Here is a 270,738-nt window from a genome sequence, read left to right on the forward strand (position 1 = left end):
GGGGAAGGGGAGCCGGGAGGAGAGGGAGCCGGGAGGGGGAAGTAGGAGTTGCCTCCTTGAACAGTGTTGGGCAGGGGTGGGAAGGAAACTGGATTGCCCTTTGAGCTGGGCCGGCCAGGCGGCCATGTCCAGAACGGGGCAGGCCTGAGACTGCCGGAGGAGGGATGGGTCGGTCCTGGCTTTCTGACCTCCCAGAAGCCCAGGAAGGGAGAGCACGCCCCTGGGGCACCGTCACTTCCCCTAGCCTCGCGTGGTCAGCCATGCTTGGTCCCAACAAGAGGGGGCTTGGTAGCGCCCGGACTGGGCTTCAGCACTCAGGGTTGGACGGTCCATCCGTCGGTGTTCCCGTGGGCGTCTGGGAAAAGGTGTTACCTGGGCTGGGCGGGAGGAGCCCAGGGAAGGGCCGGCAGAGGGTAGACACAGAGCGGGGAGGAGGTGGGAGAAGGGGGGAAGCCAGGGGCCAGCAGAGGGGCAGGAACGGCAGGATGCGGCCTGCAGTACCTGCCCTGAGCCGTGTGGCAGAGGGCTCCCTCTGTGGCCCTGGGGGGGGGGGTCAGCACCCAGAGGAAGGCCTTGAGCGAAGGGGCTGGTGGAGGGAGGGGCCCCAGGGCACAGGGCACAGGTAAGCTCCATCTCCCGGTCTAGCTCCTCACGACTGCAGGGGTAGGACACAGCCTGGTCGCTCTGCAGGCCCCACACTGGGATCCCACGTCCCAGTGATGTCCCCACACACACCCCTACCTCTCCCCCACACACACACACTCCCAGACTGGGCCTGGCCAAGGGCAGGCATGGAGGGAAGGTCGCAGGCTGCGGAGCCCCGAGGGTTAAACATGCAAGACCACTCTGATCAAGACAAACGAGCCATTATGTGACACGCTGAAGCAAGATAAATGATGGCACTGCGTGATGAGATCAATAAAAGTGATGTTTTATCAGGTAGAAATGACAGCCCCGCTGATCGCAATTCGTTTTTAATACCACAAACCAATCGGAGACAGGGGGCATTCGTTGCTGGCCCCCGGCCCGGATGGGGCTGCCAGGGGCCGGCCAGCAGTGAGACTCCAAGCAGGCCTGGCATGGGGAGAGGGCTGACCCTCCCAGAGGCCGCAAGGTGTTGGGGTCCATGGGACTGGACCCCCAGCGGCCTCCTGAGTCTGCACAGCTGCAGGTCAGGAAGAGTCGGGAGCCGCTCCTGGGCCAGGAGAGCCGGCTGAAGCAGCAGGGGGGAGGGCGCCGGCGCTCCGTGATGGCACGGACGGGGGGGCACCTGCCACCGACCCCCCCAGAAGCTCCTCCTCCACCCTCTGCTCCTCCATCCATCACCCATCCTGCGTCACCCGACCGTCAGCCCCCTCCTCCCCGGAGCCGGCCCTGGGCCTTCCCACACACACACACCCTCCTACCGCTCCCAGCTGGCTGCAGGGATGTGCAACGCGGCCCCTGGGTGAGGAAGGCCCAGCCGATGGCCCCGGTCCCCGCGCCCACAGCTGTACAGCTGGCAAGGAGACGGGAGCCCCCAGTCCCAGAAGCGAGGGCAGAGAGGGGGGAAGGGCCACTTCCCTCTGGAGCCAGCCCCTGGAGACGCTGCCTGACTCCTCCTGACCTCTTAGGCCTGTTTTTCACGTGAAATAGACTACATATGTTACACACACACACACCCCTGTGTGTCACCGGTTAGCTCAGAACACACATGCACACACGTACCCTACGGCCAAGGCTGTGCCCCCAGGCCCCGCCCCCCAAGCCCGCTCAATCTCAGCGCTGAGGCTGCGCCCTGGCTGGGCCGCGCCCTGGCTGAACAGGGCTGAGGACCTCGCACCCCTGTGCAACCCCTTAGGAACCAGGGGCGCATGCGGGGGGCTGTGGCCCGGGACAAGGCGACAAGGCTCCCCTGAAGCGGTTCCTGCTCCCAATGCACCGGGGAGGGGGGGGCCAGGATCTAGAGGATCTACCCCTCCCTCCGCTCCCTGGGGCCCGCAGAGGACCGTGGGGAGGGGCGGGGCCATGGAAGGAGGGGGGTGGGAGGGGAGGGGCGGGGCGTGGGATGGAGGCCCAGAGGAGGGGGTCGAGGGGGGGAGCTTTGGTGCAGGTGCAGAGGCCTCAGGGTAGGGCCCTCCTCCTTCTCTTCCTCCTCCTCCCCCTCCTCTTCCTTCTCTTTCCCCTCCTCCTTCTCCTCTTCCCCTCCTCCCCTCCTCCTGCTCTTCCTCGCCCTCCCCCTGTTCCCCCCCTCCTCTCCCACCCAGCCCACCACCTGGCGCCCGCGTGAGCTCTTGCCGCACCTCCCTTCCGCAGCCCAGCCTGGCCGCGGTGGCGGTGGCGGGCCTCTCCCCGAGGCCTCCCATGGGTGGGGAGCTGCATAATCCCTGGGGAAGTGGCCGCTCGGACCCCTGCGGGCTCCAGGCCCTCCAGAGAGGTGGAGATCAGGTCTGAGGCCCAAGCTCTGCGGCCCTGGGGCCAGGAGAGGCGCTCACCAGGCCGGCACAGGGCTGGCTGGCACACCCCAGTTTCCACCCTCCCCTGACCCCAACTCTCGCATCCTCCACTTCCTGGTGGCTCCACCCAGAGCAGGATGCAGGGCCCAGGCCCTCGGGCCCCAGGTGCCTGGACCAGGAGTTAGGAAGGAGCCAGTCGGTGGCTCGCAAGGTAATCCTAGCTACCCAGGAAGCTCAGATCTGAGGATTGAGGTTCAAAGCCGGCCGAAGTAGGAAAAGCCTTCAGCCTCTTATCTCTAATTAACCACCAAAAAGCCAGAAGTGGAGTTGTGGCTCAAGTGGTAGAGCACCAGCTTTCAGTGAAAAAGCTGAGTCAGGCCCCAAGTTCAAGCCCTAATACCAACAAAAATAAGGAAGGAAAGGAGGAAGAGAGGGAGGGAGGGAGGGAGGGAGGGAGGGAGGGAGGAAGGAAGGAAGGAAGGAAGGGAGGAAGGAAGGAAGGGAGGAAGGAAGGGAAGAAGGAAGGAAAACAGGGAAGAAGGGAGGGAGGGAGGGAGGGAGGGAAGGGAAGGAACCAATATAGCACCCAGGCCAGCACCTACTACTCCCAGCAGACCTTTCCAGTCCTGCCTCCCTCCATGGGACACACACACACACACACACACACACACACACACACACACACACACACACACACACACACACACACACACACACACACGGGACTGGCAAGGAAGCAGCGAAGGTCTCCGGACACACACACACACACACACACACACACACACACACACACACACACACACACACACACACACACACACACACACACACACACACACACACACGGGACTGGCAAGGAAGCAGCGAAGGTCTCCAGCTAGGTCAAACACCACAGAATTGACTTCTCTGCAGCAGAGGCCAGAGACCTCCCTGTAGTTCGGAGCAGGGCTCCAGGCATAGCACAGACTTTCAGCTTCCACTGTACGCACACAACCTGCTTCCTCTGAGCCGTCTGTCCCTCTGCCCTCTCCAGGCTGGTCCAGCACCTCCCACAGCCGTAGAATGGTCTGGAAGCCGCCTCACAACTTGGTTTGCCAAGAAGGGAACGTTAAAACCACCCATTTTACAAGTCCATGGTTGTGCCCCTCGTCAGGAAATCTGCTTTTACTTAAAAGACACAAGCTCGGGCAGCCCCCAGGGCCGGTGAAGAGACTCTGAACACACAGGCAATCACAATTTTCCCTCCCAGCCCCTCCAGCCACACCCTGGGTGAGGTACGCAGGCCAGCGGTCTCCTCTGGGAAGGGGCTCCTCCTGGGAACGGGGATGCAGTGTTGGAAGTCGTGTAGAAGGAACTCTGGCAGGAAAGAGGCTGTGTCCACAGACAAGTGTGGGTCAGCTCATCAGTGCCCGCATCCTGGGCTCAGGACCACGTTCTCTGTAGGACAGACAGGCAAGTTAGGGTGTCAGCAAGGAGAGCCACACAGAGCTCCAGAGCCAGGGTCCTAGAAGGAGGTCCAGGTCCACCGCCCACCCCTCAGCCCCCAGAGATGTCTCCACAGCCACGTGGCCCTGTGGACCTCCAAAGCTGCTCTCCGGTCACAGGACAGGGGACAGGCCAATCCCAGCTGTTCTATTCCCTCAGCCATGGTGATTGGCTTTGGGGCGGGCATGTGATCTCCCCTGAGCCAATCAGGTGAGACTGGTGTGTGTGTGTGTGTGTGTGTGTGTGTGTGTGTGTGTGTGTGTGTGTGTGTGTGTGTGTGTGTGTGTGTGTGTGTGTGTGTGTGTGTGTGTGTGTGTGTGTGTGTGTGTGTGTGTGTGTGTGTGTGTCCGGCTTTAGTCTCACAGACTTCTTCCCCAGGCAGGCTTTGAACTGCGATCCTCAGATCTCAGCCTCCTGAGTAGCTGGGATGACAGGCGTGAGCCATGGTGCCCGGCCCAAGAGACCCTTATCTCCAATGAACCATTAGAAAACCGGAAGTGGAGCTGTGGCACAAGTGCTACAGTTGCTAGACTTGCTCAGGGACAGCACCCAAACCCTAAGTTCAAACTCCAGGATGGGCACACAAGAAAAAGAAAACTTCCTGGAGACAGCCGCCCATGGCTAGCCCATTCCCCAAGGCGAAGCCTCCTCAGGGCTGAGAAATGGGACTTCCCATTATTCTGAGATTTCTCTATTTTTCTTTTTTTTTGGTTGGTTATAGGGCCTGAACTCAGGGCCTGGGCAGCGCTCTACCACTTGAGCCACTTCCAGCTTTTTCTGCTTATGTGGTGCTGAGGAATCAAACCCAGGGCCTCATGCATGCCAGGCAAGCACTCTACCACTGAGCCACCTTCCCAGCCCTCCTGCCTTCCTTCCTGCCTTCCTTCCCTTCCCCCCCTCCCCCGTCCCAGTCCCAGTCCTGGGGCTGGAGCGCAGGGCCTGCCTGGGCGCTGTCCCTGAGCCTCTTTGTGCTCAAGGCTAGCATTCTACCCCTTGAGCCAAAGCTCTACTTCCAGCTTTCCCTGAGTGGTTTATTGAAGAGTCTCAAGGACTTTTCTGCCTGGGCTGGCTTTGAATTGCCATCCTCAGATCTGAGCCTCCTGAGTAGCTAGGATGACAGGCGTGAGCTATAGGCACCTGACTTTGTTCTGATTTTTCCTGAGATGGGCTCTTACTATGTTGACTGGGCTGGCCCTAAGCTCCTGGGCAACAAGTCCTTTGGCCTCAGGCTCCCAAGTAGCTGGGGCAGAGCTGCCTACTACCCTGGCTCGGGCGACCTCCCTGCTCACCGTGGGAGTGTCTGGTTTGGTTTCTCACTTGGAGCAGCCACTCAGGCTCTAGGCCCTTCTCTGGCACGGGGGAGGCAAGGGAGAGAGCAAGGCTGGGGTCCACCTTCTCTCCACTCTCTTGGTGGACTCTGCCAGGGCATACACATCCTCCACAGCCCGCCTCTGGTCCCGGCCTTTCTTGCTGGCTATGCCAGGGAGGAATGTGAACAGGCTGTGGCCATACCTGCGTTTACTTCAAAGGGAGGTGGTGACAGCCCTAGGCCCCCCAGGGACCCTGGGAAGGCTGCTTGGTGGGAGAGCACTTGCCTAGCATACATGAAGCCCCGAGTTTGACTCCTCAGCACCACATAAACACAAAAGGCTGGAAGTGTGCTGTGGCTCAAGTGGTAGAGTGCTAGCCTTGAGTAAAAGAAGCTTGGAGACAGTGCCCAGGCCCTGAGTTCAAGTCTCAGGGCTGGCAAAAAAAAAAAAAGGTGGGGAGAGCCATAGGGTCTCATTGTCCAGAGCGCCCATGGGTGGCGGGGCCAGAGCCTCTTAGCAACGGCTATCTTTGGCTCATTCCTCAGCTGTGGACTGCAGCTTCTTGTGTGGAAATATGATGAAAAGGGGTTGGGTGGACGCTCACAGGTGGGCGTGTGGCTGAGCGCTGGTCACAGCACCGTGGATCAGAGCCCCGACAGGCAGCCCTTGCCCTCAACACCAATTCTGTTTCCAGGTACAAGAGGGGCCCCATCACCCATCCTCCCACTAGCCATTCCCTCTGATCTGTGGTCCTCAGGAAGAGAACCGAGCCTGGTACCCGGTTCCCTTGCAGCTACGTGCAGCCCTGGGGTCAAGTTCTGGCCAACAGTGCAGACAGCGATGCCACAAGCAATGTCTGTGGCCTTTCTCACCTTCCACTAGATGGATTGTACACGAAATAGCTGATGTGTGAGTAACATCTGAGATCATGAGAAAGGAGCCACATTTGGGGAGAGCCGCGCTACAAGACAGGAAGAGTCTGGCTCCTGGGGATAACGGCCGTCAGGTTTCTGTGAGGCCCTGTCTGGTCCTGCCATGGCTCAGGCCTCCCTCGGCCCCAGGGCCCACCCTCTGCGTGTCCTGCCTGTCTGCTCCCCGCTTTTCCACACCACAGCTTCTCCTTCCCAGGCCCTCCGCCCCACTGCACCCCGTTAGGAGCCCCCGGGGCACAGCTGGTGCTGAAGCTGTGGCTACCTCCCGGCTGCATGGCGCTGTCAGCCCAGCTTCATGTGGCTCTCTTAGAACACAATACCCACCGCGGCCTATAATTCTGTATTTATTGTGGGTTGATTTGATTACCGGCTCCCCAGAGCCCACATTCACGTAAGGAAAAGGCCCCGGCCTGAGCGTCTACCACGGCGTCCCCAGCCCCGGGCTGGAGGGCCAGACACACGCACGACCAGGGCAGCCGCCACGGCCCTCCCGGCCCTTCCTCAGCCCCCACAGCCCTGCTCAGACCTCTCAGCCCTTCCTCAGTGCCCAGGGCCCCCACTCCTCTCTCCCCCCCACCCCTGCCCTTGCCCCACAGCCTCCAGGGACTCATGGCTCTGTCTCGTCCTCTGAACGCTGCAGCTGGGGTTCCCAAGCAACCACTGCACGTTGGGGGTAACGGGGGGAGGGGGAGGGCACCAAGTGGGGCTGGGGACCCCAGGTAAAGCCCCTGTACACCAGGGCTCTGGGAAGATCAAGGAGGAACATGTCTAGCCCTCCCCCAGGTTCCCACAGGAGGGTCCGAGGCGCCAGTGGGCTTGGGGGTCGCGCCCGCGTGGCTGGTGGGCTTGGGGGTCGCGGGGTTGTGGGAGGCACCGCCCGACGCTGACGCGGGGCTCACTAGAGGCAGCCAGCGTGCGCAGCAGGTGCACACCGCACCTCCACGTCCGTCCGTCTCCTACACCTGTGGGGACAGAACAAACACCTATTCCCCGTGCTCTGCCCGTGCACGGAATGCAGCCTGGCACTGAACCACCCAGGTCATGATCTGCAAACTGGAATACACTGGTGAGCGGAGGCCGCCTTCGGGAGCCCGGTCTGCACGGCTGTGGGGACTCAAAGGTGGAGGCTGGGCCGCGCCCGGCAGGTGTCAAACCCATCCTTGTGCAGGGCTAGAAGTGGTGCACTTATTGCAAGGGTTGGGGGGGAAGGGGAGAGGACTAGGGCTTGAACTCAGGGTTTGGAACAGTCTCTAAGCTTTTTTGCTCCAAGCTGTCAATTTACCACTTGAGCCACAACTCTACTTCAGCTTTTTGGTGGTTAACTGGAATTCATGGATCTTCCTGCCGGGCTGGCTTCAAATTTCAGTCTTCAGATCTCAGCCTCCTGAGTAGCTAGGATTACAGTCATGAGCCACCAGCACTTAACTACACTTAGCTCAAAAAAAAAAATTTTTTTTGGCCTTTCCTGGGGCTTGAACTCAGGGCCTGGGCACTGTCCCAGAGCTTCTTTTGCTCAAGGCTAGCATTCTAACACTTGAGCCACAGCCCCATTTCTGGCATTTTCTGTGTATGTGGTGCTGAGGACTTGAACCCAAGGCTTTGTGCATGCGAGGCGAGCGCTCTACCACTGAGCACCTTCCCAAATCTCAAATTCTTGAGATTTTTAACAAAATTAAGCAGGGTAAGATAAGAGGTGTGGCTCTGCGGCCCAGCACCCACCCAGCATGCCCCGGCAGAGGTCCCATCCCCAGTACTGAAATCAGAAAAAAAAAAAAAAAAAAAAAAGACAAAAAACAGGACTGGGACGGTAGCTCCGTGGTAGAGCGCTTGCCTTGCATGCATGAGGTCCTGGGTTCCATTTCTCAGCACCATATAATCAGAAAAATCCAGAAGTGGCACTGTGGCTCAAGTGGTAGAGCACTCACCTTCAAGAGCTGAGGGACAGTGCCCAAGCCCAGAGTTCAAGCCAGAAGAAGAAGAAGAAAGAAGGAGAAAGAGAAAGAAGAAGAAAGAAAGTGAAGAGGAGGAGGAGGAAGAGGAGGAGGAGGAGGAGGAGAACAACAGGGGTCTGCAGGAGTCTTGTCATAATCCCAGGCCAGCCCTTGTTCCTGCTCTGCCCGCTTCCTCTTGGCCTCCACCTTCAGGCTGGGCTCTCGCTGAGCTGATTCCTCTTGTCCCATGTGGACCCTCGCCTCTCTGACCTGGCCCGGGAAGCCTCACTGCCACGCCAAGCCTGCTCTGATCACATGGGGCACCTGCCTGTCTGGGGCTTCTAGGCCAGGGGTGACCCTCGGCTTCCGCCACCTCCTTTCTGACTGCCCCTTGCCTGGGGGGGGGTGAGGGGCTTCCACCTGAGCCCCAGATCTGGAACCAGCACTTCTGATTTAAGGCCATCGGGACCCTAACCTTGAACCGGTGGAGCTGGGATGACACAGAGGTCATCTTGGCTGCAAGTGGTTGGAGGCCCCGGGCACCGCAAGACGGTGGCTGGTGGGTTTGCCATGTCTGCCTCCTGTGATAGAACGGTCCATCCCATCAAAACCTCCCGCTGTCCCCGCAGGCAGCCACATTTCGCCAGCCCACCAACACCTCCCTGGCACGGCAAACACGCGCACTAACAGCTCACATGTATGTATTGAGCCTGTAATTACCAAGTGCAAGACATGGTGCCACACACACCACACACATCCCTTCCAGCCTGGCCAGTAACCCCATTATCATCACCAAGTGACAGGTGGAGAATGGGGGTGCCAGGGTCCCCTGATTCCCATGTGGCCGAGGCAGCGCCGCACACAGCCACAGTCCACCGGATGCCACATCTTCCTAACACCCGATGTCCCCTCCTTGCCCTTGGCCTTTCTCCATCCCAGACTGGTGCCCTCTCCCTCCTCTGTCCCTCCCTGGGCCTCTGGGCCCCAGGGCCTCACCTCCAACTTGGACACGGAGCCACAACCGTCTACAAAGCTGGACCTGTCCCTTCCTCCAGAGGCTGGGGTGGAACGGGCGCCCAGCACAGGAGACCTCCACAAACAACAGGCTGTGCCCGGGAATCCTCATCTCAGCCCAGTCCGTATTCAGAGGTCATCCGTCCCGTGTGTGCCGGGGAAGGGCAGCAGGGAGCAGGCCTGTGACCGAGGGAGGTGGACCCGTGGAGGACACCCCGGGGGGAGGAGGAGCCCCTCCGCCAGGTCGGGAGTCTTCCCATGGGGAGCCCCCCCCCCAGGCCCGGTCCCCGGGTTCTGGAGGTCACCTCTGCACAAGATGCACAGAGCCAACCAGCGGCCCCGGGGGCCGCCCGGGGGCGCAGGCCGGTCGGCGGGGCTGAAGATGCGGCCCGAGGAGCCGCCGTGGGCGGCGAGAGCAGCTGGCGGCCGGGCCCCGGCTCTCCCGGCCCCGCGCCCGCGGCTCCGGCCTGGGCACCGCGCGGCCGGCCTTCGACGCGCGTCCCCCCGGCCCAGCTCTCCCCAACCGCCCCGGCCCGGGGCGCTCTCGAAGCGCCAGCCGAGTCAGCGGCCCGTGTCAAAGACATTCTCGTGTGTTCCTCTCGGAGGAGTTCGAGGGAGCCGCACGGAAGCGGGGCCGGCCCGCGGCCTCCTCCCTCCCGCCACCGGCTCCGGCCCGCTGCGCTTCCGTGCGGGGCGGGGGGGGGGACCGCACGGAGACCCGGGGCCGGGGCCGCTGGGGATGACGGGGGGCCCCGGAGGGGACGGCGGGGACGGCGGGCGGGGGACACCCGGGGCGGCGCGGGTCGCCGCCGGGGCCCCGAGCGCACCGCGCGCGGCCGAGCCCCGCGCCCCGCCCGGCCCGGCAGCCGCGCGCCGCCCACGTGGGGCCGCCTGGACTCCGGGCCACGGCTCGTGATTGGCCGCCAGTCAGCCAATCACAGAACTCAGGCCGCCGCGGCCGCTCTGATTGGCCAGCGCGGGCCGGCGAGGCGGGGGCGGGGCGCCCTTTTGTTCTTTGAGCCCGCGCCGCGCGCCCACCCGGGCCGTGGGTCTCCGCGCCCTCCCCGGGCCCCCGCGCCCCTCCCCGGACCCAAGCCCTTCCCCGACCCCGCGCCCACCCCGGCCGTGGGCCTCCGCGCCCTCCCCGGACCCCCGCCCCCTCCCCGGACCTCGGGCCCCTCCCGGACCCCCGCCCCTCCCGGACCCCCGCCCCTCCCCAGACTCCGGCTTGGCGAGCTGGAACTCACCGTCGGCGGCGCGGCCCGCCCGGCCTGCCCGGCCTGGCCCTGGGCGAGCCCTCTCCCCCCGGGCCCCGTTTTTCTTCCCGGTTCTCGGCGGTTGTGGCGGAGGACAGCCCAGCAAGCCGGCCTGGGCGCCTTCGAGCCCCGACGTTCAGTGACACAAGGGCTCTGGTCTCCTCTGAGAGCCAGCGCGTGGGAGACGCCCAGGCGCGGACACAGGTGTCCAGGCCCTGTCCCTGGGCCAGTTTCAGCCCCCAGGTGGGACACAGCCTCCGCCTGGACAGCCGCGAACTCTCCGTAAATCACACCCCCAGGGGGAGAGAGAGCCCCGATGGTGGACCAGCACCGTGGGGGGCAGGCACCACCCGGGAGAGGCTAGCCCCAAGTGGCCCTCCCAGACCTGACAGCCGATGAAAGAATCCACTTCCCCAAACCCACTGGCATTTTGTGGGTGGGGCACCCTCTCAGCCACGGGTAGAACCTCAGTTCTGGTGCACTGGCCACCGCCCCTAGGTCCAGATAGCGGCATGAAGACCCGGGCCAGCCCCTCAGCCCGGCACCGTAAGCCTGGAAGGACTCATGCCCAGGGTCTAGCAGCTTTCCTGAGGATGGGTGGCTGACATCTGCGGAGTGTTCTCACTATTGGCTACACTGAATCAATTAAGCAGGCCCGTCCCCATCTGGGAGCAGGGCGGACAGGAGGGAAGAGGGGAGCAGAGCCAGGGCAGCCGGGCCTGGCCTCCAAGGGATGCCTGTGCCCCAGGAGGGTTCAGACATAAACTCCCTCCCCTGCCCTGGGGGGGTAAGAGGCACTGCTGGCAGGAGGGAGGCAGTTACTGGAGGTGGCTGCTGGGGGGGCGGGGGCTCATACCCAAGGGGCAGGCAGCGCTAGGCTTCTCAGCACTTGGAGCCAGCAGAGCTCTCAAGATACTCCAGCTTCCCTCCGGAGGCATCTTGTGGCTGTCACCCGGAGGCCTCTGGAAGCTGGAGTCTCCGCCCAGAGGAGATGGCTGCCAGGGAGTCCAGAGGAGGGCAGCTGAGGAAAGAGGAAGGAGATGCAGGGTGCTGCTGGGGCCTGGGCCTTCCCAGAGGCCTCCCCCCCGCCCGGTCCCCAGCAGGCCAGCTGCCCTGTCACCCACCTAGCCAGCGACTCCCATGCCTGGGAGCCCAGCAGCTGCTGTGGTCCCGTCCCCAGCAGCTCCTAGGCCCCAGTGTGGGCAAGAGTGCAGTGCACATCCTCAAGCATCTTTCTCCAAGGGCCAGGCCCAGGGCTGTCTCCCAGGCCCCATGCTGCCGAGGGAGAGCAGGGCTTCCATAGTCAGGCCACACTCCCCACCCACGGCAGTCACGGTCACCCAACCCCGCTCAGCCCAGGCACGTCCCTGCCGGAGCATGCTCACCATCAACTCTGGACTGCACACCATTTCTGTCCCTGATGTCAAGTGACTGCTACTTGACAAGTGATTGCCTGGCCTGTGGCACGCGGGGATCCCCGCCTGCACACTTCCAAGGAAAGCAGAGTGACCAGCCCGGACCTTTACATGGAAGCTGAGAGCGCACTGGCCAGCATGCACCTGGGGGCGGGCTGAGCATGCAGGAGACAGCTGGGCACGGACAGCTGACTGGCCCTGAGCGCTGGTGCGGGGAGCCCTGCAGGAGTCCTGCCAGGGCTGGAAGCCCTAGGGGGCACTGACCATTTTTGAGGTCTCCAGGTCCTTCCAGGACCCACCGCAGCCTTTGGGTGTAACCCTGGGCACAGCGTTGAGGAAGGGCCAGAGGGGCACGGAGAGGGTCTGCAGGGGCTCTGTCCGGCCTGCGCTGTGTGCCCGGCCCCCAGGCACCGGGCAGCAGGACGCAGCTCCAGCCGCCCACAGAGGGGCTGGGCGCAGAAGCAGGCTCCAGATTGGCACAGGGTGTTGGGAGGAGTGAAGGGTGCTCACTCAGCCCCTGGAGCTGCTTCTAGATTTTTCACCTTGATTTCGTGAACTGCCGCACAGCTTGGGAGGTGAAGTCGCCACCCAGTGGGTCAGGGAGTGCAGTCTGGCGTCTGTGCACCACCCTCTCGGTCTCTCAGGGTTCAGTCGTAGTGTGAACCAGGAGATCAACGCCAGCGCTCTCTTGCAGGGCCCTCGCGCGGAAGCCGGGCGGCCGGTAGGAGCGGTGCGGGCGCGCCCTCCAGCGGTCATGGTCGGGACGGCGCCCGCCCCCGGCCAGGGGAAGGCTGGGGGCGGGGCGCGCAGCGAGGCCGGTCTCCCTGCGGGCCTGAAGCTGCTCTAGGGGAAGGGGAAACCAGGCGGCTCCTAGGTTGGAAGCCAGCTGGGGACCTCGGTGAGCGAAATGCCAGCACTGGGAAGCTGAAGCCGGAGAATCTCAAGTTCAAGAGCAGAGTGGACTACAGGAGAACATGCCTGAAATCCTGGGCTGGCTCGGACCCCTAGTCCTCCAGGTCTGGGCATCCTGAGGACCTGGGGTTCCAGGCGCCGGCCCTCCGCACCTCTGAGATGATTGAGTCTTTAAACGGTGGGAGAATTGCCATCTTGGCTGTGTGTGCGTGGACGGCTCCTCTAGTTCAGTCCCGGGGAGCTGGCGCTCCTTGGGCAGTGATCTCCCTGTCTCTCTCTTCCCAGTCTCTGGCAACCCTCCTCGCTGTCTTGTCTTTCAATTTTCCTATAAGTAGAGGAACATCTCATTTGTCTTGTGTGTGTGTCTGTCTGTCTGTCTGTCTGCCTGTCTGTCTCAGGAGCTCCTTCCTTGTGAGGGCTGCTTCATTGTCTGCAGGTTGCGTGTTCCTTTTCCCAGTGCTCTGGGCAGGCATGTGCTGGTGTGCGTGCTGGGGCTTGAACTCAGGAGATGGGTGCTGTCTCTTAGCCTTTTCACTCAAGGTTGGTGCCCGACTGCCGGAGCCACAGCTCCACTTGAGTGTTTGGCAGTGAATTGGTAATGAGTCTCAAGGACTTTCCTGCTGTGGCCATCTTAGATCCGAGATCCTCCGATCTCAACCTCCTGGACCGCTAAGATTGCAGGCTCCTGTTGTTGTTGTTGTTATTATTATGCACGTTATCTAAAGTTATTTACAAGTTGGAAAGTGCCGGCTGCGGCCTGGACCCCTGCGGCTCGGGCCTGTAATCCTGGCGGCCTGAGGATCCCACTGCGAAGCCGGTCCGGCCCGAGAGCCCGGGAGACTCCGGGGCAGGCCCCAGTAAAGCGGGTAGCTGCTGACGCCGTGCGGCACTTTGGGGGTGTCCCGGGGCATCCCCGCTGGCCCCGAATGCTGGACCCCCAAGCCCGGCTGTGATTCTCCACGAGCCCCGGCTGGCCGGCTTTTCGGGGGGCAGGACCCCGGCCTGGGGCCTCGGAGCCCGGCACGCGCCCAGGGCCGGCGAGGGCCGGCGCGATGCGGGCCTCTACCCAGGCCGCGGCCTGCCCGGAGCCTCCGTTCATTGTCCCGAGGGCGGCCCGGGCCGGGCGCACCGGACACGTGGCCCCGACCTCCGAGCGGGCGCCAGCAGCCGCTCACCCATTGGCCGAACGGGCAGCGGCCCTGGCCAATCACCGCGCGGAGGCGGGGCGCCGGGTGAGGGGCGCCTGCGCACTCCGCCCCGTGCGGCTGGTGGGCATGGGGGGCAGGGCCGGGGGAGGGGGGCTCGTGAGGGAGGGGCTGGCGCGGGTGTCCCGCCCCCGCCCCCGGGCGCCGCCCGCCCCCCGGTCCTCCGGCCCCGCCCCCGGCCCTCCGGCCCCGCCCTCCGGCCCCGCCCCCCGGGCGCCGCCCGCCCTCCGGCCCCGCCCCCCGGGCGCTGCCCGCTCCCCGGCCCTCCGGCCCCGCCCTCCCGCCCTCCGGCCCCGCCCCCGGGCGCCCCCCGGCCCTCCGGCCCCGCCCTCCCGCCCTCCGGCCCCGCCCTCCCGCCCTCCGGCCCCGCCCCCTGGGCGCCGCCCGGTCCTCCGGCCCCGCCCCGGGCGTCCCGCGCCTCCCGCCCGCCGCCGCCGGGCGGTCCTGCGGCAGAGCCGCCCGCGGCACTGTGCGAAGACGGACGCTGCCAACCGGCCCCGCCTCGCGGAGCGGCCAGCCCCGAGCGGGGCGCGGCGGGTCCCCGTCGGCCCCCGGGCCGGGTCCGCGTCTGCCCGTGGCCGGCCTTGCCCTGAGCCGACCCCCAACCGCCCCGCAGGGACCTGCGGCCGCCCCTGGCCCATCAGCACCCCGCAGGGACCGGCACCCCGACAGTGGCCAGCACCCCACAGTGGCCAGCACCCCGCAGTGGCCAGTGCCCCACAGTGGCCAGCACCCCGCAGTGGCCAGCACCCTGTGGTGGCCAGCACCCCGCAGTGGCCAGTGCCCCACAGTGGCCAGCACCCTGTGGTGGCCAGTGCCCCACAGTGGCCAGCGCCCCACAGTGGCCAGCACCCCACAGTGGCCAGCGCCCCACAGTGGCCAGCGCCCCACAGTGGCCAGCGCCCCACAGTGGCCAGCGCCCCACAGTGGCCAGCACCCCACAGTGGTCAGTGCCCCACAGTGGCAAGTGTCCCAGCAGTGGGCAGCACCCCGCAGTGGCCAGCACCCCGCAGGGACCAGCACCCCACAGTGGTCAGTGCCCCACGGTGGCCAGTGCCCCAGCAGTGGGCAGCACCCTGTGGTGGCCAGCACCCCGTGGTGGCCCATCATCCCACACTGGCCTTGTGGGATGGGGCCAACAGGAAGGCACAGGGGTGTCCTGGAGTCCCCTGGGGAGCACAGCTGGCCAGCGGTGTTTTCCAGGACTCCCTGTGCCCAGAGGGAGGACTAAACGGAGGCTGAGCCTTCCGGGAGACCAGCTGGACAGGGTGGCTCTGGGGATTTACTGTGTCCACCTGCAGCAAGGGTCTGTCCTAGATCTGTGAGGAGCCAGCAGCGGAGACTGTCCAGCAGGCCCACGGCCTCCTACACACGTGCACACACACGTGCACAGACACACGCACCCTTCCCACCACATCTGCCGGACCACACCAGAGGCCATGTTATGCCCCCACTGGCCTGGACCGAGCTCCCCGAGAGCCACCAGGCAGGTCAGGATCCCTGAGCCCCAGGGAGGGCTAGTGGCAGGAGACCCCACAGTGTGCCCTGTAGACCTATGGCGGGCTGCCGGTTAAACCTCCACAGGACCCTGAGCTGGGAGCCCTGCCCTCTGCGGGAGACTGCCGCTTGCCTGTCCACGGGCAGCGCACAGGCAGCCAGCCTGTCCACCAGGACCCTCCTGGCCCGGAGGGGTTTCCCGGCCCTCGGGGCTGGCCTTTCTCCTGCCGTCCAGACATCCGCGTCTGCCCCTCCGCATCTCTTCTTCTCAGCGGCCCTCTCCTACCCCTCCTTGCCCACTTTCTGAACAGGTGTCCTTGTACCCCCTGCCCCGGCCACACGTATGGTCTGCTTCCTGCCCTCTGGGGGCTGCCTGGCCCCGGGTAGGCTGGCGTCAGAACCTGCCCACAGCAAGGTGGCCGCTACAAATGCATCCTGCATTTCCACCTGGAAGGGTAGACTCCGCAGCCACAGGCAGCTTCCTCCTGGCCCACACCAGAGCCAGCACGCAGCCACGCTCAGCCACGCTCTGTCCTCTCCCCGGTTTCCATCCCAACACACCGGGGGGCCCTTGAGCATCCGAGGAAGGCCAGCACCACCCGGCTCCAACAGGAAATAGACCGAGATGGTAAACCAACCCTTCCTGATTGCTCCAAACAAAAGAGAAGATGTGCAGGCCTTCCACAGCCAGAGACGGAGACTCGGCCACCCGCCCAACTGACCAACAGTAGTTGTGGCCTTGGAAAGGGCAGGTGCTGTCCGGGTGCTGGGAAAGGTGTGCCGAGGAGGGAGGGACAGCCATGGGGTCCCGGGGCTCCCCTCAGGAAGGAGCAGCAGCCACTCACATTCCACACAGACACCTGTGACCAGGCAGGGGACGGCGCAGACCTCTGGCCAAGGGCAGACCGACCAGAACCTCCCTGGCCCGGACAGTCTCCAGGCAGCCGCGCCTCGTGCCTGCCCTTCCCCAGGGCAGTTCACACTGGGTGCAGCAGTTGCCGGGCAGATGGGCTCCGGCCCGCTCTCCAAGGAGCCCGCTGGCCCCTTGTGGTTGGTGGGAGGAAACCGGAGCAGCACCAGGAACACTTAGGAAAGAACCAATAAATCAGGGCTCCATCCGCCCCTGCCCCTCCCTTCCTCATTGCTGTGTGGATGAGGTTCGTGTATCTTTAGCAATGGGCAAGACTGTGTATTTGATTTCCAGAGAGTGAAGGGAACAGGGAGCTGACCCTTGGGTGGCTGGTGTCACGGGTCCCCCAAGCTGGAGGCCTGCTCTCCAGCTCCCGTGAGCCGTCCCCGCTCCCCCCCACGCCCGCCGTCCCCGCTCCCCCCCACGCCCGCCGTCCCCGCTCCCCCCCACGCCCGCCGTCCCCGCTCCCCCCCACGCCCGCCGTCCCCGCTCCCCCCCACGCCCGCTGGCCTGCACCCCCTCCAGCTCCCGTGAGCCGTCCCCGCTCCCCCCCACGCCCGCTGGCCTGCACCCCCTCCAGCTCCCGTGAGCCGTCCCCGCTCCCCCCACGCCCGCTGGCTCGCTGCACCCCCTCCAGCTCCCGTGAGCCGTCCCCGCTCCCCCCACGCCCGCTGGCTCACTGCACACAGCTGGACACGTGTCAGTGCTGGAGGCCAGTCAGCATCACCAGGCCACCCCGCCTTGTCACGGCAACAGGTCCCCACGCCTTCCACGTGGAGTGGACGCAGCCCTGCTGACCCCTCAGGCTGCGGCTGGGGGATGGTTTGGATCCTGTTCCTTCCTGAATCTACTCAGGACAGGCAAAATCACCATCACAGAAAGGGATCTGATTGCAGCAAATATGGGTATTTTCAGCACAAAGACGTTGGGAGCCAGGTGTTGGTGGCTCATACCTAGAATCCTAGCTGCTCCTGAGGCTGAGATCTGAGAGTTCAAGTTCGAAGCCAGCCAGGGCAGGAAAGTCCATGAGACTCTTAACCACCAATGAAACTCCAAAAAGCCAGAAGTGGAGCTGTGGCTCAGGTAGTAGAGCATCCGCCTTGTACAGAAAAGGCCAAGGGAACAGTGCCCCGCCCTGAGTTCAAGCTCAGTACCAGCACCAAAACAAACAAAAAGCTGGGAGAAAGTATCCAGTCCGTCTCTATTGGGCAAGCCAGGCCATCTGAGGTTTCAGGCTTCCCGAGGACCAGAAAGAGCGGCGTTCTGCTCTCTGGTGTGGCCCTTGCAGAGGGCAGACACAAGGCTTTGTAACCAAGCTGGTTAATCGGAGGTTAAAGCCAACACCCTGAGACTCACAGCTGTCCCTGGGCAGCAGCTCACGAGGGGCCCCTCCCACACTGCCGCAGGCCCTGGGGCCGCAGAGCTGGGCAGGGCAGTGGCTCTTCCGAGAGGCGGTTACAGGACGTGCAAGCTTCCATCTTCGCTGTCTTCTTTTCCTTCCTCCGTCTGGACAGGAGCCGAGGCCTCTCGACAGAGCCTCCAGCCGGACCCTGCAGTCCCGTCAGGATGTCCGGTGGGGTAGCCCCGGCCCCCACCCGGCGCCCACCACCCAGGTGCAGATGCGGCGTGGGGCAGACAGCCTTTCTTGAGGATCCTTTGATTCCCAGCCGCGGAGGGCAGGCACGTCCTCGTCAGGGCTCAGCTCCTCGCGACAGTGAGACGCAGGAGGTGGAGGCGGGCTCCTTTCTAAAGACGGGCTTCCAGGACGTGGTGCAGGTGTCAGCTCACTGCCTTGGGGGCGGCCTGGGGCAGGAGCACTGGGACAGGTTCTCACAGGAAGCTGAGTCCTGCAGCGGTCCCCAGGGACCTGCCCCCTCCCCCTCCTACCACCACACCCAGCACCTAACTTTACAGTTGGTGGATGTGTGGACCCTTTGTATTTTATTTATTTATTTAGCCAGTCCTGGGGCTTAAGCTTAAGGCCCGGGTGCTGTTCCTGAGCCTCGGTGCTCCAGGCTAACTAATACTCTACCACTTGAGCCGCTGGGCCGCTTTCGGCTGTTCCTGAGTAATTTACTGGAGGCTGGAGTCTCACAGACTTTCCTACGTAGACTGGCTTTGAAACACAGTCCTCAGCGCTCACTCGGCCTCCAGGTCAGCCAGGATCACAGGTGTGAACCTCTGGTGCAGGTTTTGTTGTTGTTGAAGATAGGGTCCTGCTATGCAGTTCAGGTTGGCTTTGCCTGTCTTCCTAGATGCTCAGGTTATGTTTGTGCCGAACCACACTCAGCCAGCACATGAACTTTTGGGAGACATCACACACACCCCATCTAACGAAATAGCTGAAGAGCCAGGCATGGTGGTTCACACTGGTAATGCCACTCAGGAGGTGGAGGTGACAGGGTGTCTGTCTGGAGCCAGCTGGGTAAAAGCTGAAAAATAAAAGCAAAGAGCTGGATGCCGGTGGCTCACACCTGTCATCCTAGCTACTTGAGGCTGAGATCTGAGGATCACAGTTCAAAGCCAACCCAGGCAGGAAAGTCTGTGAGACTTTTTTTTTTTTTGGGGGGGGGTCCGGTCGTGGGGCCTGAACTCTGGGCCTGGGCGCTGTCCCTCAGCTCGTCAGCTCAAGGCTAGCGCTCTACCACTTGAGCTACAGCTCCACTTCCGGCTTTTTTTCTTTTTGCTTATGTAGTGCTAAGGAATGGAACCCAGGGCCTCATGCATGCAAGGCAAGCGCTCTACCACTGAGCCACCTTCTCCTCCCCGTCTGTGAGACTCTTATCTCCAATGAACCACCAGAAAACCGGAAGTGGTACTGTGGCTCAAGTGGTAGAGTGCTCATCTTGAGCTGAAGAGCTGAGGGACAGCGCCCAGGCCCAGAGTTCAAGCCCCATGACTGACAAAAAAAATGACTTGGGGGGTATGACTCAAATGGTAGAATCCTGAGTTCAATCTCCTGCACAGACAAAACCTTTAAAAGAAAAAGAAAACTAGTTAGAGAAAAGCCATACACCAAAGAGGAGCCAATTATAAAATCGGGTGGGCCAGGAATCAGTGGTTCACTCCCCAAATCCTAACTACTCAGGAGGCTGAGATTTGAGGATACCATTGTGAGGCCAGCATGGGCAGGAAACTTTGTGAAACTCTTATCTCCAGTAAACTACCATAAAGCCAGAAGTGGAGCTGTGTGCAAGTCAACTGGTAGAGCAGAAGGAGGAGGAGGAGCAGGAGGAAGAGGAGGAAGAAGAAGAAGAAGAGGAGGAGGAAGAGGAGGAGGAGGAAGAAGAGGAGGAGGAGGTGGTGGCAGCAGCAACAGCAGCAGCAGCTCATGAACAGCACTTAAGCCCTGAGTTCGAGCCCTAGGACCTGCACAAAAAAAATGAATAAATAAACGAAACGTGGCCAAGGGGGAGGAGGAAAGCCCGCAGTCACAGGCCTTACTGTTCTGACTGAGGGTAGCTTCGCTAGGGTGAGGCCCAGAGCCTGTTTTGGAGCTGGAACGCCTTTCCATGCTCCTCGGGCCCAGGGTCCAGATGTCATCATTCATGGCTCCGCTTTCCTGGGAAAGGCCTGGCCCTCCCTCCTGTGGGAAGCCCCCACAGGCCCTCCCTCCCTCCCTGCAGCAGGCAGGAATCTGCTCACCTCCCGCAGGGCTACGTGCACAGGGCCCCTGCCTGGCCCGGGGCCCGGCTCAGTACGTGCTTTCTCAGCTCAGGCGTGCAGGTAGCCGAGAGGGTGAGGGTGACTGACATCCACTGGCTACCTCGGGCAGGGCCCCAGCCTCGACGGACACTTGTCACCACACACACAGGAAGCCCAGGCACAGCGGTGGAGACACTGGCCGCACAGCTGGGAAGTGGAACCTGATTCGCGTCCTGGTATCTGGCTCAGGGTCCACGCTCTGATCTAGCACCCTCTCAGCTGCTCACATGAAAACCTCCGGCTCCAGCCACCACCGCCACCGCCACCACCGCCACCGCCACCACCACCACCGCCACCACGGCCACCACCACCACCGCCACTACCACCACCACCACCAGGCTCAGGCCCTGACCGCACCGCTGGGAGCCTGCCCAGCAGCAGCACCGGCCTGTCAGACCAGGGCTGCAGTGTGATTGGTTCAGGCGATCCAGGCCTCTTCCAATCGGAACACAGCTCTCACTGTTCATAGGTCTGCCCAGAGCTGGTGGCTTTTGTTCCTTCCCCAGAGGCGGGCGGGCTGGGGCTGCTCCCCGTGCAGAGGCTGCTGCTCCCCGTGCAGAGGCTGCTCCCCAAGCCCGGAGGAGCAGGGAATCCAGCTGAGACAGAGCTTCTGTCTGGAGATCTCCAGAGAGTGCGGTGTGAAACCCTGGGCTGGAGCTGGAGCTTGATGGTAGAGCTCCTGTGTGTGTGAGACCCCCCTCCCCCCCCCCCCGGGTTTCATCCCTAGGGACAAACTACTGGGTTAGGGTAGGCTTGGGGCTAGCAAGACCAGAGCAGATTTGGAAGACAAAAGGACCAAACACGCACCCAGCAGCTCAACCGAAGCTCAGCAGACCAGATGTTTCCACGGCACCCAGTCCGGAGGCTGTGACAAAGACTCGGACACCCCTCATATGCGTGCAGCTGTACTGCAAGCCTCAGCCGGTGCGGGCTTGGGGAGGGGGCGCCGTGTTGACCCCCAGCCAGGCTGCCTTGGGTGCTGTGAGGCTCTTTTTTTTTTTCTTCCTCTTCTTCTCAGTTGTGGGGCTTGAACTCTGGACCTGGGTGCTGTCCCTCAGCTCTTCAGCTCAAGGTGAAGACTCTGGACCTGGGTGCTGTCCCTCAGCTCTTCAGCTCAAGGTGAAGACTCTATCACTTGAGCCACAGCACCACTTCCTGCTTTTTTTGTGTATGTAGTGCTGAGGAATGGAACCCAGGGCTTCATGCATGCTAGGCAAGCGCTCTACCACTGAGCCACCTTCCCGGCCCCAAGAATTCTATGAAGTGTCATGAAGACAGGCACCAGTGGCACACACCTGTAATCCCAGCTACCCAGGAAGCTGAGATCTGAAGATCAGTGTTTAAAGCCAGCTTGGGCAGGAAAGTCTGTGAAACTCTTTTTTTTTTTTTTTTGTCGGTCGTGGGGCTTGAACTCTGGGCCTGGGTGCTATCCCTCAGCTCTTCAGCTCAAGGCGAGCGCTCTACCACTTGAGCTACAGCGCCACTTCCGGTTTTCTGGTGGTTTATTGGAGATAGGAGTCTCACGGTCTCTCCTGCCTGGGCTGGCTTTGAACCTCGATCCTCAGATCTCAGCCTCCTGAGTAGCTAGGATTACAGGCGTGAGCCACCAGCGCCCGGCTCCTGTGAAACTCTTATCTCAATAAGCTACTCAGAAAAAAGCTAGAAGTGGTGAGGTTCAAGTGGTAGCACACTGGTCTTCAGCACAAAGAAGCTCGGGGACAAAGCCCAGGCCCTGAGTTCAAGCCCCAGTACTGACAGACAAAAAACAAAGGGGACGGGGGGTTGGTTTTGTAGCTGTGTGGTAGGTTGCTTTCCTAGCCTGTGGAAGGCTCTCAGTTCCTTCTCTAGCAAACCCACCCCAAAAGAAGGAGAAGGCCGTGCATCGATGGTCACACCTATAATGCTAACTACTAAATACTTAGCTGTTGATATTTGAAGAATTTGAGAATTGATATTTGAAGCTAGCCTGGGCAGGAAAATCTGTGAGACCCTTATCTCTAATTAACCACCAAAAAGCCAGAAGAGGAACTGCAGTTCAAGTGGAAGAGTGTCAAAAAGCAAAAGAGCCAAGTGAGCACCTGAGTTCAAGCCCAGAACCAGCCCGAAGGAAGGAAGGAAGGGAGGGAGGAAAAGTTCAGGAGATTGCTGTACAATTGTGTGCAGTTAGGAGCTGGGCTCCAGTGGCTCACACTTGTCATCCTAGCTACTCAGAGGCCAAGATCTGAGGATCGCTGTTCAAAGCCAGCCTTGGCAGGAAAGTCCATGAAACTCATATCCAATGAACCACCAGAAAACCGGAAGTGGTGCTGTGGCTCAAGTGGTAGAGCGTTCACCTTGAGCTGAAGAGCTCAGGGACAGCGCCTAGGCCCAGAGTTCAAGCCCCACGACCAACAACAACAAAAAAAAAGGATGGCAAATTTACCACACAAATTAAAACCCTGTCAGTGCTAATTGCTGGCTGGGCTATGGGGCAGCAGGAATTCTGCATTCTGCAGGGATGCAAAACAGGACAACCAGTTCGGAAAACGGTCTGACAGTTTCTTACAAAGATACACACATCTTACCACACAAGCCAGAAACTATGCCCCAGCCGATGTGAAAACTCGGGTCCACAGGAAACTCAACAATGTTTATTCTTCATCACTGAAAATGGGGAGGAAACACAATATCCTCAACGGGTAAGAACAAGCCGTGGCGCGGTGTTCCCACGAGAGCAGAGCTCGCCAGGGAGGAAGAGGAGCTGGGTACCGCCAGCACGGACGGCGTCTCAGAGAGCCAGAGCAGCTCCCTATGGGGCCACAGCATTGCTACCACCACAGATCTCGGCACAGGTTGAGGATGGCCCAGGCTCAGGGAGGAAGGTATACACATATGTAGACACCGGTGGCGGCTCACACCTGTAATCACAGCTACTCTACTCAGGAGGCTGAGATCTGAGGATCACAGTTCAAAGCCAGCCCTGGCAGACAGATTTTCCAGACTCTTTTTTTTTTTTGAGGGGGGGGTCTGGTCGTGGGGCCTGAACTCTGGGCCTGGGTGCTGTCCCTCAGCTCTTCAGCTCAAGGCTAGCGCTCTACCACTTGAGCCACAGCGCCACTTCCGGCTTTTTTCTTTTTGTTTATGTGGTGCTGAGGAATCGAACCCAGGGCCTCATGCATGCAAGGCAAGCGCTCTACCACTGAGCCACCTTCCCAGCCCCAAGATTTTCCAGACTTTTTTTGTTTTTGTTTTTGTTCTTGTTTTTCCAGACTCTTATCTGCAATTAACCAACAAAAAGCTGGTAGAGAACCAGATGTGAGTGGAACACTTGAGAGTTTGAGGCCCTGAATTCAAGCCACAGGATTGGTAAAAGATAGGAACCAAGAAGGGAAGGAAAGAAGGAAGAGAGGGAGGGAGGGAAAAAAGGAAGGAGGGAAAGAAGAGAAGGAGGGAGGGAGGAAAGAAGGGAGGAAGAAAGGAGATCATAGGCATCAAAGTATTCATGGTCTTGGGGGGAGGGGGGAGGCTGGGAAGGGATGTGAAGGGTAAACAAAGGAGGAGGCTGCAATGCTTGCTAAGAAATGTACGCATTATCCTGCCCATGTAATTGTAACTCCTCTGTACAGTATGTTCACAAATAAAATTAAATTAAAAAAAAAAAGTATTCATGGTCTTACTCAGGAGGCTGAGATCCGAGGATCACAGTTCAAAGCCAGCCCGGGCTGGAAAGTCTGTGAGACTCATTTCCAATAACTCATTAGAAAACCAGAAGTGGTGCTGTGGCTCAAGTGGTAATGTGCTTGCCTTGAGCTGAAGAGCTGAGGGACAGTGCCCAGGCCCAGAGTTCAAGCCCCATGGTCTGTGCTGACGCAGGAAGAGCACTGGTTTGGGAGCACTGTGCCTGGTCTGTGCTGACGCAGGAAGAGCACTGGTTTGGGAGCACTGTGCCTGGTCTGTGCTGACGCAGGAAGAGCACTGGTTTGGGAACACTGTGCCTGGTCTGTGCTGACGCAGGAAGAGCACTGGTTTGGGAGCACTGTGCCTGGTCTGTGTTGACGCAGGAAGAGCACTGGTTTGGGAGCACTGTGCCTGGGTGCAGTCAGGGGTAGAGCACTTGCCCAGCACGCGCAAGACCTGAAGGCTCCAACCACAAAAATAAATAATAAATAAAACATAGGACTTCACTGCACAAAACGTAAGTCATAATGTTTGCAACTCAGAAAAAGATTCTGCTTTTCGTGGAGCCAGGCACCCGTGGCTGGCGGCTATAATAAAAACCCTAGCTACTCAGCAGGCCGGGATCTCGGAGTCAAAGCTTGGGCCAGCTTGGGCAGGGAAGTCCATGAGACTCTTGTCTCCTATTAACAACCAAAACGCTCAAAGTGGAGCTGTAGCTCAAGTGATAGAGCATTAGCCTAAGCAAAAATATGCTTAGGGACAGCGCCCAGGCCCTGAGTTCAGCCCCAAGATTGGCACCATAGATGAATAAATACCCTGTGCATGTGTGTAATAAGTAAATAGGCACACATGCACATCACGTCTCAGAACATTTGGGGGACATTTATCCAACGCTAGGCTCAGTGCCGAACACTCCAGATGCCCGGGTGTCCAGGGCTCCTCCACGCCCCTCCCCCAACTCTGGACGGGTTTGGGCTTCCTTCCCTGGCATCTCAGGCATTTCCTGGGAGGTGCTGGCCCCATGGCTGCAGCCCCACCCCCACAGGAAGAGGAAGACACTAGCCAAGCTCTCTCTGGGTCCTATGGGGGGGGGGAACTGACTGTCTCTAGTCAGGCTGGGCCTAAGGCCCTGAGCTCAGGCCCTCAGCCGGCTGCTCCACAGGAACCCCTGGATCCTTCCGGGACACACTCTCCTCCCTTGGAGGAGACACAATATCCATCTCTTGCCTGGGGCTGTGGTTTCCGTAGAAGGAGCTGGGTGGACAGGCCTCTCCCGTTGCCTGGACCACTTCCTGTCCTTTGCACTCCCCCGCCCCCCCAGCCCCAGGGGGGCCCAGGGGAAAAGCGGCCTTTCCAGTTCCGGAGTCCCTGGAGGAGACATCCACTTGGGAAGCCTCTGTTAAACCAAGCTTGGATGGTCTCCAAAGACCTTCTCTGAGTGACAAGGGTCCGGGGCCGCTGGGCGACAGCCCGGCCCATCTGCCGCAGGAAACGGACCGCCACCACCGCCCGCGTCAGCTACGAGAAGATCCAGCTGAGAGCAACACCATGAGAAACACAGCTCAGTTTGGAAACGTGAAGGAATCACTGCATCCGGAATCTGCCCAATCAGGGCTTCTTCACACATTTGTCATTTCCACTGCAGACCATAACGTTAGGCAATTTAGGAGGAGGAAAGGCGACAGACATATCAGCTTATTAGGAAAGAAGGCCGTGGTGGGCCCCCGCCAGCACCCCCCCCGCAGCCCCTCCCCCCCGAAGCACCCCCCCCCCCGCAGCACCTCCCCTCCCCCCGCAGGCCCAGCCTCTCCACACAGCTGCAAGCCATCTTACTAAAAAATCATTGACCCAAGTCCAACTAAACTGGCCAGTGGAGACACTGACAGCAGGTGTAGAGGAAAATCAAGGGACTGAAGAACAAGTCAAAACTACCCCAGGGGCCAGGTGCTGGTAGTTCACACCTGCAATCCTACTAAGAAGGCTGAGTTCTGAGGATCTTGGTTCAAACCCAGCTGTAAGACTCTTACCACCAATAAACCACCAGAAAACTGAAAGTGGTGCTGTGGCTCAAGTGGTAAAGCACTTGCCTTGAGCTGAAGAGCTGAGGGACTGCACATGACCAACCAAAAACACCACAAAAACCCAACTACACTGGGATTCTGTCGGCCAGAAAGGAGGAGATGGGTGAGCCTAGGGATTAGACTGAAGGGACTGGGAAGGTGCTCAGGGGTAGAGCGCTTGCCTTACATTCATGAGGCCCTGGGTTCAGTTCCTTAGCACCACATAAGCAGGGGGGAAAAAAGCCAGGAGTGGAGCTGTGGCTCAAGTGGTAGAGCGCTAGCTTTAAGCTGAAGAGCTGAGGGACAGCGCCCAGGCCAGAGTTCAGGCCCCATGATTGACCAAAAAAAAAAAACCAAAGAGACTTAAGCCCAATAGGGTGGCACACACCTGTGTTGGGGGAGGTAGGAGAACGAAGATCCCAGGCCAGCCCACAAAGTTAGCTGGAAACAAAGCAAAAAAACAATGAAACACGAAAAGCAAAAGACGTGGAAGTCTGGCTGTAGTGCTAGCTCCAGACCTTGAGTTCCATCCCCATTGACTGCCAAAAAAAAAGAGAAAAAAACACAGATGCCTGTGGCTCACACCTACAATCATAGCTACTCACAAGGCTGAGAGTTGAGGATCACAGTTCAAAGCCAGCCAGCAGGAAAGTCCATGAGAGACTATTATCTCCAAAGCTGGGAAGGTGGCTCAGTGGTAGAGTGTCTGCCTTGCATGCATGAGGCCCTGGGTTCAATTCCTCACCACCACATAAGCAGAAAAAGCCGGAAGTGGAGCTGTGGCTCAAGTGGTAGAGTGCTCGCCTTGATCTGAAGAGCTGAGGGACAGCGCCCAGGCCCCATGACTAACAACAACAAAAAAGAGAGGCTGTTATCTCCAATCAACAACCCAAAAAACAAAAGAGGAGCTGGGTCTCAGGTGGTAGGGTACTAGCCTTGAATAAAAAGGAATAAAAAGGCTCAGGCCCTGAGCCCTGAGTTTAAGGCTCAGGAGTACACACACACACACACACACACACACACACCCCTTTGGGATCATGCTGGGCTGGGCTGAGCTGTAGAGGTCGTCTGGAGTCGGCCCAGGGAAGACTCTCACTGCAGAGCCAAGATCTGACACTGTGTGTCCTCTGAGCCAATTCAGATATCATTCTTGCAAACCAAAACTAAGCAGACACCTTGATGAGACTGTCTCCTGTTTTGTTTTTGCTTTTTTTTTTGTACTGGTCCTAGGCCTGGGACTCTGGGCTTGGGCGCTGTCAGCTCTTCAGCTCAAGGCTAGAGCTCTACCACTTGAGCCACAGCACCACTGCATTTTTTGGTGGTTAATTGGAGAGTCTCACAGACTTTCCTGCTCAGGCTAGCTTTGAACCACGATCCTCAGATCTCAGCCTCCTGAGTGGGTTGGATTACAGGCAGGAGCCGCCAGTGCCTGGCTCTCTGTCTTTTGCCCATCCAGATTGACTTTTTGCCTGTCTAGGCCTCAGTGGCTCGGAACACTGACTGGCACTGGCCGCGCTGTGAAGGCAGAGGGTGGTTATGGGGAACAGGTGATGGGAGCAGCAGACGCAGACCAGCCCCCTCAGCAGCCCTCCACCAGCAAGGATCCTGCTCCAGGCCTAGATCTGATTGGATTTGTTTCAAGGCCAAGGGACACTGACTGGCAGGACAGAGTTCCCAGCCTGTCCAGCACTCATCCCCCTCTCTGCCCTTCCCTCCCCCCGGTACAGATGTGTCTGCTGAGAGACTGTGAGCATCCTCACCCAGCTCCCACTGCGGTATATATATATATATATATATATATATATATATATATAAGTGGAATCCCCCCCGAGAGTCCTGCTTGTGAAACCTCGGCTCTCTGGGCACAGCTGCACTGTGCCAGGCTGTGTCCTCAAGCCGGCCCTCGGCGGCCACCCTGGTGACATGTCACTGTAGGATTTGCACTCCACATCACACACCTCCCACGCCAACCTCGTTCCAGACTTCACTCGTGGGGCTTCCCGCTGATGCAGCAACTTCTTGTGGAGCCAGTGTAGACAGCCCTTCTGCAGGACGGCTGCAGTCACACCCCCGTGGGGTGGAGCCTCGCCCAGGCCCCTCCTCCACTGCCAGGTGGCCAGCCTAGAAGGAAGTTCAGCACTCTCATCTCCCTAACCCAGGGTCCAAAATAAAGCAATTGAATCTGCGGCTCACCTGACCAGGCCAGCCAGCTGTGGGAGGGGAATGGCTCAGCTTGGCCCCAGCCCAAGATTCACTTTGCAAACCAGGAAGCTGTGTCTGGCTCATCACCCGCAGCTCAGGAAAGGGTTCATGATCTACAGGCTTCAGCCCTGTTTTAGGAAAGCCTGAGCTCCCAAGAGCCAGGTGCCTTCACCTGCAATCCCATCTACTCAGATCTGAGGATTATGGTTCAAAGCCAGCCAAGGTTAGACTCTGATCTCCAATAAACTACTCAAAAAAGCCAAAAGTGGTGTTGTGGCTTAAGTGGTAATGCTAGCCTTTCAGACAGTCCAGCCAATGACCAGGGCCAGAGCTCAAGACCCAGGACTGGGTGGAGGGTTTGAGGAACCACATACCCACGACCTTGAAGCTCACTTGGGAGTGCCCATGAAGCCTCCAGTCCCAGGCATGGAAACTCTCATCCTAGACTTCCACCAGGGGCACCTGCCAGGCTCAGGACACCTGCCCCCCAGCCCATCCCCACAAAAGAGACAGTCCTGTGTACTGCAGCACTTTATTTCTCCTTACACAATGACGTGTTGCTGGGGCCTAATGTTCTCACATAACAGTAGAAAACCAAAATCTGCTGTCATCTCTTTAAGGAATTGAGTACAAAAAAACCTTACATAAATTAAATGAATAAATTTACAGGTGTAAATGCAAACCGTTTCCAACTCAAGGCAAGTAACAACCCACAGCGCTCGGGAGGGAAACACCAGTGAAGAACGGAACTGGTTCTAAGGCTCGGACTTTCCCACCCAGTGAGACCGGCAAGACTGAAGTGACAACTGGTTCAGGGACGCTTGCCAGCCTTAGCAATCCTGGAACCATCAGCTCTGACCCGTTAATACCCTGCCCAGGTCACTGCGGGGCGCTCCAGAGCCGCCAGGCCTGGGCCTCTCCCCCAGTGCGCTCACGAGCCACGTGGGCTGAAGGGCTGAAATCAAAGATATGCACAGGGTATTAAACATATACCAAGGGAACAGTAACTTGAATACAAGGTCAAAGTCGCAGCGAGTTCTACAACCCGGTGCTGACTCAAAGACAAATTTCTTTTCAAAGGCTTATTCCAGTCGTCAGGCCAGCATGAGGTGCGTACGTTTGCAGGGCAAATCGGTACTTCAGAATCCGCTCATGCAGCAGGTGCCGGGCACCTGCTCAGTCCGTCTAGAAGCACTTGCGGTGAACAATGGAGGGGCCCGACTCGTCGTACTCCTGCTTGCTGATCCACATCTGCTGGAAGGTGGACAGGGAGGCCAGGATGGAGCCGCCGATCCACACGGAGTACTTGCGCTCAGGGGGGGCGATGATCTGTGAACAAGGACAGCTGTGAGGACTGGGTTCACGGGCCTCAGTGCAGACACAGGCCGCGGCCTGGCCCCTGCCTCCAGGCCCATTCGCCATTTCCAGACACCTACCTTGATCTTCATGGTGCTGGGAGCCAGGGCAGTGATCTCCTTCTGCATCCGGTCGGCGATGCCGGGATACATGGTGGTGCCCCCGGACAGCACGGTGTTGGCATACAGGTCCTTGCGGATGTCCACGTCACACTTCATGATGGAGTTGAAGGTGGTTTCATGAATGCCACAAGACTCCATACCTAGGAGACAAAACTTCCCTCAGCTCTGCACTTCTGCTCTGAGCATTCCCACTCCAGCCGTCGGCGGGGCCTCCCAGGCGGCTGGGCCGCACGAGCACCTACCCAGGAAGGAGGGCTGGAAGAGCGCCTCGGGACACCGGAAGCGCTCGTTGCCGATGGTGATCACCTGCCCGTCGGGCAGCTCGTAGCTCTTCTCCAGGGAGGAGGAAGAGGCGGCGGTGGCCATCTCCTGCTCGAAGTCCAGGGCGACGTAGCACAGCTTCTCCTTGATGTCCCGCACGATCTCCCGCTCGGCCGTGGTGGTGAAGCTGTAGCCTCGCTCCGTCAGGATCTTCATGAGGTAGTCTGTCAGGTCCCGGCCAGCCAGGTCCAGACGCAAGATGGCGTGGGGGAGGGCGTAGCCCTCGTAGATGGGCACCGTGTGCGTGACCCCGTCACCGGAGTCCATGACGATGCCGGTGGTGCGGCCGGAGGCGTACAGGGACAGCACGGCCTGGATGGCCACGTACATGGCTGGGGTGTTGAAGGTCTCGAACATGATCTGGGGAGGAACCAGCACGGCAGTCAGAGGCCGGAGCCAGACCCACCCTCGCCCCCTCCACATGCAGCATGCCACAAACGTGGTGTGTGGAGAAAAAAAAGAACAGAACACAGGCAGAAACGCAAACAAGAAACCTGGAGGCTTCAGGAAGGAAATGCCAGGAGAGGAACAGAACCCTGGAAATACCAAAGAAACACTTGAATGTCAGGGAAGAAAGGCGAGCAGAAAATGACTTAAAGGAGGAGGACTGAGGCCCGGGCGCGGCCCTACCTGGGTCATCTTCTCCCGGTTGGCCTTCGGGTTCAGGGGGGCCTCGGTCAACAGCACCGGGTGCTCCTCGGGGGCCACGCGCAGCTCGTTGTAGAAGGTGTGGTGCCAGATCTTCTCCATGTCGTCCCAGTTGGTGACGATGCCGTGCTCGATCGGGTACTTCAGCGTCAGGATGCCCCTCTTGCTCTGGGCCTCGTCGCCCACGTAGGAGTCCTTCTGCCCCATGCCCACCATGACGCCCTGCGGGGAGAGGTCGTCAGGCCCGCCGCCCGCCCGCCGCGCGCGGGGCCCGGGGCCGGGCGCGGCCCGCCACGCACCTGGTGCCGGGGTCGGCCGACGATGGAGGGGAACACGGCCCGCGGGGCGTCGTCGCCGGCAAAGCCGGCCTTGCACATGCCGGAGCCGTTGTCGATGACGAGCGCGGCGATTTCCTCTTCCATGGCGACCTGCGGGCGACGCGAGGGGGGTCGGACTCGGCCGCGGGGCCCCGCCCCGCCCGGGCGCCCCGCACGCCGCGGGCCCCGCGCGCCCCGCGGGCCGGCGGCACAACCGTCCGCAACGGCGCCGGCCCCGCCCCGCCCGGGCTCCCCCCGCGGGCGGCCGGGACGCCGCGGCCTCCCGGGGCCGGGCGGGGCCGCGGGCCTCCCGGGGCCGCTTACCGGCGGAGGACGAGACGGCGGAGCGGCAGGAGGACGAGGACCGGGGCTGGCGGCGGCGAGTGAGACCGAGCGCGGCCTCCCCCGCCGCCTTTTAAGCGGCCGCGGGCGGCGCGCGCGGACGGCGGCGCGCGCGGCCCCAGAACATGTCCATATATGGCGATCTTTCCGAAAGCCGGGCGCCCATTGGCCCGCGCGCCCGGGACACGTGGGGAGCCCCTCCCGGCCCGGCCCGCCCCCCGCCCGCGCGCCCGCCAACCGCCCCGCCCGCCGCGCCCCCGCGCCGCCCGCCCCGCCCCGGGCCCGGCTGCGCCCCGAAACCGCCGGCCGGGCTCCGCGCGGGCCGCGCCCCGAGCCGGGGGGGCCTCGAGGCCCGACCGCTGCCCGGGGAGCCCGGGAGCCCGGCCCGCGGGGCCTGCGCGCGGAGGAGGGGCGCCCGCGCTGCGCCGCCGCGGGGTCGGGGGGGGCTTTGTCTCACGCCCGTCACGGTGGGCATTCTGGGGACACTGAGGCAGGGAGGGAGCCTGACTTCCGGGGCCGGCGGGCCCCGCCCCGCTCTCGGTTTACCGTATTAGGAAAAGGCCGGGGTCCGGGCGCGCGGCCCCGGGCCCCGCAGGCGGCGCGGGCCTGGCCGCCCTCCCGGAAGCGCGCGCCGGGCACCGGCCGGCCGCCCCCGCGCGCCCGCCCGCCCCGCGCCGGGCCCCCTCCCGCGCGCCCGCGGCCTTCCGGGGCTGCTCGGGGCGGGGCGGGCGCGCTCGCCCGCGGGCCGGGGACCCCCGGCTTCCCGGGGCGCGCGGCCGGGCGGAGCCCCCCGGTGCCGCGGGGTCTTTGTCCGCGCGCCCCGCGGCCGCCCTCGGGCCCCCTGCGGGGCGGGCGGGCGGGCCCCCGCGCGCGGCCGCCCAGGTGCGGCCCAGGTGCGCGCGGCGCGGCGCGGCCATATTTGGCGAAGTCGGCCCGCGGCCGCCCTGAGTCACGGGGCGGACGCCGCGGACGGGCGCCGGCCGCTCCTCGCCTTATTTAGTCAAGCAGGCCGCCCATTGGCCCGCGAGACAAAGGGTGCGGCGGGGGGGCCCGGGCCGCGCGCGGGGCGCCGAGGGCCGGGCCGGCGGGCGGGCGCGCGCGCTGCGGCTGGGCCGAGCTGGGCCAAGGTCACCCCGGGGTCGTTCCGTCCGCCCTGGACGCCGGTGCGGCGGAGCGGCCCGCCCCGCCCCCCACCGGAGCCCCGGCGCGCCGGCGTCCCGGGGACCGAGGGGCCGGGACGGCGACTTCCCGGGTGGGTGTGGCCGCGGGGCCTCCGGCGTCCTTGCTGGCGCTGGCTCGATGCCCTTTGTTGTCACTGTGCTGCGCTTCTCACTTTGCATTCTGCTGCTTCGCCAGGTCGGAGCTGAGGCCGGGCTGACGCTGCCCGGGGCCTTCCCACCAGATCCTCCTCCTCTGCCTCCATCGCCACCTCAGCCCACTCCTCTCCTCTTCTGCACCACGGGCCCGGCACCTGCTCCACCTGCCCCGGCCGCCATCGGAGGCCCCAGCCCCTTCCTGTCACCACGGCTCCGGCTCCCAACCAGGAGAGCTGGTGAGACCCAAGCCCGGGTCTGGAGCCAGGCTGTAAGTACCAGGCTAACGCTCCACTGACGTCCAAGAAGATGTGTCTGTCACTCAGACGCGGGAAGAGGACAAGGGAACGCTGGCCTAGCAACTTTCCTGTAACTCCGAAATAACCTCGCAACAAACAAACTTGGGTGTGGTGCTGGTGGCTCACACCTGTAATCCCAGCTCACTCGGGAGGCTGAGATCTGAGGATCACAGCTCCAGCCCAAGTGCGAAAGTCTGTGAGGCTCTTACCTCCAGAAACAAAGTGGCAAAAGCTCAGACGCTGGAGGAGACACTGTAGCTCAGAGTGGTAGAGCACTAGCCTTGGGCAAAAGAGCTTGAGGACAGCATCTGGGCCCTGAGTTCAAGCCCAGGACTGATGGAAAAATAAATATAAAGCAAAGTTTTTTAAAAAGTCACTAAAAAGAGTTTATTGACTTAGCTTGCTTCTCTAGTTCCCAGTTGTACAGAGGTCACTGACCTGCTGGCTGAAGTTCTTTCCAGAGCCCATGGAGACGGGGCCCTGGGAACAGCGTCCTCCAACAGCCATCTCCCCTGGCTGCTCAGCTTGGCTACTCTTGGGTTTGGGCTGAAGGCTGTGGGCTGTGGGGCCAGGGTCCCGCGCCTCTTCTCTGCCAGTTCTGAAACCCAGCAGTCGGCTGCGAGGTCACGCCCGACTTGAGTGGATGCAGCCTCTGTCCAGGACTCAGGCCACCAGCTGGGGCCTCACAGAGAGCACCAACACTGGGAGCCAGGCGGGGTAACAGGCAGGCCCTGGGTCTGCAGGGCCGGGCAGGCACCCCACGTGGCTCTTGGCAGGTTGGGAGTTAGCCAAGGTCACCCCTAAGCTGTGGAGAAGAGTCACCGTCTACCCCTCCGTCGTGCAGCAGAGTCCGGAGGTGTCTGGGAGGATGCAGAGCTGGCCCCACGCGGCAGCACCGGGGCTCCGGGTCCTGCACGCCCTGCCTTGGCCAGCGGGCGCGGGTGCAGTGGCTCAGGGCGGCAGAGCAGGGGCCTTTCTCTGGCTCCAGCACGGGACGCCAGCCCTCCACCTCCCTGGCACCCTTGCGGTTGGCTTGGGGAGGGGAGGGGCCAGGCCGAGGCTCGCCGCATCCCACGGCCTCACCCCTGACAGCCGGTCTACACTCGCTCCCCAGCCGCGGGGCTGGTGAGAAAGGCCGTGTCACCTGCTCCCTCAGCCTCGTCTCTCCCGAAGGCAAGCACCCGGAAGCTGCGGTCTTCCCAAGCTAGCTTCCATCCCTCCCCTGCTCAGCCCCCGCTGCAGGTCAGGGCCGGCTGCCGCACGATGGAGAGCGGGAGCCCTGCCCTCTGCACAGGGGCTCTGCGGGCCGCCCTGCCCTCCACTGGCGTCCTCGCGCACCGGCCTCTGGCCACATCTGGCTGTCCCTCTGCCGCTGGCCGCCTCTCCACAGGCCGGCCCTGTCACGTCCCCAGCGCTGGGGTCCCGGGGCGCCGTGGCACAGACCTCCCCGAACAGCTGGACCCTGGCACGTGGGGAACCAGAGGGGGCCGGGATGGAGAGTCGGAGCTGGAGCCTGACGGGCAGTAAGGAAAGGAAGTGCAGCCGATGGAGCATTGACGCTGTCCAGATCTCTGCGCATGGGGGAGGTAGCCCAGCCTCCACCCCCCTGCTGGGCAGGTGTGGCCACCCGCCTCTGACTGGGGGGGAGGAGGCTGCCCCTGCTGGGCAGGTGTGGCCACCCGCCTCTGACTGGGCGGGGAGGAGGCTGCCCCTGCTGGGCAGGTGTGGCCACCCGCCTCTGACTGGGCGGGGAGGAGGCTGCCCCTGCTGGGCAGGTGTGGCCACCCGCCTCTGACTGGGCGGGGAGGAGGCTGCCCCTGCTGGGCAGGTGTGGCCACCCGCCTCTGACTGGGGGGGGGTGGGCAGGCAGGCACCACGCCAGCTCCACCGACGCTACGGAGGCCAGAGACAGCCGGGCCTCCTCCAGCCCTGGCTCGGCCCGGGATGGAGGCAAGGCGTGGCGGACAGGCTGGAGGCCGCCCCTCCGCCTGCACCCTGCCTGTGTCCTCAGGATGACCCCCATGCCCAGGGTGGAGGGAGCCGATGCCAGGTCGGGGGGCTGGGTGGGGGGAGGGCCCGCACTGGGGCACGGCCCCTGCTGAGCCTGGCTCCCCGGGCGGCCCCGATCTAAGGGCGCTCCCGCGGGGTCAGTGCAGCGCGGGGTGGCAGTGGAACAGCCAGGCTGCGCACCTCTCACCCCTGCTTGTCCGCTCTGCTGCCCCTGTGCCCTTTAGGGACCGGCATCTCCCAGGGAAATCTGCCTCCGGGGGAGTCAGGGTCTGGCTAAAAGGAAGCGTGTCAGAGAGCAGAGCAGAGAGGCCGTCCAGAGCAACCTAACTCAGCGTGCCCAGATGCGGGTGCTGTATCTTTATCTGTCCTGGTCACTGTCAGGGCTGCCCGTCTGCCTGCCACCAGGGCCCTGTGTGTGTGTGTGTGTGTGTGTGTGTCTGCGTGTGTGTGTGTGTGTGTGTGTCTGCCTGGCCTGTGCAAGTACACAGGGTGGGGCACCTTTTCAGGCCTCACGGCTCTCCAGGACAGGACACTGGGGATGTGGACAGGTGGGCACAGGGTGGGCGCAGGGTGGTGCTCAGTGCTCCCAGATAGGCCTTGGCTGGGACCCGAGCCCCTTCCTGTGGGCACGCACCTGAGCACAGCGCCAGCAGGTGGCGCCCCTGTATGGGCGCAGGAGCTGAGGCTGGAACGGGATGGTGTCGCTCCTGGGCCGACCAGCAGGCGGGTCCTGAGCACTGAGCACTGGACCCTGCCCCTCACCCAGCTGTGCCCGCCCAGGCCAGGAGCGGCTGCCCCTCCAGGCCGGCCGAGCCCCTGCGCCGGCCTGAGGGTGACCAGGGCTGGGCGAGCTCCCTCCACCAGGCTTGTCCTGGAGGAGGTGGAGCTGTGTGTGCCAAGGCCTCCGGTGTTGGACAGTCCAGCATGCGCCTTCTTGCTTGGGGTTTGGGTGTTGTGCTGTGACTCTTTGCTAGCCTTGGCTTCCAGCAGGACAAAGGACTCCGGGCTCCCTCTTATTTCCAGGCAAGGCCTAGGCAGAGGGGCTGCCAGACATTGTGGCTTGAGCTGGGAAGGTGGCTCAGTGGTAGAGTGCTTGCTTTGCATGCACGAGGCCCTGGGTTCGATTCCTCAGCACCACATAAGCAAAACAAGCGGGAACTGGTGCTGTGGCTCAAGTGGTAGAGGGCTAGCCTTGACCTGAAGAGCTGAGGGACAGCGCCCAGGCCCGGAGTTCAGTTCCCACAACCACAACAACAACAAAATACAAAAAAGCAAATATTGTGGCTCTGCAGGCACCAAAAGCTGGAGACGAGTGAGGCGCAGGCGACGCACACCTGTAACCCCTCCTACCCAAAGACCGAAATGGGAGGATGAGTATTCAGAGCCAGCGCTGGAAAGGGATGGCTCACGCCTGTAATCCTAGCTGCTCTGACCCTGAGATCTGAGGATCCAGGGTTGAACTCAGCCCAGGCAGGAACGTCTGTGAGACTCTCTCCAGTTAACCACCAAAAGGCCAAAAGTGGAGCTGTGGCTCAAGTGGTAGAGCATCAGCCTGAGCAAAAAAAGCTCAGGTATAGTGCCCAGACCCTGAGTTCCAGACCCAGGACCGGCATGTACACACACACACACACACACACACACACACACACACACACACACACACACACACAGCCCCTGACGTTCCGTATTTAATAGGACAGCTTGTGCTGGAGCACAGCAGACAAAGGCAGACAATCGTGAGCTCTGAGTTCAAGCCCTAGTACTGACCAAGAAAAAAAACTCAGACGTTAGGAAAAGTGCCACCCCTGCTGTGGGGGAGGGAATGAGCCCGGGACACAGGCATCTTGAGTAGTTAGGAGCTTTTGTGAAACCCAGGGCCTTGATCCAGCAGAAGTAGGAGTTTCCGTGAGCTGCCCTGCTGGGGGCGGCACTGGGCGGGAAGATGCACATGTACTGAGCAGTCCCGCACCGAGTGCCCCCCCCACCTCGCTGAAGGGAGCCTGTCACCCTAAACCAGGCCCACAGGCCAGAGTAAGAAAACCGCGCCTGCCTGTGTGTAAATGGAACTGCTAGGAGCAGAGCTCCGCCATGAACAATTCATGAGGTGCCCGCCAGGCGCCCTGCCCAGCGCCCAGGGCCCTTCAGAAGCACTGCGGGTCAGCCCTCCCCCTGCAGGTCCAGGGAGCTTGGTGGCAGCTCAGCAGGGGGCAGCCACCAACGGGATGGACAAGCAGAGGTGTCAATCAAGGCAGGGGTGGGGCCAGCCCAGGGTCTGGGGCTGCAGGCTCTGTTTCCAGTATCCTGGGCCAGAGGCCAGCCAGGAGGGCACTGCGCTGCCCTGAGTACGCGGGCCTATGCCCTCATGCTGCCAGCGTCTGTGCCGACAGGCGTCCGGCCCTGTGCATGTGCTGGTCGCCATGGCTGTGGGCAGAATGTAGCAGGGGCCGGGCTGGACACCACTGAGGTGCCAGTGGAAGACTGGCCGGAGGCCATCAGTAAGGAGACCCTCCTGGGGCCAAGAGGCCCGCCCTCCCGTATCCCAGGGAGACCGCCTAAGAGCCCTGGGGGAGAGGACGGGTCTGGGGGCCTCGGGCTCTGTGCTCGGCCTCCAGTGATCCCTTTGCCAAAGAGGAACAGGCTTCAGGGCTGTCTGCTGGGGGAGTTTATCAGCTGACGGGGCCCTGCTTTCTGGCCCATCTGTGGCCAGGGGGACCCAGGCCTCCAGGCAAGCAGATAGTGGCGTGAGTCAGGCAGCCTTGCGGGCTCATGGAGTGGCAGCAGCCCTGAGCTCCTGGAGTACAGCCTGGGAGGCCAGAGGGAGGGGTGCTGAGCGTCTGTGAGCAATGCGACCTGGCCACCCTCCGGGGCTGAGGTCTAGGAGAGTCTCTGCGGCCAGGCTGGCCCTGGGGCTGTCCACACACCCTCCAGGCCAGGCACACGTGCACAGCGCTGCGTCTTGCTGCAGAGCCTCTGCCTCTTGCACAAAAACCAGCCTCCCTGTGCCAGCCGCCAGCGCTCGGTGAGCCCTGGTGGTGTGCTGGGAGCCTCACTGTGACTCCCAAGCCGAAGCGCTGCAACGCTGAGCCAGCGGCGCCGAGCCCTGGGGACTTGGGAGGCAGGGGTCAAGCGACCTGTGCAAACCGCCTGACCCCCCCCCCGGGGCCTAGGAGCCCCCACCCTTCAGCTCACATGCTTGGGTCTGTGCCAGTAGCCCCATCCGACTCAAAGCTGTGGAGCCTCAAAACTGAGGGGCCCAAAGGTAGAGTGCTTACCTAACAAGCAAAAGGTCCCAAGTTCAATTCCCAGTATGGCCAATAAAGGGGAAAAAAACTGGAAGGCCACTGCTGCTGCTGGGCTCTGCCACCCAGAGGCCCAGCACCAGGCTCCTCCTGCCCAGCGCCTGGAGGTCGCCAGTGCCACTCAGCGCTGGTGAGGCCTTCGTGCTGGTCAGAGACAAGGCGTCCTGCTTCCCGTGCAGCCCAGCTAGGGACAGGGCCGAGGAGTGGCTAGTGTCGACACCCTGGCAGTGCGGGCACCTGCGGTGGGGACACAGACGCACTGAGCCAGGCCTGGGAGCTGGGCTGGGGGCCCAGGGTGGGCGCGTCCCAGCGGGGAGCCAGGCCTGGGAGCTGGGGTGGGGGCCCAGGCCTGGGAGCTGGGCTGGGGGCCCAGGGTGGGCACAGACGCACTGAGCCAGGCCTGGGAGCTGGGCTGGGGGCCCAGGGTGGGCACAGACGCACTGAGCCAGGCCTGGGAGCTGGGCTGGGGGCCCAGGGTGGGCACAGACGCACTGAGCCAGGCCTGGGAGCTGGGCTGGGGGCCCAGGGTGGGCACAGACGCACTGAGCCAGGCCTGGGAGCTGGGCTGGGGGCCCAGGGTGGGCACAGACGCACTGAGCCAGGCCTGGGAGCTGGGCTGGGGGCCCAGGGTGGGCACAGACGCACTGAGCCAGGCCTGGGAGCTGGGCTGGGGGCCGCACGGAGGCACGGGGCTCCTCCCTGGGAAGGCGCTGCGTCCACCCCACGTCAGCTCTAGGGCCCGGCCCGTGTCCTGGCTGCACACGGCCTCCTCGCTGTGTGGGTGGCGGAGGCTGAAGGCAGCCTGCCGGGGGCTGAGGACAGGTTGGCAGGCACAGCACAGCCTGTTGCTGAACCCCAGCCTGAGCCCCTTCCTTGGAGTCTGGCACGTCTCTCTGCACATGCTCCAAGGAGGTGCCCCGGGCTGGTCTCCCCTGCGGGGCCGGGGGCCGGGGCCAGCCTAGGGCGGCAGGGCGTGCCTGGGAGTGGGCCGCATGGACCCTTGTTCCTGGTTCCAGGAGCGCGAGGGCCGCACGCTTTGATGGGGCAGCGGACGCGAGTCTGGCCTGGGCCCAGGACGGGCAGCTTGGGTTTCCCTCCTTGGCTCTCAGCCCCCAAGGCAGGTGTGGGCCACGGCAGGCAGGCACGCTGCAGGGCACGTGGAAGCCCCACAGATGCCCTCTGTCTCAGAGTGGACACTGTGCGGCTGGGGGGCCCAGGTGGGAGCCAAGGATGGCTAGCTCCCGGCGTCCCTGGGCCCCCACGGTCCCATCCTGCTCCGAGTCCAGGGAGCAGACTTGGCCCTGCGTGGCTCCTGGGAGCCGAGTGTGCAGAAACCCTAAAGTCGGGCAGCAGCATAGGTCCCTCACGGACACCCAGAAAGTGTGCGGAAGGCCATCGGCGGCCGGACTCCCCGAGCTGCCTTCCGAGAAGGGCCAGGCCCAGGCCCAAGCTGAGTGGGGCCCACGGTGGCCCAGGGTCCTGGCCTTGCACCTGCAGCCTGGACTGGGGCACACTCAGCCGTGCTGGTGCACACGGCAGGCTGCGCCCTGGCTCCGGAGCCTGGGGTCCTGGGCCCAGCCCTGCACCTGACGAGCACCCTCCACCCCCTTCCTGAGCTGAGGGGTGGGGCCCCGGCAGGGCAGGGTGGGGCCCCTAGGGCAGCCACAGGCCTCAGGGCCAGAGCCTAAGGTCAGAGGTGAGTGGGGGCTGCGGGGCCGCTGGGGAGGGGGCCATTGGGGACGGGCCGCTGGGGAGGGGGCCATTGGGGACGGGGCGCTGGGGAGGGGGCCACAGAGAGGGGCCGCTGGGGAGGGGGCCGCTGGCTCCTGGCAGCAGGAATCAGAGAAGCAGCAACCGGATCCCGAGGAGGGCCTGGTGCCGGGCGGAGGGCTGCGATCCGGTTACCACTCCGCTGTGAGTTTTCCATTGGGCGGCTTTTTCTACCCCAGGAAAGAGCCGGGCTGGTCTGATGCAGGCCTGGGGGTCTGAGGGCCCCTGAAGTGGGCAGGAGGGGTCAGGAGGTGCGAGGGCCCACGAGGGGGCCTAGGGCCCCAGGCAGGATCCAGGCTGCAGCAGGTGGAGGCCAGAGGTGGTCAGCCGCTCCGGCCACGCAGGGCAGCGGGCTTCGGCCTCAGGGCTCTTCAGGAGCTGCTGAAATCCAAGCTGGGAGTCATGAAAGGCAGCCGCCGCTCCTAAGCCGCAGCCCTGATCCACCCCCCTGCCCCCTCCGACGCCTGCTGACCATGTAAGACCCGCCCGGTGGCCATGACCGCGGGGCGAGAGTAATGCAGGAGTGGGCGACGGGTCCATGACGCCGGCTGGGCCTCTGGGGGAGCCCAGGGGGAAGCTTCCTAGGCCCCACCGGGGACCTGGCCAGCCCCGACGATGCCGACCAACGGCTTGCACCAGGTGCTGAAGATCCAGTTTGGCCTCCTCAACGACACCGACCGCTACCTGACGGCAGAGAGCTTCGGCTTCAAGGTCAATGCTTCTGCGCCCAGCCTCAAGAGGAAGCAGATCTGGGTCCTGGAGCCCGACCCCGGGCAGGGCCCGGCTGTGCTCCTCCGAAGCAGCCATCTGGGCCGCTACCTGTCGGCCGGAGAGGACGGGCGAGTGGCCTGTGAGGCGGAGTACCCGGGCCGCGACTGCCGCTTTCTGGTCCTGCCCCAGCCCGACGGGCGGTGGGCGTTACGGTCGGAGCCGCACGGCCGCTTCTTCGGCGGCACCGAGGACCGGCTCTCCTGCTTCGCCACGGCCATCTCCCCGGCGGAGCTGTGGACGGTGCACCTGGCCATCCACCCCCAGGCGCACCTGCTGAGCGTGAGCCGGCGGCGCTACGTGCACCTGTGCCGGCAGGACGACGAGATGCTGGCGGACGGCGACATGCCGTGGGGCGTGGACGCGCTGCTCACGCTCATCTTCCGGAGCCGGCACTACTGCCTCAAGTCCTGCGACAGCCGCTACCTGCGCAGCGATGGCTGCCTGGTCTGGGAGCCCGAGGCCCGGGCCTGCTACACGCTGGAGTTCAAGGCCGGCAAGCTGGCCTTCAAGGACTGTGAGGGCCGCTACCTGGCGCCCGTGGGGCCGGCGGGCACGCTCAAGGCCGGCCGCAGCACGCGGCCTGGCAAGGACGAGCTCTTCCACCTGGAGGAGAGCCCCCCGCAGGTGGTGCTGCTGGCCGCCAACCACCGCTACGTCTCCGTGCGGCAAGGTAGGGACGGCCAGCGCCGCTGACCTCCTGTCATGTGTCCCAGGCTGTGCGTGTCCCACAGGGACACGTGTGTCTGCACACGGGAGGTGGGCCTGGGAGGGCTGCTGGGGCCGGTGGCTTCTGAACTGAGACCAGGACTGCTGGCCTTTCTCCGGGCAGCATGGAGGTGTCTCTGACCTGCTGAGACTGGAGAGGTGGACGGAGACGGGTGGAGCCCCTGGCGGGGGGGGGGGGGACGACGCTCACACCCAGCCTGGCGCTGTTGGTCAGGAAGCAGCCGTGGGGCCTCCCCCCGCACCCCGCTCTGCCACCACCCTGAATTCTGTCTGAAGAAGGCCAAGGAGGGGCTGGGGCAGAGCACGGGCGCAGTGGGAGTGGAGTGGAACACCACCTTCACATGCCTAACTAGGGCAGCCTCTGGGCGTGGGCTTGCGTCCCGTGCAAGTGGCCCAGGCGTGGGCAGCGTCGTGCAGACCTTGTCCCGGCCAACATGTGGGGAGCAGGGCCCAGCCCAAGCCAGCAGTCCTGTCTCCAATCTTGGGCTCCAGAATGGCCAGACACGTCCTGACCTGCAAGCAGAAGGGCAGGTACAGCAACACGCAGGTCTCCTCCCCATCCCCCTCACACCCCTGGGCCAGTACAGGTGAGGGGCAGTTCCCGTGTACCCATGGAACCCTGCTCAAGTGGGTGCCAGCTTTCCTGGGACCTGTGTCTGTCCAGATGGTCTCTACCAGGCAAAAGCACTGGATAGGAGCTCAGCCAGGCCCCCGGGCCCTGTGCCTGCCATCGGGCCTCTGGGTCAGACCATCACTGTGTTGGCTTCAATCACTTCCTAAGTGCTTGTCCTGGCACATGGCTAGGTGCTAGGGTTTGGGTTGAAGACGGCATGCTGGAGAATGGAGGGTGTGAGAGCATTCCAGAGCGGAAAAGAGGCATTGGGTTCTATGTGCGAAATACTTAGAGGGATGGAGGTGAGGAGGGATGGAGGTGAGGGGCTGAGGAAATGAAGAGAGGAGATGAGGTGAGGAGATGAGGAGATGAGGTGAGGAGGAGGTGAAATGAGGTGATGAGGGTGGAGGTGAGGGTGGTGATGGAGGTGATGAGGGTGGAGGTGATGGAGGTGATGGAGGTGATGAGGGTGGAGGTGAGGGTGGTGATGGAGGTGAGGGTGGTGATGGAGGTGATGAGGGTGGAGGTGAGGGTGCTGATGGAGGTGATGGAGGCGATGAGGGTGAAGGTGAGGGTGGTGATGGAGGCGATGAGGGTGGAGGTGAGGGTGGTGATGGAGGTGAGAGTGGTGATGGAGGTGAGGGTGGTGATGGAGGTGATGAGGGTGGAGATGGAGGTAGGTTCTGCTTCTGCTGTGGAGCTTGTCCGGGCATGTGGAAGTCCGTGTGTTCAGTCTCTAGCACTGGGCCTGTGGGGGAAGAAGGTGGGAGGCTGGTGCTGGTGGAGGGGGTGGCTTGTGTTTATTTCCTCACCCACATTGCATCTGACCTGGTCCTTGGATGGGGATCCCCTGGGCAGGCCCAGGGCCTACCTCGACTTCCCCAGTGGGGTTCCAGCTGGGGATCCCTCCCCGCCCACAGTCATTTCTGGCTGCCTTGGCAGAAGTGTGCTGTGGTTCTTCAGTCTGTGGGGTGTGTGTGGCCGAGGTGCAGTGTGCAGGGGGCAGGGTTAGTTGGGGGGCAGAGGGGGCAGGGTGGAGGCACAGGGCACCCCTGTTCCCCTGGGTCACCTCGACCATCATCGTCACCAAACCCTGCAGTTCCAGACACAAGCTGGGGAAAAGGGCTGGGAGTCCCGACTGTGTCTTCCTAAGAAAATGCACATCCCACCGACCAGAGCGGAGCGTCCCTTCCACGCAAGGGAGAGGGTAAAGCCAGCAGTCCCCACCAAAGCCCTGGCACTGTCAGGCCCTTACGTAGAAGCAGGAGCCCGGAAGATGCCTGGAGACGTGTGGGCAATGTGTGCCTGCCCCTCACCGGTGGCCTGGGAGCCAGGTGGAGGTGTGGCGGGCCGGGCCCTGTGACCTGGCTGTGCCCTGGCCCTGCGGGAAGGAAGCCTGCCTGGCCTCCCTGCCGCCCATCTGGGCCCCAGCCCGTGCTGTGCCAGTGTGGGGACGGAGAGCTGCCCATCCATGCTCAGGACACCTGGGGTCAGCTTCTGGGAGCTGGTGAAAGGTCATTTCCTGATGACCTCTGTGGAGAGGGTTGGGCTAACTGCCACCGTCAGGTGATGTAGCACCGCTCCCCCACTGCCTCAGGTCCCTTTAGCTGAACACACCTGGCGTCCCTGAGGGTCTAACCTCTCACCACAAGGTAGCCAGTTGTCATGGAAACGGAGGTGGCTTGTGGGAGGAGCCAGAATTCATTTTCGGGAAGATCCTGAGGAAGTGTGCGTAGTTGTTGCTTTTCACATCCCAGAACCTGGGTGTCCCCTCTGTCTCCAAGCCCGGAACCTCAGCCAGAGTCCTGGATGGCTGTGTGCTCCCCTAGGAACCCCAGGAGGCAAGCGTACGTGTGGGCAGGGCTTCCTGGTCCCCGTACCCTGGCTGTGACCTGGGCTGTACATGGGAGAATGGAACTCCTCCACCCCTGCCACCTGGCAGCCTAGGGATGAATCAGAGTCCGGAAGGCACCGCTGAGGAGCGAGCTGGGGTGCAGGTGCGGGAAGGTCTGGCTGTGGGGAATGATATCAGGAGTCCCTGAGGCCGCTGTGGGTGTGGCAGTGCCCTGTTTTCAGCCCCTCTGAAAGCCATCCTCCCACCTCCAAGCCCAGAGCTGTAGACCAGGCTCCCCTGGGCTTCAGAGACACCCCAAACACGGTCCCCAGAAGAGGCATGAGACTCTCCTATCTTCCCCCTCCAGGGGTCAATGTCTCAGCCAATCAGGATGAAGAACTGGACCATGAGACCTTCCTGATGCAGATTGACCAGCAGACAAAGAAATGTACCTTCTATTCCAGCATTGGGGGCTACTGGGCCCTGGTCACCCACGGGGGAATTCAGGCCACAGCCACACAAGTGTGAGTGCCTGCCCTTCCCCCCCCCCCACATCCACACTCACCATCAATACCTCTGCCACAGCAACCACTGTTGCAGGCCACTGGGACCGTGCATTGGGCCTGTCATCCTAGATACTCAGGAGGCTGAGATCTGAGGATCACAGCTCAAAGCCAACCTAGGTTTATTATCTCTAATAAACCGCTCCGAAAGCTGGAAGTGGCGCTGTGGCTCAAGTGGTAGAGCACTAGCCTTGAGTTGGAGAGCTGAGGGACAGCACCGAGTTCAAGACCCACAACCACCACCAACAACAAAAAGGAATGGGCACTTGGGAGGGGTGGCTCTGTGGTCCTGCCCCGGACAGCCGTGAGGCCGGGCAGCCTGCGCGGCCCTGAGTCCCTCCGTCCCCGCAGCTCTGCCAGCACCATGTTCGAGATGGAATGGCGTGGCCGCCGTGTGGCTCTCAAGGCTAGCAACGGGCGCTACGTGTGCATGAAGAAGAACGGGCAGCTGGCAGCTGTCAGCGACTTTGTGGGTGAGCTCCGAGCCAGGGACAGGGCCGCGGGGGTGGGTGAGCTCCGAGCCGGGGACAGGGCCGCGGGGGTGGGTGAGCTCCGAGCCGGGGACAGGGCCGCGGGGGTGGGTGAGCTCCGAGCCGGGGGCAGGGCCGCGGGGGTGGGTGAGCTCCGAGCCGGGGGCAGGGCCGCGGGGGTGGGTGAGCTCCGAGCCGGGGGCAGGGCCGCGGGGGTGGGTGAGCTCCGAGCCGGGGACAGGGCCGCGGGGGTGGGTGAGCTCCGAGCCGGGGACAGGGCCGCGGGGGTGGGTGAGCTCCGAGCCGGGGACAGGGCCGCGGGGGTGGGTGAGCTCCGAGCCCGGGACAGGGGGACAGGGCCGCGGGGGTGGGTGAGCTCCGAGCCGGGGACAGGGCCGCGGGGGTGGGTGAGCTCCGAGCCCGGGACAGGGGGACAGGGCCGCGGGGGTGGGTGAGCTCCGAGCCGGGGACAGGGCCGCGGGGGTGGGTGAGCTCCGAGCCCGGGACAGGGGGACAGGGCCGCGGGGGTGGGTGAGCTCCGAGCCGGGGACAGGGCCGCGGGGGTGGGTGAGCTCCGAGCCCGGGACAGGGGGGCAGGGCCGCGGGGGTGGGTGAGCTCCGAGCCGGGGACAGGGGGACAGGGCCGCGGGGGTGGGTGAGCTCCGAGCCCGGGACAGGGGGGCAGGGCCGCGGGGGTGGGTGAGCTCCGAGCCGGGTACAGGGCCGCGGGGGTGGGTGAGCTCCGAGCCGGGGGCAGGGCCGCGGGGGTGGGTGAGCTCCGAGCCGGGGGCAGGGCCGCGGGGGTGGGCGAGCTCCTCGCCCCCGGCCGGCGCCCCGTCTCACGCCCGCCCCCCGCAGGCGCGGACGAGGAGTTCGTCCTCAAGCTCATCAACCGGCCGCTCCTGGTGCTCCGCGGCCCCGATGGCTTCGTCTGCCACCGCCGCGGCTCCAGCCAGCTGGACACCAACCGCTCCGTCTACGATGTCTTCCGCCTGGGCTTCCGCGACGGCGCCTACCAGATCCGAGGTGCGGCCAGCGCGCTCCCGCGGTTTGGGGGCGGGGGGTCTGGTGGCTCCCGCGGTTTGGGGGCGGGGGTCTGGTGGCTTGGAGATGGGGGTTCCCCCGGCCCCGGGGTGTGTTCCGCGGGGCCGCAGCCCCCTCCTCCTCCCCGCCAGGCCGCGGAGGGTTCTGGAACACCGGCAGCCACGGCTGCGTGCGCAGCGACGGCGAGCGGGCCGAGGACTTCCTGTTCGAGTTCCGCGAACGCGGGCGCCTGGCCATCCGCGCGGGCAGCGGCCGGTACCTGAGCGGGGGCGCCGCGGGGCTGCTGCGCGCCGACGCCGACGCGCCCGCGGGCGCCGCGCTCTGGGAGTTCTGAGCCCGCGGCCGGCCGGGAGGGACCCGAGGGACCGCCCCGCACCCCCACCCCCCCACCCCGTGGAGACTAAAGCAAAGCGCGCCCTCCCCAGCTGCGTCTCTGGCCTCTGTTCCTCGTGGGCGGGGTGCGTCACGAGGGCCACCGGGGCTGTCCCCCCCATTGCAGAAAACAGGGGCCTGCGCTGGGCAGCTGGCCATGGCCCGCAGCCCCAGGCACTGGGGGAGGTGGGCAGGGCAGGGCAGGGCAGGGGCCTCTGGGTGGCACTGGGTGAGGCAGGGCATCAGGCTGGAACAGCAGTGGCTCTTACTCCACTGATGAGCACACTAAACACCACCATGACCCCTCAAATCAGCTACAACCCAGCTGAGCGCGTCATAGCCCGAGGTCTCGTTCCTGTCTGGGTCTGGCAGTAAACCAAGGCCTCGGGACAGCTCTGGCTCTCCCAGCCTGCTGTACTCTGGAGCTGGAAGGTCTGCGGTGCCCAGGTCCCAGGGCTGGGCCCCTGCAGCGGATGATGTCCAGTAGGGAACAGGAGGTGTCAAATACAACAGGCAGAAGCCAGCACAGCCTGGGCCAAGCTCCCCTTTCCCAAGGTGGGTGTGTGCAGACCCTGCAGGTCCTCCATCCGGACCTCATGGACCGCCTGGCCAGTGGCCGGACTCAAAGCTCCCACTTGGGATGTCACAGAATAACCCAGAGGCCAGGCATACATGGGACCCTGCATAGCCAGCAGTGGCTGGGGGGGGGGGGGGAAGGGGGGGAGGAGCCTCCCTCCTCAGCTCTCCAGTCCTTAGGACCAAGGAGAAGCTGGGAAGAGCCCAAGGGTGGAGAAGGGTAACAACAAAAACCACAACAGCCAAGGTTAGAGCTCCGTAGAAAGGGTCACCTGTCAGCAAAGCACCTCACAGCGCCTGCACACACGCAGATGCGCTTGCACAGGGGTGGCCCGAAGCCCCCCAAGTCCAGGCACATGCCCACCCCGTAATAAAAACAGCACCAGCAGCCGGGCAGTGCACGGCTGAGCGAGGGGGCCGGGGTGCAGGGCTGCCGTGGGCTATGCCCCCCACCCTGATCCTCAAAGCAGCACAGTGCTGGGCACAGCCCTGGCCTTGGCACGTGGTGCCCACAGGGCTGGCACCCGGTCCTTGTGCTTTGGTCACGGGGGCACCCTCCCCCGGGGGGCCCCAGAGGGGCAGCAGGGCTCTGGGAGTGTGGTGGGAACTGTGGGAGCAACTCTGCTGCGGCCCCTCCAAGTCGGTGCCACGCGGCGGACTGGTCTGAGCCGCGGCGGTCGGCGGTGCGCAGTGAGAACTGCGGGGCGGCCCTGCAGAACAAGCCCAGCTCAGGCAGCACGCCGCACCTGGTGAGCAGCTGCCGGCAGTAAGGGCGGGAGCGAGGGGCAGACGCCGCCTCCCACCCCCCCCAGCACTTCCTGGCCCTCCTGGCGTATGTTCACATTCAAGTGTTTTCCCAACAAAAGCTGCCGGTGCCGGCGGTCAGCAGGCAGGGAGCGCGGGCAGAGGCCCAGGCCCGCCCGCTCACAGCAGGACCAGGCTGGGGTTGCGCAGCTGCTTGTAGACCTGCAGAAGCCTCTGGGCGGTGGCGCAGGAGCTGGCTTCATCCTCCGTGCACAGCCGGTCTCGCAGGGCCTGCACCTCCCGCAGCAGGGCCTGTGGGTGGCAGCGTGTTCGGGACCCGCACCCCCCGACATCTGCAGACTCGGGCCAAGGGGTGGGCTGAGCCCCGGAAGCACACGGGTATGTGGCTGTCCACACGCAGGGACCCACGGGAGCGTGGCGAGGGCACAGGTGGAGCACCAGAGGTGGGAAACGGGACCTGCCCGCTCTTCCCGGCCCAGGAAGCCAGGCCCCCTCACACCCGTGCCCACGGGGGAAGCATGGGGCTCACCTCGTGGTTGGTGTGGATCTGGCGAAGGTACTGCAGGCGCAAGTCGGGCGCGCTGGCCCCCTGGGCAGCTTGCTCGGTGACCATTGCCTGGAGACAGAGGAATGGGGCCGATGCTGGAGTGTTCCTCACCACCTGACCCGAGGGGGGGCCCACGTGTAGGGGGGTCATGTACCCCTAAACTCTCCTTCTTGGTTTCCCAGCTTGGTTGCCTTGATGTCCTCTCTCCTTGTGGCTTTACCGTTTGACTGCTGTCTCTGGGACCTTCCTCCCGAGAAAAGCACCAGAGCCCCACCCGACACTCAGTTACAGGATCTAGTTGGTTCTGTCCCTCCATTCATCCCCAAAGAACCTTTCTGGGCTCAGATCTCAACCTCTTCTCTGTCAGTCTGTCCATGGCTCAGTCCGCCGGTGTGGGGTGGGGCAGCTCTTGCTGACCCCCAACGCAGGCCCCACACCAGGAGGGGCCCACACAACCCACTGGACGCCCGCTAGCGTCTGCTTCCCAAAGGCCGCGCACCTGGCAAAACGCAGCCAGCCTTTAGGGGCAGCCAGGGCCCTGGGGGCGGAGCGGCCACCTGAGGGCAAGGGAGCCCAGGAAGAGCTGTCGTCGGCAGAGGCTGCACAGCTGGGCATCACTGGACCATGAGCTGTGGCGGGCGCAGGTTTGGGGAGAACATGCCTGCCTGCTCCAGGGACACGCCCGCTGACCCCACCACGAAGCCACCGCAGTCCACACTGCGTCCCTAGGGTCACAGGTTGAACGCTAACCCAGCACCCCAAATGCGACACACTTGGCTTGGAATTTGTATAGATGATCCAGACCAGGCCACGGGGCTTAGAGGAGACGTGTGGTCAAAAGTGGCCCCGTGGGCAGAGCCTCTGGGCAGCACTGTCAGAGGCAACCTACCGGCTCAGCGTGGGCACCGAGCTCCAGCCCCCCTGTACCGTGGCCCTGCCACATGGCCACATGCAGGAAACAATAATCACAGTGAATGAGTGCTGGGACATCACCAGGCTCAACCTTAGACCTCTGAGGGAGCTGGCCTCTGGCCAGGCCCAAGCTCACAGTGCATCTCACCATGGTCCCAGAAGCTGTTGGCTGGCAGATCCTGATGTTCAGGGGGACAATATGGAGGGCCACAGTCAAGAGCCAGCTTGAGAAGTCACCGGCTGCTCGCTGAGGGCCTGGCTGCAGGGGCCAGGGCCCTGCGGGTAGTCACAGGTAGAATAACACCCTGGTTGGGGACTTGGTGGCCGCTGCTAGGAGGACCCAGCAGGAAATGGAAACAACTCATTTCTGTGCGCAGACCCCTGGTCCTGGGGCTGTGCTGGAGCCTCAGCCTCTCTGTGCAGCAGGCCTGGCGCCCAGGCCGCTGGTCACGGAGCACACAGCTGCACGGGCTGAGGCAGGGCTGCGGGAGCCCCCCCCCCAGCCCTCTGGAGCCTCCCTCCCGTCCAGCGCCTGGGACTTGGTACCTGCATGCGCCCCACGATGGCATGGTGCGCTCTGCACATGTCAGCCAGCGAGGGGCTCTCCACCTGGATGTCCACGGCCTGGATGGGCCCCGCGGGGCTCAGGTCCGTCACAGCCACCTGCAACACAGGCAGGGGCCGCTCACCACCCTGGAGGTGGCCGCCAGGAAGCGGAGCCGTGGCTCAATGCCTGCACGCCTAGCTGCTCGGGAGACGGGACCACAAATTCAAAACGCTTATCTCTAATGAACCAGCAAAGAGCCGGAAGTGGACGTTTGGCTCGAGTGGTGGGGGACTAGCTTTGGCAGAGAAAGCCGAGTGCTGGGGTCTGGGGCTGGGCGTCCCGCCATCGCTCAGCACGTGGCACGTGCTAGGGACTGCGCGCAGCCCTGCGGTCAGCCTCCACCCACACCTCGTGCACAGCAGGGCTGCGGCAGGCCTTAGACCGAGCCGTGCCAGGGCAGGTTGAGGCTGCTCCCGGACTTCTGTCGGACTGGCATTTGGGGACCTCAGCTTTACAGCAGTCCTTCAGCCACGCCCTTCTGCCCCACAGCCTTCTCTTTTCTTTGTGCCAGTTCTGGGTCTGGAACTCAGGACTGGGTGCTGTCCCTGAGCGTCTTTTGCTCAACATTCATGCTCTACCATGTGAGCCACAGTTCCACTTCTGGCCTTCTTTTGGTAGTTTATTGGAGATGAGTCTCATGGACGTTCCTGCCTGGGCTGGTTTTGAACTGCAATCCTCACATCTCAGCCTCTGGAGAAGCTGGGATTACAGGTGTGAGTCACTGGTGCCTGGCTGTCCTTTTCGCTGATTCTATCTAGTCTCTCCTGAGTCCCAGCCCGGATGGCTGGAGTTTTAGGTGTCTCCTCTGGCATCAGACACAGAGGAGGGTCTTCAGCTTCCCAAGCGGGCCTGATGCTCTGGTGGCCCAGCAGGTCAGCTGCTCCCGAGGGGAACAGATGGTGGGGCCGGGAATCCAGCTCTTATACGCACTGGTCTAGGGCCCCAGAGAAGCGTGGGTACTGAGGCCCGTCTCCCCAGGGCAGGTGAACAGACCCCTTCTTGCCTCAGAGATGACGAGGTGGATGTCGGTCCCATCTGGAGCCACTCCTTGGATGGAGGACAGTGCGCGGGCCCTGATGACGTCCACGGCAGGGTTCTCAGCCAGGAGCCACTGCAGGGTGGCGCTGCACAGGGGGACGCCTGGACAAGGGCCGGTCAGGTGCGTGAGCCGGGCTGCTGCAAGGCACACGGTGGCCTCTCCCAAACGCCCCCCAGGCAGCGTCCCCGCTGCCCACAGCCCAACCCAGGCAGGATGCTGGGCCCCCTGAGGGGACGGTGGGGAGGGGCGTGAGGAGACAGATGCCTAGAGGTGAGAACACCACCCAGCCCTGAGCCAGGCTCTTCTAGCAGGGCGGCCAGGAAGGGCAGGCAGCTGTTTGGGCACAGCCGGAACACGCTGGGGACAGCTGTGGCTGCGTCCAGGTGCAAGACACAGCCCAGAAACCACCCAACACCTGCTGGGTGCCGAGAAGCAACGCCCACAGCTGGGACCCTATTCTGCCACAGAATTCAACAGCACACAACATGGAGGGCTCCACAGGACGCCGTGGGAACAGAGCCAAACACAGAGAGCAGACACGGAGCTCAGAGGGGGCTCAGAGCAGAGCCGGGCCGCTGGCGCTGGACAAGCGACCCGAGTTCTTGCTGTGTGAAAACTCACCGAGCTGCTCCCCAGGGGTGTCTGCTTGTGTTCAGGTCATGCTCCACACACAGTTTTTAAGAAACACAAAAGAAAAACACAGCGGTAGGACAACATAGCACAAGACTCTGACAGTAACCAGGATGTGGCAGAACTTGGGGGGGGGGCAGGGATGGACCCAGGGCTGACCCAGGAGCCACCGGGAGAGGGAAAAATGACCCATGTTCATGGGCCTCAAGGCCCTGAAGCCAGAGGAGAGCCAGGCAAGGACACCCACCTGAGCGAGCAGCCTCCAGGGCAGCCCTGAGCAGCTCGGCTGACACTCTGACGGAAGCTGAGGACGGGGGCAGGTACTTGGCCCGCAGGGAGGCCGGGCCGGAGGGCTGGCTGCCGGGCGGCTGGCAGGTTTCCAGGAAGGCGTCCACAGGGTCGTGGGCAGGGCCGGGCAGGCGGGGAGTCTGCGTGTGTGCTGCGGCCAGGCTCGGGAAGCGCAGGCACTGGAGCATGTCCACCGTGTGCTTACTCAGAGGCAGACAGATGCCTTCCTGCTCGGGAAGAAGGTCGAGGGGCTGCTCCTCCAGGGGGTCGGCGGGGGCCAGGGCCCCGCCCACCACCTCTCGGAGGCTGTAGAAGAGTGTGCAGGACACCGTCACGGGCAGCTCCAACTCGCCGCTCTCACTGGGGCCCAACGGCAGGGTCACCTCTCGCCGGCTGCCCGGGCCCAGGCTGTCCACCGGGATGGTGTAGGTGACCGCGGGGCCGGCGGCACCCAGGTCCAGGGCGGAGGCGCTGGCGAGCACCTGCACGCACAGCGTCCAGCCGCGCTCCAGGCTGAAGCAGCTGCTGTTCTCCAGCAGGCAGGTGGCCGTCAGCACGTCCTGCAGCTGCACGCGGCTCCACGCCGTGGTGGTGGTGCACGAGACCGGCCGGGGGCCCTCCCGGCTGGACAGCAGGGCGCAGCTGACGTTCATGGCCTCGTTGAGGCTGGTCAGGGCTTTGTTCCGCTGGTCCACCGCCTTCTTCAGAAAAGACACTCTGTGAAGAGCGGGTGCGGCACTCAGGGAGGGGGCCCGGCTCCCCACGAGCCCGCCGCATATGCTGGCCGCTCAGGGCAGGTGATGCCCCTGGCCGGGCTAGTCCAGCCCCGCTCAGGCCACCCCCTGCCCTCTGCGGTGGCAGTGGGATGGCAGACACCATGGAAACAGGCCCGGCCCCCGGGACACGGAGCAAGCCCGGGAGGAGACGCGCTGCGGCGTGCTCTCCCTCACTGTCCACTGCGGCCACCACCACCGTCCATCCTGAGCAGCAGGCACAGGTCAGAGGAGACGCACGGGCAGAGAAGGAAGAGTAACGTCCAGCCAGGGAAAAGGGGCATCGCTCATCTGACCTTCCAGGCGGCCTGCCTTTTGGGCTCTCTGCAGAGCAAGGGCAGACTGACGAGCACAAAGACCACCAAAAACACTCCAGCCCAGGACGCCGCCTCAGGAATACGCAGCACAGCCCTACCATACGCTACTCAGGCCGCAACCACTGCTCACCTCTCGGAGATATCACCGATGCCAGAAAGCAGCTCTTTAATCCTCTGGCCTGCATTTGCCACAGACACTCTGGCAGGATCAGTCTTCTTAGAGTTCAGGTCCACGCTGCAGCTCACCAGGCGGCCTTTGGCAGTCAGGGCCAGGAGCTCTGTGCCACCTGATGACAGACACACAGAGTCAGCCAGCGGGCGGGGACCAACAGCCAGGGCTCTTCCCGGGCTGCAAGACAAGTGTTGGAGGAAGGCCAGGGCAGTGAGCGGCAGGAGACCCAGGTCCAGCCAGAGCCGGCAGGGAGCCGCTGGCTGGTGGCTCACACCTTTTGAAGGGCTTCCCTGAGACTCATCGTCAGCATGGAGGGGCACCGTGGCAGGAAATGGCAAAGGGGCGAAACAAGGACATGATTCAACCTGCAGCTGGGCACACGGAGCAAGGCCAGCCACTGCTCACCCGTCCTCACTGGACACCCCTATAGACTGCCTCCCCTTGAACTCAGGGCCAGGCGCTGTCCCTGAGCTTTTGCTCAAGGCTAACACTCTACCACTTGCCACCTCTGGCTTTTTCTGAATATGTGGCACTGAGGAATGGAATCCAGAACTTCCTGCGTGCTAGGCGAGCACTGTACCGCTGAGCCGCCTTCCCAGCCCGACTGACCACCTCTGCAGTGCCCTCTTTCTCCTTCCTAGTTCCTGGACTTGGAGCAACCTGACTGACCCAGCCCCTCCACTCCAACGCCGCTGTGGCCTGAGTTCTACAGAGGTGGGTGGCTGAGCAGCGGAAGGTCTGCTCACGGGTGTCCCCACCCCCAGGGCTTGCTTCCCTTCAAAGCCTTCTCCCCAGAGGTTTCTCTCAGTAGGTCTGCCAGTACGCTGACCACCCAATGGGAAACGACTTTCTCTCACCCCAACATCAAGCAGACGCAGCTAAGACCTCTGGCCTGAGAACGCTGCCATGTTCTCTGCTCAGCCCCGAGTGGCTGAGGCAGGTGTGCCTCAGCCCTTCACTCCACATGAAATGTCGGCCTGACCTGATTTCAGACCTGCTGAGGGAGCTGCTCTTCCTCTGGTTCCTCAGGCAACACGCTCTGAGTCGCCATTTGAGTCAGGAGTTGGAGCAAACTCAGGCCCGGCAGCAGTCCTTTCCCTGAGCCCAGGAAGGACATGCATACAGCCGCTCCTCGACCCCAGACAGAAGGGAGTGAATCACCAAGCTATGCCAGTGAGGCCAAGCCAATACTGGCCAGCTGAGAAAAGGTCAGAAGCAGCCAAGAGAAGACAGGCCAGCTCAGGGAAGACTACAAAGAGGAAGGCCTCTCCCTAAGACTTTGGTGTTCCATGTCTAAGCAGCAGCATGTACCTGCAGGAGTCCTAGATGACACGGAGAGCGTGAGGACACTACAGATGTTCAAGCTGGTTGGACACAGTTCAGGGGGCAGGCTTCCCAGATCCCTGTGGGGCTGCTGGGGGTCCGAAGGGGCACTTCCCTGCGCCAGGTCCACCACACAGAGGTCGGAGGGAGTGCTGAGGTACACGCAGCCGCCTGCTCCACAGGCAGCACAGAGCATCGGCCCTGGGAGCCAATACTCTCGAAGCTCTGGCACTAAACTCCCGGACTCGTTCCAGCTGGCCTTGATGGCTAACGCCCGGCCCTGGTGCCCAAGGGCCACCAGGCAGTCAGAGTGCTGCTCCTCGTCTGGCAGCAGCTCCCCTGCGGCCTCCTCAGCCAGGCGCTCGGTCTTCAGGGCCCCGATGAAAACCGCAGGCTCCTCCAGGTGATGGAGGATCTTGACGAGGGCCTTCGGGTCACCGGTGGCAGACCGGGAGGTGGCCAAGGCCTTCAGGACCACACAGCAGAGCTGGCCATCAGGGAGGCCACAGAGGATCACAGGGGACTCCAGGAGGGTGGCGTCGGCTCCAAAGAGCAGCCCAAAGAGGGCTTCCTTCAGCACAAAGCCCCCACGGCCCTGGGAGTGCCCGTGAGGATCCCTGGCGCCTGGAGGGAACACACAGCACAACACTGGCAGGAAGCGGGGGGCCGCAGGCTTCTCGGGGACCCCAGCTGGGGGGTTGCAGGTGGATAACTCCACCTCCCCGATGGGGCCGCCCGGCTGGGGGTCCTCTCCTGGGTAGGGGCGCTCGAACAACTGCATCTTCCACTGGGCGGGGCCCTGTACCAGGGTGACGAGCAGGTCGTCCAGCACGGCGAAGGCACAGAGCGCCGCATCGGGGACAGCGCAGGCTGCGGGGTCCACGGGGACCACAGGGCACGGGAGCTCGCCCCCAAGGCTGTCCTCACCGGCCCGGCTCGCCGCGCTTTGGGAACAATGGAGATGTGGTCAGGACCGGCAGGGCCGACTCCGGGAGGCCCGCCGCCACCTTCCTGATGCAGGCCGGCGGGGTCTTCACAAGGAGCCTCTGCTCTTGAGGGTCCCTGTGGTGCCAGCCACTCCACAGGCCACCCACTGCTCAGGGGCTGCCCAGGACACATGCGACAGCACGAGGCTGTCAGAAGCCGACAGGCTTGTAACCCGAGGGGCATTCACTGACTCTCCGCGGTCTGTCCCGCAGTCCACAGGCCTGGCCGCCCCTCCAGCCCCCGCCCAACCCGCTCTGGACACTCTGGACCCTCTGAAGGCTGCCGCAGAAAAGGCCGCGGGCTTCACCTCCTGACCCCCAGGTTCGAGCAGAGACTGAGGGCAGGCGGCGGCCTCGTGCAGTGGCGCGGGGGTGCGGGGGTCGGGGGACGCAGGGGGGGGAGGGGGTCAGGGCGCAGGGGGCCGGGGCGCCGGGCGAGGCGGCCGGCCCGCAGGGATGTTCACCGGGGACCGGGGCGCGAGGCGGCAGGCCCGCAGGGCGATTCACCGGGGGCCCGCCCCCCGGAGCCCGCGAGCTTGGACCACGCCCCCTCACCTGCCTCCGGGCTCCACCGACAGGCAGTAGACGCCCTTCCGGGCGCACAGGACGTAGAGCGCCCCGCGGCGGGCCAGCAGCTGCAGGTGCCACACCTGGTCCGGAAACTGGTACACGGCCTGGGCGCCGGGGAGGGGGTCAGGCGGCGCCCCGGCCCGCCCGCCTCCCCGGCCCGCCCCGGCCCGCCCGCCGCCCCGCGCTCACCGTCAGCAGCCCGCCGCCCCGGCCCGCCCGCCGCCCCGGCCCGCCCCGGCCCGCCCGCCTCCCCGGCCCGCCCCGGCCCGCCCGCCGCCCGCCGCCCCGCGCTCACCGTCAGCAGCCCGCCTCCCCGGCCCGCCCGCCGCCCCGCGCTCACCGTCAGCAGCCCGCCCGCCGCCCCGCCGCCCCGGCCCGCCCGCCGCCCCGGCCCGCCCGCCGCCCCGCGCTCACCGTCAGCAGCCCGCCGCCCCGGCCCGCCCGCCGCCCCGGCCCGCCCCGGCCCGCCCGCCTCCCCGGCCCGCCCCGGCCCGCCCGCCGCCCGCCGCCCCGCGCTCACCGTCAGCAGCCCGCCGCCCCGGCTCGCCCGCCGCCCCGCGCTCACCGTCAGCAGCCCGCCCGCCGCCCCGCACTCACCGTCAGCAGCCCGCCGCCCCGCCGCCCCGCCGCCCCGGCCCGCCCGCCGCCCCGGCCCGCCCGCCGCCCCGGCCCGCCCGCCGCCCCGCCGCCCCGGCCCGCCCGCCGCCCCGGCCCGCCCGCCGCCCCGCCGCCCCGGCCCGCCCGCCGCCCCGCCGCCCCGGCCCGCCCGCCGCCCCGCCGCCCCGGCCCGCCCGCCGCCCCGCCGCCCCGGCCCGCCCGCCGCCCCGGCCCGCCCGCCGCCGCGGCCCGCCCGCCGCCCCGCGCTCACCGTCAGCAGCCCGCCCTCCTGGTCGTACACGTACACGAACTCGCTGCCGGTGGACAGGAAGACCTCCGCCTCGTGGCACAGCACGCGAGGCTTGCCCGCCGCCAGGCCGCCGAGCGGGCAAGAGAAGCCAGCCAGGTAATTCACGCGCCGCGCGGCGTCCGCCATCGTGAGGGCGGCGGGCCGGAGCGGAGCCCGGCGGGGCGGTGCCGCCTCGGGTAGTTTACGGCCGCCTACGGCGCCGCGCGGCCTCCGCCGTAAACCCGCGCTGCGGGGGCGGGGCCGACCCGGGCCGCAGGGGTGGGCGGGGCCGACCGCGGCGGAGGCGGGCCTGGGAGGTGCCAATCCGGAGGCGGGCAGGGGTGGGCGGGGCCGACCGCGGCGGAGGCGGGCCTGGGAGGTGCCAATCCGGAGGCGGGCAGGGGTGGGCGGGGCCGACCGTGGGCGGAGGCGGGCCTGGGAGGTGCCAATCCGGAGGCGGGCAGGGGTGGGCGGGGCCGACCGCGGCGGAGGCGGGCAGGGGTGGGCGGGGCCGACCGCGGCGGAGGCGGGCCTGGGAGGTGCCAATCCGGAGGCGGGCAGGGGTGGGCGGGGCCGACCACGGCGGAGGCGGGCCTGGGAGGTGCCAATCCGGAGGCGGGCAGGGGTGGGCGGGGCCGACCGCGGCGGAGGCGGGCAGGGGTGGGCGGGGCCGACCGCGGCGGAGGCGGGCCTGGGAGGTGCCAATCCGGAGGCGGGCAGGGGTGGGCGGGGCCGACCACGGCGGAGGCGGGCCTGGGAGGTGCCAATCCGGAGGCGGGCAGGGGTGGGCGGGGCCGACCGCGGCGGAGGCGGGCCTGGGCCGTGGGCGGGGCCGGCCCGGAGTAGCCCGGGAGCCCCAGCCGCCCAGCGGGACCACGCCCGACTGGCCGAGAGCGGACCGCGGGCCGTCGTGTGTGCGGCGGGACTCAGGAAAGCCGAAAGTTGTCCGTCCGGCTCTCCGGGCCGCCGTCCTGGGCTCGGGGTGGCCCCTTGGACTGAGCGCTGGCGGGCAGCGCTCCCCGCGGGCCGTCCCGGCGTCCGGGACTGGAACTGTGGCCCCCGGGGACACGCTGAGCAGGCGGTGCAGTGGACTGCGGCGGCACCACCAGGCAGCGCCTGCCGCCAGCCTCTGGCCTCCTCTGGCCCGTGCTGAGGCCGCTCCCCGACGTGGACGGACGGGCCGCCTTTGGTGCCGAGGGCCAGACATTGCTTTTCCTGAGGCTACAGGACTTCCAGCCCACCTCCCACCAGCTGCAAGCAGTGCTGCGCCGCCTGTGAGCGCACACCGGTTCCCGCCACTTTTCCGCGCGCGCCCGCCCGCCCGCACGGGGAGCAGAGGACGCAGGCCTCACTGCGCCAGGTCTGGGGCCTGGCAGACCCCTGGCCACCAGCAGCCCCGACGATCAGCTCTCCCCAGCAGGAAGGGGCCTGAAGTGACTGTGCCCCGAGGGGCTCAGGCACACCCCAGCCCAGCGGATGGGAGCCGGCTGGTGGCCCCGGAGCCTTTGCTGGACCGGGGCGCTGTCGGCTCTCTAAGGCACAGGGCCAGGGGAACAGGGGAACGTGTGACGCTACAGGCTGTGCGGAGGCACAAAAGCCCAACAGGAAAACACGTGGGGGCGGGCACACAGGAGGCCCCGAGTGTGAGTTCTGAGCAGTAGTCTGGTGAGTACATCCCAGGGCCTCCTGGTCCTCCTCAAAGACCAGCCAGGCTAGCAACGGTGCACTCCACACTTGGCTGAGCTGCCTCAGGTCTCAGTGGGATGCAGGGACAAGGGAAAACCCTGTAATTTACCTCTGCAGCCCAGACACCGAGGCTGCATCCCCGAGGTGTACTCAGACCTGGAAGAGCATGGTGGATACCCTGGCTGTCTATGCTAGGCTCAGCTCAAGGAAAGACGCTAGCGTCCTCTAGGCTCCTGGGTTTGCTTAGACTTCCATCACAGCGGTGACCATGTGCACCTGTCTAGGCTGCAAAGACCCAGGAGCAATCCTGTGGCCAGCAGGTGGAGAGAGGCAGAAAAGATGTTAGGAGGAGGTCAGGCTACTCTTACCTTCCATCCAGATAACCTGGAAGAGCAGTGCCCAGGAGCAAGAGCCTGCCAGCGACTGGGGAAATCAGGATGTTACCAAATCACTCCACACCAAATCCTCTGCTAGACACAGCGTGAGGACACTGCTTGGGGCACAGGAACAACAGACAATGGGAGGACAGTCGCTTCAGGTGCTTTTATTAGATTTCACTGCGAGCTGGGATCGAGTAAGGCTAGTCCACACCCAGCCGACACACCTGCGAGCCCAAAGCAGAGCCGAAGCGGGAGCACCCGAGTCCCAGGAGCAGGCTGGTCAGAGGCAGCCAGAGTCAGACCCCACCCCTGGGCCTGGAGGGATGTCAGGCTGTGGGGCCAGGTGGCACAAGAGGGCATGAGGTGGGGCGGGGCCACCCCATGCAGAGCAAGATGGCTGGGCTGCCCAGGCCGGAACCCTCGCAGGGACCACCCCAGGCTGGTAACATTAGCTTGACTCTCTTTGGACAATAAAATAAAGTGCATTACTGAACAAAGAGCAACTCAAAACCATAAGCAGAGAAACACAACACTTTTTCTTTAGCTAAAAGCTGAAGACATGAATTAATGGAGATGCCAGAATTTCAGAATGAGAAAAAACATTGGCTGAAGTGGGAGGGGAAAAAACACAAAAGATTGGTTTGGTGGCTAAGAGAACAGCCAGGAGGGGAAGCGATGGTGCAGTGGTTGCTTTGATGGATAAGAGAACAGACGGGAGGGGGAGCAACGGCGCAGTGGTAGACAGGCCTCCAGAGCTCTGTGCTGTCCAGCACTGGGCCAAGGTAGGCAGGCCACAGCACAGGCGTGGATGGCCTCGGGAAGAGGGATCAGCATGGCAGGGCCAGGCCATCCAGGCTCACAGCTGGCCTTAGACCCGGCCCCCTCAGCGCTTCTCAATGGTGTGCTGGCTGACCTCTGGGGAGACTTGCCTTCCCGCCTCTGCCCACTTCCGACCCTCCACCTGTACAGCCCTGCCACAACCACCAAGCCTGGTGGAGCGGCTCCGGCACTGGCCCTGCCATGAGCGCCCAACAAGCACATGTCCTGTCTACAAGGCCAGGGATGGGACCAGCATGGGACACTTCTTCAGGACGATAGGACGCCCGGTCTCTCAGTCTGGACCAGTCCTTTCCAGGGTGCAAGCTCAGCTGGTTCGCTCTTTATAAGGCAAAGAGACATTACGATGCCCACTTGTCTGGGAAAGGGATAGACCCAGTCCAGTTCTGTTGGACACCCGAGAGACCGCGGGGATACTGTTCTGGATCTCCTAGCTGTTCTGTGTGCGGGCAGCGTCAAGTGCCCAGGCCTCACAAATGCTCTCACTGCATCCTTTTCAGTGGCCCCGCACATTGCAGAAGGCCAGAGTACGAGGAGGCTGTGGGTAGAGGACCAGTATTGGGGCAGCAGGAGCCAGATCTCCAGTGCTAGCCCATTAGGACTGTCCGGACAGGCAAGGGCCACCATGCCACTCCTGCTCAGCTGCCACAGCCAGGGGGTTTGGTAGAAAAGTCTCAGGCACTGAGGTTTGCGTCAAAGAACCAATGGTGGCCCAGCCCACTCACCATGCTGAACACCCACAAGGAGCTGCACTGGAGGAGGAGAGGAGGAAAAACTAGCCTCTCACTTCCCTTTTGTGCAGTCTTGTCTTAAAACAATAAATACAGGTTTTCCAGGCAGGAGTTACTGATAACTATTATTATCACCAACGCATACTTTAAAATCCCACCTGATGTCGGCAAAAGGAGGATGGCGGCACTGACCTGAAGGCCAGGCCATGGAGGCCGTGGCCAGCCACACGGTCCCACCAGGTGGGCCACTCATGTGACCCTTACAGGCAGGGCCTTCATCCCAGAGCAACCGAACAGAGATGGGGAACTCCCAAGAAAACAACAGGGCAAGGGAAATAAAGAACAAAGCTTCAGAAGGTAGAGGAAAGCTGGGCGGCAGCCGCAACCACTCCCTGCATCCGTAACTCCGAACGGTGATCTGGAGGTGTCTGGTGCTTCCACCACAGTAGAGGAGCTGAAAACTGGGTGAGGTGTGTGGGTGTCGGTCAGGGCTACTTTGCGTTTCCAGGTGGGAAGTTCTGTTCAGGCCTAGCACAGCAGCAGGGGCACCTTCCCTCCAGGATCATCGCTGAAAAGCTCTCTCTCGTAGGTCCGAGACCCCAGGGCAGCCTGTCCACACCTTCAGCCTCACAGGAGCATGTGGGGCTCCGGGCGCCAGAGGGGCGGGACCCTAGGTCCTGGGGAGGCTGCACATCTCACAGTGGCCGGTGCCTGGCTGGTTCATGAAGGTGCAGTGCTGGCAGGCCCACACGGCGGCCGCAGCGGTGTGTGCCGAGCCTCCCACCGCGCCATACTCGTGGAGGCCAGGGAGCTGCACACCCACGGTGCCTGGAGGGAGGAGAGAGAGGTGAGTGCCCACTTCCACAGAGTTCGAGGCATGGGCGGGGAGGCTTGAGACATCACACTGCTGGCACCAAAGCCCCTGTCTGCATCAACTGCGAGGGTGGTGGGCCTCAGTGTCTCCCCCGCTCTGCCTGCACAGGCCATTCCTTGTTGCTACTGAGGAGTATTCCGTGTTCTACCTGACGGACACTCAGTGAGCCACTAGAAACAAAGCTGCCCACCAGCACAGCTGCAGTCTATTTTCATCGCTCACTGTTGGATCACAGGGTGAAACTCTATGTTGAGCTTCCAGACACTCATGCCCAGCTCTCCTAGTGGTGTACACTTTTTTTTGCATTTGTAATGGTTAATTTTGACTGCCAACTTGATTGGGTTAAGTAGCATCTAGATTTGTGCGTAGGTGTGTCTGTGAAGATGTTTCTGGAGACAGATCATCAGGACTCTGACCCAGTGAGTGACATAATGCACAGATGGTTTCCAAAGCTGAGCAGAGCCAGGCACCAGCAGCTCACACTTGGGATCCTAGGTACTGAAGAAGCTGAGATCTGAGGGTTGGGTTCTAAGACAGCCTCGCCAAGAAAGCTTGTGAGCTTCTAGCTCCAATTAACCACTAAAAAGGCACAAGTGGAGCTATGGTTTAAGTGTAAAGCAGTAGCCTTAAGGGAAAGAGCTCAGGGATAGCACCAAGGCCCTGAGCTCAATCCTCAAGACTGGCACAAAAAAAAAAAAAAAAAAGAAAAAGTTGAGTAGACTGTTGGAAGGTAGTGGACCGGGAGGGTGTGGTCTGGGACAAGCCGGTCACCAGCGTGTGTCCGTGGGTCCCCACGTGTCCTGCGCCTTCCTACTCCTGCGGCCCCATGTTCTCCCCAAACACACAACACCGGGCAACTATGGAGTAAAACTTCTGGAACAGCCCAAGTAAGTACTTCTTCTCTTCAGTTGTTTCTGTGAAGTATTGTATTAAAGTGACTAGAAAAGAAAATAAGACATTGTCCCACTACCCCATAATGGCATCACAGTTGTTTTAATTTATAATACCCTATGACTAATGGTGCCCTATCTCCTCATGTAAAATGCCTGTATGTCACCCCCCACAAGTCCCTGCCAGAGTGTGTGTGTGAGTGATGAACAAAAGGCCTTGAATATGCCTACCAAGGCAAAAATGCCTGTATTGTCACCCCCCCCACCCGTCCCTGCCGGTGTGCGTGTGTTTTGAACAAAAGGTCTTGAATATGCCTGCCAAGGCATGCCTTCAGCCCTTCTGCCTAGTTTTCTGCCTGTTACTGAAATGCAGAACTCTGCTTGGGTAAGGGGTCCGCATCGCTGCATGCTGTCTTGCTGTCTATACCTCTCAATGAGCAAGGATGTTTCCTTTGGGTTGGTTCTTTGCATTCTCTTTGGTCTGAGATGGGACTCCAACCAGGACACACTTTCTCCTCACTCACCTCAGCCACACCTCCAACCCCAAGTGTTCTCATCTGAAGAAAATTCAAATATTTTATTTTTTTTCTTTCTGTGATGTGAGGCTGGGGATTAAACCCCGGGGTCATGCGTGGGCTAGGCTCAGTGCTCTATCATGGAATTACACACTAGTGCTTCACTTTCTGACACAGGGTCTTACTATGTAGCCTAGGCTGGTGAAAATCCTCCAGTCTCCACTTCTTGGTAACTGCAACTACAGAAAGGTGTCAGTGTACCTAGCCATTTACCAATATTTATGCCAGTATTTTTCTGCATCATACCTGATTCTTGTCTAAAAGAACATTTGTCTAGCCGAGGTCATAAATATATTCAAGTGAAAATAAAAGGGCTAGGCTAGAAGCTGGGTGCCATGGCTCACAGCTGGAATCCCAGCTACAAGGAAGCTGAGAGCTGAGAATCACAGGTCAAAGCCAGACTGGGCAGTCAGTGAGACGCCATCTCCAATTAAACCACAGGAAGTGGCACCATGGCTCAGATAGAGTGCTAGCTCAGGGACAGTGCCGAGGCCCAGAGTTCAAGCCTCAGGACTTTGGGGGATGGAGGGAGGGCTAGGAACACAGCTCAAGTGGCAGGAGATCTTTCTATAAAGCGCAAGGCCCTGAGCTCAATCCTCAATACCACCAAAATAAAATAATATCCTGAGTTGGGCACCCTCAGGAGACTGAGATCTAAAGATCCAAAAGCCAGCCCTGGCTCTTATCTCTAACCACCAAAAAGCCAGAAGAGAAGGTGTGACTCCAGTGGCACCATGACTCCTCCCTGAGAGAAAGAGCCAAGCACAAGCCTGAGGCTGTCAGTTCAAACCCCAGAGCCAGCACAAAATGTCACATCAGCCCAGCAAGAAAATGTAACCAGCAAAAAGCCAGGCTGGAGGGAGGGCTTAAGGCATAGAGCACCAGCTCAGCAAGCAATCCAAGCAAGCTTGAAGCCCATAGTTCTAATCCCAGGACCAGGAGAAAAAGGACAGCCTTACAGTTTAGGAATTACCATTAGGGGACTCTGGCCCCACAGAGGCCAGCTGTCCCCACACGCTCCCCACTCTCTGCTTGGCTTGCTTGCTCTCGATTACCTGACCCATCAGGAAATTTCCCCTCCAACCAATACCACAATGACTCTGTCACTGAAGCCGTATAAGCTCTTAGCTCAAGGCTAGCACTCTACCACTTGAGCCACAGCACTACTTCTGGCTTTTTCTATCATGTGGTGCTGAGGAATTGAACCCAGGGCTTCATGCATGTGAGGCAAGTGCTCTACCCTGGAGCCACCTTCCCAGCCCTGTTGCTGGGATGTTTTGAGATGCTTTTGTCAACAGCACAGTTGGTTTGCATTGCCTGTCCTATACATAGGCTGGTGGGCACATCAGAATGAACACTGGTGAACAGAGTTTTCAGACACAAGCTGCTGCAGGGGAGCAGTCTGGGCCTTCGCCCACTGCTGTGCAACAGGGCTCTTTTTTCTGACACGAGTAGAGGAATGGGGCCAAGTGTCCCCTGGGGACAACAAAGACTCGCTGCCTGTGCGCACACAGACACTTTTCAGGCTGAGGCGTCAGCTAGGGTAAACACCGCGCCGTGCACAGAGCTGTGCGGAGCCCCTCAGGGCTGCAGGGGAAGAGAGTCCATGCTCTGGGTTTGGCTGAGGCCCTACGGTGAGTGGGGGAGGATATACTTACTACAGAGCTGCTCAATGGTTGCCCACTGCTCAGACTTCTTCCATGTCTGTGCCAGCTCCTCATTTCGGGTCCTCACAGCCTCTAGCAGCAGACTGATGCTGTCCTGTAAGGAGCCAAACAGAAGCTTCTACCGTCTACTTAGGGCAACTGCTAATAGGGTTCCTCCTATTACAGAGGAAATTGGAAAAAACCTTACGTTGGACATGGTGATACACACTTGTAATCCCAGCACCAGGGAGGCAATGGCAGGGGGTCTTGAGTTTGAAATTAGACTATATAGCAATTTTCAGGCCAGCCTGAGCTAGGTAGCAAGATCTTGGCATGAATAAGTAAACAAAACCTTGAAGGCTATCAATATAAAACACAATTTGCCACAATTTAAGTCTACAAAATGACTCAAAATTTCAATCTACCCAAATAGTCCCAAGTGAGCATCTGTACCCAGAGAACAAAACACACATGCCTGGTACTGGAGGTAGAAACAGATGGATAGGAACCCAGGGTTGTGAGATCTATCCTCCTTCTCTTTACCGTCTGCCTGTTTTACTTCTCCTGTCTAGAATTAGTACACTACATCTAGGCCTCCAAAATTAACATACAGAAAATTAAATTTCTATAGAGACTGATAAAGACTTCAGGGCTTTAAGAGGTCAGGAAAGCTATTAAAACTTCTTTCTGGGCTGGGAAGGTGGTTCAGTGGTAGAGTGCTTGCCTTGCATGCTTGAGACCCTGGGTTCGATTCCTCAGCACCACATAAGCAGAAAAAGCCGGAAGTGGCGCTGTGGCTCGAGTGGTAGAGCGCTCGCCTTGAGCTGAAGAGCTGAGGGACAGCGCCTAGGCCCAGAGTTCAGGTCCACAACCGGCAAAAAAAACAAAAACAAAAACAAACCTCTTTCTTTCTTGTCAGTAGTGGGGCTTTGAACTCTGGGCTTGGGTACTATCCCTGTGCTCTTCAGCTCAAGGTGAGTGCTCTACCACTTGAGCCACAGCGCCACTTCTGGTTTTCTAGTGGTTTATTGGAGATAAAGAGTCTCATGGACTTTCCTGCCCGGGCTGGCTTTGAACCGTGATCCTCAGATCTCATCCTCCTGAGTAGCTAGGATTACAGGTATGAGCTGCCAGCGCCTGGCTAAAACATATTTCATGCCGAGAAACGCCCTTACTGGGGGTAGCCCTTAAGAGTCAGGTAGAGGGCTGGGAGTGTGGCTCATTCGTAGAATACTTGCCTATGAATGAAGCCCTGGGTTTGATTCCTGAGTACCACATACACAGAAAAAGCTGGAAGTGGCACTGGGGTCAAGTGGTACAAGTGCTGGCCTTGAGCAGAAGCTCAGGGACAGTGCACAGTGCCTAGACCCAGAGTCCAAGCCCCAAAAACTGGCAGGAAAAAAAAAAGGTAGAACAGGTAGATGATACAGGGTAATATTTACTAATACTACAAAGTGTTTTCTAATAGATGACTGCAAAGCAGTCACACCAGCTAGCAAGGTAGCCCAGTGCAGAGGGCCACTTAGAAGACAGCATTGATCCTGAGGCCAGAAGGCACCGCTCTTTGAGCTGACCATGATGGAAGAGCCATGGACTACTAGATGTCATGTATAAGAGTGGTTGATGGGCCGGGCGCTGGTGACTCTTTTTTTTTTTTTTTTTTTTTTTTTTGTCGGTCGTGGGGCTTGAACTCTGGGCCTGGGCGCTGTCCCTCAGCTCTTCAGCTCAAGGCGAGCGCTCTACCACTTGAGCTACAGCGCCACTTCCGGTTTTCTGGTGGTTTATTGGAGATAGGAGTCTCACGGTTTCTCCTGCCCGGGCTGGCTTTGAACCGCGATCCTCAGATCTCAGCCTCCTGAGTAGCTAGGATTACAGGCGTGAGCCACCAGCGCCCGGCTTGGTGACTCTTATCTCCAATAAACCACTAGAAAACCGGAAGTGGCGCTGTGGCTCAAGCGGTAGAGCCCTCGCCTTGAGCTGAAGAGTACAGGGACAGCGCCCAAGCCCAGAGTTCAAGCCCCACGACCGACCAAAAAAACAAAAGCAAAACAAAACAAAAAGAAGAGTGGTTGATGGGTGCCAGTGGCTCACGTCTATAATCCTAGCTACCCAGGAGATCTAAGAACTATGTGTGAGGTCAGTGTGGGCAGGAAAGTCTTTAAAAAAAAAGTATTTTTATTTTTTGCTGGTCGTGGGGCCTGAACTCTCTGGGCCTGGGCACTGTCCCTCAGCTCTTCAGCTCAAGGCTAGAACTCTACCACTTGAGCCACAGCTCCACTTCTGGCTTTTTCTGCTTAAGTGGTAATGAGGAATTGAACTCAGAGCTCATGCATGCAAGGTAAACACTCTACCAAGCAGCCACCTTCCCAGCCTTTTACCTTAAAAGACTTAAAAAAAAAAATCACTTGTAGGGCTTAAACTCAGGTCCTGGGTGCTGTCCCTGAGTTTTTTTGCTCAAGGCTAGCACTCTACCACTTTGAGCCCCAACGCCACCTCTGATTTTCTGTTGATTAATTTGAGGTAAGAGTCTCACAGACTTTCCAGCCTGGGCTGGCTTCAAACCACGATCCTCAGATCTCAGCCTCCCAAGAAGCTAGGACTACACGTGTGAGCCATCAGGGCCTGGCTTTCTTTGAGTCTCTTAACTAGAAATGGAGCTGTAGTTTAAGTGGCAGAGCACTAGCCTTGAGCTAAAATCACACACACCACACACACACACACACACACACACACACACACACACACACACACACACACACACACACACACACACACACACACACACACACACACACACACACACACACACACACACACACACACACACACACACACACACACACACACACACACACACACACACACACCCCTACCTTGCGAGGAAAAGTAGGTTACTTAGGAACAAAATAGAACAAGATAAACCTAGTGGGAGCGAACTGCTGCGTGCTGCCCAGCCTAGAAGGGCCTGCGAAGAGTTCTACCTATCACCTTCGGGGAGGCATCTGCCCCACCCCCAGCATGTCCATGGATCCCAGGCAGGGGAAGAGAATGCTGCTTGAGAAGGCCAAACCCAGGCAGCGGCTGCTGGTGGTTCTTGTCTTGCTCAGATAACTGCCCTCTGTACAGTGCCCTACTAACCGTCGGACACTCTCTTAAAAAGAGACCAACTGGCCAGGAGTTAGTGACTCACGCCTGTAATCCTAGATTCTCAGGAGGTTGAGATCTGAGGATCATGGTGCTAAGCCAGCCCGAGCAAGAAAGTCTGTGAGACTCATCTCCAATGAATCACAAAAAAAGCCAGGAGTGATGCTGTGGCTTAAGTGGTAGACTGCTAGCCTTAAGTAAAAAGGAGCTTTGGGGCAGTACCTAAGCCCAGAGGTTCAAGCCCCAGGACAAGCAAAAATATAACAAAAATTAAAAAAAGATCTAAGGTATTGAACCGGCACTGGCTCAGGAGGAAGGGAGATACCAGTAAAGGAAGAGGTTGTGATCCTAAAGCCACAGGGATGGAGATTGAGTAGTGGGACCTACAGGGCCAGAAGGCATGCTCATTCACCAACGCTAATGAAGGAAACGGTCATTGTCATGAGGTCGGAGGGCGAAACATCCATCTCTCATCCACAGGCTGTGTGCACACAGCTGCGGCCTGTATGTGCCCATTTGCAGAGGGGGAGATGGCCTTCAACACCAAGCTTTACTGCAGCTGCCTGACACCCAAGTGAAAAGAAAGAGACAGGAGTGGCGGGGGACACAGTGGCGCCCGTACCTGCAGAGGCATGACTTCATTGGTGACTAGAAACAGCAGGAGGTGGAAGTCCGAGATGGTATCCAAGAACACAGATGAGGTATTCTGGGACAAATAGGTGGCCAAACTATGGAAGTCCTGGAGAAGGGACAGAAGACAAGGAAAAAAACATCAATACTACAATATAATGCCAGAGCCTGGAAGAGAGCTACTCCTATGAAAACACAAACAGAACGAATGCCAGAAGGCCGCCTCACCCCCGCGTCCTGTAACCACTGAGAAGGCCCAGGAAAGAAGTACAGTGGGGGCTGGGAAGGTGGCTCAGTGGTAGAGCACTTGCCTTGCATGCATGAGGCCCTGGGTTCCATTCCTCAGCACCACATAAGCAGAAAAAGCCAGAAGTGACACTGTGGCTCAAGTGGTAGAGCACTAGCCTTGAGCTGAAAAGCTGAGGGACAGCGCCCAGGCCCAGAGTTCAGGCCCCATGACTGGACCCAAAAAAAAAAAAAAAAAAAAGAAGTAGAGCTGGCCACAGTAAGGTTGACACCCCTCTCCCCCCACCACAGGAAGCCCTGAGCCCATCTGAATGACCGAGGTGTATGAGAGCCAACCCACATCTGCATGGCGAGATAGACAGAAAGAAACTTCTTTGCCCTGAGGTGCAAAGTAGGGCAGGGAGGAGGCCCCTCTGCCTGTCTAAAGGCACCCTAGGGACTGGGAAAGTGGCTCCGTGATAGATTGCTTGCCTTGCTTGCATGAGACCCTGGGTTCGATTCCTCAGCACCACATAAGCAGAAAAAGCCAGAAGTGGTGCTGTGGCTCAAGTGGTAGAGCGCTCAACTTGAGCTGAAGAGCTGAGGGACAGCGCCCCCAGGTCCAGAGTTCAGGCCCCACAACCCACCCCCCCCAAAAAAAATAAAAAGGCACCCCTATGTGAGCACAGGTAAGAATGGGGAACAGGAAGAACCACCATCACACCACCCATGTATGTGCAGCAGGGCTACAAGGGACCCTTAGAGAGCCACCCGGTGTCTGGCAAGCACCCTGTGTTTCTAGGCACGCCAGAGGTGACCCCAGTCAAGCCATCCTCTGAAATGATGGCTCATTCGAACTGTGAGGACACGAACACAAGGCAGGAGCAGCTGCCAGACCAACGCTGAGCCGCCAGAGAGAGAGGAGAGCGGAGCAGGGCACCGATGCGATGCGCCCAAGAGCAAACGTGCCAGGCAGACCACACAAGGCCCTCAGGGCCTTATCAGTCCAACGAGCCCAAAAACACAGCAGGAGTCCGGCAGGCTAGCAGAGGCAAGGCCACCTTCACAGACACATTTCAGCAAATCACAGACGGTGGTCAGCAGAGGATACAGAGTGACTAATAAAATGTGAAAGCGGGGATCTGATGGTTCATCCTGTAATCCAAGCTACTCAGGAGGCTGAGATCTGAGGATCTCGGTTCAAAGCCAGCCTCGGTAGTAAAGTCTGTGAGACTTTTATCTCCAATAAACAACTCAGAAAACAGGAAGTGGCGCTGTGGCTCAAGTGATAGAGTGCTAGCCTTGAGCTGAAGAACTAAGGGACAGAGCCCAGGCCCAGAGTTCAAGCCCCACAACCAACAATGAATGAATGAATGAATGTGAAAAGAGAATGGCACTGTGGCTCAAGTTCAGGGGATCTGCCCTGTGGTTATTCACTCCTAGCCAGGGACAGCACCCTCTAGGTCAGTGGTGCTCTAGGAAAGGGCCCTTGGACTGGGAGCACACACCTGTAATCCTAGCTACTCAGGTGGCTGAGCTCTGAGGATCATGGTTCAAGGCCAGCCCTGGCAGGAGGAGGAGTCTGTGGAGACTCATCTCCAATTAACCAGCAAAAAGCATAGTGGAAGAGTACCAGACAAGTGAGCACATGAAGCTCTGCTGCGCTCAGGCCTCATCAGCACCACCAAAAATAAAAGACCAGGGCAATGTAAAAGTGTGTCACTTTTTGGAAAGACCAGACAAGGGTAGATAATCAGCAGTTACACTTACTTCAAACTTTTTGAAACAAAGAACTTACCTGTGTCTCACCCAGTACATCCCGGTTTTCAATAGGAAACGGATTTTGAGAAATAGAAAAAGTGTAAACTGGATCCTTGGGGAAGGTCGTTGTGATCTAATGAACAGAAACACACTGTCATGAGATGTGCTGTCAATGGCATAAACACACTCCTGTGTATCCAACAGGCAAGTTACCCGTGCACAGCAACTCAATCCTGCAAGCTTGTGTTCCAGTGTACAGTTAATGAGAATCTGGAACAGGGATGCTGGGAGATAAACTGAAGGGTGTGTTTAAGAATACCTCTACCTAGTCTGGGAATGTGGCTTAGTGGGCGAGTGCTTGCCTGGCATGCATGAGACCCTGGGTTCAATTCCTCATACCACAGAAAAAGCCAGAAGTGGTGCTATTGTTCAAGTGACAGAGTGCTAGCCTTGAGTAAAAGAAGCCCAGAGACAGTGCCCAGGACCTGAGTTCAAGCCCAGGACTGGTAGACCAAAAACAAACAGACAAAACAAACAAACAAAAACAACCTCTACCTGGTCTGGGAATGGGCCTTAGTGGTAGTGTGCTTGTCTGGCATGCATGAGGCCCTTGGTGCAATTCTTTAGTACCACATACACAGAAAATAATAAAAGAAATAAAATTAAAAGAAAAAAAAAAGACTACCTCCAACTGGCTAGGTGCTGGTGGCTCACGCCTGTAATCCTAGCTATTCAGAAGGCTGAGATCTAAGGATCTGGCAGCCAGGGCAGGAAAGTATAAGACCACAGTGGAACTGTGGTTCAAAGTGATAGAGCACTAGACTTGAGCAAAAGAGCTCGGGGATAGTGCCCAGACCCTGAGTTAAAGCCCCACAACAGACAAAAAAAGAAAGAACAGGAAAGGGGAGGGGGAGGGGGAGGAGGGGAGGGGAGGGGAGGCTCCACCTGGGCATTTCCTGGCAGCCTTCTGTGGCACTCATTGACACACTGAGACCAGCAGAGTCTCATGCCATTATACTTGTTCTGCCAAAGCCTAACAAGAGGTCAGTTTACCTCTGGTCAAGCCAAGAGGACAAGGTTATAGAAAATACAAGCCACCAACTAAGGAAGACCAGTGACCGTGTGTCTCTGCATCCCAGCAGGGCTGCTCCGCAGAGCTTGGGGGAGCCAGTCGGGTGGAGAGCTTGCCAGAGGTGAGCCAGGTCATTCACTTGGCTCTGACACACCTCAGTGACAAGAGGACATCTTCACTCTCATGCGGAATCGACAGGCACTATAGGGACAATGGTGCATGTGCAGGAATCAATATTCCTAACGGCATATGCCCTTCCCCCAGAAGTAACCAAGTGTGAGCTAGCAAGACCGCGGGCTGACGCAGCAGCTCTCCGTGTCTGCATTCGACACTAGCAGCAGTAAGGTCACGCCCCCTCCAGATTTAGGGTAGTTATTCTGGCTCCTGAGGGAATATTTGTAAAGAATGAAAATGTTGTTCTGCTCTCTTTATAAGCAAAGACAGCAAGCTGTTTCTGGACAAGCACACTGTTCCTTCCTGGGTGCTGGCTCTCAAGAATAGAGGCACGAGTGGAGTCAGCAGTAGTGAGCTGACCCGAGCCAGTCTCTTATCGACAAGCCTGCTCACCAGGGGCCAAGAACGCACATTGGGCACAGGGCCTCACACAAGCAGCACACACACAAGGCATCCAGTAGGGGACTGGCACATATTCAGTCTTAGCTGTTTCAAAGATGAGGTTGTGTCCAATCTGAAGACAAAAGCCTACGACTTTTGGGAAAACAAAAATGTCAGTGGAAGGGCAACTGTAGAATAACTGGTAAACCAGTGAATAATCAAGAGGGGTATCCAGGGCTGGGAAGGTGGCTCAGTGGTAGAGCGCTTGCCTTGCATGCCTGAGGCCCTGGGTTCAATTCCTCAGCACCACATTAGCAGAAAAAGCCGGAAGTGGCGCTGTGGCTCAAGTGGTAGAGTGCTAGCCTTGAGCTGAATTGCTGAGGGACAGCGCCCAGGCCGAGTTCAGGCCCCATGACCGGATCCCCCCCCCACCCCCCGCAGCTACTCAGGAGGCTAAGATCTGAGGATCGAGGTTCAAAGCCAGCCCGGGCAGAAAGTCCGTGAAACTCTTACCTCCAATAAACGACCAGACCCCTCCCCAAAAAAAGAGGGGTATACAGCTATACAATGGTGATGGATGCATACAATTCCAGCAATTGAAGGCCAGTCTGGGAAAGATTTACTGTGTGTGAGTGTGTGTGTGTGTGTGTGTGTGTGTGTCTCTCTGTTGTGGGGCTTGAACTCTGAGCCTGGGCGCTGTCCCTCAGCTCTTCAGCTCAAGGCTAGCTCTCTACCACTTGAACCACAGCGCCACTTCAGTTTTCTAGTGGTTATTGGAGATAAGAATCTCAGGGACTTTCCTGCCGGAGCTGGCTTTGAACCATGATCCTCACATCTCAGCCTCCTGAGTAGCTAGGATTACAGGCGTGAGCCACCAGCGCCCAGTCAATTTACTTTATTTAAAAAAAAAAAAATTGCGGGTGGGGAGTGTGTAGTCCAGCCCTGGTGGCTTGCGCCTGTAATCCTAGCTACTCAGGAGGCTGAGATATGAGGAACATGGCTCAAAGCCAGCCCAGACAGGAATGTTCACAAGACTCATCTCCAATAAAATACTCAGAAAAAGCTAGAAGTGGTGCTGTGGCTTAAGTGGTAGAGTTGTAGCTCTGAGCATAAAAAGGCCCAAGGATAGCATCCAGGCCCAGAGTTCAAGCCCCAGGACTGACTGGCAAACAAAGGAAAAGGGGTGGGGGGTGGGTAGAAGTGTAGTTCAACAACAATGCACTTGCGAAGCATGCACAAGACCATGGATATTCAATTTCCAGTACACACACACACACACACACACACACACACACACACACACACACACACACACACACACACACACACACACACACACACACACACACACACACACACACACACACACACACACACACACACACACACACACACACACACACACACACACGGCATCCCTTCACCTGTAACCTTGTGGCCTTGGAGAACTACAGCACCAAAGCCGCACACATCCTCGAGTTGAGCTCTTTGTCCCATGTTGCAGCCCTCCCACACCCAGCTGGTCCCAGGGGCAGGCCGTCAGCTGGACCATCCCCTGTACTTCCACCAAAGTCCAGGCAACACAGATTGTTCTCACTTTCCCAGGTTTAAGGACAGCTGCAGCCATGACCCATGACCCAGGCCTGCACCCATGTGTGGTTCTCTGGGGCCAGACAAGGAGCACTTTATTTTTTCTTTGCCAGTCCTGGGGCTTGAACTCAGGGCCTGGGCACTGTCCCTGAGCCTCTCTGTGCTCAAGGTTAACACAGGGTATTTTTTTTGTGTACGTGGTACTGAGGAATAGAAACCAGGGCTTCATGCATGCTAGGCAAGCACTCTACTACTGAGCCACACACACTTCCAGGCAGAACTCTTTTTTGGGCACTAGCTTCAAAGGGCTCCCAGGTCTCACTTCTACGGGGAAACAGAATGTAGGTACCATAGGGTGAAAGTTCTTTTTCAGGAGAAGAAAAGCACGGGGAAGAGCTACAGAGATCTTAGGAAGCCGATTCTAAATCACATGGACTACTCCTAAGTGTAGTTCCATCAATCTGTTTTTATCTTAATTACACCCTTGGCAGTCTAAAAAACAGATGCCTTTACGGCCTAGGTAATAAATATGTTCTCTGGTGCTGTCAAGTGGAATGGAGCGTCGATGGGCTGGGCTCTGGGGGACCTGCTGCTCCAAATGCAATGATGTTTTACTGCCTGAAGCACATGGCTATCCCAAGTCCAAATGCAGCCTAAATAGATTCTGGCACAGCAGCAGTGCAGGAAATGAGCTACCTCCTGTTCCTCCGGACAGAGCTCTGGCAGCAGTGACACCCCAGCTGCTGCAAAGTCATTAGACATTGGGGCCATGGCACCAAATGCCTCCAGAGAGGCACAAGGACTAGCAGAGCCAGCCACTCTCCCTGAGATCTGCCCAGGACCATGCTTGATCCTCTCTACTCAGAATACAAAGTCACAGTGGGCCATTAGAGCACCATGGCTATTCAGCCATACTCCAACCAGGGTATCACACGCTGGAGCTGGACTGCAGCAAGATAACGGCCAAGAGCAGAACACATGTTGAGACCAGCTGGACACCTTCTGTACAAGGCCTTCCCCATTAGGGATTGCCACCTTCAAAGGGCCACTGGAGTGGGGCAGGTGGTTCTTTAGTATGGAGAAAGTTAACTCCCAGGGTGTGTTCAAGAATATAAAAGCCTGAAATTGAAAGGAAAATCCCTTCACACTACCAACTTTCCACAAACACTGACCGGGGCCTGACGCTTCAAGGCCATTCCCAGCACTGCACAGGGCAGAGGGAGAACTCCAGCTTCCACAGCCCTTTCCCTACAGTGGCCTCTCTTCAGGGGTCCTGACCTCCAACGTGACCATGGGGCCAGCCTGGGGGTCGGGGGTCAGGGAAGCACTTACGTCTATGATCAGGTACTCCACAGGCAGGGGGCGGGCCAGCTGGGTGATCTCATTGCCAAACTTGTCTATGTCCTGAAACAGTCAAAGGTGAATAACTGCTAAGTGAAATTAACAAATGACAATGTTCCTTTCACGTTTATGTTTTACCTTTAAGTTATTACAATTCTTGAAGTACAGGAACGCATGTATATTTTGCAACCCATCCACCCTGCCCTGTTTCTCAGGGCTCTTTAGAATGCCATGATCTGACAGAACAGCCACACTCCAATAACACGCCTCAAGAGAACAGCACGGCCCTCCCCTGCCCCGTGCCCAGCCTGGCAGCAAGGCTGGCTGAGAGGGGAGGCAGGGTGCCTCTGTGCCTGTCTCCCCTTCAAAATCACCCAAGGCTCTGTCGGGATACGAATTCCTTTGTTGTTGGTAGTGGTTGTGGAGCTTGAACTCAGGGGCTAGGCACTGTCCTTGTGCTTTTTTCTCTCTCTCAAGGCTAGTACTCTACCATTTTGCACCACAGCTCCACTTTGTTTTTGAGTGGTTAATTGGAAAGAAGAGTCTCACAGGGGATTTTTCTGCCCAGGCTGGCTTTGAACCGCAATCCTTAGATCTCAGCTTTCTAGGATTACAGGCATGAGCCACTGGCACCGGGCTTGGATACTAATTTGTTTTTTAAATTTTACACCTCTGAAATCCCAAATTTATAGAAGCATGGTACTTACACTGTAATAAAGACATGCACAAATGTATAATGAATAAATGTAATAAAGACACACACAAATAAGCAGACATGGAACCCCCCCCCCACCAATCTGTCAACATTTAAAATAGTTTTGCTTTGTCAGAGGAACAGAACATAAAGCTTAATTATGGGAAAAATGGCCGGCATATATTCATTAATCATAAAATGACAATTAGATCTGATTTATGTCAAATATGCTGGGTTCAAACAAAGCTCTAGAAATAAATTCATAAAAACCGAGCTTTCATTAAATATTCTACAAGAGGGGTGATATAATCTATTGAAATCACTTCAAATTATAGAAATCATTCACTGAGCTATATATCTGTATTTGTGTATGTGTGTGAATATACATAGATATCTCTCTCTACATATATATTTTTCCCCCGTTGGTTGCGGGGTTTAAACTTGGGGCCTGCGCACTGACTCTGAACTCTTTTTGCTCAAGGTGAGCACTCTACCACTTTGAGAGCTTGTTTGGAGGATCTAGCAGGGGAGCGCAGCTACTCGTATACCCTTGACCGAAGACCGGTCCTCCTCTATCGGGGATGGTTGTCCTCTTCGATCAAGCGCGCAGCTTCGGGAGGGACGCACATGGAGCGGTGAGGGAGGAAGGGGACACCCACCTAGACAGCCAGATCAGCCCAAACAACCCTGGCGATCAATGGAGTGACAGATGTCGCAGCCAGATCGCCCTCACATCCCTCACTCTACCACTTTGAACCACAGTACCACTTCTGGTTTTCTGGTGGTTGAATGGAGATCAGTCTCACAGACTTTCCTGTCTGGGCTGGCTTTGAACTGTGACCCTGATCCTTAGATCTCAGCCTCCTGAGTAGCTAGAGGTGTGAGCCACCAGCCCTGGCTCATTGAGGCCATCCATAATATGCACTCAGAGGGTTATATGTAAAAGTTTCTATGTAATAACCCTAACCAAGGAAGTGAAGGACCCCTACAGCAAAAACTATAAAATCAAAGACACCAGGAACTAGATCAGAAGAATATGGTGAAAATGGGCATACTGCTAAAGGCAATCTACAAATTCAATGCCATATCCATCAAGATGCCAATGTCATTCTTCACTAAGATAGAGAAAATCCAAAAATTCTTATGGAACCCAAAAGATTCCAAGTACCCAAAGCAAATCTAAGCAAAGTATCAAAATTCTAGACCCAAACTTTACCACAGAGCGATAATAACAAACAGCTTGGTACTACCGTTAAAATAGGCCTGACAGCCAGGCACCAGTGGCTCACTCACACCTGTAATCCTAGCTACTTAGGATATGGAGATCTGAGTACTGTGGCTCAAAGCCAGACAGAGCAAGAAAGTTCGTGAGATTCTTTTTTTTTTTTTTTTTTTTTTTTGGTCGGCTGTGGGGGCTTGAACTCTGGGCCTGGGCGCTGTCCCTCAGCTCTTCAGCTCAAGGCGAGCACTCTACCACTTGAGCTACAGCGCCACTTCCGGTTTTCTGGTGGTTTATTGGAGATAAGAGTTTCACGGTCTCTCCTGCCCGGGCTGGCTTTGAACCGAGATGCTCAGATCTCAGCCTCCTGAGTAGCTAGGATTACAGGCGTGAGCCACCAGCGCCCGGCTCGTGAGATTCTTATATCCACTAAACTACCAAAAAAAAAAAAGCCGGGAGAGGAGCTGTGGCTCAAGTGGTCGTGGGCTAGCTTTGAGCAAAAGAAGCTCAAGTACAGCACACAAGCCTCATTCAAGCCCAACTGGCACCCCAAAAAAAAAAAAAAAGAAGATCCAGAAATAAACCGGAGAATCAACAAGGAAGCCTAAATATATGTTGGAAAAAGCTTCTTTAACAAAGTATGTTGGGAAAATTCAACATCCTACGTAGAAGACTGAAATTGGATCCCCGTCATTTTGTACTACTATCAACTCAAAGTGGATTAAAGACCTAAATATCAGACTTGATTTTTTTAAATTTTGTTTTGTTTTGTTTTTTGTGGGTAGTGGAGCTTGAACTCTGGGCTTGAGCACTGTCCTTCAGCTCAAGGCTAGTGCTCTACCACTTGAGCTATAGCGCCACTTCCTTTTTTTTTTTTTTTTTTTTAATTTGTGGGGCTTCAGTTCGGGGCCTGGGCACTGTCCCTGAGCTCTTTTGTTTAAGGCTAGCGCCCTACCACTTTGAACCACAGCTCCACTTCTGGTTTCCTGGTAATTAATTGGAAGAAAGAGTCTCACAGACTTTTCTTCCCAGGCTGGCTTTGAACTGAAGTCCTCAGATCTTAGCCTCCTGAGTAGCCAAGAGTACAGGCCTGACTGAGCTAGCAGTGCCCAGCTCTGATTTAAAATCTTGAAACTACTACAAGAAGGAGAAACATTAGAATTTATTGGCATGGGCAAGAACCTTCTATGTACAGTTCCGTGGACTCAAAAAATTGGCGATAAGACACAAAAAATAGGACTGCATCAAACTAAAATTTTTCTGCACAATAAAGGACATAGTTACTAAGCTAGAAAAGAAGGCCTATGATTGGGAGAAAATCTTTACCAGCTACCCTCATGACAAGGGCCTAATTAATATCCAGAAAACTATCCCTACCCCAAATCAGTGACACAATAAATAAATGAGCAAAAGAACTAAATAAAATTGCTTAAAAAAGGCTAATAAACACATGAGGAAATACTCAACATCCCTACCCATAAAGGAAATCCACATCTCACTCCCATGATCAAGAAAACAAACAGGAACAAATGTGGGTAGGGAAGGAACCTTGGGACTCTTGTTGGTGGGAGTGCAAACTAGGGCAGCCTTCTGGAAAGTGGTCTGGAGATTCCTCAAGTTATTAAACACAGGCTGGGTGCCAGTGACTCTCGCCTGTAATCCTAGCTATTCAGGAGACTGAGACCTGAGAACTGTGGATCAAAAGTCTGTAAGATTCTTATCCACAACTAACACCAAAAAGCCAGAAGTGTAGCTGTAGATCAAGTGGTAGAGCACTAGCTTTGAGCAAAAAAGACCAAGAACAGAGCCTAGGCCCCGAGTTCAAGCCCCATTACTGGCACCAAAAAAACCCAAAAGTAAACAACTAAACAGAACTATCCAATGATATAAAGCAATACCAGTGTTAGACTTCTACACATGTTCACTGCTGCACAATTTGTGATAAACAAACTGTGGAAAACAGCTCAGATGCCCAACAACAGACAAGTGGATCAAGAAGATGTGGTGCATATACACAATGGAATTTTACTCATCCATCATGTAACTATAACCCTCTGTACAGCATCTTTACAATACAATAAAAAGGTGTTCGTTCACAACAACTCACCTATCAAAAAGGATATTGTATCATTTGCAGGGAAATGATGTTTCTAGAAAGCATTTTGTTAACTGAAGTCAGGCTCTGAGAGACAAACAGTGCCAGTCCTGGGGATTGAACTTAGGGCCTAGACACTATCCCTGATTTTACAGATCTCTACCACCTGAGCCTCAGCGCCACTTCCCGCCTTTTCTGGGTATGTGGTACTGAGGAACGGAACCCAGTGCTTCATGCATGCTAAGCAAGCGCTCTACCACTGAGCCACCTTCCCAGCCCAGGATCACTTGTTTTTCATACACAGCATTCCATGAATCTACGAGTCAAAAAGGTGGACCTGCTGAAAGGGCTCCTGTGCCCCTACAGAGGCCGTTTCATGATGGAGAAGATACTGTTAGAGGCAGGAATCAAATCCAATCAAACTAAATCACCACTTCCAAAAATACAAGATTGCCCCTACAAGATATAACCTGCAACAACTCACACATAATTAGCCCATCTGGAATTCATCTTCAAATCTAATTAAGCTCTAATATGCAGAAACATTTTTCCAGCACCTGTTCACTTTAATCTTCCCCTCTAGGGAATTTTCTTGCTAAATGCCCCGCTCTCTTATTCTTTGTCATGCTATCCTCGTTTAAACGTAACTACCCAACTGTACCTTTTCTGCTCCCCAAGAAAATAAAGGTGTTGTGCCCTCTTTTCTTCCCCAGGGGAAAAACAGGTAACGTATACCCCCACACCCACCTCCCCCAGCTAGCCCCCCTCCCCCGTGCCTTCACTGAAATGTTCTTGCCAGCCAATTTCAAACCCAACACACCATTTTAAAAGGCAATTACTTTTTTATGGGCTTTAGCAAATGTCAGACAGAATATGCTAGGAGGAAGATGTCTTAATTCTTAGAATGCCAGCCGCCAACGTGTCAGCAGTTTTAACACTGCTTCGGGCAAGTCACCAGAGTGTCAGAAACTGTGTTCCCCATGACCCACTCCCTGCAAGGCCACATCTGGTTGCTGGATGCATCGGTGCTCTGGTCCTGAGAGCAAGCAAAGGCAGGGATCAAGACCTTTGTTACTGACAGCATATGCTTGGGTTTCGTGGCAAAATGATGTGGCTCACTGACCAGGTAGCACTTTAGAGAAAGAGGGTGAAGCTCTGAGCACGCAGCCTCTCTGTGGAGACATGCGGGATGGGTAAGTGGCACGTGCAGCACCGCACTGGTCTGAGGAGTGCTCAGAACCGTGTTTTGCCAGGCACCGGTGGCTCACACCTATCATCCTAGCTATTCAGGAGGCTGAGATCTGAGGGTCACGATTCAAAGCCAGCCCGGGCAGCAAAGTCTGTAAGACTCTTATTTCCAATAAACCACCAGAAAACCAGAAGTGATGCTGTGGCTCCAAGTGGTAAAGCACTTGCCTTGACCTGAAGAGTTCAGGGACAGCGCCCAGGCCCAGAGTTCAAGCCCTATGACTGATCCAAAAAAAAAAAGGACAACAACAACAACAAACAAACAAAAGGAACACGCAGTGTAGTGTCTCAACCCAGAAGTACCCAAGTCACCCTAGGCACTTGCCGTGCCTGGCCCACTGTAAGATGCTTCTTACAAAGGACTACCGGGTGGTCACAACAGCACACATCACAGTTGCCCCCATACACAGTGAGACAGGATAGGACACAAAGTTTACCCCAAAGATCTAGCAGGAAGTAAACTCAGTGTACATTTACAGCTCAGGCTCCAGGCTGCTCTATGCTCTGCCCCTCATCCCGGAACTGGTAGGTAAGCACAGAGCACATCCAGAACCAACTCGTGTTTCCTAGACCAGACGCTCAAGCCCTGGCCCTGACAGTACATTTGCCATTTGCTCTGAAAGGGAAAAACAAAAACTACATTCACATTCTAGGGACACAAAATCCCTTCCTGGAATGGGGCTGTGTGACTGGGTTAGGGAAACAAGAAACCTTGGCCTAGGGTACCAGCCCTCTATGGCAGTATTAGGTCACCTGAACAAACATCTGGGAAATGTAAATCTCAATTACTGAGCTGAGTGCTAGTGGCTGTAATCCTAGCTGCTCAGGAGGCTGAGATCTGAGGATCTCGGTTCAAAGCCAGCTTCGACAGGAAACTCCATGAGACTCTTTATCTCAAATAAACCACTAGAAAACTGTAAGTGGGGCTGTGGCTTAAGCAGTAGAGTGCTTGCCTTGAGCTGAAGAGCGCAGGGACAGCGCCCAAGCCCAGAGTTCAAGCCCCACGGCTGACCAAAAAAAAAAAAAAAGCCAGTCCCAGCAGGAAAGTCCATGAGATTTTTTTTTTTTTTGAGTCCGGTGGTGGGACCTGAACTCTAGGCTTGGGCGCTGTCCCTCAGCTCTTCAGCTCAAGGCTAGCGCTCTACCACTTGAGCCACAGCACCACTTCCAGCTTTTTTTTTTATGCTTATGTGGTGTCGAGGAATCGAACCCAGGGCCTCAAGCATGCAAGGCAAGCACTGAGCCACCTTCCCAGCCCCGAGTTTTTTTTCTGTGTGTGTGTGTGTGTGTGTGTGTGTGTGTGTGTGTGTGTGAAAATACTGTACAGAGGGGTTACAGTTACATGGGCAAGATAATGAGTACATTTCTTATCAAGCATTGTAGCCTCCTCCTTTATTTCCCCTTTCCATCCCATCCTCCCCCTCCCCACCAAAGTTGTAAAGTTCATTTTTGACATAACGACTTGTACATCTCATTGTTGCAATGGGTCCACCTGTATCCCTATTTATAATAAAATGATTTGTTTTTTTCTTTCTCCTCCACAAATTATAACAACATCAAATACAGCGAAATCAGGAGTTATACTGTGGGGGAGGGACATACAAAGCAACAAAGAAATAATCTTATAAATGTGTTAGAAACAATCGCATGAAAGAAAAAAAACATTTGAATATATATCTTAGGGTTCATTTCCCTAACATCAACTTATCTGATCTTTTCTACTTGACTCAGACATATACTAGTTATTGCAAATAAGGGAAAACATGGGACCTATGTTTCTTTGGGCCTGGCTTACTTCACTTAATATAATTTTTTCCAAGTCTTTCCATTTCCTAATAAATGGGGCAATGTCATTCTTTCTGATGGAGGCATAGAATTCCATTGTGTATACATAAGATTCTTTTTTTTTTTTTTTTTTTTTTTTTTTTTGGCCGTGGGCTTGAACTCTGGGCCTGGGCGCTGTCCCTCAGCAATTCAGCTCAAGGCAAGCGCTCTACCACTTGAGCTACAGCGCCACTTCCAGTTTTCTGGTGGTTTACTGGAGATAGGAGTCTCAGGGTCTCTCCTGCCAGGGCTGGCTTTGAACCGCGATCCTCAGATCTCAGCCTCCTGAGTAGCTGGGATTACAGGCGTGAGCCACCAGCGCCCAGCTTACATGAGATTCTTATCTCCAGTGAACCTCCAGAAATCTGGAAGTGGCACTGTGGTTCAAAGTAGCAAAGCGCTAGCCTTGAGCAAAGAGTTCATGGACAGCACACAGGCCAGTTCAAGCCCATGACCAACAACAACCAAAAATAAGATTTTTTTTAATCCACCTTTATGTAAAAATACAAGGAAAATTAAAATCTGGCATAGGTTTGCAACAACAACAACAACAACAAAATCTGCCAGGTGCCAGTGGCTTATACCTGTCATCCTAGCTACTTAGGAGGCTGAGGTCCTCAGCTCACAGTTCAAAGCCAGCCCTGGTAGGCAAGTCCATGAGCCTCTTACCTCCATTAACCACCAGAAAACTGAAAGTGGAGCTGTGCCTCAAAGTGGTAAAGGTCTAGCCTTGAGTGAAAGAGCTCAGGTATAGTGCCAGGCCCTGAGCTTACCCTCCACGATTAACAAATGCAAATACTACTAACTACCCTCAGTTCATGCCTCAGGACTGGCAAAAGAAAATTAAAAATTTAAAAATTTTTTTAAAAAATCAAAAAGCTGGACACTGGTGGCTTACGTCTATAATCCTAGCTAATCAGGAGGCTGAGATCTGAGGCTCTTGGTTTGAAGCCAGCCCAGCCAGGAAAGTTTGTAAACTCTTATCTCCAATTAATCACAGAAAAGGCTGGAAGTAGCGCTGTGGCTGAAGTGGTAGAGCACTCGCCTTGAGCAAAAGGAGTGTAGTGATAGCGCTGAGGCCCAGAGTTCAAACCCCCCGGACTGGCAAAAATAACTTAAAAAAAACCCTCAAATAAATGCAAAAGTGACAAATCAACTTGCAAATACCAAAGTACGTGAAAAAGGCAAACAGTACACACTGTATTCCCTGAGATGGGCTGGCAGAGACTGCAGGGCTGGGCATGTTAGGAGTGGAGGGCAGGGCTCACCTGCATTAGGCCCTGCCCTCAGAGCCCCTTCTCCTGCTCCAGCCAGCTGCCCAGAGCAATGCCATCCACTTGAGGGACTGTACCCTGCCTTCCCGGGCGCCTGTCACCTCTTCCCCTCCTGCTGGGAGCATACCTCTGGCAGCCTCTGGAACTTTCCTGCCTCCAATGTCCTCCTCGGACAACCCCGAGGAGAGTGCCTTACAACGTCCTAGAGCCTTCATCGGAGCTTTGCACTTAGTTCTGAGAGTGGAATCCTCAGCCCACACCGAGCCCCGCCAACAAATGCCGAGCACAGCACTGTGTCCTGGTCTATTCGGACGCCAGCTCTGCCTGCCGCTGGACTCACCGTGCTCTCCTCAGCCTGGAGCTCTGCTCTGGCAGTAAGTCCTGCCTGGTCACCAGAGGCTGGTTTGCTTCCAGGCTCGTGCCAGTGTGCCTGCATGCCATGTGCACCCTCGAAGGCCTTCTGGAGAACGGGGTCTGCGCCACCCTGCACCTTAGTATGATCCTTCTACGACCAAGACCTCCTTCCTGGTCTCCACATCTCAAAATGGCGGTCCCATCCCGCCCCTCTGCCCTGCCACCCGCACTCAGCCAACACAGCATCTGGTACTTAAGACCGTCGGAAAGTCTTCTCCAGACTCTATCCATGGGAATGCTCCAAAACCACCTTCCTCATCTTTTTGCCGCCACCACCAACCACATTCTGGCAAAACTGGATATACACAAAGCTCCCCAGGAGTGGAGATGAGCCCACCCTTCCCAAACTAAGTTTTGGGATGCCGCCCCACCCCACACAGGCTCAATGGAAAGGGTCAGGTGTGACGCGCTTGCTGCTACAGGGCTGGAGTCACCTCACCCCACATGAACCGCATCACATGGACCAAGGCCTCGCAAATACAGGTCCTAGAGAAGCTGAAAGGCCCAAGTCCCAGCACATGAGAAACGGAAGGTTACCGAGATCAGCGATCTCAAGAACTAGTAGAGGCAGACTACAGGAGGCTTGTTCTCAGCTCAGGACTGCATAGTGCTCCTCCCCTCACCCGGGTGCTGGTGTACAGGTTCAGGGCATGGGGCATGCTCGCTTTCTGTTGAAGACCCTGGCAAGGACAGAGAGGAGGGGCCAAACTCCAGGTGCAGCCCCAAGCTACCCTTTAACTCATCACCATGAAGCTGATGGAAACCCATATGTGGGAGGGCAGGGTCCCTCCCAGAAGAGCTAGCTATACTGCCAGGGCACAATGGGGTGGGGGCTAGATCTGAACAAACCTCCAGAGGTTAAGTTAGCACCCTGTGTACAGAGGGGTCTTGCCAATGCCTTGAGCATGCACACATCATCTGGCACGGGGAAAGAACATCTTAGACCTGCTAGCACTGTATGAATTCCCCAGACCTCACAAGACACTCTGTAGGTGCTGATACGGAGGCTGTGCTGAAGTGACAGAGGCAGATGCGGTGGGCTCCTCTGCACCAGGGCAGGGCTGGGGTGTAGTGCAGTGGTAGTGTGCTTGCCTACAATAGGTGAGGTTCCAGGTGCAATCCCTAGCACTAGAAAAGACATGCTGCTGGGGCTGGGAAGCTGTGCTTGCCTTGCATGCATGAGGCCCTGGGTTCAATTCCTCAGCACCACATAAGCAGAAAAGGCCGGAAGTGGTGCTGTGGCTCAAGTGGTAGAGTGCTCACCTTGAGCTGAAGAGCTGAGGAACAGGCCCAGACCCAGAGTTCAAGCCCCACAACTGGGAAAAAAAAAAAAAAAAAAGACACGGGACCAAGACAGACGCCATGGGTATCTCTAGCTGCCATGGGTATCTCTAGCCAGCAGAAAACCTAACCCGGTGGTAGCACTCCCAGCCCTGGGGGTTCCAGGATGCTGTGGTGAGAGGACCCTGTGTAGTATCTCATGACATGGAGAGCTGAAGAGGGCTTTCCACAGTGACCCGAAGCAAGGCACAAAAAGAGAGAGAGAGAGAGAGAGAGAGAGAGAGAAAAGAACCTTGATCTGAGGATCAATGTTTGAAGGCAACCTGGACAGAAAAGCCCCTGATCTCTAATTAACCAGACAAAAATGCTGGATATGGCTGGGCGCCAGTGGCTCACGCCTGTAATCCTAGCTACTGAGGAGGCTGAGATCAGAGGATCATGGTTCAAAGCCAGCCCAGGCAGGAGAGTCCGTGAAACTCTTATCTCCAATTAACCACCAAAACACCGGAAGTGGCACTGTAGCTCAAGTGGTAGAGCGCTGGCCTTGAGCTGCAGAGCTGAGAGACAGTGTTCATGCCCAGAGTTCAAGCCCCATGACGGACAAAAAAAATGCTGGATATGGAAATGTGGCTCAAGTGGTAGAGCACCAGCCTTGAGCAAATAAGTCAAGTGAGAACACAAAGACAAAGTCCTGAGTTCACTGAATTTAGACATGTATGGGGCAGGGGGGGGGGGAGGGGGGACAGAGAACGGCGCGCCATGCACACACGCGCGCACACATGCACGCACACGCACACACACACACACACACACACACACACACACACACACACGAGGGAAGACATCTAAAGAGATAAAACGCCATTCTTAGGAGGAGACTGACGTCCACTCACAGCCTCCTAGCCTCCATGTGCGCCTGTTTTTCAAAGAACACACACCACGCACTGCACTTCAGGCCTTCAAACTCCTTCAGCCTTAGGGTCTCTGTGCCCACTGCTCTACCTGCTTCCCTGGTTGCACGGGGAAAGTAACAGAGCTATGCACAAGTAACCCTCCCACTGAACATGCGCAAACACTGACACGTCCTCAAAACACAAAACTGGGATATTTACAGTTTCACTTTTAATTCACATCAGGAATTCTACCTCACATCTCTACAGCATTCTGCCACAGAGATGCAGTATTATTTAGCGTTCCCTTGCTGCTTCCGTGTTCAACTGTTCCAGTGTTTATGACTGCAAAAGAACCATAGCTGGGGCTGGGAAGGTGGCTCAGTAGTAGAGCGCTTGCCTTGCATGCATGAGGCCCTGGGTTCGATTCCTCAGCACCACATAAGCAAAAAGAAAAAAGCTGGAAGTGGCGCTGTGGCTCAAGTGGTAGAGCACTAGTTTTGAGCTGAAGAGCTGAGGGACAGCGCCAGGCCCAGAGTTCAGGCCCCACGACCGGGAGAAAAAAAAAAAAAAACCACAGTGACAACAGCCTCAGCTAAACACTGGTGCGGCTCATTTACAAAGTATATTTTAAATAAAACCAAAGTCCACAAGAGGACCAAAGCCAAAGAGATTACTTCGGTGTTTGGTTGTATACTTCTCTTTTTTCTGACTGATATTTTGCTGAAGCATCATAAATGAGGGTCTCAAATTCTACAGGGCTGCAAGATATTGAGGAAGTATTTCCTATCTGCATTCACTGAGGGCAGATAAAACTATAAAAATAACAGATGATTAAAGAAATAACAGTATTTCATGACAAGAGGGAACACAATTCTAAAGTGCAAGAAGTATACAATGAAACATGGAAATGACAAATTAAATTCCAAGCTATGTCAGTAGCTCATACATGTAGTCAATCCTAGGTACTCAGGAGACTGAGAACAAGAGGATCAAGGCTCAAAAGCCAGCACAGACAGTGATACTCCATTTCCAAAATAATCAGCAAAAGGTCAGGCTGGAGGTCTGGCGTCTGTGATAGAGCACCAGTCATAATAACAAGCAAACCAAACAAGCACCAGGTCCTGAGTTCAAACCCCAGTCCAATTTAAAAAAAATAAAGCAGCAGCAAATTCCAACCTGATAGAAAGTATTAAACAACAACAACAACAACAAGACAAAGTCTCTAGTTAACTCTGGCAAACTCTAGTTAATGATGAAATCTGAAAGCTCTTCCTATAAGATGGAAAGCAAGATAACTCCTATTTTTCTCCTTTTCCTTCCCCTCTGACTCTGCAGCTGTATCTCTTCTGGGCTGGGGATTTGTTCTCCTCCCAATAAACTCTTTTCTGCCTAGAAAAAAAAAAAAAAGAAAAGAAAAGCAAGATAATACTCCAGCTACCTTCATTAAAAGTGCTGGGAAAGCTGGGCGCCAGTGGCTCACGCCTGTAATCCTAGCTACTCAGGAGGCTGAGATCTGAGGATCACAGTTCAAAGCCAGCCTGGGCACGAAAGTAGATCCACGTGAAACTCTTATCTCCAATAAACCACTAGAAATCTGGAAGTGGCGCTGTGGCTCAAGAGGTAGAGCGCTCGCCTTGAGCTGAAGAGCGGAGCAGGATAGCACCCAAGCCCAGAGTTCAAGCCTTATGACTGATCCAAAAAAAAAAAAAAAAGTGCTGGGAAACTAAGCAGTACATTATGCCAAACAAACATGAAGGAAGAAACTAACTCTCCTCCCTGTATCAGATGTCTGCACAGAAAAACCCAGCTGCAGAGCTGTTGATGCAAAATTTACGCATTTCAAATAGCAACAGTTTGAAGGCATAGTTTTTAAAGTGCCGCTATTTTGCAGCGCGTAGAAAAATGAAGTACCTAAGAATGATCAGACAAGCCTCAATGGGCAAGACCTTCACAAACAGACTCAGAGCTTTCCGGGAGACACTGCAGCATTAAGTGAAGCACTTAAAGTGCTGAGGGGAGATCACAGCCCTGGAAAAGTCTGGAAACATCAAGGATACACTTCCATGTGGTATAACCTCAAAGGCTATCCTATGATGTACGATGCCAGAGATGTATCATAAAGTTACAAGGAAAGGAGAGAGTGCTTTCTTTCAATAAACAATCCTCGGATAAGTGATCACCCACATGGCTAAAAAGGGAAGAAAGGTATTGGGAGAGCCTTGCTTTTTGTAAGCCTAATTACCCCACAGGGAAGTGAGGGAGGGTGCTGGCTTGGGATATCCCACAGGTTCAGACAGTTCAGGCGTGGATAGGAGGAGGGCAGAGTTGCCCAGAGGCAACTCCAGCCAGAGGCACTGGTGACACTAAGAGGGATGTCCTCCCCACAACATTTGGCAGAGATTATAACTGCAGGAGATAAGGACCAGCCTGGACTCCAGCTTCCACAAAAGACTAGGACGATGCTAGAGACATGGGGATTTCAAACACCATGTTCTCCACAGAGCTAGCAAAATCTTCAGGCACAAAAAGCAGGAATCTTGTAAGTCTAATTAAGCCATCATGAGAGGAATCAAACAAAACACAGTTAACGATTATTATTTTGCCAGTATCGAAATGTGACCTCAGCCTCCTAAGTAGCTATGATTACAGGAGTGAGCCAAGAAGACCCGGCGAACCAAACACTTCTGACAGACACACTCTACTTCCCATATCTGAGCCCAGAAGGAGGCTTAAAGTGATGTCACCTTACAAAAAAGCACAGGCAGCCGGGCGCTGGTGGCTCACGCCTGTAATCCTAGCTACTCAGGAGGCTGAGATCTGAGGATAGCGGTTCAAAGCCAGCCCGGGCAGGAGAGACTGTGAGACTCCTATCTCCAGTAAACCACCAGAAAACCGGAAGTGGCGCTGTAGCTCAAGTGGTAGAGCGCTCGCCTTGAGCTGAAGAGCTGAGGGACAGCACCCAGGCCCAGAGTTCAAGCCCCACGACCGACAAAAAAAAAAAAAAAAAAAAAAGTACAGACTTGCCAGGCGCTGCTCGCTCACACCTGTAATCCTACCTAGCCATTCAGGAGGCTGAGATCTGAGGATCGAGGTTCAAAGCCAGCCTGGGCAGGAAAGTCCATGAGACTCTCATATATATATATATATATATATATTTTTTTTTAAATTGTGAAAATACCATACAGAGGGGTTACAATTACATGGACAAGATAATGAGTACATTTCTTATCAAGCATTGTTGCCTCCTCCTTTGTTTCCCCTTCTCATCCCTTCCCATCTCCCACCTACCCTCCCCCCCTCCATGAGACTCTTATCTCCAATGAACCACTAGAAAACCAGAAGTGGCGCTGTGGCTCAAGTGGTAAAGCGCTTGCCCTGAACAAAAGAACTGAGGGACAGCGCCCAGGCCCAGAGTTCAAGCCCCACGACCGACCAAAGAAACCCACAGGATCCTAGAGGAAGCCATCCAGTGGCCGACGACCAGCACGCCACCCCACAGGTGGAGGAGCCCTAGTGAGTAGAAATGCTGTGGAATCCCTGGCTTCCTAAACAAAGCACGGCACACACTACAAGCTCACACAGAGGGAGGATGATGAAGATACAGAGACCAGTACAGTCTCTGAAGAAAGATCGAACAAGACTGCTCCACAAACAGGTAACAGAGAGCAGTGATAGAAACATAAGAACTCACCAATTGTATCCTCTATCTCCAGAGATTAAGTTAAAAATATGGAAACAGAAATGCCAGGTGCTGGTGGCTCACACCTTTAAACCTAACTACTCAGAAGGCTGAGACACTTATCTCTAACCAGCAAAAGCCAGAAGTAGAGGCATGACCCACGAGGTAGAATGCCAAACAGTGAGCAAAAGCATGTGTCAGTGAATAGTCCCAGTCTCATGGAAAGAGGAAGGGGAAGGACCTGAATTCAACCCCCAATACTGGTAGGCCAGGGAAGGGAGGGAAAGGAAGAGGAAGGAAAGGCACAGAAGGTAAGAGGGAAAGAGGAAAAACTTCTAGCACTGAAAGTATAATAGTCTAGAAGATTACTAATGACTCTGAAGACAAAACATATAGGAAAAAAAGACAAATAAAATGAACAGAGCATCAATAAAATGTGGAGTAAGTTCAAGTAGCCCAATGTGTGTAGCAAGAATCTCCCAAGAAGCCGGGCGCCGGTGGCTCATGCCTGTAATCTTAACTACTCAGGAGGCTGAGATCTGAGGATCACGGTTCAAAGCCAGCCCAGGAAGGAAGTCTGAGATTCTTATATCCAATTAACCAGAAGTGGTGCTGTGGCTCAAGTGGTAAAACACTAGCCTTGAGGAGGAAAAAAATTAAAAAGCTCAAGGATAGGGCCCAGGCCCTGAGTTCAAGCCCCACAACTAGCACACACACAAACACAAAAACAATCTCCCAAGGAGAAGAATCATAAATACAGTGGTTGTAGTATACGGAATTCTAGTAATAGTCTCATACATCCTTCATTGCCTTTTCAACTTTAGAAGTAAAATTACTTGCAACGGTCTGATTTGATGTCACATATCTAAATTCAGAGCATGTTGTTCTCAATGCCGTCAATGCCTAAATAGCTGATAACAAGATCCAGAAATATGACAGGCCCCTCAATCAACAAGCAGGACCCCGAAACACAGTAACTGACAAGTGAGTATTAGTCCAGAATCACCAGCATCGGAGGAGGCCAAGTAAAGGCCCCACTGTCTCTGTAGAATGAAATGTCTGTACCTTATAAAACACATCAGGCACGTACTGCTCACTGCTGGACTCCTTGGCATAGCCGAGCTCAGGAGCATCCTTGCATGGTAGTAGACACTCATCACGGACCAGCGCCATGCACTGATTGGACACCTGGTATCCTTCAAAATGGACCTGGTTGTCTGGACCACCTGCAAGAGACAGACTTTCAAAGAGAATCTACTAAGACATTCAGAACCAACCTACGTTTTTTACTCTTCTGAACAATAGAAACAAAGCTCAGGAGTCTGTCTTGGGCTGGCAGCTATAGGACTCAGGCCTGGACAAATGATAAGAGTATGGTTCTACAGTCACAGGCCCCACGACACAGAGTCCCAAATCCAGACTGTAAAATCTGCTCCAATGCTCCAAAGCTGTGCATCAAGTACATGGCCTCCAGTTTGTAGCAATACCAATATATAAGGACAAAGCCCTTAGTTCTACCAGCTTCAGCATCTGAGTGAAGAAGAACGGGAGTGGGTAGATTCACCTGAAGGGGAGGAGTGTGACAGGTATAGAGGAATAAATAAGACAGAATCTCCAGTTTGGTTCATTTTGATTTTTTTAGACGACTCTTGCCATATAACATCAGCCTTGAGCTGATGATCCTCCTGCCTCAGACTCCTGAGTGTTGGCATTATGGATGTGCAATACCATGCCTGGTTGGAAATGGTTTTCTGGCATTGTGGCTCTAGTGGCAGAGCATTAGCCTTTAGCTGAAGAGCTGAGGGACAGCACCCAGACCCAGAGTTCACAGGTCCCACGACTAACCAAAAAAAAAAAAAAAAGTAATAGAGAACCTGCCTAGCAAGCCTCAAATTCAACCCCAAGTACTGCCAGCCGATCAATCAGTCAGTCAGCCAGTCAGTCCTGCAACATGAGTCTCATGGTAGTCTCCAAAGGCATTTCACCAAGATAGAAATGGAAATGTCAGGCCCTGGGCAGAACAGGAACAACTCCCTGTTCTCTCAAGTTGGCGTAATCTTGTTGAGCCACACACAGAGAGGCCAAGGCCACTGGGACAATTACCCATCTAGCTTCTGGCATGGAGCACTCACAGAGGTGGACTTCAGGCACTGAGAAGAATGGAGCTGGTGTTGTATTTGAGCTGTGCTTCTGGCTTTGAAATGAGATCCTCAGAAAGTCATGTTCACAGCCCAGGAATCAGGAGCTACAGCCATCTCCACAACGCAAAAGCCTTTCTGACTCTCTCCAGCTCCCTCAAGCAAGCTGCCACACATAATCACACCAGTGGAGTGTGGAGGGCAGCCTGCTGCAGCCCACAGCTTCTAAGTAGGCTCATGAGGATGACACCTTCCTCTCTAACATGGGATTTGGGAACGGGACTGCAGAAAGTGCATTTTCTAGCACCTCCACAGAGTCCCACTTTTCCCTGTCAGGGGACTCTAATACAGGGCAAATAGCACCCTGGATTTGGAGTCACAAAAGCAGTGTCAAGGGTTAGGATCTGGATCACAATGCATAATCAGTCTGCAGCTGGAAAAGGTGATAATGAGAACAGGCATCCAGATACAAAAGGACACTGAATGAAGAACGTGTAGTAAATGGGGTTAGGGGAGCAGGGGTAGAGCACATGCTTAATGTGCAAGGCCCCGGGTTGCAATAAATAAATTAGGAACGAAAAAGAAGTTAGCCACTGTCTCAATAGTTCCATGTCCTTTCTGTACGTGCCATTTTGGGAGGCAAAACCTTCAAGAACAATACATACAATTTCTAAGCTCCCAACAAGAGGTATGACTCAATAATCCAAAGTGCAACCCCCAAGCTGGAAACTATTTATAATTTTAAAATGTGCCAGTTCTTTTGGCCCATGGGACAATTTCCCCATAGAAACAGTAATTAAAAAGGCTGGGTTACCATGGAAGCCCATAGGAGGCTAAAACAAGTCATTCTCAGTAAAAGAAGTTCTAGAAGTAGCAGGGGATACTTCTGGCTGTTTCAATGTCAGGGAACTGACAATTTTTATTGAGGAGCTGAAGATGCCAGGTCCTGCCAAGTACAGCAGAGTGCCACACAAGAATTGGGTACAGGCAAATAAAACTCTATGATGATCTTAGAATCAACTCTATTTCAAAAACAACCACCAAAACATCTACACTGTCTCAATGTGCACTTGGTTTCTGAGGAGTACATTAGCGTGTGAGCCAAGGGAAGGACCTGACTTTCTCAGGCTACATAGAGCACACGGAGCACTTGGGAGACCGTGGCTCTGGTGGCCAGCACAGAGGCCAGCACGGCAGCCTGAGGGAGCTGCTACACCTTCTCTAGGTCATCTGTGTCCTATCAGGCCTTAAGCACCAACCATCTTGTCATCGTGTAACCTGTAACACAGTAAAGAATTACACTACTTCTTTGTTCTGCTTGTAAGACAGCCTAATGCATCTTAAGACTTCCACATAATGAATGTCAAAACATTCCAGAAAAGAAGGCGGGATCTGACAGGCATAAAAACTAGCAGCCTACACCACCAATCCTCACGTTCAGAATGAATGCGGAACCACAGCATTCTTAAAGTGGACATTAACACCAAGCCATGGGGGCAGACCTCCACACAGGGGACACAGAATCATGGGGCAGTCCTCCACGCTGGGAACAGACTTAACACATCGTTTCCCTTCTCCAAACAGTGTGGGGCAGGGGAGAGCTATGCACCAACCACAATCTCTCTGCTCACTTTATGGAGTGCAGCACCCATTTCCCTGGAGTCTCTATGCCCTACTGTGTGACTTCTCTTGCATTAGCCTGTGTAGACCCTGTTTCTTCAATCTTAGCCAAAACCACAACCTTCAGCAATGGACTCCAAAACAATCAGGGAAAATAAATCTGACTTAACTAATTCAGATGAGTACGCTTTACAGGTTTTCATTATCAAATAAAAACACAGGGAAAATGCAGACACCTTCTATCATTCTTCAAAAAGTAAATTCAATCGACAAAGAAGACCTGTAGCTCAAACCTGTAATGCTACATATTGAAGAGGATGAGATCAAAGGACTGTGGTTTGAATCCAGGCCAGGCAAAAAACTACTCAAGACCCCATCTTTATTTAATCAACAAAATACTGGAGTGTAGACATGGCTCAAGTGATAAGGGTGCCAACTATGAACGAGAAAGCTGAGCAATTAGCTTTCTTGTCTATTTGTCCTGTTGGCTCATTTGTATGTCTTTGGGAATGTAAGAGGAGACAGATATGGAGGAACAAAAGGGTAAAGAAATGCCGGGCGATGGTGGCTCACGCCTGTAATCCTAGCCAGTCAGGAGGCTGAAATCTGAGGATCGCGGTTCAAAGCCAGCCCGGGCAAGAAAGACCGTGAGACTCCTATCTCCAATAAACCACCAGAAAACCGGAAGTGGCGCTGTAGCTCAAGTGGTAGAGCGCTCACCTTGAGCTGAAGAGCTGAGGGACAGCGCCCAGGCCCAGAGTTCAAGCCCCACGACCGACAAAAAAAAAAAAAAGGGTAAACAAATGCAGCAATGGTGCTCATTAGAGACTAAGCTGAAAGTGAACTTTACAACTGGTGAATGGAGTGGGTGAGGAAAATGGGGGTAGGGGTAGCGCACTGCGGGGAGGGAGGCAGCATGCGGGTAGTGTCGGGTGGTGACACAGTCCAAAAAGAAACATGTGCTTTACTTGACGTGTGTAACTGCATATTACCTTTATAATGACAATAAAAAACAAACATAAAAGCTGGGCACCGGTGGCTGACGCCTGTCATCCTAGCTACTCAGGAGGCTGAGATCTCAAAGCCAGCCCCGGTAGGAAAGACCATGAGACTCTTATCTCCAATAAACCACTAGAAAACCGGAAGTGGCGCTGTAGCTCAAGTGGTAGAGCACTTGCCTTGAGCTGAAGAGCTCAGGGACAGCGCCCAGGCCCAGAGTTCAAGTCCCACGACTGACAACAATAAAATAAAATAAAATAAAATAAATTTAAAAGAGAAAGCTGAACAAGAGTGTGAGGCCATGAGTTCAACCCTTGGTAAAAATACACACATACAATGCAGCAGAAATTAAATAAATCCCCCTCTGTACACTAATACAACTTGAACAAACAAATGAGACAGAAAGACAGAGAAAAAGAGGGAGAGGGGTGGGAAGGTGGCTCAGTGGTAGAGCGCTTGCCTTGCATGCATGAGGCCCTGGGTTCGATTCCTCAGCACCACATAAGCAGAAAAAAGCCGGAAGTGGTACTGTGGCTCAAGTAGTAGAGGGCTAGCCTTGAGCTGAAAAGCTGAGGGACAATGCCCAGGCCCAGAGTTCAGGACCCATGACCGGACCCCCCCCCCCAAAAAAAAACAAAAAAAACTTTTTTCCCAAACAGAAAGTTGCTAGGACATGTCTGTAAATCCCAGATACTCAAGAGATAGAAAGAGATGATAGCTGGGGCACCGGGTGGGTGGCTCACACCTGCAATCCTAGCTACTCAGGAGGCTGAGGTCTGAGATCCAGCCCAGGCAGGAAAGTCTGTGAGACTCTTATCTCCAAATTAACTACTCAAAATAGCTGGAAGTGGTGCTGTGGCTCAAGTGGTAAAGCACTCACCTTGAGCTGAAGAGCTCAAGGTCTTTTGCTAGTCTTAAGCAAAAAGGAACGGGGGGGGGGGGGGGGGGGGGGGAGGGGAGGACACACACACGCGCATGTGGGGGAGAGATGGGAGGGAAGGGATGGTAAGGGGAAACAGGAGGAAGCAACAATGCTTGATAAGAAATGTACTCATTGGGGCTGGGAAGGTGGCTCAGTGGTAGAGCGCTTGCCTTGGATGCATGAGACCCTGGGTTTGATTCCTCAGCACCACATAAGCAAAAAGAAAAAAGCCGGAAGTGGCGCTGTGGCTCAAGTGGTAGAGCGCTTGCCTTAAGCTGAAGAGCTGAGGGACAGCACCCAGGCCCAGAGTTCAGGCCCCACGACCAGACCCAAGAAAAAAAAAAAAAAAAAGAAATGTACTCACTACCTTGCTCATGTAATTGTAAGCCCTCTATACAGTATTTTCACAAAAAAAAAAAAAGGAGCTCAAGGACAGAGCCCAGGCCCAGAGTTCAAGCCCAAGTACCAGCCAAAAAAAAAAAAAAGGGGGGGGGGGTTTGGGAGAGTGGGAATAGAGGGCTACAATTCAAGGTGAGCCCAGGCAAAAAGTTATTGAGACTCCATCTCAACAAAGAACCTTGGTGTCTAACTGTGTACCTACAGTCCCTGCTATATCAGAGGCTCAGACAGGAGGACTACAGTCTGAAGCTAACCCCAGGAAAAAAGCATGAGACCAAAGCCCTCAAAACATAAAGCAATAAAGCAAAGGATGAACCGACCGTAAGAGTAGAGAATCTGCCTAGCAAGCTCAAAGCCCAGTACTATCACAAAAGAAAGAAAAATGCTGGGAAGAAAAGCAAACCATTAACAGAGCAGCAGTATTTACGACATTATTCTGTTCTGTAGGCATTTATACCTGTGGCTACTGTAGTGACAAACTTGGATCCAAAGTGCCCATCAGGAGAAAGCCGGCAGATGTTGGGGTGCTTGTTCTGGAAGTCTCCTGCAGTTATGCATTCTTCTGCGCTCAGGAAGTACGTGTCCTGAAACAAGAAGGCGCTCTAACTTCACAGCAGAGCATTAAAATAAGACTTCCATTTCTTCTTGGGAAAACGTTGAGAGCTAAACACCAGCATCTCCAATTCCACACTGACACACACTTGTAATGCTGAGCAGTACAGATGCTCATCTGAAAGCACCCACAACAAGAGCGCACCCACTCCCACAAACCTGTGAAGGCAAAGCAATGGGACAGACTCATCTGCTTCCACTTACCAAGACCAGACCAGCCACAAGGCCAAGCCAGTCTCCAACTCACCTTATTTCGACTATATCGGACTGTACCCTTTCGGGTATCTTCTGAGATGAGGTCTGTGAATATCCAACCAACCTTAATGAAAAAAGAAAATGTATCTTTTAAATAACTCCCCTAAGCTAGGCGCTGGTGGCTCACACCCTGTAATCCTAGCTACTCAGGAGGCTGAGATCTGAGGATCAAGGACAGCCCCGGCAGGAAAGTCGGTGAGACTCTTATCTCCAATGAACCACCAAAAAACCAGGAAGTGGTGCTGTGACTCAAGAGGTAAAGCACTCATGTTGAGCTGAGTTCAAGCCCCATGACTGACAAAACAAACAAATAAACAAAAACTCCCTAAAATACATGATACAGGAAGCTTGACAAGTATCTTCAAAGCCTGTTCACAGGAACCAGGTGAACTGTGAACAATTCCTCAGATAACAGGCATACCAGTGCTTCAAGCCCCATTGGGAAGAAACAGCTCCTTCTGGTGCTGCCGGGCTGGACAAATACAGGACTTATTGATTCATTACAAAGGCCACTACTCAGCACCAGCTGTGCCATGCACTGTGGTGGGCAGGAAACTAGCCAGATGTGGAAGGAGGGAGCTTATGGTACAATGACAGAGACAGACAATCCAGCAAGAATTAGGCTTCCTACGTAGCTGGCTATGTTGGTAAACACACCTTTAATCCCAGCACTAGGAAAGCTGAGGCAGGTTATCCTGAGTTTTGAGGCTAGCATGGGCTACAGATCAAAATTCTGTCTCAAAAATAAAACATCCAAACAAAAACCACAAAAACAAAATCAAAAAACAAAATCAGCTGAGTCCTGGTGGCTCAAGCCTGTGATTCTCATTCAGGACAATAAGAACAAAAACAGCTGAGTCCTGGTGGTTCAAGCCTGTGATTCTCATTCAGGACAATAAGATCTAGAGGATCAAGGTTTCAGGCCAGGCCAGGAAGAAAAGTCCATGAGAATGTACCCAAACTAATCAACAAAATCATGGGTAGGGGTGGCTCAAGGGATAGAACTCCAGCAGAGCAACAAGGCCCTGAACTCAAACCCCAGTACTGAGAAAAGGCCAAAAACACTGATCTAACATCTTATTATCAAGGATAGGAGACAAGCCTGGCACTGGTGGCTCACGCCTGTAATCCTAGCTACTCAGGAGGACGAGATCTAAGGATCGAGGTTCAAAGCCAGCCCGGGCAGGAAAGTCCATGAAACTCTTATCTCCAATAAAACCACCAGAAAACCAGAAGTGGTGCTGTGGCTCAAGTGGTAGAGCGCTAGCTGAGGGACAGCACCCAGGCCCAGAGTTCAAGCCCTACGACCGACAAAAAAAAAAAAAAAAAAGAGGGTATTAGACAAAACAAGGTCAACATTCAGAAAAATAATTCTCCTCCTGCCTTCTAACTGTTCCAAATTAATGAGCAGGAGGCTGAAGGGTGATGGAGGCACCAGACAGACTGGGTGGGGAGGAGGTGAGCCCTGCCGCAGCCTCGCTGTGTCCTCAGGAACTGTGGCTGGCAGATGCTGTTAGGTGGGATGATGTATTTACTCCATTTATTGATGTTGGTTTGGTTTTGGTTTTGCGAGATGGGGGTCACACAATGTGGCCCAGGCTGGCCTTGAATACCTGGCCTCCACCCTTCTGCCTCAGCCTTCCACGTGCTAGGAGTCCAGGTATGAGTCCCCTGCATAGCCATGAATTTAGACTTAAGGAAATACTCCCACCTCACTGAGTCAAGGATTATACAAGCTATCAGCATCCAATGAACACATGCGAAGGTCTAGCCTATGCCTGACCTATGTCCTTCCCCCCACACCCAAGACCCCAGACCCCAGCCACAGAGCCCAGATCCCCGAAGGCCACATGGCAGACAAAAGCCCTCTACCTTCCTCAGACCAAGTTTGGCAGCGATCTCATCCACCACCTCGGCCTTTGGATCTTCAAGAAGCTCCAGGCTATTCTGTGTGCCAATCTGTTGGGAATCAAGGGAGAAGGCAGTCAGAGGGCAGGACTGGGAGAGCCAGGACTCACTCCCTCCACCACAACTCAGTGTCCCAGGCCTACTGGCCTCCTCGCTGCCTATGCACACATAAGGCTTTCCCTCCCTGGCTGCAGGCTGGGTGAGAGTGTGGTTCTGCAGGACAAAGGAAAACTATCTCTATTGTTCATCTGAATGTGTCTTCCATGGAAAATGAACTCTACAGACCAGTGGCAGCTGCAAGGATGACACTCAGGGCCACAGCAGAACTAGAAATAAATAGGCACCTCGGATTGAAGCTTGCTTACCAACAGACACAGTGCTCAGCTGGGGCATTTGATGAAGTATGTCTGTGGCTGGACTCACAAGTACAAACTGTGGATTATAAATAGAGAGCACCCCAAGCAGAAACTCCAGCACAGGTGTTCCAAAACGGAGTTATATTCATGAGACATATCTTTGTAAGTTAGTCAAATTCTGACAAAATAGCAAGCCACTTTCTCTTCTGCTGGGTGTCACTCATAGGGAACACTACCACGAGGAGACAGGTCAAATCTCAAACTCAGGCTTAATCAGAGAAACAAAACAAAATCAAGTAGCACAGGGCTAAGGGAAGATGAACAGGCGGGCATCAGGGGTCAACGGTCTCAATGCACACCCTCCTCCCACACTCTCAAGCCTCCATTGATGCTGATGGAAGTCAGGGGGCTGGTTGCTAGTTCAATTACATGTTTTTCTTCTTTTTCCTCCCCACCCCCTCTCCTTTGACCTTCCTTTTTTTTTTTTTTTTTGAGGGGGAGCAGGTCATGGGGTTTGATCTCCAGGCCTGGGCATTGTCCCTGAGCTTTTCTGCTCAAGGCCAATGAGCTACTCGAACCTTAGCTCCACTTCCAGTTTTCTGGTGGATAACTAAAGGTCAGAGTCTCACAGACTTATCTGCCCTGGCTGACTCTAAACCATGAACCTACATCTCAGCCTCCTGAGTAACTAGGTTTGCAGGCAATGAGGTACCAGTACCCAGACTTTTTCTTGTTAAATGGAGTCTCCTTTTGTTGTTTGTTTGTTTGTTTTTGGGTCCGGTCGTGGGGCCTGAACTCTGGGCCTAGGCGCTGTCCCTCAGCTCTTCAGCTCAAGGCGAGCGCTCTACCACTGGAGTCACAGCGCCACTTCCGGCTTTTTTTTTTCTTTTTGCTTATGTGGTGCTGAGGAATCGAACCCAGGGCTTCAGGCATGCAAGACAAGCGCTCTACCACTGAGCCACCTTCCCAGCCCCTCTCACTAACTTTTTATCAAACCAATCTTAGCTAAGATTACAGCTTGAGCAACCTCACTGGGCCCTGTTCTGAAGTTCTGAAGACTTCTAGATGACAAGTCATGCCCTGAAAGTCTCTTCATTCCTGCCTGCTCTGCAGGGTGACAGGGCAGGACCACAGCGAAGAGCTACAGCAGCTGTCCCCGGTGCCGCCCCCAGTGCTGGCCATGGCAATGCACTACACTAGACAAAGCGTGTACCAGTATTTGCTCGGCATACTCAAGCCAGTAAACATATGAGTTATGCCAGAGAATATTTCTATTCTTAGGAAATACAACAGTACAGTATTGAGAGCCAGGCATAGTGACTCATGCCTGTAATCCTGGCTACTCAGGAGGCTGAGAGCTGAGGATCACGTTCAAAGCCATCCCAGGGAAGAAAGTCTGTGAGACTTTTCAATTAAGCACCAAAAAGCTAGAAGGAGGAATGTGGCTCTCTAGTGGTAAACTGCTACCCTTGAGCAAAAAAGCTCAGTAACAGCACCCAGGCCCCGAGTTCAAGTCCCAAGACCTGCCCAAAAAAACAGTAAGAAAGGGCTGGGAAGGTGGCTCAGTGATAGAGTGCTTGCCTAGCATGCATGAGTCCCTAGATCCAATCCTCAATACCACATACACAGAAAAAGCCAGAAGTAGTGCTGTGGCTCAAGTAATAGAATGCTAGTCTTGAGTAAAAGAAGCCCAGGGACAGTGCCCAGGCCCTGAGTTCAAGCCCCAAGATTGGTTAAAAAAAAAAAAAAAAAAGAAAAAGAAAAAAGGAAAATGAATGTGTGCCCTTGCACAGATCTGTGTGCATACACAGCAGGAGAGAGAATACATAATTACATGTCAGGAAATGAAAAGCTCATTTCACACAGCCTTCCAAACAACAATAGGCAGACATCTGTATGTGAAAATGACAAATCCTGCACTGCAGTTCCATACCTGGGGAGGTTCATAAATCGCCGCCACTTCGGCCCTGATGCCCAAGGGAATATCCTTGTGCTCCGTGTACCGTCCATACAAGTACCCGAAATGCTGGTTCCCCGTCTTTCTCCAGAAATCAAGGAAGCGGTCAGCAACAGTGTGATTCTCAAACATGATATTGTCAACATGTCTGTATTTCTGTAGAGTTAACAACGTAGACTAAATGAAAACATTCAATCCAATCTATTTTTCTATACCAAACCGTGCCAAAATGTCTACTATCTGGTCTCTACAGATTCTAATACTGGGGATTGAATCCAGCCTTATTTACTTTTTTAGGCGGGCCCCGGGGCTTGAACTCTGGGCCCGGGTGCTGTTCCTGAGCTGCTTCTGCTCCTTCTGTGACTTGAGTCACAGCACCACTTCCAGCTTTTTCTATGACTAACTGGAGTTATGAGTCTCACAGACATCCTGGGCTGGCTTTGAACGTGATTTTCTCATCTCAGACTCCTAAGTAGCTAGGACGATAAGTGTCAGCCACTCACATCCAGCTTTTATCCACTTTTTTTAAAAAACAAGCCAACAGTCTGGGGGTCTAACTCAATGGAAGAGCACTTGTCTTCTATGCACAAACAAGTTACATCCTCCCTACCAAATAACAAAACTAATTTCTCAGCCATGAAAATAAAATCAAGGACATCTCACCTGTCTGTTCAGTGTGATGGCACTGGGTTGGCACTTGGTACAGATACCATTGGGCCATGGGAGGTGTCCCTCACATCCTGACTTAATCTTACAGCTGATATTCTCCAGGGCAACAAACTTCCCCCTGTTAGAAGAGAAACAACTGAGCCATTGCGATGACAGCCAAGAGTCTGGCTGGAAGCTGAAGAGCACTGGAACAGGTGACGCCTCCTACGGGCCAGAGGCCAGGGAAATGTGCTAAAACTACTCTGCTGCTAACTCCAGGGAAAGTCTACAGTTCAGCTTCATCTTCTACTGAGACTCTACCCCGTAGAAACATGGATTTTTTAATCCCTATCCCTACCCTAACATGCTTGAACACCGTTGGAAATGTACTGATCTAACTTATATCACCAAGAAGACATCTCATCCTGTGTGGGGTTTTTTTTTGGCCAGTCCTGGGACTTGAACTCAAAGCCTGGGCACTGTCCCTGAGCTTCTTTTGCTCAAGGCTAGCACTCTACCACTTGAACCAGAGTGATTAATAAGAGATAAGAGAGTGCCATGGAACCAGGAGCTGGTAGATCACACATGTAATCCTAGCTACTCAGGAGGCTGAGATCTGAGAATCTTGGTTCAAAGCCAGCCTGAGCAGAAAAGTCTGTGAGACTCATCTCCAATGAAGCACTAGAAAACCAGAAGTGGCACTGTGGCTCAAGTAGGAGAGCACGCGCCTTGAGTTGAAGAGCTGAGGGACAGCAGCCAGGCTCAGAGTTCAAGCCCCAAGACCACCACCACCACCAACAACAACAACAACAAAATCATCTCAGGGCCTAGAGGAGGGGCTCCAATGGTAGAGTGCCTATCCAACAAGAGTAAAACACTGAGTTCAAGTCCACAAGTACCACAAAAAAAAAATCACTTCAAGCTGGGTGCCAGTGGCTCACACCTGTAACCCTAGTTACTCAGGAGGCTGAGATGTGAGGATGGCGGTTCAAAGCCAGCCCAGGCAGGAAAGTCCATGAGACTCTTATCTCCAATAAACCACTAGAAAACCAGAAGTGGCGCTGTGGCTCAAGCGGTAGAGCGCTTGCCTTTAGCTGAAGAGTGCAGGGACAGTGCTCAAGCCCAGAGTTCAAGCCCCACGACTGACCAAAAAAAAAAAAAAAAAGAAAATCACTTCAGAATGGGGGGGGGGGGAGTAAGGGAGGGGATGAGAGATACCATTAGGCAAAGTCCAAAAAAAGTTGCTGACTTAGGTTCAGTGTCCTCTACCTTCCTATGTCACAGATGGGACAGCAAGTATAAAGCTAGAACTGAAGTCTTATTCATTTTGGGGGGAGTGGCCATTCCTGGAGCTTGAACTCAGGGAGTGGGCACTGTCCCTGAGCTTCTTGTTGCTCAAGGCGAGCACACTACCTCGTGAGCCATAGCACCACCTCTGGCTTTTTCTGTGTATGTGGGTAATACAGAGGAATGGAACCCAGGGCGGCCTCATTCATGCCAGGCAAGCACTGTACCACTAAGCCACATTCCCAGCCCTGTTTCTCCTTAGTAAGGTGTATGCAGAGATGTAGACTTTGAAAAAGCCACATATGCATTCCAAGTGGATTAAAAGAATCAAAATAAGGGGCTGGGAAGGTGGCTCAGTGGTAGAGTGCTTGCCTCGCATGCATGAGGCCCTGGGTTCAATTCCTCAGCACCACATACGCAGAAAAATCTGGAAGTGGTGCTGTGGCTTCAGTGGTAGAGCGCTTGCCTTGAGCTGAAGAGCTGAGGGACAGCACCCAGACCCAGAGTTCAGGCCCCATGACCGGCAAAAAAAAAAAAAAAAGAATCAAAATAAATGATGATGTATGATGTATGCCCATAACCCCAGGACATGGAGGCTGAAGAATTGCAAAATTAGTCAACCAGAGGTACTAATAGACACTGGAAAAACAAAAGCAGCCAGGTACTGGTGGCTCGTTCTGGTTGTGAGGCAGAGCATCTGCCACAGACTCTCCTCCATGTTTCTAAAATATAGGACAGAGCTTGCCTAGCAAGGACAAGGCCTTGAGTTCAAACACAATTACTCGCAAGACAACCTAGCATCCAAGATTCCAAGGTTCTGTACACTGTTGATTTTACCTTTCCCATGCCCATGCCCAGTAGCTCTTACTTGTCAGCACCTCCAGTCAGCTTACGGATGTAGGCATGGAAGGACATGTGCTTCACAGGAGGCTCCAAGTGATTCAGGTAGTCTTCATCGAATGGCTGCCAAAACACACAGGAAGTGAGAGTCATAGGCTGGCCAGGACAGGAGGCATAAGGACCCTGCTACACAGGGAGCAGATGAGGCCGCCACAGCCAGCATCCATGGGGCAGTGAAGGAGACAGTGCTGCTTCCTCACTAGTTCAAGCTCAGAGTCAAGTTTCTCTATGTGAGCCAGTTATCTTCTTAAGACTAATCCCTATTAAATGCAAAGTGTTTTCAAGCCAAGTAAGTTCCAGAAGAACTTTGCAAATAAATCACAAGAGGCCTGAAGATACAGCTCTGAGGTATAGTGCTTGCCCAGCATGTGAGAACACCAGCACTGGACCCTAGGGGGTTACATCTATAATCCTTTACTCAGGAAGATCAGAAGAGCTAAGCTTGAAGCCAGGCCAGGAAAAAAAGTTCACAAGACCTATCTCCAGGGTTGGGAAGGTGGCTCAGTGGGAGAGTGCTTGCCTTGTATGCATGAGGCCCTGGATTCCATTCCTCAGCACCACTTAAGCAGAAAAAGCCAGAAGTGGCGCTGTGGTTCAATTGAGCTGAAGAGCTGAGGGACAGCGCCCAGGCCCAGAGTTCAAGCCCCATGACCGGACCCCCCCCCCAAAAAAAAAAGAGCTATCTCCATAATGACCAGCAAAAGCCAGGCCAGGTCAGATGCCAGTGGCTCATGTCTATAATCCTAGGTACTTAGGAAGGTGTCACCTATAGGATCACAGTTCAAAACCAGCCTACGCAGAAAAGTCTGCAAGATTCCATCTCCAATTAGCCAGCAAAATGCCAGATTGGAGGTACTGGTCAAGTGGCAGAGTGCCAGCCCTGAGCAAAAAAGTCAAATAAACTAAGGGTGGAGGTGGATCACGCCTATAATCATAACTACAGTAATGCTAGCTACTCGTGAGGCTAAGATCTGGGATTATGGTTCAATGTCAGCCAACCAAAAAGCTGGAAATGGACTTCTGGCTCAAAGTGGTAGAGCATTAGCCTCGAGTACAAAAAGCTCAGGGACCACAGACAGGCCCTGCTTTCTGGCCCTAGGATCAGTCCCCAAAAAACAAAACAGAAACCAAAAACAAACAAAAAAGGAAGGTAAGTGAGAACTGCATATCCTAAGTTCAATCCCATTCATTACTGGCACCAAAAATAGACCACCTGGAAGTGTGGCACAAGCGGTAAAATGCCAACCAAGCAAATGTGAGGTCCTGAGTTCAAGCCCCAGTACTGGAAAAGACAAAGAAAACCCACACAGTAAAAGGTGAAACTCAAACAGCTGCCTGAGGAAAATTAGGTTGGCCTGGCCTGCCAGCCCTGTTACTGGTTAGTAACTAACTCATAAAGATTAATCACAGTCCAGAAAACCAAAACAATGACAATCATGAACCCACGGGCCCAGCTCTGTGTCAGATTTTGAAAGGATTGTGCTGGGAGCACAGGGTACAGCTGCCCTTCACCACAAAGGCTTTAGCCCGTCATAATCCCCCAGAAGGCTGCTCAGCCTCTGTGCTGTCTAACAGCACCAGTGGGCACGCAAGGCTGAGGCAATGAAAACACCATTTGATTTGCCACCCCACATGCAGGGACTCAGGCGTCAGCAGCCAAGGTCTTGAGTGGGCAGGCCCTCAACAAACTCACCTCCAGCGGAACGCAGTGCACACACTTTCCCAAGGGGCCATGGCGGCATCTGCAGAGAGCACAAGCAGAAGAGAGGCACAGCAACACTCAGGCTATTTTTCTGTTGCTGTCTCACAACATTTTGCATATTTAAAATGTATATTATTCTTCACTAAAGAATTTCTCTACTGGGCTGGGAAGGTGGCTCAGTGCTAGAGTGCTTGCCTTGCATGCCTGAGGCCCTGGGTTCGATTCCTCAGCACCACATAAGCAAAAAGAAAAAAGAAAGCCGGAAGGGGCGCTGTGGCTCAAGTGGTAGAGCGCTAGCCTTGAGCTGAAGAGCTGAGGGACAGCGCCCAGGCCCAGAGTTCAGGCCCCATGACCAGACCCAAAAAAAAAAAGTGACCAACATATCAAATCTGTGATTTCTTGAGAAGTTATCTAGCTATCCATCCAATTTCCCGTTACCCTCTTGACAGTCTCCATCTAGAGTACAGGTTCCTTCAAACTTGGAATCCTGCCTCCGTCTCCCCAGTTCTGATGTAAGAAGGACGCACTATGCCTAGCTACAGTTCAAGGTTGTTAACTGCATAAGATGACACAAACAGTAAAACCAGGGCTGGGCAGGTGGCTCAGTGGTAGAGTGCTTGCCTTGAATGCATGAGGCCCTGGGTTCAACTCCTCAGCATCACATAAGCAGAAAAAGCTGGAAATGGCAGTGTGGCTCAAGGGGTAGAGCACTAGCCTTGAGCTGAAGAGCTGAGGAACAGCACCCAGGCCCAGAGTTCAGGCCCACAACTGACAGAAAAAAAAAAAAAGTAAAAGCAATACTTAGGATGCATGAGGCCCTGCATTTAACCTCCAACAACAACAACAACAAAAGACAGATTTCAAGCCCATTTAAATAAATGTAAAATGATAATAGTCAGTGGTTCACACTTGTAATCCCAAATTACTGAGGAGGCTGATAGCGTAAACATTGAGGTTTGAAGACAGTCCAGGCAACAAAGTCCATCTCCAATTAACTAGCAAAATACTAGAGGGAACAAATCAAGAGAAAGTGTGAGGCACCAAGTCCACACCCTGGAATTGGAGTGGGAGAGAGGAATTAATAAGAAAGCCAATAAGAAAGAAATAGCAAAAAAAAAAAAAAAAAAAAAAAAACCAAAAAACCCAGAATGGCGTATGAACCACCCATGTTTGGAATAAGCCTACGTCATGCACACTCTGGAGGACACTTAGCTCTAAGGACTCTGGACATTTTCAGATACAGAAAAGAACATTAACATGTATAACAGAGGCATGCTTATTGTTTGAGGGTGAAGATGGTGGAAATCTCAATGTCAAACTGCAGATCCTCCAAAAGCTCAATCAATCAGATCCCACCCTAAATGGGATCAGAATTCTTAGATGTGTGTGAGTTATACATTTCAATACAACAGAGATGCCTCCTTCTGATGTAGGATGCAAGCTCTATGGATGACGAGTCAGAATTAACACGTGCACATGCACATACCCACGCTTTATAATGAAGCCACAAAAGCCCAGATACGCCCAGGGAAAGGGGGTGCTGAATCCCCAGAAGGGGCTGCAAATGGAAGAGACATTCCAGCTAATGGCTATGACCACCGAGTAGCTCCATGCCAACTTCGGCTGAACATTTGTGCTCTTTCATCTAAGACACAGAAGTTGCTAATGCAGCAACTGGGATCCAAATATCTCAATGTCAGCGCCCTGTCAAATTTACAGAATGATGCATTTTCAAAAAAAGACTCTCACTACAGAGACAAATAGGCTTTGCTCACATGATTTTGCATGACTGATTATGAATTCAGACATCTTCAACTGGTTTCTTTAAAAAGAATTACAAATATTCTAAAATAAAACAATGTACACCAGCACCAGCGTTTCACATAAACCTGGTCAAAAGTGGTTATTCAAAGGAGCAACATCTTTTGCAAATAAGACATTCACTGGAGAGCTAAAGAGTACACATCAGTACAAGATGCCACATTCATTCTGTTGTTACTAAGAAGCCAAACCAAGTTCTTATACTGGCAGATACCCAAATACCATTCCCTTCACCTGCTTCTTCTCTGCCTAGAGGCTGGAGGGCCATGTAGGTCAGAAGATTTGAAGATATAAGACTCCTACTTTCACTGGACAATTTTCAAATCTCTTAATATGTGTATACTCTAAAACATTTTACATAGAACATATTTTAAAGTTTCAACTAATAAGATGAAATGAAATTTAATATTAAAATATATGGCCGGAGCTGGAAAGGTGGCTCAGTGGAAGAGTGCTGGCCTTGCATGCATGAGGCCCTGGGTTTGATTCCTCAGTACCACATAAGCAGAAAAAGCCAGAAGTGGCGCTGTGGCTCAAGTGGTAGAGCACTAGCCTTGAGCTGAAGAGCACAGGGACAGTACTCAGGCCCCACAACCGACCAAAAAAAAGATAGATAGATAGATAGATAGATAGACAGACAGACAGACAGACAGACAGACAGACAGACAGACAGGTAGATACAGACATTATATAGATATATTTGGCAGGGTGCTGGGGCTCATATACCTGTAATCCTAGCTACTCAGGAGGCTGAGATCTGAGAATCTCATTCAAAGCCAGCCTGGGCAGGAAAGTCCATAAGACTCTTACCTCCATCAGAAAACTAGAAGTGGCACTGTGAGCACTTGCCTTGAGCTGAAGAGCTCAGGGACAGCACCCAGGCCCAGAGTTCAAGCCCCATGATCAAAAATTTAAGAAGGTCAAACTCAAAATTTCCACATTGTCGGATATTTATCAACATAAAACATATTTAATATCATCATAACCAAGGGATATAGCTCACTGATTGCTTTAACTAGCATGTGGGAGGTTAAAAAAAAAAAAAAGATAAGGCTGGAAAGATGGCTTAGTGGTAGAGTGCTTGCCTAGTATGCAAGAAGCCCTGGGTTCCATTCCTCAGTACCACATATACAGAAAAGGCCGAAAGTGGTGCTGTGGCTCAAGTGGTAGAGCACTAGTCTGGAGCAAAAGATGCTCAGGGACAGCACCTGAGTTCAAGCACCAGGTCTAGCCAAAAAAAAAAAAAAAAGTGAAAATGTAGCTGTCAAGAGCACTCAGATGGTAAATCCTTTAACGTTTTAAAGCCAGGTAACATGGTACACACCTATAATCCCAACAATCAGGAGGCTGAGATAGGAGAAGAGTTCAAAATCAGCTGAGTACATATCAATACCCCATCTCAAAATTTAAAAAAATAAAAATAAAAAGACCACAGGAGAATGGAGCCATACAGAGCACTTACAGCTGTGGATCTCGGCTCCTGTAAATCTTCCCATCCTGCTTGCTGAGGTACTGATCAATCTCGTCCTCCACCACATTGGGAATAAAAGGCTTTACTCCCAGTGAGGTTGATGTCTCCATCTCTGATGAGGGTCCAGCAAGGCTTGAGGGAAACAGGAACAACAAATCGCCATGCCTGTGCAAAAGACACAGTGTGTCAGCATGATCTGTTCTCTACCACATGACCCTTATAGCCTAAGCTCAACAGTGAGTTCTAAGAGCTGAAAAGGGCAAACCCTAATCATAAAGTTCTTCGTTAATGAAGTTCACAATTTTTTTTTTCTTCATCAGTTGTGGGGCCTGAACTCTGGGCCTGGGCACTGTTCCTCAGCTCTTCTGCTTAAGGCAAGTGCTCTACTACTGGAGCCACAGCGCCACTTCTGGTTTTCTGAGTGGTTAATTGGAAATAAGAGTCTCACGACTTTCCTGCCCAGGCTGGCTTTGAACCACGATCCTGAGATCTCGGCCTTCTGAGTGGCTGGGATGACAGGCGAGGGACACTGGCAACCAGCTTTGAAATTACCAATTTTAAACACTAGAATTTTCAAGCAGTTCTCACCGATAATCCTAGTTACTCAGGAGGCTGAGATCTGAGGACTCCATGATGGAGAGGCATGGCTGAAAAGGGGACGACCCATCCCTGGGCCAGAACTTATCTACGCCAGGGACAGGCAGAGGTGTGGCCAGGTGGGGGAAAGGTGTGGCTACACTGGACCCCAAGGTGACCTGGGACTCTCCTAAGGTCAGATGGAAGGCTTGGGACCAGAGGTGGTCCCCAGGCTGTGACCTAGCAGGAGGGGAAGGTGACTGCTTTCAGGTCTGCCAGTTACCTAGGTAACAGATACTGGGTGGAAACTTAACCAAGACGGAGGGAGGTGTCCCTGGGCAGACCTTACAGAAGCCATGGCCCATCAGTAGAGCATCTCCAAGCCATAGGCTGAATTGAAAACCCTAGTTGGGTCCTGGTGGCTCACACCTATAACCCTAGCTACTCTGGAGGCTGAGATCTGAGGATCGAGGTTCAAAGCCAGCCCAGACAGGAAAAGTCCATGAGACGCTTATCTCCAATGAACCACGAGAAAACCAGAAGTGGTGCTGTGGCTCAAGCGACAGAGCACTAGCCTTGAGCTGAAGAGCTGAGGGACAGCGCCCAGGCCCAGAGTTCAAGACCCATAACCAACAAAAAAATAAAAAAAAAAAAAAGAAAAGAAAAAAGAAACCCCTAGTACTCCTCAGTAAGAAAGGTGACATTTCACATCTTGCTCTTCTCATCTAATACCTCTCACAAAAGCAGTTACAGCCAATGTTCCTTATATAATCACAATTTGTTCTGTTCTAGAGACAAGGTCTCTCTAAGCAGCCTAACCCGATTAAACTTTCTTTCCACCTTCCGTCCTCAGCCCCACAAGCGCTGGGTGACAGGCGCACGCCACTACACCACGCCAGCATTCGCCAGGGGACAGCTCCTCACGTAAGGAGGTGCAGAGGTGCTGGTTTCTGCCACCATGGAAAACACCCACAGATACTATGTGTTGTTGTTGCTGGTCCGAGGGCTTGAACTCAGGTTGTAGATGTTGTCCCTGAGTTTTTGGCTCAAGGCTGGTGCTTTACCACTTGCACCACAGCTCCATTTCCAACTATGAAGTGGTTAACTGGAGATAAGTGTCTCAGGTCTTTCCTGCTTGGGATTTTCCTTGTTTCAAGCTGTGAACCTCAGATTTCAGCCTCCTAAGTAGCTAGGATTACAGGCATGAGGCACAGTACCCAATGACTCCATGCACTTTTACTCTTGGAGGACAGATTTACAGGAACAGTATTTTTTCGATGTGCTTCTGAGGCTGCCACAAGACTCAATTGCAATAGCAGCTTAGTGTACTGCTCCCTTCTGTGTAAATGACCAACAAACGGTAACCATCAGGACCTGAATGAATAGTGTGGCCCAGGCATATACTGCTGTAGCTTTAAGCCAACACAGAAGCATCATGAGTCATGCTTCACGAGCGATGGCTCAAAGCACTAACTAGTTCAGAGCCAAGCACACGGGGAAGGTTGTAGTGATCCATTTGAAAATATTCAGCTGCCATCAACAAGATACACACAGGAAAGAGCCTGAAAGAACAGCTGGCCCCTGAAGAGCACTGACATCAAACCCAAAGGAGCAGAGGCAGAAGTGCAAGCACTGAAAGGACCCGTGAACTCCAAGGCCTGTGGCTGCTGCCATGCACACAGTGGGACCAGGACGCAGTGTCTGGTGGGCAGAAAGGGACCAAACCATGCTGCTATGCACCAAGTTTATTCACACACCATGCGCTTTTAGATGGTATAGGGGCATTGAAGACAAGTCTGTAGTCAGGGAACAATCACAGAAGGAGCAGTCACAGAACAGTCACATGACCGTCATGGGATAGAAAGTTGACCTTAAACAATTTTGGGGGAATGTGAACAGTTAGCAACCTTTAATCAGTGAGTAGGAAGAGTTGTTCAATAAAAAAGGAAGAAAGGGGCAGGTGGGGCTCCATTAAAAAACACAAAAGGAATCCTGAGGCATGTTCCACGTGATTAACTAGGCTTCTTGCAGGAAGCAGGACCTCGGTCCCACGTGGAAGAAGGGGCGGCCCCTTACTCCCCCACAGGGAATGCAGGCCAGCATTCAACCTCCTGGCACACAGGAGCTCAGATCGGGTCAGGTGAGTCAATGCCTGACACATGTCAACAACTCTAACAGATCTGCTCTCACCTCCTCTCCCCTCTGAAATTCAGGGGTGATAAAACTGCCAAACTGTCTTCCAAGCAGTGGATTAGATTTTTTTTTTTTTTTTGGGTCCGGTCGTGGGGCCTGAACTCTGGGCCTGGGCGCTGTCCCTCAGTTCTTCAGCTCAAGACTAGCGCTCTACCACTTGAGCCACTTTCGGCTTTTTTCATTTTGCTTATATGGTGCTGAGGAATCGAACCCAGTGCCTCAGGCATGCACAGCAAGCGCTCTACCACTGAGCCAGCTTCCCAGCCCCTGGATTAGATATTCTTAAACACTCTCCAGCTATGAAATGCTTGGCTCAGACACTGATCAATTTTAACAAATACACTCTAACAAAGACTACTGAGCTCTTAAGAAGAAAGTAAACGAACACCCAGGGGTCCCAACCCAGCAGTGCAGTAAATAACAGAAGAGGGCACCACTTAGAGCTGCCTCTGGGCCAAGGCCAAGATCAGGAACTCAGGGCTTTGGGCTCACTGTCATTCACGGGGCAATAGGAGACTAGGCCATGAACCTCCCTGCCCAACATAGGCTGCTGAGCCTGAAATTGCCACATAAAACCAAACACCATGGAGTATAGTGTATCAAGCTGTACGTGTATGCAAGAGGCTGGATGCTTTTTCTAATATTTTTGTTTCCTACACTGATTTTAGAATATTATAGACACATATCAAAAGAGAATAGGATGGGAAGGTGGCTCAGTGGTAGAGCGCTTGCCTTGGATGCATGAGGCCCTGGGTTCAATTCCTCAGCACCACATAAGAGAGAAAGCCCAAAGTGGTACTGTGGTTCAAGTGGTGGAGCGCTAGCCTTGAGCTGAAGAGCCCAGAGTTCAGGGCCCACAACCAGAAAGAGCGATAGGGAGGGGGGGAGAGAGAGAAAAACAGAGAGAGAAAGAGAGAGGAAGGAGAGAAGAAAGAGGAGAGAGAGGAGGGAGAGAGAATAATAAACTGCAGCTATGATGAACTCCGCATTCTAAATAGTAATATCTGCCTTTTGAAGACTTCATACAATACTTGTTAGAATATCCTTTATAACTAAATGTACTCATGTGACATGTGTAACTGTAATCCCCCTGTACATCACCTTTATAATAACAATTTTTTAAGTCACAAATAAAAGGGGGAAAACAAAAAACAAATGCCCGAAGAGAATCTAAAGAACTGAGGATCCCTAAGTTGAAACTGTAAAAATCCTCCTGTCTGCCTCCATCTACCAAACCACATAGAAAAAAGCCACTTGTGGGCTGGGAAGGTGGCTCAGTGGTAGAGCGCTTGCCTTGCATGCCTGAGGCCCTGGGTTCCATTCCTCAGCACCACATAAGAAAAAAGGCCAGAAGTGGCGCTGTGGCTCAAGTGGTAGAGCGCTAGCCTTGTGCTGAAGAGCTGTGGGACAGCGCCCAGGCCCAGAGTTCAGACCCCACAACCGGACCCAAAAAAAAAAAAAAAAAAAAGAAAAAAGAAAAAGAAAAAAGCTAATCTACTAATCTGCTAATAATTTAATAAGATTAAGGAGCTTTCTGCTTTTGCTTTTTCAGTTTACTTCCTGGTTTTATTTATTTTTTTGTGCCCACCTTTGGGCTTCACCTAAAGCTTGGGCACTGTCACTTAAGCTTTTTGCTCAGAGGTGTACTTTTTTTTTTTGCCACTCCTGGGGCCTGAACGCTGGGCCAGGGAACTGTCCCTGAGCTCTTCAGCTCAAGGCTAGTGCTCTACCACTTGAGCCATCTTCCCTGCCCCACTCCAGCTTTTTGCTAGTAATTGTAAGTAAGAGTTTCATGGATGCTGTACACCACTGTCTCAGTGCCTATAATCCTAGAAGCCAGCCCAGGCAGGAAAGTCTGTGAAACTCTTATCTCCAAATACACCACCAGAAGACCGGAAGTGGCACTGTAGCTCAAGTGGTAGAGTGCTAGCCTTGAGCTGAAGAGCTGAGGGACAGCGCCCAGGCCCAGAGTTCAAGCCCCACGACCGACAAAAAAAAAAAAAAAGAAAAAGGAAAGAAATGTACATGCTATCTGATATGGAAAAAATAGTTGTACTGTCAAAGCTTATAAAATTCACAAACTTTATAGACCATGATAATGATAATTTGTTTCATGAAGGTTAGAATGTGACTTTAAGTATCACTATCTCGGGGCTGGGAAGGTGGCTCAGTAGTAGAGCACTTGCCTTGCATGCATGACACCCTGGGTTTGATTCCTCAGCACCACATAAGCAGAAAAAGCTGGAAGTGGTGCTGTGGCTCAAGTGGTAGAGCACTAGCCTTGAGCTGAAGAGCTGAGGGACAGTGCCCAGGCCCAGAGTTCAGGCACCATGACTGGAAAAAAAAAAAAAAAAGTATCACTATCTCACAATAATGTGAAATTTATGTAATCACTTAATCACAATTTTAAAAATACAAAAAATACAAAAAATAAAGTGAAAAATAAGCTGGGTACTGGTGGCTCACGCCTATAATCTTATAATCCTAGCTACTCAGAAGGCAGAGATCTGAGGATCGTGGTTCCAAGCCAGCACAGACAGGAAAGGCCACGAGACTCTTTATCTCCAAATAACCACCAAAAACAGAAGTGATGCTGTGGCTCAATTGGTAGAGTTAGCCTTGAGCATGAAAGCTCAGGGACAGTGCCCAAACTCTGAGTTCAAGGCCCACAACTGAAAAAAAGAAAAAAGTGAAAAATGGTTGGGCACCAATGGCTCACACCTGTAATCCTAGATACTCAAGAGGCTGAGATCTGAGGATCAGTTAAAAGCCAGGTAGGAAAGTCCATGACTTTTTTGGGGGGAGGAGAGGAAGCAGTACTGGGGCCTGAACTCAGGTCCTGAGCACTGTCCCCAAGCTTCTTTTTTTGCTCAAGACTAGTGCTATGCCACTTGAGCCACAGTACCACATCCTGCTTGTTCTGAGTAGTTTATTGGAGATAAGAGTCTCCCAACTTGGGGCTGGGAAGGTGGCTCAGTGGTAGAGCCCTTGCCTTGCATGCATGAGGCCCTGGGTTCGATTCCTCAGCACCACATAAGCAGAGAAAAAAAAAAGCCGGAAGTGGCGCTGTGGCTCAAGTGGTAGAGCACTAGCCTTGAGCTAAAGAGCTGAGGGACAGCGCCCAGGCCCAGAGTTAAGGCCCCACTACCGGACCCAAAAAAAAAGTCTCCCAACTTTCCCGTACAAGCTGACTTTAAATCAGAATCCTCAGATCTCAGCCTCCTGAGTAGCTATGATTACAGGCACTGAGACAATGGTGTATGGTGTACAGCATCCGTGAAACTCTTACTTACAATTACTATCAAAAAGCTGGAGTGGGGCTGGGAAGATGGCTCAGTGGTAGAGTGCTTGCCTTGCATGCATGAGGCCCTGGGTTCGATTCTTCAGCACTACATAAACAGAAAAGGCTGGAAGTGGTGCTGTGGCTCAAGTGGTAGAGGGCTAATCTTGAGCTGAAGAGCTGAAGGACAGTGACCAGGCCCAGAGTTCAGGCCCTACAACTGACAAAAAAAAAAAACAAACAAGGGGCTGGGAAGGTGGCTCAGTGGTAGAGCGCTTGCTTTGCATGCATGAGGACCTGGGTTTGATTGAACAGGACCACATAAGCAGAAAAAGCCAGAAGTGACACTGTGGCTCAAGTGGTAGAGCACTAGCCTTGAGCTGAAGAGCTGAGGGACAACACCCAGGCCCAGAGTTCAGGCCATGACCAACAACAAAATAATAATAATACAGGAGCAGCTGTTTAAATGTCTTATCTTTTGAAATGGTAAAAAAAAAAAAAACCTAGATGCCCCACCACAGATGAATGGATCCAAAAATTGTGGTATCTATACACAATGGAATATTATGCAGCCATTAGAAATGACAAAATAATGGCATTTGCAGGGAAATGGATGGAGCTAGAAGGAATCATGTTGAGCGAGGTAAGCCAAGAACGAAGAGACAAACAGTACATGGTCTCCCTGATAAGTGGATGATGAATCCAAAATGTTAGGTGATATGACAAAACTAACAGGACTTAAGAAACAAAGAACTCCCACTCATCTGGTTGAACCACTACTAAATATCCCCATGCTGCTGATCACATATATGGTATATAACATATGAGCACCGTTATATATTACAGACTGTGATAGACAATTTGCTCCAAGAAAGTTAGAATGAACTTGTGACTTTAAATGAGCATCATTATTCCACAATACTGTGAATTTCCGGAAATTAAGTAATCACTTAATCACAATCAAAAAAAAAAAAAAAAAAAAAGAACCTTGGGGAAGGGAGGGAGGGAGGGGATGGTAGGGGGAAAACAATGGAGGGGGTAACAATGTTCAAGAGGAAGTGGAAGTGTACTCATTACCTCACTCATGTAACTGTAACCCTCTGTATAGTATCTTTACAATAAAAAAAAATTAAAAAAAAAAAAATATCTAGGAACTCTTCATGACTGTGTAGAAAGAAAGGCATGTCAGGTACCTGGAAGGTCCTGAAGGGTACCTGTGTTTTAGATGGGCCTCGTTCATCTTATTGCTAAGTGGTTAGGATTGCTAGCTGATACAACCAAGTATGTGCCCCCAGAGCAGAGTAAGAGGAATTGCACGAATGGGTCAAGTGGTAGAGTGCCAGCCTTAAGTAAAAAAGCTAAGCGAGCTGGGGACTGGTGGCTCACGCCTATAATCCTAGCTACGCAGGAGGCTGAGATCTGAGAATCACGGTTCAAAGCCAGTCCTTATCTCCAATAAACCACTAGAAAACTGGAAGTGACGCTGTGGCTTAAGCAGTAGAGCGCTCACCTTAAACTGAAGAGGATAAAGCCCAAGTTCAAGCCCCACGACCGACCAAAAAAAAAAAAAAAAAAGCTAAACGAGAGCAAGAGTGCAAAGCCCTGAATTCACCAAAAATAAAGGGGGGGAGGTGACACTGTCTAAAAAAAAAATTGTACTCATTACCTGAAGGTGACTCCTTTGTACAACATCTTACTAACAATACAATCATTTTTTTAATAAGTAAAAAAAAAAAAAAAAAAAAGCTACAAACAGAACCATCATCTGGAATCTTAACCCCTATTTCCTATGGGGAAAGCAGGAAACGTTCCTTTTTCTTTTTCCCTTTTCTCTACTTTAACTGTTATGCCAAAATAAATCCTTGCTAAAACTGTGGCTCAAGTGGTAGGGCGCTCGCCTTGAGGTGAAGAGCTGAGGGACAGCACCCAGGCCCAGAGTTCAAGCCCCATGACCAACCAAAAAAAAAAAAAAAAAAAGAAAGAAAATTAACTAAAGTGGGCTGGGAAGGTGGCTCAGTGGTAGAGTGCTTGCCTTGCATGCATGAGGCTCTGGATTCGATTCCTCAGCACCCCATAAACAAAAAGAAAAAAGCCAAAAGTGGCACTGTGGCTCAAGTGGTAGAGCGCTAGGCTTGAGCTAAAGAGCTGAGGGACAGTGCCCAGGCCCAGAGTTCATGCCCCATGACCGGACCAAAAAAAAAAAAAATTAACTAAAGTATAAAGGGGACTGGGGCCATAGTTCAAGGGGTAGAACACTTCTCTAGGAAACAAGAGGCCCTGAGTTCAAACTCTAGTACTGCCAAAAATCAACTAAAACACAGTCAAGCAGTGTGTGCCTGTAACTCCTGTACCCCAAAGGCAGAGGAAAAGGATGACAGCACCAGCCTGAGATGCAGTAAAAAAAAAAAATAAATTTTTAGGGCTGGGAAGGTGGCTCAGTGCTAGAGCGCTTGCCTTGCATGCATGAAGCCCTGGGTTTGATTTCTCAGGCCCATATAAGCAGAAAAAGCCAAAAGTGGGGCTGTGGCTCAAGTGGTAGAGTGCTAGCATCAGCCTTGAGCTAAAGAGCTGAGGGACAGTGCCCAGGCAACACAGAGTTCAGGCCCCATGATGACAAATGAATAAATAAATAAATTTTTAAAAAGCCACAACCATGGGCTGGGAAGGTGGCTCAGTGGTAGAGCGCTTGCCTTGCATGCTCGAGGCCCTGGGTTCGATTCCTCAGCACCACATAAGCAAAAAGAAAAAAGCCGGAAGTGGTGCTGTGGCTCAAGTGGTAGAGCGCTAGCCTTGAGCTGAAGAGCTGAGGGACAGCACCCAGGCCCAGAGTTCAGGCCCCACGACCGGACCCAAAAAAAAAAAAAAAAAAAAAAAAAGCCACAACCATGCTTTCCTCAAAACTTAGCATACACCAGCATTGTTCACTCGTGAAGGAGGCATTGTTGTTTTTATCATTGTTTTTTTGGGGGGTCTGGTCGTTGGGCCTGAACTCTGGGCCTGGGCGCTGTCCCTCAGCTCAAGGCTAGCGCTCTACCACTTGAGCCACAGCGCCACTTCCGGCTTTTTTTTTTCTTTTTGCTTATGTGGTGCTGAGGAATCGAACCAAGGGCCTCGGGTATGCAAGGCAAGCGCTCTACCACTGAGCCACCTTCCCAGACCCAGGCATTGTTATACTCGAACAAAGACAGGGAGGCCCTGTGAAGTAAAGCAATCTCCATAAAGGGGTAGCGATGTAGCTCATAGCTCAGTGCTAAGACTATTTGCCTAGCCAGTACCAGCAGTTAATGCCTATAATACTAGCTACTCTGGAGGCTAAGATCTGAACATCACAGTTCAAAACCAGCCTTGTCAAGGGCTGGGAAGGTGACTCAGTGGTAGAGTGCTGGCCTTGAATGCATGAGGCCCTGGGTTTAATTCCTTAGCACCACATAAGCAGAAAAAGCCAGAAGTGGTGCTGTGGCTCAAATTGGTAGAGTGCTGGCCTTGAGATGAAGAGGTGAGGCACAGCACCCAGGCCCAGAGTTCAGGCCCATGACCGACAAAAAAAACAAAAACAAACAAAACCAGCCTGGGCAGTAAAGTCTATGAGACTCTTATCTGTAAATGTAAAGTCTGTGAGAATCTTATCTTTAGTTAGTCTCACTGAAAGACAGAAGTAGAGTCGTGGCTGAAGTGGTAGAATGCTAGCCTTGAGCAAAAGCTCAGAGATGCCTGTCCAGACCTAAGCTCAAACCCAGGCCTAACATGACTCCACTGCCAGCACCCAAAAGAAAAAGAAAAAACTCCAAAAGCTCAAAGAAAAGAGGAGATGTGGACATGTGTCACTCTGGAAAAGGTCACCAACAATGAAGGATATAATCTGAATCATAGGTATCCAGTAAGAAGTCTGTAGAAGAACAAGTAAATAAATGTATATAACGTTGTCTTTTTCCCTAATTATCCTAACTTGTCAGCCAAACTACTAAAACAGAACACTGGTTTTGGGTTTTTTGGGGGTTTTTTTTGTTTTGTTTTTTGTCAGTCATAGGGCTTAAACTCTGGGCCTGGGCACTGTCCCTCAACTCTTCAGCTCAAGGCTACTGTTCTACCACTTGAGCCATAGCACCACTCAGAACACTGTTTTAACTAATGAACAAATACTTGGCTGGCTGCCTACATGTTCAGTCCAACCCCTAGTGACCAGAGTAAAGAACGAAGGCAAATCAAGCACTCTGCTCACTAATGCACGTGCAGGTGCCCACAGAGTCTAGACCAGAGTCAGCAAACTTCTATACAGGGCCAAAGAACAAGCATTTTCAGCTCCACAGGATACAACTACTCAATTCCACACTGTTGTTTTGCTTTGTTGTTTTTTAGTGCTGGTACTGGGGTGTGAATTCAGGTCCTCAGTGCTGAGTTTGCACTGCTTTTTCACTCAAGGCTAGCACTACCACATGAATGACAGCTCCACTTCCAGCATTTTGCCAGTTTATTGGAGACAAGAGTCAATTGGACTCTGGTAGCTCACATCTGTAAACCTAGCTACTCAGGAAGTGGAGATCTAAGGATCCCAGATAGAAGTCAACCCAGTCAGAAAAGTCCACAAGACTCATCTGCAATTAACCACCAAAAAGATGAAAGTAGAGCCAGGCACCGGTGGCTCACACCTATAATCCTACTCAGGAGGATGAGATCTGAGGATAGAGGTTCAAAGCCAGCCTGGGCAGGAAAGTCCATGAGACTCTTATCTCCAACTAGCCACCAGAAAACCAGACATGGTGCTGTGGTTCAAGTGGTAGAGCGCTTGCCTTGAGCTGAAGAGTGCAGGGACAGCGCCCAAGCCCAGAGTTCAAGCCCCACGACCCACAAAAAGAAAAAAAAAAAAAAGTTTTTCTGCTCATGCTGGCTTGGAACCACAATCTCAGCCTCCTGAGTAGCTAGAATGACAGATATGAACCACCAGCATCCAACTTAACTCCATGTTTACAGCATGTAAAAAGCCATGGATACAGCCAAGCAACATAGCTGTGTCCCCAAAACACACCACACCAAAGCCTCAATGGTACAATGGACTACAGCCTGCCTTCCTAGACCACACCGCCCACATGGCATTTCTTCACACAGAGCTGTGTTCCAAGCCAAGTCCTTCCCTCAGACAAGTAGATGGACTCCACTGCAGATCTACACTAGAAGCTTGTCCAGATACATTCCAGAGTTCTGTAACATCAGTCAGACCTACTTAGCAGTAACAGCAGAACAGTTAGGATTGCTGCCCAGAAAACAGATTCCCTAAACAGTGGTCAATTAACATGACAGTAAGGAGAGTAGCAGGAGGAGGAAGCAGGATAAATCCCAAGCCGCCTCAGGAAGTCAACAGGCTAAGGCTCCTCCCTGTTCTGTCTCTTGGGTGATCACTTACTTGATTTTTAGCAAATGGAGGGATTTGCTGGACGACGCTGTTATCTCTCCAGTCTTGTTTCTGTTGATGTAAACTGAGAAGCCGTTGTTCTGGAAGCCAAATTCCTTTGCAACCTAAGAGACCCAATACAGATTTGATAAAATATTTCAGTATTACTACACATACCACACCACATCAAGACATTTTAGCAGAACAATAGTTCCTCATTAGCCAAACTCATTATTTCACTCTTATTTAAGGAAATGTGCACCATTCATTCAAGTCCCAATACAAACAGGAAAGTAGTCCAAAAGAAGTGAAGGTCTTCTGTAAATGCATTTAAGAGTCTGAAGTGAGGAGTTGAAGGGATGGCTCAAGTGGTAGAGCGACAGCCAATGAACAAAAGCGACAGATACCACGTTTGAGTCCTAGTCTTTGAAGGGGAAAGAAAAAAATCAGACAGGGCTGGGAAGGTGGCTCAGTGGTAGAGTGCTTGCCTTGCATGCATGAGGACCTGGGTTCCATTCTTCAGCACCATATAAGCAGAAAAAGCCGGAAGTGGGACTGTGGCTCAAGTTGTAGAGCGCTAGCCTTGAGCTGAAGAGCTGAGGGACAGTGCCCAGGCCCAGAGTTCAAGCCCCATGACCAACCAAAAAAAAAAACATAAAAAGAAGCTGGAAGTGGAGATGCAGCTCAAGTAATAGAAAGCTAGCTTTGAGCAAAAAAGCTAAGAGATAGCACCTAGACCTTGAATTCAAGCCTCAGTAATGGCACTAAATAAGACCCAGACACTGGTAAGTTCATCATGCTTGCAATCCTAGTTACTCAGGAAGCAAAGCTCTGAGGATAAAGGTTCAAAAAACTGAACCCCAACAGGAAAGTTTATGAGACTCTTATCTCCAATTAACCACCAGAAAACAAGAGGAGCTTAGTTCAAAGTGATAGCCCTAGACTTGAAGAAAAGAGCTCAGGGACAGTACCAAGTTCCATGACCAACAAAAACATAAAAATAAAAAATAAACATCTGAAGGAAAGCTTAGCTACTCAGGAGGTTAACATTCAGAGGACTTCAGTTCAAGATCAGCCAGGGCAGAAAAAATTGTGCTAGAATCCATGCTAAAAAAAAAATACCCAGGGGCTGGGAAGGTGGCTCAGTGGTAGAGTATTTGTTTGCCTAGCATGCATGAAGCCCTTGGTTTGATTCCTCAGTACCACATACACAGAAAAAGCGGAAGTACGGGGCTGGGAAGGTGGCTCAGTGGTAGAGTGCTTGCCTTGCATGCATGAGGCCCTGGGTTTGATTCCTCAGAACCACATAAACAGACAAAGCCGGAAGTGGCGCTGTGGCTCAAGTGGTAGAGCGCTAGCCTTGAGCTAAAGAGCTGAGGGACAGCTCCCAGGCCGAGTTCAGGCCCCACAACCGACAAAAAAAAAAAAAAAAGAAAAAAGAAAAAGCGGAAGTAGTTCTGTGGCTCAAGTGGTAGAGTGCTAGTCTTGAGCACAGAGAGACTCAGGGACAGCACCCAGGCCAAGTTTAAGACCCAGGACTGGCCAAAATAAAAATAAATAAAAAAGAAAAGAAAAGAAAAGAAGTTTGCTCAAATGGTAGAGCCAGTCTTGAATGAAAAAGCCAAATTAAGCCGGGTGCTGGTGGCTCACGCCTGTAATCCTAGCTACTCAGGAGGCTGAGATCTGAAGATCACATTTCAAAGCCAGCCCAGGCAGGAGAGACCATGAGACTCCTATCTCCAATAAACCACCAGAAAACCGGAAGTGGCACTGTAGCTCAAGTGGTAGAGCGCTAGCCTTGAGCTGAAGAGCTGAGGGACAGCGCCCAGGCCCAGAGTTCAAGCCCCACAACCAACAAAAAGAAAAAGAAAAAGCCAAATTAGAGCTAGAGGTCCTGAATTCAAGCCCCAGTACCAATATTCACACAAAATTTAAATAATAACAACAATAAAGTAACTGTAATAAAAGGATCAAGTTCCCATCATAGAGGATCCTACTGTTAAATGTGGTATCCTGAAAGAAAAAGATCCCTTTGTTTCTTTTGCCAGTCCAAGGGCTTGAATTCTGGGCCTAGGCACTGTCCCTGATCTTTTTTGCTCAATATTAGCATTCTACTACTTGAACCACAGCTCCACTTCTAAAGTAATGTTTTTCTATGGAGAAAGCACTACAGACTATTGCCAAGAATGGGAGCATTTTGCCAGGAGCATTAGCTATTTGATGGGAGAAAAAAGAAAATGAAATGAGGAAATGAGAAGAAAAAGCACAGATGTGAACTGTGAAGAGTGAAGGGGACCCTGAACGGTAAATGTGCACACCAATAGTACCTTTTTCAAAAATGCTGCAGCTGTTTCTCTTTTTGTTGCTGTGATCCGCTTCACTCCATCCGGAGACTGGACTCGGATGATCTGTTGTAAATTTTTAAAAGATGGTTACTTGGGCTTGGGCATAGTAAGTTGCTGATCTATTTTCAAGACTCTTTTTTTTTTTTTTTGGGGGGGGGGTCGGTCCTGGGGTTTGAACTCTGGGCCTGGGCGCTGTCCCTCAGCTCTTCAGCTCAAGGCAAGAGCTCTACCACTTGAGCCACAGTGCTCTACCACTTGAGCCACAGCACCACTTCTGGTTTTCTGGGGGGGGGGGGGGGTGCGGTTATTGGAGATAAGAGTCTCACGTGGACTTTCCTGCCTGGGCTGGCTTTGAACCGAGATCCTCAGAGCTCAGCCTCCTGAGTAGCTAGGATTACACGCTGAGCCAGCTGGGCTCAGCTATTTAAGACTCTTATCTGCAATCTTTCATCATCTAAAAAAAAAAAAATCACCCTTTCCATTTCAATACCTAACTCTCTAAGTATTTGCAGTAGAGAAGCATAGGGAAGCAAAAGGGTTAGTTGAAACAACTCCTTAAGCTAGTGGACAGCCTGAGAGCACGGTCCTGATTCAAACCCTAGACTAATCTAAGTATCTAATCATTATTTAGTTATGTCTGAAACACTTTTTTTCTCTTTAAACTTACAAAAACAAGAAAAACAACAAAACTACCGTGAATCACAAACGGCTGAACTCTTTACAAAAGATCTCTTTATTCTAGGATCCATATACACAACAAGAATGACAAAGAATCACAGAAAACCTTCTTATTTATTTTTAATTAAAAAAAAAAAAAAAGCCAGGCACTGGTGGCTCACACCTGTCGTCCTAGCTACTCAGTCTGAGAGCTGAGGAATGTGTTTCGAAGCCAGCAGAAAAGTCCAGGAGACTCTTATTTCCTATTAAACCATCAGAAAACCGGAAGTGGCGCTGAGAGCTGAGGGACGGGACCCAGGCCCAGAGTTCAAGCCCCAACTAACCAAAAAAGAAAAAAGTTAAAGAAATAAAGGACTAGACATGGTGGCACATGCCTGTAATCCTAGCTACACAGGAAAAGCTCAAGGCCATCCCAGATAATGTAGCAAGACAGTATTTTTGTTGGTGGTGGTGGTGGTCGTGGGCCTTCAACTCTGGGCTTGGACTCTGTCCTTGCCCTCTTCAGCTCAAGGAGAGTGCTGTACCACTTGAGCCACAGCACCACTTCAGGTTTTCTGGTGGTTTATTGGAGATAAGAGTCTCACGGGGGGCTGGGAAGGTGGCTCAGTGGTAGAGCGCTTGCCTTGCATGCATGAGGCCCTGGGTTCGATTCCCCAGCACCACATAAGCAAAAAGGAAAAAAAAGCCGGAAGTGGCGCTATGGCTCAAGTGGTAGAGTGGTCGCCTTGAGCTGAAAAGCTGAGGGACAGTGCCCATGCCCAGAGTTCAGGCCCCACAACCGGACCCAAAAAAAAAAAAAAAAAAAAAAGTCTCACGGACTTTCCTGCCCTAGCTGGCTCTGAACTGCAATCCTCAGATCTCAGCCTCTTGAGTAGCTAGGATGACAGGCGTGAGCCACTGACACCCGGCTCAAGACAGCATTTTATAAAAAGTCCAAATAAAAGAGACTTACAGAGCTGCTGAACACTAGAGTGTCTATTTACCAAGCCCAGAGTTCAAATCCCATCACCATCATTAAAAGAAAAGGAAGCAGGGCGCCGGTGGCTCACACCTGTCATCCTAGCTACTCAAGAGGCTGAAATCTGAGGATCATGGTTCAAAGCCAGCACGGGCAGGAAAGTCCGTGAGACTTTTATCTCCAGTAAACCACTAGAAAACCGGAAGTGGCACTGTGGTTCAAGTAGTAGAGCACTCGCTTGAGCTGAAGAGCACAGGGATAGCGCCCAAGCCGAGTTTAAGCCCCACAACCCACCAAAAAAACAAACAAACTTGCAATGCAAAAGAAAAGGAGATCGTTGGGGCATAGCTTAAGTGGTACAAATTTAACTGTTTATCTAACATACAGGAAGCCCTGAAGAGAAAGGTTGAAAAAGGAAGAAGGCAGGTAGATCTTTCATACATCATCAACTTTAAGGGAGTTTTAAAAAAATATTTTCATAGCAAGCCTGAAAAGGTTGGAAGACTACTACAAAACTACTAAACATAACGCCGGGCGCTGGTGGCTCACGCCTGTAATCCTAGCTACTCAGGAGGCTGAGATCTGAGGATCGAGGTTCAAAGCCAGCCCGGGCAGGAGAGACCGTGAGACTCCTATCTCCAATAAACCACCAGAAAACCAGAAGTGGCGCTGTAGCTCAAGTGGTAGAGCGCTCGCCTTGAGCTGAAGAGCTGAGGGACAGCGCCCAGGCCCAGAGTTCAAGCCCCACGACCGACAAAAAAAAAAAAACAACTACTAAACATGGGCTGGTAATGTGACAGTGGTAGAGTGCTTGCCTGGCATGCATGAAGCCCAGGGTTTGATTCCTCAGTACCACATAAACAGAAAAGACCAGAAGTGGTGCTGTGGCTCAAGTGGTAGAGTGCGAGCCGTGTGCAAAAAGAAGCTCAGGGCCGGGTACTGTTGGCACACGACGCACGCACGCGCGAGCGCACACACACACACACACACACACACACACACACACACACACACACACACACACACACACACACACACACACACACACACACACACACACACACACACCTACTAAACATTCACTACTACTTTCTAGGCCTTGATTTTACACTGATCAAGTTCTTTGAGAGAAGGTGATTATACTGGCTGCTGTACCAGCCCCTGCTTTAGTCAGAAAGCATGAACTAGCATGCCCTGAAAATAAGGCAGCTGCTGTCCAATCACCTGAGGGGTGGGAAGGGAGAAACAAGAACATACCAGAAAATGTTCACATTGTAGTTTTTCCTCTGAAACCACTGATTGTACACTGTACTTAAAACAATACTAAGTGGGGGCTGGGAAGGTGGCTCAGTGGTAGAGCGCTTGCCTTGCATGCCTGAGGCCCTGGGTTCGATTCCTTAGCACCACATAAGCAAAAAAAAAAAAAAATACTAAGTGGATGGAAAAAGTAGCAAGGCATTGTTCTAATAAAGACTTCAACTGATACACAATATGGCTGTCAACTAAGTCCATTGTTAGCAAACTAAAGACTAATAACTGGGCATGGTAGCCTTTCTTTTTTCTTTTGTCAGTCGTGGGGCTAACTCTGGGCCTGGGCGCTGTCCCTCAGCTCTTCAGCTCAAGGCAAGCACTCTACCACTTGAGCCACAGCACCACCTCTGGTTTTCTGGTTTTGGTTTATTGGAGATAAGAGTCTCACAGACTTTCCTGCCCAGGCTGGCTTTGAACTGTGATCCTCAGATCGCAGCCTCCTGAGTAGCTAGGATTACAGGCGTGAGTCACTGGTGCCCTGCTATGATAGCCTTTCTCAATCCTAGCACTCAGGATGCTGAGGCAGAAGAACACAGAGCTCAAGTGGTAGACCATTAGCCTGAGCACAAAGAGGCTCAGGGACAGCACCCGGGCCTTGAGTTCAAGCCCCAGGACAGGCAAAAAATATATATTTATAAATATACACACATATATATATATATATACCCATACACATACATTTGCATATAGTGTGTGTATACATATACATAACCTAGATTTTCCTAAATAGCATGACACTGTGTCTTCTGACAACTTTCACTTGAGTTTGCCCCTCTATGTTCTCAAGTTTTTTTTTCAGACTTTGTCCTGAATAATTCTGATTGCTAAAGAGCAACATACTATGCACATTTCTGCTGTATGTGTATGTGTGCTGACCCTGGGGCTTGACCTCAGGCCCTAGGCACAGTCCTAGAGCTATTTTGCTCAAGGCTAAAGTTCTACCACATGCGCTATAGCTCCACTTCGTTCTGCTTCCTAAGCACATCTAATTTTCTCATTCTTCTCCTTCACCTGTGCTAAATGCAAATATGAGTTAGTCACTCTGGCTACTGACTCTTGGTGTTCTCCATTCCAGGTTTAATATTTAGAGAAAAACACCAAAGTCTGGCTTGGTCCCTCCTAATAAATATGAAAGGAAATCCACCCACAGGGACAGATCACACTACATGAACACACAACCTTAGGTAGAAATTCCTAGTACCTGCAATTTGATTTTCTGTTATTTATGAGAAAAGGAGGCCATGTGTGAAGCTCAAGCCCAGGAATTCCAAGACAGCAGAGACCTAGACTTAGTCTCCAAGTGAGAGAAAGAACAAAAAACGGGGAGCAAAGGAGGGAGGAGGGCTGGGCGCTGCTGGCTGCCACCTGTGCTCCCAGGAACTCAGGAGGCTGAGGTGGGAGGACGGAGGCCCAGAAAAACAAAACAAAACCAAAGCCCCAGCCGCGTCCGGCCGTCAGGGAGACTCGGCCGAATCACCTGGAAGCCGGAAGTGGCGCCGCGGCGCCGGCGGTGGAGCGCGGGGCGGAGGGGCAGCGCCTCGCCCGGGAGTCTGACCCCGGGAGCGGGTCCTCAGCGGGCGGCGGCGAGGCGCCAGCTCCGCAGCCAGGCCGTCCACACCTTTCTGAGCCCAGGGAGCGACGTCCGCGCGGTGTTCGGGCCGCCCGCTCCCCGCCGCCCCGACCCGGCCGCCGCGGCCCGGCAGAGTCGCCGCCGGCGCGCGGGGACCGAGGCGGCTCCGGGCGCGGACGGGGCCCGCGCGGCGCCCCACGACCCCGGCCGCCGGAGGAGGCCCGCGGGCCGCCGCCGTCCGGCCGCGCGGCCCGGTGACACGCTCCCTCGGGGCGGGAGGAGGGGCGGGACGCTGACCGGACGGCTTTCCCGGCCGCGGCCCCGCGGGGAAGGGGCGTCCGGGGGCGCGGGGGGCGGCGGCGAGGCCGCGGGGCGCCGGCGCGGCCGCCCGGCCCGCTCCGCCTCCCCCGGCGCCCGGCGGGCCCGCCCAGGACGCCGGCAAATCTGCTGCCTCATCCCGGCGCCCGCTCCCGCCCGGCCGCCCCACTCACGATGCTCTCGGCCATGGCGGCCGCTGCTGCCTCCGGGCTCGGGCCCCGGCTCGCCGCCGTCGTCGCCGCCTGCCGCCCCACGGGCCTCGAAGGCCCGGCCCCAGCCTCAGCCCCGGCCCCGGCCTCCCGCCGCCGCCGCCACCGTCGCTCCAGCTTCGCCGCCCGGCTACGCCAGTCGCCCCGACGTCCGGTGTCTCACTGAACGTGCTCCGCCGGGCGCGCAGCCCCGAAGCCGGGTTCCGGCCACGCCAACGGCTGCGCGCATGCGCAAGGAGGGGAGCTGCCCGCGCCCCGCCCCTGCCCCGCGAGCGCACGCACACACACACACACACGCACACACACACACACACACACACACGCACACACACGCGCACACACACACACACACACACACACACACACACCTACCTGTCGGTCCTGATCCCCAGTGCTTGGCAGCCGACCTGTGACTATAGAAAAAGAAGTGATGAGCCCCGGCGCCGTCATCCCAGCATCCCAGCTACTCAGGAGGCTGAGATCTGAGGATCGTGGTTCAAAGCCAGCCTGCGCAGGAAAATCCATGAGACTCTTCTCTCCAATAAACCACTAGAAAACCAGAAGTGGCACTGTGGCTCAAGTGGTAGAGCACTCTCCTTGAGCTGAAGAGCTGAGGGACAGCGCCCAGGCCCAGAGTTCAGGCAGAAGAAGTGATAGAAGTCTCACACTAAGAGCCATGACCTTTCACCTCATGGCTGAGTCCAGGTTGCCTTCACTGAAGAGTGAAGAAATCGTAGCGGTCATTTTCTGCGGGTCCCGGGGCTTGGACTCAGGTGGGGGGTGCGGTCTCTGAGCTCTTCCACTCAAGGCTGGTGCTTTACCACTTGAGCCACGCCTCTACTTCTGCTTTTGGATGGTTAATGGGAGACACTGAGTCTCTCATACTTTTCTGCCCAGGCCAACTTAGGATGGAGCTTTCCTTATCTGAGCCTCCACCTCTCAGTTTCTTTGATTTCATCATTAGCAGCCCAATGTTGGTACTGATAACACTCCTTCCTAGGAACTACATTTCAACTAGGTTAGTTTGTTCTAGCAACAAATAATCACCAATAATTTACTTTGTGGCTTGGCTCTTCAAGTAGGAGTAGAGTGAAAAAGAGATAAAACCTAGCTCCAGGGAGGCTTACTGGGGGCAGATTCAGGGCAAGTGTGTAGTGTAAGGTTGGTTGTGATTAGTGCTGTTCAGGAAGGGCTGGACTGCCCCTCCCTCTAACCCTAGCAGCCACAATCAGCTTCCCCTCTGTAAGGATTCACTTATCTGAATATTTTATATGAGTGAAATTATACAAGATGTGACTTTTTTTTTTTTTTTTGGTGGGTCGTGGGCTTGAACTCTGGGCCTGGGCGCTGTCCCTGTGCTCTTCAGCTCAAGGCGAGCACTCTACTGCTTGAGCAACAGCTCCACTTCCAATTTTCTAGTGATTTATTGGAAATCAGGGTCTCACGTGGACTTTCCTGCCCAGGCTGGCTTTGAACCATGATCCTCAGATCTCAGCCTCCTGAATAGCTAGGATTACAGGCATGAGCCACCAGCACCCGACTAAGATATGACCTTTTTGAGAGGTTTTGTTTTGTTTTTGTGCCGGTATTGTGGCTTGAGCTCAGGCCTTCATGCTTTTGCTCAGCTTTCTTGCTCATACCTGGTGCTCTAGCACTTGAACGGCATCTCTAGCCTCTGTCATTGGAGACAGAGTCAAAGATATGACCTTTTGCCAGGTGCATGTGGCTCAGGCTTCTAATCCTAGCTACTCAGGAGGCTGAAATCTGAGGACCATGGTTCAAAGCCAGCCGGGGCAAGAAAGGGCATGAGACTTTTCAATTAACCACCAGAGAACTGGAAGTGGTGCTGTGGCTCCGGTGGTAGAGTGTTAGCCTTGAGCTAAAGAGCTTAGGGACAGGGTCCAGGCCCAGAGTTCAACTTTTGTGTCTACCTTATGTCACTTATTATAATGTTTTCAAAGCTTATCCATGTGGTAGCAAATGTCAGAACTGTATTCCTTTTCATGATTGAATAATATTTCGTGGTATGTTTAAACTATAATTATTGTGTATCTTCCTTTGCCATTAGAAATGTAGGGGCTAGGAAGATGGCTCAGTGGTAGAGCACTTGCCTTGCATGCATGAGGCCCTGGGTTTGATTCCTCAGCACCACATAAGCAGAAAAAGCTGGAAGTGGAGCTGTGGCTCAAGTGGTAGAGCATTAGCCTTAAGCAAAAGCAGCTCAGGGACAACACCCAGGCTCTGAGTTCAACCCCAGGACCAGGAAGAAAAAATAATTTTAAATGTGTGCCGAGGGGCTCATTGATGTCTTGTCTGCCTGAAATGCCCAGCAGTCCTGTAGGCACACGAGAACTTTGACAAAGGTATGCACAGCTCAGCTACATCCCCGTTACAGGCAGTGAAACCTGCAGCGGGATATGGCCAGGTAACACAGGCCTTGGAGCGTGCTTTCTGTTCCTGGAGGGGCTATCCTTGCAGCACAAGATCACTGTCAGTGGAGATCACAACAAAGCCCTGCTCCTGAGAATGAGGAATGCCCTGAGCCCTGAACCTTAAAATCAGATCTGGCAGGTGGACACCAAGTTTCATTCTTGCAGCAAAATGACTAGGGAATAAATGGGCACTTCCACCCAGGTGCTTCTTGGGGGGCTCCTGGGATGGTTGCTGTGAAGTTTAGTTCCCTGGGGAGGCAGGGGAGCTGGTGGAACAGCCACTGAGCACACAGAGCGGAGGTACAATCCCAGTCCTGCAGCAGTAGCCGTGAGGTCAGCCCCAGAGAAAGCCCACCCCAAGTCAAGCTGTGTGGAGTCAGAGCCAAGGCCCAGAATCCAGGGCCAGGAAGAAAGACTATCTGCATCTCCATTAGCCAGGCCCGCCTTAAACCCCAAGATGTGACTTCTCACATGATCTCCCTGTGATCTGGCTTGTGGGGAGAGCTTGAAGCGCCAGCCCTAGGCTACGTAACCTACAATCAAGCCAGATCCTTGGCCACTGCTGGAGAAAGACTGCTACCTGTCCTAGTGCCTGTGCCGAGGGCTTTCCTTTCCAGCGTGGAGGATGGAGGAGGGAGAAAGGAGTCCCCTGCTGTCTCCGGTGAGTGTCTGTCCAAGCCCTGAAGCCCCCAGGAAGACCTGCCCCGCCCCACTCCCGTCTTACCTTAAGCCTATTTGTATGCGGGGGCTTGTTGTTCAGTCCTAGGACAAAGCCGGCCTAGACTGGGTGGATCTTCACTAATCTGGCTCCTCCCTTGCCCACTGGGGCAGTGCTCCCCGCTGGGTGCCCAGCTTTACGAGGTCACACTCAAGAGTGGATGTAGACAAATGCCCCTTGAACTCCATGGCATCTGACAGCTCAAGTCTGGCCACCAAGCTTCTTGGGGTCTGCGAACTGATGGAGAACCCTCATGTCCTCTGCTCTGAGCTCGAAAGAATTGAGCTCTTGATAGAGACAGGCGCAGGTGGAAGGGACAGCTCTCTCCTGGTAGAAGTGGGATGGAATGGGACCCTTTCCAGGCAGCTGGCCATAGTTTCTTAAGTCTCCCCTAAATCTAATTGTCATCAGACTGAACCTGGACACCAGTGAGGTTGTTGCTCTGCTTCCCACAAAGAGAGCCCGAGAGGCCCCTCCCAGGCTTACCAGCCTGGCTGAGCATCTGGCTGGTGGGTGAAGGCCTCACTGTCTTCAGACAGCCTCCACGGTGGCCTGGCTGCCCTTCTCCGTGCCCTGGGAGCAAGAGCCCACCATCAACATGGGCTCCTCTAATGGGACTGGCTGAGTGGATCTTGGAACAGCGGAGCTGGTTGGGGAAGGAGAGGCAGAGGAAGGAGACCCCGTGGACCAGCTCCTGCACTGGAGGGCCTGTCTGGGAAGCCCATTGTGTGTGCACAGAACACTGCTGCTGACCCTTACAAACAGACCCTAGCAAATGCAGGAAAAGCATCCTGCCTGCCATGGACTTGCACTGTGGGTGGACCAGGGGCCCTGACTTACTAAGGTCAGGCATAAGCAAGAGCAGAGCGGCCTCCTCCATTGCACAGATGTGATGGGAAAACAGAGCACCACCCTGCCTAGTCTCCATTCCAGCCCTCGGGGGTGTTCATCCTCCCGTGGCAAGGATGCTAGATGCACACATCCATACCAGCAGGCAGGAGGACCTTTGCTGTTGCTTCTGCTGTCCCAAAAGACAAACCTGCAGATCCTCATCTCAAAGCCTTGGTCATGTACGGCTGCCCCTTAGCGTGTGTGTGTGTGTGTGTGTGTGTGTGTGTGTGTGTGTGTGTGGGTGGGTGGGTGTGTATCTGTGTGTCTGTGTGTGTGTGTGTGTGTGTGTGTGTGTGTGTGGTGGGTGTCCTGGGACTTGAACTCAGAACCTGGATGCTATCCCTGAGCTTTTTTGCTCAAGGCTAGTATTCTCCCACTTGAGCCACAACTCCACTTCCAGGTTTTGCTGGTGAATTGGAGATAAGAGACTCCTGGGCTTTCCTACTCAGGCTGGCTTCAAACCAGGATCCTCAGGTCTCAGCCTCCTGAATAACAAGGATTACAGGCCTGAGCCATCCCACCCATGCCAGGCTCCATGAGGGCTCTTCCTCCTCTACTTCACCCTTCACCGTTCAGATTCCATCCATCGCACTCTTCCTGGCCCTCTACCCAGAAAGCCTCACCCTTGCTGGCTGTCACGCAGGCTGAGAGAATGGAACCTCACCACTGAGGGCTCCTGGTCTCTCTTCCCTATGTAGGATGCCACTGGCCAGAAGCAGTCCCTCTCCAACAGCTTATCTGTGTCCAGCGACGCAGGCCCCAGCCTCTCCATAGGAAGCAGTTGTGTCAAGTATCTGATCTTCCTGTCCAACGTCATCTTCTCCCTGCCTGGCCTGCTGGCCTTGGCGGGTGGACTCTGGGGCCTGGCTGTCAAGGGGTCTCAGGAAAGCGACCCTGGAGGACCCCTGCCCGAAGACCCCATGCTCGTGCTGATGATGGCGGGGCTGGCTGTCAGTGCAGTGAGCCTGGCTGGCTGCCTGGGTGCCCTGTGTGAAAGCCGCTGCCTACTCCGCTGCTTCTGGGGCGCTGTCCTTGCCTGCCTGGTGCTCGAGGCCCTGGCGGGAGTCCTGGTGCTGGCCCTCTGGGACCCGCTGCAGGGTGGCCTGGAGCACATTCTGTACCTGGCCATCGCTCACTACCAGGATGATCCAGACCTGCACTTCCTCCTCGACCAAGTGCAGCTGGGGCTGCAGTGCTGTGGAGCGGCATCCTACCGGGACTGGCAGCAGAACCTGTGAGTCCTGGCGTGGGTCAGGGGGGCACTGCCCAGTCGGAACTCACTCGGCTGTGCACACACGCTGGCCTGTGCACGCGTGCTCGCTGTGCACTCAGCCACAGAGCCACACACCGCACACTCGGCCGTCCTCCTGTCCTCACATGCACATACACAAATATCAACAACTATTGGCGCCTCCCTGAGCCATGGGCTGTGGCTCAAATCAGCCCTTTCAGCCCCCAGCTCAGCCTCCTCAGTGTACTTCCAGGCCAGGTGAACACAGATGGAGAAGCAGAGCCGGCAGAGCCAGAGCTGGCAGATGCACTGTCTTCCATCAGACAGTACGTCTCCGCATCAAGTGAAAACAACATTTACATTGACACAGGTTATCCTTCTGGATTATAACCCCACAGTTCTCTCTCCGTCATGTGTACATGTATGTACATGTGAGTATGATTAAACTTTGTCTATTAAGAGATGTTATTCAGACTGGGTGGTGGTGGCTCACACCTGTCGTCCTAGCTACTCAGGAGGCTGAGCTCTGAGGATTGTGGTTCAAAGCCAGCCCTGGAAGGAAAATCCTTGAGACTCTTATCTCCTATTAACCACCAGCAAACTGGAATTGGTGCTGTGGCTCAAAGTGGTAGAGTGCTAGCCTCGAGTCTGAAAAAGCTCAGGGACAGCACTCAGGGCCCTGACTTCAAACCCCACGACTCACAAAAAAACAAAACAACACAAAAAACGTGTCCAGCCTAATGGGTGTGGGGAAACAGCCTGCAGTTTGTATCCACAGGTCCAGAAGCTTGGGCCTCTCTGAAGGGCATCTGGGACTGAGCCGTGATGGTAGCAATGCTTTCCAGCCACCAAAGGGCTCCTCCCAGCCCCACCCTCCGCTGCCTCCCAGTTCTGCCTCCTCTCACTGAGAGCTCTGACCATTCCAGAAGCCTCTGCCAAAGCTTAGTCCACCTTATTCTCCCTCTCCAAGTATATCTGTCTGCTCAAACTCACAATGGTGCACAAGGTCTCCCTGCCACCCACTCCTCCACAGACGTTGGTCTCGCCTTCAGCCATTTCCCTAACCACCCCCCAGCCTTCCACTGAAGACAGCCAGGATTCCCGCCCCAAGGGCAGAGGGGTCCCAGGCATATGGGAAGCTGGGTGTTAGGTGTGCACATGTGTACTCACAAAAGTCTGTGTGCCTGAGTGTGCACATAAGTGTGTGCACATGTATCATGTATTGTGTCAATGCACAGATACACACCTTGTGTGTGCAAGTGTGTGTGTGTACACATATGTGTATTGCTCATTGGGGTTTGGGGGTTTGTTTTGTTTTTATGCTGGTACTGGGGCTTGAACGCAGGCCCAGGGCAATGTCCCTTAACTTTTTTTTTTTTTTTTTTTTTGGTCAGTTGTGGAGCTTGAACTCAGGGCCTGGTCACTGCCCCTGAGCTCGTTAGCACAAGGCTAGTGCTCCGCTACTTTGAGTCACAACTCCACTTCCAGTTGTTTTTTTTTTTTTTGGTCAGTCATGGGTCTTGAATTCTGGGCCTGAGCGTTGTCCCTCAGCTCTTCAGCTCAAGGCGAGTGCTCTATCATTTGAGCCACAGTGCAACTTCCAGTTTTCTGGTGGTTTACTGGCAATAAAAAGTCTCATGGAGGGGCTGGGAAGGTGACTCAGTGGTAGAGTGCTTGTCTTGCATGCCTGAGGCCCTGGGTTTGATTCCTCAGCACCACATAAGAAAAAAGCCAGAAGTGGTGCTGTGGCTCAAGTGGTAGAGCGCTAGCCTTGAGCTGAAGAGCTGAGGGACAGCGCCCAGGCCCAGAGTTCAGGCCCCACAATCGGACCCAAAAAAAAAAAAAAAATCTCATGGATTTTCCTGCCCGGGCTGGCTTTGAACTATGATCCTCAGATCTCAGCCTCCTCGGTAGCTAGGATGACAGGCGTGAGCCACTGACACCTGGCTTTGGTCCCTTAACTTTTTCATTCAAGACTGGCACTCTACCACCTGAGCTACAACTCCACTTCCAGCTTTTTGCTGGTTAATTGAAGCTAGGTGTCTCATGGACTTTTCTGCCCAGACTGGCTTTGACCCTCGATCCTCAGATCTTAGCTGAACAGCTAGGGTTACAGGCATGAGCCACCGGTGCCTGGCCTTATTCACTGTTGATTGCATATGCATGCCTTGTGTATATGCGGGAATCTGCGCATGAGCATGTGTGTGTGCATGCCTGTGCATGCGCCAGTGGGCATTTGGAGGTGGGTGGGGACAGCCACTCAGCCTGGTCTGGGGAGCGGGGCTGCTCCTCCAGGACTGAGCCCCTTATGCCCTGCAGGTACTTTAACTGCAGCTCTCCTGCAGTGCAGGCCTGCAGCGTTCCCACCTCCTGCTGCATCAACCCCTGGGAAGGAAGAGACTTGGTGAACACTCAGTGTGGCTTCGGGGCCTTGCGTCTGGACGAGGACACGGCTGCACAAGTCGTGTACCTGCAGGGCTGCAGGCCCACGCTGCGGCGGTGGCTGCAAGACAACACGCAGACTGTGGCTGGCTGTGCCATCGCCGTCATCATGGTCCAGGGGGCTGAGCTCCTTTTGGCCACCTGGCTACTGAGGGGCCTTGCTGCCCTCAAGGTGGCGGTGGACACCCAGGCCTTCATGAGCGGTCGGTACTGCCTTCCTCAGCAGGACAAGTGTCAGAAAAACCAGCCACGAAACACACCCTGGGCCACCTCTCCTGAACGCCACAGCCTCCTCCTCAACCGACCCTCCTGGACTAGAGCCAATGGCGCTGCAGACAGTGCCATTCCATCTTTTTTTTCCGGTCACAGGGCTTGAACTCTGGGCCTGGGCGCTGTCCCTTGGCTCTCTAGCTCATGACCAGCGATCTACTTCTTCAGCCACAGCGCCACTTCCAGTTTTCTGGTGGTTTATTGGAGATAAAGAGTCTCACGGACTTTCCTGCTAGGCTGGCTTTGAACCTGGATCCTCAGATCCCCTGAGTAGCTAGGATTACAGGTGTGAGCCCCTGGCGCCTCGTGCCATTCGATCTTACTATGGGTTTCCAGGACCCACCTGAGTTTCTGCTTGCTCCTTGCAAAGGCCGCCACGGTCTGTGTCTGGCCATGTCTGCTTCCCGTTGGACACCATGGGACGGGTGTTGCCTCTGATCTCACCTCCCACTGTGGCTCCAACCACCTCTGCCTGGTCCCCACCAGACTCTCCCCTCCACTGGGGCCACTCCTCCTTCCGGGAGCTTGGTGGAATGGAGGATAAGGCCCCAACCTCCCCCTCCAGAAAGTGATGTTTTTCTTGGGAAGAGCAGGTTGTTCATTAGAATTCACTACCATTCCTACAGCAAACTGTAGGTGGCAAGTGGGTGCGATTCTCCCACCCGGGGATCCCCACCAAGTGAAGATGGCAAAGACCCCAGCTGCCCGGGCAGGGCTGGCCGGAGGCAAGTCCTGCTCTGCCCTCACTTTCAGGGTTAGCACAGCCCGTCCGTGAGATCTGACCCCACAGGATGGCAAGAGCAGCTCTGGTTATTCCTGGGGGCCAACCGCACACGCAGCTCTGCCCAGCCGGGGGAGCAGTCAGTGTTCGTGCTTCTGGAGAGCCTACTGGGTGTGAGCCACAGGCCTCGCTGGATCGGGTAGAAACTCCCCGCTCACACGGTACACACCTAACACTGGCGGGCACTGTCTCAGGATGGGCCAGCAGGTAGGTGATATTATGGGCTACTCATGGGGTGTCTGAGCACCCCTCTCACGGTGGGTGCTGCTCTTAGGCCTTGACCACTCCCACCTCCCCAGGAAGTTCTGCTCTGGCCACCTGCAGGCTTGCTGTGCTGACTGTGGCCACCGGGAGGGGGTGAGAGGGATCCTATGAACCCAGGGCCTCTCGGCCAAGGTTTGGGAAGGTGAGTGATACAAAGGCTTTCTGCCGTCCAGTTGAAGGGACCCTCTTCCCTCACCCAGGCCCCTACCAAACACTCCAGGTGACCAACGACATGCTAGCTTTATTTTCAAGCAGGAAAAACAAGGGTGAGGCATGTTGGGAAGGCCAGTGTGATTGGTGGGAATGAAGGACCTCCAAGACTGCCAACACAGCCCGTGGCCTCCCCAGGACAGCCAGCGGGAAGGGCTGTGGGGAGGGCAGAACAGGAGCTGGGGTGTGAGGGGCACCCCTGTGGGACCTGTCTTGTGGTGGGTCGCTGTCTAGAAGGGCAGAAGGGTATCCCAGGGGGCAGCTGTAGGCGTCCTAATACTGGTATCCAGGGCCTCAGGCCTTCACAGCTGGAGGCCAAATGGGACCCAGTCTGTGCACCGCCCCCCCTCACCCCCCTGAGACCCTGAGCGGGCTCACAGCGGCAGTAGGGAGGGTCAGGGCTGGCTCCCAGCAGGGTATGGTTAGATGATGCCATACTGGGCCAGCTCGTGCAGCTCCAGGTGGTTGAAGGCCTCCCAGGGGCAGATGACCGTAATGTCTGCATGAAAGGGCATGATCGTGAGAATCCCACAGCTTGCGGGCCACCCTATCCCGTCTCCCTGCTTTCCAAACCTCAAGTAGGGACCAGTGATTTGCCCAGGATGAGATGCAGACCCTGGATTCCGCTCTCAGGACACACTAGCTTTCGGGGAATATGGTCTGGGCCCAGCCCCCAAAGTAGACTCAAGAATGAACCCAAGGGTGGACCCAAGAGGGGCTCAAAGACAGACCTAAGGGTGGACCCAAGGGAGGGCCCATGGATGGACCTTAGCGTGGACCTTCAGAAGGACTCTGCCAAAGGGACATGGGAACAGGAAGACAAGGCTACTTCCCCTAGGCTCATTAGCCTATGCCATGGGAGCGTCAGTCAGCATGACGCAGATGAGGGAGGCAGATCAAGGGGACCCCAAGCAATAAGCGGGGATCCTGAGAGCAGAGCCAGGCCTAAGGCAGCCCTGCAGAGGGCACTACCCACGGTCATACCTGTGCCCAGACCTTCCATTCCAGGGATGTCATCCCCAAACCTGCAAGGACAGAGTGGTTAGGACCAGATCCTCGGGGGTGACTGTCCAGGGCAGAGGCAGGGCCCAGGGCAGAGGCGGGGCCCAGGGCAGAGGCGGGGCCCAGGGCAGAGGCGGGGCCCAGGGCAGAGGCGGGGCCCAGGGCAGAGGTGGGGCCCAGGGCAGAGGCGGGGCCCAGGGCAGAGGCAGGGCCCAGGGCAGAGGCGGCCCTCCCCCAGCCCCCTGATGGCTGGCAGGGCCTGAGGGGTTCCTTCCATCAACACAGAGTGAGGTTCTTGCCCAGAGATGCATCATGGGCTACGGCCCAGCAAAGGGTCAGGTGCCTGGGGCCATGCATGCCTATGCAGGAGCCCAGTATGGGCACACGGGGGGGGGGGGGGGAGGGGGGAGGGGTGTCGGGGTGCCTTCTGCGGTCTGGGTGTGGAGTGTCCTGTGTTGGAGGCGTGGTCCCCAGTGCAACAGTTTTGAGCTGTGGTAGATCTTTAAGAGGTGCCTAGTGGGCAGTGATTAGCTCCTGAGGCAGGTTAGTAGGTATTAAAGGGGTTCTCACAGGACTTGGTTATAGTTCTACAGAGTGGGCGCCGGCCTTCCGCTTGCCCTTGGGCTTCCTCGCTCCATGTACCATCCGTCTCTCTCCCAGGTTCACAGGCTAGATGATGCCCCTGCTAAGCTGTGCAGCAGCCATGGTGCCCTTCGCAGAAGCCCAAACAGTGGTTCCAGACACCCTGAATTTTAATTTTCAGCCTCCAAAGCTGTGCACTAAACCTTTGTTTTTTCTTTTTTCTATTTTTTTTTTTTTTTGTCAGCCAGGGGGCTTGAACTCTGGGCCTGGGTGCTGTCCCTCAGCTCTTTAGCTCAAGGCGAGTGCTCTACCACTTGAGCCACAGCATCACTTCTGGTTCTTGGGTGGTTAATTGGAGTTAAGAGTCTCACAATGTTCTTTCCAGGGCTGACTTTGAACCGTGAACCTCAGATCTCAGCCTCCTGTGTAGCTAGGATTACAAATGTGAGACTCTGGCACCAGGCACTAAACATTTTTTCTTTGGTGGTCCTGGGGTTTGGACTCAGGGCCTTGTGGTTGCTGGGCAGATGTTCTACCACTTGAACCACACCCTAGCCTTAAATAAACCTTTTCTGTACAAAGTATCCAGCCCCCATTGTTTTGCCGTACCACATAAAGCAGACTGTGGCAGCACCTGTAGGTGTGCACTGTTTTGAGTATGTACACAGGTGACCGTGGTGAGGGCTTGGTGTGGACACATACTCCCTAGAGAGAGGCAGGGGCCTGCTTCCCACACCTGTTCAGCCATAGCACCTGCAGTGGTGCTCAGACCTCAGGACTGCCTGCCTCCATTCTAAGAAAGCTGTCCAAGCCCTCCATCGCCTGGGGAGGGGGAGGGGGGATGCGTGCTCCTCTTTTCGGAGGCTCCCTTCACTCTGCTTACCCTTGGACGCCCTTCTTGGGAGGCTTGCTCTTGAACTGCCTGGTTTGCCGCTGCTTAAATTTGGGTGGCCCCTTCCTTGGGGTGACTGGTCCCCCTATCACCCTGGTGGCTGACCGGATCTCCGCCTTCGGAGGCTCCAGGCTCATGGTGAGGCCGGTAGACGGTGCAGTGACCCTGGGCTTCTGGAGGATCTCAAGTTGGGCTTCTATTCCTCATACACGCTAGGGGAAGAGGAGGCAGGGATTCCGGTCAGTTTTCCTGCTCTGCATCTCTACTCTGAACCTCAACCCACCAGGACAGAAGAGCCAAGACCAGGATCAGCCCTGCCGCCCGTCAGTCTAACCCAGGCAGCAGCTCCCGTCCCGAGGAGCCACTTCCTGACCTCTCCTTCCCTTGCCTGAGCCCCCAGAGGCCACCTCCACCCCATGGCTGCCAGCCACGCACAACTCAGACATGGAGTCCTTGGTCTCCCTTCCCCTGCCCAGTCCCACACACCCAGGCTACCCCAAGCCCATCCTCAGCCCTGAGACAGGTCCCAAGCCACGGCTTCTCGTCACCCACCCTGCAGGAAAGCCATGGAAGACTCTCCATGGCTGCCCCCTCCACCCTCCTACAGACTGGAGTGGGATCCAACCGTATCACACTTCAAGCGATCTGGAGACTCCGGTGGGACTGGCAGCCCTGCGGATCAGCTGCCGTAGTCTCTTGACTTTCCCTTCCTGACAGTCATCTCCGGACTGCCCTCAGTGCTCCGGGTGTCTTCTCCTAGCTCTGACCCCATGGTTTCCGTGTCTCCAGAGCCTGATTTGTTTCTTCATATCTTATATAGCCCAACTTCCTCCTGCTAATGTGCTGCTGAGGTTGATTGTCCCTGTTTATATTTATCTGCTTGCTTCCCTGTCTATCAGCTGTCCCCTGGGGTTGAGAGGTAGGGATGATAACTAATATCTCACACAATGGGTGAGAGGTTCCTTTCAGGAAGGGGTCTGTCTCAGAACCAGGTGCCTGCTGAGCCCTGTAACCTGCGCCTCCCATTCCCTTTCTCAAAGGGAGAAGCTGAGGCTCAGGGAAGGGAGGGAGGCTAGTGCTGTCCCAAGCTGCTGTCCCGTGTTGGCTGGCAGGCAGCCCACTGGGCTGCACGTGGGGCCTGCTCTGGTCAGCCTCACTCCGGGCTCTGGTGTGGCTGCTCAGGATCAGGCCACGTCCTTCCCCACACCACACAAAAACATCTTTCCTCCTGTCCCCAGAGGCTCTAAGCCCCAGTGACCTCGGCCAAGGGCAGTTCAGCTTCCTCTAAGCCTATTGCCAAAGGGAGAGTCCTAATCTCCCAGGCCTGCACAAGCCCTGCATGCTGGCAGAAGGTTCTAGGGCTACACATGGAAAACCGACAGGAGACGCCGCTGAGCTGCCCCTAGGACGGACAGGAGCCTGAGAGAACCCAGCGTCAGGACCTGGGTGGCCTGGCTGTTCCTCCCTTACTCTCCAGATGTGGAGCCCTGCTTCCCAGCCCCAGGCCCCAGGCCTCCTGTGGGAACCTCTGGCTCCTGACAGAGCTCCAACCTCTTATGGCTGTCTCCATGGAAATGCTCCCTGACCTCCCTGGCCTGACGGGTGCTTCTTGGTCAGCTGAGGCTCCCGGGCCATCACTGGCTTTGGGGACAGGGACACCACCATTTAACACGGAGCTCAGCAGAGAAGCTGAGAGGCAGGATAGCTTCTCTGAAGGACAGGCAACAGGTAAACTAAAGACCCCGGAGTTCAGCAGCAGTAGCTCACTACCGGGAAAGGCAATGGGATAGGTCACTACTTACCAAGTGCTGGATGGGTCAGGGAGCCACAAATCCCAGTGCGGCTGGAGCTGGCTCAGCAGGGCGGCATTTATCTGCTTCCAGTGATCGGATTAGGATGCCCCTGACAGCAACAAATGAGATTACTGGGTGCCCCAGGAGGACAACTAACAATTCTGGAAGGAGCCAGAAGGGGCGGGGTGTGGCCAGAGGCCTGAAGGGAGGATACCTTGAAGATGGCCAAGGTGTGGGGAAGCATGGTCCTGAACTGCCCCTGGATGGACTCTTCTAGAAGCCACCTGCCCATTTTGCAGCTGGCTCTGGCCGTGGCTTGGTCCTGCCTTCACCACTGAAGAAATTGTGTGGCCCAGGCCACCTCCAGTTATTCTAACTCTCTTTTCACCCCTGCTGCTTTTCTGACCCTCAGGATTCTGTACCTGTTCCCCTGTGTGCGACATTTCCTAGGCCTGTGCCCCCTTCCTCCCTCCCTCCCTCTGGGCCTCCAGAGCTCTGCCCAGTGTCCCTTCTTAGGTCCCCAGAGACCAGGGTGCTTACTTCAGCCACTTACCACATAAGTGTATTTGGCTCATTCTTGGGCTCAGCTTTGTTTACTGAGGTGAAAGGGGTGGGTTTGCACCTGTCAGTGCTGTTACTGACAGATACCTGTCAGGAGTCTGCAAACTAAAGGGGAAAAGGCAGGATCCTGCCAATGTGGCAGAATAATCAAGCTCAGACAGGTGTGTCTTCCTCCCCCCCCCCCCCCCCGCAGTTCTATACCCAAGGGGCAAGGTAAACAGCTTGCCTGGAGATGTCTGACACTGTGTGCTCTCCCCCTCTCCCCCACCTTTGCCACAATTATGTATTCCAGAGTAAGGCTAGCTTTGTAGAATTCAATGGTCAGGTTGTATGTAACCGCAGGCACACGCGCACGCACACGCATGCACACACACACACACACACACACACACAATGGGGGGGGGAGAGGAGGAGGGGGAGAGAGCCCACAGGTCAGGACTCTTTCACCCCTCATCCTCCATGTCCTTCTGAGGCTGCCAAGTTCACCAAGGTCCATCTCTAGGGAAATCTTTCTTTCAGGGTTCTTTCTCTCCTTTTTTTTACTAGAGATTGAACTCTAAACATTTGAGCTGTTCTGGAAGCTGTGAGGATGCACAAGGTGCTTGCTCAGTCCAGGGTCTAGCTGTTGTGGTTCCTATAATCTAGTTTATCTGGGCAAAGCCAGATAGCTCTGAGTGGTTTTTGTTGCTGTTTTGTCGGTCAAGGGGCTTGAACTCTGGGCCTGGATGCTGTCCTTGAGCAATTTTGCTCAAGGCTAGCATTCTACCACTTTGAGCCACAGCACCACTTCCCATTTTTCAGTGGTTAATTGGAGATTAAGAGTCCCACAGGGACTTTCCTGCCCAGGCTGGCTTTGAACCAAAATCCTCAGATCTCAGCCTCGTGAGTAGCTAGGATGGCAGATGTGAGCCAGCAGCACCTAGCCTCTCAGTGTTTTGGATGGCATGCATCCAATGTCCAAAATGCCAACCTGAACTAACAATGCCTCATAACCCACTAGGAAGGCACCCCACTTTGCAGTCTCACAAGTCAGTAACCAGATTCATGTGAAATGTCCTTATAAGAACTTGTTTGGGGGGCTGGGAAGGTGGCTTAGTGGTTGAGTGCTTGCCTTGCATGCATGAGGCCCTGGGTTCGATTCCTCAGCACCACATAAAGCAGGAAAAGCCCAAAGTGGCGCTGTAGCTCAAGTGGTAGAGCACTAGCTTTGAGCTGAAGAGCTGAGGGACAGGGCCCCGACCCAGAGTTCAGGCCCATGACCGAACAAAAAAAGAAAAGAAAAGAAAAAAGAACTTGTTTGGCTGGGTGCCAGTGGCTCATGCCTGTAATCCTAGCTACTTAGGAGGCTGAGATCTGAGAAAATCACGGTTCAAAGCAGCCCGGGCAGGAAAGTCCATGAAACTCTTATCTCCAATAAACCATCAGAAAACCGGAAGTGGCACTATAGCTCAAGTAGTAGAGCGCTGGCCTTCAGCTGAGGGGCTGAGGGACAGCGTTCAGGTCCAGAGTTCAAGCCCCATGGCGAACAAAAAACAAAACAAAACAAAAAAAAAACTTGTTTTTCAGCTCAAATTCCCTGGGTAATCAATTACAAGACCCAGGCTGCTGATTCTGGTCCTTTTTCCCCAACTGCCTTAGGAGCCTTGGCCAAGTGAGTTAAAGACTGGTTCTGAGCAGTGCTTAGGTCCTTGTGGGCAGGCCGAAGGCCTCTAGCTGATGATAAAAAGGGTATCTCCCCACGAACCCAGCAGGGGGCCAAGAGCCCTCCCCAGGGTGTCTTCAAGGGTTTTCCCACCCAGCTTCACAATGAAACAAGTTGGCTCTCTCAATCCTGCAGTCAGAGCCTAACCAGAGCTATCAGCAAGACTCCAGGGATGCTGGAGGGGCTGTCACCTGAACCCTTCCGGTAGATGGGGGCTGGTCAGCATTTGACAAGGCAATATAAGCCAAAAGGACAATACAAAAGCTTCCTATGTGGCCACCACAAGGAGTTCATTTATTCTCAGGTACTCAGTAAGGCAACTATTTTGATTCCTAGATAACATAAGCCTAGAAAAGGGGTATGACTCAAGAGGACGCTGCTGCTTCCAGAACCAGAGCTGCCCGCTGGTGTCTGGGGCCCGCTGGTGTCTGGGTACTGGGGCAGGCTGACTCAGCCTCGACCCTGAGTGTGGAGCCGGATCTCCATCCTGAGGAAGGCCTTGAGGTTCTCATCAGCCACGTGCTCCTCCAGGTCGGCCAAGGCCCGTTCCCCACCGTCCTGGTAGTGGTGCAGCAGCATCTCTGCATATGCTACCCACACACAGTTGGGACAGCCACTCATGCAGCAGTTTGTAGGAGGCTTGAGCTCTGGTGGTAGAGGGTATGAAGATCCTAAGGGACCTCCACTGGGTGGGGAGACCTTGGGAGGATTCCTGGCACTGTCCGCACCTCCTCGGGACCCCCCTTCCACACGGTCCATCCCCAATTCTTTGTGGCCATCACTGGCTCCCACTCTGGCCAAGCACCTCGGAAGGACAATGCCTTTTCCAGAAAGCCTCCAGCAGCAGTCCCAGACCGAGATCCAGCAAGCCCCCTGTGGAGGGAGAAAAACATAATTCTCCAGGAAGCCAGCAAGACCTCCCTCGCCCCCACCTCGAGGGGATGCTCAGCCTTCCTGTCACAGGACAGGTGGCTCCATGTCTTTCTCAGCTTCCATTCCACTAGACTCAGTTTCCCCGTTTGTAAAGTGGACATAACAGGAGGACAAAGTATGATTTGTGAGGATTGCTGAGTTCAGAGCCACATGTGGGGTGTGTGCTCCAGCAAGGGGACGGGGCCGGCCCCCAGGTCACAGGGTTTACTAGGTGCCCGGCTGTTGAAGGACGGGCCGGGGTGCGGGCCTGGCTACACTGGCCGCTCCCTGCACAACTGGCCCTGGCCCCAGGGCCATGTCTTTCCCACCCCGGGGCGCCTCTCGTTGGCCCTCGCTCGTTTGCCGACTCGTGCGGGGCTCCTCACGCCAAGCGCCAGGCCTGGAGGGCTGGGTGGGTACGCGTGGGTGCGGGCCTGGGCATGGGCGCTGGCATGGGCGCGGGCATGGGCATGGGCGCGGGCATGGGCGCTGGCATGGGCGCTGGCATGGGCGCGGGCGCTGGCATGGGCATGGGCGCGGGCATGGGCGCTGGCATGGGCGCGGGCGCTGGCATGGGCATGGGCGCGGGCATGGGCGCGGGCATGGGCGCTGGCATGGGCGCGGGCGCTGGCATGGGCATGGGCGCGGGCATGGGCGCAGGCGCGGCGGGCTCTCACCCACCCGCCCGCCGGTACTTGCCGAGTCGCGGAGGACGGCGCCCACGGCCCGGCCTCGCGGGCCCACGCCCCGCAGCCACATCACCGACGGCAACCCGGCCCTGGCCCCGCAGGGCGCCCGCACGAAGCCAGCGGGCCGCCGCGTTCCACGGCACAGAGTGCCTGGGACGGGACCGGAACCGGAAGTCAGTCGTGGGGGAGGGCGTACGCCGCAGGAACCGGAAGTCTCCCTCGTGGGGGCGGGATCTTGTCGCAGGGCGGAAGCGGCTTCTGTGGGGAAGTGCCCGGCGTGAGGATGGCTGCCGCCGGGCGCCGGGCTGCGGGCCCCGCGCGGCTGGCGGCGTCGGGGAATCCGAGACAGCCCCGGGCGCGGCGGGAGCGGCGGGAGCAGCCGCGCGCGCCGCCGCCGGGACAGCGCCGGTGGGTGCGGTTCCCGAGGGAGGGCCCCGGGGGGGACGAACCCCGGGGGCGTCGCGGCCCCGCTCCCCGGGACCCGTCGGGTGGGCCGAGGCGCCCGCCCGCGCCCGGGCTCCCGGGCTCCCGGGGCGCCGGCCCCCTGGCGTGGCCGGAAGGCCGCGGAGGCCCCGCTGCCGCCCCGCCCCGTGGCCCCCGCTGCCTTCTCCAGGCCCAGACTCCCTCCCGGTGCTGCTTGGGCTTTACTTGAGACGGTCCCCCCCCCCCCCCCCCCGGGCTCTCCGTTACAGGCAGGAGCAGAAGAAAGTGAACTGCAAGCCCAAGAACCTGGATGACCAGGAGATCCCTTTCCGCCTCCGAGAGATCATGAGGAGCCGCCAGGAGATGAAGAACCCGCTCAGTAACAAGAAGAGGAAGAAGGAGGGTAGGTGCGGGTCCCTGCTGCGAGTGTGACACCTCGGACGGCTACAACCACAAAGTGAAACTTTTTTTTTTTTTTTTTTTTTTTTTTTTTTGTCGGCCGTGGGGCTTGAACTCTGGGCCTGGGCGCTGTCCCTCAGCTCTTCAGCTCAAGGCGAGCGCTCTACCACTTGAGCTACAGCGCCACTTCCGGTTTTCTGGTGGTTTATTGGAGATAGGAGTCTCACGGTCTCTCCTGCCCGGTCTGGCTTTGAACCGCGATCCTCAGATCTCAGCCTCCTGAGTAGCTAGGATTACAGGCGTGAGCCACCAGCGCCCGGCACAAAGTGAAACTTTTGTTTTTACCAGTCCTGGCTTGCACTCGGCCTGGCACTGTCTCTGAGCTTTTCCACCTAAGGTTCGAGCTCTACCGCTTGAGCCACAGCTCCGTTTCAGGCTTTTTATTTTTACTTTTTAATGTTACTGTTATCATAGACCAGGTAACATACAAAGGGATCACAACTACAGAAGTCAGGTCTTTTTGTACAGTGTCTTCTGTACTTTTCAGAGATGAGACTCTCAAGACTTTCCTTCCCTGGTTGGCTTCAAACTGCCATCCTCAGAACTCATCCTCCTGAGTATCTGGGATTACAGACGTGAGCCACCAGTGCCCAGCCCAGTGAGAATGGTACATTTTGGCAGTACAGCATTGAATTGACACTTCTTGTTAGATTAGATTTTTTAAAAGTATAAGTTTCAGTGGTTGGGCATGTGGCTCAGTACTAAAGCACTTAGTATGCACAAGGTCCTGGGTTTAGTCCTTACCACTGTACATATGGGAATGGGAATGTAAATATGTGGTGAAATCAGACAGCTCTGAGACAAATGAAGTATGAGACTATATTTGAACTCTGGTCTCTCTTCCTGAAATCACTCTCAGTTTTCTGTGTAACCTTCCAGAAATTCAATACATGTGAATATTATTTAAATATTTACTTAAAAACATTGAAATACTTCAGAAACTGTCTTGCCTTGTGCATTGTTTGTATTCTCATTTACAACAGTGTTATAGGTATATCTTTGCCCCTGTGCTTAACTTATGGGATTGCTTCAAAACCTGTGCAGTAAAGTCTGAAGGAGCAAAAGAAAAATAATTCAGAGACTTTCTTTATTTATCTATTTTTTGCTGGTCCTGGGGCTTGAACTCAGGACCTGGGTGCTGTTCCTAAGTTTTTTCACTCAAGGCTAGTACTCTACCATCTTGAGCCACAGAGCCATTTTCAGTTTTCTGGTGGTTAATTGGACATGAGGTTCATGGACTTTCCTATCTGGGCTAGCTTTGAATTGCAATCCTAAAATCGGAGCCTCCTGAATACATGTAGCTAAGATTATAGGCATGAGCCACTGGCACCAGGTTACACTGATTATTTTATAGATGGAATTTCTCAGGCTTCCACCCAGACTGGACTTGAACTATACTCATCCAGATCTCAGCCACTTGAGAAACTAGAATTACGGGGCTGGGAAGGTGGCTCAGTGGTAGAGTGCTTGCCTTGCATGCCTGAGGCCCTGGGTTCGATTCCTCAGCACCACACAGGCAGAAAAAAGCCAGAAGTGGTGCTGTCGCTCAAGTGGTAGAGCACTAGCCTTGAACTGAAGAGCTGAGGGACAGCACCCAGGCCCAAAGTTCAGACCCCACAATGGACAAAAAAGTTTTGCTCCATCTAGGAAGGTGGCTCAGTGGTAGAGCGCTTGCCTTGCATGCCTGAGGCCCTGGGTTCGATTCCTCAGCACCACATATGCAGAAAAAGCTGGAAGTGGTGCTGTGGCTCAAGTGGTAGAATGCTAGCCTTGAGCTGAAGAGCTGAGGGACAGTGCCCAAGCCCAGAGTTCAGCCCCCATGACTGATAAAAAACAAATAAAACTACAATTATAGGTGTGAGTCACTGGCACCTGGCTGGTAGAGATCTTTGAGAGGAAACCAAAGTCTGTGGAGTCACGCCCCAGGGTTCTATGTGCTGGGGATTTTATTTTATTTATTTTAGTCATTTGTGGGGCTTGAACTGTGGGCCTGGGCCCTGTCTCTGAGCTCTTCAGCTCAAGGTGAGTGTTCTACCACTTGAGCCACAGGGCCACTTCTGGTTTTCTGGTGGTTTATTGGAAATTAGAGTCTCATGGACTTTCCTGCCCAGGCTGGCTTTGAACCACAATCCTTACATCTCAACCTCCTGAGTGGAATCTGCTAGGCATTTTAGATCCACTTTCTTTACTTCTGCTTGAGTCTGGTCTTCCCTGACTGTAGTCCTGGGAAGGAAATGTCTTGTCATTATCCACTTTCTCCTGACCCTTGTGCTATGCCACATCTATAGTTGCTCTTAATCCTCAGCCCAGGTGGTCTTCAAGAACACATTGGAGATGGAAGCGAAGGGAACAGAACCTGACATCATTGTCCCCAAGTTCAAGCAGATGAAGGGGGAATCTGACGGGGCCTACATCCAGCGCATGGAACAGGAGACGCAGCATGTACTGTTCCTTAGCAAGAATCAGGCTGACCGGCAGCCAGAGGAGAAGGCAGCTCCAAAGAAGGAGAAGTCTGAGCGGAAAAAAGCGTGAGTTACAACCGGATCCCCAAGGAGGCAGGGCTGTGGGTTCCAATAATTGTGTCCTATGATGACAGGACACAGCAGGCAACATTTTGTTGTCCTGGTCCACAGTGGGCACCACGCCATGATTCAGAAAAACCATAGTAAGAAGTTAGTCTTAGCCGGGCACCGGTGGCTCACGTCTGTAATCCTAGCTACTCAGGAGGCTGAGATCTGAGGATCGCAGTTCAAAGCCAGCTTGGACAGGAAAGTCTGTGAGACTCTTATCTCCAATAAACCCTAGAAAACCAGAAGTGGCGCTGTGGCTCAAGCGGTAGAGTGCTCGCCTAGAGCTGAAGAGCTGAGGGACAGCGCCCAGGCTCAGAGTTCAAGCCCCACGACTGACGACAAAAACAAAAAGGAGTTAGTCTTGATCACGACAGCATTTTTCAAGGTGCAGGGAAGAGACTGGGTGCTTCAAACATCTTGCTTTAAATTTCCCCTTTTCTTGAAAAGTAGAGATACAAGAGTCAGTTGTCCACCTTTGGGCCAGCTACTGTAGGAAAGTGGGAAAGAAGAAAAACAGTTAAAAAGCCAGGTGTTGGGCTGGGAAGGTGGCTCAGTGGTAGAGCGCTTGCCTTGCATGCATGAGGCCCTGGTTTCAATTCCTCAGCACCATATAAACAGAAAAGGCCCGAAGTGGCGCTGTGGCTCAAGTGGTAGAGTGCCTTGAGCTGAAGAGCTGAGGGGCAGCGCCCAGGCCCAGACAAGCCCTACTACAAAGCCCCCCTCCCCCAGGGGAAAAAAAAAAAGATATGAGAATCTTTATCTGTGATTGTGCAAGTTCTGTGACTGGCATCAATAGCAGTGATGGCACTGTTGTGAGGTTCCAGTATGCTCCTGTACAGCCCTTAATGACGGCAGTCGATCGGTAGCCACCCACTGGATTTCTCTCCTCACCTTCCACTTGCCTTAGACTACCACTGGCCTACAGGCAGGCAGGGAAATGACTTCGACAAGCAGGACTTAATGAGCTGTGTGAACCACAAGCAAAACACTTTTTTTTTTTTTTTTTTTTGCCAGACCTGGGGCTTGAACTCAAGGCCTAAGCTGTCCGTGAGCTTGCACTTCACAACTTGAACCTCTGTGCTACTTCTGGCCTTTTCTGTGTCTGTGGTATTGAGAAATTGAAACCAGGGCTTCTTGCCTGCTAGGCAACCATGCTACCACTAAGCCACATTCCTACCACCCCAAGCAAAACTTTTTTTTTGGTCACGGGGCCTGAATTCGGTCTGGGCACTGTCCCTCAGCTCTTCAGCTCAAGGCTAGCGTTCTACCACTTGAGCCACAGTGCCACTTCCAGCTTTTTCTGCTTATGTGGTGCTGAGGAGTGGAACCCAGGGCCTCATGCATGCAAAGCAAGCACTGTACCACTGAGCCACCTTCCTAGATGGATCAAAACTTTTTTTTTTGTCCGTTGTGGGGGTTGAACTCTGGGCCTGGGTGCTGTCCATCAGCTCTTCAGCTCAAGGCTAGTGCTCTACCACTTGAGTGATAGCACCACTTCCAGCTTTTTTCTGCTTATGTGGTGCTGAGGAATCGAACCCAGGGCCTCATGCATGCAAGGTAAGCACTCTACCACTGAGCCACCTTCCCAGCCAGCAAAACTTTTTAAGATATGTTAATCCAGATGAATCAATCTAGGCTTTCACCAAAGTTAAGAAAAAACTAACACCACTGTTCCGCTTTGCTGGTTCAAGAAGCATACAAACACTTGTTTGATTCTCAGAAGCTATCTTACTTTTCTTTCTCTGCATTCTAGTAATAGTAGTCACATTAGCAAAAGAAAATTACGTTATAAAAAACCTAACCATGGTACCGCGGCCTCCCCAACTGTTGCAAGCGTAGTAAGTGCCACCTCATGTATCACGCAGGTGGTGTTTTGTGAGGGCATTTTGGCACAGCAGCAGGCCGGACTCAAGGTGATAGTGTTCTCTGCAGTGCGTGGTAGGGTGCTGAGTATCCCTCACCCCCGTGTCACAACTCAGATGTCTGCAGGCGTTGTCAGATGTTCCCTGGAAAGCGGCCCTCGGGGACCCTGACAGCTGTGGAGTTGGTGGTAAGGGTCGAGGGCTCACTGCTCTGCCCTGGAGGCTGGGCTGACTTGTGCTTCCTCCTCGGCAGAGTGAGAGCTTGGAAATCTGGATAATGTGCTTTCTTCCCAGGTTCCAGAGGCGGCGACTAGATAAAGCCCGGCAGAAAAAGGAGGCAAAGGCTGTGGAAATGCTGGAGCAGGAATTGCTGCAAGGTAGCTCTCCTGAAAGCCAAGCACCGCAGCCATGGTCCTGCTTTCCATCAGACCCCTGGGAGGACCCATGATCCTCCCCTAAAACACACACACACACGTGCACTCTCTCTCTCTCTTTCTCTCTCTCTCTCTCTCTCTCTCTCTCTCTCTCTCTCTCTCTCTCTCTCTGCAACAACCAGTGGGGGGGGCAACAGATGAGTGGGGGGGGCAACAGATGAGTTAGCATGTGTGTGTCTTAATCCTTGGGGGAGGAAGGTAGGCAAGAAGGGCTCGAGGCATACCAACAAAATGGTTTGTATCAGCACCAGGCCTCTGTCTGCTCTGCCTCTCCAGACACTGTGAAGTTTGGAGAGGTGGCTCTGCAGCCCCCAGAGCTGACTGCCCAGCCCAGGAAGAGCTTCAGCAGAGACCAGGTATGTAGGGATGCCATGGGTGGGATGGGGGTGGGAGGAGTTACTGCGTCTGCCCCCTGGTGCTCTGAAGGACCAACAGCCAAGGCACATTGTGCTGTCCACTGTGGGGTCTGACCTGGGACTTTGTCTCTGGCTTTGACCTCTCGGACCAGTTACCAGTTGAGCCCTTTGCTATTTCCCTTGTCCCTTAGCCTGCATCCTGACTTTCTCTTCTTCCTCAGCCTGGGAAGAAGGCACTGGTGTTGAAGAAGATTCTGAGCCCTGATGTGTCACAGCCTCTGACTACCTCCCTGGCCAGGCAGCGGATCCTGGGGCAGGAAAGAGAGCGGGCTGTGAAGGCATACAGAGCCCTGAAGAAGTTGCAGCAGCAGCGGCGACAGCAGCAGTGGTAGCCGCAGGGCCACCTGCCCAGCCACCTGGCAGTACTTGCTGGAGACAGCCGGAAACTACCTGTGCTAGACAGACATGAAGGCTGCCTGGGAGCTGCTGGACAGAGACCCGCACTCCAGTTCTCAGTGCAGGAGAGACTCCAAGTCTTTTCTTCCTTTTATCTCCTAGGACTATCAGGAGTGGCTGTAGGCAGATCTTCTATCTTGTATAGGCAAGTGCACCATAGATCAGGGCCAACACCTGAATAAGACAAAGTAAATAGGACCAGTGTCTTGTTCCCTAAGCCTAGAATCAATTTTACAACCAAAAAGTGCCTCCTCAGAGCCACTTTAGGAAGGATTCATTCCCATAACTCTGACTGTAAACAGTTAATCTTTTTTTTTTTTTTTTTTTGTCGGTCGTGGGACTTGAACTCTGGGCCTGGGAGCTGTCCCTCAGCTCTTCAGCTCAAGGCAAGCGCTCTACCACTTGAGCTACAGCGCCACTTCCGGTTTTCTGGTGGTTTATTGGAGATAGGAGTCTCACGGTCTCTCCTGCCCGGTCTGGCTTTGAACCGCGATCCTCAGATCTCAGCCTCCTGAGTAGCTAGGATTACAGGCGTGAGCCACCAGCGCCTGGCTAAACAGTTAATCATTAAAACATACTATAGGACAGCCTTATGTCTAAGAAACAACTCAGAGGCCAGGCAGAGCAGGCTGGCTCTGGAACAGGGCTGGCAGACAGCCCCTAGATGACCTGCGAGGGCCAGGACCCAGCCTGCTTGTTAGTGTCCCCGCAGAGACGGGAGCACTAGGACAAGTCTAGCTTGGATAGACAGTCCTAACACCAGGAAGATCGGAGCAGGGCTGTGTGTCACGTAGCAGCTCTCCAGGAAGCAGAGTAGAACTCTCAGGAGACAGAATCTATACTGAGACCGCTACCCAGAAACAGAGCTTTTGGGGTGAGTTTCCCACCGCTGCCAAAGGAGGGAGCATGTGGCTGTCAGCTCCAGATGAGAACAGAGGTGAGACTCAAACGTTGCAAGTTGGAGCTGGGCACTAGTGGCTCATCTCTATTATCCTAGCTACTTAGGAGTCTGCAGCTGGGTTGGGTTTGAATCCAGGCTGGGTAGACAAAGCCTGGATACTCTACCCTCAGTTAACCAGCAAAAAGCCAGAAGTGGAAGTGAGGCTCAAGAAGTAGGATGCCAGCCCTAGCCAGTGTTTGAGCCCCAGTTCCAGCACAAAACCACTCCAGCTTGGCCATCAAGAACAACAGCCAATGCTGCCGCCACCGCGGAAGTGTGCCCGCCCTCCCAGCATCTGCCTGCCAACACGGTCCCCTGGAGCTCAGACAGTTCCATCGGTACTGGAGCATGTGTGAAGTTCTCAAGCTGGGTGTCATCTCTTACTGCCCTTGCCCACGTTTGTATTTTCAGAATGAAGTTTTTCTTACTTGATTTTTGCTGTGTTTGAAGTCAGTCTCTGAACCACATGATCCCAGTCCACATCAGTCTGACCAGGGATGAGTGAGTGTCCCAGGTAGGTCAAACACATGCAAATCATACTGCACTGCATTTCCTGTTTGCACGGGACACTGTAGAGCCAGGGCCAGAGTTCTGCTGCTGTTCTCTTTTCCGAGGCAATGGGGGCAATCCAAGGCGGATGGCAAGACCACCTCAGTGGCCGGCTGGGTGTTGGAGTTTAGATGTCAGTTGTTTTTCTTTTTTTAGCCAGTCATTGGGCTTGGACTCAAGACCTGGTAGCTGTCCCAGAGCTCTTTTGCTCAAGGCTAATAATACTAATAATGTTGTACCACTCTGAGCTACTTTGGATTTTTGAGTAGTTAATTGGAGATAAGAGTCTCATGGGGATTTTTCTGCCTGGGCTCTCTTCCAACCTCAGCCTCCTTAGCAGCTAAGGTGACAGGCATGAGCCACTGGCACCCAGCAATAATTTTTATCTTTACTAAGAAGTTGTACAGAGGCTGGGAAGGTGGCTCAGTGATACAGTGCTCTCCTTGCATACATGAGGCCCTGGTTCAATTCCTCAGCACCACATAAGCAGAAAAAGCCATAAGTGGTGCTGTGGCTCAAGTGGTAGAGTGCTTACCTTGAGTTAAAGAACTGAGTGACAGTGCCCAGGCCCAGAGTTCAGGCCCCATGACTGACAAAAAAAAAAGAAAAAACGTTTACAAAGGGGTTTCAAGGGCTGAGAAGGTGGCTCAGTGGTAGAGTGCTTGCCTTGCATGCCTGAGGCCCTGGGTTCGATTCCGCAGCACCATATAAGACGCTGTGGCTCAAGTGGTAGAGCGCTAGCCTTGAGCTGAAGAGCTGAGGGACAGCGCCCAAGCCCAGAGTCCAGGCCCCACGACCGGACCCAAAAAAAAAAAAAAAAAGAATCAAAGGGGTTTCAATCCCAGAAGTCAGGTATGAGTACAATGAATGCACTTTTGCCCTCCAGTCCTAGAGCTTGAACTCAGGGCCTGGGCACTGTCTCTGAGCTTTTTTTGCTTAAAGTTAGCACTCTACCACTTGAACCAGAGCACCACTTCCAGCTTTTTCTGTGTATGTGATGCTGAGGAATGGAACCCAGGGCTTCATGCATGCTAGGCAAGCACTCTACCACTGAGTCACAGTCAAGCACAAATGCTTCTTGATCAGTGTCACTTCTTCCATTGTTTTCCTCCAGCTTTCCTCATTCCATCCTTACCCTCACATTATGAAGTTCAATTTTTTTTTTTTTTTTTTGGTCAGTCATGGGGCTTGAACTCCGGGCCTGGGCGCTGTCCCTCAGCTCTTCATCTCAAGGCGAGGCATCTACCCCTTGAGCCACAGCACCACTTCCAGTTTCCTAGTGGTTTATTGGAGATAAGAGTCTCATGGACTTTCCTGCCTGGGCTGGCTTTTAACTGTGATCCTAAGATCTCAGCCTCCTGAGTAGCTGGGATGACAGGTGTGAGCCACCGGTGCCTGGCTGAAGTTCAGTTTTTACAAGGTGTACATTGAATATAATGACTGCATTTGTTCATACTTCCTCCCCGCTTCCTCCCACATAGCATGTTTCAGCTTCCTGGTATTTGTTTTGTCAAATGGTTTGGTGTTCATAGTTACACCAATGAACTTCTCCAAGTACACCATCCTTCACTATGTATATGCTTAGACCCTGTATGTGTTAACTTGCATGTTTGTATTCTAGATACAGTTTTCACTTATGGGTGATGTTGTTTCCCCTTGGGCAAGACTTACTTCACTGAGCATTTTTTTTTTTTTTTTTTTGTCGGTCGTGGGGCTTGAACTCTGGGCCTTGGCGTTGTCCCTCAGCTCTTCAGCTCAAGGCGAGCGCTCTACCACTTGAGCTACAGCGCCACTTCCTGAGCATAATTTTTTTAGGTCCATCCATTTCCCTGCAAATGACATTGTATACATGTACCACATTTCCTTAAGCCATCCATTGTAGGGCATCTTGGATGCTTTCATTGCGTGGCTATTTTGAACAGTGCAGCAATATAAATGGGTGTGCAAGTATCTTTACTATATCCTGGTTTGTAATCTGGTTAGATGCCCAAAAGTGGTATCAGTGGATCACAGAGAAGTCCTATTGTTAAGTGTTTTGTTTTTTGTCACTCCTGGGGTTTGAACTCTAGGCCTGGGCACTGTCCCTGAGCTCCTTTTGCTCAAGGTTAGTGCTCTACCACTTGAGCTACAGCTCCATTCCTGCATTTTCTATGATGAATTGGAGATAGTTTCATGGACTTTCCTGCCCTAGCTGGTTTCAAAACATCTGTCCTCAGATCTCAGCCCCCTGAGTAGCTAGGATTACAGGCCTGAGCCTCCAGCATCTGGCCTGTATTTTTTTTTTTAACCAGTCCTGGAGTTAGGACTCAGGGCCTGAGGACTGTCCTTGAGCTTCTTTTGCTAAAGGCTAGCACTCTACCACTTGAGCCACAGCACCACTTCCGGCTTTTTCTGTGTATGTGGTTCTGCGGAATGGAACCCAGGGCTTCATGCATGGTAGGCAAGCTCTCTACAGCCAAGCCCCACTCCCAGCCTATGTCTAGTCATTTAAGGAATCTCCAGACCACCTTCCAGAGTGGCTGCCCTCGTTTGCGCTCCTACCTACAGTGCCATAGTTCTTTGCCCCACTCCTAATCCTCACTAGCATTTCCAGCTCTCCACTGTTGTGGCAGCGCCACTCTCCAGCATTTGGTGGGGTGGGAATGCAGCCTGTGAAGCCTGGTCAGAGCTAGCTGGGGCCTGCTGCTCTCTGCTGGCCCCTCCACGCAATGTGCCCTCCTTCCTCCCAAGACACCCAGCGACGCACCCTGGCCTCAGCCAGGCGCAGGGAAGACAAAACCTGGGGCTGGGTAAAGTATCACCCAGAAGGGTTGCTCCACTCCCAGAGGAAGCACAGCTTAGGGGATCCTAGCAGCTCTGGAAACTCCCAGACTCCTCTTCCTAATTGCTCATTATTTCTAGGATGGGTGGGCACATAACCTCACTCTCTGGCAGAAAGGACCTTCTAGACCTGCCTTCTCTCTGTGCAAAGGAAGAGAAGCCGAATGGCTCCTGGCAGACCTCTTTCACCCAATACCCAGCCCTTGCCACACCCGCCTTGTAAACTGAGACTTTCCCCAAACTACCCTCCAAGCACCCGGTGGGTTGAGGAAAGCTCCAGACTGCTGGGGAGACCCACAGAGGTGCCCTTGGCCCTGTGGGAATGGGAACCACTCTGACACCTGGACCCAGGACCTCCCCTAGAGCAATGGGCTCAAAAGCTGGGGCAGAGGCCTTGCCATGGGCCACACCTGCCCGATGGAGCCTTCTGCTGGTGTTTGCAAGATGTGTGTGGCATCGGCCTCAGGACCTCAGGAGACCAGTGTTCTCACAATGCTTACCAGCTGTGGCTTTAGCTGGGCGCCTGTGGGTCATACTGTAATCCTAGCTACTCAGGAGGCTGAGCTCGGGTCAAAGCCAGTCCAGGCAGGAAAGTGTGAGAATTCCCTCCAATTAATGCCCAGAAAACCAGAAGTGGCGCTGCGGCTCAAATGGTAGAGACTGGCTTCAAGCACAAAAGCTTTTCCCCCTTTTTCTTTTTTTTTGGTCGGTCGTGGGGCTTGAACTCTGGGCTTGGGCGCTGTCCCTCAGCTCTTCAGCTCAAGGCTAGCCCTCTACCATGAGCCATTGCACCACTTCTGGTTTTCTGAGTGGTTAATTGGAGATAAGTCTCACGGACTTTTACTGTCCGGGCTGGGTTTGAACTGTGATCCTCAGAGCTCAGTCTCCTGAGTAGCTAGGATTACAGGCGTGAGCCACCAGCACAAGGCTTCTTTGTGTGTGTGGAGCGGAGGGGGGTGGGATTGGTGGAGGGGGGGTCCGGTCCTGGGGCCTGAACTCTGGGCCTGGGCGCTGTCCCTCAGCTTTTCAGCTCAAGGTGAGCACTCTACCACTTGAGCCACAGCGCCACTTCCTGTTTTTTTTTTTTTGCTTATGTGGTGCTGAGGAATCGAACCCAGGGCCTCATGCATACAAGGCAAGCGCTCTACCACTGAGCCACCTTCCCAGCCCTTTTTTTAGTTTTTGATGATTCTGTCTTCTTTACATTATATATGGTATATTTGAGAGTATATCTTTGGAAGGGTGTGGGGAGAGGGTATAGAACTCAAGGGGGAAAGGGTGAGAAAGTGCACCACTGCACAGGAAGCTGAGGTCTGAGGAGCATGGTTCAAAGCCAGCCCGGGCAGGAAAGTCTATGAGACCATCTCCAATTAATTACTAGAAAACCAGAAGTGGCGAGCTCAGGGACATCACCCAGGCCCAGAATTCAAGCTCCATGACTGACAAAAAAAAAAAAAAAAGCCGGGCACCAGTGGCTCATGCCTGTAATCTTAGCTACTCAGGAGGCTGAGATCTGAGGATCAAGGTTCAAAGCCAGCCCAGGCAGGAAACTCTGTGAGACTCTTATCTCCAATAAGCCACTAGAAAACCCAACGTGGCACTGTGGCTCAAGTGGTAGAGTGCTCCCCTTGAGCTGAAGAGTGAGGGACAGCGCCTAAGCCAAAGTTCAAGCCCCATGACCGACCAAAAAAAAAGACTGCGGAGTCGCGGGCACTCAGCTCATTTCTGAGGTCTTAACTCCCGCCTCCCCCAACGCAGTTGGCAATTTAAGGGCTGTGAACTCACTGGTGTAGGGATCCGCAGTGAGCCTCTCTAGCTGCCTCAGGAGCGATGACTGGCCCAGGCAGACCAGAACACTGGGGAGAGGCCACCACCACCCCAGCCTCATCGGAGTCTCACCACTCAGGGACTGCGGCACGGCAGCATGTGCTCACTGAACAAATAAACCAAGGAAAACACCAAGCTTAGTGTTCACTTTTCAGTTTTAATTTCAAAAAGGTCTACCTGTTTTGCCCATGTTATTTTCCAATTCCTGGGCGCAGGTGACCCTCCCACCCCAGCCTCCTCCCTAATAGTGGGTAGGGCCTTGTGCCCTACCAGGCCCTTAGTGCTAACTTGAGGCTTAGTTCTTACCCTCACACTGTGCCCACCCCCTTGTTGATTGGGAAGAGGAGGATTGGGGCAGTCAGGGTATCAGAAATGGACACAGATTGCCGCTTGTATTACTGACAGGACACAAGGTCTCTGTAGTGGCACTGTAATTCGAACACCTTGGTGCAAGTCCAGTGGGATCCTGGGGACAGGGAAACAAGTCCCAGGGGCATCATCCTTGGATGCCACTTACAGGCCAGTCCTCCTTTGCCAGTCCTGAGTACAGTCTTCTTCAGATGTCTGGAACTGTACCCCAAGTGATTCTCTTTACCCAGAACTGCATCTCCTCACAGATCCCTGCTCTCTAGGACTATGCTAGAACACTGTAGTCATTAATGCACCCTCTGCCTTCTGGTGAGCAGATGAGCCAGCCAGACTTTTCCAACTTGCAGTCAACCGCTGGTTCTCTGCTGCTCCTGGAGCCAGTGCAGCACGCCAGTCAAGCCAGTGCCTTTCTTGGCACTGATTTCTACCGTGGTGATGTTCTGCTTGGCACAAGCAATGATGTCTGGGAGCCTGATCAATGACTTAATTTCCTCCAGGGACATGTAACAAGGTTGGTCACTGTAAGGAAGTGCTCCATCAGAGGAGTGGCTGCCACCAACTCGCCCAGCCCCCAGCTGCACCTCCACCCGAATGAGCCCTGCACTTGGCTACAAGGACATTCCCCACCCCTCATGTTACCTCCCAGTTCACAGAGCCATACATTTTATTGAAGAGTATCAGGACTGACACTTCTGAAAGTTGTTCTGCAGAAAGGAGACCCAAGAGATGCATACAGGATGCAGAGAGCTGAGTGGGATTAGAAGCATCAATCATGAACTGGAGAAGAAAACAACATGTTAACAACTTCCTGCTAGCCCGGCACCAATGGCTCACGCCTGTAATCCTAGCTACTCAGGAGGCTGAGATCTGAGGATCTCAGTTCAAAGCCAGCCAGGGCAGGAAAATCTGTGAAACTCTTATCTCCAATAAACCACCAGAAAACCAAAAGTGGTGCTGTAGCTCAAGTAGTAGAGCGCTGGCCTTGAGCTGAAGAGTGCAGGGACAGTGCCCACGCCCACAGTTCAAGCCCCATGACCAATCAAAAAAAAAAAAAAAAGTCTCACAGACTTTCCTGCCTGAGCTGGGTTCGAACCATTATCCTCAGATCTCACCCTCCTGAGTAGTTAGAATTATAGCTGTGGCACTGGTGTCCAGCTAATTGTTTTTTTAAAGATTTTTTTTAAATTTTAAATTTTTATTTTTTTAATTTAATTTTAATTTTTTGTGAACATACTGTACAGAGGGGTTACAATTACATGGGCAAGATGAGTACATTTCTTATCAAGCATTGCAGCCTCCTCCTTTGTTTACCCTTCACATCCCTTCCCAGCCTTCCCCCACCCCCCCAAATTTTTATTTATATTGCCAGTCTTGGTGCTTAAAACCACTCAGGGCCTGGCCACTGTCCCTGAGCTTCTTTTCTCAAGGTTGGTACTATACCACTTGAGCCACAGTTCTACTACTTTTTTGGTAATTTATTGGTGATAAATCTCACAAAATTTTCTTCCCAGGCTGTCCCCCAACTGCAATCTTCAGATGTCAGCCTCCTGAGTAGACAGGTGTGAACCACTGGTGCCCAGCTGCTGCTGCCTTTTTTTTTTGTGCTAGTCCTCGGGCTTGACCTCATGGCCTGGGCGCTGTCCCTGAGCTTTTTGCTCAAGGCTAGTGCTCTACCACTTGAGCCACAGCTCCATTCCTGGCTTTTTGGTGGTTAATTGGAGATGAGTCTCATGGACATTCCTGCCAAGGCTGACTTTGAACCTCAATCCTCAGATATCTGTATCTTGAGTATCAAGGGGTTACAGCACCTAGCCACAATGACTTTTAAATTTGGGTTTAAGCATAGGGAAGCTTGTAGGATGACCTGGTGTCTCTAGCGTGTTTTCACCTACGTGGTAGTCTATGCTCCATGTAGCAATAAATTCTCCATCCCAGAGTTGAGGCATCTGTCTTCAAGGATTCACTCTACCAGAATGATGTAAAAATCAAGCCTAAATGTAGATCAAACCTAGGGACCAAAGCAGGGGAACTCTAATGTCAGCTCATTCGACTGAAGCAAGTGTAGCCTCAGTCCCACTTCCCTGATAGCAGAACCCCAAGCCCTACTCTACACAAAGTAGGATCTGGACCTGACAGCTCAGCCACACGGACATACTCTCCTGAAAAGAAATTCAAAAGGTGATGACCCACCATGAGCGAACGGCAGGTTCCATAATAACTGGACCAGATGGGGCTCATGCACCCTCCGAGCTCTCGGATGGTGATCCTTCTCTGGGCCACTATGTCTGTAAGGTCGGTGCCCACCTGTGGGAAAAACCACGACGCAGAGGAGGACAATGTAAGCGCTGTCCCGCGCATACATGTCAATTCTAGGCATAAATGCACGCACACTACTCCATGGCCTAAATCCTCCATGCCCATTCTCCAACATCTCAAACCCAACAGCAAGAGGTGCCAACCAGGAGGGTAAAGGGTGGGATCAGGGATCAGGGCCCACGCCCACTGGGAGAGGAAAGGGGCTCCGCCAGGCCCAACTCCCTCCTCCTGGCGGGGTCAGAGGCGCTCTGCAGGCCTCACAAGTGTGCCCGCTTTAGCCCGCACGGAGGGGGCGGACGTGTACCGTGGGCCGCGTCGGGGGAGGCTCGCCCAGGTCGCCCTGGCCACCCTGGGAGCTCAGCTGTGCGGACTGTTAAGGACCCGAGAGCAGCAGAGGGAGGAGCCCCGCGCCGGCCCAGGCCCCCCCCCGCCCGGCCGCCCGCACGTCGGCCCGCACGCGCGCAGGGCGCTCAAGGATATTCTGCAGGCGTTTCACCAAAAGCGTCTTCCCGACGCCCGCGGCGCCCAGCAGCAGACACATTCCAGGCCTCGCTCCACTCGGCACCCGTAGGTCGGGGCCTCACCACGCAAGGCCCGCCCCTTCCCTGCGCTCATTGTCTGGAACTCCCTTCCGGACTGTTCATTGGCTCTCGAGGCTCACACGCCACGGTCGCCGCGGGAGGCCACGCCTCCTCGCGGCGGCCGAGCCGGCGCGGCGACGTGCGCGTGCGCGCGCTGAGGAGAGAAGACGGAAGCGGAAGTCGGGGGGCGCGCCCGCGGTGAGCCAGGGAGCTCGGCGGCGTCTGTCCGGTCCAGGGTCGCCATGGGGCGAGGCAGCGGCACCTTCGAGCGTCTCCTAGGTAACGCGCCCTCTCGCCCGGCCCGCGTCCGCTCGCCCGCGCTCCGGCCCGGCGCGGCTCGTGAGGGCGCGGCCCGGCCGCCCTCCCGCGGCTCGGTGGCCGTGGGCCTCCGGGGCGCGCGGCGCCGTCGCTGGGCCTCGGGTGTGGCCGGCCGGGCCGGGCTCGTCGGCCCCGGGCGCCAGCGAGGGCGGCGCTGCCGAGGTCCGCGCCAGGCCTCGCTTCCCTCCGCGTCCGGCGGTCCTGCCCGGCCGGGCCCAGGTCCTGACCCTCGGAGCGGGTGACTCGGCTCTCCCCCGGGCGGGTCTTCCGACCCGAGTGTCGGCCCCCGCCCTGCCCCAGCCCGCCCCGCGCGTTGGCCCAGGCCCTTAGGAAGGCCTTTGCTCCCCGCGGTGGAGGTGTTCGGCGACCCTAACCGAACCTCCCGGAGACCGCAGACTTTAGGAAGAAAAGTGAGTCTCGCGTCCCCGTCCCGTCTCCTTTGCGGTCTGTGTCCAAGCTCTGGGTGCCGTCATGGTCTGCTCCCGGCTGGGCTGCCCCTTTCTGAAGGAAGGTTTTGTCCCCGTTCCCTCCCTGCACCCCCCAACCGTTCTTCAGGTGTCTCCTTGACCAGCAAGACTCCATTCAGACCCACATCCCATCCCAAGCCCTTCACCCTCGTGCAGGGTGCCCTGCCACCTTTCAGGCTGCTCTCTCCATTCCTCTGACCCGTTTTTGGATGCTGTACGCTCGTCACCGTGGCCTTCCTCTCCTCAGTTCCTGTTTACTTCCCGGCCGTGTTCCTTTAGCCTTCATGATCCCAGCCACCTTCCTTCTCCCCTCTCCATTTCCCAGCGCCATACCCTTCCCAGTTGCTCATCTTCGCTCCTTCTGGGCATGATGTGAAAGTTTTCGAGGGATCTCAGATGAGACACATTGCTTCTCTAGGGGTACACAGGCTTAGTACTTCAGTTTCAAGCATGAATCCAGAAATCTGCTGAATCAGTACTGAAGGCAGCAAGGCTTGTGAGGCTGTTCTGTGTCTTGGGAAAGATGATGCAGAGTTGAGTAGTAGTTAGTGCCTGTTTGTCAGAGGTGACAGGTGTGGAGAGAAGAGGTGTTGGCTGGGACAACTTGGGGGTCAGTTCCCTTCACCCTACAAAGTGCTTTAAGTGGAGGTCTGGAGTCCATGTTGCAGGTGTCTCCCAAGGCTCTCCCAACTAACGGCCAACCAAAGGGGCAGAACATCTGAGTGATAAGAACTCCGAGGAACAGGTGACAGTCTGTTGAGCAGCAGCAGGGCTCCAGTTTCAAAGTGTGTGACAAGCTGTGCCTTAGGGCAGGGGCCTTGCCTCCGCTTGGCCTCTGTGAAGGGGGTGGAACCCGTGGTAGCTGCTCATTTTATGTGAGAACTGAGTGAATTCACAGATGACAGCATTTGGATGATAGCTGGTGTGTCAGAAGCACACGGCAGCCATTCTCTTGTCCTTCTTGCTGTACTCTTGATACTCTTGACCTTGGAAGGATGGCATGTCCATGCTCTTCCAGCCTGCCCAAGTGTTTACAAAGGAATGAATGGATTGCAGAACAGGGGACTACTTAGACTACAGCAGCCCCTTCGACCATGTCTCTCTTCCTTAGACAAAGCCACAAGCCAGCTTCTCCTGGAGACTGACTGGGAGTCCATCCTGCAGATCTGCGACCTGATCCGTCAGGGGGACACACAGTAAGTGCGGAGGGTAGCGATGCACAGTACTGCAGTCACTTGATGCTCACTGTTTCTCCAAGATTCAGTTCACTGCACAAGGCCCTCATGCAGACAATCACATGGTCTATGTGCTGTAGCTTTTATTATCTTGGAACAAGTAAAGGATTTCTTTGTGCAAGTTGAAGATACCTGGTTATGTTAATATTTGTGTTTGCAATGTCTGAAGGAGACACTCCAAGATGGTAGATGGATGTCCTCATCTCATTTGCTAAGGCTGTTAATTTATTTTTCTCTCTGCTATTAGCATTGTTCTTTTCCTTTCAGAGCAAAATATGCCGTCAGTTCCATCAAGAAGAAAGTCAACGACAAGAATCCTCATGTGGCCTTGTATGCGCTAGAGGTAACTCGAGTCCTGCTTCAGTGTTTTCTGACCTCCAATAGTGAGGGTCACTGTCCACTCAGTCAGTCAGTTTTGCCCACATTGCTGTGCACACAACAACCAGTGGACTTCCTCTAGCTTTGAGTGCAGTAGTGAGTAGGACCACTGAGCTCCATCGCCCTTTGGGGACACAAGAAGTGAGGCTGCTGCTTCTCCAGGCTTGATCCACGCATGAACCGCCAAGACAACAGAGGGTTATGTGACAGGAATTACACCAGTCTCCAGAGCCCCTGCTTACCATCTCCAACAGCTGTGTGGCCTGTAGAGACCGTCAAGCCTGGCTTCAGTGGGAAGATAGGGGCTTGTCCTTACCATTGGCCCTACCCTTCTCTCTCTTGGGGTCTGCAGGTCATGGAGTCTGTGGTGAAGAACTGTGGGCAGACAGTGCATGATGAGGTAGCTAACAAGCAGACCATGGAGGAGCTGAAGGAGCTGCTCAAGGTGGGTGCTCTCTAAGAGCAAGGGGGTGGTGAATGGCAGATATGGCCTCTTTTTTTTTTTTTTTTTTTTTGTCAGTCTTTGGGCCTAATCTCTGGGCCTGGGCGCTGTCCCTCAGCTCTTCAGCTCAAGGCTAGTGCTCTACCACTTCAGCTACAGCACCACTTCTGGCTTTTTTTGCTTATGTGGGGCTGAGGAATCAAACCCAGGGTTTCATGCGTGCAAGGCAAGCACTCTACCAGTGAGCCCCTTCCCAGCCCCACATTTACTTTTGCGGGTGTTTATTGAGCACTGGGCACAGCAGAGGATGAAGGTGAGAGTTGCTGATCCCTGTGCTGTGAACTCAGGTCCAAGCCTGGGGAAGCCTCTCTTAGCGACCCAGTGCTGGGGTCACAGAAGCCAGCACAGAAGGCATATCTGGGTCTAGGAAGACCTGCTTTTCTTTGGGGGCTAGGAAATGCTTCCAAGTGGCAGGATTAGGAGCAGAGTCTTGAAGGGCCGTGGCTGCTACACAGTGGGCACAAGTGGTGGTGGTGGCTGTGGCGTTAGCAGGAGGCTTGAGGAGCACATCCTGGGCGCCCAGGAGAGGCGGATGGCAGAGCAAGGAGCTGTCCAAGGGAAGAAGGTTCCTCCGCTCCCCTCTGGCAGAGGGGAGGAAAGCGCTCTACATCACCTGGAGACGGTCCCTGGGGCCACTCTTAGGGATTGTGATGTGGGTGGTGGTGATTGGTGATGCAGGCAGAGGTGGTGTGGGGCAGGGCTTTGAAATGAAAAGGGAATTGCACCAAGGTGAGGCTGCTCCCTCTCCAGTGTGACCTGGAGTCAGGCCTTTCCAGAGGCCCTAACCCGGACCTTGGCCAGCTCCCCATGCCTTCCTGGCTGGAGGCCGAGCAGGGGTAGCACCCGGCCCGGCTCTTGCACTGTGTACTGCCTTGTGCTGGTGCTGAGGTGCTCTGCACCATTTGCTGCCAGTGGAGGCAGGATGCCGGAGGGCTCCAGTGTGCCCGCTGTTGCTGCAGCTCCTCTGAGCCGTCCCCCCTCCCTCCCCAACATCCTCAGTGCCAAGTGCTGGGGATGGTCTTCCCGCAAGCAAGCCGGACTCCAGGCCGGGCTGTGCACTCACCCGGTGGGGATGGTGGCTCAGAGCTTCCCCTCTGTGTCCGGAGAAGCCTCTGGAGTGGCTATTCACCTGCCACTCCTGGACTGTGGAAGGGTTTTTTGCTCCGCAGCAGCTCTAATTAGCTGTGTGTGCTGGAGGCTAGTGGTGCCTGGGGTTAAGTGGTAGATAAAGAGACATGTAGCTGTGACTCATGAGACATGACACAGTTTGACTCTTGGAGTCCTCTGACTTTGGAGAAAAGTCAGGGTCCTGAGCAAGTACAGACAGGTGAGGACTCATGACAGGGACCTGGGGACATGTTGGCGTCCACTCTTCCTGGCCTCTGTGCCAGCCCATTCTGCACAGGGCAATGGCTTCTGCCAGCTGAGAGACCTCTGGCACCGCATGTCTCCTGAGGCTCTCCTACTTCTTCCTGCCCTGCAGAGGCAAGTGGAAGTAAACGTCCGGAACAAGATCCTGTACCTGATCCAGGCCTGGGCACATGCCTTCCGCAACGAACCCAAGTACAAGGTGGTCCAGGACACTTACCAGATCATGAAGGTGGAGGGTGAGTTGGGGTTGGGGACAAGGTCCAGTCTGAGTCCTTGGAACACAGCCGCCATGAGCTGCAAGGCTGCCTTGCTGGGTAGTGGCAGACCAAGCAGGTCCAGTGACAAGAGGCAAGGGAGGATGGGCCAGTTCTCACTGAGTGACTGGCGATGGAAGCAAGAAATTCTCTCTCTGTGAACCTCCCTGCGTGGGTCAGGGGTTGGTGGTGACTGAAGACAGCAAATGGTAAAACTTCGTCAGAGAAACACGTTTCAGAGTGCACTGCCCTGGGGAGGATGCAAGATGAGCCTTCATGAAGCCCTCCTGAGAAAGCGCCCTAGGCTCAAGACCTGACGCCAGAGGAAACCACCAACGCTCTGGGCTCGGGGGTCCTTTGCCAAGCACACTGGCCTCTGAGAGGCTCAGCGACACAGCACACACCCAGAGGAGAGCTGGGCCAGGATTTGGGGTTACTCTATGCAGTAGCAAGTTCCTGGCAGGTTTTCAGCGAGGCTGTGAGCACTGAGTCTCCCCGCAGTCTGTGTGCCTTCCTCTGGCTGATGCAATGGCTTTGGAGCTAGTCTGGTTTAAGAGCAGGACAATGGGGTCCAGAAAGGTGGCTCAGTGGTAGAGTGCTTGCCTCTCATGCATGGGGCCCTGGGTTCTATTCCTCAGCTCCACATAAGCAGAAAGAGCTGGAAGTGGTGCTGTGGCTCAAATGGTAGAGTGCTTGTCTTGAGCTGAAGAGCTGAGGGACAGTGCCCAGACCCAGAGTTCAGGCCCCATGACCGACGACGACGACAACAACAACAACAACAAAGAGCGAGACAGTGGCTCAGGATGTTGTGGACCTAGAACCGGGTGTCCTCTTGTAGCCTGGGGGAGAGATGTCAGGATTGAGCAGCAGTGGGCCTGGGTGGTCTCATGGTAACCTCAGCCTTCTCTCCCTAGGACATGTCTTTCCAGAGTTCAAGGAAAGTGATGCCATGTTTGCTGCGGAGAGAGTGAGTTGGGGGGGGGGGTGTGGTGGGGGGTCTTGGCCTTGGGCATCACCAGCATGTGAGTGGGGAGGCTGTGGGAGTCTGCTTGGGGACTGATGGGCTGAAGAGAATGTGATCCCTGTTCTGACTGAATCACGATGAAGATGTGTTTGTGGTACCTTTGGAATATTGCTACTGGGTTCACAATTGTTAAAACGTGTTCATACCCAGGGATGTGGCTCAGTACCTTCTAAGCATGTACAAGGCCCTGACCACAAAAACAGGCTTACACATTCTGCAAAATAAATAGGTTTACGTTTTCCTCAAAATAAATACATAGATAGATTTTCTTACACCTTCCTGAAACTGTGGTAGATGTCAAGGTTGTGACTTAACGTGCCCCTTCGGGTGGGACTCTTTGCTCTAAACATTGGGCCAAGTGGTTTGAGCCCGAAGGTGGAGCAGGCTGGCCGTGCTGTTCTAGCACTTTGGGATCTTCTCAGGCTTCCTTTTTTTTTTTTTTGGTCGGTCATGGGGCTTGAACCCTGGGCTTGGGTGCTGTCCCTCAGCTCTTCAGCTCAAGGTGAGCACTCTACCATTTGAGCTACAGCGCCACTTCCTAGGCTTCTTTCCTTGTCGGCTGCCTCTGGGAGCTCTGGGGTGAGGGTCTGACTCTGCTGCCCTCCTTCTACCTCCAGGCTCCCGACTGGGTGGATGCTGAGGAATGCCACCGTTGCAGAGTGCAATTTGGGGTGGTGACCCGAAAGGTGAGTGCCAAGCCCCTTCTGTCTTCACACAGGCAAGCAGAGCTAAGGCCCTGCGTGCCCTCACCTAGGGTCCTACTCTTTGGCGAGGTATGATGCTTTCTGCTGTAGTCTGGTGGCTCTGGAAGCAAGTTGTTTTGGAGCTGCATGGCACAGGAGAGGGAACACCAGGATTTGGTGGTGATCAGTGCCCTCTGCTGAAGTTGGTCTGGTATTCCATATCCCTACCTTGCAGGGGCCCAGCTTCACTCTGGGGATCTGAATATCCCAAACCCCAACTGAGAACCTACTCAGGGCTGCTCTAATGTGTCACCCTTTCTTCAGGTGACTTAGCTTGTCTGAACTCTCACCCCAAAGCTACTGTTGTACTGCACTGAAGAGCCTGCAGCTTTATTTACAGTGAATGCTGGGGATTCCAGGGGGTGAGCAGGCTCCCCAGGACTTGACACACACAGAAAAGCTCTTATGTCATTGGTAGAATCAGCACATTGCTATTGGCCTTCATTTTTTATTCTCTTACCCCAAAATGGTGGCTGAAGCTGAGTACCTGGAAGTGTGTCTACATAGTCTTTTTTCTATTGGTCATGATGCCAGCTCCTGCGCCCAGCCTCGCACTGTCTAGGGCATCGCCGGCAGGTGGGTTTCAGGGCAGCCCTGACCCCTGTAACCAGGCCCACTCTACCCTGTCTCTCAGCACCACTGCCGGGCATGTGGGCAGATCTTCTGTGGCAAGTGCTCCTCCAAGTACTCGACCATCCCCAAGTTTGGCATCGAGAAGGAGGTGCGCGTCTGTGAGCCCTGCTATGAGCAGCTTAACAAGTGAGTGCCGGAAGGAAGGTCAGCACAGGCGGGCAGAGGGGAGTGGCCATGTTGCAGGCCTTTGGTTTGCTTTGGGTTTGTTTGAAGTAACAGGTGTGGTGTGAAGAGCTGTGTGCGCACGTGCAGCTTCACCTGGGTCCCTTGGTTATGGGCACTGCGCTGCGTTCGCTCAGTAGTAAGCTGTCGCCTTTCCTCATCTCTGCTCAGGTGTGTGCACATACTCATGTAGTTCTGTGTTTACTTGTGTGTGCCAGTCCTGGGGCTGGAATTCAGAGCCTTGCACTCTCACTGAGCTTTTTTTTTTTCTTTTAGCCAGTCCTGGGGCTTGAACTCTGGGCCTGGGTACTATCCCCTACCTTTGTTGCCTAAGATTAGTGCTCTACCAGTTGAGCCACAGTGCCACTTCCAGTTTTCTGGTGGTTAATTGGAGATAAGAGTCTCACACACAAGCCGGGCGCTGGTGGCTCACGCCTGTAATCCTAGCTACTCAGGAGGCTGAGATCTGAGGATCGCGCCCGGGCAGGAGAGACCATGAGACTCCTATCTCCAATAAACCACCAGAAAAACGGAAGTGGCGCCGTAGCTCAAGTGGTAGAGCGCTCAACTTGAGCTGAAGAGCTGAGCGACAGCGCCCAGGCCCAGAGTTCAAGTCCCACGGCCGACCAAAAAAAAAAAAAAAAAAAAGTCTCACAGACTTTACTGCTTAGGCCGGCTTTGAACCACAATCCTCAGATCTCAGCTTCCTGAGTAGGTAGGATTACAGGTGTGAGCCACCAGTGCTCAGCCTGGCTTGTATTTTATTTTTAATGTTAATGTGAATTGCGTGTTCTTGGGCCCTTTGTGATTGAACACTCCTGCTATGTTTCCCAAAGAGGCAAGGCTGTCTGCAACATTGACATGTGGCTTCTGGCAGTAGCAGGAGGGGATCCAGCTTTGCCTTGCCCCAGAAAGTGGCTCCGTGGCTTCTGTACTAGGGCCTGTCAGGTTACACAGCATGCTGCTCTGCCTTCTCTCCTCCCGGGCTGCCTTATCCAGAGCTTGTCTTTAGTCTCTGACATCTGGATGTAAACAGCTAAGTGCGGTCTAGCTATCCAGGTGACTTGCTTAGGTTCAGGCTCAGTGTTTCTGGCATCGTGACTCACGATGACCCTTGAATCTGCCTGGTGATACAAACTTGGACCAACTTGGTTCAGGGGTTGGAGTCTGCTCCCTGGGCATGCTCCTTTGCCTTGTGATGCATGGTTCCCACTTGAGTGCAGGCCAAAGTCCGGTCCTTGTGGCTGTGCACCTGCCTAACATGTCTTTACAGTGCTCATGACTCACATCCTGAAAGTGACTCTTTTCTCCTGAGTGCTGTTTGGCTTTCCCTCCTCCCCTTTCTCCTTTGGGATACATGCTTTTAGATGCTTTCTGCTAGAAAGAGTTTGGGCGTTGGGCACCGGTGGCTCACATTTGTAATCCTAGCTACTCAAGAGCCTGAGATCGGAGGATTATAGTTCAAAGCCAGCCTGGGCAGGAAAGCCTATGAGACATGTATCTTCAGCCAACTACAAGAAAACCAGAAGTGGAGCTGTGGTAGAGAAGTGGTAGAGTGCTAGCCTTGAGTGGAAAAGAAGCTCAGTGACAGCACCCAAGCCCTGAGATAAAGCCCCCACCACCAACCAAAATTTAAAAAAAAAAAAAAAAAAAGAGGGAGAGAGCCCTGGGGTTTTTGAGGGGCAGGGAAAGTTGGCACATTTGGGTTGAGATGCTGGTTGTGCTGTATGTGGCGCTCAGCAGGCACTTGTTCTGGAGTGAACTAGAAAGCCAGCCATGTGCCTGTGGTTCACACCTGTAATCCTAGCTCTTCAGAAGAATGAGATCTGAGGATCACATTCAAAGCCAGCCTAGTGAATCTATGAGATTTATCTCCAGTAAATTACCTAAACAGGTGAAAAGTGTGAGCGGTGGCTCACATAGTAGAGTGCCAGCCTTGAGCAAAAGAAGCTCAGGGACAGTGCCCAGATCTGAGTTCAAGTCTCAGGACTGGCATAAAATAAACACTCCAGAAAGCCCTGATCCGGTTCCATAATCGTGAAAGGCATACCTTCCTGACCGGTTCTGATCCAAGGAAAGAGACTGTGACTTAGGCCCTCCAGGCGACTTGGGAGTCCAGGCCCCCTCTGCTGTTGCCTAACAGGTTATATTCCTGTGAGACCTCCATCAGCACACCACAGATACTGTCAGGGAGACCTGGGGCAGCTGGCAGGACTCGTGTCAGCACACAGTCCCCTGCAGCATTCCTCTTACCTCTAGGAAAGCGGAAGGGAAGGCCACCTCCACCACAGAGCTGCCTCCGGAGTACCTGACCAGCCCCCTGTCTCAGCAGTCCCAGGTATGCCCCCACAGTCCCAAGAGCCCCTCCTCTCCGGGGCTGTCCTGATGCACCCTCTCTGTCCTTTAGCTGCCTCCAAAGCGGGATGAGACAGCCCTGCAGGAGGAGGAGGAGCTGCAGCTGGCCCTGGCCCTGTCACAGTCGGAGGCTGAAGAAAAGGAGAGGCTGGTGAGCTGTGGGCACCCTTGCAAGGTCTCCCCGGAGGTGGTGGGGACAGGTCTGTGCCACATGGTCCCCACGTTCCTCCTGATTCTGCTTCAGAGACAGAAGTCAACATACACAGCGCATCCCAAGGCGGACCCCACTCCCCTGGCATCGTCGGCACCCCCGGCCAGCAGCTTGTATTCCTCCCCTGTGGTGAGTGCACTGAGTCCTGGCCGGGCAGGCTGGGAGGCCAGGGCACAGATGGGAGACAACCTTGCACACACCCCAGGAGCACAGCTTAGCTCCCTTGGTGCAGCACTGCCTGGAAGGACACTGACGGAGGCCCCTACACACCTCTCCCACACTTCCTTGCATACCATGGGCATTGATTGTTTTTGTGCTAGTATCGGGGCTTGGACTCAAAAGGCTTCATGATTTCAATTTTTTACTCAAAGCTAGAGCTCTACCATTTGAGCCACACCTCCACTTCTGACTTTTTGGTGGTTCTTTGAAGATAAGAGCTCAGACCTGGGGTTGGGAAGGTGGCTCAGTGGTAGAGTGCTTGCTTTACATGCATGAGGCCCTGGGTTCCATTCCTCAGCACCCCATAAGCAGAAAAAGCTGGAAATGGAGCTGTGGCTCAAGTGGTAGAGCGCTAGCCTTAAGCTGAAGAACTGAGGGACAGCGCCCAGGCTGGCTTTGAACCACAGGCCCCAGATCTTAGCCTCCTGAGGAGCTAGGATGATAGGCAGAAGCTAATGCTCCCTTGGGCTCTGTTGGGGATTCCCCCCCCCCCCCCCCCCCCGCTCTGTGGCATACAGATGCAGGAGGCCATTTGCAAGCTCTCTAGGCTCCACAGCTGTGGTTCCACTGTGTGGAGTCTCCGTCCCAGGCTGTTGTCCATATTGGGTCCCAGTACCTGTCCTGGTAATTCAAGGGAGCGCCATCAGGTGCTGCCCTGAAGCAAGGCTGTCATGTGCAGCAGTTTCCTGACTTAGGATCTTAAGGTTGTGTTCAGAGACGGAGAGTGCCCAGCCAGGCACCCCTGCACAGAAGGCTGTGCAGCGAGAGTGTCAGGTGCGCAGGCGCGGAGCTGTGACATTGGCTATCTGGCACCATTTGGTGCCATCTGGGTCCTTGCCACATCATGGCTTCCTTAGCCATGATCCCTCAAACCCTCTTTGTGTCCTCAGAACTCGTCGGCGCCTCTGGCTGAGGACATGGACCCTGAGGTAAGGGCCCTTGTGTGGGGTGCTGCCTGGTGTGGCGTGCTGTCTGGTTGTTCCCCTGACACACACGTGACCCGTTCCCCCGTTGTGCCCGACACTCACAAGTGACTCCCGTTTCCCTGGTAGATGCTAGTCATACTCCCGATACACAGAAGTCACCCTCGTTCCCCCGTTTGATGCTGGCTGTACCCCTGACACAACTGACCCCCATCCCCTGCCCTTAGATGCCCTTAGATGGGGTCACACACAAGTGACCCCCTCTCCCCCTGCTGATATCTGGCCGTAATCCTGACACACATAAGTGACCCCCATTTCCCCGTTTGATGCCTGGCCATAATCCTGACACACAAATGTCTGGTCATGCCCCTGACACACACGTGTGACCCTGTTCCCCCTTTGGATGCTGTGTAGCTCGCTCGATACCTCAACCGGAACTACTGGGAGAAGAAGCAGGAAGAGGCTCGGAAGAGCCCTACGCCTTCTGCGCCCGTGCCCCTGACAGAGCCCGCCGCCCAGCCCGGGGAGGGGCACGTGGCCCCTGCCGGTATGGTGGAGGTGAGACGTTGCTCAGTGCTCTTGGCTCCAGTCCTTAGGGCGCAAGCTGGAGCCCTCTCACCGTGCTCTTCTTACAGGGTCCCCTCCCAGAAGCAGACTCCCAGCCCATAACCTCTGGCGGCCCCTTTGCTGAGGTAAGCCATGGCTCCCTCCGTGGGCCAGGGAGTCATGATCACACTGGTCCTACCTGGGGGGCTATGTTAGAGCCAGGGCGCCGCCCCGCCTCAGCCCTGCTGAGTGCATAGGGCAGCTCCTGACAGAGCTTGTCTGCCCAGGGGTGTGGTCCGGGTGCCAGCTGCTCTGTGGACTGACAACTCCAGAGCTGCCCTGGTCTCCTGGCTGAGTCCTCTTGGTACCATCAGTCAGGCTAGGTCCGAGGTGCCAGGGGCACAGCCATGGGCTGCCGCCAGTCCCGTCCTAACTGGCATTGTGCTGATAGACAAGAACTTGGCCTTGGGGTCATTTTGTGTTTTTGTGTGTGTGTGTTTTTTTTGTGTTTTTTGTTTTTTGTTTTTGTTTTTGGGTCCGGTCATGGGGCCTGAACTCTGGGCCTGAGCGCTGTCCCTCAGCTCTTCAGCTCAAGGCTAGCGCTCTACCACTTGAGCCACAGCACCACTTCTGGCTTTTTTCTTTTTGCTTATGTGGTGCTGAGGAATCGAACCCAGGGCCTCAGGCATGCAAGGCAAGCGCTCTACCACTGAGCTACCTTACCAGCCCTTGTTTTTGTTTTTTTGGGTCCAGTCGTGGGGCCTGAACTCTGGGCCTAGGCGCTGTCCCTCAGCTCTTCAGCTCAAGGCTAGCACTCTACCACTTGAGCCACACTGCCACTTCCGGCTTTTTTTTCCCTGCTTATTTGGTGCTGAGGAATCGAACCCAGGGCCTCAAGTATGCAAGGCAAGCACTCTACCACTGAGCCACCTTCCCAGCCCGGCCTTGGGGTCGTTAATTTCCTGTGTAGACTGAGGATGAGAATGTGCAGGCTCAGTACTGTGGGTACCTCCTGGCTGCCTGCCTGGTGCTGCTGATGGCCACCAAGGAGACTGGCCCAGCCTGGGGCATGATGGAACTCAGTGTCCCATCTTGTGTCCCACAGCAGTACCAGAATGGGGAGTCGGAGGAGAGCCACGAGCAGTTCCTGAAGGCCCTGCAGAACGCCGTGACCACCTTCGTCAACCGCATGAAGAGCAACCACATGCGGGGCCGCAGCATCACCAACGACTCCGCAGTGCTCTCTCTCTTCCAGTCCATCAACAGCATGCACCCGCAGCTGCTCGAGCTGCTCAACCAGCTGGACGAACGCAGGCGTAGGTGTCACGTGTCCCCTGCACGGCACAGTCCTCTGGGGCTTCCAGAGCCTCATCTCCCGTGGACAGTGGAGGCTTTTGTGAGCGTTGTGGGTTGCTCAGTCCTGGTTGCTCCTGGAGCAAGGTTCCAGCCCAGAGGCAGCTGTGACTCCTTATCCATCCTTAACTGAGGCTATGGCTCCCTCCAGGGGCCTCAGAGCCCCCAGGAGCCCACACCAGACACGTCACCCATCTGTGCCGCCCTGCCTTCCTCCCGCAGTGTACTATGAGGGGCTGCAGGATAAGCTGGCACAGATCCGTGACGCCAGGGGGGCGCTGAGCGCCTTGCGTGAGGAACATCGGGAGAAGTTACGCCGGGCAGCCGAGGAGGCGGAGCGCCAGCGCCAGATCCAGCTGGCCCAGAAGCTGGAGATCATGCGGCAGAAGAAGCAGGTGCGTCAGCCAGCCAGTCCAGCCTGTGGGCAGGGGAAACCCAACTCTGCCTGACCACCCCCTTCCCGCCCCTGCCAGGAGTACCTGGAGGTGCAGCGGCAGTTGGCCATTCAGCGCCTACAGGAACAGGAGAAGGAGCGGCAGATGCGCCTAGAACAGCAGAAGCAAACTGTCCAGATGCGTGCTCAGATGCCTGCCTTCCCCTTGCCCTACGCCCAGGCAAGTGCTGTTCTCCCTCTTCCTGCCCCTCCCAGGCCCAAGTCCCCACTTACACCCCTCTCTTCTGTCCTCAGCTCCAGGCCATGCCTGCATCTGGGGCTGTGATCTTCCAGCCCTCGGGTCCCACCAGCTTCCCTGGCGCCTTCAGTCCGGCAAGCTCAGTGGAGGGCTCCCCCATGCACGGTGTCTACATGAGCCCCGCAGCGCCAGCTGCCGGCCCCTATGCCAGCATGCCCAGCAGCACAGCAGGTAAAGTCAGAGGCAGCACCATTACTGCTGGAAAGTCACAAGTATGGGACAAAGAACTTTTTTTTTTCTTTGTTGTTTGTGGGGCTTGAACTCAGGGTCTGAACACTGTCTTTGAGCCTCTGTGCTCAAGGCTAGTGCTCTACCGCTTGAGCCACAGCACCACTTCTGTTTTTGTTTTTTTTCTTGCTAGTCCTGGGGCTTGAACTAAGTGACTGGGCACTGTCCCTGAGCTTCTCTCTGTGCTCAAGGCTAGGACTCTAGCCCTTGAACCACAATGCTACTTCCGGCTTTTTCTGTTTATGTGGTGCCAAGGAATCGAACCCAGAGCTTTATGCATTCAAGGCAAGCACTCTACCACTGAGCCACCTTCCCAGCCCACTTCTGGTTTTTGAGTGGTTAATTGGAGATAAAGAGTCTCGTGGGGACTTTTCTGCCCAGGCTGGCTTTGAACCATAATCCTCAGATCTCAGGCTCCCAGGTAGCTAGGATTACAGGCATGAGCCACTAGTGCCTGGCGGGACAAAGTGTTGGGTCTTCGTCCGTCCCACAAAAGACGGACGGGGTCCGAGGAAAGGTAAGTGCGGCGCTCGCCCGTTCCCTAGCCTCCCTCAGCCCAGGAGACAATCAGACACAGCGGGGAGCCAAATCCAGCAGGTAGAAAAACTCATTAACACAGAGCAGCCCCTTTTAAAGACAAAGAGGGTGGGTGGTATGGTAAGGGAGGAAGAGGAACCAATCACTGTCAAGGTCACACCCTATCATTCACCTGAGCCTTCACGGGCTGGTTAGGTACTGATCAGAAGATCAATTGGGGTCTGCCCACTCTACCCTCTCCCAGAGCCATCTTTGCTGCCCATGTGCTCCACAACAAAGAATTTTCTAGATTCCCTAAATGTGAATATTCTCATAGTTGCTTTTTCTGTCTTCTGTGGATATGCACAGGTGTGCATGCTCACATGCAGCTGTTACCAGGAAAAAAAGAAAAACCAAGGAACTGCATGCCAGTGGTGCATGTCTATAATCCTCGCTGCTCAGGAGGCTGAGATCTGAGGATCATGGTTCGAATCCAGCCAGTGCAAGAAAGTCTGTGAGACCAATAACTGGAATTGGCACTGAGGCTCAAAGTTGGGGGCTAGCCTTAAGCAAAAGAAATCAGGGACGCCGGTGGCTCACACCTCTAATCCTAGCTAATCAGGAGGCTGAGATCTGAGGATCATGGTTCAAACCCAGCCTGGGCAGCAAAGTCTGTGAGTCTCTTATCTCCAGTAAACCGCTAGAAAACTGGAAGTGGTGCTGTGGCTCAATCGGTAGAGCGCTTGCCTTGAGCTGAGGAGCGCAGGGACAGCACCCAGGCCAGAGTTCAAGCCCCACAACTGACAAAAAAAAAAAAAAAAAGATCAGGGACAATGTCCAGATCCTGAGTTCAAACTCTATGACTGGCCAAAAATAGGAAAGGTAAGATACAGTGTTCAGGTCCTTAGTTCGAGCCCCAATACTGGCACACACACGCGCCCCCCCTCCCAAAAAAAAAAAATCCAAGTACCAAGCAAGCCCCAATACTCACACTCACACACACCAAAAAAGCCAAGTACCAAGCAAGCTTAGCCAGAGCAAGAGACCCTGAAATCAAACTCCTGTATCAGCACAAAAAGAGCCTTATAGCTAGGGATATGGCTCAGGTGGGCTACCATGTTCAAGGCAAGGGGTTCAGTTCCCAGCTACAAAATAAACACCATGTGCCATTTAAACAGAAAGGCAGTTTAAATCCGTAACTCCCATTTACTTGCATATGTAGTGTGCAAACATGCCTTTGTGTGTTATAAAGCTCTAATGTGGGGGCTGGGAAGGTGGTTCAGTGGTAGAGTGCTTGCCTTGCTTGCATGAGGCCCTGCGTTCAAATCCTCAGCACCACATAAGCAGAAAATGCCAGAAGTGGTGCTGTGGTTCAAATTGTATAGTGCTACCCTCGAGCTGAAGAGCTGAGGGACAGTGTCCAGGCCCCACGATGGACAAAAAAAAAAAAACTAATGACACAGCTGGGTGCCCACGCCTGTAATCCTAGCTAATCAGGAGGCTGAGATCTGAGGATTGCAGTTCAAAGCCAGCCCGGGCAGGAAAGTCCGTGAAACCCTTATCTCCAATAAACCACCAGAAAACCAGAAGTGGTGTGGTGCTGTAGCTCAAGTGGTAGAATGCTCGCCTTGAGCTGAAGAGCTGAGGGACAGTGTTCAGGCCCAGAGTTCAAGCCCCATGACCGACCTCAAAAAAACAACTAATGCCGGGCACTGGTGGCTCACGCCTGTAATCCTTGCTACTCAGGAGGCTGAGATCTGAGGATCACGGTTCAAAGCCAGCCCGGGCAGGAGAGACCGTGAGACTCCTATCTCCAATAAACGACCAGAAAACCGGAAGTGGCACTGTAGCTCAAGTGGTAGAGCGCTCGCTTTGAGCTGAAGAGCTGAGGGACAGCGCCCAGGCCCAGAGTTCAAGCCCCACGACCGACAAAAAACAAAAAACAAAAAAAAACAACTAATGTCACTCCAGGAGCTCCTCCCATACTGTCTGCTTACTCCTGTGATACACAGAATGTAACACTAGCCCAACCAGGATGGAACAGTGATCCCCAACTAGCATTGTTTGGTTTTTGCTCCTGTTGTCTCTGGCTTGAGGCCATGTGGACCCAGCTCCTAGGCACAAGAGTTCCTAGAGTTGGCTCTCCTTGATCCCTTCAGTATGAGGGCCTCTGGATTCAAATACATTTGGTCTCTTTGTTCTGAGTTCACTCCATTTTTCAGTCCACCTGTGGCTTTATTTCGTGCCCGTCCTAGGGTGTTAACTCAGTGCCTGAGTGTTGTTCCTGAGCTTCTGTGCTCAAGGCCTAGGGCACTCGACCACTTGAGCTCAGCTCCACTTCTGGCTTCTTGGTGTTTAATTGGAGAGAAGAATCTCATGGACTTTCCTGCCTGGGCTGAGTTTGAACTTTGATCATCTCATCTCAGTCTCTTGAGTAGCTACTATTACAGGCATGAGCTACCAGCACCTAGTGTATTTATTCTGTTTCTTCGAGAATGTGAAACATGAACTTGGTTTCAAAAGTCAAAGACGACCTCAGAAAAACCCTCCTATCCCACCTCCATCCTGTACATTGAGCTAGCTCACGTGCCTTTTGTTTGTCACAGATCCTAGCATGGTGAGTGCCTACATGTACCCAACAGGGGCTCCCGGGACCCAGGCAGCCCCCCAGGCCCAAGCTGGCCCCACTGCCAGCCCAGCCTACTCCTCCTACCAGCCCACTCCCACCCCAGGCTACCAGGTATTTGTGCAGCCCTGAGCCCCCCTTCTCCCCTCCCCATGCCCTCAGCCGGCCCTGTTACTACATTGTGCATCCCCCTCCACAGAACGTGGCCTCCCAGGCCCCGCAGAGCCTCCCCGCCATCTCCCAGCCTCCACAGTCCACCACCATGGGCTACATGGGGAGCCAGCCGGTGTCCATGGGCTACCAGCCATACAGCATGCAGGTGAGGAGGCCCGCCCCGCTGCTCACCCTGGGCTTCCCCTCCTGGAATCTCCTCTTGCTTGGCATTTGATTTTTTTTCAAGTCAGGAGACTCCCGTCTGGATATAGGAGTAACTTTCTCAGTGTTTTCCTGTCCACAGACTCTCATGACAACCCTCCCTGGCCAGGATGCATCTATACCACCCCAGCAGCCCTACGTTGCCGCGCAGCAGCCCATGTTCCAGCAGGTGAGGTGTTACCATCCGCACTCCTCTCACTGACAGCTGGGCTTCCCCGCCTAGGGGTGGTCAGGTGGGTCCCTGATCCCTGTGGGACCTTCCCATTTAACCAGCTTGCAGGAGACAGGTTTGCAAGACCTCTTGAAGACCCACCTGTAGATAGAAAAGTCTGCATTTAAGCCAAAGGCTGTGTAAGCTGAGTCTGGCAGTGTGATGACAACTGGGAGTTGGGTAGAATGAAGCTTCTGTGGACAAGTGTGTGGTGAAAGGAATGCCGAACCCTGTTGCTCTTCTTCTGCAGGTGGCGCCCTCTGGCGGCCCTCCCCCACAGCAGCCTGCTGTGGCTCAGCAGCCCCCAGCACAGGGACCCCCAGCACAGGGCAGTGAAGCCCAGCTCATCTCTTTCGACTGATGCTGCGGCCCTGAACTCACCGTCCAGAGTAACACTATGGTTCATTGGAAACCGCCCTTGTGTCTAACTAGATGTTCTGTTCTGCCTTCCTCTTCCCTCAATGCTCTTTAGTGTCCTTTCTGAGAGCAGGGCATGGGCCCTTGCCCAGCCCTCCGCCCCTCTACCCCTCGTCTCCTGGCTCCTGCCACCCTGCTTTGGTCCTGACTTGGTCTCTGACTTTTCCCCAGAGCTTGGCCTCTGGGAGGAAAGGGGGAAGGGAAGGACCTTCCAGAACCCCAGCCCCATGGTGGGGGGCGGGGAGGGGAGATCTGCAAGAGGTGGCTGGAGTGGGGGCTCAGGCCCATGCAGCCTGCTTTCATCCAAAGTGAGCTGGTGTGGTGTCTGGGCTTTGCCCTGACTCTTGCACAGCAAGGGTGGAGGCTTCAGGCATCTCCAGCTGCTCTGCTTCTCAGCTGTCATCTCTCCATTGGAAAACAGTGATAATAAAATGTATTTCAAAAAGTGTAAGTGGGACTGGGAATGTGGCTCAGTGGTAGAGTGCTCGCCTTGCATGCATGAAGTCCCGGGTTCCATTCCTCAGTACCACATAAGCAGAAAAAACCTCAAGTGAGCACAAGAAGTTCAGGGCCAAGCTGGGCACCGGTGGCTCACACCTGTAATCTTAGCTACGAGCACAAGAAGTTCAGGGCCAAGCTGGGCACCGGTGGCTCACACCTGTAATCTTAGCTACTCAGGAGGCTGAGATCTGAGGATCATGGTTCAAAGCCAGTCGAGGCAGGGAAGTCCGTGAGACTCTTATCTCTAATAATCCACTCAGAAAACCAGAAGTAGAGCTGTGGTTCTAGTAATAGAGTCCTGGCCTTGAACTGAACAGCTCAGGGACAGTGCCCAGGACCTGAGTCCAAGCTGCAGGACTGGCTCGAGAAAGGAAGGAAAAAAAACCGTGGTGAGCAGCCACCCCTTTTGACCCAGGGTGTGTAGGCACTTGCTGAGCCACCATGTCCCGGCCCTGCTGCTCCAGCCGTTGGGAAGCGTGTTCTGTTTCAGGGTGATGGGCCTTTGGGGTCATCTTGGTGTAGTGCTTGGCAGCTTCCCACTCGATGCAGGAGGGGCAGTGCACGGCTTCCCACGAATGAGGGTCTACCGTGGGGAGGAACCGAACGGCCACGCCCCAGGCGGCGGCTTGACTGGCCCCTCCGGGTGGGCTCCAGAGTTGCCTCCCGACTGCAGAAGAGGGAAGCCTGAGCTGCACTTCGGGTTCTGAACTTCTTTTTTCGGGTTCGGGGGTGGGACTTGAACTCCGGGAAGGGGCGCTGTCGCTGAGCTCTTCAGCTCAAGGCCGCGCTCCGCCACTGGAGCCACTTCCGGTTTTCTGGTGGTTCACTGGAGGTGAGGTTCACGGCCGGCTTGGATCCTCAGATCCCAGCCTCCAGGGATGACAGGCGTGAGCCACCTGAAAACATCCAAAACCTGCCGAAATGGAGCCGCGGGGAGGCGCCTGGGGGCGGGCTTGCGCTTCGGCGGACCGCAGCGGCTGCGCCTGCGCCTGCGCCTGCGTAGCGCTCTGCCTTGTGGGTAATCGTGCAGAACAACCGAGGCAAACGCGGGGAGGCTAGAGCGGCCCTCTCCTGCTGGCATACGTCCACTCGTCTGCTCGGAGGTCTTGCGGCTAGAGCGTCCCTCGTACACTCGACTGCTCGGAGGCCTTGCGGCTAGAGCGTCCCTCCTCTACTCGACTGTCCGCAGCCTTAGGCTAGAGCGGCTGGCCCAGCTCGTTTCCCCGCGGCTAGAGCGTCGCCTCCGCGCGGAGCCGCGTGTGACCTTCCCGCCCGAGAAGCGATGCTGCCGGCGGCCGCCTGCCGCCTGTGGGGGCCGCGCCTCGGGCTTCCGGCCGTGGCGCGTAGCGTCTCCAGGTACTGCGGGGCTCCTGGCGCCGGGGCCGGCGGGTCCGCGGGGAGGGCGAGCGGAGGGCCCGGCCGGGGCTCGCCCCGCGGCGCGGCGGCGCGGTGCGGCAGGGCCTCGCGGCCCCGGCGACCTTGGCGCTCGCTCCCCTCGCCTCTGCCTTCCGTCCGCGCGCGCCGGGGCGCGGCCCGTGGCCCCCGCTTTTCGGGGCCCCGCGCAGTTGAATGCACCCGCCGTGCTAACGTAGCTCATGCAGGGCGAAGCCTCGCTTCTCGCGGGTTCCCGAGGCTCCTCGAAGCACGGCCCCGCCGGGGCCCCGGAGGTGGGGGGCCTGGTCTGCGCCCCCAGGTCCGCCCCCGGGTGACGGCTGTTTCCGCGGGGCGGGGGCTAGACAACAGGTGCCCTGTGTGTGCGCCGCGCGGCTGATGAGGAGCAGCAGCCACCGAAGGGGGGAGGCCCTCGCCGGGGCGCCCCTGGACAACGCCCCCAAGGAGTACCCGCCCAAGATCCAGCAGCTGGTGCAGGACATCGCCAGCCTCACGCTCCTGGAGATCTCAGACCTCAACGAGCTCCTGAAGGTAGCGGGAAAGGCTTCACAGACCACAGAGGGGGGCCCGCGTGTTTCCGAAAAATAGATAAAATGCTTGCCCAGAGGCCAAGGTCCGCCCGGCCCGTTGCTCCATTCTCTGCTATTTCTCTGTTCCACAGAAAACGTTGAAGATTCAGGATGTGGGGCTCATGCCAATGGGCGGCATGATGCCCGGTGCTGTCCCTGCCGCAGCAGCCCCTGAGGTGAGCCTGGCCTGGGTCCTGAGCAGCTCCAGGTGCTTCTTGGTTACCTGCCCCCCCCTCTGGGTCCTCCCTGCCCAGGACCCCAGGCCACCACCTGCTTGCCCTCAGTGTTCAGTGCTTGGCAGGACAGTGGTTTGAAAGGCTGGGTAGGTTTGAGCCAAGGTGAGATTCCAGTGTTCGCCATAGTCTCTGTTGGAATCTCTGAGAAAGAAGAGGGTGCTGTTAATAACCAGAAGTGGGCCCCTACCTGCTTACCCCCACTGGGCCACACAACATGATGGCATTGGGGCTTCAGGAACCACACACCCATCTGTCCTGTTGTCCTTGCTTACTAAGGTTGGAGAGTAAAGCCATTGTCGTTTGCTAGTGACAGACTTGCACTTGGGTGAGGACTGCTGTGGTACTGTATTTCCCCCATATTTGGTTGGGTGGTGGTTTTCTTGCCCTGTAAATTGCAGTTCTTTTTCTTCTTTTTCTTTCTTTTTGGCCAGTCCTGTGGCTTGAACTCAGGGCCTGGGCACTGTCCCTGAGCTTCTCTGCTCAAGGCTAGCCCTCTACCACTTGAGCCACAGCACCACTTCTAGCTTTATTTATGTGGTATTGAGGAATCAAATCCAGGGCTTCGTGCATGCTAGGCAAGCACTCTACCAGTAAGTCACATTCCCAGCCCCTAGTTACAGTTCTTAAGGATGAGGGAGGTCAAGTGTCATGTCAGGAAACCAGGAGTGTGAGGCTCACGTCATAGCATTTCCCTGTGGCGACATGGAAATGTTGCTGGGTGAAGCAGTCAGGTTGACACTGACAGACACACAAGGGAACAAACTGGCTGGTAATAAGATGACCCATGAAAGCCAGCCGCCGGTGCCTCACGCCTGTCATCCTAGCTACTCAGGAGGCTGAGATCTGAGGATCACGGTTCAAAGCCAGCCCAGGCAGGAAAGTCCCTGAGACTCATCTCCAGTGAACTACCAGAAAACAGGAAGTGGTGTTGTGGCTCAAGTGGTAGAGCACTCACCTTGAACTAAAGCGCTGAGGGACAATGTCCAGCCCAGAGTTCAAGCCTTACGACCGACAAAAAAAAAAAGAAAAAGATGACCCATGAGGACTGGAAGCCAGAAGTGAGCCTGGCCCTCACGTGCACACTGTTGGGGCAACCCCACACCGGGCATGTCAGCTTACCCCATCTTCTCACCTTGTTTTTCTGCTCCTCAAGGCAGCAGAGGAAGAAGTCCTTCCCACGCAGAAAGAACGGACACATTTTACCGTCCGCCTGACAGAGGCAAAGCCTGTGGACAAAGTGAAACTGATCAAGGAGATCAAGAACTACATCCAGGGCATAAACCTCGTGCAGGTACGACCCCTGTGCCTTGGAGATGGGTCCCTAGGCCGTCCCCGGGGGCTGAGCCTTTCTGGGTAGGCTTGCTCGTGGTAGCCCAGAGCCCTCAAGTTCTGATTGTGTTGTCTTTGGCAGGCCAAGAAACTGGTAGAGTCCCTGCCCCAGGAAATCAAAGCTAATGTCGCCAAAGCTGAGGCTGAGAAGATCAAGGCAGCTCTGGAAGCCGTGGGGGGCACGGTGGTTCTGGAGTAGCCCCACTCTGAGGACTTGTGGACTGGGGTCCCATGACCCACCTCAGGCCCCTCCCTCCCCTGCCCTGCCCCCAGCACCGAGCTCCTGGGGAGGCCTAGGGGACAGAGCTGCTGGTGGGAGCTCTCGGCCAGTGCTGGCGGGGTGGAGGGGTGGACATGTCTCCCGTGGCTGGGGGAGGGGCCGCCCCTGCCTGTGCAAGGAGCGCAGAGCGGATCCGGAACTTGCCGAGCTAACGTGGCCTCCTGTGGCTGCTGAGAAAAATACACGGTTCGGGATGTTTGAAGCAGTGTGCACGGCATGGTGGTGTGAAGGGCCAGCTGGGTTAGTGGCCATGACCTTGCCAGGCCGCTCGTGCCGCTCCCCCCAGGTGGGCTTTGGAGGGTCTGCCGAGTATCAGTGCCCCCCGTATGGGGTCTGCCCGCTGCAGTCCCACCACCGGTGGTGTCTGGTCGGGCCTCTCAGGCCCAGGGCTGGAGTCCGGCCTCGGGTTTGGTTGCACAGTTCCTGTGTTTAGGTGCTGGCAGTTTTAGCCCACATGTACGCCTCGGCTCAGGTGAAGGGGATCCGAGCTGCTGATGGCAGCTGGCAGATGGTAGGAGGGGAGGCCCCACCTACAGCCTGAGGGTCCCCAGATGTGACCCCAGAACCTAGGCAGGTGGCAGGAGGGCTTGTATGGGGCACCTGACCGTGACCGCCCAGGGCAGAAGCTGCCCTCGGGACACAGGCCCTGGGGTGCTCGCGAGCAGCAGCCTCAGCCGAGCCTGGAGCGAGCTGGGGGCGGGCCTGCTCAGCCCCCGTGTTCCTGCCAAAGATCAGGAGGCTCTGTGTGGGAGCCCAGCACAGAGCCCCACTTGGGTGGACGGGCAGGCTGTCGCTGGGCCATGGCTCCACAGCCTCGCCACACACCTCTGCTCTCCCCGTGGGCGTCTCCCGTGGCCTCTGCCCCCCTGCGGTTACGATCTTCCAGTCCCAAGGTCCCAACGCTGCCACCCCTAGCGAGGCTGGGGAAGGGGCCTTCCCTGCCCTCCTCTCCTCACTCTGGAGAGCCGGTGGTGGGACTGGCGTGAGCCCTGACCGCGTCTGCCCGGTGTTCTCTCCACACTCCTGAGACACTTGAAGGCAGGTCCCAAGCCCCTGGCCTAAGGGGCTGTGGGGAGGGGGAGCTTAGTGGGGCACTGCCGCGGCCTGGTGCAGACCTGACACGACAGACAAAAGCCAGGCTTCTGAGCTCACTCCTGTCAGCCACTAGGGGCTGAGCACAAGTTGGAGACAGGAACATAGGCGGCAAGGGGTAGGGGCTCCATCCCCAGGGGGAGGCTGGGAGAGGGGCAATGCAGGAGATCCCCACAGCGGCCAGCCCAGACAGGAAGCAAGACAAAAACCAGTGAAACTCAGGAGGTTGAGATCTGAGGATCCAGGTTCAAAGCCAGCCCGGGCAGGAAAGACCATGAGACTTTTTTTTTTTTTTTGTCGGTCTTGCGACTTGAACTCTGGGCCTGGGCGCTGTCCCTCAGCTCTTCAGCTCAAGGCGAGCGCTCTACCACTTGAGCTACAGCGCCACTTACGGTTTTCTTGTGGTTTATTGGAGATAGGAGTCTCACGGTCTCTCCTGCCCGGGCTGGCTTTGAACCGAGATCCTCAGATCTCAGCCTCCTGAGTAGCTAGGATTACAGGCGTGAGCCACCAGCGCCCAATGACCATGAGACTCTTATGTCCAATAAACCATGAGAAAACTGGAAGTGGCGCTGTGGCTCAAGTGGTAGAGTGCTAGCCTTGAGCTGAAGAGCTGAGGGACAGCGCCCAGACCCAGAGTTCAGGCCCCACGACCAACAAAGAAAAAACAAAAAACGGTGAAAACCGGCTGGAGGCTTGGGGGCCCTCAAGAGCCCTCGTAGCCGTGCCATGCCAGCCTTGGCACAGGGTGGTCAGGTCCCTGGGGGCACTGTGGACTTGGCCTTGTGAGCCTGGCTGCTGGAGGCCGGTCTGTCGGTCGCCCCAGTGCTGCCTCAAAGCCAGGCAGCCCTTGAGTGGCCCAGTCGTGAGTGGGAGAGGTCGTGCAGGATCAGGTTGGCGAGGCTAGGCTAGGACGTAGTAAAGCCCGCCTGGCCTGCCTGCCGCCACCCGCACCTGGGGAACTGTGAGGTGACGTGAGCCTGTCAGCTGGCTGGAGTCACCGACCTCACCCGGGTCCCAGCCGCTCCCCTGGGCTGTGTGGGAACGGATGCTGGGACTGCAGCTCCACCATTAGAGTAGCACCAGTTTTTTGTTTTTTTGTCCGTCCTGGGGCATGAACTTGGCCTGCGCACTGCCCCTGAGTTTTCTCACTCAAGGCTAGCACTCTAGTGATTGGAGCCACAGCGCCATTACTGGTTTTCTAGTGGTTCATTGGACATACAAGTGTCCTGGAGTTGGGCACCAGTGGCTCATACCTGTAATCCTAACTAGTCAGGAGACTACAGTTCAGCACCAGCCCAGGCAATCTGACAGACTTTCCTGTCTGGACTGGCTTCAAATCACAGTCCTCAGATAGAGAAAAGCTAGAATTACAGGAGTGAGCTACCAGCATCTGGCCCTTCCTTTTCTGGCTTTTTACTGGTTACTTGGACCTTCCTTTTCTGGCTTTTTACTGGTTACTTGGAGGTGAGTCTTTTTTTTTCTTTTTTTGGTCCAGTCATGGGGCCTGAACTCTGGGCCTGGGCACTGTCCCTCAGCTCTTCAGCTCAAGGCAAGCGCTCTACCACTTGAGCCACAGCGCCACTTCTGGCTTTTTTCTTTTTGCTTATGTGGTGCTGAGGAATCGAACCCAGGGCCTCAGGCATGCAAGGCAAGCACTCTACCACTGAGCCATCTTCCCAGCCCTTGGAGGTGAGTCTTAACAGACTTTCTGGACTTTTCTGCCCTGGCTAGTCACCAATGCCTTTATTACTACATTCAGGTTAGCTATGAACTCTTTCCAATCTGACTCAGCTTCCTCAGGGCTGGGATTACAGTTATGTACCACTTCCTCCAGCTGCCTCCCTGGGGATCTTAATGGGTTCCCTGGACTGAGATTTGAAAAATGTTTTCTTACAAGCTCAGTGATAGAGTGCTCGCCTAGCATGCATGAAGCCCTGGGCTCAATACCTCAGTACCACATGCACAGAAAAAGCCAGAAGTAGAGCTGTGGCTCAGTGGTAGAGTGCTAGCCTTGAGCAAAAGCTCAGGGACAGCGCCCAGACCCTGAGTTCAAACCCCATGATGGCCAAAAAAAAAAACCCAGCTTCTGTCTTTTTTTTTTTTTTTTGAGTTTTGCCTTTTTTTGGGGGGGGGGGTCCGGTAGTGGGGCCTGAACTCTGGGCCTGGTCGCTGTCCCTCAGCTCTTCAGCTCAAGGCTAGCGCTCTACCACTTGAGCCACAGTGCCACTTCCGGCTTTTTTCTTTTTGCTTATGTGGTGCTGAGGAATGGAACCCAGGGCCTTGAGCATGCAAGGCAAGCGCTCTACCACTGAGCCACCTTCCCAGTCCCCCAGCTTCTGTCTTGACACATTTCCTGCTTCACACATTTCCCCCCATCTCTTCTTGCCCATTCACATTTCCATCTTAAAATCCCCTCAAACTGGGTCTGAGGACATGGAGCTGTAATCCCTGAGAAGGCTGGGCTACAGCAAGACCTCCCCACACACACCTTCTTGCTTAGGGCTGGCGATTGTTTTGCATGTATTTCCCACCAGTTGTGTGTTGGCAGCCCTGACCCGTGGCAGGGTGAGGTAGCTCCTGTACCCTCACATCCCACCCTGAGCTGGCCTCTACTCTGGCTGTCACAGATTTTGGAACACTGGCTGTTGAGGTCCAGCCTCCTCTGAGGTTTCTGTCATTCTTGCTTTGATAACATTGTGATCAATCGGATTTAGTTTGTACCAAATCACAGATGGGGAGAGCCTGTGTCACTGGACCAGGGACGGAGCCTTTCTATGCTTGGCAGTTTCTGTAACTGGATCTTTGCTAGGGCCACACATCCCACATCCTGTTAGCTCTCATGTTTTAAATGTATTCTCCTGGCAGTCTGCTGAGTCCCAGGCCTTGTCTGGTGTGGTAATTTTCCAGCCCTTCCCTCTGGCCTCCTGACTGTAGCCCTCTCCTACTCTGCCTAGCCTTGATACCCAACCAGACCAGGGTCCAAGGGACATGTCTGGCAAAGATGCCAACCCCAGCCACCTGTTCACCTCCCTGATCTCCTCACTGGCTGAGCTCAGGGTCAGAGGCCACGGGTTTGACCCAAAGTACTAGAACACAACTCCAAGGGACTGCGTCATCTGTCCACACACTAGTTGGAGAGTTGCTGGGTGTCAGAGGCACATCTGAGAGTGTGGTACTTGGGGTGCCCCTCAGGTGTGGGGGCGCACCGGGAATTGCTTTTCTAACGGAAGCCAAACAAATGGCCAAGTCCGCCAGCAGCCTGGAGGGGTTGCTCTCAGTCAGCCAGGGCGGCTGAGTGTGGGGGCTGCTTCGCTGGGGCCCCCAGCGAGGAGGCCACAGCCCTCACCCCGCCCCGGCCTCCTCCAGGGCGGATGCGTCACACTGTGTGCACGTGGGCACCTATGTGTGTGTGTGCGCGCGCGTATGTGCACGTGGGCACCTGCGTGTTGTATGCGCGTGTGTGCACGCACGTGGGCATCTGCGTGCGTGTGTACGTGCGTGGGCACCTGCGTGCGTGTGTATGACGGGGGGGGGAGGCGGGGGCCTGGCTAGAGCCTCTGTGGTGTGGCCCGGTTTGGGGGCCGCCCTCCTGAGCTTCCTGGCCGCGCCACGTCCGGCTCGGGGGCTAACCGGATATCAGTCTCACAGACTCCTGCCCGCCAGGTCCGAGCGGACGCCGTCGGATCGCGGCCTGCGCGCGGCGGGGCGGGCGGCCAGGCCCACCTTCGCTGCCAGCCGTCCTCCAGAAGCTCCCGTTTCCGTGGAGGCCCGGGCCGGGCCACGCCGCCGCGCGATCGCAGGCCGGGGTCAGGGTGCACGCAGGGACCCGGGTTCCTGGGGCCGGCACGAGCGGTCCGAGCCAGGATGCGGCGAGCGGGCGGGCGTCGGCCGGCCGGGCTCGGCTCGGGCTCGGGCTCTGCGGCTGCGCGGTGGGCCCCGCGGCTCGGCGCGCGTCGGGGGGCGGGGCGTCGGCCACGCCCAGGGGCGGGGCATAGGCCGCACCAGGGCTGGCGTTGGCCACGCCCGGGGGCGGGGCCGCCCGGGGCCCGCCCCGCGCCCCACGCTGCGCGGGCGCATTGGCTGCGGCCGGCGCGGGCGCGTGCAGGCTCTTTGAACCGGGCCCGGGTCGTCGCGGCCGGACTTGCGCTCCGGCTTCGGCCGGTGGAGCGGGCCGGGCGCAGAGCGCAGCCATGGCGTCTGAGGCGCGGGTGTCGCGCTGGTACTTCGGGGGCCTGGCCTCCTGCGGGGCCGCCTGCTGCACGCACCCGCTGGACCTGCTCAAGGTGAGGCCTGGCCCGGGGCCGAGGGCTGGGCGCGGGGCGCGGGGGGCGCTGGCTCGCGGGCGGCGCGGGTCGGGGCCCCGCCCGGCCACGTTTCCCCGGACGCCGGCTCCCGCCGCAGCCCGGCACCCGGTGATCACCCCGGCCGCGGCGCCACCGCGCCCACGCCCCGCCCAGGCTCGTCCGCGCCGCCGGCCTTCGGTGCCCGGCCCCGGGCGGTAACTTCCTGAGCCCTTCCCGGCCCGGACACCTGAGTACCGGCCGGCCCGGTTCAAAGTTCAGGAGGCTCGAGGGGCGCGCGCGCCGCGCCTGGGCCGCCGGGCCGCTCCCCCCTCCCCCCCCCGCCCCGTCCCCGACCCCGCGCCCCGCAGGGCACCTGCCCTGGAAGAGAAGGGGGCCGGTGCCCAGGCCCCTCCCCGTCCCAGGACCTTCCCCCATCCCAGGACCCTCCCCGTCCCAAGACTCCCTGCCCCAGGACCCTCCCCGTCCCAGGACCCCCTGCCCCAGGACCCTCCCCGTCCCAGGACCCCCTGCCCCAGGACCCTCCCCGTCCCAGGACCCCCTGCCCCCGGACCCTCCCCATCCCAGGACCCTCCCCGTCCCAAGACTCCCTGCCCCAGGACCCTCCCCGTCCCAGGACCCCCTGCCCCAGGACCCTCCCCATCCCAGGACCCTCCCCGTCCCAGGACCTTCCCCCATCCCAGGACCCTCCCCCTTCCCAGGACCCCCTGCCCCAGGACCTTCCCTGTCCCAGGACCCCCTAGCCCCAGGACCCTCCCCATCCCAGGACCCCCTGCCCCCGGACCCTCCCCTGTCCCAGGCCCCGCCCCATCTTCCTCTAGGGGTGCAGGGAGGCCCTTTGTGCCAGGAGACCTCGTCTCTGTGTGTGGCCAACTCATGGCCAGCCCTCCACCGGAGCAGTAGACAGAGGCCTTCTGTTCCCCAGGGCCTTCCCCGCGGAGGCCCTGGCCCGTCTCCCTGGCCACTCAAAGAACAAAGAAGGGCCGAGCTTCCCCAGCCTGGGAGGCTCTGCCTGTTCTGGTCAGGAGGTTGCCCGCAGGAGGGGTGTGGCTAACCCTACACCGCTGGATGGGACCCCGCCAGCCCTGTCCTTTGCCCCAAGCTGCCATTTCATAAAGGGGTGGTGGCTTTTTGATTAAGTGAAGGGATGAGCTTCCAGGTAAAAGAGGACACCAGTCCTCACTTGTCCTGGGAGTGGACTCCACAGGTCCTGTTTTAGGGCAAAGAGCAGGAAAGCACAGTCTGCTTGGCGAAAGGGCGCCTCCTCCCTCAGGCTGGCGTGCTTGTGGTTTTTGTTTTCCACGCTTCTGGATGTGCTCACAGGCACCACCCTCACTGTGGGAGGCAGGCTGGCCGGAGGCTGGCCGGGCCGCAAGGCCACCATTGCTGGCTGCTGTCCACCATCTAAGGCCCCTTAGGCACCGCCACCCTCCCCCGCCCAGGTCCTGCCCTGCTGCAGCCTTCCTGCTCTGTCAGGGAAGGCCTGCCACTGGGGGACTTGGGACCCCCTCTAGAACGGGGCTGTGGCCCTGCGTCAGGGACACAGGCAGCAGGCCCAGCTGCACGGGAGACTGGGGTCAGGGTTTTCTTCTATCATCAGCTCACTGGGACTGTTAAATTGTTTTGACTAGGCATCAGTGGCTCACGCCTTTCATACTAGCTATTCAGGAGGCTGAGATCTGAGGATCATGGTTCAAAGCCAGCCTGGACAGGAAAGTCTCTGAGACTTGTTTTATTTTTTATTTTATTGATTATTGATTGATTGATTGCCAGTCATAGGGCTTGAACCCAGGGCCTGGGGCACTGTCCCCCAGCCTCTCTGTGCTCAAGGCTAGCGTTCTAACACTTGAACCACAACACCACTTCTGGCTTTTTTTTGGGGGGGGGGGTCTGGTCGTGGGGCCTGAACTCTGGGCCTGGGCGCTGTCCCTCAGCCCTTCAGCTCAAGGCAAGCACTCTACCACTTGAGCCACAGCGCCACTTCCGGCTTTTTTTTTCTTTTTGCTTATGTGGTGCTGAGGACTCGAACCCAGGGCCTCATGCATGCAAGGCAAGCGCTCTACCATTGAGCCACCTTCCCAGCCCCTGGCTTTTTCTGTGGTACTGAGGAATCCAACCCAGGGCTTCGTGCCTGCTAGGCAAGCACTCTACCACTGAGCCACCTTCCCAGAGAGAAAGCAAGCAAGCCAAGAGTAGAGCTGTGACTCAAGTGGTGCTAGCTTTGACCAGAAAAGCTCGGGGACAGAGCCCAGGCCCTGAGTTCAAGCCCCAGGACCAGCATCAAAACAAACCAACAAAAAAAGTTTGGTTTTGGTTTGCTTTTGTTAGATGGGCTCTTGCTGTGTGTCCAGGCTGGCCTTGAACTTGTCCTCCTCCTGCCTCAGCCTGCTGAAAGTCAAACCACCAGCGAGCATCACCAGTCAGCTTTGAGGAATGGGAGTTCCTTGAGCTGTTCTTCTGCCCACATCCCAGCTTGTTCCGCACAGGGGCTGCTCACCTAGATCAGGGTGCCGTTCCCTGGCACTCAGGTCCCTCTCCCACCTCGCCCAGGCCACGGGCTCTCACTGAACCAGGCTCCTCTCTCCCCACCCACTTCTCAACCCCTGCATGGTGGGGACCGCCCTTCTGTGCACAGCTTTCCTGGGGTCGGCACCAGGGGGAGCAGCACCAGGAGGACTTTAGCTGTGAGTCTGGACCAGGGGCCAGGCTAGGGGCAGCCGTGCGTATTGGGGTGGTAGGAGCAATGATGGACTCTGTTGTGAGGCAGGATGGAGCAGAGTCCAGGCCTGGGAGCTGCGGGACTTCCCGCTACCCCTGCCTCCGTCTCCCCATCTCTAGACGGCCTGCGGGGTGGCTGTGAAGGTCTCGAGGGCTTCCACAGAGCCGGCTGGGGCCCAGGCCACGTCCTCCACCCCTGTCCCCTCTGCCCGCCCTCCGCAGGTGCACCTCCAGACGCAGCAGGAGGTGAAGATGCGCATGACCGGCATGGCCGTGCACGTGGTGCGCACCGGCGGCTTCTTGGCACTTTACAATGGCCTGAGTGCTTCACTGGCCAGACAGGTGTGAGCTGGGTCCCCAGACATGCTCCTTTCACCCTGAGCCTACTTCTCCCAGGCCTCGCAGTCCCCACCTGTCCCCCATCTCCTGGGTCCTGGTCCCAAACCTGTTGGGCCTGAGACCTCCAGTTACAGGTGAAGAAACTGAGTGCCCCTGTGCCCACAGCCCCGGGAGCCACCCCTGGGCCTGTGAGGCCTGGGGTGACACAGGGTGGCTCCAAGCCAGGCTTCTTCTCTAGATGACCTATTCTCTGACGCGGTTCGCCATCTACGAGACCCTGCGGGACTACATGTCCAAGGACAGCAAGCGCCCCCTCCCCTTCTACAGCAAGGTGCTGCTGGGAGGGGCCAGTGGTGAGTGCAGCTGGGCTGGGGGTGGGGGTGGGCTGGGTTGGGCTGGGCTGGGCTGGGGCTGGGCTGGGCTGGGGGGGGGGCGGGGGGGCGGGGCTGGGCTGGGCTGGGTGGGACAGCCCTTTTCTCTGCTCTGACATCTCCTGTTGCCTCAGGTCTGATTGGAGGCTTTGTGGGGACCCCTGCAGACTTGGTCAATGTCAGGTGTGTGCCCACATTTTCCCCCGGCCCAGCTCTCTGCTCCCTAGACAGATGGGTGATTGCTGGGGTTGCAGCGGAGCAGAGCAGGCCTGCCCCGAGCGCTGTGCGTGGGGGGCTGGCCCCACTGCCCTGCTGGCACAGGGTGGACGGCCCAGCCCCGGCGGGACTTGCCTGTGCACCCTACTCCACCTGCCTCTTCTGACTCAGGATGCAGAATGACGTGAAGCTGCCCCTGGAGCAGCGGCGCAGGTGAGTGGAGGGCTTGGCTCTTCAGAGGCCGTGGGGCCCCGGGACAGCTCTACCCGGCCAGCACATCAGGAGGCTCATGGCCTGGGCCACCCTGGGTGCCACTCGGTCAGCTGAGACCTTTGGGTTCTGCCTTTGTCGAGCGATTGTGGTAGGTTGGGTGTTGGGCCTGGCTGGCCTGCAGGGCAGCCAGGCTGGCCCGGGTTTAAGTGGGGGCTTTACAGGGACCCCCGCGGCCCTGGTCACTCCCATACCCAGCCACGTTCTCGTGCCTTGCTGGCTTCCTTTGGGCCCTCACCTGAGGGCAGTGGTTGAGGCGCATCAGGGCTCTGGCCAGCCCTCGGGATGGCAGCACGCAGGGCTGGCAAGGCTCGTCCACAGACAGGACTGGCCAGAGCCCAGAGGAAGCACCCAGCTGCTCTGGGTGCGCAGCCCGTGCGGCCCAGCAGGCTTCTCTCAGGGTCTGGCAGGCGGGGCTGGAGGACAGGGTGAGCCTCTTGTGTCCCATTGTCACCCGCAGTTATGCCCACGCCCTGGATGGCCTGTACCGCGTGGCCCGTGAAGGTGAGAGGTGGGGAGGGGGGCAGGGGGCTGCCGAGACCCGAGAGGGGACGCAGTCGTGGGGTCCAGTGGCGGTGGCCGAGGCGGCTAGGCCTGAGGCTGGCGTCCGGCCCATGCTTCCTCCTGCAGAGGGTCTGAAGAGGCTGTTCTCGGGTGCGACCATGGCATCCAGCCGCGGGGCTCTCGTCACTGTGGGCCAGGTAGGGCTCCCGGGCCGGGCAGAGCTGACAGGCAGCCCTTCCCGGAGGGCAGCCAGTGCTGCCCTGGGAGGGGTCTGTGGGCCCCTGGCCCGTGTGGCGCGGGCACAGGGCTGGCTGCGGGCAGCTTCTCCCGTCGGGGCTCGGCCGCCGGCCCAGGTGTGGTGTGTTGGTGCCCACCTGCTGGCGTCCTTGTGGGGTGCTGTCGCAGGGCTTCCCTTGGGCCCTGACCACCGCTGCTTCCCCGTCCCCCTTCAGCTCTCCTGCTACGACCAGGCCAAGCAGCTGGTCCTGGGCACCGGGATCCTGCCCGACAACATCGTCACTCACCTGGTGGCCAGCTTCATCGCGGTAAGTGCTGGCACGGGGGACGGGGCCAGTGCTGAGCAGAAGGCCGGCAGGCCGGCGGACCGCATCTGTGGGTGTCAGAAGCCGCATTTCCTGGAGCCCCACTGCAGAGGGGGTGAGGGGACTGTCCACCCTGGCCTGGGGCCGGCAGGCCGTGAGCGGAGGGGTGCCACAGGCTGCCTGGTAATGAGCCTCCTCCCCAGGGCGGCTGTGCCACGTTCCTGTGCCAGCCCCTGGACGTGCTGAAGACGCGCCTGATGAACTCCAGGGGCGAGTATCAGGTGAGGACCTGCTCCGGCCGCGGCCCCGCCAGACTCCCCCCCCCCCCCCCCCCCGCGTCCTCGGCCGCCTGCACCCCTCCTGGTATTGGGGCTGCCGGCCTCGCTCTGAGCCTGCTGTCCTCTCCTGGGGCTGCAGACACTGCATTGCGGGTCCCAGGGACCCGGCGGACACAGGCTCAGGTGGTAGGTGGCCAGCCGTGAGCAGGGAAAGCTGAGTGGGAGCCCCCGGACTGACAGGGACTCCGGCCAGTGCCCGGCTTGGCCCCTGCGCCGCGCCGCGCGCTCTGCCTGGCTCCTCGCGCTGCAGCCTGCCCTCCTCCCCTGTCTGCCCCTTGCTCTTCCTGACGCCACCTCAGACTGGCTGCCACAGTCACTCACCATGCGGCAGGTGGCAGTCACCCCCTGCCCGCAGCCCCCCCGCCCCCCGGAGGCCCTGTTCCCCGGCTCATGCTGGAGGCCACTCGCAGCGGTGCCGGGGCCGCTGCCAGCCAGCGCCCGGGAGCTCGTCTGCGTCTCTGGGTGAGCCGCCTTCCCCTCCTCCGCTCCTGCAGGGTGTTTTCCACTGCTTCACCGAGACCGCCAAGCTGGGCCCGCTGGCCTTTTTCAAGGTGGGGCACAGTGGTGGGCGGGGTGGGGTGAGCAGGGCTTGTCCCCGCCCCCACATCTCCATCTCCGCTTCTCCCCCAGGGCCTCTTTCCTGCCGGCATCCGCCTTGTTCCCCACACTGTACTCACCTTTGTATTTCTGGAACAACTCCGGAAACACTTTGGCATCAAAGTGCTGACCTGAAAGCCACAAGGTCACAGCACCCGGCTCCTGGGACGTGCCAACGGGACGGGTGGGGCCCCCCGACCCCCAGCAGCCCCACCCTGCCCGCCCCCCAGGCTGGCCCGGCTCCAGCCATCCGGCCTCTGTCCCACCCCCCCTCCCAGCTCTGCCCTGGCCCTCCGCAGAGCGCGGGGTCTCCAGGTAGGTCCCCACCCTGCCCCGGCCCCACGCAGAGCTGGGCAGGGCTGCCCAGCCCTGCGCTGCCCCCAGCAGCTCCGCCTCTGGCCCAGGTACATCCTCGCCCACCAGTGCGCACGCCCCACACCAGACCACATGAGCACACGTGCACGTCCGTCCTGAGTCCTGAGCGCGAGTCTTACAGGAGGGGGTAGCGAGCAGGCCCTCAAGTGTCAGGGCCCCGCCCTGCCCCCGCTGTTGTAGGTTTCACCAAAGGCTGCCTTCCATGCCTCGCTGCCTACGCCACCCACATCCCTCTCACCGCAGAGCGGACGGCCGGCGTGGCCTGCTCACCCTGCCAGCCAAAAACAAAGCAACACCAAAGCGCCCTGTTTCCCCAGTGCAGAGCTGGGCCCCAAACCTGTCCACCTCCCAGGGGCCCAGGGCCCGGCCACACGGCCCTGGAGGGTCTAATAAAGACCAGTGACCTGGGTGGCCTGCTCGCTTCTTCCCGCCCTCAGGGCAGCCGCTGCCCAGCACCCAGGCTCGCTGCCTGAGGTGGCCTTACTGCGGTGGCGCTAGCGCGGCCCGCCAGCCAGTACCAGTGCCCATGCCCCTCCAGGCTGGTGCTCTGCAACTTGAACCACAGCTCCACATCCAGAGTTGTGGAGATGGGAGTCTCATGAACTCTTCTGCCCAGGCTGGCTTCAAACCGGGATCCTCAGGTCTCAGCCTTCTGAGTAGTAGCTGTGATTACAGGCAAGAACCATAGGCACCCACCTCCCATTCTTCTAATTCAAAGTTAAGAGGAAGCCAGGCACTGGTGGCTCACACCTGTCATCCTAGCCACTCAGGAGGTTGAGATCTAAGGATCATGGTTCAAAGCCAGCCCGGGCAGGAAAGTCCATGAGACTCTTTTTTTTTGGTCCGGTCGTGGTGCCTGAACTCTGGGCCTGGGTGCTGTCCTTCAGCTCTTCAGCTCAAGGCTAGCACTCTACCACTTGAGCCACAGCGCCACTTCCGGGTTTTTTCTTTTTGCTTATGTGGTGCTGAGGAATCGAACCCAGGGCCTCAGGCATGCAAGGCAAGCGCTCTACCACTGAGCCACCTTCCCAGCCCGTCCATGAGACTCTTATCTCCAATAAACCACTAGAAAACTGGAAGTGGTGCTGTAGCTTAAGCGGTAGCGTGCTCATGTTGAGCTGAAGAGCGCAAGGACAGCGCCCAAGCCCAGAGTTCAAGCCCCATGACCAATACACACACAAGATTGTGGAAGGGAGCTAAATGCTTTTTTTTTTTGTAAGTTCCTGATTCTGATTTCGGCATCTCACACTTTCAGTATTTATCAAAGATAATGCAACTTCCCTCTCTCCGGCTCACTTGGCAGGCTCTTAGAACTGCTTAGCTTGGCAGGGATAAAGGTCCCATCCTTAGGGCCTTCACCCAGCCTCCTCCCTGGGAAGCCTCCCCTCCCCCCATCTAGAAACTGCCCTGTCTGGTTTGGTGTGGCCAGACCTGGCAGCTGCCCATGGGGAGCATGGTGCAGGGTGGGGTGGGAGCCAGGGCAGACGCCCATCCTGCTCCCTCCCCTTGCAGAGCTGGTGGGAAGGCAGCAGGCCAGGAGTGCCTTTCACCGCACCCCACCCGCGCTGTCAGAGAACTAGCCAGTCCTGTACTATGTCTACCCTCCCCAGCCGTCCACGGGTCATGTGGCCCCAGGGCCAAGAGCGGATTAATTTTCCACTTGGGCCCCTGGGCACAACGCCAAGCCCAGTCAGGCCTTGTTCTTGCAGAATGAAGTTTACCCAAAGTTAGTGTTTACCCAGAGTTTACCAAAGAAAGCAATCATTTACTGTCAGGAAATGGGGGCTGGGGAGGGGGTGGAGACACAATTTTGTAGAGGAATAATGGTTTTTCGGCAAGTGGGCCCAGGCAATTGGCAGTCCATCTACACAAGCTGGGAGCCGGATCCTGCACCCGCTCACGTGCTCACCTTGGAGCAGGTCCTAGAGCCCCATGCCCTGCCAGGCTGCCATGGCAGGGCCCTGTCTGCTTGCTGCGGGCGGCCTTGCAGGGGTACATACCCATCTGCCTCTGGTCCATCCTGAAATAGGGGGGAGGGAGGGGGGAGGCGGGGAGCCTGTGGTGTTGACAAGCCTGGTCACCAGGAGCTGAGTGCTGCAGACCATCCTGTGGCTCCAGTGCTGGGACCAAGCCTGAGCCTGGTGCTAGCACTAGCTTTACCACCCAGCTACACTCCAGCCTGTGTGTGTGTGTGTGTGTGTGTGTGTGTGCGCGTGCACGATGCAGCCACCTGCATCAGTATCTTAGAAGAAAACAGGTAACTTTCATGACCTTAAATTTGACACCAAAACATTAGCAAGGAGATAAACACGTCATCAAATAAGAATGGTTTTGGAGCTGCTCGCCGGTGGCTCACACTTGCAATCCTAGCTATTCAGGAGGCTGGGATCTTAGAATTGATTAACCACCAAATAACGAAAGTGGAGCTGTGGCTCAAGTGGTACAGTGCTAGCCTTGAGCACAAAAGCTCAGAGCACTCGGACTGGCATATGCGCACACACACCTGCAGGTGTGCATGCAGTCTTTGGTCTGGGGCTTTTCAGAGCTTCCGTGGTGCGGCGTGGGGTGGGACAGCGCTGCTGTGAGAGGACTAGGGGAGAGGTGGTTGCTATGACTGACAGCTCAGTACTTTGGACTCAGATTTGTGCACAGCACCATTTTCTACAGTTAAAAAGTAATCATCATGCCTGTAATCCTAGCTACTCAGGAGGATGAGAGCTGAGGTATGAAGCATCAGAACTGGAGGTGTGGCTCAACTGGTAAAGTGCAAGCTATGAACCACTAGCTAGAGGCCCTGAGTTCAAGCCCTAGTTCCAGCCCAAACAGCTAGCTCCCCAACAAGAAGTATGGCCATAGAGACAGAAGGAGAAAGAAAAGATCACCTTCTAGGGCTGGGAAGATGGCTCAGTGATAGAGCGCTTGCCTTGCATGCATGAGGCCCTGGGTTCCATTCCTCAGCACCACATAAGAAGAAAAAGCTGGAAGTGGCACTGTGGTTCAAGTGGTAGAGTGCTAGCCTTTAGCTGAAGAGCTCAGGGACAGCCCAGAGTTCAGGCCCCACGACTGGACCAAAAAAAAAAAAGATCACCTTCTAGCGAGCATGACTAGCCCAGTACACTTCAGTGTAAACAGTTCAATCGGAATGGAACCCAGCACTGGTGGCTCACGCCTGTCATCCTAGCTACTCAGGAGGCTGAGATCTAAAGATTGTGGTTCAAAGCCAGCCCAGCCAGAAGAGTCCCTGTGACTCTCCAGCCATCCACTCATAAATGGGAAGCGGTGCTGTGCTGTGGCTCACGAGGTAGAGCACGAGGTAGAGCACTAGCCTTGAGCACAAAGAGGCTCAGAGCCAGTGCCCAGGCCCAGAGTTGACACTCCACAACCGACAAAGAAAGAAAAGACAAATGTGAACGGTGCCACGCTGGCTGTAGCTCACTCTGAACCAGCCCTGGTGTCCTGTGGAGGGACCCTGGGGAGGACACTGGGGTGTGGAGGACACCAGCACCCCCACCCCATCTGCCTGTGTGGAATGTTGTAATGTTGCCTTCACCAGTAGACTTTAGCTCATTTTGCTTTTTGTGTAATTGGTACCTGCAATGCCCAGCCTGGAGCCCACACTGCCCATGCCCCTCCTCACCCGCAGGTCTTGGCCCCTCCTCCCTGACCTGCTCAGGGCAGGGCCCTCCCGGAACCCCCAGGGTGCTGGAATGTGACACGAGAAAGGACAAGGGTGAGGCAGGAAAAGTTCTGGACCTCAAGGAAATGCCTTGCGCAAGGGAGAGAAGAGGAGCACGTGTAGGAAATGGAGCTGGGGGTGGGTGCTGCTTCCTCCTGGTCCCTCCCCCTCCTGACAGGGGTGCAGAGCCCCGCCCGCCTCACCCTCCAGGGCCGCTCACCCACCTCCGGGGCTTGCCCAGCCCAGGCCCTGGCTCGCCTGGTCAGGGCCTCAGCCCTGCCCTGCTCTGGAGGCTGAGCATGCCCAGGTCCTCCCCACTGTCCCAGGGACGCAGCCGTCCAGGGGCCCGTTCGGCCCAGGCCACCACCGTAGGTCCTTGGAATTTTGGCAGGACAGAGGGGTGGCGGGGGCAGGGGTGGCGGGGGCAGGGGGCCCTCCAGGAAGGAAGGTACTGGAAGGGAGGTGGGCCGCCCCAAAGGCAACACCACCCGGTGCCTCGCTGCTCCTTTTCTCCTCTTCCCCCGCCCTCCCTCCTCTCCTCTCTTTTCTGTCTTCACATTGGGAGGCCTCACACTTGCCAGGCAGGTGCTCTACCACTTGAGCCAGGCCCCTAGCCCTTCTTCCTTTAGTTACTTTTGGGATAGGGTCTTAACCTTTTTTTTGAGGGGCTGGGAAGATGGCTCAGTGGTAGAGTGCTTGCCTTGCACGCATGAGGCCCTGGGTTCGATTCCTCAGCACCACATAAGCAAAAAGAAAAAAGCCAGAAGTGGCGCTATGGCTCAAGTGGTAGAGCGCTAGCCTTGAGCTGAAGAGCTGAGGGACAGCACCCAGGCCCAGAGTTCAGGTCCCACGACCGGACCCCCCCCAAAAAAAAAACAAACCTTTTTTTTGAAAATTTTATTTCATTGTAAAGATGCTGTACAGAGGGGTTACAGTTACATCAGTAAGGCAATGAGTTCATTTCTTGTTGAGTAGTTACCCCCTCCTTTGTTTTTCTTCTACTATCCCTTCCCTCCCTCCCTACCTGCCCCAAGTCGTAAAGTTCATCTCCCACATAGTGTCCTGTGAGTATCATTGTTGTAAGGAGTCATCCAGTGTCCTTTTTTTTTTCAGCATTTTATTCCCCTTACCCTTTTTTGTTGTTGTTTTGTTTTGTTTTTCCTGGGACCTGGGTGCTGTCCCAGAGCTGCTTTTGCTCGTCTAGTGCTCTTCCACTTGAGCCACAGCACTACTACTTCTGGCTTTTTCTGTGATTAATTGGAGATAAGAATCTTACAGACTATCCTGCCCTGGCTGGCTTAAAACCGAGATCAGCCTGCTGAGTACGATTATAGGCGTGAACCACCCAAGTCCCGTTTTGCTCAGGCTTTTTTGTGTGTTACCAGAAGATAAATGAGGGTTTCCCAGTTTGCATGAGATCCTTGAGATCCACTCATGAAAAGTATTTCAGGGTATCTAAAAAAGGTGTGTGTGTGTGGGGGGTGAATATGACTTAATGGTAGAGTGCTTGCCTAACACACATGAAGCCCACATACACAGAAAAAAACAGAAGTGGTGCTGTGGCTCAAGTGGTAGAGCCCTGAGCAAAAGAATCTCAGGGACAGTGCTTAGCCGCAGGTCTGGCAAAAACAACAACAAAAGAGTCTCATGAGGAGAAGGTTTTCATGAGGATTTTCGTGTGATGGGGAAAACAGAGAAAGATGTCCCATTCCTCACTCCAAGTAGGAGCCACTAGCACCCAGCACTCAAATCTTTGAAAAGTTTTATTGACTTACAAGTGACATACAATAAACTGCGTAACTACAGCCCGCCTGGCACATGCCCACACCCACAAAGTCACAAGTTTGTCGCAGCCTCCTGTCCCCTCGGCATGCACCCCACCCATCCAGTCAGCACGGGCCCCCTGCAGCCCCGAGGACACAGGTGTGTGTGGCAGGCCGCCCGCTTCACACCACCGCGGAGCCACACCCCGACCTCCAATGATTTTATTACTGCGGGTTTTCATTGCTGCACTTACGCTGATATGACTTAATATGAGATGTGTCAAAGCCGTTGTCCTCCAACTGAGGGTGGCATTCTGGAAGGTTCTAGAAACTGTAGGAGGAACAGCCTTGGAGACCTGAGAATTGGGGCTTGACGCCAACTCAGGCAGGGAAGTCCATGAGGCTCTAATCTCCAATCGACCAACAAAAAGCTGGAGGTGGAGCTGTGGCTCAAACAGTAGAGCGCCAGCCTTGGACAAACACAAGCTCAGGGCCAGCGCGCAGGCCCTGAGTTCAAGTCCCAGGACCGGCACACACCTGAGTGGCTGGGCAGGTAACCACCCAGGAGCCACTGCAGTCGCTGGTGCTGTGGTCAGTGCTGCCCGACCAGGTCAGCAGAAGGCTGACGGCTTGGGGTGAGGGCGCAGGGCGCGGAGCACGGGGCGGGGGGGGGGGTCCGGCCCTGCAGTCCGTCCCGACCCTGCAGTCCGTCCTCCCGCCGGCGGGTCGCTGGTTGTGGGCCGCGTGGGGCCAGGCGCGGAGGTGGAGGCCCCAGAAGGCCGCATCCCCGCCCGCCACCCCGGGCACAGCGGGGGGGGGGAACCGGGCAGAGGTGAAGCCGGCCACGTGCTGCTCCCCGCCCTCCCAAGGCCACCCCCAACCGCCCGCCCATCTCCGGGTCCCAGGAAGACCCACGACGGGAGCGGAAGGGCCAGAAACTCCGCCCCGGAGTGCAGATCCCACCTCAGACTGACCAGGGCCTCCCTGGGTCTCCCTCACGCGTGCCCACCGGGAAGGGAGAGGAGGGAGGACGACCCCGCCCTCCTTTCCCGCCGACGGGCCACGCCCACCACGCAGGGCACCGGGCCGCGTGGCCACGCCCACTCGATTACCGGGCCACACCCACCGTGCCAGCTTTGGTCGTGTGGCCACGCCCACCCGCCTTTGGACCACGCCTTCTTTGTTGTAAGACCACGCCCACCCCACCTCCTCCGGCCTTCGGGTCCTGGCCGAGGGCATAATGTCCCAGCCCGCGGCCGCTCGCCTGTGGGGTAGCGAGGCGGAGGCGGGGCCGGGGCGGGGCCTCCAGCCGCCCCTCGCTGCGCCCCGCGTGGCCTCCGGGTGGCAGCCACGTGCGGCTGTCCGAACCAGGAACGCACCAAGCCCCGGGCAGTCCCGGTCCCGCCACCTGCCGGGGCATCCCGTGCTCAGGCCGCGGACACCGCGCGGCCCCTCCCGGCCCCTGGGGAGGCACGCCTGGCCGGCGCCAGGAGCCGGTGGAAGACAGCAGCGCGGAGCGCGGAGGAGCCACCGGCCTGCGCAGCCGAGGGGTGTCGGGGCGGGGATGCGCGCGGGCCACGGAGCCGGCTGAGGTTGAGACAGGGCCTGGGGACCCTGCGGGAGTGGGCGCTGGGGAAGCCAAGGGGGCGTGACGGGGCGGACCGGGGCGTGGCATGGCCGGGAGGACCGGGGCGTGGCATGGCCGGGAGGATCGGGGCGTGGCATGGCCGGGAGGATCGGGGCGTGGCATGGCCGGGGAGGACCGGGGCGTGGCATGGCCGGGAGGACCGGGGCGTGGCATGGCCGGGGAGGATGGGGGCGTGGCATGGCCGGGGAGGATGGGGGCGTGGCATGGCCGGGGAGGATGGGGGCGTGGCATGGCCGGGGAGGATGGGGGCGTGGCATGGCCGGGGAGGATGGGGGCGTGGCATGGTCGGGAGGATGGGGGCGTGGCATGGCCGGGGAAGATGGGGGCGTGGCATGGCCGGGGAGGATGGGGGCGTGGCATGGTCGGGAGGATGGGGGCGTGGCATGGCCGGGGAGGATGGGGGCGTGGCATGGCCGGGGAGGATGGGGGCGTGGCATGGCCGGGGAGGACCGGGGCGTGGCATGGCCGGGGAGGATGGGGGCGTGGCATGGCCGGGAGGACCGGGGCGTGGCATGGCCGGGAGGACCGGGGCGTGGCATGGCCGGGGAGGACCGGGGCGTGGCATGGCCGGGGAGGATGGGGGCGTGGCATGGTCGGGAGGATGGGGGCGTGGCATGGCCGGGGAGGATGGGGGCGTGGCATGGCCGGGGAGGACCGGGGCGTGGCATGGTCGGGAGGATGGGGGCGTGGCATGGTCGGGGAGGACCGGGGCGTGGCATGGCCGGGAGGACCGGGGCGTGGCATGGCCGGGGAGGACCGGGGCGTGGCATGGCCTGGGAGGACCGGGGCGTGGCATGGTCGGGAGGACCGGGGCGTGACATGGTCGGGAGGACCGGGGGCGTGGCCGGGGAGGACCGGGGCGTGGTGGGGCTGGGCGGGGGCGGAGTCTGGGGAGGGCCGGGCTGACCCAGGATCTCCGGGCCCCCAGCTCCCACCCACCCTCCCTGCTGCATGCTGGAGCGCCGCCCGACGCGGCACACCGCGACCTACCTCACTTCCGGTGAAGACTTCAGCCCTGCAGCCCTCCTGTCACCGAGTTCCTCCCCGGCCAGTGCGTGGGCACCGAGGTCACCGCAGCGCTGCCCTGCTGTGGGCCTGCGGCCCCGGTACCGAGTCCTTAGACTGCTTCGGGAGTCCTGCTCACCCGGGGACGCCAGAGGCCTTCCTTCTGGAAGGTTCACCCAGCCTAGAGCCAGGCCCACTGTTTCTCCACACAGGCCTCCTGTGATTCCAAAGCCGTCAGGGACTGAAGGGGCCGCAGCGCCCCTTCCCCTCTGGGCTTGTCAGGGCGGAGGCCAGGTGGGGCTGGTCGTGGGAGGGGCTTCCTGGGTGGGGCTGGCCGTGGGAGGAGCTTCCCGGGCGGGGCTGGCCGTGGGAGGAGCTTCCCGGGCGGGGCTGGCCGTGGGCGGGGCTTCCCTGGAGGGGCTGGCCGTGGGAGGAGCTTCCCGGGCGGGGCTGGCTGTGGGAGGGGCTTCCCCGGTGGGGCTGGCCGTGGGAGGAGCTTCCCTGGCGGGGCTGGCCGTGGGCGGGGCTTCCCTGGCGGGGCTGGTCGTGGGCGGGGCTGGCCGTGGGAGGAGCTTCCCGGGCGGGGCTAGCCGTGGGCGGGGCTGGCCTGGACGGGGCTTTCCGGGTGGGGCTGGCCGTGGGCGGGGCTTTCCGGATGGGGCTGGCCGTGGGCGGGGCTGGTCGTGGGCGGGGCTGGCCTGGGAGGGGCTTCCCCGTTGGGGCTGGCCGTGGGCGGGGTTGGCCTGGACGGGGCTTTCCGGGTGAGGCTGGCCGTGGGAGGAGCTTCCCGGGCGGGGCTGGTCGTGGGCGGGACTTCCCGGGCGGGGCTGGCCGTGGGCGGGGCTGGTCGTGGGCGGGGCTGGCCGTGGGCGGGGCTTCCCCGGCGGGGCTGGTCGTGGGCGGGACTTCCCGGGCGGGGCTGGCCGTGGGCGGGGCTGGCCTGGGAGGGGCTTCCCGGGCGGGGCTGGCCTGGACGGGGCTCCGTCTCCACGGAGGCACCACCGCAGCCTGCACACCGGCCTTGACCTCCCCGGCAGGGTGGCTCATTGGAGATGCATCCTCCGACTAACCTCCACAGGCGGGCAGGCTCCTCCTCCGCTGGCCAGGCCCTTGGCCCTCTAGCTCCTGGATAAGTGCCAGGACTTGGCCCACAGAATTCAGCCCACAGCTCCTCACCCATGGGCTCAGAGACACGGACAGACAGATAACACAGAGGCCCAGACGCACAGACATAGACACACACACACACACAGATGCTCGCACAGGTACACAGACACCGATGTGCATGGAGACACAGATCAACACAGACATCAATGCAGACAGACACAGACATAGATGTGCACAGGCTCCGTGCACGGGCGCGCACGCGCGCACGCATGCTAACTCCCCGGCGCCAGGCAGCTGCGGCCTTCCTCGAGTCCCCTCCTCCCAGGGGAGCGCCGTGGCGCGGCTCCGGTCTCTCCCCGGCCCAGACCCGGGCGCCAGCTGGCCGCTGGACCCAGGCTGTCTACAAGCTAAAGGGCCAACTGGGAGGCCATTTCCCCAAGGAGCCTCTACCCTGCCACAGCCAACTGCTGTGGCTGGAAGGAGGTCTGTGGGGAGGCTCGGGACCTGGCTGGCACCCAGGATTCCACACAGCGGAGCGGAGGCGACTTCAACATCCTCTTTCGCAGGATCGGGTGCTCATCACTGAAAACTGGCAGAATAATGTTAGGGAGCAATGTGGCAATATCTATAAAAATAGCCCTTCAATTCAGGGCTGGAGGTGTAGCTCAAGTGGTAGAGGGCCTACCTAACAAGCTCAAGGCCCTGAGTTCGAGTTCAGACTCGCAGTATTGACAAAAGGATGTGGGAGCTGAAGAGCTGAGGGACAGTGCCCAGGGCCAGAGTTCAAGCCCCACGACCGACAGAAAAAAAATCAATGTAATTCACTATACCGTCAGACTAGAATGAAAGCTGGGTGCTGGTGGCTCACACCTATAATCCTAGTTACTCAGAAGACTAAGATCTGAGGATCACGGTTTGAAGCCAGCCCAGGCAGGAAAGTCTTTCTGCCATGGGCCCCTTATCTCCAATTACCTGTCAAAAAGTCAGAAGTGGAGCTATGGCTCAAACCATAGAGCAGTAGCTTTGAATGAAAAGGCAAAGGAAAGAGCCCAGGCCCCAATTAAAAGCCCCAGTACTGGGGCTGGGAAGGTGACTCAATGGTAGAGCGCTTGCCTTGCATGCAGGAGGCCCTGCACCACATAAGCAGAAAAAGCCAGAAGTGGTGCTGTGGCTCAAGTGGTAGAGCACTAGCCTTGAGCTGAAGAGCTGAGGGACAGCGCCCAGGCCCAGAGTTCAAGCCCCACGACTGACAAAAAGAAAAAAAAGATGCTGAGCTCCGTTGCCCTGCACGGTGTCCCTGTGACAGTCAAGGACCGTTTCTGCTCTTGCCACTGCTGCACCTTGAACTGCAGGTCACACGTCCCACAATGAGTTACCAAAAATAAGTCAAAGGCCTGCAGATCATGAAGAAAGAGCCCCTCCCCCAGGGTTGCACAGGAAAATCCAACCAGTCTGCACACAGTACACTAGAACTAATATGTGGGTTTTGTGGTAATAGCAGAAACAAATTCTCTTTCTGTATGTTGACCGTGAGCAATTGGAAATTTAAAAACATAATTGTGGAGCTGGGTGTTGGTGGCTCACACCTGTAATCCTAGCTGCTCAGGAAGCTGAAATCTGAGGAACATGGTTTGAAGACAGCCTGAGCAGAAAGTCCCAGTGAGACTCCTATGCCAATCAGCCACTCAAAATCCAGAAGTGAGTGTTGTGGCTCAAAGTGGTAGAGTGCTAGCCTTGAGTAAAAGAGCTCAGGGAGGGCTGGGAAGGTGGCTCAGTGGTAGAGCGCCTGCCTTGCATGCATGAGGCCCTGGGTTTGATTCCTCAGCACCACATAAGCAAAGCAGATAAAGCCAGAAGTGGCGCTGTGGCTCAAGTGGTAGAGCGCTAGCCTTGAGCTGAAGAGCTGAGGGACAGCGCCCAGGCCCAGAGTTCAGGCCCCACGACCCCCCCCAAAAAAAAATTGCTCAGGGACAGTGCCCAGGCTCTGAGTTCAAGCCCCACAACTGACAAAAACAACAACAAAAGAACTATTGTGGCATGGTAAATTGAGACCTCTTTGTACAATTATTTAAGGATAATTAAAAACAAAAAACTCCGGCAAGGTGTTGGTGGCTCACACCTGTAATCCTAGCTACTTAGGAGGTTGAGATCTGAGGGTTGAAGTTTAAAGCCACTCTGGACAGGAAAGTCTGTGAGACTCATCTCTAATTAACCATGAAATTAACTACCAAAAAGCTAGAAGTAGAGCCATGGCTCAAGTGATAGAGTGCTACCCTTGGGGAAACAAGCAACTCAGGAACAAGACCCAGGCCCTGAGCTCAAGCTCTACAATCAGCACTAAAAAACCAAAACCAAAACCAAAACACTAATGTAAGTTGGGTATGGCATACACCTGTAATCCTAGCATATGGGAGGCTGAGTCAGGAGTCCAAACTTAAGGCTTGTAGCAAACAAACAAAAAAGTACTAATATGCTAACAGAAAAAGTTGGAAGGCAGCTTCACCCCAGGCCCTGGGTTTCGGCCATAGAGCTGCAAAAGAATGCAAAGGAACAAATAATTAAAAAAAAAAAAAAATAGACCTGGAAGAAAGTGAAGGAAGACCCAGTCCCTCCCTGCACTCGGGTCGTGGCCTGCGGCCTGGGCGGCCCTTCCTGGTGGAGGGCCCCGGGACCGGTGGACCTCCAGGGCATCTGGGTCCCAAGCCCCGAGACCCTGTGGCTCCGTGGGAAGGCCCAGCCCCCCTCACTCCCAGCTCCAACTCTGTTTATGTCTCTCGGATGTCAGAGGAACCCAAGAATGAAGCGGTAAGCATGCGCACCCAGGATTGTGGGGATGGGAGAGATCCCAGAGTGGACGTGGGCTTGGAGCTCTGCGGCCCAGGGCCGAGGGGCAGGCCCAGTGGGTGGAAAATTACTGGGAGGACATGGGGGTGAGGGAGGGCTCTGGCTAGACCGCCCCAGCAGGATTCTTGCTGAAGGCAGGCTGGACCCACAGGACACACTCTGGGGCTTGGGGGTGGGACAGAGAGGACGGGGGTCCAGCCTAGACAATGGATTACAAGGCTGAACATGAACGGGACTCAGACAGAGGGAGGAACCTGGGTGTGTGGGCCAGCAGACCGTGTCAGATCAGTCGTCCCCGCCCATGCTGGGATCCTCCAGGTATTCTAAATGGTTTTGTTCCCTTTTCTATGTGCTACCCCCCCCAGGGTGGCACTGCATTGGTTCAGAATTCCTCATTCATCTCACACTAGACCTCCAGGGTCCCTCATTCCTCAGCCAGAGAAGAGAGGGGCCACCCAAGCCGGGGGCTCGGTCTCCCCAGAACAGAATCGAGTTCAGTACCCAAGGAGGTGGGATAGTGGCACAGAAGGGCCAGAAGACCTGGGGGGCCAGGCAGACCTGGGGGGCCAGGCAGACCTGCTGTGGCCACGTCCAGGCACACCCCCCTGCAGTGCACACACACAGGTGGAACCTGACTTAAGACCTTTGTCTTGCCGGGCGCTGGTGGCTCACGCCTGTAATCCTAGCTACTCAGGAGGCTGAGATCTGAGGATCGCAGTTCAAAGCCAGCCCGGGCAGGAAAGACTGTGAGACTCCTATCTCCAATAAACCACCAGAAAACCAGAAGTGGCGCTGTAGCTCAAGTGGTAGAGCGCTCGCCTTGAGCTGAAGAGCTGAGGAACAGCGCCCAGGCCCAGAGTTCAAGCCCCACGACCGACAAAAAAAAAAAAAAAAGACCTTTGTCTTTTGACCTTTGCCTGCTAGACATGGCCTGAACCACGGGGGAAAGGGCTGCTGGGGGGGAGGGGGGCTTCAGAGGGTCCAGAAAGAATGGGGGGCGAGGAAGGCAAAGCCCCCCAGACCCCTCTCCCTGAGTTTGAGGCTGGTGAGTGGGGGAAGCAGGGGGCGGGGGGGGGCGGGGGGCAGGACGCAGAGGGCAGGGGGCAGGGGGCAGGGGGCGGGGGGGGGCAGGGGGCAGGGGGAAGGGGGAAGGGGGCAGGGGGAAGGGGGCAGGGGGAAGGGGGCGGGGGGCAGGGGGCAGGGGGAAGGGGGCGGGGGGGGCAGGGGGCAGGGGGCGGGGGGCAGGGGGAAGGGGGCGGGGGGCAGGGGGCAGGGGGAAGGGGGCGGGGGGGGGCAGGGGGCAGGGGGAAGGGGGAAGGGGGCAGGGGGAAGGGGGCGGGGGGGCAGGGGGCAGGACGCAGGGGGCAGGGGGCAGGGGCAGGGGGCAGGGGCAGGGGGCAGGGGGCAGGGGCAGGGGGCAGGGGCAGGACGCAGGGGGCAGGGGGACAGGGGGCAGGGGGCAGGGGGCAGGGGCAGGGGGCAGGGGCAGGGGGCAGGGGCAGGGGGCAGGACGCAGGGGGCAGGGGCAGGGGGCAGGGGCAGGACGCAGGGGGCAGGGGGCAGGGGCAGGGGGCAGGGCACTGGCAGGTGTGGGGGAAGCAACTGGTAAGGGGACAAGGCTCCAAGATGCGCGGGCCTGCGGGTTCAGCGCCCTTCAAGCCGCAGCTCAGGTCAGGAGCCTTCGAGGGAGATGCCGTCAGACCAGGAGGGGACCCAGAGGCCAGAGGGGAAATGTGGGGCAAGACGGTGAGGGGGGGACAGACCAGAGACCGCACAGATTCCAGAGGACGGGGTCAACCCAAGGGGAGACCTCAGCCAGCCACGGCGAGCCGGGGAGCGGGAGGGGGAGGTCCACCGGGACCGGCCCTCGGAGCGGGAGGGGGACGTCCACCGGGACCGGCCCTCGGAGCGGGAGGGGGACGTCCACCGGGACCGGCCCTCGGAGCGGGAGGGGGACGTCCACCGGGACCGGCCCTCGGAGCGGGTGCCTGCTCTGCGCAGCCCCATGGGGAACGAGCTTTGTTTTTTGCCAGCTTCATGCATAGGTGCAATTAGTTTAAAACGATGCGCTCTCGCTTCCCTTTCCCTCACCCTCTAAGCAAGGCCCTACCCGAGCCCCGCGTCCGTACCCGAGCCCCGCGCCCCTACCCGAGCCCCCGCGCCCCTACCCGAGCCCCCGCGTCCGTACCCGAGCCCCGCGCCCCTACCCGAGCCCCCGCGTCCGTACCCGAGCCCCCGCGTCCGTACCCGAGCCCCCGCGCCCCTACCCGAGCCCCCGCGTCCGTACCCGAGCCCCCGCGCCCCTACCCGAGCCCCCGCGCCCCTACCCGAGCCCCCGCGCCCCTACCCGAGCCCCGCGCCCCTACCCGAGCCCCGCGCCCCTACCCGAGCCCCCGCGCCCCTACCCGAGCCCCGCGCCCCTACCCGAGCCCCGCGCCCGTACCCGAGCCCCCGCGTCCGTACCCGAGCCCCCGCGCCCGTACCCGAGCCCCCGCGCCCGTACCCGAGCCCCCGCGCCCCACCGTACAGACATCCACTCCCCTGTCCCACCCGCGCGCCCCACCCTACACAGTCCACCCCCCGCGTCCATGCTGCGATCCCACCGCAGACGACCACTCCCCCGTCCCACCCCGTGTCCCCCCTGCGGGCTGCCCACCCCGCGTGCCCCACCCCGCGCCCACCCCGCTCTCCCGCTCCGCGCCTCCTCTCCCGCGCACGGCCACCTGGTCAGCTCGCTCGCGCCGGACGAGGCGCCGGGCGCAGTGCGGGGCCCGAGTGGGAGGAGGCGAGGCGGGCCGCCCGAGCCCCGAGGGTCCCCGCAGGTGGGGGCGGGGCGGGGCGGGGCCGGCCGGGGACCCCCGCACCCGCTCCCCCCCTCCCGCGGCCGCCCCGCCCCGCCCCGCCCCGCCCCGCCCCGCCCCGCCGCCGCCGCCGCCACCGCCCGGAAAGTTCGCGCGGGCGCGGAGTTGGCGCCGACCGGGACCGAGCGGAGCGCACAGCCTGCGGCGCGGGGCGGCGCGGAGGTGAGCGCGGGGCGGCGCGGGGGGAGCGGGTGGCGGTTCCCTCCCCGGGGTCCCCAGCGGCCCGGTCCCGCCGCGTGGGAGTCCGTCCGCGCCGTCGTGGCGGGCGTCCGCCCTCCCGCGGGCTGGTCCCCCTCCAGACCCCGTCCAGACGCCCGCCCGCCCGGTCCCCCTCCGCCCTCTCCTCCCCCGGCCCCTCTCCAGCCCCTCCCCGGGGCTGCGGCTCCTGGGCCCCCTCTCCCCGGGCCTCGCGCCCGTCGGGGCCGCCCCGGTACCGGGTTCCCCAGGACGCGCCGCGGGGCTGCCGCCCCTGCCCGCGGCCCACGCCGGTGACTTTGACCTGGGCGCGTGAGGGTCCCCGCCCCGCCCCGCGCGGCGGCCCGGCCCCCGTTTCGGGCTGTGGGGATTTACGCCTGGGATGGTCCTGGTCCGAGCCGGTGGGGGTGGGGGGAGCGGGCGGTGGGGGTGGGGGGAGCGGGCGGTGGGGGTGGGGGGAGCGGGCGGTGGGGGTGGGGGGAGCGGGCGGTGGGGGTGGGGGGAGCGGATGGTGGAGGTGGGGGGGAGCGGGCGGTGGAGGTGGGGGGAGCGGATGGTGGAGGTGGGGGGGAGCGGATGGTGGAGGTGGGGGGGAGCGGGCGGTGGAGGTGGGGGGAGCGGGCGGTGGAGGTGGGGGGAGCAGGCGGTGGGGGTGGGGGGGAGCGGGCGGTGGGGGTGGGGGGAGCGGGCGGTGGGGGTGGGGGGGAGCGGGCGGTGGGGGTGGGGGGGAGCGTGTGGTGGGGGTGGGGGGGAGCGGGCGGTGGGGGTGGGGGGGAGCGGGCCCGTGGGGGTGGGGGGAGCGGGCCGGTGGGGGTGGGGGGAGCGGGTGGTGGGGGTGGGGGGAGCCGGCGGTGGAGGTGGGGGGAGCTGGGGGTGGAGGTGGGGGGGAGCGGGTGGTGGGGGTGGGGGGGAGCTGGGGGTGGAGGTGGAGGGAGCGGGCGGTGGGGGTGGGGGGGAGCGGGCCGGTGGAGGTGGGGGGGAGCGGGCGGTGGGGGTGGGGGGAGCGTATGGTGGAGGTGGGGGGAGCGGGCGGTGGGGGTGGGGGGGAGCGGGCCGGTGGAGGTGGGGGGGAGCGGGCGGTGGGGGTGGGGGGAGCGTATGGTGGAGGTGGGGGGAGCTGGGGGTGGAGGTGGGGGGGAGCGGGCGGTGGGGGTGGGGGGAGCGTATGGTGGGGGTGGGGGGGAGCGGATGGTGGAGGTGGGGGGGAGCGGGCGGTGGGGGTGGGGGGGAGCGGGCGGTGGAGGTGGGGGGGAGCGGGCGGTGGGGGTGGGGGGAGCGTATGGTGGAGGTGGGGGGAGCTGGGGGTGGAGGTGGGGGGGAGCGGGCGGTGGGGGTGGGGGGAGCGTATGGTGGGGGTGGGGGGGAGCGGATGGTGGAGGTGGGGGGGAGCGGGCGGTGGGGGTGGGGGGGAGCGGGCGGTGGAGGTGGGGGGGAGCGGGCGGTGGAGGTGGGGGAGCGGATGGTGGAGGTGGGGGGAGCCGGGGGTGGAGGTGGAGGGAGCGGGCGGTGGGGGTGGGGGGGAGCGGGCCGTGGGGGTGGGGGGCAGCGGGCGGTGGAGGTGGGGGGGAGCGGGCGGTGGAGGTGGGGGGGAGCGGGCGGTGGAGGTGGGGGGGAGCGGGCGGTGGAGGTGGGGGGGAGCGGGCGGTGGAGGTGGGGGGAGCCGGGGGTGGAGGTGGAGGGAGCGGGCGGTGGAGGTGGGGGGAGCTGGGGGTGGAGGTGGGGGGGAGCCGGGGGTGGAGGTGGGGGGAGCGGGCGGTGGAGGTGGGGGGGAGCGGGCCGTGGGGGTGGGGGGCAGTGGCCAGTGGAGGTGGGGGGAGCGAGCGAGCTGGTGATGGAGGGGAGCGAGCGGGAAGCTGGCTCCCATCCCAGACCTGCCTGCCGGGCTGGGGGTGCAGCGGGCTTTGTCAACAGCCGGCTGCTGTGCTCCTGGGCTGTGACCTCTGCCACTTCCCCTTTTCACAAAACTGCCTTCCACCAGCCCAGGGCCCAGGGACCCCAGGACACCCGGGAAGGGCCTTTCCCGCCCCTCAGATCCTGTGGCCGCACCGAGGCCTTCCCTTGGCCCTTGGGCCATCCATCCAGCATCCCCAGGGGACCCTGGGGGAGGGAGGGGGGAGGGAGGGGGAGGGGGAGGGGGGCGGGGCATGCTCTCAGCCGCCCAGGTGGCCACACCTGTGTCAGAAGTCCTCCTTGATGTTGGTGGCCAGCAGACTCTGGAACCTGAGGCTCGGTTGCAGGGTGGGGGGCACAGGCCAGCCCAGGCTGCTCCTCACCCACACCTGTTCCCCGCTGGAGCCAGGGCCAGGCCACAGCTCTGGCTGTCCCAGAGACCACACGGAGCCTGGCGTGACCCCCGCCAGGCGGCCACGTTACCCCGGGGCCCCAGGCTGCTCACTTGTTCAACAAATATTTGTCCAGGGAGCTGCTGGCCACCTCTGGGGTCAGCGCCTACCCTGGGGTGGGGGACGTCCCTAGGGGACAGAGTCCTGTGCTCTCCGGTTCATTTAGTCCTGGCAGCAGGGAGACAGGATCCCCACAGAGGAAGCGGAGGTGTTCGCTCTGGGTCCCAGATTCACCAGGCAGAGACCCCCAAATCACAGCTCTGTATGGCTACCTTCCGCCTCCCTTGCTCGGCCACTCTCCATTCACAGAGGCATCTGGACATCTTGCCACATTCCCCAAGGTCTGGGCTTCGCCTGGTCCCCAGGGGCCTGTGTCCCTAGCCTGTGCCGGGGCACTGCAGAAATCAACCGTTACCAGCTCAACCCTCCTTTCTTTAGTACTGGTCCTGGGGCTTGAACTCAGGGCCTGGGCGCTATTCCTAGCTTCTTTTGCTTCACCACTTGAGCCACAGCGCCACTTCCGGCTTTTTGGTGATTAATTGGAGATGAGAGTTACATGGACTTTCCTACCCAGGCTGAACCACAATCCGTCGATCTCAGCCTCCTGAGCAGCCAGGGTAATGGTGCCTGGCTGTGCCTGACCTGTTGTGTGTGACAAGTGTGGGAGCTGGGGAGTGCCCCAGGGAGCTGCCACGAAGATAGATGGGGAGGGGCAGGGTAGCCGTCCTCCCTCACTCCTGCCTGTGGCCCTGGGGTAATGACAATCACCACCCCAGCGGTGTGTCTGGCCCCCTCCCCCGGCAGGAGCAGCCCCTGTGTGGGCCTGCCCTGGTCTTCCCACCAGCTCTGCCATGCTCCTCGCACTGGGAAGTTGGCCAGGTGGCATCACAGGGCACATACTTCTTTTGTTTTTTGTTTTTTGGCAGTCGTGGGTCTTGAACTCTGGACCTGAGCGCTGTCCCTCAGCTCTTCAGCTCAAGGCGAGCGCTCTACCATTTGAGCTACAGCGCCACTTCCAGTTTTCTGGTGGTTTATTGGAGATAGGAGTGTCATGGACTTTCTTGTCCGGGCTGGCTTTGAACTGCAATCCTCAGATCTCAGCCTCCTGAGTAGCTAGGATGACAGGCGTGAGCCACCAGCACCCAGCTAAGGGCGCCCACTTTCCCACCAGGGGACGGAGGCAGAGCTGGACTGAGTGTCCTCGGCCTCATCTCCCCTGTCCACCCACCAGTGGGTCAGGGGACGGAGGCAGAGCTGGACTGAGTGTCCTCGGCCTCATCTCCCCTGTCCACCCACCAGTGGGTCAGGGGACGGAGGCAGAGCTGGACTGAGTGTCCTCGGCCTCATCTCCCCTGTCCACCCACCAGTGGGTCAGGGGACGGAGGCAGAGCTGGACTGAGTGTCCTCGGCCTCATCTCCCCTGTCCACCCACCAGTGGGTCAGGGGACGGAGGCAGAGCTGGACTGAGTGTCCTCGGCCTCATCTCCCCTGTCCACCCACCAGTGGGTCAGTGCTTCCCACTCACTCCTGTCCCCCCCCACCGGCCAGCACCATCCTCAGGCACTGGGAGCCCTGCAGCTCCTGGGAAGGGCCAGTGGCTGGAGGCTGAGGCCGGAGGGCCAGCTTAAGGCTGTCAAGGGCAGTGGTGGCCAAGGAGTCTATGATGAGAGTCAGGAGAGAATAAAGCCCCGTAGTGACCCTCCCGGGCTGGGATGCCTGCCCCACCCCTCCGCCTGCCTGCCAGTCCTTCACCCCGGTCTCAGACCTCCACTGAGGCAAGAACCAGGGACCTGCAAGTCCTGGGTCTCCTGGCGGGCCCTGTGTGACCCAGGACCCCCAACGGGCTGAACCAGGGGTGCCCGGCACTTTGGGGCCGCCTGGCTGCGGGGACAGAAGGCTGGATTGAGAGGCCCCACTAGACTCAGCTGCAGCAGCTCCCTTCCTGCCTGGCCTTTCCCAGCTGCTAGCCCCACCAGGAACCTGCCCCAGCCCCAGCACAGCCACACCCAGTCAGCCACACCCACATCTATACCACAGCCACACCCAAAGCCACACCTACAACCACAGCCCAGCCCCAGCAAGCCCCACCCACAGCCACACCCATACTCCAGCCCCACCCACAAGCCCAGCCCAGCCACACCCAGCCATAGCCCCACCTACATCTATACCACAGCCCAGCCCCACCCACAAGCCACAGCCACATCCACAGGCCCAGCCCAGCCCCACCCAACCATAGCCCCACCCACACCAGCCCCACCCAGTCATAGCCCCACCCAGGCCCAGCCCCACCCACAAGCCACAGCCACACCCACAAGCCCAGCCCAGCCACACCCAGCCATAGCCCCACCCACACCAGCCCCACCCAGTCATAGCCCCACCCATGCTAGCCCCAGCCCAGCCACACCCAGTCATAGCCACACCCACATCTATACCCCAGCCACACCTACAACCACAGCCCAGCCCCCAGCCCCAGCCCAGTCACACCCACAGCACAGCCACACCCATGTCTATACCGCAGCCTCACCCACAGCCACACCCATAGTCCACCTACAACCCCAGCTCAGCCACAGCCCAGCCACATCTATACCCTAGCCACACCCACAGCCCAGCCACACCCAGTCATAGCCACACCCACATCTGTACTCTAGCCACACCCACAGCCCAGCCACACCCAGTCATAGCCACACCCAGTCATAGCCACACCCACACCCTAGCCACACCCAGTCATAGCCACACCCACATCTACACCCTAGCCACAGCCCAGCCACACCCAGTCATAGCCACACCCACATCTGTAACCTAGCCACACCCAGTCATAGCCACACCCACATCTATACCCTAGCCACACCCAGTCATAGCCACACCCATATCTACACCCTAGCCACACCCAGTCATAGCCACACCCACATCTATACCCTAGCCACACCCACAGCCCAGCCACACCCAGTCATAGCCACACCCACATCTATACCCTAGCCACACCCACAGCCCAGCCACACCCAGTCATAGCCACACCCACATCTATACCCTAGCCACACCCAGTTATAGCCACACCCACATCTATACCCTAGCCACACCCAGTCATAGCCACACCCACATCTATACCCTAGCCACACCCAGTCATAGCCACACCCAGTCAGCCACAGCCACAGCCCTCTGCGGTGCTTTCTGCCCACCAGTCCACAGTCCTCATTTTGCTTGGGGGGACACAGGAGAGGCCCCATCAACCACCGGGTGCCAGTGGCTCACTCCTGTCATCCTAGCTACCCATGAGGCTGAGATCTAAGGATCATGGTTCAAAACCAGCCCAGACAGGAAAGTTTGTGAGACAAGAGCTAGCCCTGAGCAGAAAAGCTCCAGGACGGCACTCAGACCCTGAGTTCAAGCCCCATGGCTGATTAAAAAAAAAAAAAAAAGGTCTCTCAGGAGACTGGGGTGAGCCTGGGCCAGGCATCAGGTGCTGTGCAGCCTGGAGCTTGGCTGGTTGAGGGGATTCCGAAGTGGAGGAGGTTGGTGTGAGGTGCGGTCACAGCCGCCCTGCGCCCTCAGGACCAGGTGCAGGGGGAGGGGGGAGGGAAGGAGCAGCCCGCTCAGCCAGGCTCAGAGAAATGTGCCGCCAGCCATACGCTGCCCTAGCAGAAGCCCGGAAGATGCGTTCAGAGACCCCCATTCCTGGCTCCTGGAATCCTGGGGGCCAGGAAAAGAGGCCTGGGCACCCTACTCTTGTATTCTGCCTACCCACCCAGCCCTTGCGGGGACTAAGAACAGGTGGGGAGGATAGTGAGGCCAGCCCCGCCCCCTGGGCTGGGGGCCTTTGGGGAGCAGATGGGGTGGGTGCGGCTGCATGTCTGTGTGTCCCTCAGCGCCTCTGTGCCTGGCACTAGGGACTGTCCCTCCCCCCTTCCCCTCCCACCGGCCCAGCACTCAGTCTCCTGGGGCTGGGGGTGGGGAGCAGGCACTGCCTGGTCTGGATTTTCTCCAGACCCTGGCGTCTGCTGCTCTGTAGCCCCAAGAAGGGTGTGTGCACCCTGAAGACCCCGACGTGTGGCCCCTGCCAGATGCGGGGGGCGGCCGCCCAGAAGCATGCCCAGCTCCAGGTCCTGCCACTGCTGCTGCTGCTGGCCTGCCAGGTGGGCGCCTCGGCCTCTGCCCTGCCCGCGGCCCCCCCCCACCGCTCACCAGCTCTCTCCTGCTGCTTGTCCCTGTCCACAGCCGCAGGCCCCCTCTGCCAGGTGGGCGCCTCGGCCTCTGCCCTGCCCGCGGCCCCCCCCCCCACCGCTCACCAGCTCTCTCCTGTCTCTCCTGCTGCTTGTCCCTGTCCACAGCCGCAGGCCCCCTCTGCCCAGGTGGGCGCCTCGGCCTCTGCCCTGCCCGCGGCCCCCCCCCCCCCACCGCTCACCAGCTCTCTCCTGCTGCTTGTCCCTGTCCACAGCCGCAGGCCCCCTCTGCCAGGTGGGCGCCTCGGCCTCTGCCCTGCCCGCGGGCCCCCCCCTCCCCACCGCTCACCAGCTCTCTCCTGTCTCTCCTGCTGCTTGTCCCTGTCCACAGCCGCAGGCCCCCTCTGCCCAGGTGATGGACTTCTTGTTCAAGAAGTGGAAGCTGTATGGAGACCAGTGCCACTACAACCTGAGTCTGCTGCCGCCTCCCACGGGTGAGCCCCCCCAGGCCCTGCCTGTGGGAAGCCTTTCTGGGGGCGGTGGCGCCGCACCCCCGCCCTCTGCCCTGCGTGTACAGGTGAGGCGACCGAGTCAGGGCCTGGCGCAGAGCCATGCACCCAGGGAACAGCAGAGATGGCAGGTGGTCCCCGGGCTGGGCCTCGCCACCCTGTCCTGCTGCCGGCGGCCCCCGCGGCCCCCACGCGCCGCCCGGGACGCTGCCCTGGACAGACAGTGCATGAGGCGGGCAGCGGGGTTGAGAGAACAGAGCCTGGAGGAGGTGGTGGGAGGCTCGGGCCGGGACCAGCCACTTGGGAGGCAGAAAGATTGGGGCAAGCAGTCCCCCAGGGGGCTGTGCTGTCACCTGGAGGGGGTGCGGGGTGTGGGAGCCACAGGTCAGAGAGCTGCTGACAGGAAGAGACCTCCTCCAAAGTGGGCGCATGAGAAGAGCGGAGGGGGGGGGCCCTGTGTGGGGAGCATTTAGGTACGGAGGGCTCCGAGGGAAGGTGCCCTGGACGCATTCAGGCCAGGCTGGCCTGGGCGGGAGGCGGACATGGTCTCCTCCTCGCCAGCCCCACCTGCTGAGGGACCCGTGCCCCTGCTCAGAGCTGGTCTGTAACCGAACGTTTGACAAGTACGCCTGCTGGCCCGACACGCCCCCCAACACCACCGCCAACGTCTCCTGCCCCTGGTACCTGCCCTGGTATCACAAAGGTAGCTTGGGGGCCCGGGCGGCTGGCGGGGCCATGGGGGCCGGTGGGGGGGGGTGTCCACTGAGCAGGCCCGCCTCCCCTCCCCAGTGCAGCACCGCCTGGTGTTCAAGAGGTGCGGGCCCGACGGGCAGTGGGTCCCCGGGCCCCAGGGGCAGCCACGGCGCAATGCTTCCCAGTGCCAGATGGACATGGAGGAGATTGAAGTCCAGGTACGCCCTGGGGGCGGCGGAGGACAGGGGCCGGGGCCGGAGCAGCCCTGGGCTGAGCGGCCGCTGTGCTTCGCAGAGGGAGGCCGCCAAGCTGTACAGAAGCTTCCAGGCCATGTACACCATGGGGTACAGCCTGTCGCTGGGGGCCCTGCTCCTCGCCCTGGCCGTCCTCCTGGGCCTCAGGTACGCTGGCCACACAGGCTCCCGGGCAGTGGGCGCGCAGGGAGGCCAGCGGCGCTGACCGGCTGTCCCCGCAGCAAGCTGCACTGCACCCGAAACTACATCCACGGGAACCTGTTTGCGTCCTTTGTGCTCAAGGCCGGCTCTGTGCTCATCATCGACCAGCTGCTCAAGACGCGCTACAGCCAGAAGATTGGAGATGACCTCAGCGTTGGCATCTGGCTCAGCAGCGGGGTGAGTGGGGGGCCGGACTGGACCACCCCGGCCTCCCACCTGGGGCAGTGGGCAGTGGGCCGCTTGGGCCCGGCCCCCGGCCCCACCCTGCCTGGGCCGCGGGCCGGGCAGTGCGGTCTTGGCTCACTTGCACCCTGCCCAGGCGGTGGCGGGCTGCCGCGTGGCTGCCGTGGTCATGCAGTACGGCATCGTGGCCAACTACTGCTGGCTGCTGGTGGAGGGCGTGTATCTGCACAGCCTGCTGAGCCGCGCCACCTTCCCCGAGAGGAGCTTCTTTGCCGTCTACCTGGGCGTCGGCTGGGGTGAGTGGGCTGCGGTGGGCGGAGCAGAGGGCTGGCCCAGCACACAGGGCCACAGCTGCCGTCCCCTACAGGCGCACCCCTGCTGTTCGTCATCCCCTGGGTGGTGGTCAAGGGTCTGTTTGAGAACGTCCAGTGAGTATGCACTGAGGGCGCAGGCCGGGCAGCTGGGACCCTGGGTGCTGGGGCCGGCGGTGCCCGGGCGTGGGGCTTCTTCCAGACCCCTCCCTTCCTTCCCGGAGGCGCTGTTGGACCCCAGTGGGACGGGGGGCTGGGGTCCGTTCCGCCCCTGCAGGTGCTGGACCAGCAACGACAACATGGGCTTCTGGTGGATCCTGCGGGCTCCTGTCTTCCTGGCCATCTTGGTGAGGACCGAGGCCCCCACCAGGCGCTGCCGACTGGGGCTCCCCTCCCCCTTCCTTGGCCTTCCAGGGCCTGGCCGCACCCTGGGCAGCAGGCCAGGCTGCCCACCCAGGGCAGGATGCCCACGTCCCTCCGTACCACCTGCCCGAGGCTCACTGGCAGGGGGACACAGCAGGGGTCACTGGCAGGGGGGACATGCCAGGGGGGGGTCACTGGCAGGGGGGACACGGCGGGGGGTCACTGGCAGGGGGACACGCGGGGGAGGGGTCACTGGCAGGGGGACACGCTGGGGAGGGGTCACTGGCAGGGGGGACATGGCGGGGGAGGGGTCACTGGCAGGGGGGACACGCCGGGGGGTCACTGGCAGAGGGGGGATTCACCAGGGGTGTCACTGGCAGGGGGACACACCGGGGGGTCACTGGCAGAGGGGGGACTCACCAGGGGGGTCACTGGTATGGGGACACGCCGGGGGGTCACTGGCAGAGGGACACGCCGGGGGGTCACTGGCAGGGGGGACACGCCAGGGGGGTCACTGGCAGGGGGACACAGCGGGGGTCACTGGCAGGGGGACATGCGGGGGGGGTCACTGGTAGGGGGGACACGCCGGGGGGGTCACTGGCAGGGGGACACGGCGGGGGGTCTCCCGGGGTGCGGCGGGCTCCGAGGACTGCCCTTGGACTGCCCTTGATGTGTGTCTGCCCCACACAGATCAACTTTTGCATCTTTGTCCGAATCGTCCACCTTCTCGTGGCCAAGCTGCGGGCCCGCCAGATGCACTACGGCGACTACAAGTTCCGGTGGGTGAGGCGGCCTTGGCCGGCTGCGCAGGCCTGAGACTCCCAGAGCCCCGGGACCAGGGTCGGGCCGGCGTGGGGACGCTCAGGCTCTGCCCCGCAGGCTGGCCAGGTCCACGCTGACCCTCGTCCCCCTCCTGGGCGTCCATGAGATGGTCTTCGCCTTTGTGCCGGACGAGCAGGCGCAGGGCGCCCTGCGCTCCACCAAGCTCTTCTTTGACCTCTTCCTCAGCTCCTTCCAGGTGACCCCCTGCCTGCCCCCCCACTCCCACCCCTGGGGCCAGGGCCCCCTGACCACGCTCTCCCTCCAGGGCCTGCTGGTGGCTGTCCTGTACTGTTTCCTCAGTAAGGAGGTAGGTGGGCAGCGGTTGCCCCGGTGCCGGGTCCTCGTTGAGCACAGTGGCAGCAGGATCCCTGGGCATCGGCACATCCTCCCTTCTCTAGCCATGGTGCCATGTGTGCCCTGTGGGAGCTTGCGTTGCTCAGGGCCCACTCAGGACTGCAGCCGGGCATCTTGGGGAGGCCCAGCAGGGCGGGCTGGGCAGGGCCTGGGGGCCGGGAAGGCGGGCTCTGGACTGGCTCCAGGACTGGCCCCACATCCCCAGGTGCAGGCGGAGCTTCGGCGGTGCTGGCGACGCCGGCGGGAGGGCAGAGTGATGCGGGAAGAGCGGCTCTCCGGCAGCCACGCATCCCCCTGTCAGAAGCTTCAGCTCCTGAGGGACGGCAGCGGCCTCGGCGCTGGCCGGGACCCCTCCGTGGAGACCCCTTTGGCTGGAGGGGGGCTGAGAGCCCCACCTGACCTGAGTCTCCTCTCCAGCCTGGCCAGGACAGACCTGAGTCTAGGCCTCGCCAGGCCTCGCCAGGCCTCGCCAGAGGGGCAGGGCAGCAGGGGCGGAGGGGCGGGGCAGCAGGGCCGCAGAGCCTGCCCACTGTGGGACGGACTGGGGGGACGTGGGTGCTGTGGGAGCTGTTCAGGGCTGCACAGATGTGCCCTCCAATAAAGAGCTCAGGCAGTGTCCTAGAAGGCTGGGCTGGAAGCATGTGGTGAGCGGTGGGGGGCCGGGGGGGGGAGGATGGTGGGCATACCCTCTGTCTGAGCGGTGGGGGCGGGGGGGGGACGGTGGGCATACCCTCTGTCTGAGCGGTGGGGGCGGGGGGGAGGACGGTGGGCATACCCTCTGTCTGAGCGGTGGGGGCGGGGGGAGGACGGTGGGCGTACCCTCTGTCTGTCCGTACGCAACATGGTTAGTGAGTCTCCAGGCAGCCCGCAGTGCCTCCTCCCTAAATCCCCCCAAGCACAGCCATTTTCTGAGAGAGGGACGTGGCAGCGGGGTGGTGGCTGAGGGAGGCCACTGGTGGTTCAGAAGATGCTGAGGGCTGGGCCTGGTGTCTGAGCTTCTCCTGAGGGCTGGCCTGGTCTCTGGCGGCTCCTGGTTCTAAGGCACAGCGCAGGCTCCAGCCCCGGCCTGTGTGGCCAGGCGGGAGGCCACGTGGAGCCGTGGCCAGCCACGAGGCCACCCACGGTGGGAGCCTGCATGGGATGGGGAGAGCCAGTCAGCGACTTGTGGAGGAGTGGGGGGCAGGGGCACCGCCGGGAGAGCCGACACGTGGGCCGGAGCTGCTCAGGCACAGCTGGCTAATTGGAGCAAATGAACGCACTTCGCTGAGGGTACTGGGCGAAGGTAAACAATCGCCCGCTCAGAGCGGGCGGCGGCCGGGGTAGGGGGTAGTGGGTAGGGCTGGCTCTGGCGGGAGGGGTTGCCTGGGTGACTGGAATGGCTGGGCAGCTGCACCTGCGGGGGCCTGAGGTCCGGGCCCCGGACACCGGGTGTGATCCCACGTGCGTGTAGCAGCTGCGTGCCCTGCTGTCTGCGGAGCTTGGGTGCGCTGTGGCCTGCTGGTCAGGCTCCTGACGGCCCTGCCCAACCCGAATCCTGCTGTCCTTGTCCTCCTGTACCCCGTCCCCATCCCTGCCTGGGAAGCTGGAGCAGGCTCACAGCTGTAATCCTAGCTACTCAGGAGGCTAAGATCTGAGGAACACGGTTCAAAACCAGTCTGGGCAGGAATGAGACTCATCTCCAATTAACCACCAGAAAAGCAGAAGTGGCACTGTGGCTCAAAGTGGTGGAACACTCGCCTTGAGCAAAAGAGCACCCAAGCCAAGTTCAAGCCCTACAACTGACCCCCCCTCAAAAAAAAAAGGGATCAAGGATGAAACCCAGATGACTAAAGCCCTGGTGACGGTAGGGGACCTCAGGATGGGCAGAAGGCTCAGGAGAGACCCCCATCCAGAGATCAAAGCAAATGAGCTCACCAAGTGGAGATTTTGATGAGTGGGTGGACAGCTCAATGTTTAATCAGTAATCAGTACACAGGGGCAAATGAGAGGCAATGACGCCACGCCTTGTGGCACATACCTGCCATCCCATCCGGCCCAGGCTACGCAGTAATATCCTGTCTACAACGCTGCCAGGGGTGGGTAGTTAAGCATTAGACACTTGCCAGCCTGGTTCAATCCTCAGCATTGAAGAAAAACAAATCAGTAAGTCCAAGGAACACAAAAACTTGGGAAGAAAAAAGTTTACCACATAGCTCATTTCTGACTACAAACACAGACATCATACTATAAACACTCAACTTTGATCTAACCATAAATCACGGGAAGAAAAAGAACTAGAGCCGGGTGCCGGTGGCTCACACCTGTCATCCTAACTACTCAGAGCCTGAGGACCATGGTTCAAAGCCAGCCCGGGCAGGAAATTCTTTGAGACTTTGTTGTTGTTATCATTGTCGTTGGTTCTGGGGCCTGAACTCTGGGCCTGGGCACTGTCCCTCAGCTCTTCAGCTCAAGGCTAGCGCTCTACCACTTGAGCCACAGTGGCACTTCCAACATTTTCTGCTTATGTGGTGCTGAGGAATGGAACCCAGGGCCTCATGCATACAAGGCAAGCGCTCTACCACTGAGCCACCTTCCCAGCCCAGTCTGTGAGACTCTTATCTCCAGTAAAACACTCGGAAAACGAGAAGTGGCGCTGTGGCTCAAGTGGTAGAGCGCTCGCCTTGAGCTGAAGAGCTGAGGGAGTGCCCAGGCCCAGAGTTCAAGCCCCACAACGGACCAAAACAACAAACAGAGAGGATGGTGGATACGGCACACAAGTATGTACTGAGGGTAAGCAGACACACAGGAGACACAGTAACAATTCACATGTGATACTTAGAAATGCAATCCAAAGAATGGGAAGAGCAGAGAACAGGTGTCTGCTTGGGTGTGGAGGTTCATGCGATCAGGAAGCGGAGACAGCAGTTTGGGAGTCTGAGGCCAGCCTGGGCTATGAAGCGAGACCCTGTCTCAACAAAACAAGGTCTAGCTGCCCTGGAGGCCATGATCAGATCATGGTTGTAGGCCAGTCCAGGCAGGAGCCTTCACCAGCACTTACCCGAGCGGAGTAGGGAGTGGGAGCGTGCCTCACATGCCAGCTATGGCCAGAAGCATGACTAGGGTGGTGGTGTGAGCCAGCCTAGGCAAAAAGCAAACCTCAGCCAGAATGAAAAGGGCTAGAGGTACAGCGCAAGTGCAGAGTCCCTATCTACCACGCATGAGGCCCAGAGCTCAAACCCCAGCTCCACAATTTAGAAAAATAAGTTCAGGGCTGGGAAGGGGCTCAGTGGTAGAGGGCTGGCCCTGCATGCATGAGTTCTTCTCAGCACCACATACACAGAAAAAGCCAGAAGTGGTGCTGTGGCTCAAGTGGTGGAGCGCTAGCCTTGAGCAAAAGCAGCTCAGGGACAGTACCCAGGACTGGCCAAAAAGAAAAAAAAAAAAAAAAGGAAAAACGAGTTTACCAATTTACCAATATTCAGCTAACTTCCCTTCAACCCTAGTCCTCTGGAATCTACTTTTTTAGGGTACTGGGGTTGGGTTTTCGTCCTGCTTTTTTACCACCTCGGGGACTGTCCCCCGGCTCCAGCCTCCACTTTCGACGCGGGCTCCTGCCTGGTGCCCCCAGGAGCCGGCACCCTCCGTCGTCCATGCCAAGCCTCCCCCCGCGGCTGCCCCGATGGGGCCCCTGCCCCGGGTCCTGTTCTCCACGTGAAATGTTCTATGAAGCGTCTGGCTCAGGATGACAGAGCATGCGTCTCCCATCCCCAGACGTGAGCACCGGAGCCTCAGGCAGGTGCTCACAAGCTGAGTGACCTGCCTGTGTCGGGACTCACACTTGCTAAGTGGCCCCGCCACCCTTTCTGCTGGATATTACGGACTTTAGGCAACTTCCTGCCCATGACTGGCCTCAAACCATGGTCCTCCAGACCGCAGCTTCTTGAGTGCCGGGGTTAAGGCACATCCCACCATGTCTGTCTGCACTGTGACGTGTTGATGCTCAGGACAGTTTATTAGAAGTTTGTTTGGTAGAATGAACGCTGCACTGCAGCCTCTGCGGGTGGAAAAGCCTTGTCTGGCAAGGACCAGGGCAGCAACCTCGCCACCTTTGATGACGCGTGGACTCCTGAGGCCAGCCCGATGCCCCCAGCCCTGGCCTTTCCCCTCGCCACGCCCACCGCACCACATGGCCCGCACCCCAGCTGGTGAGAGGAGCAGCTAAGGGGCGGGAGGCCGCCCAGAGCGGCCAGGGGCCAGGGTGGACACTGGGAGGGCCGCCCACCCTCCCCAGCCTGCACGGATGACCTGCGGACTACACGTGCGCCCCGTGGTTGGCAAACCCTGGAAGGGGCCGGCGTGCCGCAGGGTGGCTCTGCCCCAGTGTCACCCCTCACTTCTGCCAGCCCGAGGCAGGCTGGACCCCAGCCCCACGCCCTAGCCCCATCTCCCACTTCTCGTCTGGTGCTCTAGCCTGGGGGCACAGGTGTGGGGCCCCTGCTCGGCACCCCAGGTGGCACCGAGGGAAGGGACCTTGCGCGTGGGGAGCACAGGCAGCGGCTGGGGGCGGGGGCCTGGCCCCCGGGCTCCATACAAGAGCCACTCAAGAGACTGAGCGCACTGTTCCTGAGCTTTTCTGCTCAAGGCTAGCGCTCTACCACTTGAGCCACAGCTCCGGGTCTGGATTTTCTGGTGGTTTATTGAAGACTCTTATGGACTTTCTCGCCTTGGCTGGCTCTGAGCCACAGTCCTGGGATCATAGGTGTGAGCCGCCGGCCGGCTCACACCTCACCATGCTGGCCAAGTGCTGCCTGGGCCAGCAGGCTCCGTCCACACCGGGCGCACGGCCACAGCCAGCCCCGGCCGCTCCCGGGAACGGCAGGCCACCCTGTCAGGTGCGGGTGTGAGGTGATGTACGGGGCAGCGGGCGCCAGCACTCGGGCCTGGGGTGCGGCTAAAATCCAGGTCAAGGTCATGCGGCAGGGCCTGCGGGCCAGGCTCCCCCTCCAGGCGGCAGCTCCTGCCAGGTTCAAGTGCAGCTGGACCTCGTGCTACACCTCTGTTGGCCCAGTGATCACCCCAGCACTCTGATGGGGCCTCACCCACTCCAGCCTGGTCCCCGAGTCCGCGGTGGGTAGAGGGTATAAATACGCTGATGAGAAACGTGTCAACCATCTGTGCCGGCCCACCCCTCCCCTGCCCAGGGCTGGGTGAGGGAGAGCAGCGGAGACCCTGGCCGGGGACGAAGCCTCCCAGGCCTCCCGGGCCCTGGGGACACAGCCCCACAGGTTCCGTGGGGTGGCGTGGCACCGTGCTGCAGCTGCTTCTCACAGGCCCAGTCCTGTCTGTGCCCCGCTCCCTGGGGAGAGCTGCCCAGCCCACCCCCAGATGTCTCGGGCCTCTCAAGCCCTGGAATACTCTTCTGGGAAAGGGTGTTCCTGAAATAAATTGTTTGGCTTTGCCACAGGAGCAGGGCCGTTCCAGGGTCGTGTGAGGTCTGAAGATCAAGTGCAGCCAGGTCTTTCCTGGGCCCGGCAGCTGCCCCCTTCTCCAACAGCAGAGGCGACCTCCCGCAAGAGTTCACAGACGGCCGGAAAGGTGGGTTAAGGACAGCAGAGGGTGTCCGTGGCTTCCAGGCCTCCACACGCACCAGGAATGTCTTCGTGGAGGAGCTCCCGAGCTTGGGTACAACACCCAGGTGTTCAGTGCAGTTTTCCCTCCCCTCTCCTGCTGCGGGAGGGGATTCACACCAAGGGCCGCAGGAGCCCTCCCCGCCTCGGGACTCCGGCTGGGAGTGGCTGTACGGGCTGGAGGGCGGGGCTGCACAGACTGCTGGGAGGCCAGTCCCACTGCCTCCCACCTTTATTCACAGACCCTTGGGCTCCAGAGCTTCCAGAGAGCACAGGAAGAGGAAGGGGCCCCTCGCACCCTCCCGGCACACCGCACACCCCGGAGAGCCAGGCCGGGCCGGGCAGCACCATGCCTTCAGGACGGCCTTGGTGCCCTGCCCAAGAGCACCGGGAAGCCAGGCCTGGTGGCGGGGACCTCAGCGAGGCCAGCGCTGACCCAGGCACAGAGGGGCCATTCTGAAGCTGAGGCAGGGAGGGGCAGGCTGGACAACGGGGGCAGGGGAGCGGCAGGCGTGGGGCTGGGAGAGGGGCCAGCTGGATGGGATGAGTCCTACTTCTTGGTCATCTCAAGGACAACACCAGCCAGTCCCTGCAGCCCAGGGAACACGGCCCCTCCTCCCCTCCTCAACCTGAAGCGGCCAGGACGGGAGGTCGAGCGCAGGGACAGGCGACAGCACAGAGGGACTGGCAGAGCCGCACCCCTGCTTCCCCAGTGGCAATGGTAACTTGAGATGCCCAGAGAGGACAGCTAGGAGAGGGCTCAGGGAGGAGGAGCTGGCCCGGGGTTTGCGGCCGCCTCTCCCCCTCCCGAAGTGGGGCTCACAGACAGGAGGGAACCAACGTCACGTGCACCCTGATCTTCCGGAAGCCAGGGAAGGGGTGCTGAGGGCTCTAGGACTTCTTGGCATCCTGAGGGTTTCGGCGCTTCAGCTCACTCAGGTCGACGGGCTTGAAGGCTGCCAGGGACAGGGGGGTTGGTGCTGGGCACCGCCCCCCGCCCCTCCCTCCTGGGCCCCCGCCACTCACTCTTTAGGCTTGGGTTGGGGACCTTCTCCACGTACTCCTCCACCAGGCCTCGCTCCCCGCCGGGCGGCTGGCTGCGCAGGTCTCGCTCCACGCCCTGCCAGGCTGCAGCGTGGAGGAGACGCTCACACACCATGCCAGCAGAGCCCACTTCGGACGCTGCCCGCCCTCTCTCTCTCCTCTGCCCTGCTCCTCCTGGCAGCCGTCCCCACCGGGCTCTGGCAGCCTGACACCATCCCAGGCCTTCCCCAGTTCCCGGGGCCGCCACCTCACAGCCACAGCACAGGCCGCGTGACTCCGTCCCGCACCCCCTCGCCGAGTACTGGCTCCAGATGCCAGCTCTCTCGGGCCGCTGCCCTTTCCCTGCCTTCTCCTTATAAGCGGCTGCCACCCAGAGATTCCACATTCCTCCCGACCTCTCTGGACCCCAAGGTGTGGGAATCGTGACAGGAGCCACACCCCAGGGCACAAGGGAAGCAAGAGCAGCTCTGAGGGGAGCGGCTCACCTTCGTAAATGAAGCGCACATTCTCCTCGTGGGCAGGGGTGAAGATCTCACTGCTGTTGGTGGGCGAGCGGGGGCTGCTGTTCCTTTTGCCGTTGTAGACCACTCTGGAGACGGGGGAGCTACAGGGAGCAGGGGCGTAGGTGAGGATGGCTGGGGGGGAGGGCAGCCCCGCCCCCGCAGAGCCCCTCACGCCCACCTGGTCATCGCTGGGGTGTCTGGTCCTGGTGCTCCACTGCCAGTCCCCTCGGCCTCTGAAACAAGCGGCACAAGGCAGGGTGGGACAGAGCTCCAGCCCGCCGGCAGAGGGCGCAGGGCACAGCCCCCTCTGTGCCCAAAGTGTGGAAGGACCCCAGCTGGGTGGCGGCCAGCAGCTCCAGGCAGTGTGCAGGCTACGGCTGTCAGATGGGGTCAGGAGGCTAAGCCCCTGACACACAGATGACTTGGATCCTAGATGGCGCGCGCGCGCGCGCGCGTCTATGACCTCTGCACCTCTGAGCAGAAGAGCTCGGAGGGCCCCCAGCTCAGCCCTGGCTGGCTACAGGGCTGCTTCCTTTCTGGGGACCCTCAGCTCCGGAACTGAAGTAGGAACCGGTTCCCTGGGGAGGAAGGCACAGCGCGGCCCTTGGCCCAGCTTCCTTACCCCCTGGGGCTGGGGTGTAAGCGGTCAGTACCCTAGGGACACAACCAACTAGGCCAGGACGAAGGGCGTCCCAGGAGGAAGGATGGAGGAAGGAGGGAGGAAGCATGTCCAGGAGCCTCCAGGCCTGACCAGTGAGCAGAATCTTAGGGCGCCATCTGTCCCAGCCCAGGAGATTCTCTGCAGCCCTGGGGAAGGGGTCTCTTTGGGGGATTCTCTGCAGCCCTGGGGAAGGGGTCTCTTTGGGGGATTCTCTGCAGCCCTGGGGAAGGGGTCTCTTTGGGGGATTCTCTGCAGCCCTGGGGAAGGGGTCTCTTTGGGGGATTCTCTGCAGCCCTGGGGAAGGGGTCTCTTTGGGGGTAAGACTGTTACTCTGGCAGCTAGGACACACACACACACACAGCTCCAAGTGAAGAAAACTGGGGGCCCACGCCCTGCCTTCCTCCAGAGAGAGCATCCGCTGGGTAGGCCAGAGGGAGGTTTCAGCACAATGCCCACCTGCCCATCCCCAGGCCCGGCGGCGGCAACGCGCTCTTCCCGTCCTCTAGGCCCGCTGAGCCGTGAGGAGGCACAGGTGAGCACAGGCGCACAGGCGCACAGGCGCGGGCAGGAGGAGAACTAGGAGTCCGTTCCCTCCAGGGAACCGAGGGCTGCCGGCTCCAGGCCTGGCTTCCAGCCAGAAGCAGCGCTCGCCCTAAGCTCACGTTTCCTGGAGCTAGTCTCTCTCCTGGTGCTCTCTAGGGCACTGGGCCCAAGAACACCAGAATCCGGGACAAGCCTTCCCGAGAGCATGACAGCGACAAGGGGAGGAAGACCCCAGGAGCAGAGGGCTGGCCAGGCCTGCCTCGCCTGCTAGGCCTAGGCGGCCTCCTGACCTGGCGGGACTGGCCGCTCCTTCCGGGATGTCCTCCCCTAGCGTCCCACCCCGCGCGGCCTCAGCGCCGGCGGCCGTCCGCTTGCACACATCCCCTGCCCTCTACTTGGGTGCACTGCTGGTGCTCACTTGGCTGGCAGCAGCGTTTGTGTTGGCTCATCAGAGAGAAACCTGAGCCCCGAGTGTTGTTTACCAGCCAGGAATGAAGGAAGCATGACACCAACTAAGCAAGGCCCTAACCAGGTGGGGGGGCAGGACAGGGCCGCAGGGGCTGAGGGGCTTGGGAGCGGCCCAAGACTGCAGAAAGCGCCGTGACACACCCAGGTATAGGAGGGTGGTAAAGGAGCAGGGGGCCTGCCAGATGGGGATGCTCCCGAACCTCTATCTCGGGGCCTGTATCCCCCCAGACCTCCGTCAGACACAGGGCAAGGCTGCAAGACTTCCTCAAGTTCCACACACCTCCCTGCCGACGTCCTTCTTCTTTCTGCCACATCATTTCCTTCTTACAGAATTCTTCTGTGTGTGTGTGGGGGGGGGGGGTCGGGATGGGGGGAGAGGGATGGCGCAATCCTGGTCTTGAATTCAGAGCCTGCTCAAAGCTAGCTCTCTACCATTTGAGCCACAGCTCTGCTTCTGGCTTTTTAGTGATTAAAGATAAGTCTCACAAGGCGGGCCCTGGTGGCTCATGCCTGTAATCCTAGCTACTGCCGGGTGCTGGTGGCTCACGCCTGTAATCCTAGCTACTCAGGAGGCTGAGATCTGAGGATCGCAGTTCAAAGCCAGCCCGGGCAGGAGAGACCGTGAGACTCCTATCTCCAATAAACCACCAGAAAACCGGAAGTGGCGCTGTAGCTCAGCTCCCAGGCCCAGAGTTCAAGCCCCACGACCAACAACAACAAAAAAAATCCTAGCTACTGAGGAGGCTGAGATCTGAGGATTGCGGTTCAAAGCCAGCCCAGGCAGGAAAGTCCGTGAGACTCTTATCTCCAATGAACCACTCGAAAACCAGAAGTGGTGCTGTGGCTCAAGTGGTAGAGCCCTCATGTTGAGCTGAAGAGCGCAGGGACAGCGCCCAAGCCCAGAGTTCAAGCCCCATGACCAACCAAAAAAAAAAAAAAAAAAGGGAAGTCTCACAGACTTTCCTGTTCAGGCTGGCTTTGAACCATGATCGTTAGCTCTTAACTTCCTGAGTAGCTAGGAGGATTACAGGTGGGAACCATCTACACCCAGAGTCTTCTGTGTCTTTGAAGTTGGGCTGCAGCTGGCAATCACTAATACATCAGCTTGGCAGACTACACTAAGGCAGCATTCTTGATGGTAGGGTCAAATCTGAGGTTCCTCAGATGGGTGTCTAGCCCACAGACCTCCCCCCAAAGCATCTCCATCAGTGCACGTCTCCCCGCCCACTGCCTGCACCCCCAACTCACATACACCCCAACAGCCACAACAGCCTCCCCGCTGAGCTACTCAGAAAACTTGAGATCTGAGGATCACAGTTTGAAGCCAACCTGGCAGAAAAGTCTGTGAGACACTTATCTCTAGCTAAACAGCAAAAACCTGAAAGTGCAGGCCTGGCTCAAATGGTATAGCACATCCTTGAGCAAAACACCCAAGCAAGAATGAGAAGCTTTGAGTTCAAGTTCCAGTACCAACACAGAAAAAAAGAAAGGGGGGGAAGGGGGAAAGGAAGAAAGGAAGGAAGGAAGGGACGAAGGGAGGAAGGGAGGGAGGGAGGGAGGGAGGGAGGAAGAGAAGGAAAGAAAGAAAGAGAAAGAGAAAGCCATAAAGGAAGCAAGGCCCTGCTGATCACTAAGCATGAGACCAAACAGTCTGAGGTAACTGGACTCATGGGGGAGAAGGCCTAGAAAAGCACATGGGACTGGAGAGACCCTAGCTACAGCCATGGGCTGACCACAGCAACTCATGTGCGGGGCAGCTCACACACTGTTCACCATTGACAGTCGGACCAGGAAAAAATCACCCCACAATGCCCCCTCTCAAAGGTGGGGTGGCCTGCCACCCAGCAGAGGTGACCCAATGCCCACCAGCACCCAGCCTGGACCTTCAGGGCACAGCCAATGGTCCCCCTGGCCCTCTGCAAGCCTGCTTCAACAGCCGCGGCAGCCCCGGCAGGTTTCTGAAATGCCCGGTCTCCAGGCACAGCCACGAGTCTCTGCTGAGGGACAAGGACAGGGTCTTTCAGGCGGCCGTTGGCAGTTTCCTTCTCCACAGGACTCTTGGTGGGAGGCAAGGAGTGGGAGATAAAGCAGCACAGGGGCAGGAAGCCCGAGCCCATGGCAAACTGCCAGACATAGCCACGCGTCCAGAGACGCTGAGCACGGGACTGATACTGCCGTCCAGCAAGGCGACAACAGGTATCTCCAAGTAGAACACCTGCATGGCAGACCACTCCATCTTAGCCGGGGAGAACTACAGGAAGTAACCTACCGGCCAATCAGGGGCTGGCGGGGGGGAGGGGGTGGGGGGACTGGCGGTGGGACAGGGCTGGTTGGGGGATGGGGCTGGCAGGAGGACATGGGACAGGGGCTGGCTGGGGGATGGGGCTGGCCGGTGAACAGGGGCTGGCCGGGGGGAGGGACGGGGGCTGGCCGGGGACTGGCTGGGGGACGGGGCTGGCCGGGGACTGGCTGGGGGACGGGGCTGGCCGGGGACTGGGGGCTGGCTGGGGGACGGGGGCTGGCTGGGGGCTGGCCGGGGGCTGGGGGCTGGCCGGGGGCTGGGCGCTGGCCGGGGGGGCTGGGGGCTGGTCGGGGGCTGGGGGCTGGCCGGGGGACGGGGGGGCTGGCTAGGGGCTGGCCGGGGGCTGGGGGCTGGCCGGGGGCTGGGGGCTGGCCGGGGGATGGGGGGCTGGCTAGGGGCTGGCCGGGGGCTGGCTGGGGGACGGGGGCTGGCTGGGGGCTGGCGGGGGGCTGGGGGCTGGCTGGGGGACGGGGGCTGGCTGGGGACTGGCCGGGGGCTGGGGGCTGGCCGGGGGACGGGGGCTGGCCGGGGGACTGGGGGCTGGCCAGGGGACGGGGGCTGGCTGGGGGCTGGCCGGGGGCTGGGGGCTGGCCGGGGGCTGGGCGCTGGCCGGGGGCTGGGTGCTGGCCGGGGGGCTGGGGGCTGGCTGGGGGACGGGGGCTGGCTGGGGGCTGGCTGGGGGCTGGGGGCTGGCCGGGGGACGGGGGGCTGGCTAGGGGCTGGCTGGGGGCTGGGGGCTGGCTGGGGGACGGGGGCTGGCTGGGGGCTGGCCGGGGGCTGGGGGCTGGCCGGGGGACGGGGGGGCTGGCTAGGGGCTGGCCGGGGGCTGGGGGCTGGCTGGGGGCTGGCCGGGGGCTGGGGGCTGGCCGGGGGACGGGGGCTGGCCGGGGGACTGGGGGCTGGCCAGGGGACGGGGGCTGGCTGGGGGCTGGCCGGGGGACGGGGGCTGGCCGGGGGACGGGGGCTGGCCGGGGGACGGGGGCTGGCCGGGGGACTGGGGGCTGGCCGGGGGACGGGGGGCTGGCTGGGGGCTGGCCGGGGGCTGGGGGCTGGCCGGGGGCTGGGGGCTGGCCGGGGGACGGGGGGCTGGCTGGGGGCTGGGGGCTGGCCGGGGGCTGGCCGGGGGACGGGGGCTGGCTGGGGGCTGGCTGGGGGACTGGGGGCTGGCCGGGGGACGGGGGGGCTGGCTGGGGGCTGGCCGGGGGCTGGGGGCTGGCCGGGGGCTGGGGGCTGGCCGGGGGCTGGGGGCTGGCCGGGGGCTGGGGGCTGGCCGGGGGACGGGGGCTGGCTGGGGGCTGGCTGGGGGCTGGGGGCTGGCCGGGGGACGGGGGCTGGCTGGGGGCTGGCTGGGGGCTGGGGGCTGGCCGGGGGACGGGGGGGCTGGCTGGGGGCTGGCCGGGGGACGGGGGCTGGCTGGGGGCTGGCCGGGGGCTGGGGGCTGGCTGGGGGACGGGGGCTGGCTGGGGGCTGGCCGGGGGCTGGGGGCTGGCCGGGGGACGGGGGCTGGCCGGGGGACTGGGGGCTGGCCGGGGGACGGGGGCTGGCTGGGGGCTGGCCGGGGGACGGGGGCTGGCCGGGGGACGGGGGCTGGCCGGGGGACTGGGGGCTGGCCGGGGGACGGGGGGCTGGCTGGGGGCTGGCCGGGGGCTGGGGGCTGGCCGGGGGCTGGGGGCTGGCCGGGGGACGGGGGGCTGGCCGGGGGCTGGGGGCTGGCTGGGGGCTGGGGGCTGGCCGGGGGCTGGGGGCTGGCCGGGGGACGGGGGGCTGGCTGGGGGCTGGGGGCTGGCCGGGGGCTGGCCGGGGGACGGGGGCTGGCTGGGGGCTGGCTGGGGCTGGGGGCTGGCCGGGGGACGGGGGGGCTGGCTGGGGGCTGGCCGGGGGACGGGGGCTGGCTGGGGGCTGGCCGGGGGCTGGGGGCTGGCCGGGGGACGGGGGCTGGCTGGGGGCTGGCTGGGGGCTGGGGGCTGGCCGGGGGACGGGGGGCTGGCTAGGGGCTGGCTGGGGGCTGGGGGCTGGCTGGGGGACGGGGGCTGGCTGGGGGCTGGCCGGGGGCTGGCCGGGGGCTGGGGGCTGGCCGGGGGACGGGGGGGCTGGCTAGGGGCTGGCCGGGGGCTGGGGGCTGGCTGGGGGCTGGCCGGGGGCTGGGGGCTGGCTGGGGGACGGGGGCTGGCTGGGGGCTGGCCGGGGGCTGGGGGCTGGCTGGGGGACGGGGGCTGGCTGGGGGCTGGCCGGGGGCTGGGGGCTGGCCGGGGGCTGGGGGCTGGCCGGGGGACGGGGGCTGGCCGGGGGACTGGGGGCTGGCTGGGGGACGGGGGCTGGCTGGGGGCTGGCCGGGGGACGGGGGCTGGCCGGGGGACGGGGGCTGGCCGGGGGACGGGGGCTGGCCGGGGGACTGGGGGCTGGCCGGGGGACGGGGGGCTGGCTGGGGGCTGGCCGGGGGCTGGGGGCTGGCCGGGGGCTGGCCGGGGGCTGGGGGCTGGCCGGGGGACGGGGGCTGGCCGGGGGACTGGGGGCTGGCCGGGGGCTGGCCGGGGGCTGGGGGCTGGCCGGGGGACGGGGGCTGGCCGGGGGACGGGGGCTGGCCGGGGGACTGGGGGCTGGCCGGGGGACGGGGGGCTGGCTGGGGGCTGGCCGGGGGCTGGGGGCTGGCCGGGGGCTGGGGGCTGGCCGGGGGACGGGGGGCTGGCTGGGGGCTGGGGGCTGGCCGGGGGCTGGCCGGGGGACGGGGGCTGGCTGGGGGCTGGCTGGGGGCTGGGGGCTGGCCGGGGGACGGGGGGGCTGGCTGGGGGCTGGCCGGGGGACGGGGGGGCTGGCTGGGGGCTGGCCGGGGGACGGGGGCTGGCTGGGGGCTGGCTGGGGGCTGGGGGCTGGCCGGGGGACGGGGGCTGGCTGGGGGCTGGCCGGGGGCTGGGGGCTGGCCGGGGGACGGGGGCTGGCTGGGGGCTGGCCGGGGGCTGGGGGCTGGCCGGGGGACGGGGCTGTGACCGACCCCCGGGCCTGGCGGTCCTCCGAAGCCCCCACGCCCAGCCAGCCCCAAGTCCCGCCAGGGGCTTCGTGCGGAGCCGGTCGGGCGTCCCCGGCCCCGGGCTGCCCGTGGCCTCGGCGGCGCTGCCGCTCCGTCGGCTCCGGAGGACCGGGCCGCCCTCCCCGTGCTTCCAGCCGGCCCGGGGCCGGGGCGGCGGGCGGCGGGGACGGGAGCCCGGGCAGGGCCCGTCCGGACGGCGTCCGCGGCCGGTCCCGGGCCTCCGGGGCCGCGGAGCCGCCACGCGCGCGTCCGAGCTCGGACGGGAAGGCGTCGCCCCGCGACCGCCGGCCCCGGCCACGTCCGCGCGCGGCCGCGCCGCCTCCCCCACCCCGCGCCGGCCGCGCCCCTCCCCGCGACCCCGGGCGGGGCGGCCGGGCTCCCGCGGGGACGGCGCCGGCCCCGCTCCGCCCCGCCCCGCCCCGCCCGCCCCGCCGCCGCCGCCGCCGCCGCGCCCGCCTCACCTCGCCCGGCCCGCCGCCGCCGCCGCCGCTGCCTGAGGCCGACCGGAAGTGACGCCGCGCCGCGCAGGCGCCGCCGGTCACGTGGGCGCCGGCGTCGCGCGGGCCTTCGCGGGACCCGGGCGCGGGGCGAGGCCCGGCGGGGCCGACCGAGGCCGGGAGCCCGGGAGGCCGGGAAGACGGTAATGGGGGAAACCGGGGCGCCGGCGGCGGCGGGGCGGGGCGGGGCGGGGTTGGGCGGGGCGGGGTTGGGTGGGGTTGGGCGGGGCGGGGCGGGGCGGGGTTGGGTGGGGTGGGGCGGGGCGGGCCGGGGCGGGGTTGGGCGGGGCGGGGCGGGGTTGGGCGGGGCGGGGTTGGGCGGGGCGGGCCGGGGCGGCGGGGCGGGGTTGGGCGGGGCGGGGCGGGGTTGGGCGGGGTTGGGCGGGGCGGGCCGGGGCGGCGAGCGGGGTTGGGCGGGGCGGGGTTGGGCGGGGTTGGGCGGGGTTGGGCGGGGCGGGCCGGGGCGGGGCGGCGGGGCGGGGTTGGGCGGGGTTGGGCGGGGCGGGGTTGGGCGGGGTTGGGCGGGGCGGGCCGGGGCGGGGCGGCGGGGCGGGGTTGGGCGGGGTTGGGCGGGGCGGGGTTGGGCGGGGCGGGGCGGGGTTGGGCGGGGCGGGGCGGGCCGGGGCGGGGTTGGGCGGGGCGGGCCGGGGCGGGGCGGCGGGGCGGGGTTGGGCGGGGCGGGGTTGGGCGGGGCGGGCGGCGGCGGGCCGGGGTCCGGCCGCTCACCCCGCCCCGCCCCGCGGACCGCGCGGGTCCAGACATGAGGCCAGCACCCCGGGCTCGGGAACCGCGTTTATTGAAGAAGTACAAAGTGTCAGCCTACAAAACCCTGAGGAGAAAGCCGCTGAGGGCCGGGCGGGCGGCGGCGGGCGGCGGCGGGCGGCGGGCGCGGCCCCGGCCCCGGCCCCGCCGCACCCCGGCCCCGGCCCCGCCGCATCCCGGCCCCGGCTCGCCGCAGCCCCCGCGGCAGGGCCGGCTCAGCCCATGCTCGCGCCTCGGAAGAGCTCCAGCAGGTCCCGGAAGTCCGGGTCGATGAGGTCGGAGGGCAGGGCGCCGTCGTCGTTGGCCGCGGCTCTGTCGGCCCCCAGGGAGATGAGGTACCTGGGGGCAAAGGCAGCCGTTGCGGCGCGGCGCCGCCCGGTGGCCCGGCTGGGTGCGGCGGCGGAAGGCCGCGGCCGGGCTCCCGGGCACCCCGTGGCTCGTGCCCGCCCCTCTCACCTGGCTATGTCAGGGTACCCGTCGCTGCAGGCCATGTGCAGAGACGTCCAGCCCGTCTCGTCCCGCTGGTGAATGTCGGCCCCGTATTTGACCAGCAGCTTCACACACTCCAGGTTTCCTGACAGCACGGCTTCGTGCAGAGCGGCCAGGCCTGGCAAGGGCGCGAGGGCAGGGGTCAAGGCACTGTCCTGTGCCCCCGCCCCTCCAGACCCGCTTCCAGGTCCTCGGCACCCACTCACCAGAGGGGTGGATGGTGTCCAGGGAGACTTTCCTAGCACGGATAAATCGGCCCACCTGTGCCAGGTCACCCTGGCGGATGTGGTCCAAGAAGAGAACATCATTAGGAAAATGCACACTGCGATCGGCCAACAGCCGCCGGCGCCGCTGCTGGGGGCTGTAGCGGGAGTAACGAACAGTTCTACTGGGCATCCTGGGGACTGAGGTGGACCGCCCCTCGAGGGACCCCGTGGTACGGTGAAGGAATACACAGGCCAGACCTGATAAGCCTACAGGCTCTTGGTCCGCCAGACACCCCGCTTCCCGCTTATATAGGGTGTACAGAGCTATATAAAGCCACACAGTCATGCTTGGAGACCTGAGGACCCGAAACTGAGCTCCCCACTCTGGGAGCACAGGATCAGGTTTAGCGACTCATCTTTCAACACACCTGTTGCCATGTCCAGCCAAAGGGGTCAGATCCTGGCTACTGCTTTCTGCCCCACAGCTGGACCTAGAAGGTCCTTTTGCCTTACAGAGGGCAAAAGAAGGAGCCCAGGAGGAGAGCTGTGGGTGGGCTGGAGGGCTGGGCAAGACCCAAAGGTGTCGGGAGGCCTGAGCGGCTCAGATTGGCCAAGATTGGCCTGCCCTTCCACATCTCACTGCACGCGCCTACCTCCTGTGACCTACGCGGCTGCCTCTTCACAAGAGGGTATGGGTTTATCATACCATGTTGTGGAGGAGATTGGGGCCTCATCCATCCCTTGCTTGTCAACTCTTCAGAATCATGGCTTCTAGAACCCAGAATTGCCTGAAAAGGACAGCTTTCTGCTCAGGAGCCTGCCACCACCCTGGGCAGAATCTCAGAGAGGAGACTCCTGTTAGGCCCCCCTCGGGTTGACCTCCCCCCCTTCACTTGCTTCTGCCTGACATCCTTCCTTTAGCTCCAGGTTCTGGACATGCTCCCCCTAAGGATGGCATCCCTCCCTGCTGAGGAGCAGGACTGTTACAGGTGGTGTGTCCCTGGCCAACCCCGCTCATTCGGCAGGCTTGCATTGGCAGCTGTCCTTTTTGGACTTCTTTGTTTTGTTTTGCTGGTCCTGGGGCTTGAGCTCTGGGCTTGGTGCTGTTGCTGAGCTTCTTTGTGCTCAAGGCTATCACTCTACCACTTGAGCCACAGCACCACTTCTGGCTTTTTCTGAGTAGTTTATTGGAGCCTGCCTGGGGCTGGCTTCACACCGTGATCCTCAGATCTGTCTCCTGAATGGCTGGGATGACGGTGCAAGCCACCAGCGCCCTGCTTGTTTTGTTTTTTGAGGGTCAAGTTGGTGGTTGGCCTTGGGCCATGGTAGCAGAGCTGGGCCAGGGGAGCCCAGAGGTGGTCATGGCTCCTGCCCACCTGGTCCGTCCCCTTGCCCCTAGAAGCTGTCACTGAGCCTGCCAGGGCTGTTGTGGCAGAGCGCCCCAGCCTGGAGTTGGCGCCCAGTCTCTTGTCATGGTTCGGAGGCGCAGGTGTCAGCGGGGCACGTCCTTGAAAAGCTAATGGAGGGTCTGTTCTAGACTCAGCCCAGCCCTGAAGGTCGCTGTGCAATGTGGTGTTTCTTAGTTTACAAAAACATCACCTGGTGTCTACGCTTGCCTCCTCCTGGCTTCTTCCTGTGTCTGTCCAAACCCCCTGCCTCACACTGTACCTGATAATCATGTTCTAGGCTGCCTGGGCCTCACACTCCTGACCCTCCCAGCAGAGGGGGGCTTAGGTCTCCCCTTCTATGGAGATCCCAGTCAGACTCCCCTTATAAGGATTTCGGAGCCAGGCGCTGGTGGCTCATGCCTGTCATCCTAGCTACTCAGTAGGCTGAAATCTGAGGATCGGGGTTCAAAGCCAGTTTGGGCAGGAAAGTCTGTGAGACTCATCTCCAATAAAAACCACTAGAAAATGGGAAGTGACGCTGTGGCTCAAGCACTGGAGCGCTCACCTTGTGCTGAAGAGCACAGGGACAGTGCCCAAGCCCAGAGTTCAAGCCCCACGACTGACGGGGGGGGGGGGGGGAAGGATTTCGGGCTCACCCTACTCCTCCTCCATTGTGGCAGTATCTTAGCCAGTGTGCCAGCAATGATTTTCCCAATAAAGTCTCATTTGGAAGCAGGGGGGTATGTGAGTCAGTCCACCAGCAGTAAGATGCTTCAGGTAGCAATGGGAGAAGGAGAGCTGACTGCCAGTTACCTGCAGGGCCGGGGTGGGGGGCAGTGTAGTGACCAACAGGCAGCCACAAGGTCAGATAATCATAACGTATTACACACTAGGTGAAAAGCCGTGGGGCGCAGACTACGGAAGAGATGGTGCCGGCTGGGCCGCTTTGCCTGGCAGGGGTTTTTTCGGTGCCTCAGTACCAGAGCAGCTCGGGTGTTTCCTCTGTCACTCATCCCAGAAACCGGCAAGACTGGCCCACTGTGACGCCACTGGGGGTGGTTCCCGTGTCTGCATTTCCAGGGGCCAGGAGGGAACTGCTGGTCACATGAACCTCTGGTCACACGGGAGGTGTCAGATGCCGGTTCTTCTGACTTGTTTACACATTGACAGACACTAGCCAGGTGAGAGGACCCTTCTCTGACATGGAGATTGCCTTTTCTCCTGTTGTGGAAAAGTTCTGGCTGCACGGCCAGCTCTGAGGAGCATAGAGCTGGGTGAAGCGAAGCGCACGTGCTGGGGCACTAGCAGGATGGCTCTGGTCAGTAGTGTCAGCCTGGGCAAATCTGTCGGGCCAGGCTATTTGTCCACCCCAAGTGGGAAGCCCTGGCCTCTCCTGTGACCCGTGAGCTGAGAGCAAGGCTTGTGTTGGTTTGGATCAGAGAAGGAACTGGTCCCTGAAGCCTTCCAGCAGCTATGGACCCTCCAGAAGGAAATGTTAGGCCTTGTTCTAGCAAGTTCCTGGGAACTGTTCACACATCTGGATGTGCCTGTCCTTTTTTGTATGTCTGTTTAGCAGTACTGGAGTTTGAACTCAGAGCCTTCTACCACTTGAGCCACAGGACCAGCCTGTTTTTTTTCTTTTGCTGGTGTGTGTGTATGTGCACGTGTTCATGAATGTACGCATGTACACATTGGTACTAAAGCTTGAACTCAGCCTCACATTCTTGCTCTGCTTTCTTGCTCATGGCTAGTGCTCTGCTACTAGAGTCATGCCTCTGGTCCAGTATTTTGTTGGTCAACTGGAGTTTTCTTTTTTTTTTTTTTCTTTTTTCTTTTGGGTCTGGTTGTGGGGCTTGAACTCTAGGCCTGGGCGCTGTCCCTCAGCTCTTCAGCTCAAGGCTAGCACTCTACCACTTGAGCCACAGCACCACTTCCGGCTTTTTTCTTTTTGCTTATGTGGTTCTGAGGAATCAAACCCAGGGTCTCAGGCATGCAAGGCAAGCGCTCTACCACTGAGCCACCTTCCCAGCCCCTCAACTGGGCTGTGTGGGCTGTCCCCATGATCTCCACCTCCTGAATAGTTAGGATTACAGCCATGAGCTATGATGCCCAGCTCACATCTTACTTTTTTCAAAACTGGCCATGAGCTGTCTAGCCAGTTGTGGTAGTAAAACAGGGAGGCATCAGGACTAAGCCTGTAGTTAGGTGGCTGTGTCCTTGGTCAGTCCTGCGGCTTTAACTCAGGGTCCGGGTGCTGTCCCTGAGGGGTTTTCTTTGCTCATGACTAGCATTCTACCACTTGAGCCACAGCTCTACTTCTGGCTTTTTTGGTGATTGATTGGAGACAAGAGTCTCATGGACTTTTCTGCCTGGGTTGGCCTTGAACTACAATCCTCAGATCTCAGCCTCCTGAGTAGGTAGAATTGCAGGCATGAGCCACTGGTTGGTATCTAGCTCCCTTGATTCTTCATAGTATGGACTGGTGAAATGACTAGTTCGTTGTGATTTAAATTTTCTTTTAGGAGGATAAACTATGTGAAAAGATTAAAATGTCCAATGAGTGCCACCAGCAGTGTCCTACAAAAACCATACTTCCTGGAGACTCTAAGGGAAGTTGGCATTGCCCCAAGGCAGGGCGGCCTCCTGTGTGGGCTCCAAGGACCCCTGGGACAAGACCTTAACCTGGGATCATATTTTTAGTGTTGGGGCAGTAGAGCCTGAACTGAGGGCCTTGGTGCTGTCCCTGAGCGTTTTTGCTCAAGGCTGGTGCTCTACCCTGTGAGCTACAGCATCACTTCCAACTTTTTGGTGGTCAATTGCAGAGAAGGGTCTCTTGGATTAGTCTTGGCTGACTTCAAACCTTGATTGCCAGCTCGGCCTCCTCAGCCGCTAGCGTTATAGTAGTGGGTCTCTGGCTCCTGGCGCTGACATCTGCTTCTTTAACCTCCAGGCCAGAGACTTCTATGGAGAGAACAGATTGACAACTCCCAGCAACTAAGCTTTTGCTGCTTTCCCTCTGAGCCTTCAAGCTGCCTTGCCAGAGCTTCTGGACACCACCCTGCAGCCTCCCAACACAGCCTAGGCCCAGGAATGCACTCATCAGCTGTTTCTGCAAAAGGGGAAAGGTATCTGAGACTCACTCCCCTCCCTGGAGGGCGTGATGTTTCTGCTTGGTCCCAACTTTCTATGAAGAGGCCAGGTCTCTGCACAGCTGGGCATCAGGCCCACCCACTCTGTCCTGCTAGGGAGGGGCCAACATATCCTTCCAGCCACGTCTCAGCTCACATCATTGGGGAACTGAGCTAACATCTTCCTACCCCACCTCCAAGTGTCTGTATCCACTTTACATGGACATTAACTACCTTAATTACCTTTACGTTGGCATGACTCTGTGATCCTCATGTCTCAGCCTCCTGAGTGGCTGGGATTATGAACACAAGCCACTGGTACCTTGGATCTAGTTACCTTTGAAAAGCCAGGAAGTGTCCTCTTTTTAACACCAGATTTCCCCCAGGGCATGCCCCTCCCCCCCTTTCTACTGAGGCTGGTAATAAGCAACCTTGCTTATCTTTGAGGTTTAATCCACCTGAATTCTCAAAAGATAGCTCAGCAGTAATTGCAGTGACCAGCACCAGCCCCCCCCCCCCACCCGGGGCCAGACAGCTGTACCCGGGCTGGGCCTGTGGGGTGGCTGTACTTAGGAATGACATACACAAACACAGTAAAAGTAACAACTGGTACTAAAATTTCAACTTTATTTGGCCAATGTGTTCAATTCCAATATTGTGGTAGAAATGCCTGAAGAATGGGCATTGTCTGGTCAGTCCATGTCCTTGGCTCGGTCTCAGCCTGGGAGACCAACTGGAAGAAAGCCCGGTGGCCACAGAACAATGTGCCCACAGCAGATAGGTGCGGACTCCTGGCTTGAGAGCAGGGGACTTGTCCAGGGTCAGGGTCGCGGCACCCTCTCCTCCAAGCACGGCAGGCCCACACAGACAGGACCCAGACGTTTCCTTTAGCCAGAAACTGCAAAACCAGGCTGGCAGCACTGGCACAGGGTGGAGGAGAGCGACTGCGTCCAGCCCAGGCTTGTCCTTCCCATCCCAGGAGACTGGTGTCTCCCAGGGAGGCCTGGCCTCAGTGGAACAAATACCCTGATGTAGGGACATGCCTGAACGTCCCACACAGATGGAACTAAGTGAGACATTATCAGTGTGAGTTCCCAAACATTTAGCAAGCACTCAAGACGAAACTCATGTACAAAAAAGTACATCATGGTTTAAAAAATTAAGCCCATCAAGATGGGCTGGCCTGGAGATGAATCCCTTTCCAAAAATTGAAAAGCAAAGGAAGAGATGGGTGTAAGTGTACGCGTGTGTTAGAGTGAGTGTGGCTTTGGAAAGATCCCTGGGTTCCGAGGGTGCTCCCTCCTTGGGCAAGGGTCAGGCTCCGGAGCATGGGCTGCTGGGTGGAACAAGGCCCAGCAGGTCCAGCAGGCCCAGCATGGCCATGGAGGCGTCAGGTTGGGGTGCCCAGGTCTGTCTGCTCCATCACAGTTCATCTCTCACAGCTTTCTGATCATCATCTTCCTCCATGTCCGGCTCTAGGGCTTCTTCCAGGTCCAGGTCCTAGATCCATGGGGGGAGGGGGGGAGAGGAGAGGTGTGGTTCAAGGTCCCCGGAGGTATGGGAGCAGGAGGCCACACAGGAGCTGGCCTTCAGTCACAAGGGCAGCCAGTGCCGGTTGGGATGAGGCCTGGAGCCTCTTTGAGCAGAACAGGGCAGAAGGTGGTTGCCTACAAGGCAGCAGTAGAACTTCCCAAGGCAAGGCAAACACAGCCTAGCCCTCAGAACATGCAAAGGCTGTACCCCAAGGAGCCTGAGGAGGGAGCCCGACAGGGCCAGGCTCCAGTGACAGGGGCGGGGCAGCAGAGCGGCGGGGCAGCAGAGGGGCGGGGCAGCAGAGGGGCGGGGCGGCAGAGGGGCGGGGCGGCAGAGGGGCGGGGCGGCAGAGCGGCGGGGCGGCAGAGCGGCGGGGCAGCAGAGCGGCGGGGCGGCAGAGGGGCGGGGCGGCAGAGCGGCGGGGCGGCAGAGGGGCGGGGCAGCAGAGCGGCGGGGCAGCAGAGGGGCGGGGCAGCAGAGGGGCGGGGCGGCAGAGGGGCGGCAGAGCGGCGGGGCGGGGCAGCAGAGCGGCGGGGCGGGGCAGCCTCCGGCAGGAGGAGCCTCCATCCCTCCTGCAGTGCTTCCTTTGGGACAGTCCGCCCCGCCCCCCCCCTCACCTGTACTTCCAGGAGGGCCCTGCTGGCCCAAACACATTTCTTCCATTCTTGTGTGTGTACTGGCTCTGGAGCTTGAACTTAAGAGCCTGGGTGCTGTCCCTGAGCTTCTTTTGTACTAGCTCTACCACTTGAGCCACAGAGCCACTTCTGGCTTTTTCTGAGTTTAAGATAAGGAATCTTGTAGACTTTGACTAGGCTGGCTTTGAACTCCAAACTGCAGATCTCAGCCTTCTGATAAGCTTGGACTACAGGTGTGAGCCAGCAGCACCTGGCTTCCATTCTTGTTCCAGATGTCACTGACTGCCACCAATCCCCTGCTCTCAGAATCACCACCACTGTCACTGGACATGAGCTGACTTGGACAGGATGAAGTTAAAAGGTCAACCCATGTCCACGTTTTTTTTCTCTCCCAGTATCGGAATTTGAACTCTGGGCCTGATGCTTGCTTGGTCCACTGTAACCTGCCACTTGAGTTACACCTATAGCCCTTTTTACTACTTATCTTGTAGTCACACAGACTTTTTGGCTTGGACTGGCCTCAAATTGTGATCCTCGGCATCTAGCCTTAGTCGCCAGCCTCCAGAGCGGGTCTGTGCTGTGTGTGTGGTTCTGGGACTTGAGCTCAAGGCCTTGACTAGAGACCTAGACTTGCATCTGATGCCATCTGCTGAGCCATACCTCCACTCTCAGGCCTGAGCTCTTGCCTATTACTCAAGCCATACCTCCACTTCCAGGTTTTTGCTGGCTAATGGAAGATGAAGAATTAGACATCTGCCTCAGCTGGCTCTGAGCCTCTATCCTCAGGTCTCCACTCCTGAGTAGCCTGGACTAAAGGCACAAGCCACCAGTCTCCTGAGACCACACTGTTCCCAGAGGTTTGCCTTGGTGCCCATGTGACCATACTCACATCATCATCACCTGCCCCATCCTGGCCACCACTCTCCAAGAACTTCTTAAATCCGTCCAGCGTCCGCTCTCCATTATAATCGATGACCTGCAGGAAAAGGTGGGTGGGGTGAGGAACTGATCCTGATCCCTGGCTGGGAAGGCGTGGCTCCATCATTTCTCTAGGCCCAAAGAATAACACAATGCCCTTTACCCTTATTGGGTTTTCCATTGTTAAATCTGTTGTTTTTTTTGTCGGTCATGGGGACTTGAACTCTGGGCCTGGGCGCTGTCCCTCAGCTCTTCAGCTCAAGGCAAGCGCTCTACCACTTGAGCTACAGTGCCACTTCCGGTTTTCTGGTGGTTTATTGGAGATAGGAGTCTCATGGTCTCTACTGCCCGGGCTGGCTTTGAACCGCAATCCTCAGATCTCAGCCTCCTGAGTAGCTAGGATTACAGGTGTGAGCCACCAGCACCCGGCTGTTAAATCTGTTTTAACCAACTTTGTTGCTTTTCACTGAGAATTCATCAGGCTTCAGATGGTCATGGAAACCCAAGCTTATGTGAACCTGCGTGCCCCCTGGTTTCTATACAGGTCCTCCAGACCAACCTCTGCAGAGGGTCCCTAGACTGGCTGTTTCATCGATGTCCTTAAACCAGCAGAAAGGGGCTGGGAAGGTGGCTCAGTGGTAGAGCGCTTGCCTTGCATGCATAAGGCCCTGGGTTCCATTCCTCAGCACCACATAAGCAGAAAAGGCTGGAAATGGTGCTGTGGCTCAAGTGGTAGAGCGCTAGCCTTGGGCTGAAGAGCTGAGGGACAAAGCCTAGGACCAGACTTCAGGCCCCACAACCGAGGAAAAAAAAAAGAAAAAACAGCAGGAAGTATCAAGAGCTACTGTAGTTAGGGTTACCTCTTCTGAGGAGGATATGGTGCCTGTTAGTAAAACAGCAGGCCTGCAGGGAGCAGGATAAGCTGATAAAACAAAACCAGCCACACAATGAAATGGGGGCAGGAAGCTACAAAAGAATAAGTAGCCGGTTCAAAGCCAGCCCGGGTAGGAAAGTCCGTGAGACTCTTATCTCCAATAAACCACTAGAAAACCAGAAGTGGCACTGTGGCTCAAGCGGTAGAGTGCTCACCTTGAGCTGAAGAGCACAGAGACAGTGCCCAAGCCCAGAGTTCAAGCCCCACGACCAAAAAAAAAAAAAAAAAAAAAAAAAGAATGAGGAAGTAAAAAGGACAAGAGAATGGGGAAATGAGGACAGGACAGTAGACTGGCGTTACAGACACCCCTGGTGAGAGCACCCTCCAATTCTCACTCCTTAACCCCAGGCAGGCTCTGTAACCAGGAAGAAGGCACAGATGGACCAAGCGCCACGCTGCTGTGGAGTGTCTGACACCACCCTCTCTTCTTTATTTCTTTTGTAATAAACGTTCCTATTATCTTTCCTTTAAAAAAGGAAGGGAGCCAGGCGCTGGTGGCTCACGCCTGTATTCCTAGCTACTCAGGAGGCTGAGATCTGAGGATCACGGTTCAAAGCCAGCCCGGGCAGTAGAGACCGTGAGACTCCTATCTCCAATAAACCACCAGAAAACCGGAAGTGGCGCTGTAGCTCAAGTGGTAGAGCACTCGCCTTGAGCTGAAGAGCTGAGGGACAGCGCCCAGGCCCAGAGTTCAAGCCCCATGGCTGACCAAAAAAAATAAAAAAGGAAGGGAGGAGCTGGGCGCTGGTGGCTCCCGCCTGTAATCCCAGCTACTCAGGAGGCTGAGATATGAAGAGATTCTCATCTCCAGTTAACCACCAGAAAACAGAAGTGGTGCTATGGCTCAAAGTGATAGAGCACAAGCCTTGAACTGGAGACAGCGCCCAAGCCAGGAGTTGAAGCTCCACAATGGACAACAAAGGCAAACACACAGAGGGGAGCAGGCTTGGTCCTTAGAAGCTGCTGGTGCCTTACCAGCCCTACCCTCCGTGGTGGCAGGCCGCTGGGGAGGCGTACCTTTCTGTCTGCACTGGCTGGGAAGAACTTCAGGGTAGGGAAGCTGTGTACTTTGACCGCCTCCACCTCATTGGCTGTCGAGTCCATCTTGGCGATGACAATATTGTCATGGTCCTTGTATGTCTCTCCCAGTTTATCCCAGATGGGGGCCAGCTGCTTGCAGTGACCGCACCACGGTGCATCTGCAGGAGAGCAGTACTGAGGGCCAGCCCAGACACAGCTGTCTGTGGAGGCCTGCACTGAGCCCTGTGCCTCCCAGGCTGCCCCAAGGGAGCAAGCGGGAGGCTGGAGCCCTTCACTTACAGAACTCCACAAAGACGTTCTTCTTCTCATCAAAAGCAATCTCCTCAAAGTTCTTGCCAACTAGCACCTTGACAGGCTGCTTGTCCCAGTCTTCAGGTAGCTCCTGGCTCATCAGGTGGGGCTGGAGGGCAGAAACAGGACGGTCAGGGAGGGCTGTTCTCATTACCCCCCACACCTGGCCCAGGCCAGGCACCTGCTGCCCTCCTGAGGACACCAGAGCACATGTTGACTGGAAGCGAGCACGAGAAGGCTGAGCCCACAAGGCAGTGTCCACCTGGCTTTGGGGCTAACTTGCCATGATGACAGTGTAAGAGGGCTTCTCTACAGTCTCTGAGGAGTGGCTAAAGGAAAGGATACTGCTGAGCACACCTATAGTCCTAGCTACTCCGGAGGCTGAGATTTGCCTATTGCTGTTCAAAGCCAGCCTGGGCAAAAAAAAATTGAGGTTTTTAATCTCCAATAAACCACCAAAAAAGCTAGAAGTGGAGCTTTGGATCAAGCAGCAGAGCAAAAACAGCTCAGGGATAGTTCCCAGGCCCTGAGTTCAAGCCCCAGGACCAGCACAAAAAATAGAAATATTAAGCCAGGCACCAGTGGCCCACACCTGTAATCCTAGCTACTCAGGAGGCTGACACCTGAGACTCACGGTTCAAAGCCAGCCCGGGCAGGGAAGTCCGTGAAACTCTCATCTCCAATAAACCATCAAAAAACTGGAAGTAGTGATGTGGCTCAAGTGGTAGAGCGCTTGCCTTGAGCTGAAGAGCTGAGGGACAGCGCCCAGGCCCAGAGTTCAAGACCCACGACTGACCCCCCCCCCCCAAAAAAAAAGGGTACTAGTGATAAGCTTATGCCTGTAAACCTAGTGTCTTAGGAGCCTGAGATCTCAAAGGGGGTTCAAAGCCAGCTGGGCAAAAAAAATCTTTGAGAGCCAGGTGCCGTTAGTTCACGCCTGTAATCCTAGCTACTCAGGAGGCTTAAATATGAGGATCACGGTTCAAAGCCAGTCTGGGCAGGAAAGTCCGTGAGACTCTTATCTCCAATAAAGCACTAGAAAACCAGAAGCGGTAGAGTGCTCGTCTTGAGCTGAAGAGCGCAAGGACAGCGCTCAAGCCCAGAGTTCAAGCCCCATGACTGACAAAAAAAAAAAAAAGAAAGAAAAAAAAAATCCTTAAGAATCTATCTCCAATATGACCAGCAAAGAGTAGGTCTAGAGGCATAGCTCAAGCAGTCATCAGTCAAGCAAGGAAGTAAGGCCAAGTCTCTAAGTTCAAACCTAATAGCAGCAAAGGAAAACAAAAACAAAAACAAAAAGGAATGGAGACTTCACACTACCATGTACTCTGTGTCAGAACCTGGTGTTGATGTGTAAGAGTCAGAGACAGTAGAATCCAGCCCCCCACAGGTGGGCGCTGCTCTGTAAGGTGGGCTGCAGTCAGCCCAACTAGGCCTGGCACCTTGATCTTGCCCTCCAGGAAGTGGTGGCAGAACTCTGTGATCTTCTCAGCTGTCAGCTCATCTGACTCAGGCTTGTACTTGGTCATCTCCTCCTCCAGGGTGATGAGCCGCACAGCCGGGCACTCCTCCTTCTTTAGGCCAAAGAACTCGAGGATGCGCTGGTTATCAGCATGGTCGCTGTCGATGAAGATAAACAGGATCTTGGGGGAGAAAAAGCACACTGAGATGGGCCCTACACAGGGCCCCACCCAGAAGCAGCTGGTGCCCTTGGAACCATTCTCTCCACATCAGACTCTGGGTCTGAGCAGAAAAGAAGTGGTTGGGGGAGCGGGGCTGGCCCCTTGGGTCCCAAACACCCACATTCAAGAGGCAGCCACAGAAGGCCTGAGGCCTCTAAGTCCTAGGAGAAGCCTTGCAGTCTGGCAAGGTCACAAGCCCAGGAGCCCACCTTGCCCTTGAAGCCCTCAGCTGCTTTCTTGAAGTTGCTCAGTTTGCCATCGTAGTCAGACACGCTCTTGGGCAGGAACAACAGGATATGCGTCTTGATTTCACCCCCAAATATCTTGGGAGCTGTCTGTTACAAATGCAACTTACTGTTACTGGATCAGAGCCACAAACGGAGCTAGGATAGAATATTCTCCCAGTGGCCTCAGGGAGACCAGACACTTGGACAGTGGTAACCCCACCTGCTCAGTGAACTCGATGACCAGAGGCAGCTGGTTGTGCTTGATGAAGTCCAGCAGGTTCTCCTTGGTGATCTCCCCCTCAAAGTTGTTCCGTCCTTCATCAAACTGGGGACAGAAAGAAGGCTATGAGCATGGCTGCCCAGGCTGCCCCCGGGGACGAGCGCAGACTACCCAGCTTGGCCAAGCAGTGTCTGCTGGTCTCCGCAATGAGGGCAGACACATTCCTTCCCTGACAGCCTAGCCTGGATTCAGCCATCACCCTGTGGCCACCACAAGTCTAGAAACTGGCTTCAGGCCCACAGCTCAAGCGAGTGGTTCACAGTCCTTCAGTTACCCAACTGTAGGGCACAGGCAGAAGTGCTACAGGAATGACTGGACCCTGCCCCCACAGGCCAGACAGAGGCCCCACCGCGGCGGCCTGCCCAGGGCCTTCTCAAGATGGAGGAGGCCCCTATACAGCTGCAGAAGCTGCGAACTAAGAACTGTGCTGACGCCGTCTTTGCCCACAGGTCAAGACCTAACTGTTGTCTGCTACAGAGGTGGTATGATGGTGTGTGATGTGTGTGTACTGGGGCTTAAACTCAGGGCCTTTACACTCAAGCTGATATTCTACCACTTGAGCCATAGCTGCACTTCTGGCTTTTTGCTGGATATTTGGAGATAAGCTTCTCATAGAATTTTGAATTATAATCTTCGGATTTTCACCTCCTGGGTAGCTAGGATTATAGCAGTGAGCACCAGCATCAGCTGGTGGTTAGGTCTTACGTCCATTACTTCATCTCCAAACGCATTCCCACAGCTATGGCTCATGGCCCCCACTCTTGGAGTATCTGCATGGCTGGGGCTACTTTGTAGTCCAAGCTAACCCTGAACTCATTCTTTGTGCTGCCACCACCCAAACATGGGATGGTGAGCACACATCGCACACCCAGCGTACTCTTACATTTGTTGGGGCTTCTGGTGGGTTTGAACTCAGGACTTAATGCTTAGGCCATGCCCCCAGATCTTTTGACTTTAGGTCTTTTTCCCAGGTAAGGTCTAACAAGGTTTTGCCTGGGCAGGCCTCCTTCCTCCGTCTTCCTGGGGCAGGGACTGCAGCCGTAGGCTACAATCCCTAGCCTGTATACCACCATGCCTAGCCTTTCAGCTTTTGTTTCCTTAATTAGCTTACAGAATAGATTTCAGTGTTCTAATTCCATGTTTACAATGTATTCAATCAATCAGCCCTTCTATCACTGTCCCTTCTCCCCTATGAACACTTGTGTATATTACTGGTGTGAGCCACTGACATTTGGCTATATTTGTGTGTATATGTGCATGCACACACATGCAAGCAGGTATCAGGGCATGAACTCGGCCTTACATTCTTGTTCATGGCAGTTGAACTACTCAAGCCATACCTCTAGCCCTCAGCCTTTTTTTTTTTTTTTTTTTTTTGATTGTGGGGCTTAAACTCTGGGCCTGGTCACTGTCCCTCAGCTCTTCAGCTCAAGACAAGAGCTCTACCACTTGAGCCACAGCACCACTTCCAGTGTTCTAGTTAATTGGAGATCAGAGTTCCACAGACTTACTGCCCAGGCTGGCTTTGAACCACGGTCCTCAGGGTCTTAGCATCCTGATAGGATAACAGGTGTGAGCCCCCTGTGCCCGGCTAAGCTTTTTTTTTTTCTTTTGGTCTTTTCTTTTTTGGACTGAGGATTGAACCCAGGATGTTGCAATTGCTAGGCAAACACTTTGCTACTGAGCTACTTCCTAGCCCAGGCCTAGCCTTTTTGTTGAGATGAGGTCTTGTTAACTTTTTTCTGGGCTAGCCTCAAAGGTCAATTGCTTTTTGTTTTTATTTCTGCCAATTCTGGGGCTTGAACTCAGGGTCTGGGCACTGTCTTTGAACTTCTTTTGCTCAAGACCAACACTCTACCACTTGACTCACAGCACCACTTCTGGCTTTGTGTATGTGGTTCTGAGGAATCAAACCCAGGGCTTCATGCATACTAGACAAGTATTCTACCACAAAGCCACATTCCCAACCCATCTCAATTCTTCTGTTCTCTGCCCCTGAAGTAAACATGTGCCACCATACCTAGTCTTACTACTAAAAAAAAATTTTTTTTTTGGTTGGTCATGGGGCTTGAACTCTGGGCCTGAGTGCTGTCCCTCAGCTCTTCAGCTCAAGGCTAGCGCTCTACCACTTGAGCTACAGCGCCACTTCCGGTTTTTTGGTGGTTTATTGGAGATAAGAGTTTCACAGACTTTCTTGCCCGGGCTGGCTTTGAACAGAGATCCTCAGATCTCAGCCTCCTGAGTAGCTAGGATTACAGACGTGAGCCACCGGTGCCCGCCTTACTGAAATTTTTTGTGTGTGCCATACTGGGGCTTGAAACTCAAGATCTCTAGCCTGTTTTTCGTCGATCATGGGGCTTCAACTCTGGGCCTGGGTTCTGTCCCTGAGCTCTTCAGCTCAAGGTTAGTGCTCTACAACTTCAGCCACAGCACTACCTCAAGTTTTCTGGTGCTTCATTGAAGATAAGAGTCTCACAGACTTTCCTGCCTAGGCTGGCTTAGAACCACGATCCTCAGATCTCAACTTCCTGAGTAGCTAGGATGACAGGCGTGAGCCATCAGTGTCTAGCCATTACTCTTGAGTAGTTTTGATTCAGGTTGGTTGGATCTAAGGTTGTGGTAAGCAGAATATACTCATCTCTTCACAGCTGCCAATTCACGTTGTACTTCAAGAACAGAAATGGCGCTGTGGCTTAAGTGATAGAGCAGGGACAGTGGCCAGGTCGAGTTCAAGCCCCACAACGAAGAAAAAAAAAAAAAAAAAAAAAAGCCTCCAAGCCCTGTGCGGGTGCCCTGTATGTGGGGCCCTGTGCACGGCATGCTGCTTCTCCTCTACCCAGGAGGTGTGGGCTTCCAGGCACCCGCTCTACTCATCCCAGTGTAGCCAGTGGGGAGAGGGGAACAGGATAAGAAGAACAAGCCAGGGAGAACGCTGAGAGTCATTTGAAATTGAGCCAGGCTCTAGTGGTTCACGTCTGAAGAGGCTCAGATCTGGGGACTGCAGTTTGAAGCCAGCTTAGGTAGAAACATCTAACAATTCTCTCTCCAATTCTAGGCTAGTATGGCTCCAGTGGTAGCGGCACCAGTGAAAAGCCAAGCAAGAGTGCAAGGTCAGGCTGGCATGGTGGCTCATGCCTGTCATCCTACCTACACAGAAGGCTGAGACCTAAGACCACTGGTTTGGAAGCCAGTCAGGGCCAGGAAATTCCATTGAGACTCTTAACTAAGTAACTACCAAAAAAACCCAGAAGTAGAGCTGTTGCTCAAGTAGCAAAGCACTGAACTTGAGTGCTGGCACACACTCAAAACTGCTGAGCTTCAGGCCAAGGCGCCCCCCACCCACCCACACCCCGCAGTGGGCAGGGCCCAGACCTACAGGTCCTATGTGAAGCTAGAACCCTCCCCAGGAAGACCACGTCTCTACTCGCCCAAGCATGAGTAGTACAGCTGAATACTTTTGTCCAGCTATGATCCAGGGAACCTCAGCACATGACAATCATTCAGCCTATTTGGGTAAAAACAAACAGTTCCTATTTAAGGAAAGAGGCCAGAGGCAGCCTGATTGGGGACCCTGTCTCAAGACTACAGTGACTGCCTACATCTGTCCCAGACACGAATCCTGCTGTACCACAGTAACATATCATGGAAAGGCCAAATACTGAAGACTGGAAGAGGCTGCTGGTCCTGTCTTCACTCATAACTTCCTCAAATAAAAAATGAAGCAGAAATCATCATAAAAACATGGATTAAGGGGCTGGGAAGGTGGCTCAGTGGTAGAGCACTTGCCTTGCATGCCTGAGGCCTTGGGTTCGATTCCTCAGCACCACATAAGCAAAAAGAAAAAAGCCAGAAGTGGCGCTGTGGTGGCTCAAGTGGTAGAGCGCTAGCCTTGAGCTGAAGAGCTCAGCGACAGCGCCCAGGCCCAGAGTTCAGGCCCCACGACTGGACCCCCCCCCCCAAAAAAAAAACATGAATTAACCTAGGCACTGGTGGCTCACGCCTGTAATCCTAGCTACTCAGGAGGCTGAGATCTGAGAACACGGTTCAAAGCCAGCCCGGGCAGGAAAGCCCGTGAGACTAATCTCCAAGTAACCACTCAGAAAACTGGAAGTGACGCTATGGAGCTCAAGTGGTAGAGCGCTCGCCTTGAGCTGAAGAGCTGAGGGACAGCGCCCAGGCCCGGGGTGTGGGGGCGGCGGGGGTGGGGTGGGGGATCCGACGGCAGGGGACGGGGACTAGTCGCTCAATAACTGACAGCTCTACTGCCCCCCCACAACCCTCCAGCAAAACTGAGTAGAAAGTGGCTGGCCACACCAGAGCTGGGCTCCCTCACGGGCCCCCTGGGGAAGCATCAGCCCTTCCAGGTACCCACATCAGTCCTGAGCACACAGGAAAGAGGCTCAGCATCCTCACAAGTGAGGAGTATAGGCAGGAAAGAGGAATCTGATGGAGGAGGGGGGTGGGAGTGTGCGCAGTGGTCGAGTGATCTGCGATGGAGCCTGTGTCATGACTTCTGACCCTCACAGCACCACCCTATTGTGTCTGAGCCACTGCAATGCAGGAGGCAAGCCACCACGAATCAGCCCCGCCCCTGGACAGTGACCAGCCTGATGGACACCAGAAACTGAGGCAGAAGAAAAGAGACACACAACTGCCGGGCATGGTGGCTGCAAAGGTTCCTGGAGCCCAGGAGATGGTACCACCCTGGACAGCTTAGTCAGACTCAAGCCCAGCCTGCCTCAACAGCACATCTACCACACACTCCATTCCGTGAAGGCAAAGCAAGGAAAGGTCCTTCAAGCCTCCCAGGACCCCCGGTGCACAGCGCAGGGCAGGCTACGCATGGACTGAACAGGTCTCCATGTTTCTGCAAGTCTCAGCGAATCCGCCTTACAACCTTAACTTTTGGATGAGACTCAAGAGTTAATATCACAACCAGGTGCTGGTGGCTCACACCTGTCATCCAAGCCACTCAGGAGGCTGAGATCTGAAGACTGCAGTTTAAAGTCAGGCCAGGCAGGACTCTTATCTCCAGTTAACCACCAAAAGAGTCAGAAATAGAACTGTGGCTTAGCAGGGTGCCGGTGGCTCAGGCCTGTCATCCTAGCTACTCAGGAGACTGAGATCTGAGGATCGCAGTTCAAAGCCAGCCCAGGCAAGAAAGTCCATGAGACTCTTATCTCCAATGAACTACTAGAAAATCGGAAGTGGCGCTGTGGCTCAAGTGGTAGAGAATTAGCCCCCAGAGTTCATGACCCACAACAAAGAAAAGAAAAAAGAGAAAGACTGATAGCCTCAAAACATCTCATTTTCTCTTTTTTACTCGGACCAGGATTTAAACTCAGGGATCATTTCTTTCTCTTTTCTCTACTTCCCCCACCCTGCTTCAGCACTGGGACCCCTGTGAACCCCCAAGTTAATTGCAAGTACGAGTCTCTCAGATTTTTATGTCTAGGCTGACTTCAAACTACAATCTTCATGTTTCAGTCTCCTGAATAGCTAGGATTTGTAAGTGTGAGCCACTGGTTTCTGGTTTTGAAACACTTCTATCAACTGCAGCTAGAACATCCTGATTTTTCTAGTCAGGCATCTAAGTAAAATTTCCTTACATAGCCAGTTGCCAGTGGCTCACACCTGTAATCCCAGCTACTCAGGAGGCTGAGGTCTGAGGATCACAGTTCAAAGTCAGCCTGGACAGGTACGCCCAAGTGCTTCTCATCTCCAATTAACCACCAAAAAGACATGGATCTGTGGCTCAAGCGGTAGAACACTAGCCTTGAGCAAAAAAAGTTCAGGGACAGCAACCAGGCCAGGCCCCAAGCTCAAAATAAATAAATAAATAAATAAAATGACAAGCTGGGTGCTGGTGGCTAATAGATGGAATAACCCTAGCTACTCAGGAAGCTGAGCTCTGAGGATCACAGTTCCAAACCAGCCCAGGCAGGAAAGTTCATGAAACTCTCATCTCAAATTAACCAGTAGATTCTTTGTTGCTTTGTATGTCCCTTCCCCAAGGTATAACCCCTGCTTTCATTGTATTTGATGTTGGTATAATTTGGGGAGGGGAAGGGCAAAAACAAATTGTTTAAATAGGGATACAGGTGGACCCATTGCAACAATGAGATGTACAAGTCGTTATGTCGAAAAACGAACTTTACAACTTTTTTTTGGGGGGTGGGGAATGGGAAGAGGAAACAAAGGAGGAGGCAACAGTGCTCAATAAGAAATGTACTCTATGGAAGTGGCACTGTAGCTCAAGTGGTAGAGCGCTCGCCTTGAGCTGAAGAGCTGAGGGACAGCGCCCAGGCCCAGAGTTCAAGCCCCACGACCGACAAAAAAAAAAGAAAAGAAAGAAATGTACTCTACCTTGTCCATGTAATTGTAACCTCTTTGTACAGTATTTTCACAATAAAAATAAAAATTAACCACCAGAAAACCAGAAGTGAATGAAATGTGGTTCAAAGTGGAAGAGCACTAGCCCAAGGTAAAAAAGCCTAGGAACAGTGCCTAGGCCCAGAGGTCAAGCCACATGACTGACCACAAAAGTCCTTAGAGGTCACTCAGCCCTCAACCTGAGATGTCTTTTCAGAGCCATAATACATATAACAAGATGACGTAAAGGTTTCCAAACCAGGTGGCCACTGCTGCATACAGTATGACCTTCTAATATAGGCTCAGTGCTCTACAACAGTCCTCTGACTACAAACAGGACAGAACAGCACTCCATGGATCCTATTCCCCAGACTGCCCCCTCACTCCCTTGGTCTTTCGAAATTTCTTCCCCTCTTCTGCCTGGGCGGTACCCACATCCAAACACAGCTGTGCTCCAGGAGCAGCCACCATACCAGCACCCCCAGGAATGCAGTCACATCTATCCCTGTAACAGGGACATGGCTAAGAAGCACTCCACTTCTAAAGAGGGACGTAGGGCAGGGTACCTGGCTTTGCCAAATGGATGGGGACACATACCTAGGGAGCTAATGCTCCACAACTTCTGTTTGGGGTGAGGAAAAGTTCTGGAAATAGAACAGTCCTGGAAACAAGATGCATGGCACTGTGAATGTCATTAATGCCACCAAATTAAGCACTTAAAAATGGCAAAAAGGGCTGGGCGCTGGTGGCTCACGCTTGTAATCCTAGCTACTCAGGAGGCTGAGATCTGAGGATCACGGTTCAAAGCCAGCCCGGGCAGGAGAGACCGTGAGACTCCCCTCTCCAATAAACCACCAGAAAACCGGAAGTGGAGCTGTAGCTCAAGTGGTAGAGCGCTCGCCTTGAGCTGAAGAGCTGAGGGACAGCGCCCAGGCCCAGAGTTCAAGCCCCAGGACTGACGTCCCCCCCCCCCCCAAAAAAAAAAGGCAAAAAGGGAGGCTGGGAAAGGTGGTTTAGAGATAGAGTTTTTGCCTAGCATGCATGTGACCCTGGTTTCGATTCCTTAGTGCCACGTAAGCAAAAAATAATTAAAAAAAAAAAAGTTGAGAGGCTGGGAATGTGGCTCAGTGGTAATACTGCTTGCCTAGCATGCATGAAGTCCTGGGTTTGGTACCTCAGTACCATAGAAACATAAAAAGCCACAAGTGGTGCTATGGCTCAAGTGGTAGAGTACAGCCCTGAGCAAAAAAAAGTTCAGGGCTGAGAATGTGGCTCAGTGGTGGAATACTTGCCTGCCATGCATGAAGCCCTGGACTTGATTCCTCAGTACCAATATAAACAGAAAAGGCCAGAAGTGGTGCTGTAGCTCAGGTGGTAGAGCAGTAGCCTTGAGCCAAAGAAACTCAGGGAAGCCCGGTGCTGGTGGCTCACACCTGTAATCCTAGCTACTCAGGAGGGTGAGATCTGAGGATCACAGTTCAAAGCTAGCCCAGACAAGGAACATCTGTGAGACTCTGATCTCCCAATTAACCCCTAGAAAACCAGAAGTGGTGCTGTGGCTCAAGTTGTAGAGCTCTAGCCTTGAGCTGCAAGAGCTCAGGGACAGCACCCAGGCCCTGAGTTCAAGCCCCAGTACTGGGAGAAAAGAAAAAAGTTAAGGGGCTGGGAAGGTGGCTCAGTGGTAGAATGTTTGCCTTGCATGCATGAGGGTCCTGGGTTCGATTCCTCAGCACCACATAAGCAGAAAACGTCAGAAGTAGCACAAGTGGTAGAGCGCTAGCCTTGAGCTGAAGAGCTGAGGGACAGCGCCCAGGCCCAGAGTTCTAGCCCCACAACCGACAAAAAAAGAAAAAAAAAGTTGAGAAGGCCAACTCTGTCACACATGTCTTGCCATAACTGAAAACAAAAAGCTACCGGTCAAAAGCAGCAGCTCCCTGTGCTGCTCAGAGATCCACACTGGCTGCTACAGAAAACTGCCAATTGCCTTGTGCTCCACCGTCCAAAGGCCACAGTGAGACGGTGCAACAAGGACCCATGACGATTACAGCCTTGACCCAGCACCCAGCGCGGGGCTCGGTTTTGTCGGCCATCAAGAAAGCAACACCTCCCCCTGCAGACCAAACCTGCCCTGCCCTGCCCTGCCCTGCCCTGGGGAAGCCACAGGCCACTCACCTTCTTAAAGAGGACCACCCCGTCTTTGCTGAGTTGGTATCTGGAGAACACGTCACTGTTGGACGTGATCCCAAAGGGTATGTCATCAATGGTCTCTGCTGCTAGCAAGAACTGCTTGGCAAAGTCCGACTCCACATCCTGGAAGGAGGAGAGTAAGAGGTGCTACCAATCCATGCCAAGGACAGCAGCAAGACAGACACCGTGGGCCAAGGTGCAGGAATCCCCTGAACAACAACAGCGAACTGTTACTACCTTGAAGAACCCGATGACGGTCACCTCGCTGGACTCCACCAGGGACTCTGCTGCTGCCGCGTCGGCCAGCGTGGTTGCGGCGGGGCCTGTGCGCTTCTTCAGCCAGTTCACGATGTCATCGGCCTCTCGGCCAGCTAGACCCCAAACAAGTAGTTCCCTCATGACACAGCACCACCCACCATGCCCGGCCCCCACTTGCCTGAGCTGTGCCCACGGGGCTGAGGACCCTTGGAGCAAGTTTCCTGCCTTCCCACAGGGTGTCTCTGAGCCCAATGCCTGACCCTGTGCTTCAAGGGTGAAGCGTGGTCACCTGTGGCACACAGGACCAGGACCACCCTTTCCCTGTATCGCTCTGCATTTTCTTTCTGCGGATGTGGAACTAGTTTCTCACACAGCGCTTTCACACCTAGCTATACCCACGGGTAGGGATGTGGTTAGTCAACTTCAATGCCAGTTCTACCACCTTGAAAACAGGCTCAACCTGACCCTGTCTGACACCCTCAAATAGGCCAGGCCTTCCTGTCCAGTGCCTGCTCTACCCATAACTAGAGAAAGACGATGCCGTTTTGTACCACCCAGAGCAGACACAGCAAGGAGGAGGCCTGTGAGGCAGAGGCTTTGAAGCCCTGTTTTCCTCTACTCCTGCGCTTCAGTACCTGGACCAACCAGGACAGAGAAGCACGTACAATTCTCAGAAGGTGCAGCTCAGTGCCAACAAAAAGCTGAATTACCAGCTAAAAGTGGACTTGAGAGAAGCCTTCGCATCCACAAAACCCAGTCCCAGTAACGAACCATGGTAGCTGAGTCCATGTACATTGCTTTTTTGTTGTTGTTGTTGGTCATGGGGCTTGAACTCTAGGCACAGGTACTGTCCCTATCTCTTCAGCTGAAGGCTACCACTCTACCACAACACCACTTTCCGTTTTCTGGGGGTTTACTGGAGATAAGAGTCTCATAGGAGCTGGGCGCGGTGGCTCGCGCCTGTAATCCTAGCTACTCAGGAGGCTGAGATCTGAGGATCGCAGTTCAAAGCCAGCCCGGGCAGGAAAGTCCATGAGACTTTTTTTTTCTGGGGGGTCTGGTCTTGGGGCCTGAACTCTGGGCCTGGGTGCTGTCCCTCAGCTCTTCAGCTCAAGGCTAGTATTCTACCACTTGAGCCACAGCGCCACTTCCGGCTTTTTTCCCCCCTGCTTATGTGGTGCTGAGGAATCGAACCCAGGGCCTCATGCATGCAAGGCAAGTGCTCTACCACTGAGCCACCTTCCCAGCCCCTCCATGAGACTCTTTTTTTTTTTTTTTTTTTTTTTTTGGTCGGCCCTGGGGCTTGAACTCTGGGCCTGGGCGCTGTCCCTCAGCTCTTCAGCTCAAGGCGAGCGCTCTACCACTTGAGCTACAGTGCCACTTCCGGTTTTCTGGTGGTTTATTGGAGATTGGAGTCTCACTGTCTCTCCTGCCCGGGCTGGCTTTGAACCGTGATCCTCAGATCTCAGCCTCCTGAGTAGCTAGGATGACAGGCTTGAGCCACCAGCGCCCGGCTCCTGAGACTCTTATCTCCAATTAAAAAAAAAAAAAAAAACACTAGAAAACCAGAAGTGATGCTGTGGCTCAAGTGGTAGAACACTCGTTTTGAGCTGAAGAGCACAGGACGGCGCCCAAGTCCAGAGTTTAAGCCCCAGGAACGACCAAAAAAAAAAAGAGTGTCACAGAAGAAAGAGTGTCCCAGAAAAACAAGTGTCACAGACTTTCCTGCCGGGGCTGGCTTTAAATCATGATCCTCAGATCTCAGCCTCCTAAATAGCTAGGATTATAGGCATGAACCACCACCAGCACCCCACAAACATGTTGCATTCTATGCAGGAACAAACAGCCAGTTATGAGACAACCAGAGCGGCTAAGCTGAACAGGATGAAGATACTCCAGAGGACATTTGACTAATTATACTGGCAAGCAGGCCGCAGGCTGCCCACCACTTAGGTCTGACAGATGTCCTGTGAAACTGGTTTTAGAGATATACAAGCCCCAGTAACTATTTGCCTATATCACAGCCCAGCCTCCACCAAAGCCAGTTTGAAGTTGGCCAAGTGTTGGCTGTGCAGCTTCAGGTTAAGGTCTGTGCTAGATGCCGTGACTGTAAAGCCCAGCCTCCACCTATGGACGGGTCCAGCGAGGGCAGTGCTTGGCTTGGGCTAGCACACAAGTAGTGACAGCAAGTATCACCTAAGTGTTCCTGTTACACTCTTGCTCCTCAAAATGACAACTTAGAGCCTGTGTGGTCAGAGTGGCACTGGCCTCCCCCTCCTCCCTGTCCATCACAGACAAGCACCTGCGGGCTGCCCAGGATGTCCCCTAAACAGCACCATCTACCTAGATGGTCTCCAAAGGGCAGACTTGGTTTTGGGGAGGGGGGATCTGAGACCAAGACTCAAACTTGTTATCTGCCACTTCTGCTCATGAGCTAGCACTCAACCAACTGAGCCACGCTTCCAACCCCGAGAACTTTCATGGGACTTTCAGGTGCAGAAGCAGATGGAGACCTCAGTTCAGAATAGGGCCCCCAACTCTCAGACATGCCATGAGCTGAGCCTTCTGTTAGTGTCCAGGGTCTCAGGCAGCGTTAGGGGCAGGGCCACTGTCACACCTGTGTACTCCTTGGGGGAGGCTGTGTCTCCATTCTTGAAGAACTTGATTGTCGGATAGCCACGGACACCGTACTGCTGGGCCAGATCAGACTCTTCAGTGGCATCTACCTTTGCCAGCCGGATCTCTGAGCCTTCTGCTTTCAGCTTCCCGGCTGCTTTGGCGTACTCAGGAGCTAGAGCTTTGCAGTGACCACACCAAGGAGCAACTGAAAAAGAAAGCAGGATGCTGGAGAGCAGCCCTTGATCCATACCCACAGCTTCTCCTTCCAACTCCCTTTATAAAGACCTTATCAGCACAACAGATAACCCCTTGCGCACTCAAGAGGCTGGGCTGATAGCTGGTACTCTTGGGCAATACCAGGACAGAGGCCATGGGTGACAAACCAACATGGACCTCTACTCTGCCCCGTCACCACCAGTACAGGAAGACAAGTCCTCCAATGATTCATAACTTCCTATTACCTGGAGGCAAAAAACTAGTGTGTTCCCAGGACTTTCCTTTTAAGAATCCAGGAGAGCCGGGGGTGTGGCTCAAACCTCAGAATGCTTAGATAGCAAGTCAAAGGCCCTGAGTTCAAACCCCATTTTCTCTGTCCCACCTGCCCCCACCAAAAAAAGACCCAACAAAACCCAAACAAAGTTAAGAGGCTGATGCCCCAGCCCTACACCTACCCAGAACTAGTCCCATATGTACACATCTGTGCACCCGAACTCAGACGCACACCTAAAGCTAGTTGTTCTCTACTTAGTGCGGGAACCGGACAATCTGTCAATGAGGGCTACCAGGATGGTTGGGAGCAAGACTCCGCAAGCGCAGCTCAAGGACTTGGGGTTTGGCTTGCTTTGCGAGGGAGACCTGAGTGCCAGGTTCGGGGCGGAGGCAGCAGGAGCGGGGTAACCCCGGGCCAGCCCAGGTGAGGAAAGGAACAGGGGCGAGCTGTGAATCCCGTCTGGTTCGCGGGTAACCCAGGGGCCCTGCCACGCGGACGCGGGCACAAAGACACCCTGCAAGGCCGGCAGGAGGCCCCGCCGGGCCGGGCCGGGCCGGGCCGCGGTGCGCGGGGCCCGGGAGGACGGGGCCGGCGCGCCCTCGAGGCGCCCGGGAAGCCAGGGCCGGGCGGCGCGAGGCGGCTCCGGGAGGGGGTTCGGGGCTGGGGTCTGGGAGGCGGGGCCCGCCCGCCGCCCGCCGCCCGCCGCCCGCCGCGCACTCACAGAACTCCACCAGCAGGTACTTGTGCGCCGACAGCGCCTCCGCGAAGTTGCTCTTCTTCAGCACCAGGACGTTGTCCTCCTCCTCGGGGGCGTCGGCGCCCACCCGGGCCGCCGCGGCCAGGGCGAGGCACAGCAGAGCTCGGGCCAGCATAGCGGACGTCTCAGCGGGCCGGGAGGTTCGGTTAGCGACGCCGGGACAGCCGAGGGGACGAGAGCGCGCACCGGTCCCGGCCGCGCCTTTATAAATCCTGGGCCGGGGGCGCGCCCGGCCCCCCACCGCGCGTCGCCCCCGCGCGCACCCGCGCTACACCGTCCTCCGATTGGCCGGCTGGCCTTAGAGCCCACCCTCACTCGGCTTGGATTGGATTCTCACATTAGGTCCAGCCCCGGAGTCGGAAACGCTGCGAGTCCGCTGTCGTCTTAGCTCAGGATTGGTCGAGGTGCTCGCGCTCGCTAGGCTCCTCAGTCTCTGATTGGCTCTGGGTCGAGCATATTCTCTCGCTCGACTTCTGACTGGTCTTTCTTTTCCCATACTGTTCCCGGGTCCAGAAGAGCCCCTGCTCTCTGCTGCCCGGACTCTGTGGTTTCTGATTGGCTAAGCGGTGCGCGCCACCCACCCTGCGCGTTCCTCCGTCGAACGTGGCAGTGAGGCGGGGTCCTCCGCCGAGGGGCGGAGCTGCGCCTGCGCCTCCGAAACCCTTCGTGTTGCATTCTGACTGGACCGCGTGTCCGTAAGCGGCACCGCCTGGGGTACGCTAACCGGAAGCGCGGTTGAGGCAGCTTCCGGCGCGCGTGCGGCCCGTGCGGGTGCTGCCCGGCGTGCTGTCCGCAGCAGGCCAGCCCGGGGACGAGGAGGCCGGCGCCCTGAGGCGGTGGGCGCGGCGGGCAGCGCCCGGGGAGCGCGAGCCCGCGAGCCCGCCCGGCGCGCCCGGGAGCAGGGTGACTTCAGGCGGGCGTCGGGTCGCCTGCGTGGACGCGGACGGGCCGCGCCGGCACACGGAGACACCTCGGAGCCCGACGCCCGCCGGGCCGGGCCCTGCGCGCCGCGGTGGAGCTCGGGCACCGCTCAGCCTCGGCGCTAGAGTGACGTCCTGGTGTCGGACAACGGTAAGAACGCCCGTCACGGACGCCGTGGAGACGTCGCTCTCGAGCACACGTGTCGCCGTTCCTGCTCGCAGCCCAGAGGCCTGGCCTTGGAGGCTCGGTGCTCCGACGCCACCCTCCGCCCCGGGCGGACAGACAGGCCCGAGGGGACCCTGTGCGGGCCTCGGCCTTGTCCGCTCCCGGCGGAGCTCGCCCCAGGCCTGCTACACTGTCTCCCAACGTATACAAACGACAGTCAAGGGCCTAAACGAAAAGATGATTTGAGCTATTTTTAGTGTAGCAGGTGTTTTCATGATTAAATGCCTAAATACGGGCCTGGGTTTTGTCCACTGAAAAGGAAAGAGCAGGGGATTCGAGGTGCCCCACCTGGGATGGTTAAAAAGCAGCTTGGCCTCAGGGCATAAATGAAAGTTTGAAAGAGAAAGGTTCACAGGTGATCCAGGCACTGAAACCAACCTGAGAGCAGCCCAGGTGCGCAGGGCACAACAGCTGTGGCGAGTCTCAGCTTGACTCCGGACTGCCAGCTGCCAGTGCCAAGGTGGTTAAATACAAATGCCTCCGTGTAGACAACTGCTCTATCAGGGTAGCAGAGCCAGCGCAGGGAGCTACATTCTAAGGATCATGGCTTAAAACCAGCCCAGGCAGAAAAGTTCATGAAACTCTTAATTAACAAGTACAGAAGTGGAATTATAGCTCAGGCAACAGTGTGCCAGTGGAGTTTTTTTGTTTGTTTGTTTTTCCTAGTCCTGGGGCTTGAACTCTGGGCCTAGGTGCTGTCCATAAGCCTCCTTATGTCAAGGTGAGCTCTACCACTTGAGCCACAGTGCCACTTTCAGCTTTTTTTGAGTAGTTTATTTTTTGTCAGTCGTGGGACTTGAACTCTGGGCCTGGGCACTGTTCCTCAGCTCTGCAGCTCAAGGTGTACTCTACCATTTGAGCCACAGTACCACTTCTGGTTTTATGGTGATTAATTAGCAAAAGAGTCTCATGGACTTTCCTGTCCGGGCTGGCTTTGAACCACAATCCTCAGATCTCCAGCCTCCTGAGTAGCTGGGATGACAGGTGTGAGCCACTGGCGCCTGCCCCTGAGTAGTTTATTGGAGATAAGAATCTCATGGACTTTTCTGCCTGGGTTGGCTTTGGGCTTTGAACCAAGGTCCTCAGATCTCAGTCTTCCAAGTAGCCAGGGTCACAGGTGTGAGCCACCAAGCACACAGCTGAGTGCTAGCTTTGAGCAGAAAAGCTAAGCACCAATGTGAGGCCCTGAGTTCAGTCCCCAGAACTAGCACACTAATAACGAACCGAGCCAGGCACGATGGCTAACGCCTGTAATCCTAGCTACTGAGGATCCTAGCTACTGTAATCCTAGCTACTTGAGCGCCATGGCTCAAGCTGAGGAACACAGGGACAGTGCCCAAGCCCAGAGTTCAAGCCCCACGACTGACTAAAAAAAAAAAAAAAATGAACCAATGAACAGATGCAGGAGCTGCTGGCCTCTTCTCCAAATGCTTCTGCCCTTACTGCCCACACTGGCCCACAACCTTGTTGGTTCTTCTGAGACCAGGGGGAGGCCTGATTCTAGGTATCTGGGGTTGCTTAGTAGCTCATATTAGGGGATACATCCTGATCCCTGAATGCAGGCTAATTCATCTGAACACCTATGGGCCTCAGCCGAGTGGAGGACAGCTTTTCTAAAGGCTTGTCTGTGCCTTCCGAGAACAGCTCTGGGGAGAGTGATGAGTTGGTGACAGTGCCCAAGCCCCCTGTGAGGGTTGCTCCCTTGGGGTTCGGGGCACCCCCCCCTGTTCCCTCAGGGCCAGCAGGACACCCTCTAGGGAGTCCTGTGCTCAGCTCAGAGCTGTTCCTTAAACATGGGTTGAACTGCTATGTAATCAAATGTTTTCAGTAACATTACTTCCAAGAGTTCTCAGAACAGCTAGGTGCCTGCCTCATGCCTGTCATCCTAGCTACTCAGGAGGCTGAGATCTAAGGATCATGGTTCAAAGCCAGCCTGGGAAGAAAAGTCTGTGACTCGTCAATTAAATCACAGGAAAAGCTGGAAGTGGTTCTGTGGCTGAAGTGGTAGAGCGCTAGCCTTGAGCAAAAGCTCAGGGACAGCGCCCAGCCCCAGAGTTCAAACTTCAGGACTGGCAAAAAAAAAAAAAATAACTCTTTTAAACTCTCTTATAGCTTATATTCTTGCCAGAGGTGCCAGAGAACAGACAGGCCCCTTGTGCTAGGCAACTGCAGATAAAGTGCAGGCAAGAGGAAAAGTCTAAACCAGGCTAGTGGTGTTCATGGCCCCGTGGACTGAAACATACCTGGCTGTGGTGTAGGATACTGCAGAATGGTAAGGGTTCTTGAGAGTCACACTAGCCGGTTACTTAGCCACATTACAGACCTGATGTCTCATCAGCCGGCTCTGTGGCCTGTTACTCCCTCCCCCCCCCCCCAGTGGAAGACAGGTCCATCTGGAAGCAACTGAGTGGGTGCCGTGGACAGAAGGAAGAGAGCAGAGAGGGTCCTGCAGTGCCAGGCTGCAAAACAAGCCAGGGTGGGACTGGGACATTCAGTTCAGACTTGGGACCCAAGAGACACGTCAGGTTCCTTGTGCAGGGACCATCTTCTGTAGGTACTGCCTTCTGTTAGCTTGCTGGGGAGGAGCCAGAGCAAAGTCCTGACTGTTGGCAGTGTGCCTGCACAACTTGGCACTCAGGGTCTGAGTTCACATGCCTAACAGGCTCGGAAAACCCCAAGGTGGAGATTAAGCTTCCTGGCACAATGTAAAGCTCTGAAGCCTTTGCCCAATAAAAAGAACTGCTGAGCCAGGCGCTGGGGGCTCATGCCTGTAACCTTAACTGCATCTCCAATAAACTACTCAGAAAACAGAAACCTGCAAGAGCTGGGAATGTGGCTTAGTGGACGAGTGCTTGCCTGACACGCATGAACCCCAGGGTTCGATTCCTCGGCACCACACAAACAGAAAAAGCCAGAAGTGGCGCTGTGGCTCAAGTGGGAGAGCACTAGCCTTGAGCAAAAGCAGCTCAGGGACAGCGCACAGGCCCTGAGTTCAGGCCCCAGAACTGACAAAAAAAACTTCCAGAAGTGGAGCTTTGGCTCAATTAGTAGTGTTAGCCTTGAGGAAAAGCTTAGGGGCAGCATCCAGGCCCTGAGTTCAACCCCCAGGACCACCACAGAAGAAACAAAACTGAAACAGCTAGCGCCAGGTGTAGAGCTCAGTGCGGTAGTCCTAGCTACTCCGGAGGCTGAGATCACAGTGGGAGGCAAACTGTGGCAGAAAGTTCACTAACATCTAGCTTGAAAATAACCACCAGGGGCTGGGAAGGTGGCTCAGTGGTAGAGTGCTTGCCTTGCATGCTTGAGTCCCTGGGTTCGATTCCTCAGCACCACATAAGCAAAAAGAAAAAAGCCAGAAGTGGCACTGTGGCTCAAGTGGTAGAGCGCTAGCCTTGAGCTGAAGAGCTGAGGGACAGTGCCCAGGCCCAGAGTTCAGGGCCCATGACCAACAAAAAAAAAAAGAAAACCACCAGGAAGCTGGGCACCAGTGGCTCACGCCTGTAATCCTAGCTCCTCAGGAGGCTGAGATCTGAGGATCATGGTTTAAGGCCAGCCCCAGCAGGCAAGTCTGAGACTCATCTCCAATAAAGCACTAGAAAACTGGAAGTGACGTTGTGGCTCAAGTGGTAGATCACTCGCCTTGAGTTGAAGAGCTGAGGGACAGCGCCCAAGCCCTGAGTTCAAGCCCCAAGACTGACAAGAAAAACAAGAACCAGCAGGGCTGAGACTGTGGCTTCGTGGTAGAGTGCTTGCCTAGTGTGCACAATGCCCTGAGTTCCATTCCTCAGCACCACATAAACAGAAAAAGCCCTAAGTGGCACTATGGCTCAAGTAGAGCACTTGAGCAAAAAGCAGCTCAGAGACAGTGCCTAGGCCTTGAGTTTAAACCCAGGACTAGAAAAAGGAAAAACCAGCAAAAGGCAGGGCTAGAAGCACAGCTCAATTGTTAGAGCCCCAGCCTAGTAAACATGAGCCCTTGAATTCAAGCTCCATTCCTGGGACAGGGCATGCTTGTGAGGCTCTAGTTCAAGCCATGGTTGGGTGTAGTGAATGTGTCTTCCCAGCAACAAAAGGAAGCACAAATAAGAGGTTCACAGTCAAGGACAACTCGGGCATAAAGCAAGATTCATCTCTAGTCACTGCCAGGTACTGGTGGCTTACTCCTGTAATCCTAGCTACTTGGGAGGTTCAGATCTGAGAATCTCAGTTCAAAGCCAGCCCAGGCAGGAAACTTCATGAGACTTATCTCCAGTTAACCACCAAAAAGCCAGAAGACTAACTGTGGCTCAACTGGTAGAACGCTAGCCATGGGGAAAAAGCTAAGGAACTGTGCCTAGGCCCTGGGTTCAAACCCCAGCACCGCCCACGAGGAGGAAGAAACACCACAGCTATTTCCCAGTGGTGTAGGAGGTGACATGCTGGGCTGCTTTGGAGCCCACTGCTCCTGAGCAGCTCTGTAGAACCAGATCCTCTGCACCGCCCCAAGGCCGGTAAGGACGGCTGGGTGGCTGCTGGCTGGGGCTAATGCCCTACACCGTGCTCTTGGTGGGCTGGGGCATTGCCTGGACCCCGGAGGGCCCTCCATACTGCTCAGGGGTCCGGGGCCGTGCCCTGCCCAGCTATGCTTCCCAGCAGCCTGGGCTCAGCAGTTAGTTTCACATCTGGCAAAGAGCCACGGCCAACAGGGGGCAGGCTTGCGGAGTAGCCCTTTCTAAAGTGCTCTATCACTACCCCTCCCAGCCCAAAGACTGGTGGGGTGTGGGCTTGAAGGTGCAGGTTGCTCTTGGGCCCTCCTGCCCTGATGTCAGTGGGGATGCTAGTGCTCAGTCACACTCTGCTTGCTCCTTCCCCCTGGAGGCCTCGGCCTGCACTTACCCATATCCCTGCCCGACCTGCCCAGCATTAACCCCGCTTGCTAGTGGCCATTCCTCTCACCTCTGGGGCTCCTGACCAGAGACCAGGAAGCTCCAGTCAGGTTCCCGTCCTGCAGAGGGGTGTTCACTGGGATGCGGGGGCAGTGTCCACGCAGGAGGAACTTGGGGCCCATGGTTCTGGAAGCGTGCCAAGTGGAGCAGGGCCAGGATGTGACCCCTGCCCACCAGTCCCACAGTCCACAGCCCAAGGGCCTGGGGAACGCCCACTTCTACTTCCTTCAGGGTTCTAGAGTTCTGCTGCTGGCCGATTTGTTCCCAGGAGGTTTTGCACTGACTTCTCACTGAGCAGCCGCAGGGAAGGAGGCTGTGGCACCGGGGCCTCCACCCCTCCCCACTGGGGTCCCAGCTAGCTTTCCCGTGCACAAGGCAAGCAGCACAGACCCCCCAGGCTCCTTCAGGTCGTTTATTTCCCAGTCAGAAGAGAAGCAGGGACAGGTGTGTCTGCCTGTCAAGGCCTGGACCTGGCAGACACCACACGGGGAGTGGGGAGGGAGGGGAGGCACAGGAGCCGGCTCCGACTGTGTGTGCGCTTGGTCCCACGTTGGCCCTGGGGGGCCAGGGAGGGCTGCCTGGGCGTGGTGGCACTGGAAGCCGGGGGGAGGCGGCAGGCCCGCAGCCCGGAGGACGGCACAGCAGAGGCAATAAATACTGACGGGCCAGGCACGGAGGCCCGGGCCCCGAGGCCCGGGGGAGACAGGTAAGGCTGGCCAGTCTGTCCCTCCGGAGCTCTGTGCTGCCCACGCAGGGGAGGCAGGGGCAGGACAGCCACCTCCGGACGGGGCTGGCGGCGTGAGTTTTGGCAATCTGACCTTCTCCCAGCTGCTGGTGCCGCCAGCCCCGGCCACAGGAGGGGCTGTCCAGCCTCCGGGGAGCAACAGCAGCACACCCCAGGCCTCCCCGGGTCGCTGGGTCAGGGTGGCCGACAGGGAGGAAGGGAGACCACATGCTCATGCAGATGGGGGTTAAGAGTTAGCGCGGCCCCCAGGACACGTTCCACATGTTAAGGCATCATGGTTAGACGGTGACCGACAGTGACAGATGAAATGGCCAGGGCGTGGGGGACCGGACAGCCCGGACTGGGCCCTGTACACGCACGTTCAGCCAGGGCAGAGCTGAGCGGCTGGGCACTCAGGAGAGTGCGCTACTCCCTTCTAAGAGCTGGGACCCGACCAGGCCCAGCCGGTGCCTGGAGGAGAGTGGCGGCGGGAACTGGGGACACACAGGGGAGCAGAAGCCTGGGCCGGAATCCCACCCACACACAGGCAGAAGCAGCAATGTGACACTGGAGACCGCGGGGCCTGCACGGGACCGTGTGGAGGAGCGGCGGGCAGAGGAGGCCTGGAGGTGGACAAGTTAGGAGTGACGGAGGGAAAGGGCCCTGTCAGCACTTTGGTTCGGGGTGGGGAAGGGCATGGGGTGGGGCATGTCGGTCCTTCTGTCTGTCCGTGCCCTGCCCACCTCCTGGCTGAGGCTCAGTCCTTCCACTCCTTTTTGATGGTCAGATTCCACTCCCAGGACAGGTGGTCGGTCTTGTCGTCGTCTGTGAAGCGGGACTTGATGTTGTAGCTGCCCCGGGCCAGCATGCCCTTGGGAGCCTCTTCCATGGGTGTCAGGAACTCGTACTCCTCGGCCCGGGGCCCGTAGCTCCCCACCATGTAGTCAGTCTTGTCAACTGGAGACAAGAAGAGCTCGGTCAACAGCACCGCCGCCCTCCCCGCAGACCCCAGGCTCTCCCTTCCCCCCCTCCACTCACTCTTGACGCCTTTCCTGTATGTGTGCTGGATGTACTTCATGCCTGACACAATCTCTCTGTTCACCTGCCAGAAGCCACACCAGGGATCAGCCAACTGCTCCACTCCTCCTGACCCCTGTCCCCCAAGGCCCCCCTGAAGCTCCAGCCTTACCCGGAAGGAGATTTTTATCTGGTATTCCACACCCTCTTTCAGCACAAAAGACTGCTTCTTGAAGCTCTCCAGGTCACCTGTGTTAGGCGGAGGGAAGTTCATAGGCTGCCTGAGACTCTACCCCCCTCCCCGGGGTGCCCAGCCCCTCCCAAGCCCCAAGCAAGGTCTTCCCCCTTGCCTGGCTGCACTGTCTGCACGCCCCACCAGAGGGCGTCAGCGCTGAAATGCTTCCAGGGCCTGGGGGCGTGCCAGCTGGCTCCACCCAGGGACCCAGGTGACCCCTCACCTGTCAGGTCCAGCTCCAGCGGGCCAGGGGCGGTGCTGCACACCAGGGTCAGACGGGTCACGATCACGTTGGGGACATTGGGGTCTGTGGAGGACAGCTGTCAGAACCCCACCCCAGGCTTCCCCCCGCACCACCCCTCATGGTAGGCAGAGGAGAGGACGGGGGGGGGGAGGGGCTGGGGCCCTGGCGGGGTAGAGGAGGAGAGGGAGGGCAGGGGGGCTGCGGGTGCCCTGGCGCGGCCTGCTCACCGGCGGAGACGGCCACGCGGCCCAGCAGAGCCTCCTTGTACTTGCGCAGGCTCTCGTCGTCTTTGTCCAGCTCCTGGATCTCCTGGATGCTCTTCTGAGCCGGCGGCTTGTAGTTGACGGAGTGCTCGTCCTCCTCGTTCTCCGCCGCGATCTGGGCCAGCTGCTCGGCTGTGGGCTCCTGTTCCGCCATGCTCGTCTGGCCTGGGACACCTGTGGGCGGGGCGGGGCCGTGACAGCGGCGGGCGTCCGGGAAAGCGCGCCTGCTGGGCCGGGGAGGCCGGGGCGCGGGGCAGGGCGGTCGGGAAGGCGGCTCTCCGCCCCGGCCCGTGGCTCGGAGGCGGGGCTCACCGCCCTCCTCACCCGGACCCCGGGGCGGGCACCTCCGGGGAGGGACGGGTGCTGGCCACGTGCACGCCGCGGGCCGGGCCGGGCTCGCCCGGGCTCAGGGGCCCGGGCCCGGGGGGTCTGGGCTCGCCCTCCCCGCGCGGCCGCGGCTCAGCGCCGCCTTCCAGGGGTGCTTCCCGGAACGCCCGGGGCGGCGCCGCCAGCCGCCCGCCTCCCCCGCGGCCGCGCGGCCCCGGCTACCCACGGATGCCGGAAACGCGTTCGCATCCCGGGGGTGCGGGGCGCGTCCCGCGGGTCGACGCCGGCGCCCCGCTCCCCGGCCCGCCCAGGCCGCCCAGAGCCAGCGGCGGAGGGGCCGCGGCCCCGCCCCGCCCCGCCCCGCCCGCCCGGGCGCGGCTCCGGGCGACAGCATCCCGGGGCGCGGCCCGCACTTCCGCGGGGCCCTCGGTCCCCGCAGGCGGGGCGGGCGCAGGTGGGGTCGGGCCGCGCCCCGGGCCTCGGCCGCCCCGCCGGCGGGGAGGGGGCGCAGGGGCTCCGCCGGGCCCGCGACCCCGGCGACGCCGCCCGGGAAGCGGCGCCCGCCGCAGCGGTGCCCGCGCGGCGCCCCGGGCCCGCCCCGCCCGGCCCGCGCCCCGCCCCGCCCCGCCGGGCCCGCGGCGGCCGCACAAAGGCCCGCGCCCGCCGCGCGCCGCGCGCCGCCGGGCCACTCACCGGAGGCTCGACCGCTGCGCTCGCGCTCCCTCCCGCACCAAATGACGAACGTCGTCGGCCGCCCGCCGCCGGGACGGTCACTTCCGGGGTCACGCGACTTCCGCTCCCCGGGCGGGGTCGGCCCGCGCATGCGCGGTGGGCGGCGCGGGCCGGGGCGCCACCGCCATCTTGCGGCCGGCCTCGTGGGCGCGTCCTGCGTGGGCCGGCGCCCGCGATCGCCCCGCAGGCCCTGCGTGGTCGTGGTGAGGCCAGGGCGTTCCCTCCGCGGCTACGGCCGAGCCTAAGGCGCTCCACGCCCCCTCTGGAGCCGCCTCCCGGCCCGCCAGGCCCCAGGCTGCTCTGCCTTTGTCCTGCGCCCTCTGCGCAGGGCCACACCTCGTGGGTGTGGCGGCTCGCGCGGCCCTGGGCGCCCTGCGCGGCCCGGGTGCCCGCGTTCTCCCGGGAGGCCGCGCGCCCTGCGCGTCCCCGGTGCCCGCGTTCTCCCCGGAGGCCGTGCGCCCTGCGTGTCCCGGGTGCCCGCGTTCTCCTGTGAGGCCGCGCGCCCTGCGCGTCCCCGGTGCCCGCGTTCTCCTGGAGAGGCCGTGTGCCCTGCGCGGCCCGGGTGCCCGCGTTCTCCCCGGAGGCCGTGCGCCCTGCGCGTCCCGGGTGCCCGCGTTCTCCCCGGAGGCCGTGCGCCCTGCGCGGCCCGGGTGCCCGCGTTCTCCTGTGAGGCCGTGCGCCCTGCGCGTCCCCGGTGCCCGCGTTCTCCCCGGAGGCCGTGCGCCCTGTGCGTCCCCGGTGCCCGCGTTCTCCCCGGAGGCCCTGCGCCCTGCGTGTCCTGGGTGCCCGCGTTCTCCCCGGAGGCCGTGCGCCCTGCGTGTCCCGGGTGCCCGCGTTCTCCCCGGAGGTCGTGCGCCCTGCGTGTCCCGGGTGCCCGCGTTCTCCCCGGAGGCCATGCCCTGCGCACCCCTATCCCATCCCGGATTATCCCTGGAGGCTGTGGGTGGAGGACTGACTCCCGCCTTTCCCAGGTCAAACTGGGCACCAGCTGTGCCCTAGGCAGGTCACTCTGACCTTGGCTCACGGAAGTCCCCTCGGCGC

At 57.3% G+C, this 270,738-nt stretch overlaps 17 protein-coding genes and 2 long non-coding RNA genes across 25 annotated transcripts; 9 read left to right on the forward strand and 10 right to left on the reverse strand.

Annotated features, from left to right (window-relative positions):
- Positions 1 to 28,444: 28,444 nt before the first annotated feature.
- Positions 28,445 to 31,096, reverse strand: Actg1 (actin gamma 1). The gene is made up of 6 exons (XM_070031626.1): positions 31,015 to 31,096; positions 30,673 to 30,801; positions 30,356 to 30,595; positions 29,647 to 30,085; positions 29,363 to 29,544; positions 28,445 to 29,255 (listed from the first exon to the last, which is right to left on the reverse strand). The coding sequence occupies exons 2-6, from the start codon at positions 30,793 to 30,795 to the stop codon at positions 29,112 to 29,114; spliced, it is 1,128 nt and encodes a 375-aa protein (XP_069887727.1). The 5' UTR covers positions 30,796 to 30,801; positions 31,015 to 31,096; the 3' UTR covers positions 28,445 to 29,111.
- A 984-nt stretch (positions 31,097 to 32,080) lies between these two features.
- Positions 32,081 to 33,016, forward strand: LOC138833200 (uncharacterized). The gene is made up of 2 exons (XR_011373844.1): positions 32,081 to 32,284; positions 32,389 to 33,016. It is a non-coding gene; the product is annotated as an uncharacterized lncRNA (long non-coding RNA).
- Positions 33,017 to 40,338: 7,322 nt separating this feature from the next.
- On the forward strand, positions 40,339 to 46,078 carry Fscn2 (fascin actin-bundling protein 2, retinal). Its single transcript, XM_070031563.1, has 5 exons — positions 40,339 to 41,164; positions 44,035 to 44,191; positions 44,582 to 44,735; positions 45,513 to 45,726; positions 45,876 to 46,078. The coding sequence occupies exons 1-5, from the start codon at positions 40,339 to 40,341 to the stop codon at positions 46,076 to 46,078; spliced, it is 1,554 nt and encodes a 517-aa protein (XP_069887664.1).
- An 862-nt stretch (positions 46,079 to 46,940) lies between these two features.
- Positions 46,941 to 56,699, reverse strand: Faap100 (FA core complex associated protein 100). The gene is made up of 9 exons (XM_070031627.1): positions 56,490 to 56,699; positions 55,607 to 55,725; positions 54,054 to 55,009; positions 52,701 to 52,857; positions 51,440 to 52,197; positions 50,527 to 50,663; positions 49,463 to 49,579; positions 47,987 to 48,073; positions 46,941 to 47,748 (listed from the first exon to the last, which is right to left on the reverse strand). Exons 1-9 carry the CDS (start codon positions 56,652 to 56,654, stop codon positions 47,617 to 47,619), a joined length of 2,628 nt encoding a protein of 875 aa, XP_069887728.1. The 5' UTR covers positions 56,655 to 56,699; the 3' UTR covers positions 46,941 to 47,616.
- Positions 56,700 to 58,721: 2,022 nt separating this feature from the next.
- On the reverse strand, positions 58,722 to 127,059 carry Nploc4 (NPL4 homolog, ubiquitin recognition factor). The gene is made up of 17 exons (XM_070031628.1): positions 126,849 to 127,059; positions 121,823 to 121,903; positions 119,508 to 119,620; positions 108,052 to 108,225; positions 104,760 to 104,808; positions 103,035 to 103,129; positions 100,895 to 101,018; positions 100,208 to 100,387; positions 97,883 to 97,969; positions 96,003 to 96,074; positions 95,601 to 95,727; positions 90,131 to 90,291; positions 74,436 to 74,507; positions 69,924 to 70,019; positions 67,893 to 68,009; positions 64,139 to 64,241; positions 58,722 to 60,969 (listed from the first exon to the last, which is right to left on the reverse strand). The coding sequence occupies exons 1-17, from the start codon at positions 126,861 to 126,863 to the stop codon at positions 60,812 to 60,814; spliced, it is 1,824 nt and encodes a 607-aa protein (XP_069887729.1). The 5' UTR covers positions 126,864 to 127,059; the 3' UTR covers positions 58,722 to 60,811.
- Positions 127,060 to 129,894: 2,835 nt separating this feature from the next.
- On the forward strand, positions 129,895 to 135,030 carry Tspan10 (tetraspanin 10). The gene is made up of 3 exons (XM_070031564.1): positions 129,895 to 129,977; positions 131,624 to 132,159; positions 134,476 to 135,030. The coding sequence occupies exons 1-3, from the start codon at positions 129,942 to 129,944 to the stop codon at positions 134,972 to 134,974; spliced, it is 1,071 nt and encodes a 356-aa protein (XP_069887665.1). The 5' UTR covers positions 129,895 to 129,941; the 3' UTR covers positions 134,975 to 135,030.
- A 1,128-nt stretch (positions 135,031 to 136,158) lies between these two features.
- On the reverse strand, positions 136,159 to 140,522 carry Pde6g (phosphodiesterase 6G). 2 transcript variants are annotated; one of them, XM_070031565.1, is made up of 4 exons: positions 140,402 to 140,522; positions 138,591 to 138,811; positions 137,108 to 137,148; positions 136,159 to 136,622 (listed from the first exon to the last, which is right to left on the reverse strand). In XM_070031565.1, exons 2-4 carry the CDS (start codon positions 138,734 to 138,736, stop codon positions 136,546 to 136,548), a joined length of 264 nt encoding a protein of 87 aa, XP_069887666.1. In that variant the 5' UTR covers positions 138,737 to 138,811; positions 140,402 to 140,522; the 3' UTR covers positions 136,159 to 136,545. The 2 variants fall into 2 exon arrangements, with proteins under 2 accessions (XP_069887666.1, XP_069887667.1); XM_070031566.1 differs by lacking the exon at positions 140,402 to 140,522 and adding an exon at positions 139,152 to 139,238.
- Positions 140,523 to 144,505: 3,983 nt separating this feature from the next.
- Positions 144,506 to 152,188, forward strand: Ccdc137 (coiled-coil domain containing 137). Its single transcript, XM_070031629.1, has 6 exons — positions 144,506 to 144,664; positions 144,949 to 145,082; positions 147,444 to 147,666; positions 149,865 to 149,947; positions 150,281 to 150,360; positions 150,582 to 152,188. The coding sequence occupies exons 1-6, from the start codon at positions 144,540 to 144,542 to the stop codon at positions 150,750 to 150,752; spliced, it is 816 nt and encodes a 271-aa protein (XP_069887730.1). The 5' UTR covers positions 144,506 to 144,539; the 3' UTR covers positions 150,753 to 152,188.
- A 4,901-nt stretch (positions 152,189 to 157,089) lies between these two features.
- Positions 157,090 to 160,251, reverse strand: Arl16 (ARF like GTPase 16). Of its 2 annotated transcripts, none has more exons than XM_070031634.1 (5): positions 160,117 to 160,251; positions 159,942 to 159,999; positions 159,512 to 159,625; positions 157,983 to 158,068; positions 157,090 to 157,840 (listed from the first exon to the last, which is right to left on the reverse strand). In XM_070031634.1, exons 1-5 carry the CDS (start codon positions 160,176 to 160,178, stop codon positions 157,669 to 157,671), a joined length of 492 nt encoding a protein of 163 aa, XP_069887735.1. In that variant the 5' UTR covers positions 160,179 to 160,251; the 3' UTR covers positions 157,090 to 157,668. The 2 variants fall into 2 exon arrangements, with proteins under 2 accessions (XP_069887735.1, XP_069887734.1); XM_070031633.1 differs by having other exon boundaries at positions 157,983 to 158,098; positions 160,117 to 160,246.
- A 119-nt stretch (positions 160,252 to 160,370) lies between these two features.
- Hgs (hepatocyte growth factor-regulated tyrosine kinase substrate) lies at positions 160,371 to 178,428 on the forward strand. 2 transcript variants are annotated; one of them, XM_070031630.1, is made up of 22 exons: positions 160,371 to 160,497; positions 162,115 to 162,199; positions 162,506 to 162,581; positions 162,969 to 163,061; positions 164,602 to 164,725; positions 165,658 to 165,710; positions 166,385 to 166,453; positions 167,145 to 167,269; positions 169,565 to 169,643; positions 169,713 to 169,811; positions 169,905 to 170,000; positions 170,981 to 171,019; positions 171,428 to 171,571; positions 171,649 to 171,705; positions 172,665 to 172,875; positions 173,135 to 173,307; positions 173,386 to 173,526; positions 173,601 to 173,775; positions 176,955 to 177,088; positions 177,174 to 177,293; positions 177,432 to 177,518; positions 177,811 to 178,428. In XM_070031630.1, exons 1-22 carry the CDS (start codon positions 160,461 to 160,463, stop codon positions 177,919 to 177,921), a joined length of 2,328 nt encoding a protein of 775 aa, XP_069887731.1. In that variant the 5' UTR covers positions 160,371 to 160,460; the 3' UTR covers positions 177,922 to 178,428. The 2 variants fall into 2 exon arrangements, with proteins under 2 accessions (XP_069887731.1, XP_069887732.1); XM_070031631.1 differs by having other exon boundaries at positions 172,668 to 172,875.
- Positions 178,429 to 179,700: 1,272 nt separating this feature from the next.
- On the forward strand, positions 179,701 to 182,486 carry Mrpl12 (mitochondrial ribosomal protein L12). Its single transcript, XM_070031635.1, has 5 exons — positions 179,701 to 179,834; positions 180,215 to 180,401; positions 180,532 to 180,615; positions 181,829 to 181,966; positions 182,087 to 182,486. The coding sequence occupies exons 1-5, from the start codon at positions 179,761 to 179,763 to the stop codon at positions 182,201 to 182,203; spliced, it is 600 nt and encodes a 199-aa protein (XP_069887736.1). The 5' UTR covers positions 179,701 to 179,760; the 3' UTR covers positions 182,204 to 182,486.
- A 5,002-nt stretch (positions 182,487 to 187,488) lies between these two features.
- Positions 187,489 to 193,793, forward strand: Slc25a10 (solute carrier family 25 member 10). 2 transcript variants are annotated; one of them, XM_070031644.1, is made up of 11 exons: positions 187,489 to 187,662; positions 190,621 to 190,740; positions 190,976 to 191,090; positions 191,243 to 191,291; positions 191,496 to 191,537; positions 192,055 to 192,098; positions 192,225 to 192,295; positions 192,551 to 192,643; positions 192,844 to 192,921; positions 193,473 to 193,529; positions 193,609 to 193,793. In XM_070031644.1, exons 1-11 carry the CDS (start codon positions 187,570 to 187,572, stop codon positions 193,708 to 193,710), a joined length of 864 nt encoding a protein of 287 aa, XP_069887745.1. In that variant the 5' UTR covers positions 187,489 to 187,569; the 3' UTR covers positions 193,711 to 193,793. The 2 variants fall into 2 exon arrangements, with proteins under 2 accessions (XP_069887745.1, XP_069887747.1); XM_070031646.1 differs by lacking the exon at positions 187,489 to 187,662 and adding an exon at positions 190,016 to 190,364.
- A 15,143-nt stretch (positions 193,794 to 208,936) lies between these two features.
- Gcgr (glucagon receptor) lies at positions 208,937 to 219,843 on the forward strand. The gene is made up of 14 exons (XM_070031642.1): positions 208,937 to 209,016; positions 215,398 to 215,521; positions 215,940 to 216,042; positions 216,653 to 216,760; positions 216,847 to 216,968; positions 217,045 to 217,151; positions 217,226 to 217,382; positions 217,525 to 217,684; positions 217,756 to 217,816; positions 217,977 to 218,046; positions 218,753 to 218,841; positions 218,942 to 219,080; positions 219,150 to 219,191; positions 219,444 to 219,843. Exons 2-14 carry the CDS (start codon positions 215,450 to 215,452, stop codon positions 219,837 to 219,839), a joined length of 1,626 nt encoding a protein of 541 aa, XP_069887743.1. The 5' UTR covers positions 208,937 to 209,016; positions 215,398 to 215,449; the 3' UTR covers positions 219,840 to 219,843.
- Positions 219,844 to 224,375: 4,532 nt separating this feature from the next.
- On the reverse strand, positions 224,376 to 233,883 carry Mcrip1 (MAPK regulated corepressor interacting protein 1). Of its 2 annotated transcripts, none has more exons than XM_070031647.1 (5): positions 233,852 to 233,883; positions 226,570 to 226,624; positions 226,374 to 226,492; positions 225,871 to 225,972; positions 224,376 to 225,800 (listed from the first exon to the last, which is right to left on the reverse strand). In XM_070031647.1, the coding sequence occupies exons 2-5, from the start codon at positions 226,575 to 226,577 to the stop codon at positions 225,736 to 225,738; spliced, it is 294 nt and encodes a 97-aa protein (XP_069887748.1). In that variant the 5' UTR covers positions 226,578 to 226,624; positions 233,852 to 233,883; the 3' UTR covers positions 224,376 to 225,735. The 2 variants fall into 2 exon arrangements, with proteins under 2 accessions (XP_069887748.1, XP_069887749.1); XM_070031648.1 differs by lacking the exon at positions 233,852 to 233,883 and adding an exon at positions 229,947 to 229,971.
- LOC138833216 (uncharacterized) lies at positions 230,329 to 232,930 on the reverse strand (the record flags this gene model as incomplete). Its single annotated transcript, XM_070031576.1, is given in 3 exon segments — positions 230,329 to 231,432; positions 231,983 to 232,560; positions 232,639 to 232,930. Coding segments are annotated over 3 exon segments (1,974 nt in total), but the record flags the coding sequence as incomplete, so codon positions are not given.
- A 44-nt stretch (positions 233,884 to 233,927) lies between the features above and the next one.
- Positions 233,928 to 240,108, forward strand: LOC138833255 (uncharacterized). Its single transcript, XR_011373849.1, has 2 exons — positions 233,928 to 234,030; positions 239,683 to 240,108. It is a non-coding gene; the product is annotated as an uncharacterized lncRNA (long non-coding RNA).
- Positions 234,865 to 235,616, reverse strand: Ppp1r27 (protein phosphatase 1 regulatory subunit 27). Its single transcript, XM_070031560.1, has 3 exons — positions 235,345 to 235,616; positions 235,106 to 235,256; positions 234,865 to 234,988 (listed from the first exon to the last, which is right to left on the reverse strand). Exons 1-3 carry the CDS (start codon positions 235,532 to 235,534, stop codon positions 234,865 to 234,867), a joined length of 465 nt encoding a protein of 154 aa, XP_069887661.1. The 5' UTR covers positions 235,535 to 235,616.
- Positions 240,109 to 240,467: 359 nt separating the features above from the next.
- On the reverse strand, positions 240,468 to 260,262 carry P4hb (prolyl 4-hydroxylase subunit beta). Its single transcript, XM_070031643.1, has 11 exons — positions 260,049 to 260,262; positions 258,836 to 259,042; positions 256,198 to 256,331; positions 255,946 to 256,083; positions 247,342 to 247,446; positions 247,104 to 247,229; positions 246,655 to 246,855; positions 245,201 to 245,321; positions 244,898 to 245,079; positions 242,918 to 243,004; positions 240,468 to 241,360 (listed from the first exon to the last, which is right to left on the reverse strand). The coding sequence occupies exons 1-11, from the start codon at positions 260,197 to 260,199 to the stop codon at positions 241,283 to 241,285; spliced, it is 1,530 nt and encodes a 509-aa protein (XP_069887744.1). The 5' UTR covers positions 260,200 to 260,262; the 3' UTR covers positions 240,468 to 241,282.
- Positions 260,263 to 266,553: 6,291 nt separating this feature from the next.
- On the reverse strand, positions 266,554 to 269,759 carry Arhgdia (Rho GDP dissociation inhibitor alpha). Of its 2 annotated transcripts, XM_070031650.1 has the most exons (7): positions 269,659 to 269,759; positions 268,603 to 268,812; positions 268,355 to 268,438; positions 268,069 to 268,145; positions 267,918 to 267,981; positions 267,623 to 267,836; positions 266,554 to 267,502 (listed from the first exon to the last, which is right to left on the reverse strand). In XM_070031650.1, the coding sequence occupies exons 2-6, from the start codon at positions 268,790 to 268,792 to the stop codon at positions 267,637 to 267,639; spliced, it is 615 nt and encodes a 204-aa protein (XP_069887751.1). In that variant the 5' UTR covers positions 268,793 to 268,812; positions 269,659 to 269,759; the 3' UTR covers positions 266,554 to 267,502; positions 267,623 to 267,636. The 2 variants fall into 2 exon arrangements, with proteins under 2 accessions (XP_069887751.1, XP_069887750.1); XM_070031649.1 differs by having other exon boundaries at positions 266,554 to 267,836.
- Positions 269,760 to 270,738: the final 979 nt, after the last annotated feature.

This window comes from Dipodomys merriami, unplaced genomic scaffold (assembly GCF_024711535.1).
Source record: "Dipodomys merriami isolate MVZ:Mamm:240054 unplaced genomic scaffold, mDipMer1.0.p SCAF_202, whole genome shotgun sequence".
NCBI lineage: Eukaryota > Metazoa > Chordata > Mammalia > Rodentia > Heteromyidae > Dipodomys > Dipodomys merriami.

Coding starts and splice junctions, on each gene's coding strand:
- Tspan10 (XM_070031564.1), top strand. CDS start 129,942: ATGGAGGAGGGAGAAAGGAGTCCCCTGCTGTCTCCG. Junction 129,978..131,623: donor GGAGTCCCCTGCTGTCTCCG/GTGAGTGTCTGT, acceptor TTCCCTATGTAG/GATGCCACTGGCCAGAAGCA. Junction 132,160..134,475: donor CGGGACTGGCAGCAGAACCT/GTGAGTCCTGGC, acceptor TATGCCCTGCAG/GTACTTTAACTGCAGCTCTC.
- Mcrip1 (XM_070031647.1), bottom strand. Junction 225,973..226,373: donor TGTGCGCTTCATTTACGAAG/GTGAGCCGCTCC, acceptor TCCACGCTGCAG/CCTGGCAGGGCGTGGAGCGA. Junction 225,801..225,870: donor CCCCAACCCAAGCCTAAAGA/GTGAGTGGCGGG, acceptor TGTCCCTGGCAG/CCTTCAAGCCCGTCGACCTG.
- Mrpl12 (XM_070031635.1), top strand. CDS start 179,761: ATGCTGCCGGCGGCCGCCTGCCGCCTGTGGGGGCCGCGCCTCGGGCTT. Junction 180,402..180,531: donor ACCTCAACGAGCTCCTGAAG/GTAGCGGGAAAG, acceptor TCTGTTCCACAG/AAAACGTTGAAGATTCAGGA. Junction 180,616..181,828: donor CTGCCGCAGCAGCCCCTGAG/GTGAGCCTGGCC, acceptor CTGCTCCTCAAG/GCAGCAGAGGAAGAAGTCCT.
- Arhgdia (XM_070031650.1), bottom strand. CDS start 268,792: ATGGCGGAACAGGAGCCCACAGCCGAGCAGCTGGCCCAGATCGCGGCG. Junction 268,439..268,602: donor CCGCGTGGCCGTCTCCGCCG/GTGAGCAGGCCG, acceptor TGTCCTCCACAG/ACCCCAATGTCCCCAACGTG. Junction 268,146..268,354: donor GCTGGAGCTGGACCTGACAG/GTGAGGGGTCAC, acceptor CGCCTAACACAG/GTGACCTGGAGAGCTTCAAG.
- Hgs (XM_070031630.1), top strand. CDS start 160,461: ATGGGGCGAGGCAGCGGCACCTTCGAGCGTCTCCTAG. Junction 169,644..169,712: donor CCCTGTCTCAGCAGTCCCAG/GTATGCCCCCAC, acceptor TCTGTCCTTTAG/CTGCCTCCAAAGCGGGATGA. Junction 173,308..173,385: donor TCATGCGGCAGAAGAAGCAG/GTGCGTCAGCCA, acceptor CGCCCCTGCCAG/GAGTACCTGGAGGTGCAGCG.
- Arl16 (XM_070031633.1), bottom strand. CDS start 160,178: ATGTGTCTGCTGCTGGGCGCCGCGGGCGTCGGGAAGACGCTTTTGGTG. Junction 160,000..160,116: donor TTGGTGAAACGCCTGCAGAA/TATCCTTGAGCG, acceptor ACAGTCCGCACA/GCTGAGCTCCCAGGGTGGCC. Junction 158,099..159,511: donor GAACCTGCCGTTCGCTCATG/GTGGGTCATCAC, acceptor TTTCTTCTCCAG/TTCATGATTGATGCTTCTAA.
- Nploc4 (XM_070031628.1), bottom strand. Junction 119,621..121,822: donor CTGCAGCATTTTTGAAAAAG/GTACTATTGGTG, acceptor TGGGTCTCTTAG/GTTGCAAAGGAATTTGGCTT. Junction 104,809..108,051: donor AGGAGCCGAGATCCACAGCT/GTAAGTGCTCTG, acceptor TGCTCTCTGCAG/ATGCCGCCATGGCCCCTTGG.
- Ppp1r27 (XM_070031560.1), bottom strand. CDS start 235,534: ATGCCCAGTAGAACTGTTCGTTACTCCCGCTACAGCCCCCAGCAGCGG. Junction 235,257..235,344: donor GGACACCATCCACCCCTCTG/GTGAGTGGGTGC, acceptor CGCCCTTGCCAG/GCCTGGCCGCTCTGCACGAA. Junction 234,989..235,105: donor GGGTACCCTGACATAGCCAG/GTGAGAGGGGCG, acceptor CTTTGCCCCCAG/GTACCTCATCTCCCTGGGGG.
- Faap100 (XM_070031627.1), bottom strand. CDS start 56,654: ATGGCGGACGCCGCGCGGCGCGTGAATTACCTGGCTGGCTTCTCTTGC. Junction 50,664..51,439: donor CCTGGAGGCTGCTCGCTCAG/GTGGGTGTCCTT, acceptor GCCCTTGTCCAG/GCGTCCCCCTGTGCAGCGCC. Junction 47,749..47,986: donor AGATCCACACCAACCACGAG/GTGAGCCCCATG, acceptor TGCCACCCACAG/GCCCTGCTGCGGGAGGTGCA.
- Pde6g (XM_070031565.1), bottom strand. CDS start 138,736: ATGAGCCTGGAGCCTCCGAAGGCGGAGATCCGGTCAGCCACCAGGGTG. Junction 137,149..138,590: donor CCCAAGAAGGGCGTCCAAGG/GTAAGCAGAGTG, acceptor CTGTCCTTGCAG/GTTTGGGGATGACATCCCTG. Junction 136,623..137,107: donor AATGGAAGGTCTGGGCACAG/GTATGACCGTGG, acceptor CCTTTCATGCAG/ACATTACGGTCATCTGCCCC.
- P4hb (XM_070031643.1), bottom strand. CDS start 260,199: ATGCTGGCCCGAGCTCTGCTGTGCCTCGCCCTGGCCGCGGCGGCCCGG. Junction 259,043..260,048: donor GTACCTGCTGGTGGAGTTCT/GTGAGTGCGCGG, acceptor TTTCTTTTTCAG/TTGCTCCTTGGTGTGGTCAC. Junction 245,322..246,654: donor TCCTGGAGGGCAAGATCAAG/GTGCCAGGCCTA, acceptor TCTGCCCTCCAG/CCCCACCTGATGAGCCAGGA.
- Slc25a10 (XM_070031644.1), top strand. CDS start 187,570: ATGGCGTCTGAGGCGCGGGTGTCGCGCTGGTACTTCGGGGGCCTGGCC. Junction 190,741..190,975: donor GTGCTTCACTGGCCAGACAG/GTGTGAGCTGGG, acceptor CTTCTTCTCTAG/ATGACCTATTCTCTGACGCG. Junction 192,099..192,224: donor GTACCGCGTGGCCCGTGAAG/GTGAGAGGTGGG, acceptor TTCCTCCTGCAG/AGGGTCTGAAGAGGCTGTTC.
- Fscn2 (XM_070031563.1), top strand. CDS start 40,339: ATGCCGACCAACGGCTTGCACCAGGTGCTGAAGATCCAGTTTGGCCTC. Junction 44,192..44,581: donor CAGGCCACAGCCACACAAGT/GTGAGTGCCTGC, acceptor CCGTCCCCGCAG/CTCTGCCAGCACCATGTTCG. Junction 44,736..45,512: donor CCAGGGACAGGGCCGCGGGG/GTGGGTGAGCTC, acceptor GGGGTGGGCGAG/CTCCTCGCCCCCGGCCGGCG.
- Ccdc137 (XM_070031629.1), top strand. CDS start 144,540: ATGGCTGCCGCCGGGCGCCGGGCTGCGGGCCCCGCGCGGCTGGCGGCG. Junction 144,665..144,948: donor CCGCCGCCGGGACAGCGCCG/GTGGGTGCGGTT, acceptor TCTCCGTTACAG/GCAGGAGCAGAAGAAAGTGA. Junction 149,948..150,280: donor GGAGCAGGAATTGCTGCAAG/GTAGCTCTCCTG, acceptor CTGCCTCTCCAG/ACACTGTGAAGTTTGGAGAG.
- Actg1 (XM_070031626.1), bottom strand. CDS start 30,795: ATGGAAGAGGAAATCGCCGCGCTCGTCATCGACAACGGCTCCGGCATG. Junction 30,596..30,672: donor TCGGCCGACCCCGGCACCAG/GTGCGTGGCGGG, acceptor CTCTCCCCGCAG/GGCGTCATGGTGGGCATGGG. Junction 29,545..29,646: donor CTTCCAGCCCTCCTTCCTGG/GTAGGTGCTCGT, acceptor TTTGTCTCCTAG/GTATGGAGTCTTGTGGCATT.
- Gcgr (XM_070031642.1), top strand. CDS start 215,450: ATGCGGGGGGCGGCCGCCCAGAAGCATGCCCAGCTCCAGGTCCTGCCA. Junction 217,383..217,524: donor GCATCTGGCTCAGCAGCGGG/GTGAGTGGGGGG, acceptor CACCCTGCCCAG/GCGGTGGCGGGCTGCCGCGT. Junction 218,047..218,752: donor CTGTCTTCCTGGCCATCTTG/GTGAGGACCGAG, acceptor TGCCCCACACAG/ATCAACTTTTGCATCTTTGT.